The following is a 285,237-nucleotide window of genomic DNA, read 5'->3' as shown; positions in this document are numbered from 1 at the left end:
ATAAAAGTCTATTTAGATGTTGATTCTCTGTTAATACGTGAATTTGTTTAAAAGGTCAGGGAACAGGCAGGGTGCGGTGGCTCACGCCTGTAATCCCAGCACTTTGGGAGACCAAGGCGGGCGGATCACAAGCTCAGAAGACCGAGACCAGCCTGGCCAATACGGTGAAACCTCATCTCTACTAAAAATACAAAAATTAGCTGGGCATGGTAGTGAGCACCTGTAGTCCCAGCTACTTGGGAGGCTGAGCAGGAAAATAGCTTGAACCCGGAAGGTGAAGGTTGCAGTGAGCCAAGATCGTGCCAGTGCACTCCAGCCTGGGTGACAGAGGGAGACTCCCTCTCAAAAAAAAAAAAAAAAAAAAAAAAAGGCCTCGAGTTTTAACAATGTCTTCCTGTGGTCCATGGGACATTATACTAGGGTCATCTTTCAAAAGTCAGGCAAGTCGTATGGAAAGTCTTGGTGGCTGGGTCATTCTGAGCACATGCATCCAGTTTACTGACTAGATCAGTCCAGGCCTGGTCACCAAAATTGAGTAACTCTGCAGCATGCAAGAGGCAAGAAGATCGCAGGCCCCCAGGACAGAGCCTGGAAGGTTCTGAGTCCTTCCTGTGTGGCCCATGTGTCACCATCCTCCCCAGGGACCCAGGCTCAGCCCCCAACAGTGAGGGGGGTCGCCAAGGCCAAGCATCAGGCTGAGAGGAAGCCAGGCAGGCCCGGGAGGACCATGGGGACCTGCCACTCCACAAGCCCACTCCACATTCTCCTCCAGTCTGCATTCATGGCAAAAAACCTTCTCCCCACTGGCCTGGGACTGGGGCGAGAACAAGTCAACGACACACTGATCAGGGAGGGAGAAAGGTGACCTTGGGTGTGGTGCCTCCCAGATCTGTCTCCTGCACCCTCAAGGGTGCTGTGTTGGAATGAAGGGTGTGACAGTGGTGGCTAACAAGCAGGCACACTTCCAGGCAGCTTGGGGTGGCCCCTCTGCCCCAGAGCCTTACTCCTCACAGGAATCCCTGTGGGTTAGGCATGGACTCTCACCACGCCCAGGTGGAGAGGTGCAGTGGCTCACCTAGGTAAGCAGTCCTGGGTTTGCCTGATACAGGAGGCTGCGTCCTAACTGCTATGGGCACTGGCTGTCCTGATTCATCACGAGGATGGGGAATTTTATCCCTGACTTACCTGACACCTTTCTAGGGAATTTTTCTCCTTTCCATATCCAATCCTCTCTGCTGATCCAAATACTGTAAACACTCATTATGAGCTCTGGGACATCACCCTCCACCTGGGTGCTTTTCTCATCCTAGATGGAGGTAGGTGTTTTGGAGCTTAACAACGACTGAAGCTAAAGTTCGCCTGGTAGGGAGCCACCATCCTGGGGGGCATTTGGACACGGAGAGTCCTTGGCTGCGCCAGACCCTGAGCCAGAACCACAGCACTTTCCTCACCCAGACGGCCCCAGCTCGCAGCATGGGGAGAGTGGGATGGGGTGGGGAGTGGAGTCAGCTATGGGTCTCATCAGAGTGCCCTGGGATCTAGGCCAGAGGCACTGTCTTCACCCACATGCCAGCTTTGTGGTTCTGATCCCTCTTCCTTAAGCAAGGGCTTGCCAAGCCTTGGCGGTGGAAAGCCTTAGCCTTGTGTAGTGGGAGTACCAAATGAAAGAAGTCCCCAGAAGTTCACAAGGTAGTGGCCAGGGAAAGTGCCCCAGTGCCCTCGCCTCACCGGTGGCCTCTGCAGCCCTTTGGAAAACAGTTCTGTGAAGAAATCTCTCCCGTTATGGCCCTGTGTCAATCAATGCGGGCTTGGCTGTCTACCCAAACACCTTCCGTCCTTATCAGGAACATAACCGAGGCTTCTCACTTTTGACTCCATCACTTAATCCCTTTTTCTTTGTGGCTTCTGTGTGTCTCATCTTCGAGAGTATTTCTCAGCCTTCTTTGCAGGTATGTCATTCTCTCCCAATAAGAACTAAAGAGTATCAGGTACCAAAGTGCCACTTAGAGCTGTTGCCATAAAATAGCACCGGAGAGGGAGCAAGACCTCTGGCCCTGCAGCTCGCTGCCATTTAGCCATCTGTGTGTCCCTCCCTCCCTGGGGTGCCCAGTCCACAGCCCAGTTCTCCAGCAGCCCAGGCACATTCTCCTGGCTCTGACCTCTGTCTGGTGGTGGCCGGGCAGCCTCTCTGAGTGTAGGACGGTGGTGCTGGCGCTGGTGGCGGCTGTGTGTGAACTGTGTTCCGTGGGGGTGGGTGTATACCCACGTTCAGGTCTTAACAAGGAGACTCCCGTCGCAGGTTTGATTGTGCACTCCATCTCACTAGCTACTCTATGAGCAGATACCATTTTTCAGGTTTTTTCCTTAGTTGCTTGGAAGCTTGACCTTTTGTGCATGTATTTGGAGATGAAAACAGAAAGGGTGGGGAGAACCTGGGCTTGTGTGAGAGACCTAGGAAGGCGATGGAGGAGTGTGTGCGGCTTCACTCGCATGTCAAGCCTCCGGGCTCCCTCAGGTGGGAGGGGCATCTTGTGGTCAAGGAAGTTCAGTGAGGAGTGAAGGAGTGAAGGGTGAGGCTGAGCCCAACAGAGAAATCGGCCTCGGCCCTCCCCTCCCCAAGGGTCCCCCCCGGGCAGCGCACCTCTGTTCTTGGTGCATCTCACTAGTCTTTCATTCGTTCTTCTGCTGTCTTCACCCAAGCCTCGCTGGACTAAAGGGTGATGGTTAGTGCGCAAGGAGGGTTTCTGTTCCAGCAGGTCATGTCTCCCTGTATGGTTACTTTGCTGAGTGCTCAGCATTGTCCTGGGAGTTGAGAACCATCGGTCCCTCTTTTGTGATGGGAACGTGACGCTCCGAGAGCCGTGGTGACTCTACAGAGTGTGCAGCCAGGTTGACCCTCACTCCGTCTGCTCCAGGGCTTCCTGGCTCTCAGCCACTACTGCTTCTGAACTGCTACAGGCCAGGTGTTGTGCTGAGAACTAGGCACACATTACCCCAACGTGATCTGTGCCCTTGAGGGTGCCATGACTGAAGCCCATGGGGGGCACAGAGCAGGCTGATTCTCCACCGAAGGAAGGCTCCAGCCAGGGGCCGAGACCCCGTGTCGGGGAGGTGGCAGTTGGTGTTGCTGCTGGACCTAGCAGCCCCCGGATGCTCCACCTTGCTTGGCAGCCATCACATGCATCTGGCTTAGCACATCCCTGCAAACACAAGAGTCTGAGCCTCCTCGAGAGGCTGCAGTCACACTGCGTTTGACGAGGACTTGCCAACCTGCAGCTCGCCCTGAGAGCCAGGTATGCATGTGTTTATCCGGGGAGCACGCCCCAAACATGAGCAGGGACAGTGTTCCCAGCTATCCAAGAGGTCATGCCCAAGCCAAAAGGAAGGCTGTAGCTCCTAAACACGAGTAAGTTTATTCCTTTCACTTCCACAGTGTCCTATACTTGCTTCTGTTTTCTCAAAGGAAGTATGGTGCCCACCTCCTCCTCCAGCCTGACGATCCATGTGAGGGTTCCTTGTTCCCAGCTCAATTCTCATGTCCACCTTCCTCCACTAAGAAACAGCCAAATTTGGGCAAGAGTCGTGGTAGGAAAAAACACCCTAACTGGGCAGATGAGCATTTTTCGCTTTTTGGTTGATTCTTTCTCTAGGCTTTCCTGTCTTTTTAAAACTACTTCTAGCTTCCCCCTTGAGAACTCCCTCCCAGTGGGTAGAACACAAAAGGGATGAACAGTGGATGGAAGCAGGGGACACAGTCCCTGTTATTTCAATAGATTATAAAGATGGGCCCAGAACAATTGCGTACAGTGTTCAGGGTAAATTGAAGATCTGGAGTTTCAGGATTGTTAAGGCAATATTTAGTCACTTTGCTCCATCTAAACATAATGCCATAGAATAGTGTGACTTTTTAGGTTCATCACTTTATCCACATCAGAAGTACAGTGTCCACTTAATACATATATACATATATATGTATACATATATAATACATATATGTATGTATATACATACAGTGTGTGTACATATGTGTACATATATATGCATATATATATATACACACAGTGTCCACTTACTATGTATATATCTTGTATGTGTATGTGTATAATACACACACACACACACACACACACACATGATAAAATACAGAGTCTACCGCACAATAAGCCTCTGCTGGGTCCTTAGCAATCAAACCACATGTCTAGTCCTGGCCGCCATTCTACAACAAAGTACGTGGGCCAGTTTAGGGGTCCAGGAGGGCTAGGATGGTGGGTTCGCATAGAAACCAGGTGAGGGAGGAGCAGTCCACAGGACTGGGGTGATGAGCTGGTGAGGCAGTGTTCCAGGAGGGGACCTGCCACTCACAGGGCTCTCCTGGTCACCCTTGGGATACAGCCAGACTTGATGTGAGTGGCTCCCAGGGCCGAATGGGGACCACTGGGTGCATATCCCAGGAGGCAGCCTTTAGCTCAGTGGGGAAAGCAGATTCCAACCTTAGAGCTGCCCAACACTAGCACAGGGCACCCCAGAAAGGAGGGGCCCCTCTGCCTTTACTCAGTGTCTCCAACTAGAGGCAGCTGGTTTCTGCAGGGAGCTCTGGCGGGGGAGGGGGGGTGCAATTCCCAGTGGGGAGGGGTGACCCTACTGGGCTCAGTGGGCTGGCAATGCTGATCCTCACTAAGAAGAGATGAAAATAGCCAGGAAGCTAAGCCCTGGCTCCTGGGCTCCTGGGCAGATGCTTAATGAGGAGGAAGAAGGAACCAAAATCATGAACACAACTGGCTCTCTCAGGGGAGGCCCTCACCCTCCACGCTCTTCTTCCCCTTCCTCAAATGGAGATTCACACTCCCTCCTAGTTCAGGAGAGCCGCCATTCACAATGAGGAAATCCGTGTCAAAGAATCCGGAAAGACTGCTATTCATCGTGAGAATTTTGTTTCCACCACTACATTACATTGTTTCTTCTTGTTTTCCCTTCCAATTTCCAGTTAAGAATCTTTCACAGAAAAATTTTATCAAAAACTGCACAGATAGCACACAGCTGCACCCCCATTTGGTGACACGAAGCATACCCTTCTATGAAGATTTTGACTTTACGCCAAGGCATGATTTTTTACGCCAAGACGTGATTTTGACTTTACGCCAAGGCAATACATTTTTACAAATTGTGTATAACAGGAGCTGAATTCTGGGTTCTCAAATGTGAAATATGGCAAAAAAAAAAAAAAAAAAAAAAGATTCAGGCATCTTGTCATGTGATACTTATTTCTTCAACCAAGTTTGTTTACAGTCACTGCCTTTGAAATGCGGTCAAATACATTGTTTTCTTCTCTCTAGTAGTCTTTCTTTGTGGGTGGCTGATGAGGGAGGGAGGATACAGGACAGGACGCTCATGAAAGCATGATGAGGTCTGTTGCTGGAAATGAATAGCGAGGGAGGTCCGCCAGGCCTGGGAAACCCACCCTGGGGCTCTCTGATAAAGAGGGAATGACAGGGCAGGGGGGTCTTCAGGGGGCTCAGGCATGTGCTAACACCTTAGCTTCCTCAACCCTGCCCCCGATCCTGGGAAAAGCCAAGGGGATCCCCACAGGGGTCTTCCTCCTCTCCCCTCCCATCTTCCCTCCACCATCAGACTGGATTCTGCAGCCTGTACCTCCTCTGGCTGCTGTCATTACCACGGCCCTATGGGTCTCTGCTATTCTCCTCCCGCTCCTCAAAAGGTTCCAGAATCTGGGTGAGCGCTGTTGTCAGAAGCTGGAACAGGAGGAAGCAGTGTTCAAGAGCACTGGTGTATGCAGAATGCCAGGACTCCAGGAGAGCTGCAGCTGCCTGCTCGTGACTGGACGGACCTCACCATGTCCCCGGTTCCACCAGCAAATGCCACCCAGTCAGATGCTTTCATTATTGCAGTTCAGAACGATGTTGGCTTTAGCAGCGTTATCCTGACAGTCACAAAGTGGGCATTGTTTTTCTTATCATAGAAAATCTCTATATAAAGTGAGATGACGGATTCCATTTTCCAGGGTTTTTTCTGTTTTGTTTTTTTTAATCACAAATGATTTTGAGGGCTGAGCACAGTGGCTCACAGCTGTAATCCCAGCAGTTTAGGAGGCCGAGGCAGGAGGACCACTTGAGGCCAGGAGCTTGAGACCAGCCTGGGCAACACAGTGAGACCCCCATATCTACAAAACAGAAAAAAATTTGAGAAGCTTGTGCTTCTCCATCTAACATAGGAATTCAAGTGTTTTTACAGCACAGTATAACAAACATTATTCCTTGTTTTTCTATAAGCCAAAAATAATTCTCAAACACTCTTAAAATGTTAATGAGTTCAAATCTTTGCAGGCTCTTTAGTAAGCACTAAATTTACCTTTACTTTTGTTGTGTTTATCCCTGATATAATCATTTATTTTATAAAATCAGTGCCTTCCCTTCTCCGCTATCTTTTATATGTCTGCCCCTCATTTTCTTTTCCACATTTTGTGGCCGCTGACTCTATTCTTCGCAAATAACTATTCTTTCTCTTCCTCCCTCCTCTTCCTCCCTCTCTTCTTCCCTTCCCCTCTTCCCCTCCCCCACATTCCTTTGCTGAGCACAGGATATTCCATGTCCCCCTCTGGATGCCCGTCCCCCAGCCCATCACCTGGCATACAGGTTCTCGAGCCTCAGGGTTCCCACAGTGCACAGGGGCCTTACCCTCTCAACAGTAGTAGGGTGAGGGTGTAACCTTTTGTATCCAAGACATTTTGAGGGTAGAGACATCCAGAATGAGGAAAAACTTCAACAAGGAGGATTCAAAAAGCCAATTTATAGATGAATGTGATGATGGGATTTAGTTTACTGATCCCAGGGCCCAGCCTGAATGCTGATCACATCTTCCAGTGGTGCTGGGGTGCAGTAGCTCATGCCTGTAATCCCAGCACTTTGGGAAGCCAAGGAAAGAGGATCACTTGGGGCCAGAAGTTCCAGACCAGCCTGGGAAACATAGTGAGACCCTGTCTCTTAAAAAACGAATAAAAAAATTAGCTGGGCTGGATGCTGTGGCTCACACCTGAAATCCTAGCACTTTGGGAGTCTGAGGTGGGTGGAACACTTGAGGTCAGGAGTTCAAGACCAGCCTGGAAGACATGACAAAACCCTGTCTCTACTAAAAATACAAAAATTAGCTGAGCATGGTGGCGCACGCCTGTAATCCCAGCTACTAGTAAGAGGCTGAGGCAGGAGAATCACTTGTACCTGGGAGGCAAAGGTTTCAGTGATCCGAGATGGTACCATTGCACTCCAGCCTGGGTGACAGAGCAAAACTTTGTCTGGAAAAAAAAAAAAAAAAAAAAAAAAAAAAAAAAAAAAAAAAAAAAAAAAGCTGGGCATGGTGGCATGCACCTGTAGTCCCAGCTACTTGGGAGGCTGAGGCAGAGGATCGCTCAACCCCAGAAATTCAAGTCTTCAGTGAGCGTTGATTACACCACTGCACTTCAGCTTGGGTGACAGAACAAGACCCTGTTTGTTTAAACACACACGCACACAAACAATAAAACAGAACCATCTCCCAGGGGTGTGGGCCTTTGGGGGCATGCACAGGAATAAACAAAAAAAGAACAGCTGTTTTCTAGTTTGAATAGAAGAATAGTACAGGGCAAGTGGACTAAGTCACTCATTTAAGAAACTTTCATTGAGCTCTTCTAAATCAGTAAGCACTGTGCTAAACATGAAGGGGATAAGCAAGGACAGTCTTTGCCATCAAGAGCTGTCAAATAGTGGGAGAGACACAAACACATTATCTCATGTGGCCAGAATAATAATAGTATGTAAAAATTAATCAAGGGATGATGCCCATATTTTCTCAACCACAAATGGGGATACATGAATTGTGTTCTGTCTCTGGGGCAGAATATTTTAAAAGTAATTGTTATGGGAGACTGACCTGGCCAGAGAGAGGTCAGGTGTGGATGTTATTCTACGAAATGAGTAGACTCATTTTTTGAAACAAACCCACGTGTCACTAGCTGATTTAGGGCCAAAAAGCTCAAGGATTTGTCACTGGGAAGATCTTGGGCCAATAGATATGAGCCTGAAAATTCTGCCCTAGTTAAACCAACCTGACAGTACAAGGCAAGAGAATGTGAAGTCTATACACATTAAAAATTTCTGGTTCCAATTACTGGGGAGGCTGGAGCAAGAGGATCACTTTAGCCAAGGTAGTTGAGGCTGCAGTGAGCTATGGTCACGCCACTGCAGTCCAGCCTAGATAAGACACAGTGAGACCCTGCCTCTAAAAATTAAAAATTGAAAAAGAAATCTGCCTAAAGGAACAGTAACCAATCTGGAGGGAGGAGGCTCTGGATCCTGAAGAAGCCAAAGGTAACTGGACACAGGATTTTTCTGTGCCAAGCATTTCCAAGTTAGGCTGTGGCTGATTCACCTCTCTGTCCCCCTCTCACACTCTCCCCAGTCCCAGGAACTAGAAAAAGATGGAGAGTTGTCCTTCGCCGAGTTGCCCCAGCCCTTAGCAGCAGTCTGGCCTTATGCGGCCTGAGTGAGGCCCAATGCTGGCAGTGGCTCTGTTCACACTCACCCTCCAGCAAAGCAAAATGTCGAGAGACCAGGAGAAGGGAGTCCAACCCCAAAACGGGCAGCCAGTACCTGCGAGAATAAGTGTATTTATGGAGTTAACAGGATGGAATACTTCAAAATCCATGATGCCCTGAAACTATATGTACATCTATTAGGCATCAATTAAAAATTGTCTTAATGAAAAAAATAAAAATTAAAAATCCAGGATTGTTGTCCTGGCATGGATGGAATGAAGAAGGGCCCAGGAGAGTGGGAAGGTGTAGGCAGCTTTATCTGATTTTAACAGTGTTAAAACAAAAAATACGTAATTAACAACCTGCTCTTCAGGCTCCCAAACCAAATTTTCACCCTCCCCCTTTTCAAAGTCTGTCTACCTTCTTTGAGATGAAGCCTTTCCCATAGCTTCCCAGCAGAGGGCAGCAGAGGACACCTTATGAACCTCCACCCCCTGCACACCATAGCGCATTCTTTCAACCAAATGCCTTTTGAGTTTGGAGTGGACAGTGTTCCAGGCACTGTGGACACTGCCCTATATAAGACAGACGAGGTCTCTGCTGGTCCAGAGCAAGAGATGGAAACAAAAATCAAAGTCATCAAGACTATAGAACCTAAAGCGATGGGGACAGGAATGGAAAAGGGGCTTGCTGAAACACATTTCGGCTTCCAACCAGTGTTTACCACGACTTCTTAGCGGCAGGCACTTCTGGGGACAGTCACCAACACAGAGGCCCCTGCCTTCATGGAGCTTACGTTCCAATGGGAGGAGAGAGCACCGTAAACACAAAAAGGGTCACAAAATCTTTTTTTTTTTTTTTGGAGACAGTTTCGTTCTTGTCTCCCAGGGTGGAGTGCAATGGCACGATACCGGCTCACTGCAACCTCCCCCTCCCAGGGTCAAGTGATTCTCCTGCCTCAGCCTCCCAAGTAGCTGGGATTACGGGCATGCACCACCACACCTGGCTGATTTTTCTATTTTTAGTGGAGATGTGGTTTCACCATGTCCGCCAGGCTGGTCTCGAATTCCTGACCTCAGGTGATCCACCCACCTTGACCTCCTGAAGTGCTAGGATTACAGGTGTGAGCCACCACACCTGGCCTCAACAGAACCTTTTGAAGGACATCGAGTGTTACGGAAAAGGAAAACACGGAGCAGGATCTGGGGAGTGCTAGGGAGTGGGGACAGCAGGCTGGTGTAGCCAGGCTCCCTGAGAGGCCAGACTGGAGCAAGGTCTAACAAGAGGGACTGCCAAGTGACTCCGAGGACCCACCCCAGTCCAGTCCTCAGCCGTTCTGCGTTGGAATCACTGCAGGTGCCTGGGTTCCCCCCGAGGCCTAGGTTGAGGACCGCTGGTCTAGAGCAAGGCTCCTGGACAGCCCTGTCTCTCGTCCCTCATGACTTCCTCTCCATTTTACAAATGAGAATAGCGATGCTCAAACACACTCACACCTCCCTGAGTAAAGGACGGTCAGGATTTGAACCTAGAACTATTTAAACCCAAAGCTCCCGCATTTCCTCAACATCACACCCTCTCCCAGACCATGTGACTCATCTGTCTTTTGGAAAATATCTAGGAGCAAGCAGCTCTTCCTGCCACTACTCCCAACAAACATCTGGATTGTTCTGTGTCATTGGTTAACTTGCAGGGACACAGTCAAGGTGGTAAAGAGGTCATGCCTCCTGATCTGGGACAGCTCAGCCTCCCCCTGACCCCGTATGACACTGTGGGCCACCAACAGGCAGCGGGGACACAGTGGGGCCACCCAAGCTTCTGAGGTTTTCCCTTCCTTGGACCTTTATTGCCTCCAATGCACAAGACACCAGGGAGCTAAGGTTGCACTCTCAGAAGGAGGCATGAGCTCCAAGACAGGACGTCCAAGCCCACCTCCAGCCCAGTTGATGTTGGCAAAAAGACTTTAATTAATTTCTTTATTTTGGGGCACCGTTCCAGCAAGCTTCATTGGGGAATTCATGTCTCATTTGCAAGCCTTTCCTTAGCCAATGTGGTGGCATGTGTGGGAGACAGACTGGCAGCACCCACAAACTGCTGCGAGATGGTGAGAAGTGAAGCCGGGCTGGGGCCTGCAGGGCTCTCCCAGGACCCGCACCGCCTCTGGTGACTCTGGCCATGCACAAGAAACTGTGGGGCGCGGAGAGCAGGTGACCTGGGGCCTTGTCAAGCCACAGTGCTTACTCCCAGTGTGCACTGGGATTCTCACTCGGCTGGCTGAGCCCTGAGGTGCTTTCAGTGAGGACTCTAGTACCTGGGAGCTCCAGTTCCTGATGTCTCACAAGGACCCTGGGAAGAAAGCTGGGCAGGTATTCTTGTGCCCACTGGGTAGGGGGGAAATGAGGCCCAGAAAGGCTGTTGACTCCTTTAAGGTTCACAGCATGTACAGTGAGTCTGAACCTGAACTCAGGGCTACAGATGCAGTCTTGAGCACTGCCACCTGCATGCCCAGGTCATCCAGGTATCAAAAGTCACATGCAAAACCCTCAGGACACCATGAAACCCAGCAGAGGAAGGGTTTCATTGGCCGAATGGTCTCTCTCCCTCCTGTGTTGAACACATGGTTAGGTGGCACAGCCCCAGGGCTCTCAGAGGCCACAGTGATGTTGGTTCAGACTCAGCTGCAACCACAGTGGGCAGTGCTCAGCCCAGGGGACCCATCCCACTTGAGACCCTTATCCAGGCCTGCAGCCCATGGGGCCAGGTGGGATCTGTCTGGCTGCTGCTCTGGGCCCCGTGCTCTGGCCTCTCCATCTGAAAGGCAGCACCAGAAAGGGCATGGAGGGGAGTGAGGGGCCTGGAGGGGCGTGGAGTGGTATGGAGGGGTGTAAGGGATGTGGAGAGGAGTGGAGGGGCATGGAGAGGCGTGGAGGGATGTGGAGGGGTGTGGAGGGTTGTGGAGGGTTGTGGAGGGGTGTGGAGGGGTGTGGAGGGGTATGGGCCGCTTAGGTTAGCTCCAGACAGTCCTGTGCCGCCTCCATCCCCAACCGGCCTCCAAGGCGCTGGGAGGCTGACTTTCCTGGGCTCTGGACAGGGTTGTCTGCCCTTGCCTGGGGCCAAGTCCCGCCAGGAAGGATCTTCCTAAGATGCCCCAGGATGCCTGATGGCTCTTCCTGTGGCCCAACTGCAAGAGAGCCCTGGGTAGCTCTGGAACCCACCCCCTCACCCACTCAGTGGGAGGAGGCCCCCCAACCAGTGTCAAGGGGGCAGGAAGCCCACAGCACCCTGACAGCTGGCACAAAGAGGTCGCCTATCCCCCAACTCTATCCCCAGTGTTCCGAGGGGGTGCTGAGCCCTGTGCTGGGGCTGGGACCAACCCACTTTGCAGGGTTGGGGGCTCAGCTTGTTCTGCTTGGTCTTTAGAGACACAACTGAAATGGAAGCAGAGCCCATTTTCACATGGTGCCGGTGCCCTTGGCCTCCAAAGTCCAGGGGAAGTCAAGGACTGACTGGTGTGGTGGCTCACACCTGTAATCCCAGCGCTCTGAGAGACTGAGGTGGGAGGATCACTTGAAGCCAGGAGTTCGAGACTGCAGTGAGCTATGATGGCGCCACGGCACTCCAGCCTGGACAACAAAGCCAGACTCTGTTTCTTAAAAACAGAAAGAAAAAAAATTCAAGGCCTGCTGGAGCCAGGCAGCACTGGGGAGGGCTCGGGACAGGAGGGTGCGGTTCTGGAAGCTTAGCACCTCCAGAGCCTGGCTGGGCAAGACCATGGAGGCTGTCTGGAGTGGCCCCACACTCCTGCCTCCCTTTCCCTCTTTCTTCTACCTTCCTTGTACCTATCTGAAGAGTCGTTGGTGTGGGAAGACAAGCCCCACACTGTATCCCCTTTCCCAGGGCCTGATAATGTAAGGTAAAGTAGAAGAAACATACTTTTAGCATAACATGGATCATACAGGTCATATTCTAGGAAGATGCCAATATTTTTGGTATGAAGGCGCTAGACTTTCTAAAAGATTCAACTCCAAGGAGGCTGTCTTCCGTGGTCTCTTTTTCTTCCAAGCCACCCTCCCCAGCCACAAGCAGCAGCAGAATCCAGTGGAGCTGAATGACAGGCGGTCCAGCCCAAAGTGCAGTGGGGACGGGGACAGCAAAGGTCTAAGGGATGTGGGGAGGGGACATGAGAGCCATATTTAGGGCCTGGGAGAGCTGAGAGGTGCAGAATAGATTTCGGGAGCCAGTCCTGGATCCCTCCTTCCTCCCGCCTCCCCACCCCTAGCCCTGCAGGGTTCAAGATCACTTGAACCTTAAGAAATCCCTCTCCTCTGAAATCTGTGTGTGCCACCAGCTGCCCCTCTTTGTGGAGGGTCCATCCTTCCTTTTGGTAATAAGGGACACTTGCTACTTAATGATTGGACTAATGCCTGCAAATCTCCTGGTTCAAGAGTAGGGGCTGAGAACTCGGTGGATATTCCGGAGAGGGATACAGCACACCCGGCGGGCCCAAAGCTGACTGTCCACGTCCAAGTGATTATCCAGGAGGCACTGCCTCCAAGTCAGACCAGAAGGCTTTGACTAGGTGTGATGACTAAGACTGTACTACAATAGGGGAGTGGACATCAGGACACAGGACCTGGCCGCCAGCCACCTGGCAGCCGGACACTAAGCAGGATATTAGACTCCTGCTTGGCTCTCACAACTAAATCACAAGGTGCTTCCGCCTTTGCACAGGTCTAAGTGCCAGGGAGACAGAGCCAGCAACAGGCCCAAGCGTGGTTAGCCCAATAGGACTTTGCAGGGAGGATGATGCATCTTTCTTTCCGAATGTCTTTTTGGCACAAGGGTAAACAGCATTCTTCCCAGAATGGTCCAGGTTAATCTTGCCGAGAAATAGCAGCCCAGATAGAGGGACCTCCTCAGGGCTTCTCCATTATCTGAGGATTGGCTCCCACAGGAGGAGTGAGTTACAAATAACAGATTCTTCCTTTGCTCCTGCAGATAGTAGACTTGATTGACATCGTGAGCTGCCTGCTGGAAGGAACCCCAGGCAGCAGGCACTGCTTCCCCTGATGGGATCTGAAGGACCCTGAGCACCCTCTCTACTGAAAAGAAACACCATCACTGCTCCCACCTTAGATCCTCTCTGCTTTCACTCTCTAAGCGTCTCTTATTTAAAACTATCCCCAAAGGTAACATAGAAGAACTTTCCTCCATTAACTATTTAATGACAATTAGTTGCTTGCTGTCATTCATTTTCATTCACCTGGTTAGTCATTCAAGGAAGAAGCAACTTTAACGATTTCCTGAATGCCCAGCATGCCATGACCAGGAAGACCCAGGCAGAGGCAGAATTGATTTGCTACAGTGTATTGCGGTGAGTTCCAGGGGAGTGACCAGGAGAAAACTAGGACCTGAGGGAAGCTGTGGAGGGAGGGAAGGCCTTCGACATAGACAGGGAGTGAGGGAAGGTGTCGGGTAGGGAGCCAATGAGTGAATGGGGTTGGGTGAGGGAAGGAGTAGTTGGGAGTCAAAAAAGTGGATTAAGCCCCAGTGCTGAAGGGCCTCACAGGCAGGAAAATCATTATTTCTTCTGTAGGGCAGGAATTCAGGGCTCCAACTGCAAGGAAAATATTGTTTTATGTATGTATATGTGACCTTCTTTTTCTTTCTGGGAAGAAGTCCATAGATTTCATCAGATTTACAAAGGCTCCATCAACCTGCAACTGTTTAAGCTTAAGTGCCCTTGCCTCAGACTTTGAATTTTTTTTTCTCAGTAAACTAAAAGCATTGACTTGTTTGTGACGCTTCCTGCTGGGCTCCAGGTGAGGTTTGGGGATACACTCTTGGAAGGCTACATCAACTCTACTTAGAGATGCTTTTAATGTCTCCATGAGACCAATGAGTTAAACTCCTGTCATTGTAGATGACTGTCAGTAAACATCCTTCCTTCCCCGTTTTGCTGTTGGCACAACCTTTTTTTTTTTTTAATTACCAAAAGATAATTGGACATGTCATCATAAGAAATTCTTATTAGTATTCATGCATTTCATAAAATGATGAAATTGACCTTCACACATCTTCCTTTCTTCCTCCACTCCCACCATGACAGGGCATTGACTGCTGCCCTCTGAGTCTGGGAGAGGTGACCACTGTGCATCAATTGAGTTTTACTTTCAGAGCTTGATATAGTTTGGATATTTGTCACCTCCAAATCTCATGTTGAAATGTGATCCCCCTTGTTGGAGGTGGGGTCTAATGAGAGGTGCTTGGATCACGGGGTGGATCCCTTAGGAATGGCTTGGTGCCATCCCCATGGCAATAAATGAACTCTCGTTCTATTACTTACCTTGTGATTTGGTTGTTTAAAAAAAGCCTGGGGCCAGATGCGGTGGCTCACGCCTGTAATCCCAGCACTTTGGGAGACCGAGGCAGGCAGATCACTTGAGGTCAGGAGTTCAAGACCAGCCTGGCCAACATGGTGACACCCCATCTCAACTAAAAATAGAAAAATTAGCTGGGCATGGTGGCAGGTGCCCATGATCCCAACTACTCAAGAGGCTGAGGCACAAGAATCACTTGAACCCAGGAGGCACAGGTTGCAGTGAGCCAAGATTGCACTACTGCACTCCAGCCTGGGTGATTGAATGAGACTCAGTCTCAAAAAAAAAAAAAAAAAAAAAAGCCTGGGGCCAGAATTTGTGGCTCATGCCTGTAATCTCAGCACTTTGGGATACCTAGCTGGATGGATCACTTGAGGTCAGGAGTTCACGACCAGCCTGGCCAACATGGTGAAACCCCATCTCTACTAAAAATACAAAAATTAGCTGGACTTGGTGGCGGGCGCCTGTGATCCCAGCTACTCAGGAGGCAAAGGCCTGAGAATCTCTTGAACCTGGGAGGCAGAGGTCGCACTGGGCCGAGATCACACCACTGCACCCCAACCTGGGTGACAGAGTGAGACTCCACCTCAAAAAAATAAGTAAATAAAATAAAGAGAGCCTGGCATGTCCTCCCCTCTCTCTCTCTTGCTCCCTTTCTCTTGCCATGTGTCATGACAGCTCCCCTTCCCCTCCCACAAAGATTGGAAGCTCCCTGAGGCCCTCAGCAGAAGCAGATGCTGGTGCCATGCTTCTCTGCAGCCTGCAGAACTGTGAGCCAAATAAACCTCTTTTATTGATAAATTACCCAGTGTCTGATATTCCTTTATAGCAGTGCAAAATAGATTTATACAGAGCTCTTTCTAGGCCTTTTTACATACATGCAGCCTTCTTTTTCTTTTTTTAAAACATTAATTTGATCAGATTCTTTTCTTTATTATTATTATACTTTAAGTTCTAGGGTACATGTGCATAACGTGCAGGTTTGTTACATATGTATACTTGTGCCATGTTGCTGTGCTGCACCCATCAACTCGTCAGCACCCATCAACTCGTCATTTACATCAGGTATAACTCCCAGTGCAATCCGTCCCTTCTGCCACCCCCCATGATAGGCCCCGGTGTGTGATGTTCCCCTTCCCGAGTCCAAGTGATCTCATTGTTCAGTTCCCACCTATGAGTGAGAACATGCGGTGTTTGGTTTTCTGTTCTTGTGATAGTTTGCTAAGAATGATGGTTTCCAGCTGCATCCATGTCCCTACAAAGGACACAAACTCATCCTTTTTTATGGCTGCATAGTATTCCATGGTGTATATGTGCCACATTTTCTTAATCCAGTCTGTCACTGATGGACATTTGGGTTGATTCCAAGTCTTTGCTATTGTGAATAGTGCCGCAATAAACATACGTGTGCATGTGTCTTTATAGCAGCATGATTTAGAATCCTTTGGGTATATACCCAGTAATGGGATGGCTGGGTCATATGGTACATCTAGTTCTAGATCCTTGAGGAATCGCCATACTGTTTTCCATAATGGTTGAACTAGTTTACAGTCCCACCAACAGTGTAAAAGTGTTCCTATTTCTCCACATCCTCTCCAGCACCTGTTGTTTCCTGACTTTTTAATGATCGCCATTCTAACTGGTGTGAGATGGTATCTCATTGTGGTTTTGATTTGCATTTCTCTGATGGCCAGTGATGATGAGCATTTTTTCATGTGTCTGTTGGCTGTATGAATGTCTTCTTTTGAGAAATGTCTGTTCATATCCTTTGCCCACTTTTTAATGGGGTTGTTTGTTTTTTTCTTGTAAATTTGTTTGAGTTCTTTGTAGGTTCTGGATATTAGCCCTTTGTCAGATGAGTAGATTGCAAAAATTTTCTCCCATTCTGTAGGTTGCCTGTTCACTCTGATGGTAGTTTCTTTTGCTGTGCAGAAGCTCTTTAATTTAATGAGATCCCATTTGTCAATTTTGGCTTTTGCTGCCATTGCTTTTGGTGTTTTAGACATGAAGTCTTTGCCCATGCCTATGTCCTGAATGGTACTACCTAGGTTTTCCTCTAGGGTTTTTATGGTATTAGGTCTAACATTTAAGTCTCTAATCCATCTTGAATTAATTTTCGTATAAGGAGTAAGGAAAGGATCCAGTTTCAGCTTTCTACTTATGGCTAGCCAATTTTCCCAGCACCATTTGTTAAATAGGGAATCCTTTCCCCATTTCTTGTTTCTCTCAGGTTTGTCAAAGATCAGATGGCTGTAGATGTGTGGTATTATTTCTGAGGACTCTGTTCTGTTCCATTGGTCTATATCTCTGTTTTGGTACCAGTACCATGCTGTTTTGGTTACTGTAGCCTTGTAGTATAGTTTGAAGTCAGGTAGCGTGATGCCTCCAGCTTTGTTCTTTTGACTTAGGATTGTCTTGGAGATGCGGGCTCTTTTTTGGTTCCATATGAACTTTAAAGCAGTTTTTTCCAATTCTGTGAAGAAACTCGTTGGTAGCTTGATGGGGATGGCATTGAATCTATAAATAACCTTGGGCAGTATGGCCATTTTCACGATATTGATTCTTCCTATCCATGAGCATGGTATGTTCTTCCATTTGTTTGTGTCCTCTTTTATTTCACTGAGCAGTGGTTTGTAGTTCTCCTTGAAGAAGAACTACAAACCTTGAAGAGGTCCTTTACATCCCTTGTAAGTTGGATTCCTAGGTATTTTATTCTCTTTGAAGCAATTGTGAATGGAAGTTCATTCATGATTTGGCTCTCTGTTTATCTGTTACTGGTGTATACGAATGCTTGTGATTTTTGCACATTAATTTTGTATCCTGAGACTTTGCTGAAGTTGCTTATCAGCTTAAGGAGATTTTGGGCTGAGACTATGGGATTTTCTAAATATACAATCATATCATCTGCAAAGAGGGACAATTTGACTTCTTCTTTTCCTAACTGAATCCCCTTGATTTCTTTCTCTTGCCTGATTGCCCTAGCCAGAACTTCCAACACTATGTTGAATAGGAGTGGTGAGAGAGGGCATCCCTGTCTTGTGCCAGTTTTCAAAGGAAATTTTTCCAGTTTTTGCCCATTCAGTATGATATTGGCTGTGGGTTTGTCATAAATAGCTCTTATTATTTTGAGATATGTTCCATCAATACCGAATTTATTGAGCGTTTTTAGCATGAAGGGCTGTTGAATTTTGTCAAAAGCCTTTTCTGCATCTATTGAGATAATGATGTGGTTCTTGTCTTTGGTTCTGTTTATATGCTGGATTATGTTTATTGATTTGCGAATGTTGAACCAGCCTTGCATCCCAGGGATGAAGCCCACTTGATCATGGTGGATAAGCTTTTTGATGTGCTGTTGAATCCAGTTTGCCAGTATTTTATTGAGGATTTTTGCATCGATGTTCATCAGGGATATTGGTCTAAAATTCTCTTTTTTTGTTGTGTCTCTGTCAGGCTTTGGTATCAGGATGATGTTGGCCTCATAAAATGAGTTAGGGAGGATTCCCTCTTTTTCTATTGATTGGAATAGTTTCAGAAGGAATGGTACCAGCTCCTCCTTGTACCTCTGGTAGAATTCAGCTGTGAATCCATCTGGTCCTGGACTTTTTTTGGTTGGTAGGCTATTAATTATTGCCTCAATTTCAGAGCCTGCTATTGGTCTATTCAGGGATTCAACTTCTTCCTGGTTTAGTCTTGGAAGAGTGTAAGTGTCCAGGAAATTATCCATTTCCTCTAGATTTTCTAGTTTATTTGTGTAGAGGTGTTTATAGTATTCTCTGATGGTAGTTTGTATTTCTGTGGGGTCGGTGGTGATATCCCCTTTATCATTTTTTATTGCATCTATTTGATTCTTCTCTCTTTTCTTCTTTATTAGTCTTGCTAGCGGTCTGTCAATTTTGTTGATCTTTTCAAAAAACCAACTCCTGGATTCATTGATTTTTTGGAGGGTTTTTTGTGTCTCTATCTCCTTCAGTTCTGCTCTGATCTTAGTTATTTCTTGCCTTCTGCTAGCTTTCGAATGCATTTGCTCTTGCTTCTCTAGTTCTTTTAATTGTGATGTTAGAGTGTCAATTTTAGATCTTTCCTGCTTTCTCTTGCGGGCATTTAGTGCTATAAATTTCCCTCTACACACTGCTTTAAATGTGTCCCAGAGATTCTGGTATGTTGTATCTTTGTTCTCATTGGTTTCAAAGAACATCTTTATTTCTGCCTTCATTTCGTTATGTACCCAGTAGTCATTCAGGAGCAGGTTGTTCAGTTTCCATGTAGTTGAGCGGTTTTGATTGAGTTTCTTAGTCCTGAGTTCTAGTTTGATTGCACTGTGGTCTGAGAGACAGTTTGTTACAATTTCTGTTCTTGTACATTTACTGAGGAGTGCTTTACTTCCAATTATGTGGTCAATTTTGGAATAAGTGCGATGTGGTGCTGAGAAGAATGTATATTCTGTTGATCTGGGGTGGAGAGTTCTATAGATGTCTATTAGGTCTGCTTGCTGCAGAGATGAGTTCAATTCCTGGATATCCTTGTTAACTTTCTGTCTCATTGATCTGTCTAATGTTGACAGTGGAGTGTTGAAGTCTCCCATTATTATTGTATGGGAGTCTAAGTCTCTTTGTAAGTCTCTAAGGACTTGCTTTATGAATCTGGGTGCTCCTGTATTGGGTGCATATATATTTAGGATAGTTAGCTCTTCCTGTTGAATTGACCCCTTTACCATTATGTAATGGCCTTCTTTGTCTCTTTTGATCTTTGATGGTTTAAAGTCTGTTTTATCAGAGACTAGTATTGCTACCCCTGCTTTTTTTTGTTCTCCATTTGCTTGGTAAATCTTCCTCCATCCCTTTATTTTGAGCCTATGTATGTCTCTGCATGTGAGATGGGTCTCCTGAATACAGCAGACTGATGGGTCTTGACTCTTTTTCCAGTTTGCCAGTCTGTGTCTTTTAATTGGAGCATTTAGTCCATTTACATTTAAGGTTAATATTGTTATGTGTGAACTTGATCCTGCCATTATGATATTAACTGGTTATTTTGCTCGTTAGTTGATGCAGTTTCTTCCTAGCCTAAATGGTCTTTACATTTTGGCATGTTTTTGCAATGGCTGGTACTGGTTGTTCCTTTCCATGTTTAGTGCTTCCTTCAGGGTCTCTTGTAAGGCAGGCCTAGTGGTGACAAAATCTCTAAGCATTTGCTTATCTGTAAAGGATTTTATTTCTCCTTCACTTATGAAACTCAGTTTGGCTGGATATGAAATTCTGGGTTTAAAATTCTTTTCTTTAAGAATGTTGAATATTGGCCCCCACTCTCTTCTGGCTTGTAGAGTTTCTGCTGAGAGATCTGCTGTTAGTCTGATGGGCTTCCCTTTGTGGGTAACCTGACCTTTCTCTCTGGCTGCCCTTAAGATTTTTTCCTTCATTTCAACTTTGGTGAATCTGGCAATTATGTGTCTTGGAGTTGCTCTTCTCGAGGAGTATCTTTGTGGCGTTCTCTGTATTTCCTGGATTTGAATGTTGGCCTGCCCTACTAGGTTGGGGAAGTTCTCCTGGATTATATCCTGAAGAGTGTTTTCCAACTTGGTTCCATTTTCCCTCTCACTTTCAGGCACCCCAATCAGACGTAGATTTGGTCTTTTTACATAATCCCATACTTCTTGCAGGCTTTGTTCATTTCTTTTTCTTCTTTTTTCTTTTGATTTCTCTTCTCGCTTCATTTCGTTCATTTGATCCTCAATCGCTGATACTCTTTCTTCCAGTTGATCGAGTCGGTTACTGAAGCTTGTGCATTTGTCACGTATTTCTCGTGTCATGGTTTTCATCTCTTTCATTTCATTTATGACCTTGTCTGCATTAATTACTTTAGCCATCAACTCTTCCACTTTTTTTTTCAAGATTTTTAGTTTCTTTGCGCTGGGTACGTAATTCCTCCTTTAGCTCTGAGAAGTTTGATGGACTGAAGCCTTCTTCTCTCATCTCGTCAAAGTCATTCTCCGTCAAGTTTTGATCCGTTGCTGGCGATGAGCTGCGCTCCTTTGCAGGGGGAGATGCGCTCTTATTTTTTGAATTTCCAGCTTTTCTGCCCTGCTTTTTCCCCATCTTTGTGGTTTTATCTGCCTCTGGTCTTTGATGATGATGGTGACGTACTGATGGGGTTTTGGTGTAGGTGTCCTTCCTGTTTGATAGTTTTCCTTCTAACAGTCAGGACCCTCAGCTGTAGGTCTGTTGGAGATTGCTTGAGGTCCACTCCAGACCCTGTTTGCCTGGGTGTCAGCAGCAGAGGCTGCAGAAGATAGAATATTGCTGAACCGCGAGTGTACCTGTCTGATTCTTGCTTTGGAGGCTTCCTCTCAGGGGTATACTCCACCCTGTGAGGTGTGGGGTGTCAGACTGCCCCTAGTGGGGGATGTCTACCAGTTAGGCTACTCAGGGGTCAGGGACCCACTTGAGCAGGCAGTCTGTCCCTTCTCAGATCTCAACCTCCATGTTGGGAGATCCACTGCTCTCTTCAAAGCTGTCAGACAGAGTCATTTGCGTCTGCAGAGGTTTCTGCTGCTTTTGTTTACTGTGCCCTGTCCCCAGAGGTGGAGTCTACAGAGACAGGCAGGTTTCCCTGAGCTGCTGTGAGTTCCACCCAGTTCGAGCTTCCCAGCGGCTTTGTTTACCTACTTAAGCCTCAGCAATGGCGGGCGCCCCTCCCCCAGCCTCGCTGCTGCCTTGCCACGAGATCGCAAACTGCTGTGCTAGCAATGAGGGAGGCTCCATGGGCGTGGGACCCTCCCAGCCAGGTGTGGGATATAATCTCCTGGTGTGCCTGTTTGCTTAAAGCGCAGTATTGGGGTGGGAGTTACCCGATTTTCCAGGTGTTGTGTGTCTCAGTTCCCCTGGCTAGGAGAAGGGATTCCCTTTCCCCTTGCGCTTCCCAGGTGAGGCAATGCCTCGCCCTGCTTTAGCTCTAGCTGGTCGGGCTGCAACAGCTGACCAGCACCGATTGTCTGGCACTCCCTAGTGAGATGAACTCAGTACCGCAGTTGAAAATGCAGAAATCACCAGTCTTCTGTGTCGCTCGCGCTGGGAGTTGGAGACTGGAGCTGTTCCTATTCAGCCATCTTGCTCCTCCCCCCAATTTGATCAGATTATACATATTTGTCACTTTTTCTGTTATCATTGATCTTTATTTATATGTGTCTACACTATTTTTAAATGATGTAATATATGCCACAGTATATATGTACAAAGATATCAAAATGATTCCCCCATTGATAAGCTTTTAGGATACCTGGCTTTTACAAAACTTGCTGCGTGATCCCTGGCCGTATGTATTTTTGTATCCATTTTTTAGTATTTTTGTATGATAGAGTCCTCAGGGTGCAACTGGGTCTTGACTTTTCTTGTATTCTTCCGTGTTTTTTCTAAAGGCTATGCCAGTCTATAGTTATATTTTCACCTATGAGAGTACTCATTTCCACTTAGCCAAAGCAACACTGAATACCATCAGTCTTTTTAGGTTGTGCCAAGATAAAGGATGTCAAGTTTAGCCCAGAGTGGTGGTGTGCACCTGTGGTCCCAGCTACTTGGGATGCTGAGGCAGGAGGATTGCTCAAGCCCAGGAGTTCAAGGCTGCAGTGAGTTATGACTGCACCACTGCACCTGCACTCCAGCCTGGGTGACAGAGCGAGACCGTTTTATTAAAAAAAAGAGGATAAAGGGTGTCGAGTGTACTCTCATTCTTATGATGAATGTATTGCTGCCTCCTTGTAAGTCACGCATCTTTTTCTATGTTCATTGATCAGTTTTATTAGTGAGAAATCAGATGTTCAGCATAGATATTTCCTTTCAGCATGGAGTGCAGACCCTGTCTGTGGATGTCAGCTGGTTCAAGTGACCACAGGGAGTGTGGCACGGGGCAGGCTGGTGTAGCAACACCCACCCCAGGAGGACCCTGGGCGGGAGGCAGAGTCACACACTAACTGTGCTGCAAAGCCACTTGAGTTTTTAAGTGTGGAAGCAGCCTCTTGTTTTTTTAAATATGGAAGCAAGCTCATCTCTTTTCTTTTCTTTTTTTTTTCTTTTTTTCTTTTTTTTGACGGAGTCTCACTCTGTCTCCAGGCTGGAGTGCAGTGGCACGATCTCGGCTCACTGCAACCTCCGCCTCTCAGGTTCAAGGGATTCTCCTGCCTTGGCCTCCCAAGTAGCTGGGACTACAGGTGTGCACCAGCTAATTTTTGTATTTTTCGTGGAGACAGGGTTTCATCATGTTGGCCAGGACGGTCTCGATCTCTCAACCTTATGATCCCCCCGCCTCAGCCTCCCACAGTGCTGGGATTACAGGCATGAGCCACTGCACCTGGCCCTCTTGTCTTTTTTAAAATAATTTTTTATTTTGAAATAGTTCAAGACTCACAAAAAATTGTAAAAATAGTACAGAGAGTTCCCTTGTACCTTCATCCAGTGTCCCCCGACGATGATATCCTACACAACCATAGCACATTTTCTAAACCAGGAAATTGTTCATATACTCTGTATCATTAACTCAGGCACACGCCATCTTAGGGTTTCACTCCTTTTTTTTTTTTTTTTTGAGACAGAGTCTCACTCTGTTGCCCAGGCTGGAATGCAATGGCACGATCTTGGCTCACTGAAACCTCCGCCTTCCGGATTCAAGCGATTTTCCTGCCCCAGCCTCCTAAGAAGAAGCTGGGATTACAGGTGCCCGCCACCACTCTCGGCTAATTTTTGTATTTTTAGTAAAGATGGGGTTTCACCATGTAGGCCAGGCTGGTCTTGAACTCCTGACCTCAAGTAATCCAAATACCTAGGCCTCCCAAAGTGCTGGGATTACAGGTGTGAGCCACTGCACCCGGCCCTACCCATTTTTAAACTTTCTCTCTCTTCCCTCCGTCCCTTCCTCTTGGTGTATAGACCTATGACATTTAATCACACATGTTGACTCCAGTAATCACCACCTCAGTCAGGACGCGAAACTGTCCTATCTCCCCAGAGAAACTCCCTTATGCCTGGACCAATATGTTCTTCTTTCTTCTTTTTATTAAGATGTAAACATGTATGATAAATTGTGTAAATTGTACTATCAAACATATAAACTGTAAAATAAAAAATAGTTTAAAAATTCACTTTTACATAATGGCTTTATTGAGCTATGATTTAGAAGCCAAAAAGCCTACCCATTTGAAGTGTAAGGTTCAGTGGTTTTTTGTATATTTACGAGGTTGTGCAATCATCACCATAATCTAATCTTAGAACATATTTTTTTATTCCCCAAATAATCCCCGTCAGCAGCCACTCCTCACCCCTCATTCCCTCACCCTCTAACCCTCAGGAACCGCTCGTCTACTTTCTGCCCCTGCAGATTTGCTTATCCTGGACATTTCATGTACGTGATATTGTGTAACGTGTGGCCTTTCGTGGCTGGCTACTTTCGCTTAGATTCTTCCACGCTGTGGCGTGCATCAGTACTTCAATCTTGTGGCTGAATAATATTCCCATGTAGGCCTACACCACATTTTATTTATCCACCCATCATCAGTTGATAAACATTTGGTTGATTTTCACTTTTTGGCTATCATGAATAGTGCTGCTATGGGATTTGTGTACAAGTTTTTGTGTGGATTTAATATATTTTCATTTCTTTTGGTAGACGGCCAGGAGTGGAATCTCTGGGTCATGTGGTGACTCCACAGCTAATCTTTTGAGGAACTGCCAGACTGTTTTCCAAAGCGGCTGCAACGTTTCACGATCTCACCAGCAATGAATGAGAGTTCCCATTACTCCTCATCTTCCCCAACCATTGTTATTGTCCCTTGGATTCTGAGTGAGTATGAAGTGGTGTCTCACTGTGGTTTCAATTTGTGCTTCTCTGACGACTAATGATGTCGAGCATCTTTTCATATGAGAGCTCTTTTCAGAAATTCACTTTAAGGCGGGTGCAGGATGCATCCCTGTAGTCTGAGCTACTCGGGAAGACCACTTGAGCCCAGGAGTTCAAGGCCAGCCTGGGCTACATAGCGAGACCCCACCTGAAACAAACAAACCTTACTTTAAAACTTAGGTGGAGAAAGTATGGAACAGAGGCAAGTGTGGCTGCAGAGAAGCCAACCTGCTCCCACCAGGCATGAGAATGCCAGTGCTGGGCCGGGACTCACTGAGGAAGAGAGAGGGAAACTCATAAACTAGGATCTATTTTGGAGGAAAGAGTAAGAAAGGGCAATTCCCAGGCCTTGGGGAGTCTGTGCAGACTGGAATCAGAAGCTGAGTCCCTCACTTCCAGAGTAGCACAATGTCCTTTACTCTTATTTAAGTCACTTCGTCTTGCCTTGTCACTTAGAGCACCACTGAGAGCTTTTGGAAGAGTTCCTCAGTGTCAAAGATTTGAACCTGCCGTGAGGAGAGGACTTGGACTAATTCAATGTACAGTTTACAATGGTCAGAATTAGAGGCAGATTTGGGCTCCATACAAGAAAATTTTGTCTAATGGTCTGAACCATCTGCAATGAGTTTTACCACTCCAGCTGCTGTGAATCTGTTCGCCAGATGGTGAGCTGTCAGTGTGTTTTAGAGGGGCTGCCCTCAAAGGAAGTGATGGCCAACTTGATGGATGGTGAGGTCTGCTGTGACCCCAGACTCACCATCCTTAGGATGAAAGTTGAGACTACATACTGTATTAAGACAACCGGGTGCTTTCACATGGTGCCATAGTATCTGGACCCGTAAATGATTACTGACTGGGAGACAGTGGGTCCTCAGCACAGTTCTGGGGACTCTGGGGTTGCAGAGAAGCTTAAAGATAAAAACAGCTGACATCGTTTTAATGCCACTTATTAAGAACCACACATTCTACTAAAGGCTTTAACACACATTAGCTCTTTTTAATCCTAACAACAACACTTTGAGGTAGGCACTCTTATTATCGCTAATCGGCAGATGGACAACTGAAGCACAGAGAGGTTAAGCAACTTGCTCGAAACCACACAGCTTGTAAGTGATCAAGCCAGGATGTGAATTCAAGCAGCCTGAGTCCATGGCCCATACTTTTAATTATTACACCACATGGCTAAGATGTGGTTGCAGGTAGATTTCAGCCAGCCTGTAAAAACCGGCTTTCCTCCTGTGGAACCACTTAGAAAATACACAAGGCAACGTGAAATTCAGAGGTCGTTATTGTGGCTTCTTAAAAGTGCAATTTGAATGGAGAGAGCACAGAGCTCAAAGTATGGCCCCCCGAGTTGATCTGCAGGAGGAGTGAGTAAAGAGGCCGGATCTAGAGGAGGGGCTGTCTCGGGTGCATCCTACCTGGGAGGAAGCTTCCGTAAAGAAGTGGGAAAACTGGAAGGGCCTTGCCGAGGCCTCCAATCAGCTTTAAAGATTTGAACCTGCCATGAGAATAAGACTGAACTAATTCAATATAGCTCAGGGGTCAGAATTAGAGGCAAATTTGGGCTCCATACAAGAGAATTTTGTCTAATAGTCTGAACAATCTGCAATGGGTTTTACCACTCCAGCAGCTGTGAATCCATTCTGTGAATAGCAGAGCTCTAGAGAAGGTTCTAGAAGGAAACCCGAGATGGCCGGCAATTCCAGCATGCTGCGGTGCTGGAGGTGGACACCCCAGGCACTCTTTACCCAGAGACCTTGTGGAGAGAGAGGGCTCTGTGACCTTCCCGCTGCTCTACTGCACAGAGACCCTGTCCAACAAAGAGCCAGAGATCCACCTGCCGACATCGTGGACAGGCTGCCCTGACCATTGGAGCCCAGCTCTCAGTGCCCTCAAAAACACAGGATACTTAGCTCATTTAGAGGCTTTGAGCCTGGGTGTGGTGACTCACACCTGTAATCCCAGCACTTTGGGTGGCTGAGGCAGGCAGATCACTTGAAGTTAGGAGTTCAAGACCAACCTGGCCAACATGGCGAAACCCCGACTCTACCAAAAATACAAAAGGATGTGGTGGTGGATACCTGTAATCTCAGCTACTCAGGAGACAGAGGCAGGAAAATCGCTTGAACCCAGGAGGCAGAGGTTGCATTCAGCAGAGATCGCACCATTGTACTCCAGCCTAGGTGACAGAGCGAAACTCTATCTCAAAAAAAATAAATAAATAAAAATAAAAAAAGAGAAAGAAAAAGAAAAAAAAAAAAAAAAACGCTTTGAGTTAGATTCCAGAGGGAAAGCAGCCCCAAAGCCCACAGGGTGGCCTGCCTGGCTGGGGACCAACCAACCTGCAGAGATGCCAAGATCAGCCTTGCCAACCCTGTCTCACCTTGCTTGAACTGTGGTTCTCAGGCCCTATAGGTGGTCAGGCCCTTGGAGGCCACAGCACTTGTTAGAGAACACCAGGCACTGTTGACAGGCCACTGGAAATACCGTAAATGTCTATGCACCACGGACACAGAGCCGCACCGACTCCGGCATGGCCAGGTGGCTGCCGATGCTGAACACGGGACATGCTCGTGGGAGCGGAAACTCCATGCAGAGGAAGGCCCAGCTGGTCTTTCTCCTTTATTATTTTTTTCAGACTGGGAAAATAAAGCCATTGTTCTATCACCCCCGTGGAAGTTCAGAGTTCAAGGGAGGGGACTGGAGAGCAAAGGCCTCCAGAGAGCAGGTGAGGGGCTGCCAAAGCCACTGAGCCAGAGAGCAGGGTGCTCAGCCACCATGTCTGGTCTGGACAGAGCTTGGCCCCCCTCCTCGGGCTTGCTGGGTGTGCCTCCTTGATTCCTCCCCGCCCTGTCCCACTCGCGCCTGTCAGCGGCCTGGTGGTGAAGGGGAAGCTTTCTCTGCTCAGCAGGCCGGGCTGTCTTTACGCCCAGCCGGGTGCATCCTTGCTAGGCACTGAGTTGACAGTGTGACCACCCCGGCAAAGCTAGTGTCTCACGCACTGCAGAACAGGCATCTTCCAGCAAGAAGGGTGAAGAGGTCCCCAGGGTCTTTCCAGCACCCCTGGGAGAGGCGGGAGTCTATGAATAAAGCCTTGGGCACAGCTGGGACAAAGAACTTTTTCTTTCAGCATAACTAATGTGAGAACACCATCACCTGCTTCCATCTCTGGGGAATGCATTTTCTGAACTGGTGCTGGCCTCGGCCCTCCCCGTGCACACCACCTCTGCTTCAAATGGGAAATCCAAACCTCTCAAGGCCCAGAGGCTGTTTGTTTCTCTTTTATTTCTAAGGCATCCACCCAGGAGCGCTAGAGAAACCTACCTTTCCTGCTGTTGGAGTCTTCTAGGACCTCCCTCTCTCAGCAAACTACGACCAGCACTGTGCTCGTGATCAGCGGGCTGGTGCGCAGCGGTGGGGATGGCATCAAACCCCCACGGCCCAGGTAACACCCTCATTTCAGTAATGGCCCATCATGATGGCAGGCCTTAATGGGAGGTGTGGTGGGCAGAACGAGGAGCCCCCCACCCCCAAACAAAGAGGCCCACCTCCTAGTCCCCGGGACCTAAGCCTATGTTACTTTTCACAGCAAACAGGAATTCAGATAGCAGAGGAGTTCAGGTAGCAATCAGCTGACCGGGAGACAGGGAGAGGACCCTGAAATATCATCACTAGGATCCTTGTGAGTAAGAACCCTTCCCAGCCGTGTTCACAGGGGAGACACAGCTGTGAAGAAGGCAGGAGGTGCAACGTCGCTGGCTTTGATGATGCACGGAGGATGTAAGCCAAGGGGCATGGACAGTCTCCAAAGGTTGGGAACGGTGTGAAGTGGAATCCTCCCTCAGAGCCTCCAGAAAGGACTACAGCCCTACAGATACCTTTACTTTTGCCCAGGCAGGCTATGTCAGACGTCTGACCTCCAGAACTATAAGGTACTACATTTGTGTTGTTGAAGCCACCAAGTCTGAGGTCATTTGTTACAGCAGCAACAAGTAATCAATATGGAGGTGATTTCAGGCCCTGGAGGGATTCTGAGGGCAGTGGTCACATTCAGGAGTTTCGAGTCAGCACAGTGGTGACAGGCGCCCAGCACCTTACTCCCTCGGGTGAATTTGCAGAAGAGCGGAGAAAGCAGGTTTCATGCAAAGAGGAAGAACCAGGGAACAGTCACATCAGAGCATCTGCTTTTGTCCTTTCCGAATGCACAGGCACAGATCAGCTTGGAGAACTCGCTTTTGTGTTTCTGGTTCAAGGAACGAAGCCCTCATTTCTCCCTGTGCTTGTGAGGAACAGGAGTCAAATGAAAGTTTAAGAGGATGATGCGGCTAGAAAAATCTTTGTAATCATGAGTACGGTCTCAGGGGCAGACTTTAGACTTTGCCCAGTTTATCTGTCATCAAACAAAGGATCATAACAGGGACAGGTTCACTGTGATCTGTCTGCTGGGAAGAGCCTCACAACCAGTGTGGAGACACAGAAAGGACAGTTGGGAAGCACGTGGTTCACCTCTCTCCAGGTGAACCGCTTGGCACGGGGCCACTGTAGGAAGATCTGGCACCCCCGGGCCCTTTTTCTGCCTCTTCCCTCCCTCAGGCTGACCCTGCATTTAAAGCAGTGGAGGTAGGGCCTGGTTGTCAAAGTGACAGCACACATACCCAGAGAGAGGAAGTCACTCTCCAATGGAGAGAGGATTTCTGGCCGTGGAGTCAGTACTTGTGAATTTCCACCAAGCTCTGTTATTGATGATGATCTCGAGCAATCATGGGTTCCCCTTAAGCCCCGGGTTCTTTATCTTTTATGGAAAGAAATGACTGACTGCCAGGAGTGGCTGGAAGGGCCTGGATGCTTGCTGGGTGCCCAGCATCGCATTATCAAATGAGATAAAAGTGTGTGCAAATGCTTTGTATGAAGCACAGTCTTCATTTCCTAGGGCTACTGTTAGAAATCACCAAAACCTTGATAACTTAGAACAACACAGAAATGTTCACAATTTTGGAGGCCAGGCTTCTGAGACTGCACTCCCTACAGAGGCTCAGGGAGAATCTGTTCTTCGCGTTTTCTCACTCCCTGGGGCCGCCGGCGTAGCCCGGTGTTCCTTAGCTTATGGATGCATCTCTCCAATCTGTGCCGCCATCTTTACATTCCCTTCTCTTCTCTGTGTGTGAAATCTCCCTCTGTCTTTCTCTCTTTTTTTTTTTTTTTTGAGACGGAGTCTCGCTCTGTCGCCCAGGCTGGAGTGCAGTGGCCGGATCTCAGCTCACTGCAAGCTCCGCCTCCCGGGTTTACGCCATTCTCCTGCCTCAGCCTCCCGAGTAGCTGGGATTACAGGCGCCCGCCACCTCGCCCGGCTAGTTTTTTTTGTATTTTTTAGTAGAGACGGGGTTTCACCGTGTTAGCCAGGATGGTCTCGATCTCCTGACCTCGTGATCCGCCCGTCTCGGCCTCCCAAAGTGCTGGGATTACAGGCTTGAGCCACCGCGCCCGGCCCTTTCTCTCTTTTTGAGGCAGGATCTTGCTCTGTCTCCCAGGCTGGAGGGCAATTGTTCAAACATGGCTCACTGCAGCCTCAACCTCCTGGTCTCAAGTGATCCTCCTGCCTCAGCCTCCTGAGTAGTAGGTACTACAGGAATGTGCCACCATACCCGGCTAATTTTTTGATTTTTAATTTTTTTGTAGAGAAGGGGTCTCACTGTGTTGGACAGGCTGGTCTTGAACTCCTGGGCTCGAGTGATCTTCCTCCCTCAGCCTTCCAGAGTGCTGGAAGTGACAGATGTGAGCCACAGTGCCCAGCCTGCCTCTCTTTTATAAGGAAACTTATGGTTGGTTTGAAAGCCCATTTGAATAATCCAGGATCATTTTTCCATGTCAAGATACTAAATCATAATTGCAAAGAATCTTTTTCCTTATAAGGTAACATTTAAGGCTCTAAAAATTAGTACCTGTGATCTGAGAAACCAAAATAGACACCCCTTTATCAACTAAGACAGACCCTAATGTTAAAGAAACAAAAGGTACCTAGGAGTCGAGGACTCGGGGCCCAAGTGGCATGGCAAATTTCTAAATTCTTACAGCTGTAAGGAAAACCACTGTCTTGCAAAACTCCCTAACAATAAGAGCTATCAAGCAAATAATCAGATCCTGCCTAACTCGGCTTTACACCCCAGACCACTACAACTCTGTTGGACAGGGGACCAGCCTTACAAATGTCCTTTTCTGATAAACACCTGCAGACTTGAAGCCAGTTTCAGCAGCTTATAGAGACTGCGCACAAACTTTGTTCACCTTCTGACTTGAGCCAAATGCCACCTCATTTTAATGCTAAAACCTTGCCCCAAAATGAACACAGGATGTATGTTATATAGATGGTTACCCATTGCACATGTGCTCAACTCCCCTCATAAACATGCATAGCTTTTCCCCCAAACCTGCTGAATATGTATAATTTTTTGGTGTAATGCAGACCTTGTTAGGCATAAAACCCAGCCTTTCCTTTCCCCTCTGAAGAGAGCACCTTCAATCCACACTGGAGATGATCTTTCCCGGTTTGCAAGCTGATGCTAGCAGTACAGCTCTCCTTCCTGCTAGTTAGCCATTCTGATGGTCTTTTGGATAACAGACCTAATATCTTTGGGCAGGCCATTATTCAGCCTACCAGAGTTCTCCCTTGGGTCTCCAAAGATTCATGTCTGTTCCACGTGCAAAATATATTTACCCCATTTCAACGTTCCCAAAAGTCTCAATCCACTACAATCCACTCACATCCAAAATCTCATCTAAATCTCATTAACTCAGAAATTCCAAATCACAGCATCTAATTAAGATATGGGTTAGACTCTGGATCTGATTCATCCTGGAAAAAAAATTCCTTTCTATCTCTGGACCTGTGAAACTAGAAAATTACTTATTTATTCCAAAAGCAATGTTGGGACAGGTGTGGTATAACAGTAAAACAATGATAGATATTCCCATTCCAAAAGGGAAGAGTGAAAGGAAGGAGACACAAGTTTCACACAATGAGGGACTCCAGCAGGCGTTCCAGCAGGGCAGGTTCCATTAGGGCTCGGGGCTGGCGATAACCCTCTGTGGCTTGGGCCTCCACCCTATGGGCTCATGGCTCCTATATGAGACCTAATATCTTTGTGTGGCAATTATTCAGTCTACTATAAATATAGGTTGGTGCAAAAGTTACTAAACGTAATGGCAAAAACCCCAATAACTTTTGCACCAACCTAATACTATCCAAGTGTTAGCTGATAGTATTGCATCAACTGTATCAAAGTGTATCTATTTATATGTTTATTCTTGTAGAGACAAGGTCTTGCTGTGTTGCCCAAGCTGGTCTTGAACTCCTGGCCTCAAGGGATCCTCTTGCCTCAGCCTCCCAAGTCTCTGGGACGACAGGCATGACCCACCCTGCCCAGCCTCAGAGTATTTTTTTTACTAACAGTAAAACACTGTCAGCACAGTTGTATCTTAGTGATCACCAAGACAAGTCTGACTGAAGGGCATTGCTCAGGCCATCTGGCCCTCATGGAACTAAACGTTCTGGCCCCTTCTTTCTTCCTGGTCTGCAGGTCAGCTCTGGCTGATGCCTGGTGTGGGTGGGATTATGAGCAGAGGCAAAGCTGACTTGAACTGGATGCACAATCTCTGCACAGCCCTTCACAAGCTGTTTCATTCCTTGAGCACGTTGTACCATTCCAGTCTCTCTCCAGGCCCCTCTCCCCGAATGCCTGGGAGCAGGATAAGGGATTGACGGCTCTTGTCCTGAAGCTGTTTACCTATTTGCTCACAGCACCTGCCAGGTCACCGAGTCTAAGCAATTCTATGGTCATTCTGCCCTCTCCAAAGAGCACGTTTTCCGATGGGGAGACACTACAGATTCTCTCATGAATGACATCCCAGTCTGCTGCCTCCTGCAAGGTCCTTGCCAGAAAGTCTTTCTGCAAACGATGGTTGGAAAGACCCAGACTTTGAAGAGGCCAGCATAGTCCCTGCAGAAGGAGGCCAGAGGCAGGTTGACACGGGCCTCCTGGTGTGAAAGTTCCTGGGATCTGTCTCCTCCCACAATGACAGCACCACAGCAAATCCAGCATCCTTAGGCTGAGAGGGTGATGGGGCTGGCGCCCATCCTCAGGCTTAGCTTCTCGTTTCTCTCCAACTGCGTTCAGCTGCTCACTGACGCCCGCCTGCTCATTCCCCCTGTTCACTGACTTCTCTGCCTCAAATCCCACCTGTCCTGGGTCCTCAGAGCCTCCCAGCCTGGATGCCAGCGTGTCCCAGCCTGGATGCCAGCATGCACGTGGTTTCATCCTGAAGGCAGTGAACATCTCTGTGTTTTCCTAACAGAAAGATGCCTTCATACAAGGTTCTCAGGGAAAAGCATTGACAAGCTTATTGGAGGGGGCTCTTCATCTCCAGGACGGCAGCACCACCCCCCTGCAAAGTCCGGCCAGGCATCGGGAGCACAGGTGCCTTCCACTAGAGCATGCTGCCTGGTCCACACATGGACACGGGTGCATCCGGCTCTCTGGGTCTCTGCCTTCTCTTGCTGCCTGTGAGGCCATCTTCTGATTCTCAGGGCAGTGCAGGGTTAGTTAGCAGCGGATGAGTCAAGTTAATGAAGCTTAATAATCAGGTTAATGAACTGTGGCTCTCCCCTCTGGGAGACACATTTTAGCAGGAGCCACCACAGGACAAGTGATTTTAATAACACCACAGGTGTCGTGCCAGCAAGACAGGTGTGGACACGCTGAGAGGGGCTTTTCAAAATCTCTCCATTTCATTGCCCAGGCAACGGCTCTTAGAAAGACCTGGCTTTGGACCCAGGCCACTTACATGCAGGCTGTGTCCGTGAGATTTCCCATCTGCTCCTGGCTCTGAGAGTCTCTCCACGGACACCTCAGAGAGGCCCTCCCTGGAATAATGCACCCCTGAGGTGGCCTCACGATTTGGATTTGCTGCCTCTGGGGTTAACGTGGCTAAAATTAAAACAAAAACAAACAAAAAAACATGTTTGGGGAGAAAACATCTGAGTTTTTAGAGCAAGAGAAGGAGAGAGGAAGGGAGGGAGAGAGGCAGGTTGAGAGAGAGGGAGACAGAGAGAAAAAGAGAGAGAGGGAGAAGGAAAGAGAGGGAGTGAGAAAGAGAGGTCGAGAGAGAGACAGGTAGAGAGAGAGAAAGAAAGAGAGAGAGAGGAGGGAAAGAGAGAGGCAGGTTGAGAGAGAGAGGGAGGGAGAGAGAGAGGGAAGTGAGAGAGGGGACAGGAAAGAGACAGGTAGAGACATAGAGAGAGAGAAGGGAAAGAGAGGCAGGTAGAGAGAGAGAGAGAAGGGAAAGAGAGGCAGGTTGAGAGAGAGAGGGAGGGAGAGGGAAAGAGAGAGAGGTGGAGAGGGCAAGAGCCTGCGAGAGGCAATTAATGACAGTCAGTCAGGTATATGAGACCCAAGCTGCCAGCCTGAGCTTCTCTTCTCCCAAAACGGCCATTATGAAAAGGGCCTTTTGATGGCATCACTCTGGCAGTTGTGCCCCAGCCCTTCTCCGACCTCGCCTCGCCGGGATGCGGCGTCCTTCTCAGGAGCCCTGCTGTCCCTGGCAGCAGGAAGAGGACGTAGTGGACATTTCCTGATTCTACTCACCCGACGTGGCTAGAGTCCCAGAAACCTCTTTCCTCCCCTTCCTCACCTGCTCAGAGTGTCCAAGGGCACAGGAATAGAGGATCCGAGGTCATGTTGTCAGTCGAATCCAATGGAGAGTGTGAGAAACTGGGTGGCAGAGCAGCCCCCCAGGGTGAGGGGCAGAGAACAGCCATCCTAGAAGAGGACCTCCCCCTCCCCGCCTCACCGCTCCTTCCCTCACCGCTCCCCCCTTCACCACTCCCCGCTTCGCCTCTCCCCCCAACCCTTCCCTCCCTCACGGCTCCTTCCCTCACTGCTCCCACCTGTCACCGCTTCCCCCCTTCACCGCTCCCCCCCCGACCCCTGCCTCCCTCACCACTCCCTCTCTCACGGCTTCCCCGCCTCACTGCTCCCTCCCTCACTGCTTCTCCCCCACCACTTCCCTCCCTCGCCACTTCCCCCCTCACCGCTCCCCGCCTCACCGCTCCCTCCCTCACCGGGCTCCCCACTTCACCGCTCTCCCCAGGGAGCTGGCCCTATACCCAGCCCCAGGGAGCTGGCCCTATACCCAGCTGCTTCCTTAAAGAGTGAACACAAAGAAAGTAATTAAGCAGTTGAAATTCTTCAAAAGGAAGAAGTTGTACTAAGATGATGTCTTCCTTGTTTTACACACAGGGTTTCACTCTTTCCCGTAGGCTGGAGGGCAGTGGCACAGTCACAGCTCACTGCAGCCTCCAACTCCTAGGTTCAAGCGATCCTCCCACCTCAGCCACCCAAGTAGCTGGGACTACAGGCACACAACACCACACCTGGCTAATTTTTTTATTTACTAGGGTCTCACTATGTTGCCAAGGCTGGTCTCGAACTCCTGGGCTCAAGTGATCTTCCTGCCTCAGCCTCCCAAAGTGCTGGGATTATAGACGTGAGCTCCTGCCCCAGGCCTAAAATGATTCCTTAAACACACTTCTTAGTTCTATTTCCTGGCCCTTCGGTGAGGTGGAAAAGGGTGGCCCAGCCTATCATTTTATTCATCACCCAAATCTTTCATCCAGGAGAAGAACAACAGAGAGGTTAGAGGACTGTGTTTAGGTGGGTTACATGCAGCCCTTTTTCTAAAGTGCAGAGAGGGAGCCAGTGGCCTCAGCCCCAGCTCGGTGTCCCTGAGGGATTCTACTTTCTGGGGGAACCGTGCAGATCAAGGCCTGATTCGTCACCTCCATGAGCTCTCACTGTCCGCATTTGAATACTCTCTGCAACCCTTATTCATTTTGTTACCTACTTTGATTTTTAAAATGTCTGTCACTCAAAGTCCTCTGAACTAAAAAATTCCAAATTGAAACTACGAGGTGCAGATCCATGATATTTAAAACCCTTCAAGCAGCAGAAGGGGGAATGGTTTTCTGAGGAAGCAGGTCATGGTAGAGGGGGAGTGAGAGAATCTCACCACCCCACGGCTCTAACTTTGTGAATTTCCTTTTTTTCTTTCTTTCTTTCTTTTTTTTTTTTTGAGACGGAGTCTGGCTCTGTCGCTCAGGCCAGAGTGCAGTGGCGCCATCTCGGCTCACTGCAAGCTCCGCCTCCCGGGTTCACGCCATTCTCCTGCCTCAGCCTCCCGAGTAGCTGGGACTACAGGCGCCTGCCACCATGCCCGGCTAATTTTTGTATTTTTAGTAGAAACGGGGTTTCACCGTGTTAGCCGGGATGGTCTCCATCTCCTGACCTCGTGATCCGACCACCTCGGCCTTCCGAAGTGCTGGGATGAGAGACGTGAGCCACCGCGCCCGGCCAACTTTGTGAATTTCATTTCCCTATTTAACCGAGGAAGAAACTTGAGCACAGAGAGCAGAGATGGCGAGACTGAGGTCATGTAACAGGGTCCACATCAGAGCCATGAAGCATCCAAGGGCACAGGAATAGAGGACCCGAGACCATGAACCAAGCAGTCCGGCCCCAGAACCACAACCTGAGCCCTACCCACTACGGCTTCTCCCCGCCGCCATGCGACTCAGTAATAACCCTTTGGTATGAAGTGCGGGCAATCCCTATTGTCTAACGGGGGTGTCAAACTAGCCACGGCCTGAACTAAGTGCCCTGTGCCTCCTCAAAGTGTGATTCCCAGGCCAGCAGCATCAGCATCACTTGGGAGTCATTAGAACTATAAATTTCCACCAGGCACAGTGACTCATGCCTGTAATCCCAACACTTTGGGAGGCCCAAGTGGGGGATTGCTTGAGGCTAGGAGTTTGAGACCACCCTGGGCAACATAGTGAAACCCAGTGTCTCCAAGACATACAAAATTTAGCCAGGCATGGTATTGTGCACCTGTAGTCCCAAGCTACCCAGGAGGCTGAGGTGGGTAGATTGCTTAAGCCTGAGAGTTCAAGGCTGGAGTGAACTATGATTGACACCACTGCACTCCAGTGTGGGTGACTCTGTCTCTAAAAAAATGAAGACGAGGACGGGCATGGTGGCTCATGCTTGTAATCCCAGCCCTTTGGGAGGCTGAGGCGGACTGATCACCTTACATCAGGAGTTTGAGACCAACCTGGCTAAAACATGGTGAAACCCCATCTCTACTAAACTACAAAAATTAGCCGGGCGTGGTGGCAGGTGCCTGTAATCCCAGCTGCTCAGGAGGCTGAGGCAGGAGAATCACTTGAACCCAGGAAGCAGAGGTTGCAGTGAGCTGAGATTGTACCACTGCACTGCACTCCAGCCTGGACAACAAGAGGGAAACTCCATCTTAAAGAAGAGGAAGAGGAAGAAGAAAAAGAAGAAAAAGAAGGAGGAGGAGGAGGAGGAGGGGGGAAGAAGAAGAAGAACAAGAGGAAGAAGAAGAAGAAGGAGGAGGAAGAGGAGGAGGAGGAAGGAGAAGAAGAAGAATAAGAAAGAAGAAAGAAGAAAGGAGAAAAAAAAGAAAAGAAACATGAATTCTCAAATCCCACCCCAGTCCTGTCGAATCAGAAACTTGGGGACTGGGCCCTTGGAGTCTGTTTTAACAAGCCCTCCTGGAGACTCTTCTGTGCACTGAGGTTGGGGAAGCACTGGTTTGGTTTCCAACCCAGCTGTACTTTCTGAGCCTCTGGGGAGCTTTGCAAACACAGCAGGGCTTAGCTCCAGGGATTGCAGGTGGACATCTGTTGTTATTGTTGTTGACTCCCAAGGTAATTGGAATATGCAGCAAGGTTTGAGAAGCACAAGTATCATACAAAGAACAGGGCTTTGAAGTTCGAGAGCTGGGTTCAAATTCCTGTTTGGATGTGACTCACATATGCCTTAAGCTTTCTAAGTCCTACTTGGTCTATCTGCTGAAAGCTGGAAGTGAGCCCTGAATGAGAAGCTGGCATCGTTTCTGGAGCATGGCAGGTGCCCAGTGAACATTATCTCTCATCTTCTAAGCTCCCAGCACAAGCACGGCCCCCAGCTGATGCCGCATGGGAGCGTCGGAAGGAGGACCTAGATGCTGGGGAGCGTGTCTTGGGATGGGACCTTAGAAGTCCTGTCCGGTGCTGAAAGCTGACCATACGGACATACAAGTGTGCACCCTGTGCCATGGGGTTTGGAGCTGGCAGGAGGTGCAGCTGAGCCGTGCATGTGGCATGTGGGAATTACGAGGGCTCTGGCCTTGTATGCATCAGCTTGGGGCTGCCAGAATGAAACAGTGCAGGCTGGGGGGCTTGCACAACGCACAGCCCCGGATGCCAGAAGTCCAGGATCAACGTGTTTGCAGGGTTGGTTGCTCCTGAAACCTCTCCATGGTGTGGGACGGCTGTCTTCTCCCTGTGTCTGCACGTGGCCGTCCCTTTGTGTGTGTCTGTGTCCGCATCATCTCTTAGAAGCATAGGAGTCAGACTGGATCAGGGCCATCCTCATGACCTGCCCACCTCCCTAAGACCCCACCTCCTAATACCATCGCGCTAGGGGTTAGGATTGCAACCTGTGAATTTTGGGGTGGAGGCACACAGACATTGACTCTGCTGAATTGGCCTCTGGTTGGCCCCTTGTGGGATGAAATGAGTGCTGCAGTGAAGCTCATGAGCAGGGTGGCCCTGGCAGGTGTGCAGTTAGCTGTGGGCCAAATTCCACATCTTCAGCTCTACAATCGTGGGTTTCTCTCAAACGTGTGAAGTGCAGACAGCCTCAAAATCCCCGGTGCAGAGGGCTGCGAGAGTGGGAGGGAAACAGTGGCTACCCACGCCACCCCTCAGCTCGGCCCTCTGCCCCAGAGCCAGAAGCTTCCGGAGAGTTCTCTGGCCCCTCGCTGTCCCATCAGCCCCAGCTTCTCAGGTCCTTCCCAGACATCCCCACCTGAACCAGCGGCCACATCCCCTGTCCTCCCCTCCTCCAGCCCCGTGTTCCTCATGTGAGGAGGGTGTTCCTCACCTGCCGGCATCAGACTAACTTCCTTATTGCCAAAAATCCAGGTACCTCTTCCCAGAGCTCACCACGCTCTGGCTTGGGCCACGGGGCAGCCTCATTTGTCCCGCACCTTCCTTCCCTTCCTTCCAGCTGCCTCTGCCCAGCCAGCAGCGTCTTGCTGGTTCTTTCCAGCCTGTGTGTGGATCTCTATTTCCAGGCCCCCGTCCTCCCTCTCTCTGCTGTCCCCGTCTCTGGTGGTCTCTGACATCACTTCTAGGCTGTGAAAATGTAAGGCTAACACCTCCACCCTTATTTCCCGGGTCCCCGCACCATCCCACATTCCCTGAAGACTTGGCAGATGTGGAAATCCCATTGGCTCCCCTGCTCCAGTCCTTTTCCTTCTGGACGGCCCCACAAACCTGCAGGGAAAGCTGGGGAGGTTCATGGGAGCCGGGCTGCAGCTCTGGACTGGCCTGGATCAGGAGGCAAATTAAAAAAAAAATTTTTTGAGACAGGGTCTTGCTCCAGGCTGCAGTGCAGTGGTGCAATTATGGCTCACTGGAGCCTCAAACTCCTGGACTCAGGCAGTCCCAAGAAGGCCAACCAGAGGGGTGCGCCACCATGCCCAGCTTATTATTATTATTATTTTTGTAGAGATGGGGGTCTCACGATGTTGCCCAGGCTGGTCTCAGACTCCTGGGCTCAAGCAATCCTCCTGCCTTGGCCTTCTCAAGTACTGGGATTGCAGGCAGAGCCACTGCGTGGCCAGGAGGCACTTTTCATGCTTCCCCTCTGATCCTGACAATGATGTTCCAGGGTGAACAGAAGGATCCCCATTTCACAGAGTAGGCTCAGTGACATCTCACGGTGACACAGGTGGTGGGTGGCAGGATGCAGCGGTGGAGCCCATCTCTCCCACCCCTGAGCCTCCTGACTCCTTCCCTCCAGCCCTCAGGAGCCGGCGGCAGTGACTCCAGCTTTCCCTATTAGCAACAAGAGTCATTGCCCCTCCCCTGGCCACGACCAAAGGCCCATTTCGCTTCCCATCACCTCCTGTTCCCGTGTCCTCACTGGACCAGAAAGAGGACAGTCACAGCTGGGTGCTTAACTTGGCACTGTGTGGGTAAATTAGGCAAATGACTTAGCTGATCAGAGCCTCAGTTTCCCCAGGGGTAAAATGGGGGTAACAACGTCTTTGTGTAGAGATGAGAGGTTATCTGGATTGTGGGACACCCATTCCAGGGCCTGAGTAGTCACATCCAGTGTCACCTCTTCTGTTCGCCCCTTTTCCTTTCCCTCAAGCCTTTCTTTTCACTCCTGGACTTCACTCCTGTGTGGCACCCGACAGTGGTAGCCACGCGTTTACGTGCTCTGTCCCCAGACGGGCTCCTTCCCATCCTGCCCGCCCTCCTGCCGCAGACCTGGCAGGCCCAGATGAGGAGCTCAGAGAGGCATCAGGCAGCACCCGGCCTGCACGTCCTGAGCTGGAGTCCAGGCCAAGCAGTCTCCGAGTGACAGTTGCACGGTCGAGGCCACGCCCGCAGCAGTGCAGAAACACCTCCGTCTCTCCACCTCAAGTGGGACTTTGTGAAGGTCCTCACGTTCTGTATTCCGGCTCCTTGCCTGCCAAGCAGTCTTCTGCCCACTTCCTTCTCACGTGGCTTCAATAAGGAGAGAAGCTAACCAGCAAAATCCCACTCCCCTTGGCCCACGTGTCACAGAACAATGGGTGGGCGCTGTGAGGATGGCGTGGCTTCTCTACAGCCTCTGAGTGGCTCAGCCTCACCCATCTGCTAGGGCACCCGGCAGCTGTGATTTCTCAATATAAATGCAAATCAGGTGACCGACTGTAAGTCTCGTGGCTCAAGCAGCGCCTGTCCTCAAGGGCCGTCTGTTCCCGTTTTTGCTCTCAGAATTAGGATCAGAGCTCTGGACAGCTGACTGGGTCCTAGAGAACACCCCTTTGACCCCGCAGCAGGGAGGTGACAAAGTCGCGGAGGCTCCAGGACGGTGGGGACCATACATCTCACTGACATGGAGATGCTTAGAATTTAGGGGGTCCAGCAACTTAGATGGGAAAAATGACGTTATTTTCACAGCCTCCAACTGAAATGGAATATTTCCTTCTGCTACGAATGCCGACAACAAAATAGGAACTTTGTCACTAATTTAAAAATCACAGATATTTTCATCACATTAATTATTGCAGCTTTTTGAAAACATGGTTTATGCTCATCACTACTTTAAATTATGGCAGCAATTAGACAGGAAGACTTGTTATTTAATGCATTAAGAAGCACATATTAGGAAAATATTTTGATAACTGTGTCTCGGTATAATGAGTCTTCTTTGTAATCGCATATAATCAATGTGTTTTATTCATCTGAATAAATGAGAGGAGGCACTGAGTTGATGGCTCACGCCGAAGGAGTCCGTGGTATCAACAGGGTGAAGGGGCTCAGCAGGGTCTGCGACGGCCTCTCTTAGGACGAAGGAATCCTGAGACCACGCTGCCACCCGTCCATCTGCTGCTGCCAGAATTCTTCCAGCGATGGCAAGTGCAGTGGGCACTAGGCTGCTCAGTGAGTAGCCATCCTTTCCGTGTCCTCCTTGCCAGCAGAACCCACTTCCATGACATGGGAGGAGGCGGGAGGTGGCTGCTTCCTGGCTTCCCAAGGACGCGGCTCTGGGCAGTGGAACTTGGGAAGACTAAGGGGCGGGGAGTCTAAGGGGTGGGATGGTCATTGGCAAAGGTGCATCTTCCCTAAGTCAGAAAACAAAGATGCACAGGAGGAAGCATGCTCCAGGTCTGTTGAGTGATAAATGTTGGACGTTTGTCCACTCCAAGTCTCATGTTGAACTTTGACCCTCAATGTTGGAGGTGAGGCGTGGCGGAAGTGTTTGGATTTTGGGGGTGGGTCCCTCCTGAATGGCTTGGTGCCATTATCACAGGAGTGAGTGAGAACTGATTGTTGAAAAGAGCCTGGCTCCTCCTGCCCCTCTCGCCATGTGATGCCTGCTCCCCTCTGCCTTCCACCACCAGTGGAAGCTTCCTGAGGCCTCCCCAGAAGCAGAAGCTGGAGTCATGCTCCTTGTACAATCTGCAGAACCATGAGCCAAATAACCTACCGTTTCCAGTATCCTTTACAGCAATGTGAACAGACTGAGTCCCGAGTACCCACTGTACCGAAATGAACCACGGTGGGAGGGGATGGAGGGGAGGGGCGGTTGGACAGGGAGCAGTTTGTCCACAGCAATGTCAAGTCCCAGGATCAACATGGAATTCCATTACCTTTGGATTTATTGTTATACAAGACAAGATCTCCTTTAATTTAACCTCCATGTAGGTGGGCTTTTTATGAAAGCTGTCCAATGGAGAATTCTCCCAACTTGAGAGCAAAGAGGACGGTCTCGGGGAAACTCCACAGTGGCTTAGGTGCCCCCCAAGGATTCTTTCCACGCCCTTCAGCAGGCTGGTGCCTTGTTGAGACTGGGTCTTTATTCCTGAAGAGGAAATCATGGCTACTGCTCTATGATGCTCCTTATAACCGCATCCAGAGTCTGGTTCAAATCTGACTCACCCATGGGTGTCACCTGCGCTGTAGCCCCTGCCCAGGCCACTCCAGCCTGGGGCCCCAGGAGCTCAGGCAGAAACTGCTGAGCGAACACTCCTATTTACCTCTTTGGAACCCTGGGGGAGACAGCAGCTTTTGGAAACAGGATGTATGTTACTTGCAGGCACACACAATGTGTAAAATCAAATACATATACATTGTATTAGGAGATTGCTGAGAAATAGGCAAGAACTGCTGAGAAGAGAGTTTTTTCTTCCTTCTGTAGGTTAAGTCCATGAACAGAAGAGTGTGTCAGAGGCATTTTATTTTTCTGGCTGAACATTCTTGACAATGTGAAGTTATACTGCAGAATCCAATTGCTGAGTTGGGTTGGGTATTTCATCCTGAAAAGCGTTGCAAGCCTGACCCTTTCTGCTCCAGTCAGGAATTCCTGCCATTCCCCGCCCCCAGAGCCTTCCCCAGCATTCACAATGCTCACGCACGGGCCCGCCTGCCAGTCTGTCTTCTTCCTCCTGTGCTGTGCCCATCAGGGGGTCTTGCTGCTATGTCCCGGTGCTGGGACCTCTCAGACGCTGCGCCCCTGCCGGCAACGCTCTCCCTCGCCAAGTCCCAATTCCACAGAACCTTCGAGACATGGCTCCAACAAGGGTGGACCACCCCCTACCTTCACTGCCCCGAGAGCCTGCATTTGGCATGTCCTATTTGTCAACATTTAACATGTTTCCTCCTCACCCTAGGTCTTCTTTGGGACTATCAGCACAACAGTTTTTCAACGAATAGTTACCGAATAAATAAACCTCTCCCTGTTATCAGAGCAGGAACCACGCACGGGATCCCTAGGGAGCTCCGGTGGGTGCTACAAAACGATGCCGAGAGTTACTGTAGTTTTCTCAAATGGCAGCAAATTTTTAGTGTCCAAATAATAAAAGGAAAGAAAATGGATTACATGTGGTCTCTAGAAGGCTTCAGACATTCATTTGGGCCAGTCCTGCCAGTGATCAACCTCCTACCTCACCCCAATCTCAATCAAAATTGCTAAATAATTGGGCCGGGCACAGTGGCTCATGCCTGTAATCTCAGTACTTTGGGAGGCCGAGGTGGGTGGATCACTTCAGGTCAGGAGTTTGAGTCCAGCCTGGGCAACATGGTGAAACCCCGTCTCTACTAAAAATACAAAAAAGTAGCCAGGTGTGGTGGTGGGGGCCTGTAATCCCAGCTACTCGGGAGGCTGAGGTAGGAGAATCACTTGAACCCGGGAGGCAGAGGTTGCAGTGAGCCAAGATCGTACCACTGCACTCCAGCCTGGGTGACAAAGTGAGACTCTGTCATGAAAAAAACAAACAAAAAAAATTGCTAAATAATTGGTCAAGGTTATGTTTCCTTGAACCCTTGTGGGGCTGTTCAAATGTAGGTATTTTTGTTTCTGTTGTTGAGATGGGAATCTTGCTTCGTTGCCCAGGCTGGTCTTGAACTCCTGGGCTCAAATGATCCTCCTACCTCAGCCTCCTGAATAGCTGGGATTACAGGCACACACTACTGTGGCCTGGCTCAGATGTAGGAATTTAAAAGATAACAAAAGGCTGGGTGCGGTGGCTCATGCCTGTAATCCCAGCATTTTGGGAGGTCGAAGCTGGCAGATCACTTGAGGTCAGGAGTTTAGGACCAGCCTGGCCAACATGGTGAAACCTCATCTATACTAAAAATTCAAAACATTAGCCAGGCATGGTGGTGAGTGCCTATAATCCCAGCTACTTGGGAGGCTGAGGCAGGAGAATCGCTGGAGTCACTGAGATGGAGGTTGCAGTGAGCTGAGATTGCAACACCACACTCCAGCCTAGGCGACAGAGCAAGACTCCATCTCAAAAAAATAAATAAAATAAAAATAAATAAATAAATAGTATCTGAAGAAACTGAGAGAGGCTTGGATGGAACTGGAGAGCCCCAGGTAACTGGTAAACAAGTCTATAAATCTTAACTACTTGAAAAACTGTAAAAATATTTGCCTCCCTGGTATGAAGCACAGGGTCTGGGTTCGAGTGCTAAGGGGCAGGTTCCAGGCAGGTACACAGGAAGGACCTGACCTTGAGCAGGCTAGCAACTTCCCTCACTAGCTTCCCCTGTGGCTGTAAAATGCAAATGTATTTAAGGGCTTGGCTGGGTGCCTGGCACATCATAAAACACTCCACAAATGATAATGATTAGTATTACAAATAAGAATACCCAACCAAAGGGCACAGCAATAAAAGCACATCTGCAAAGGGTGATAAGAAACGGCCACTGAGCAGGAGCTGCAGAAGGCTGACCCCAATCCCAGTCCCCACACCCACCCCACCCAGCCCTCACACGCTAGGACAGACTCTGGCCAGCAAAGCGCAGTATCTAGAAAGTATCTTCTCTTTTTATTTAAGTTAAACAATTTTCAAGGATGGTTTCCATCTATAAAATGGACAAAGTACAAGCTCTGTACAGCAGTTCTTTTTAAAAATCAACTGGAAAAAAAAATTACCAAACTATATTTTGAATTTGCAAAACATACTCACAGATACCATCATCTGAGCTTTTATGAAGACGTAAGAAAGGACCACCACAGAGAAGACAACTCACTTCGGCACGCTTTGCTCGAAGGGCCCTTAGGAAAGAATTCTGAGTTTTAAAAACAGGAGTGGGAGGGTGGGATAGTCCCGATGACTAAAAAATAACGCAACCACAGTAAGTCACTTTGGCACACTGTGTCATGTAAACATAGCTCACCGCAAAGGACCCCTCCCCAGCCCACCTCTGCTCTTGACGCCCGGACCATCCAAAGCCACCCCCCAGCTCAGGGACAGGACGCTGCCCCCAGGGCATGGCCGCACAAGGGCCTGGGTAGACAAATCTGATGACACGAAGGCTGAAAGGACCTGGGGGTGCGGGCAGGGTGAAGGTGTGGGGGCAAAGGATTAATCAAAAAACTTGATTTTAAAACGAGCCAGATTCATCCACTTTTTTTCCCCTCCTAACAGCAGTAGTAGCTCGCAGATGACAGGGTCTGACAAAAGCACCTGGGTGCTGGGGGCTAAGCATGTCCTGCTCTGGCCTGCATTCCACAGCCTCGCACAGGTACCTAAGGGGGTTTTCCTCAGGCTCCCCCAAAGAGCCCACTGTGAAAGACAAAAGCGTGCGGAGTTACTCCGGCGTGGGGCCACACTGCCCACTCAGGACACATCTGGTTCCATGGCAGGGGAGGCGGGAAGAGACCTATAGGGCAGCCCTCCAGCGGCCCCCCCTTCTACCTCCGGGCCGCTGTCCTACAGTGCACACCCATGGGGCTCCTGCCGGGGAGGAAGACACACAGTGGCCTCTTTCATACAAGACACAGGGAGGAGCATGGCACCGGCACAACCTCCCAGGGCGGCTCCTAACTCCAAGGCCGCCGCTGTCCCTCCCTCCGAGGGGCCTGCTGGTGTGCCTATCGGATGCTTTTCTCAGACTGCCAGGCCGTGCCAGCCTCTCTGAGACTGAGCATCTGTGTGTGCGGTGCTGGAGAAGGCGGCCGGGAGTGCAGGAGGAAGCAGGGCACCAACCACAGAGTGGCAGGGTGACGAGGAACATTCCCGAGCACCCAGGCAGACGCCAGGCACTCCCTGTTACGACTTTTGGTTCATAACTGTCTGTGGTTTAACAGGACCCCAAGGCTCTTGTCTCCTGCCCTGAATCCTCAGTGTAAATGAGCAGGTATTGTTTGGTTCTGACCTTTCCTAATTCTTTCCCCAAAGCCCCCTGAAGCAGTCACGTTGGCCAGGTGGGGTGTGGGAGGAGGCTGCGGGCAGGGCAGGACTCCCTGCCTGGCTGGAGCTCCCCAGGCCAGCAGGTGTGCAGGACTGTGAGCCAGGCCTGTGCCCAGGCTGAGAGGCTCATTCCTGACACTGCTGGCCATTAATTCTGAAGGCCCAGCATGCAGGGTTGAGATCACAATGAGGCCAATGCTAGCGTGTGACAGCTGCCTGGCATCATTGGTCTGCCCTGTCGCCAGGGGGCAGCAGTATCGCTGGCTCACATCGGGAGCTATGGGGTGTTGTTTATATTCCTTAGAGAAAAGAAATTTAATGTAAAAAGACCCAAAGTGATATCTGTCAAAATAAGTAACCCCTCCAGGTTCACAGATACACACAGCACACAAAGTGGATTCTGATGCACAGTAGTGACTCTCAGGCTGACTGACACCCAACAGGGATGCCGGGGCCGAGGCCGGTGGTCTGGAGGAAGCCCCCCCAGCTGGCCACAGCAGTAGCACCAACTGGCTGATCAGGCTCCAGGGGACAAAGGCCACTTCCTCCCTCCGTGAGAACCTGGCCCCACCGGGCTCTGGCCCCTTCTCCCGGAAGCTGCGAACGGCTTTGTGGGGAATTTACAAGATGATGATGATCTACAGAAACCATAGGGAACTGACCGTACATTCTTTCTACAGAAACCATAGGGAACTGACCATACATTCTTCCTACAGAAACCATAGGGAACTGACCGTACATTCTTTCTCTATATAGCTTTATATTTAGCGTCCCACCTTAGAAAACTTCATCCTCAGAGATAGCAAGTACATCAGGTGGAGGGGAGTCTGGACCAGGAAGACACTTGGGAATGGAGGAGCAGAGAGAGGGGCTATGGACGTAAACCTGCCACGTGACACGACTCGGCATTGTGGAAACCATACGTGATTTCGATGGGATCGAAAATGGAGATTTCAAGAGTTCTCCTCGCTCCCCCGGGCGTGTGTGCCCCCTCCTCCCGCCCTGCCCTCAGCTCGCATGTGTCTGTTCAGTTGCTTCTTCTACCCTCCCCGGTCGGCTGTTGCTGGATGTCACACAGTTGCGGAGCCGGCGGAAGTGAAAGCTGGAAGGAAGAGGGGCGCTCCGGCCTGGGGAAGGGGGCCCAGCTGGGCTGCACCGAGAGGAGGGGGAGGGCAGTTCTCGCTTCTTGCCGCTGTTGTGTCTGCACAGTCGTCCGTGCCTTGCCGAAGTTCGACTTTCAGACCATGATGGAATACTGAGGTATATTAGTTTCGCGGAAAGTTTAAGAAACATAATCAATAATGTGATCACCAGACGCCACCCGATGGTGCAGGAGACAGGACGGCAGGGCCTCCCGGGCCCTCCTACTGCTGCAGGTTGAGCGAGAACTTCCACTGCTGCGAGAGGGCTGGGCCGCACACCTCCACGCTCAGGCCCCCGCTCTTGGCCGTGCGACTGTCCAGGCACAGGTTGCTGCCCACGTGCCTCAGCTTGGAGTTGCCCTCGATCTGTTCCCATTTCTGCAAGACACAGGAGAATGCCTTAGAGTGTGGCCCCAAGCAAAGGAGTACAAACAGATCTGTGTGAATTCAGGGCCTTGTGCTGCTGCTGGGGGCCCAGGAAGGAAATGTATTCTCTGCCTTGGATCAAAACTCAGAACCTCTCTTGCCCCAACCTTTCTGTGGGTGTCCCCTCCTCTGAGCCCCAGCACTCTGGGCACCCACCCCTTCGTCATTAACACAGGGATTTGATGTAGGGGAATTTGCATGCCTTCATAAGAAAGCTTGATCCAGTGATGGTTCACCCCAAGAAGAGATCCACACAAAGCAGAGCCAGCTCCTCCCCTGGCTGCTGGGAAGCAGCCCTGCCTGGAGGCCTTAGTCTGGGCACCTCCATGCTCCCACTTAGGGCTTTCTGCTTGGGGCAGCCAGAGGAACCATGTCAGGCCACATGTCAGGAAGAGAGATGCTTGTGTGAACAGAACATAGGGTTGAGAAGCCTATTTCTATGCAGTCTGTTCTCTACTGGTGTGCAAGCTCCTTGGTGGATATGAGAAACTTGTCTCTGCTACCCTTGAGGCCCCTGGTGCTCTGTATGGCGGGGACCAGTGTTTGCTGAGTTCCGAACATGCCGCTTGTAAAGTATAGGGTACGATGCCTCTTTACTAACACTCAAATCAAGCAAACAACCAAACTCAACCCACGCACCCGTTACCCACCAACCAAGCCAGAAATCAAAGCACACAACCCAGCCTGAAGGAAATCTGAGGAGCCCTGTTTATACCAAGTAACATAAATACCCCTTTCAGCCTGAGTGCGGGCAGCTCACGCCAGTAATCCCAGCACTTTGGGAGGGAGGCTGAGGCAGGAAGATAGCTTGAGGTCAGGAGTTCAAGACCAGCCCGGGCAACATAGCAAGAATTCACCTCTACAAACATTTTTGTAAAAAATTAGCAGGGCATGCCTGTTGTCCTAGCTCCTTGCAGGCTGAGGTGGGAGGATCGCTTGAGCACAGGAGTTTGAGGCTGCAGTGAGCTATGGTCATACCCACCCCTGCACTCCAGTCTCAAGCAACAGAGCGAGATCCTCTTAAAAAAGAAAAGAAAAATCCCCATTTAAAAATCTCTAATGTTTGTTCTTAAAAAACAAAAAGTAACCATTTTTTTCCTCCCCAAAGCTCTTGTTTCAAATAATGAAGTCTGTGGTTCTAATTAATTTTTTATACTCTGTGCACTAAAGCTCCTTCACCTAAGTATTTTTTGCAAATCCTTTTGACATTGCAGAATTAAATTTTCTCACTCTTGCCACCCTTTCCCTCTTTGACTCTGCAAATATGCACATAATACGAAAACATGGACGTGCCTGGAAACCAAATATTCCAACTGCAAAGCCAGTTCAGCTCCAAGATAAAATTTGTAAGGAGCTTCCTCTCCAGGGGCCAGTGAGTGAGGCAGGGAAGAGCCGGTGCAAGCAGAGGAGCCCAGTGTGGGGACCCGACCTGTGTGAACCACCACAAGGATGTTGTCACCTGGACCCTGCCTTCCTTATTTCCATCCACCTGCTCACCTGGAGTTCTTGCCAACAGGGAAAGACAGCGCAATCAGAGGAGCCAGGGGAGGCTTTTGCTAAGTGCCCATCATTTCCTCTTTCATTTCCCACTCCCTCGTTTCTGTCAATCACCCCTCATGCTGTTTTTCTCCATTATCATGTAAAGTGTGTATTGAGGCCGCCCTGTCACTCTGAGCGGCCAGGAATCTTCTCAACAAAGAATTCGGAATGAACGGAATCTGATTCTGGCCACTGGAGGGACTGCCTGTCATGTGTCAAATCATCAGCTAAATGAAGAACCGTAGAAAAACAATAACCAAACCCCAGCTCCGTCTCGCACAGGTGGCCTTGTGGGCTCTGATGTCTGTCTGATGGGACTGTGGTGGCGGGGGTGCAGCACAGATTTTCAAGGTAGCCAGACCCTACTGAAATGGCCCCCACATCCTCTATAATAGCCTGAGTCTTGGGGTTGAAAACCTAACAGATCCCCATTTAGACACGCCATACATCCAGAAAAACTTCTTACTGATAGGTCTTCTCATGCTTCACGAAGGTCCTAAGGCATGTCAGTTACGGTTCCCCAAAACTGGGACTGAGGCAGAAACACCTGTCAGTTCTTGAAATTAAGCAATATTGAAGTAACCATTTGTTTTTTAAAAAGGTGCCATAAAGTCATCACTTTATCAATCCATTACATCCAGACAGCTCTGCTCCGTTACATCCCAGGGGAATGTGTTTGAGACTCACCCAGTACTTGGCTCAGCAGATGCCAGCCTTGCCCTCGAGGAGCTTCCTCTTGAGGGGCCAGTGAGGGAGGCAGTTTCTAGGTGGTTTGGGTCCAAGCAATGGTAGCCTTCTCTTGTTTAACAGGCACTCCCTTACACATTTTGGTATCAAGTTATCAATACAGATGGACATCTAGAGATGTGGATTATGACCAGAACCCTACAGAGGGGCTCCCGCTGCCAGGAATCTGGGACTCCGCAGAGCAGGGAAGGAGGAGCACCCAGAGCTGGCGCAGGGCTTTGGAGACAGACAGGTGAAAGAGGGCCCTCTGCAAGCATCTCCCTGACAACTGGGGTCTGAACAGGGGACTCGGTCCTGGCCTGGTCTTCCCAGATGACTCTAGGTTGGAGGCAATGACTTTCTGAGCCTCAGCTTTCTGTGCTGTGAAATTAGGGTTGGACTAGAAGCTGGCTTAGGCTCTTGGCTCCAGTAGGCTCTGAGCCTCAGTTTCCCTACATCCCATCTATCTCTAAGGACCAACTGTAAGAACAGGAGCAGGCATTCCAAGTATGGGCATGCTAGGACGACCTTTTGTGCTTGCATTCCCATTCTTAACACTGTTACCCCATGCCTTGAGAAACGGTGTGCCCACAAGCTGCCACAAGGGAATATGTCAGAGAAAACCAGCTTACAAGGCAGGTAGAAAGTCTGTTCTGAAATGTTTAAAGAAACTGTGTTTATATGTGTATGTGTGTGTATATATATGTGTATACATGTGGCATGTATATATGTATATGTGACATGTATATATATGTATATATTGGTAGTACTATGTATATGTATATATGTGGTATGTATGTATATCTGTGGTGTTATGTACATATAGGTGGCATGTATGTATATGTGGCGTGTATATATGTATATATGTGGTGTGTGTATATATGTACATATACAGCATGTATATATATGTGGCGTGTATATATATGTGGCGTGTATATATGTATATGTGGTGTTTGTATATTTGTGGCATGTATATATATGTGGCATGTATATATGTGTTTATATGTGTATATATGTGGCATGTATATATGTGGCATATATGTATATATGTGGCATGCATATATGTATATATGCATACATGTGGCATGTATATGTGGTTTGTACATATGTATATATATGTGGCATGTATATATATGTGGTGTATATATGTGTATGTGGTGTTTGTATATATGTATATATGTGGCATGTATATGTATATATGTGGCATGTATATATGTATATGTGGCATGTGTATATGTGTATGTGTTTATATGTGTATATATGTGGCATGTATATATGTATGTGGCGTATATATATGTGGTGTGTATATGTGTATATATACATATATAGTGCGTATATATGTATATAGTGTGTATATATGCATATGTGGCATGTATATGTATATATGTGGTGTGTATATATGTATGTGTGCATATATGTATATGTGGTGTGCATATGTGTATTATGTGGTATCTATATATGTATATATGTGGCGTGTATATGTGTATATATGTGTGTATATATATGCACACACATACAGACACACACTTGCATTATGTATCGAGTACTATCCATTTGAACATTAATCATTTAGAATTTCTGTAAATTTAAATGGAAAAAAGTATTTGATGATTAAACAAAAATAGATAATTTCTCTTTAAAATTTTCAGTGGCATAGGGAAGAGAATGAGAACATAATCAGAAATAAGCAACAGTAGGCTTGTGGCTTAAGTCCAATAGGGCAGCTAGACATTATTCACAGTGATGCAAAAGAACACCTAAATACACGCAGAGATGGATGCTTTGTGAGGCTGCGCAGAGCAAGAGGGCGCAGGCTGTGGCTGCCCTGGTTAATCATGGGCACCCACGGGTGCTTGCAAGCCGTACCTGTCTGCTGTCATTTTCTCGGCAGCCCTGCAGCTTTATAAGAGAGCCCGGTGCCCGGTCCACCACAGTAAGGCACAAATCCATGTGCTTCACCGACTTCTCCTTCGTCAAGGCCCATTCCTGGAACACAAAACTAGAAGTCAGAGGCGTGCTATGCACAGGGCTGTGAAAGGAAAGAAGGGGCACCAATGAGGGCTCCAAAAGGAAAAGGGTCAGGGTGAGGAGCTTAGATTCAGAACCCCTGAGCCACCTGAGAACGAAATAATTACTTTTTGCTAAGGGCAAATTTATAACACCAGAGATGTGGGAGAACCTCACAATTGAGCAGTCAGTTGGCTGAGTGATGTGCAGAAGTGCTTTGAGGACCTCAGTAACTAAAATAAAACTATTAACTATTTTAGCCCCAAATACAAGTTAGACTGCCTTGTTCATTTTTCTATAATTCAATGCGAACTGTAAAAACTGTGGCACAAGCTTGGTTATACACCAGGTAGACAGGCGGCAACTGGTCTACCCATGCTATTTTGGGATGACTCTGCCCTCATGCAGGTATGGCCTGCAAACAGCATTGATGAATGTGGACTGTAGTAAATAACACATTGCATACTGAAGCAAAATATATCACGTATAGCCTCCTGAGTGAATGCTAATTGATCTATGGATGCTCATGAAGCCCTCTGAAAACTGGAGGAATAGATCTATGCATTTCTCCGCACACATTACAGCTAAATTTAATTAGGTGCTATGTGCCAGGCATTATTTTCAGCCCTTTATACAACAGCTCCATGAGGGCTACTATTATTCTCATTTCACAGATGAGAAAACTGAGCTAGAGAGTGTTTAAATCACAAGCCCGTGATGTTAACAAACAGAAACACATATATACGTATAAACACACACAAGTTATAGGCTGCGACAGGGTGAGAGGACAACCATTTTGGATACTAAACAAGACATGGTCCCAGGTGGCAGAGGAGGCCAGAACCTGTTCTGGGCAGGGCCACAGCAGGGACTGGGCTTCTGACCATCACTCTCCACTTGTCCCACTCAAAGGGATGAACACCCCCTAATATCCAGAGGCAGCAAGGCCCTTTCCAGCTTAAAACCCCACAGGGACTCACTATCCGCTTCCATCCCCTTCCATTCTAAGCCCCGGCACGCTGCGGTGGCCCTCCCCTCCCTCCGTCTGTCTGTCTTTCCATCGGTCTGTCCCATGACCACCTGCTGCACACCTGCATGACACAGGCGCTGTCACACAGCCAGGCTCACTTTCTAGTGGGGAAAATGAAAGGCACACAAATACATGTATTCTGTAACTATTATGTGCTATGAAGACACTGTTTTTCTTTTTTCTTGGTTCTTGGAAACAGAGTAAGGCAAGGAACAAACAGTGTTTAAAGAAGCCTCACTGCCTAGTACCTACATCATGTTGGAACCAATAGTCCGTCGTTAGAAAAACATTAAAAGCTGACGATACAGCTGGGTGAGGTGGCTCAGGCCTATAATCCCAGCACTTCGGGAGCCAAGGCGGGAGAACTGCTTGAGGTCAGGAGTTCGAGATCAGCCTAGGCAACATGGCGAGACCTTGTACTAAAAATAAAAAATAAGTTGACTGGGTGTGGCAGTGCACATCTGTGGTCCCAGCTACTTGGGAGGCTGAGGTGGAAGGATCGCTTGAACCTGGGAGGCTGAGGCTGCAGTGAACTGTGATTGTGCCACTGCATTCTAGCCTGGATGACAGACCGAGACCCTGTCACAAAACAAAACAAAACCAAACCACACCCTAAAGATTCCAGCATTCAGACCTTACATAACCAGTGGCGGGGTGCGCCATCTCCAGCCCTCAGCATCAGCAGAGGGGATGCAAAGGCACGGATGCCCATCTAGGAATCAGTGAAGAGACCTTCACCTGTCTGAAGACTTCCTTCTCCCCTAACAGGGAGGGAGGCTTGGGCAAGCCTGCTCACTTCCCGGGTCTTTCATTTTCTCACCTCTTAATTTGTGTTCCTCACATTCTACTCCATGAGGAATTCTAGGAAAAACGGATTCTAGGTCAAATAAATTTGGGAAACAGATGTGTTGCGTTTATCTCTTGGAAATTCAGTCTATTAAAGGCTCTGAAGAGTCCTAGAGTAGAAGCACCTGCTTGGCCTGTGCACTGTGGCATCCCAAACATGGTGTGGAGGGAGCCCTGACCCACCCACTCCTGCCAGCCACATTCTTTGGGGAAGGCCACCCGACTTTGAGTCGAATTCCAACATTCTATGATGTTGTCATTCAACATGGGTGAGTTCCAGCCAGCTCTTCTAAGCACCCACAGGCACTCCACATCACCCATCCTCTAGGACAGTATAACACCATAAACATAATTATTTGGTCTCTGCCCCTGGTTTCTGGCACAATCACAAGGCTCCTAAAACCCTTGCCATTTCCTGAGCCACAGGGGTTTTCAGACCGTCTTTCATTCTAGTGTTTGGTCTTTGACTCCGGTTCCTGACAGACAGCTCCTAATCCCTTGGAATTTCTTGGGTGATGGGAGTGTCTTTTGTTCTAATGAAGCAACTCTAATGGGCTCCTGGATGGGGCTGGTCACCAGAAAGACCCGGTTATGCTGAGAAGCTTGAAACTGTCAGTCTCCCGCCACCCCATCCTCTCGGAAGGGGAGAGGAGCTGGAGATCATGCCCATGTGATGAGGCCTCCGTCAAAGTCCCTGCACTCCGGGATGTGGCTGCTGGACATGCGGAGGCGCTGGGAGAGCAGCACACCCGGAGAGGGCACACCTGGAGAGGGCACACCCGGAGAGGGCACACCCGGAGAGAGTACACCTGGAGAGGGCACACCTGGAGAGGGCACACTGGAGAGGGCACACTGGAGAGGGCACACCTGGAGAGGGCACACCCAGAGAGGGCACACCTGGAGAGGGCACACCCGGAGAGGGCACACTGGAGAGAGTACACCTGGAGAGGGCACACCTGGAGAGGGCATGGAAGCTCCGACACCCCAGCTCCACACCGTGCGCTATGCATCTCTCCCATCCAGCTGCTCCTGGGTTTCAGTCTTTCCTAATAAACAGGTAAACCAGGAAGTCAACCGTTTCCCCGAGTTCTATGAACTGTTCTTGAAAATGAATGAATTCAAGGTGAGGTTGTGGGAGCCCTGAGTTAAAGTCAGACAGCAGGTGACAACTTGGGACTTGTGACTGGCATCTGAAGTAGGAGCATCTTGTGGGAGGAAGCCTTTAACCCATGGGGTCTATGCTAACTCTGGGTAGGCAGTGTCAGAACTGAATTGACAGGTAGGACACTCAGTGTCTGCAGAGAATTGGAGAATTGCTTGGTGTGGGGGGAAACGCCCACATGGCTGGTATCAGAGGTGAGAAGTTTGGTGAGAGTATAAAGGAGGAAAAGCAGCTTGTTTTTTTCCTATTCACTGGGTCACAGAGTATGGAAGGCGTGGAGTGTAGAGAGGAAGCCGTGGGTATTTCCCATATGCAGATGGCGTTCAGGATGGAGAGGGCCAGAAAGAAGCACATTGTTCTGTCCCTGCACTCACAGGTGCCAGGGACACCACCAGGACATGTGAAACTGTGGCACACAGAGACGCCCACTCACGATGAAGAGGAGAGTCCTGAGTAAGGGGGACAACGCTGGTATGGAGAAGGGTTCCGGACTGTCCTTGGCAGCAGGTGTTGGCAGGTGCTGGATGGTCTGCTGACACCCAGTTAAAGATCATGTCTGAATGTTTCTCTAACCTCCTTGCTATTGTGTGCTTAATTACTGTAAAGCAGACTTTACACAGGATTCCAGAAAAACTAATTCAGCTGGGCAAACAACAGAGCTGGTTGCCGTTTTGTTCTTCTGTTGCATTTCAATTATCTGAATTTGTAAAATAAAGTTCATAAATATTTAAGAAATGCTTTTTTGAGCTGCCACTCTTAAAAGGCATGGCCATTCATTTTCTCATTTCCTGTGTGTCTGCCAAGGTTCAGCAGGAAACCAGATAACAAACCTCACTCTTCCAAAGCACCAGGCCCTATTTTCAGTTGGGAGATATTACTTACCCTCTCGTTTCTCATCCGTGTCACATGCTATGCAAAAAAGCATCACTTTCTGTCGGTTCAGAGAGGACTCACGCGCAGTGGGTTTGTGAGCTGGAACATCTGAGCCACACTGTCTAATGTGCTAGCTACAGGGCACACGGGGCCATTTACATTTAAATTCACCAGAATGAAATGAAATTAAACTTGTAATTCACACTAGTCATATTTCAAGTGCCCAGTTGCCACAATGTGGCTGATATACTGAATGGCAGATGTGGAGCATCCCCCTCACAGCACATGGTTCTACTGGAAAGCACTGATTAGATAGTAGCCCAGGGAGTAAGGTGCTCCCAAGCTGAGGCTGTAACATGCACCAACATGCATCATGTCATCCTACCGTCTCACGTCACATGGTATCTGCTGATGTGTTCATCTTTCCACTAGAAAACCCCTGCTCCTCAACTCCCATTTTTAAAAATTTTTATTTATTTATTTTTTTGAGACAGAATCTCACACCGTCACCCAGGCTGGAGTGTAGTGGTGCAATCTCGGCTCACTGCAACCTCCACCTCCCTGGTTCAAGCGATTCTCTTGCCTCAGCTTCCCAAGTAGCTGGGATTACAGGTGCCCACCACCATGCCCAGCCAATCTTTTGTATTTTTAGTACAGACAGAGTTTCACCATGTTGACCAGGCTGGTCTCGAACTCTAGACCTCATGATTTGCCCATCTCGGCCTCTCAAAGTGCTGGGATCACAGGCATGAGCCACCGTGCCTGGCCCTAATTTATATTATTTTAGAAGCACAGTCTCACTCTGCCATTCAGGCTGGAGTGCAGTGGTGCAATCACAGCTCACTACAGCCTCGACCTCCGGGGCTTTAGCAATCCTCCTGTCTCAGCATCCTGAGTAGCTTGGACTACAGGTACAGGCCATTACACCTGGCTAATTTTTTTCTTTTTTTTTTTGGTAAAGATGGAGCTTCCCTATGTTGTTCAGCCTGGTCTTGAACTCCTGGCCTCAAGCAATCCTCCTGCCTTGGCCTCTTAAAGTGCTGAAATTACAGGTGTGTGCCACTGCACCAGGCCAAATCCTCATTTAGAATCACTTGGTAGCTCTTAAAGATCTGGTGGTGCCCTCTGACCCTAGACAAATTAGATCAGGCTCTCTGGGCACAGCAACTGGCATCAGCATTTAGTAGAAGTTCTCTGGGCAGGCTGGGTGTGGTGGCTCACGCCTGTAACCCCAGCACTCTGGGAGGTCGAGGCATGTGGATCACTTGAGGTCAAGAGTTCGAGACCAGCCTGGCCAACATAGTGGAATCCTGTCTCTACTAAACATACAAAAATTAGCCAGGTGTGGTGGCACGTGCCTGTAATCCCTGCTACTTGAGAGGCTGAGGCAGGAGAATGGCTTGAACCTGGGAGGCGGAGGTGGCAGTAAGCCGAGATTGCACCACTGCACTCCAGCCTGGGCAACACAGCCAAACTCCATCTCAAAAAAAAAAAAAAAAAAGGTTATCTGAGCAATTCCAGGATGTGGCCATTGGAGAGGGACTGAGAGCGGGCAGGGAGTCACCACTTACTGCTGGAAATGAAGGGAAAGCTCGCGTGTGAGAACAGTAATGGCTGTACCGTTAGCAAAAAGGAAAAGCAAAAGCAGAGTGGGAGAAGCACCCTGCAGATCCAATCTTGTTGATTCCTTGGCACAGCCCTTCACTGATCCCTGAAGTTCGTGCAGAGGTGAGGAACGGGTGCTCTGTGTCAAAGGTCTGTGCTGTGGCTGCCCTCAGCACTGTGCCCTCTGCTCAGTGCCCCCACCGTGCAGCGAGGAATCCTGGAGACCCTCTACTGGGCAGGACGGGGTGGGGGGGGCGGCGAGGGCCACAGCCCTGAAGGCGAGACACAGGCTGTCCTCCTGAGGGCAGGTGAGGAGGGTCACAGGCAGCAGCTGCACAAGTCTTTGGTTCCCGTAGACCTGCTGCCTCCACAGGGCCCGGACTGTCTCGTGTTACCAGCTGTGCAGTAATTAAGGAGCAATGCTGGCGGTGGGGTGAGCCAGTCACAGAGCCTGACGCATAGGGGATGAAGCTGGGGCCAGAGACTCTGATGACCAACTCTCTCGGCTGGGGCCTGGACACACGCTTCTGTTTAATGTGCTGTAGCGTAAGGTGTGTGTGTCGCTTTCCAGCAGAGGCGCCGACTCAGAAAGGAGTGACCTCTCCAACCTTCCGTGAATCATTAGAACATTGCAGAGTGACAGCGGGAACTCCAGTGATTAAACACGGAAGTGAGGCTGGCCAGAGATCACAAGAGGCCCAGCACCCAGACAGTACGGAACCTGGGTGGGCACGTCATCCATTTTGTCATCCACAGACCAGAGGTAAGCTTCACCCAGCCCCACACGAATTATCTACATGTCTGTGTTTGGTGCAGTCTGCATTAATGCTGTGTGACCGACCAAGCCCTGCAGCACCGTCTGTCTGGTTTAGACGAAACCCAGCTTGCTGAGAATGAGAACCAGCACTTCCCCCTTCCTCACGGAGCTCCGCTTTTCTGAGGGCGTTTTGGTGGATTTTCACTAAGTTCTAGATGGAAACACATAAAACATCTCTCTCCAAGCTCACTGCTTTCCAGATCTCAAGAATGAAGCCCAAACCGTGAAAACACGCTGTGATCAGTGTAGAAGGAACACAGCCTGCGAGACGCCTCCTCCAATCACACCTGGACCACAACAGGAGCCACAACAGCACCGCACAGCGCCCTCCATCACCTCTGAGTGAGTCCCTTGGGCCCCCACTTCCCAGCAGTGACTGAGAACACAGTTAACGGCAGGGTCTTGGAAGGAGGGGCTACAAAGACACAGAAGCACGGTCACAGTGGAGACGGCACCTTCCCTTCCGCCTCTGCCCACCCCGCCAATACCAGCTGGCTCCTCCTCCTTTTACCCGCTTTGTCTTCCACTCTCTTTGTCCTTCCCTCCCTCTGTAGGGGTTCCTCCCTCCAGGTGACTCCTGACATTGGTGGGGCCTGTGATGAGTACCCAGGGGGGCTCAGCTGCTACAGTGTGAAATACCTAAAACTGGTCCATCAGGCTACAGCCAAAGGCTGGCTTGTGTGTGCACCCACACCTGAAGCCTGCTCCCCGGGAGTGTCCTCACAGCCCAGAGGCTGCACACAGACGCCAGGGCCTGGGAGCCTGGGAATGGCATGCAGTCCTGCCATGCGGCAGAGGGAAGCCCATGATTAAACATGGAGGTAAGGGCAACAGGAATAACAGGAGGTGCAGCCACTCGGACAGCACAGAGGTGAGCAGGTGCCTCCTCTGTTTCATAACCCACAGTGGCTCCTCCACTGTGAGGAGGCGAGGGATTGCTTTGTTTACCTCCTAATCCCTTTCTCTAACAAAATAGTACCGCCAAGTAGAAAACCCTCCAACAGTATCTCTCAAAAGGACAGAGATCACTGATATGAAGTCATGTATAGGAAACAGAGAGCAAAACAAGCTCTGCATTTGAGTAACAGAGAAAAAGAAGAAAGAAGCAGCACATGAGTCTAGGTGCGTGTGCATAAGGAAGAGAGGGGGACTGAGCCCAGGAATCATGAGAAGAGAGCTGTTGTGTGAGAACGTGATGAGCGTATGTGCTATTGTGTGTGTGTGTGTGTGTGACACACGTGCACAGGCACTGGAAGCACACTCATACCTGTCAGCAAACCTGACCCACTGGCTCTTTCCCAAACACAGCATCACATTTAGCTATTCCAAACCATCGAGACTGCTGATGCTGATATGGAGAATCCAGGATCAACTCCACCAAAACCACATGAGAAAATGAGGCTGTCTCTTATTTTTCTGACTCATCAAAGCCAAATATCTTCTATTTAAGGGCTGAGGATTTAGGGGAACCTGGGCCAGGCCCTGGCTACCTGCCCCATGCCCATGCTGGCCGGGTACTGGCCCAGTCAAGCCCCAGGCAGGCAGGTTCCTCTCTCTCTTCTAATTTAGGATGTCCAGGCCACTGCAAGTAACTGCTAAAACCACATCACCAAGTGAAGAAAGGAGTCAAGGTATTTGTGGATTGCAGTCTGCCTGGACACTCACTTGGGAGGCACACCCAGCTTTACACAAAAGCACATGCCCCCTTTCAAAACTACTTCCAGTTAAAGAAAGTTAAGAAATCAATACATTCAGGATACATACACGGAGTTAACCTGCCTTTTTAAAAACTGCAGGCTCTCCCAGTGCCAGGCAAGTTTTCAGGAAGGGGGTAAGAGGACACAGGATTTTCACCCAATCCCTATTATTATCTCATGGGAAAAGTGTTTTTAGAATCCAAAGTCTCAGCTGGACCCATCAAGCCTTCATTTTTGTCTCTCCTTTGCGATGACAGGAGAAGAGAAGGTAGGTTGTTTGTTTGGTTTTTTTTTTTTTTTTTTTGAGATACTTTTTTGCTCTTGTAGCCCCGGCTGGAATGCAATGGTGCGATCTCAGCTCATAGCAACCTCCGCCTCCCAGGTTCAAGCAATTCTCCTGCCTCAGCCTCTCGAGTAGCTGGGATTACAGATGCCCACCACCATGCCTGGCTAATTTTTTGTATTTTTAGTAGAGATGGGTTTCACCATGTTGGCCAGGCTGGTCTTGAACTCCTGACCTCAGGTGATCCAACCACCTCAGCCTCCCAAAGTGTTGGGATTACAGGCATGAGCCACCGCGCCTGGCAGTTGTGAGATTTTATGCCTCTAGGAAAAGGTGTGTATGTGTGCAACTGAAGCAATTAATACTGAATATCTTTTATCTAAAGCTATTATTATCTAACAGGCAGGGGCTGTAACTAGCAGCTGCCTTAGTGCCCACAGTTAAGAATCTGTTACGTAGGGATACCAGGCTGGTGTAGACATCATATTCTGGGGCCAGACACAGAGGCAGAATGGGTGCTTTGGGGTTGAGTGCACATGGCTGAGAGGACAGAGCTGGCAGGAAGAAGCCCAAGGCCCTGCAACCAGCAACTGTGACCAGTGCACCCTTGCCACTGCAGCAGAGCCTGCTCCGAAGCTGATGACAGAGCTGATGCATCAAAGTGTGTGACATCCTATCTGGCCCTGGGCCTGTGGCCAGCAGGAGCCAGGCGCTTCCTCAAAGACATCACTCATCCCAGGAGAAAGGTGGTAGCCAGGACTTCTAACCTCAGGACCCCCGACTCCTGCTCTCTCTGGGCCTGCAGGTGACCTGGCTTCCCCATGCACATACCTGGTTTCCCCCAGCATTGTGACATTCATAAACTCCAACCACACCATCAGCAAAGTGTCCCAAAGTGTCGAGGCAGTTAGTTCCCTGCTGCAAGGCCCCAAAAGCTATATCCTGATGGTCTGGAACCCTGAAAAACAAGGTGAGAATCACCTGCTTAATTGCACATGACCACCAGCTCCCGTCCACCATCCCCTTTGCTCAGCAGTTTCATGACAGGTGACAGGAACAAGAGAAAGACCCAGTGGCCAGGCACCGTGCCCCTTCCTACCACAGGCAGTGTGTGTCAGGGACACGGCATTTCTCCCCGGCTCTGGACTTCCAACATTTAAGACTGTATGTTGGAGAAGTATTCTTTATATTCTATATCAGGTCTTTTTTTTTTTTTTTTTGGAAAGGAAGGAAAAGCTCCTGATACTCTTCAATGTTAGTCTTATTGGAAGTCATTTAGAAAATCAATGTGGCCAGATCCTGTTGCCTTGAACTTTCCAATACACGTACAATCTGACCTTTATCCAGTCAAGACAGGAAAGGTGAGTAGACTTGTCAGGTGGCCTGATGCGAACAAAGCCACAGCCACGAGGAAGAACAACATGCTTGAGAACCAGATCCGAACCTCAGCCCACCTCTGCCAGGTGCTGGCTTTCAGGCAAGACTCCCTTTCTCTGAAGCTCGATTTGCCCTTTCGTAGGCTACGGGCTACCCAGATCTGCTGCAAGCGTTACATAAAACATTTCGTGTAAAGCACGCGGCCCGGTGCCTGGCTCGTAGGAAGCACTCAGTAAATGGCAGTGATATTACACACAACAAGAGGCTGGTGTCTCCCTCACCCCCCACAGGGAGGGGAATCAGATTTGCCAGCTGGGATGGTGCTCAGGTGTGGTCTTCAGTGGGTGCAGGGCCCAGTGTCACTACAAACCATGGGTGACCTCTGTGAGAAACTGCAGCCCACTGCGACTGAAAAAGCAAAGTGAGTAGCATAGTTGGGTTAAAATCCACTGAAGTGAAGCCCCGCTTCGGCTGACGGAGTTGATGATCAGCGGTTTCCCACTGGTGACCACTGCTGCTCTTAATCCCTGCAAAAGCCGTCCTGCGCGGCAGGGATCCGAGGGAGAAGGACGCTGTGTTCTCTCCTGTTCTCCTCCTAGGGGGCATGGGCCACCTGGCGCCTGACATGTTACTTGAAAAGCAGAGAAAATGGTTCCAAAGAGCCAAGTGAGCCAACAGGAGCAACACGGAGAGGCTGCATTACCTAACTGTCCAACAAATCTCCATGACAAGGGAGCCGTTAGCGGAAAGATAATGGTGGCAAGTCTTGCGTTCGCAGGCACTGTGCTGGAGATATGTGAGCCGCAGTAAAATGCTCTGGGAATATTCAGAATAAGGAATGTGCCGCATTAAGGCACGACCTGCCTGACAGTCCTTTAAGAAGACGAAGTGCAGGTGGCTCCTCCACCCCAGCGGATCCACAGGTCTTCTCAGGAGGTTATCAGCGGGTCCCTCCAGATGGGAGCTCGTATTCGCTTAAAACAAGAGGCCGGGTGTGGAAATAATGCTCGGAGAGGTGTTTCTGCCATGAATCCTCCGGAGGGACGCAGGGCAGCGGCATTACTACTCCTGTCTCACACGTGATTAAGCCAGCTGGGAGGAGGGAGGCACGTGGGCAGGTCCCCACGCTCGGAGCCTTGTTGGGGCCATTACCTGCTGGCCCACAGGAGCGGCAAGGGTGAGCGCAGCAGATCAGAGGCGGGCAAAGGCGCCCGGCATGGGGGATCGAGGGCTGGCCGCAGACAGCGCACACTTGCGGAGGCTGGAGACTGCTCCCAGACACTCAAAAAGCCTGTCAGACACCAGTCCTCCGGGTCACCCAGCCCATCACCTTGCCAATGGAGAACAAGCCAAAACCAAGGTGAGGCCCAGGGACTGCCTCTGGGACTCTGAAGCATGGGAGGGCAGCTCTGCAGGACGGAGAGAGCAGCAGGCCAACTTGGGAAGAGATTCTCAGGTCCACGCCACGGGGTGAGACCACAGACTCTCACTGGGGCCCAGGTGCCCAGTCTCATGCCTGCAGCACCACCTCCATTTCCCCTCTGCTGCTTCTCTGGCCTTACTGGCTTCTAAGCCCTTACAAAGTGAAACCCCACATCCCTGGGGACTTACCTTAACTCTGGATAGACATTTTCAAGGTACCATTTGAAAGGCTTGCAGCTAAGTTTCTTCCTAAGCTCCAATCTGCTCTGAATACTGGAGAAGAGGGAAATAAGATTCCTTTATAAATTTTAAGAATAGACGGGCTTTCTACATCAAACTTGAAAATCTGCTGAGGAGATCGGGGTTGGGGCAGGTGGTGTGGTGTGGATTGCCCACGCTCCTGTGCCCACAACCCCTTCCCGCCTTGGTACCTGGGTAGCTGTCCTCAACCCTGATGGCAGTCCCTTACCTCCCACCCCCGCACCCCAAGAATCCCCAGTAATTGTGAGAACGCAGAACTGCCACTTACTTTCCATAAGGAACGTTTCTAGCGGAAGGCACTGCTGCATAATAGAAATTTTTGTATTCATCCATCCAGACCTCTGCTGCCCGGCGGGTGTTTCTAGAAAGAAAATAAATCTTGAGGTGTGATTTGCTTTCTTTCTGTCTGCATCACTCCATTTGCACCTGTCTGCTGGAGTGTGACTGAGGCGGCTCCCTCTGGATGTGCAGCAGCTCCAGCTGGGATCACGGCACACAGCAGAGGGCGGGCTGTCCCCACCAGCACCTTGAGCTGGATCTGTGGGGAGCCAGCGTCAGCCGGTGCTTACTGAACCACTGGAATGGCTTTCTTGTCACACAGATGGTCAAAGGGCAAAAGGCAGAGTTGAAATTACAGCACAAGCTGTTATTTTAAAGGAGGGACTGGGGGCTGTATCATGAAGGACAAAAGAAAGTCACTCTTTAAAAACTCTCGCATCACGTGTCCACAGAGCCTGGGGCCGCAGAGCACAGCAAGGAGATTCCAGGCCCCATGGCCTTCTCCACCATGGCTACGACACTACCAGACAGCTCTGTGGAAAAGTTCAGACTACATAAGAGTTCCTGGGAAAATCACTTTCTTTTCTGCAGGGCTGAGCGGCAAGGACTGCCATGTTTGCACTAGAAACAGTGACAGGAAGGGGCGGTAGTTCCACGCCCCGTGTCTGTGTGCAGTGGGCTTTTATTTTTTGAGACGGAGTCTTGCTCTTGCTGCCAGGCTGGAATGCAATGGCATGATCTCGGCTCACTGAAACCTCTGCCTCCCGGGTTCAAGCGATTCTCCTGTCTCAGCTTCCTGAGTAGCTGCGACTACAGGCACATGCCACCACACCCAGCTAAATTTTGTATTTTTAGAAGAGACTGGGTTTCACCATGTTGGCCCGGATGGTCTCAATATATTGACCTCGTGATCCACCTGCCTCAGCTTCCCAAAGTCCTAGGATTACAGGTGTGAGCCACCACGCCCAGCTGGCTTTTCTAGAAGGGAAGAAAACCATGTACTTAAATCTCATGGAGAGAACCGTGATTTGCCATAAATAAAGCCCCTGGGACAAGCTACTCTTGAGTGTCTGACATGCGTTAAAGGCTATCATCTGCATAGGTATCAGCAGCGCATCCTGCCAAGAATTATCTTAAAGCTTCCATGAAGTAGCAGGCACACAACAAACCTCTTTGCCTCCATATTCTGGTCTCAGCTACAAGGTAGGCTCCCACTTCAGGCTACAGCCAGCCCTCCTTAAGAATCCCATAGAGAAGGCACCGTGTTCTTCCAAAATAAATACAGTAAGGAGGCAATGCTTGCCTTTTAAAATAATTCCTTAAAATGGCAAACCTTTCAACTGATCTGAGATACCATTATTAAAATAATTTCTGTACGGGGCCTATATCTAAGGTGATATATATACTTTCTCATTTTAGGAAGTGGAATATGGACTATTATCTACAATGCCTTTCAACACAGATAAGAAAATATGAATGCACCTATTCTCTGACCCAGCAGCTCTACTTCTAGAAATTTCTCTCAAGGAAACAATCAATTAGGAATGAAATATACATGTGAAAATATGCTCACTTCCGCTTTGTTTATAATAGCAAAAAAAAAAAAAAAAAAGAGAAACTGTATGACTAAATATGAGGAAGGAATCAAATGAAATATTCTGTGACCACTAAAACACAAGTGTGCATCTTACATGTTGACATAAATGATGTTGTGGATTTGTGGGAAAATAAAATAGTTTGCAGAATTGCACATAGTGGATATGTGTGTAGAGGCAGGAGAGCCAGTGCGCAAACAAGAAAAATAGATACTGACAGACAAATTCATCAAATTATGAGAGCGTTATGGCACAACTGGTTTGGCGATGAGACTGATGAATTTTTACTTTCTCTCTGTTAAAAAATATACAGATACAGCAATGAGCATTTAAAGTGTTGGGGGATGCTGGATCATATATATCATTTCTCAGAAGAGACACTAAATACTGTTAGTGAGGTTTTGGGGTCTTGCTAAGTGACCTCAGCCTTAACTTATGCCTAGTCAGTTTTTAACCAGTTATTAACTTAAATACTTGTAACATCTGGCACCTGGATTTCCCCAACAGGGAAATGAAAGGATTTGATTCCAGAATGTCCTAGGTTCCTTTCAGCCTTAATGGCTTAAAGGTTTTATGAACTCTGGTCACACTGTTTTCAAATCACTCAAGTTGTGAAGTGTAAGTCACTTAAGAATTCCTAAACGCAAAGCAATTCTTTCCTGTCTTCATAATAGAAAAGGATAACCAGGCAGCCTCAAAGAATGACCTCCACGTGCTACTCAGTGCTAGTTCCTTTTATTCATGTATTTATTGGTTCACTCAGGTATTTATTTGGTATCTACACCAAACAGTCTCAGTGCTGCAGATACAGTGACACCTAGGGAGACTCACTTTTATCCAGGCCCTCCTTGTTATTGCAGGTATTTGCAAGTATTTAGGTAGCGAAATATTATACATTAAATGTCATATATTACAAGTTGGGCATCCCTAATCCAAAATGCCCTAACATCCAAAACTTTTTGAGCACCAACATGAGATAGTGACGAAACTGCCTTTGCAAAAAATGTAACAATGACAAAATTGACAGTTTAAGGGATCTGACCTGACTGACTCCATCTAACTTCTAACGTCTAAACTGCCCTTGTTCATTCCTGGGCACAGGCAGAACTAACTTTGGGAGAAACTTAGTTTATAGTTTAACTTTAAAACAAAGATGGTAACAGTTCTTTCCCCAAACAAACCCTCTTTTTGTCTGGGTACCAGACTGCCTCTGTTGGACTAACAAATCAGCCACAGATGTGCAACTTCCCCAATTACTCCTGCAGATAACATCACCATTGCAGAACCTAAGATTGGCCTTTTGTGATGTCTTTTCAGGCTTCTGCACTTCTGATGACTCCATCCAGATCTCCAGCTGGTCCTGTGGACCCATCCATCCAGAAGCAGACTCCGCGAGCACAAGGACCATTTTCCACACCCCTGTGATTGCACCCCATCCAATCAGCAGCACCCACTCCCTAGTCCCCACCTCCCTCCAGATTACCCTTGAAAAACCCTAGCCTCTGAATTTTGGGGGAGATTGACTTAAGTAATAAAACACCAGTCTCCCACTTAGCTAGCTCTGTGTGAATTAAACTCTTTCTCTATTGCAATTCCCATCTTGGTAAGTCAGCTCCACCTGGGCAGCAGGCAAGATGAACCCAGGGGGCGGGCACAGTGACGCCTTTGCTTTCTGATGGTTTAATGTACACAAACTTTGTTTCATGCACAAAATTATGAAACGTATTAAATTAACTTCAGGCTATGTGTATAAGGTCTACATAAAACAAACAAATTTTGTATTTTGACTTAGGTCCCACCCCCAAGATATCTCATTATATATACATATATATATTCCATATTCTGAAAAAATCGAAAATCCAAAATATTTCTGGTCTCAAGCATTTTGGATAAAAGATAGTCAACCTATATAGGAGATTAAGAGAACTTGCAGCTGGAAAGAGACCTCAGAAATACAGTCATATAATTCCAAGTCTTTATTTTTCAGATGAGTCGACAGAGGTAAAGGGCAGCCTGGCTGAAGGTCAACAGCAGGGCTTTTTAATCAGATCCATGCTGCCCCAAAATAATGAAACCCTGGGTCAGCTTCTTTTCCAAATCTTGAGAATATAGGCTCCTGGGCTGCAAAATACAATTGAAAAACTTTCTCTTCTAACAAAGAGTGCAATGTCTTGAGTACTTTAACGTACTGTTTTCTGAAATCCCACTGTTTGCTGGGAGGCTTTGGTGTGGGGTGTCCGAGACGTTATATAAAGAATCTCATGCTGCCCCAGGAAAAAGCACATATATCCACGTTTTTGTTTGATTTTGTAAAGCTTATTGTGTAAGATCATATTTTTGTTTTTAATAAAGAACAAAAATGAAGTTTCAACATTTGTGAAGAAACAAACTTTTTGAGAGAAGATAATTTGGTCAGAAGCATTATTTGTTATTTTGGCTTCTATTAAAGTTTTCTCAGAAATCAGATTCCCTGTCCTAAAACTCTGACTTCTGTATAATAGGTATATTGTATAAGCTGTACTTTTAAGAAGTTTAAACATGGCCAGGCACGTTGGCTCACGCCTGTAATCCCAGCAATTTGGGTGGCCGAGGTGGGCGGATCACCTGAGGTCAGGAGTTCAAGACCAGTTTGGGCAACATGGAGAACTCTTGTCACTACTAAAAATACAAAATTTGCTGGGTGTGGTGGCACATGCCTGTAATCCCTGCTACGCAGGAGGCTGAGGCAGAAGAATCACTTGAATCCAGGAGGCGGAGGTTACAGCGAGCTGAGATCGCACCACTGTACTCCAGTGTGGGCAATGAGATTGAAACTGTCTCAAAAAAAAAAAAAAAAAAAAAAAAAAAAGTTTAAAAATGGCTGGGCACGGTGGCTCATGTCTCTAATCCCAGCACTTTGGGAGGCCAAGGTGTGCAGATCACCTGAGGTCAGGAGTCTGAGACCAGCCTGGCCAACATGGTAAAATCCCGTCTCTATTAAAAATACAAAAATTAGTTGGGCATGGTGGCACATGCCTGTAATCCCAGTTACTCGGGAGGCTGAGACAGGAGAATCTCTTGAACCCGGGAAGTGGAGATTGCAGTGAGTTGAGATCGCACCATTGCACTCCAGCCTGGGCAACAGAGCAAGACTGTCTCAAGAAAAAAACTAGACAAAAGATAAGCTAGCAATCCCCACACCCACACCTACCCCAAGGCTTTCCCTATTTCAGTAGGGGCAGCACGCCAGCACAGTTGTGTAACAAAGCTCCTGGGCATCACCCTAAATTAATTCCCTGCTCTACCTCCCTTCTCTCTGCCACCCTATTAGCAAAAAACTGCCTGCCTCACCATGGAGCTGGATCTGACCCCATCTCCACTGCTACACACCTGCTCCAGGTACAGCCAGGTGCTGCTTAATGACAGGGACACAATCTGAAAAATGCATTCTTAGGCGATTTCGTCATTGCGCGAACATCATAAGAGTGTATTTACACAAACCTAGATGGTGTATTCTTAATGTACACCTAGGCTACGTGGTACAGCCTATTGCTTCCAGGCTACAAACGTGTAGAGCAGGTGACTGTCCTGAACACTGGAGGAAACTGCAACACAATGGTAAGTATTTGTGTATCTAAACATAGAAAAGGTAGAGTAAACACACGGTATTATCATCTTAAGGGGCTGCTGTCACCGACCGAAACACTGTTACAGGTGCATGACTGCATCACATCTCTGGCCTGGGCTACTCCAACAGTGCTCACAGGACCCTTGTTTCTGGCTCCAAAAGTAGAGGGGACACTCGTACCATAGTTTCACCATAGTGTCACCTCCTGGCCACCCTCTGCCCAGCAACCACACGGACCTTTCCAAAGCATAAAACAGACATCAGGCACTGCTGAAAAGCCCCAATGGTTTCCTCCAGAATCAAATAACATCCAACGTTTCCCATGACCAGCAAAGGTGCACAGCCTGGGCCCGTCTAGCTCTTCTGCACCTGTGCACTGTCCCCTCACTCTCTAGGTTCCAGCCACCCTTGGCTTCCACTCTGCCGATATGCCAAATGCACTCTTACCTCAGCAGCCCGGATGTGCTCCTCCTGCAGGGAGTCCAATTCCTCGCGGTCCCAGAGTGACCTCCTCCCACCTTTCAAGTCTGAACTCACGTAACACCTCCTCAAGGGTTCTCCTAACCTGAAAACCTCTCCTTCTGCTTGTTCTAATCATGCCTGACCACATGACTGCATTTTATCTTCTTCACAGCATTGATTACTATTTGAAATTACCTTATTTAGCTGTGTGTTTTGCTGTCTACACTCAAGAGAAGGCAAGCTCCCTGAGGTCTGGCTTGTACAATGTTCTATCTTTAGCACGTAAGAGAATTCCCTAGGAGAACACTTGGCTTGACAGAATGGCTACTTGCTATTTTACTTTCAGAAAGCCCTTCTGTTGGCATCTTCATGTTTACTAAACTATATCTACTGGCCATCAAGAATGGTGACTCTGTATCATGATGTCTTGTGGTATACACATTTAGTACAGCTTGACTTTTAATATTTGCTATGGTTTGAATGTCTGTCCCCTCCAAAACTCATGGTAAACTTTAATTGCCATTGTAACAGTATTAAGAGGTGAGGCTGTTTTTTTTTTTTTTTTTTTTTTGAGACAGAGTCTCGCTCTGTTGCCCAGGTTGGAGTGCAGTGGCGTGATCTTGGCCCACTGTAAACTCCGCCTCCCGGGTTCAAGCAATTTTCCTGCCTCAGCCTCCCAAGTAGCTGGGATTACAGGCGCCCACCACTACGCCTGGTTAATTTTTGTATTTTTAGTAGAGATGGGGTTTCCATGTTGGCCAGGGTAGTCTCAAACTCCTGACCTCAGGTGATCTGCCCATCTCGGCCTTCCACAATGCTGGGATTACAGACATGAGCCACCATACCCAGCTGAGGTGAGGCCTTTAAGAGGTGACCTTTTAGAGGTGACTATGCCATGAGGGCTCCACCCTCATGGGTGGGATTGATGTTATTATAAAAGGGAGAATTTGGCCCCCTCTTGCTCTTTCCTCTCCTGCCATGTGATTACACATTAAGAAGACCCTCGCCAGACACCAGCACCTTGATTTTGGACTTCTCAGCCTCCAGAACTATGAGTCGATAAATTTCTGTTCATTTTAAATTACCCAGTCTGTGGTATTTGGTTAGAGAAGCATAAAATGGACTAAGACAATGTTGCTTTTAATTGTACCTTGAATGGTTTTATATATATATAAAATGAACTTTCTTCTTAAAAAAAAATTTCCCATAACATTTTCGGGGGGGTGGTGTAAGAGCCTTCACGCCCATGAAGATTTGTCCAACTACCACCACAACCAGGAGATAGAACAGCTCTGTCCCTCCTCCAAACATCCCTGGTGCTGCCCCTCTGCAGTCACACTCCCTGCTTCCCTGCCATCCCCGCTCCTGGCCACCACTGGTCAGGCCCCCATCCCTACAGCTGTGCTTTGTATGAGGCTGTGACATGAGCGGAATCATATATGTAACTGCTCCTCTCACTCAGCACCATGCCCTGGAAAGGTGCCCAGGTTGTATCCTGCATCCGTGGACTGTGCCTTTCAGGCGTCCAGGCTGTATCCTGCATTCGCCGACTGCGTCTTTCAATTGCTAAGTGGTATTCCATTGTATAAATGCACCACACCCACTGAAGGACATCTGCCCTCAAACAGCCCAAGGTCAAGTCCTGCCTTCAGGGTGGTCAGCAATGTTTTAGACCCTGCTCAGCCTTTCACTACTTACCGGGCAAAGACAGTGCCGCTGCCACCCGGGAACGTGTAGGGGTGCTGTTTCCGGAACACATGTCCCACACGGCTGCACGGGATGATCTCCAGGCTGCCACCACACTGCCACACGCGGAACGAGATCTCTGAGATGATGAACAAGACATGGGTGACTGGCAGAGCCTGGGACGCCGCTCTGCAACAGCAGACATGCCAAGCAGGTACAGAGGCCCCCCCCACCATCCCATCATGGGGCTCCCATGCCCTCCGCTGCTGAAGAAGACCTGATAAGGACCTCCCTCTTTCCAGAGCCTGATCCAGAACTCTCTACAGGAGAGACATCTGACATACTGGGATCTCTGGACCACAATACAGCCAAGAAAGAATGTTCATGGGGAAATATTTTTCAGATGTGGAGTAGAAACCTTGAGACAAGAATGCTTCTTGGCCTATTGTAAATATCAAGGCCTCCTGGCATAAGATCATGTATACCCAGTAGCATCACAACTACTGACCAATGAAACACGTGTGCTGAATTCCTCACTAGCTGGCTCACGATCATTTGCACTTGCTTAGTATCAACACTGTGGGAAAAGGCAACACTGAAGGTATATAAATATGTACAATTAAGCTTGATTGTTACATATTCTAGACAACCATATATATCATCTTTCTCTAAAACTTATTTTTAACAGACTGAACCCCAGGATGCATCTTGGCTTTTCCCATTCAGGGAAAAATAATCCCTTCCCTCAAATGGCAAAGCTTATTAAAAACAAAACCCTGTGCATGAGCAGGCTCAAGCCTCCTGGCAGAGTTTGGACTTATGGACCATGGACGTAGGGACTGCCTGAAGGACTACAGTAGTGATCAAAGACAGTCAAGTAACTGACTGATACCTCCACGCTGCTCACAGGCTTGGACCCGTCAGTAACCAATTGGCCCAGGTGGAACGCTCCCTGGGGAAGGCTGCTGTTCACCTGCTTCAACACAGAACTGATCTGCAGGAGGAATGAGACGTGCAGGGCTAGGCACTACCCATACCTACTTAAACACACAGACTGCCCTGGCCACTGGAACTTCGTAGAAGCCTAGACTGACTGGTGCTTCTTTCGTGACACACAGGTACCTTCCAACCAGATACCTGCCCGTATCACCACTGACTAGGTGAGTGACTGGAGTCTGAGTCAGGGGTCTGACTGAATGCAAGAAACAGATTCAGCAGAAAAACTAAGATAGGATTTTCTGAAAGGCAAAAACCAGTTTTTCTTCACAAGGTTTGTATAATACAAAAGGGAATTTTCTTCTGTATCATCTAAGATCCCTAAGAACATGTTAGGGAGGCAGGACAAAAATCAACAGAGTTACTGCGAATGACAGGACTTCACTCTTTTTCTGGCTGGATAGTATTTCCAGGAAATTAACTGAAATAAGAACAGAAAGTTGAACACCATGTTTTCACCCATACATGGAAGCTAAAAAACACTGATCTCATAGAAGTAAAAAGTATAATGGAGGATAGTAAAGGCTGGGAAGGAAGGAGTAGGGATTTGTTTAAGGATACAAAATTATAGCTAGAGAAGAGGGATCCTGCTTGTGTTCTACAGCCCTGTAGGGTGACTCTAGGGACTGATAATATATTACATAGTTTCAAACAACCAGAAGGAGGATACTGAATGTTCCAACACAAAGACATGATACATGTTTGAGATGACAGATACGTTAATTTCCTTGATCTGATCACCATACATTATATGTATTAAACCATCACTATATACCCCATGAATATGCACAATTATCTTCAATTAACAAATTAAAAGAAGTACAAATATTCACATATAAAAACTACAGTGTGTGCAGCCACTGTCACCAATGCAGACAGATCAGAAAAAGGGTGGGTCCATCACAGACCATACAGTGAATTGATGGCAAATCCTGCAGTCAGCCTAGTTATGGCAACAGGTGCCCAGACTGCCAGGCACACGGCAGGAAATACAACACAGGGGTCAGAACACCATGAGTTTCTACTTGGGTCCAGCAAACTAATGCCTCACTCACTAGGAATGGGTGATCCATGCAGCTGTTACAGGGCTTTAATAAGCAGCTCTCTTGTAGTAATAGAAAACGTATGGTTACAATCACACAAGCATAAGCAGTCAAAGTTTCTGACTTTACTTTTTACAGTTCCCAACACAACCTAAGAAGTTGTCGGCCAGGCACGGTGGCTCATGCCCGTAATCCTAGCACTATGGGAGGCCGAGGCAGGCAGATCGCCAAAGGTCAGGAGTTCGAGATCAGCCTGACCAACATGGAGAAACCCTGTCTCTACTAAAAATACAAAAAATTAGTCAGGCGTGGGGGCACACGCCTGCAATCCCAGCTACTCGGGAGGCTGAGGCAGGAGAATCAGTTGAACCCGGGAGGCAGACATTGCGGTGAGCCAAGAATGTGCCACTGTACTCCAGTCTGGCAACAGAGTGAGACTCCACTTCAAAAAAAAAAAAAGTTGTCTCTATTTCAGAAAATAAAATTTAAATATCCATTTGCCTCACCAGAAGATTTAGAATCCGGGACTAGGAAATCCCCTTGGCTTCTCTATGGTGAGTCTGTTAAGCCAACGTGGGATCCTTCCAGGGCTTTTCTGGGATATTTTCAAGGCTAAGTACAACTACAGTTATCTCCTGTGCTGATTTCATTTGAACCCTATAACTTTGAGGATAATTAGTAAAACTCAATGTCTTTTTAATTAGGCAGTTAGTGTTTACATCTTGGCTCTGAGACCCTGGGCAAGGTGCATGCCCTCTGCAGACCACACTCCGTTAAGAAAGCACAGACAGATGATTCCCTGGAAGTACTTAGCACCATCCTTGCACCGCAGGGATGTAGAGAAGCACAGATAATGCCCCCAAGGAGCCTTACCCCCTGTCGTTAGAGATAAGGGTTCAGTTCTTAGTCCTCCGTTTTAGTTGCTTAAGTGACATAAGGACTTACATGATTAGGAAAATGGGAAGCTCTGGTCATTCCAGTGGGGCACACATTGAGGAGGTAGTTTTGGATCTTACTTGGGCCTCTCTGAACCACACACCTCTCCCAATGCACACCCACAAAGGCCCCTCAGGCCGGCAATGGCTAGCAGAGTGTACGGCCCCCAGAAGCAGAAGCCAGAGCAGTGCTAAGGAGAAAGGCTCATGGCATGGCCTTCTCATGTGGAAGCCTTTGAGCCCACTGAACCTCATGGGGAGTCCAAGTCCTCGGCATAACCCAGGAGAGCCCGTCACGGAGGGAAAGACAGCCCAGTCTTCCTGGGCGGAGATGCGCTCTTGCTTGCAGGGTTCATCCTCACCCCAACCTGAACCGCTCAGGCCCTAGAACCTCCTAGGCACAGCTACATAATAAATACAAACACCAAACCACAATAAAGCAGCTCCTTTCAACAAATCTTCCCCCCAGTCTCTGGGTGAATGCCTCCTTAGATATTTAAATCAACACTCTTCCTACACGATGACACAAAATGCTGGCTGATGTCTCATTTCAGCTAACGGTATGCACACTTCTGAAAACCACACTGCTTCTGAAAAATGGCCACCTATGTGACACGCTACCCTACTGTGTGACCCTGGCCTGCCGGATTTCCACTAACCCAGTAGGAGATACCCATGGAATAGGGTGACAGAACTCTCTTTAGAGGGTTAACAATTCTGAAGCCTTTTGTACTCAAATGACTTCAATTCAAGCTTTCCCTAGAGGTTGATGTATCATTTTAAAACAAAAACCCAAAAGGAATTTGACTCACGGTCCCTCCACCCACGCAGTATAGTAATTGAGCCTAAAGAAGCTTTCAACATCAAACCAAGGCAGAGAAATCCTCAAAGATGAGATGGTATCACTGACTTCAACATCATAAAACAATGGAAAAATAATAGGCTAGGCTAGTCTTGTCTTTTAAAGTAACAAAAATTTTCAAAGTCTTAAACTATGAAAAATGAGTGGCCTCATTTTTTCCTCTTTCCTTCTCCCCTGTCCTCCAGGGTACACTCACCCAAGGACGAATGTAAGTGAACAACACGCGGCAGCCCAGGAGAATTCACTCAGAAAGCCAAGCATTTGAAACAAAAGGCTTTAATTGAAACAAGCAAAAAACCAAGAACTCCCCCACCCCAAACCCTAAACAAACAAAAGAAATCCTTTTATCTTTTATGCAGCAAATATAAGGCTACCAACATAGACCACAACGTGTAAAATTTCACTGTGCCTAAACCCAGGTAAAAATGATTTGCACGGGGTATTTAAAAACAAACAAACAAACAAAAAAACAAATGAGAACCATTCACAAAGGTAGTCGAGAAGGGATTAAGGGCCAAGGCCTCCCTGCCCCATCGGATTTTCATGATTTCAATTCAACCCCACCAGCCTTGCCAGGGTTCATTTTCCACTCTCCACCACTCAGCACGAATCCAAGCTCCTGGACTGTTTCCCTCTGTTTCTGCAAGCCTGCATTACAAACACTTGGGTTCAGATGACTTGAAAGACTTTGCATTCCCTTCAAAGACTTTATCTGTATTCTGGCATCCTCCACTTTAACTTAGAGAGGCACATTTTAATGCCCAACCCATTAGACTTTCAAGAGCAAAAGGGGTGTTACGTATGTGTTTGCAAGGATCGATTAAGCCCAGTGAATGGTCACTCTGAAGCCTTTAAATTTTTTTTTTCCAATTGGCATCCTGCCTTTTGCAGAGCTGAGGCACTTCTCTGTCCTGAGATTCGAGGCTTGTACATACCTAGGTTCTCTCCTCCCCACACATCCATCATCATGTCGTACTTCCCCAATTCTTCAAAATAGAACTTATCCATCACAAACAGCCCACCAGCAATCATGGGGGTTCTAAAGAGGCAGAAAGAAGAGGGGGGAGGGAGGAGAGGGCAAAGTCAAGGTTAGATTGCCAGCACCCTTGTGCCAAGGCCAAGCCTTGATTCCCTAACAATAAGCTGACCTTCAGAACAGCCACACTGCCACTGTTTTCTGCTCAGTGCCCAGGGTGCCGCTCTCTCTGCTTCACCACTGCTGCCTTCAAATGCCTCCCCTACTGTCCCTGCCTGGATGTTCCCACAGTGCCAGGGGCTGGACTGAGCCTCCCCTATGTGGGAGTGACTGCTGGGGCTGGATCACTCACTGACACGCTGCCAGAGGCAAAGAACTCGGCCTTTCTGTGTGTGTTTCCTTATACGGTAGCTACGAGGATTGCAAAAAATCATGGGCATAAAGCCCTGAGCACACTTAGGAAATGCTCCAGAGTACCAGCTCTCATTATCACTATCATAGATGAGGCTCCACCTTCTACAACGGAACCCACCATGCTCCTCACTTCATCACCCCAGGAAGTGGCTGACAACAGATGTACGCTGAGCTCCCTACTTTGTTCCCAGAAGAGACGCTGTGCGAATTCAGTGTAAAGTGCTGGGAAGGTCTATAGCACACTGCAGATGTTGGCTAAATGTCAGCAAATATATTTCAGTGCTAAGTACTCTGTGAATGCTCTCTCACTTAACTGTGTGCCGACTTGGAACGGCTAGAGAAGGCATCCTGACTCTCAACCAGGAAGCCCACTGCCCGGCCTGGGAATCTTAAAGCATGGGCTTCATGAGCATGGGTTCCCTCCTCTGCAGGAGAGCAAAAGCCTGCTGGGCAGTGGCAGCATAAGTCTCCTGCTGCCCACCAAGCCCCTTTTCCTGGGCCTGGGGTCGGCTTGGAGATCCTGTTCGGCTACAGAAAGGCTCCACAGTATCAACACACAGGAATGCACAGACCTAGCAGATATGCCTTAGAAACCTATGTGAGACTTCGACTGTGGAAAAGAAATCTCCAAGGACTTTATTCTATGACCTGGTGGAAGGTGCTCATCTTTGAGCTGAAGGGAAACGGGAGGGCAGAAGGTGAACGGCCCCACTGGGTCTCCAGACGGCACAGGCCCAGCAAAGAAGCCAGAACCTGGGGTCTCATCCGGGAGAGGCACCCTGAAGGATGCTGGCACTTACTTTATAGGGGCGACTGGGTTCCCCTGCCGCGACCTTCTCTGCTCAGGCGTCATGTAATCCCACTTGAACACCAAGTTCCAATCAAAACCTGCCAGCCAGGAAAAGAAACAGGGTGTTGACAAGAGACTGGCCACTTCCTCCCGACACCCCCATTCCTCACAGCTTAAAAATATTCGACGTTTGGACAGAACTCAATGAAAACCACAACAAAGCCAAAAAAGAAGGTGTGGAGGAGAGAGAAGGGGACTAGGGGCGTGGGTGTAACTGGAAGAGAGAGACCGGCAGGGAGGGTGAATGTTGAAATCTTCCTGCCCCTCCCTAAAGAAAATGTGAGTCAGGCTTTTCTAATATTGAAATGCATAAGAACAAATGAAATATGGGGAGAGAACTGGGGTCTATGTGGTGATCATCAGGGCATGTCCAAGGCCCGTAAGGATGTGAGGACAAAGAGCATCCGCTATGAAAATCAACCCGTGGCACCTCCAACACTGCCCCAGGCGAAGGGAATGCTGGGGAGGGAACGAGGCTTTGTCAGTCCCCTGGGCCAGCAAACTTTAGACTGTATTTGCAGCAAGAATGGAGTGGGAACACGCTGGGAATATGAAAACTTTAAGGGAAAATGAGCCAGTGGAAGTTGTCAAGCTGGGCAAATAAGCTTCAATTTCAGATATATTTGGCACCTGCTGCATTTCATTTTTGGAATCCACAGATACCTGAGGATGGAAGAGCCTGAACCCTGTACCTGGACTTGGTTGTGGGCATCTGCAGGGCCTCAGGTCTCGCGCTCGCTTGCAGGGTCACATGCATAGTGCCTCTTGGAGGCCAGTAGGCCCCACCTGCGGAAGCTGTCCTGGTGCATCAGGAGGCCACTTCTTGCCAAACACATGGCTCATGGTGCTGCATTTCCAATTCCAAGGGTCTGATAGCCAAACCTAATGACTCTAGGGCCATGCATCTTTCAATCCTCTTAAGCTCTCTGCCATCAGGCTTTTTGTCAACAGGGTTTTTGCAATGTTCAAGTTTGGATTTGTCTGCATGCTTTGAATTCACAGTCCGTTCTGACAGCCCCAGTGACTGAAGCCTGGTGGGTGGAGGTTTCTGAGCATCCTGGGCTGGCCAAGAATTTATGGCTCTGGACAAAGAGGTCTCCCAGCCCCCTCACTGCAGGATAGAGTGGCCTCAGGCAAAGAGACAGGGAAATGGACAGGGGCCCAGGTGGTGGGGACAGGAATGCATAGCGAGGAGACCCCCACGGGTCCCTGAGCTGGCTCTTATCACAGTGCCTCAAAGGCCACGAAGGCAAACCAGAAAAACAATGTACTGGCTGTTTCACCAACAGAGAAGGTTAAGGATGAGCTGACATAACCTTTCCTTTACTTTTTTGAGGTTTACTATTATCTTATTATTTACTTTATTAATTTGGTCCAAAGAGAGAGGCTACAGCAGATTAAAGATCTGCTAAGAATGGCATCCTTTTCTAAAGGAATTTCATAAAAAGCTCTTAGGGTGAATGTGGTCCCATTCCTCTGACCCAGAAGACCTGCACCCCCACACGGAGCACCTGGCTGTTCTCGCCCCTGCTCTGACATACACAGCTGCTTTGGCAGAAATAGAGCCCGGTAGATCTCAGCTCTTCCAATACTTGGGGAAATAAAACATTCTGAAAGCCAGGCTTTCTCGCTATCTAAGGATGCCTCCTCTTTAATGTCCCCAAACATTTTACTTCTTACCATTCGCTGGGAATCTTTCCCGAATGCTATGTTTCCCATCATAGGTACAGTCCTCCAAGCATGCCCGCCCTCCCGCTGATGTCTAATTCCATTACGCCCTGTGTGGCCACCACAATTATCATCCCATTTCCCAGATGGGGAAGCTGAGGAGCAGAGGCAAAACGGCCTGCCCATGATGACGCGGCCTGCAAGAGGCAGGTGGGACTGAGGGAGGTAGCTGGGGAGGGAGTGAGGCTTTGTCAGTGTACAAATAAACAGGGTCTCACTCTGTCTCCCAGGCTTGATCATGGCTCACTGAAGCCTTGACCTCCCAGGCTCAAGTGATCCTCCCACCTTAGCCTCCTGAGTAGCTGGCATGCCATCACATGCAGCTAATTTTTTTGTTTTTTTATAGAGACAAGAGTCTTGTTATGTTGCCCAGGCTGGTCTTGAACTCCTAGGCTCAAGCAATCCTCCCACCTTAGCCTCCCCAAAGTGCTGGGATTATAGGTGTGAGCCACTGCACCTGGCCAAGGCCCTATTTTATAGTTTTACTGTCTTCTTTTTTGATGTTAGACCATCAGTTGACCCTCTGCTCAGTGTCTATCTAGAATAGTCCACCTTCACACAGATGAAAGCTCTTTGAGGTCTTTGATAATTTTTAAGAGGGTGAAGAGACAAAGTGCTCTTGGGGCTCCAGGGCAGGTGCTGTGAGGACATACAGGAAACTGGCGTGGTCATTCCAATGAAAGGGGACCGGGGTGAAGCAGGCACAGGTGTTGGGCTGGGAAAGAGGGGTAAAATAAACCATGATATATGCAAGGGGCTGTATCAGCAGAACAGGGTCACATGTGGGCCTGGTGAGGGAGAGGGGACTGAGGATGACACAGGTGTCCATCTGAGCAACCAGCAAGAGAACAGCCTGTCAGAGAAATAGCCGGGATGAGCAGAGAAAGCAAAGACAGGCTCCAGCCCCTTAAACCCCACAAAGCCTCAGCTCCGTGAAGTTTCTCACCCCAGACTCCTGCAAGGAGGGCCTCAACATCTCTGATCAAAAAGGATGCCATATCTGTTCATGGAACCACATGGCTCGCAAAAGCGACAGAAGGTCAAGGAAGAGGAGAAAGGGAAACCCAGGAAGCTCTTTAAGGGAGCAAGCCTATTTTTTTCTCTTTATGAAGTCCTACTTGTTAAGCACACAGGGGTTTTTTACTCAGAACACACACTATGGCGTGAACACTGTTGTCACTGTCACTCCTGACAATGAGAGAGAGTGGTGATCAGATGCTGGTGTAGACGGGACGAGCTAGGAGGGGCACCATGACAGACACCTACCGCCCTTCAAGTCAGCAGATGCCCCCACATACTGAAAGTTGTCCATATTAATGACATCGATGATGGGTGACACAACCCGAGTCCTGTCCTAAAATATAAACAAAGAGAGGAGTAGTTATCAAAATCCAGCGAAACAAAAAACCTGCCCAACCATAGAAGGCATTAGGGTTAGGCAGGCACAGGGCAAACCCGACTGGCCCTTACTACCTATTACCCTAGGCCTGCAAGAACCCAGCCTCCCCACCCAGACCCACAAGGTCTTGCTCTTGGCCACCCGCAGATGTGTTGTGGCCCGCTGGGAGGCAGGGAGGGAGGTCAGGAGTGGGTGTGTAGCAGGAGTCACTCGAGGAGTGGAGACACCCATGGTTATGGGACAGGTAGCCATCAGTTCACCCAGCTAAAGGTGAAAACGGTGTTGCTGTGTCCCAAGGGTCATTTTCTGTTTGCCCAAATACCATTAGTGATTTGTGAGCTGCAGTAAACCTGAGGAATGGAATCACTGCTAAAATGCCCATACATCAAAATTAGGAATATATTTCTATGTGGGAGTGTGTGTGCGAGAGGTGGTAAGTACCGATATTATCACAGCAGAAGGTTAACCAAATCAACTAGAGATTTCCAGATTCTAAGTTTGCCTTATCTGTAATTCTATCTTTTTTTTCTGAGACAGAGTTTCACTCTTGTTGCCCAGGCTGCAGTGCAATGGCATGATCTTGGCTCACTGCAACCTCCACCTCCCAGGTTCAACTGATTCTCCTGCCTCAGCTTCCCGAGTAGCTGGGATTACAGATATGCGCCACCATGTTCGGTTAATTTTTGTATTTTTAGTAGAGACGGGGTTTCTCCATGTTGGTCAGGCTCCTTGAACTCCTGACCTCAGGTGATCTGCCCGCCTCGGCCTCCCAAAGTGCTGGGATTACAGGTGTGAGCCACTGCACCCAGCCCCTGTGATTCTATATTTAAAAAAAAAAAAAAATATCCCCCTAGACTGAGCCATTTCTTTATGCCATATTGTCATCATTCTGGTAAGAGTTTGTGAACATAAGGCCTTTTAACGTCTCTAATCTCTTTAAGTTCAAATGACAGATGCTGGTGAGAGACCCTGGACTGTGCCCCATGCTGACAGTTAACCAAAGAGCAAGTGCTTTCCTTGAGCCACTTAGAGAACCCTTATTGGTCAGAAGAAAGATTTAGAAATACGACTTAGTAACATAACCAGCAGAGCTAAGAACATCAGAGGAACAGGTGAAGGATCATGCTAATTAGGAACACGCAAACACTGCAAAGCTCCGTAATGCCCAGGTGCAAATTTACAGGGAAAAGTAACCTGTGTGGTGCATTGAGGGCAGAGAAGAACACAACTTTCCTTGCCCGGCTCAGTCTGGTTCTAGGTGTAGGAGTTAAAGAATATAATCTACCTTACATTTTGTTTCATCAGGCTAGATTTAGTGAAAGTGAATAGGCTTGGCACTTTCTCTCCTTAATTTAGGAGCGGGTGTTCAAAGCAGTTCTGACAATCTGACCACAGAGCTGAGTGGCCTTCGCACACCCAAACACTGCTGTGGCAGTTTTGGTTTTGACTGTGCTTCCCTGAGAGAGAGCCTGGCGGAGCATAGCCAGAGAGAGCAAGAAGTTGTGGGGTTGGCGTGGGTGGGGATCCCAGGACGGGTTCTTGTTGGATATAGCTGTGTGCATATGTATTAAGAGAGGGGCTCAGATAGGGATTTAATGGAACTGGCTTTGCAATCCTGGCTCTGTCACCTGTATGATCTTGCATACGTTATTAAAGTTCCCCGAACCCCAGCCTGTTTACCTGTCAAACGGAGATAACAAGTGCATCAAAGGTAACATATAAAAAAGGTCTATCATGTAGCCCCAACTTGATAAAAGGTAGTGAATACGATTTTCATAATTCCTAGTAGCTTGTGGTTACTTAGTATTCCATGACTCAAAGCCCATCAGCTACCCTTGCTATGCTTAGGCAGAACTACTTGTTCATTTTCTATTTCCTTTCATTAAGTTTGCTTTATCGCCCACAAGGAAGTGCTTTCTTGGTAGGAAGGAAAGAAAAGTCAATAAAACAAGCAGAAGACAAGAGAAATGACAAAAGGCCAAATGTAATATTAGCAGTGATGTTTCTAGAAAGCAGAAGGTGCAGAGGAGTAGCCGCGGATCACCCTCTGACGACCCCACTGGTCCCTGTATGCTTCCTAGCCGCCCCACCCTCCCACAGGAGCCTGGAAGCCTGCTGGGCTAATCTGCCCTACTCACTAAGAGCAGAGAGGTGGCCCCAGGAACAGCTTCCCCAGCACCCCCCGCTCTTCGAGCTGCAAGAGACGGCACCTACTAGATGCCGGGCAATGTTCTAAGCACTCTGCGAAGCTGTAGGCGGGGAAGGAAACTGCTCCCGTGAAAAGGGCTGCCTTCAACTAATCAGGCTCTCACCAGCCTCTGCTGATCCTCACCTCCTACCTGTCAACGGATGGTTCCTCCTACTGATGGATTCCTACAGCCAGTAAAACAGTCTTTCTACAATGCCCCAAAGGCATTTTCTTTCTGTCAAGGAAAACTGCAGATGGCGAGCTCAGCCCCTGCCAGCCCTGACGCCCCACTCTCCGCGTTACACCTCCCGTGGGCCATGCTCCCCTCTGTCCCCTCTACCAACCACCCACCACCTGACCCTCCTCCCCATCCCCGTCATCTCACCTCGGCCACCCTCTCCAGGAGGGGCTCCAGCCAGTGTTCATTACACTCGCAGTGACTGTCTAAGAAGGTCAGGACCTTGGCTTGGGCAGCATCGGCCCCCCGAACCCGTGAGCGCATCAGGCCTGTGGAGGCGAGGTGGAAAGCACGTCAGGAGAGAGAAGCCACGGGGCCAGCACGCTCCCGCGCCGACCGGTGACGCCTCCCTGCCCGCAGCTCTGCAGCCTGCTTTCTGGGCACGGAGGTTACTGTAAACTTGCTGGATGAGATCAAAACTGCCCCCTGGTCACCAAGACAGATGACTGTCAGAACTTTTAATTTCAATAGTTATATTGGATGACTGGGAGGACAGCGTTCCTAGAACTACTGTCTTCTGAGAAAGGCCTTTACATTACTGAAGTCTCCTTTACCAAGTAACCAAAACGTGGAACTTTTAAAACTACATTCCTCTGACACAGCAACAGTTCTCTAACTAACCGGGCTAAGGAAGGTGTCACCCAGAGACTTCCAGTGCTAATGGTGGTGATTTTAGTGGTGATAATATTTGTAACAGTGTTGTGAATATCTCTGTCTTCTAAGACTTATCAGGAGCCAAATAATGCAAGTTGCAAAGTCCTGCTGTCTGCCCACACAAAATTAGTTATACTATTGGTCAAATCTACAATTTATATACTTGTGATCTGTTAGTAATGTGCATGTTCATTATGACACAAAATATAAATAGTGTATTTCAAAAATTAGCTGTGGGTGGTGGCCTGTGCCTGTGGTTCTAGCTACTTGGGAGGCTGAGGTGGGAGGATCACTGGAGCCTGGGAAGTGAGCCATGACTGGGCCACCGCACTCCAGCCTGGGTGAGAGTGAGTCCCTGTCTCAAAATAAATAAAAAATACAATTAAATAATAGTTTATTTATCCCTGGATGTTGTGGTCATAAATGACTTTTGCTATATATGCTGGGCTTTCTATGTGAAGATGATGCAACTATTCACAATCTGTGAGGACAAGGCTGCTAAGTACTTTTTTCCGCAGTCAAAATGGGTTTTCAGTGATTCCTATGTGACTGCATGCTAGAATAGGGAAAAAGACCAAAGATTTCAAGTTGTGATCATTGCAAAACAACTTCTACTGGGCAAACCTTTGCTCTGAAAACAATTATAAACTCTGAGCAAAATGTAAAAAGCAGCAATTTGAAGGCCAGAAGCAGACAGAAACTAGACAGGATCCAACCCCTTAAAAAAAGAAAATCACACTGAGCGAGCTCCATGTTTATATGGCGTTTTTCGTGAGGATGTTCTCCAATCCACTGCAATGCAGCCTTTATTGGCTTGAGTTGTCAGAGGATAGAGAGTTCAGAGCTTCTGGTATCTGGAAACTGAAGGAGGAGATCCTGGAAAGGAGGTAGGCCCCAAATCTGGCAATAACCTACTGTTAAATCTTTGGCTGACTCCTGAACCATGCAGGAACAAGTCAACATGAAAAGCAACAGTTAGAAGGCAGAAAAAACTACGTTTCAGTTGCTATCCACTGCAGAGAAAATGAAGTTTGGAATTTGAGTCCTGCCAAGTATGACATGCTTGGTAAAGACCTCAGTTCTTCTACAGGAACTTCAGAAAGACCACACATAGGAATATAAACTATGTATCATGAATAAGGGACTCATAAAAACAGACTCATGGCTGGGCGTGGTGGCTCACGTCTGTAATCCCAGCACTTTGAGAGGCTGAGGCGGGTGGATCACCTGAGGTCAGGAGTTCAAGACCGGCCTAGCTAACATGGTGAAACCTGTTTCTATTAAAAACACGAAAAATCAGCCAGATGTAGTAGCGCACGCCTATAATCCCAGCTACTCGGGAGGCTGAGGCAGGAGAATTGCTTGAACCCAGGAGGCAGACGTTGCAGTGAGCCGAGATCGCGCCACTGCACTCTGGCCTGAGCAACAAGAGAGAAACGTTGTCTCAAACAAACAACAACAAAAAAAACAAGAAAAAAAACCCATACTCATCCTAGCAAAGTTAGCAAAGTACAAAAAAAGCCTACAGAAGTTCAGCATCATCATCTGGTAATTTAACTGCCCAGTATAACAAAGATGAATACTCTTTAGAGAAAGATAACATAATTCAGTGTGTCTACAACATATCATCCACAATGTCCATTATAAAATTAAAAAATCACTACACATGAGAAGAAATAGGAAAATGGGGACGACACCAAAGAGAAAAAAAGCCATCAGAAGTTCACCCTGAGATGACCCAGATGTTGGAATTAGCAGGGGAGAATTTAAAAGCAGCTATTATGTTTAATAACTCAAAGGCAACAATTGTAATGAGTGAATGGGTGGGGAATCTGAGCAAAGAAATAAAAACTATAAAAAAGAATCAAATGGGTATTCCAGAACTTAAAAATGAAATTATCTGAAATGAAAAATCCACTGACTGGTCTTAATATCAAAATGGAGATGGCAGAATGACTAGTGGACTTGAAGATGGAACAGAAATAGATCCATCTGGTGGACAGAGAAAAAAATTAAGGGGGAAAAAGTCTAGTGTTCTATGGGACAATTATCAAGTGGTATAACATATGTGCAACTGAAGTTCAAGAATGAGTCAGAAAAAAATACATGAAGAAATAAAATGCCAGCCATTTCCCAAACTTGGTGGAAAACATCACCTTACATATTTAATTTACATCAGCAAACTTGAAGCAGGATAAATATAAAGAAAACTAAATCTAGGCATATCATAATCAAATTGCTTTTAAAAAAACTATAGATATAGAGACAACCCGAAAAGCAGCCAGAGGAAATGACCCACAACATATAAGGGAACAACAGTATGAATTTTTTGAGATGGAGTCTCACCCCGTCACTCAAGCTGGAGTGCAATGGCACAATCTCGGCTCATTGTAACCTCCACCTCCCAGGTTCAAGCAATTCTTCTGCCTCAGTCTGCCGAGTAGCTGGGACTACAGGCACATGCCACCATGCCTGGCTAACTTTTGTATTTTTAGTAAAGTCAGGTTTCACCATGTTGGCCAGGATGGTCTCAAACTCCTGACCTCCTGATCCACCCCCCTCGGCCTCCCAAAGTGCTGGGATTACAGACGTGAGCCACCATGCCCCGCCTGGAGTGAAATCTTTAAAGGGCTGAAAGAAAAATTGTCAACTCAGATTCTACTCTGAGAAAATAGCCTCCAATAACAAAGGAGAAAAGAATTCTTCAGATAAAACCTGAGATTGTGTTGCCTATGAGAAAAAATTCTAAAGAAAATTATTTGGGCTAAATAAAAACTCCAATCTATGGAAAGAAACATATACTACAAATGGAAAATATGAGGATAAGCTTAACATATCCACATATTCTTCTCCTTATTTAATAGATACTGACTATTTGAAGTAAAAATGTAACACTGTATCGTGGGGTTTAAGACCAATGTAGAAGTAAAACGTGATAACGATAGTACATAGTACATAGGAAAGGAAATGGAAATAGTCAAAATGGATATTGACTCTTAAGCAGATTGTCGTAAGTTAAAACTGTATGTTGTAATTCTCAGAGCAACCGTGCATACATGAAAAGTATTGCTGAAAAGCTATAAGAATAATTCAAATGGAATACCAAAAAAATCAGTGAATCCAAAAGAAGGCAAGAAAGTAGGAACACAGTTACAAAAAGCAAAATGCACATGATACAAATAGAGAACAAACAGCCAAAGAGCAGACCCAAACCCAATCATAGCAATGATTACACCACATGTAAATGAACTACCCTTAATCTGGGTGGGCGCAAATCTAATCAGCGCCAGCACAGCCAGAATGAAAGCAGACAGAAGAACTCAGACAGAGACTGGACTGGCTTGGTCTCCCGGCCTACATCTTTCTTCCATGCTGGATGCTTCCTGCCCTTGAACACTGGACTCCAAGTTCTTTAGCTTTGGGACTACTGGACATTTGACCACAGACTGAAGGCTGCACTGTCAGTTTCCCCACTTCTGAGGTTTCGGAACTCGCACTGGCTTCCTTGCTCCTCAGCTGCAGATGGCCTATTGTGGGACTTCACCTCATGATTGTGTGAGTTAATATTCCTAAATAAACTCTCATTTATATATACATGTATCCTATTAGTTCTGTCCTTTTGGAGAATCCTGACTAATACAAAAGCCAAACATTGGTTCTTTTAAAAGATGAACAGTCGACGAACAGCAGACAGATGAAAAAAATAAGAAGATATAAATTGCCAAAATCAATAAAATAGTAATACTACTCCGACAAACAGTAAAAAAAGAGACAATATCATAAGCAACTTTGTGTCAATAAATATAAAAACGCTGGTGAAATACAAAATTTCTTGAAGGACAATCACCAAAACAGACACAAAAAGAAACAGCAGATCTGAATAGGTCTATATCCATTAAAAAGACTGAATTAGTTATTGAAAATCTTTCCATAAAGAAAAGTCCTGGTCCAGATTGGTTAATTTTATTAAACATTTAAAAAAGAAATAATTAAAATATTATACAAACTCTTTTAGAAAATAAAATAGAAGGGCACACTTTCCATCTTGTTTTATAAGGCTAGTAAACTGTAATGCCAAAACTGGAAAAATACATTTTAAGAAAATTACAGACCAATATTTCCCATGAACACAGGTATAAAAATCCTTAACAAAAATACATTAAAAGGAGGCCGGGCGCGGTGGCTCAAGCCTGTAATCCCAGCACTTTGGGAGGCCAAGACGGGTGGATCACAAGGTCAGGAGATCGAGACCATCCTGGCTAACCCGGTGAAACCCCGTCTCTATTAAAAAATACAAAAAACTAGCCGGGCGAGGTGGCGGGCGCCTGTAGTCCCAGCTACTCAGGAGGCTGAGGTGGGAGAATGGCCTAAACCCTGGAGGCGGAGCTTGCAGTGAGCTGAGATTCGGCCACTGCACTCCAGCCTGGGTGACAGAGCGAGACTCCGTCTCAAAAAAAAAAAAAAAAAAAAAAAAATTAAAAGGATACTGTATCATGACCAACTGTGGCTTATATTAGGAATGCAAAGCTGGTTTAACATATGAAAATCAACCAATGTATTTCACCATATTAACTTTAACAGATTAAAAAAGAAATACCACTTGATTATCTCCACAAATGCAGAGAAAAAGGTTTAATTCATTATTAACATGGTTTTTGTCCTACTATTGTCATTAAATAGCTGCAGGACCTTGAGAAAGCCACCTCGCCTCTTTAGGCTTTAGTACTCCCATCTGTAAAATGAAAGTACTAGGCTCTCAACTTCCACTGTACATCGGCATCATTTTAGTAGCTTTTAAAAATGCAGCTGCCCACGTCCCACCCACAAAAATCCAGAAATTTCTATTTAATTGTGAATGAGGGCAAGACATGGTCCTAAATTCCCCAGGTGCTTCTAATAAATTGCTAGGTTAAGAATCAATGCACAATAAAATCCACAGAATATTGATCCGAAGACTGCTCTTTCACTACCATAATATAATTTTAGGCAATTAATTTACTTTGTCATCTAGCAGCATCACTACAAGCACTTTGTGTGTATGCTTAAATAGATGGGCTCTTATACACACACACAGGTACACATATACATGAGTGTGTGTGCAAGTGTGCACATATTTTCTCATTCAATTGTTACAGACTTCAGCGGTTCCATATAGGCTTCCCATAATCTGGCTTCTCGCAACCCACCTTTCTCATGCCTTCTCCAACATACCAATATGGGTTCAACCCAAATGAACATTCTAGTGGAAAGTTAATACTGAGAAGCATTGTTCTGATTTCTCAGCAGTTTAAAGACAAAGACACTGTTAGATAAGGCTAGTAAGTGATTTACAGTGCCAACATTATCTCTCTTTCCTCCTTCCCCACTTCTCCTCCTCTTTTTTTTTTTTAAAGCCTGTGCCAGATGATGGGGTGGGATGGCAGATACTTTGGGTTTAAATTCATAAAGTTATTTTGAAGGTTGTTTAGGGGGCAGTAAATTGTCCCCTTTTTGGTTTATTCCAGGCTTGGTGGACTGATGTGAGTCTGGCAAACAGAGCTTGTTTAGAAGGCAAGGCTGATCCCACTGTTTATGTATCCTGAATGTCTAGGTTGATAACGCTAGTTGGTTAAAATATGATGCTGTTCTAACAGGCTCAATCACCGTGTTGGCCAGTAAGATTCTTGGTAAGAAAAACTTCACTCCTTGACTCCAGCTGGAGGGCATATATAACGAGAAGAAAGAGTTTTGCACTGATCAAGGAATACAATCACCACTCCTGGATCAACAGTCAGACTTAAATAGCAAATGTGGCATGGGCTCCAAAGCTCTGAGATTTTCCTATACTGAAAGATTTCTCCCGACCATAGAGGAGCCTAACAATTCAGTCATCAGGGTATCTAATAGTACTGACGCACTGGATGTTAATTACATTGTGACTGGAGCTTCCTTCCCAGACACTCCAAAGTACTGCTTTCCTTCTTTACAGCCTCTCTTCTAACTGCCAACAAAATAGTCTTCATGAGCTCAGCTCCAGCACAGATAAGACTGACAGAAGGTTCCAAGGCTGGCATTTGCAAAATCGCATAAGCATATAATTGCAGTACTCTCCCCCCATTTTGGATGGTTCACCTTCAGCAGGCTGTCAAACTTGAATTCCGGTTATTTTATCAGATGCCTGGAGCATGGAGTCACTCAACTTCTTATTGCTAAATCTTTGTTTTTCTTCTAAACTTTTGTACTCAAGGGACTGATAAAACTTCCTAGGTTGTGAAAGAAACAAGCCAATTTTCTAAATACATAAATAAAAATGTAATTTGATCTTGCTCTAATATACAAATAATTTCAATTAGTCAAGCTTTTAATGTCCTTCCTGTGTTTGCTGGGAGAAGTCTCCCAAGTGGCTCTGGTAGAGGGAGACAGAAAAAAAAGCTAGACAATTAATTGCTCTTTGAGCTAAAGCACTTCTTTACGTTATTACTGGGCTCAGGAAAAGTCAGAATTCAACTGTCTTGGTACTCAATTAAGAAGAATCTTACCTTCTCGTCGATCATTTCTAAGAACTCGCACTTTCTCAATTTTCCCCAAGAGAGCCCCGTCCTCAGCTAGGAAAAGAAAAGAAGCACGGCATTATGAATCTGGAGTTCATAAAGGGCTTTGCATTCAACCACAGCATTCTCAATCATCTAAGGGCCGATTATCTCCTTGGGGCATCACAGAGGCACTTCTTCTTTCTGTGGATCTGATTTCTGGCTTGTTCACACCTCATTAGCACCCCTGCTACACTACAGGAAGACTGGTGCCCAGAGAAGAGCCAGACACAGGGATGAAATCAGTGTCAGTACTCACGATCATTGCTGTAGTCATCCACCAAGATGATTTCTTTTATGAGATGGGGTGGGCTTTTCTTAAGCACACTAAGAAAAGACAAGAAGATAAAGTTTATAAGGTCTTTTAGGGGTATAAACTTCTGGCCTGGGGTAGGAAATTCTCATATCTTGGTCCTAACCCTTGGTTGGAGGAGCTACCCATCACACCCTGTGTGGAGCAGTCAGGAGACCCTGTCTGCAGCCCCCACTGACAGCCCTGGCCTGACTGTGCCTGGGACACGGCTAATGTTTTAACACCCCTGACAGGTGCATCTCCTGGCCTCACCTGACCACAGTCCTCAGCAGGGCCGACCTGGCTTCATTGTGAAACGTGATCACCACACTGGTGGCCGGCAGATCCACTCGCCACTGCTTCCGCTGACACCTGTAGGAAGAGAAAGATGGTCCCCTGAACTACAACCCCCAGAGAAGCCACAGCTTGTTTAGCCCTTGAGAGAACAAGTAGACCCACCAACTGGGATGGACACGCTATGATTAACTTGTTATCTGCAGAAGTTCCTGGCCTGTTCTGAGATGAACTGCCAATGGGACATAAGGAAACAGAAAAACACAACCGGAGTTACGTTCTGAGAGATGAACGATTCCGGCAAAAAGTAACATATTGAGAACATCTTTCTAACACGTTAAAAAAAAGTGTTTTAAAACAGTGAAATCCCATTTCTAGTCTCAAGCAGATACACCTCTAGAGATGCGCTTTTCACAAATTGCAATCGTAATTTCTGAGGGGCAGAACCAACTGTGTGCCACTGCTCTTTTCTTGTTTTCTACATTGCCTACAACAAGCATGTGGTACTCCGGTGATATTTGGAACTTGGCTCTCACCATGAACAGCGGACCCACTGGAGGTTTTCCCTGCCCAGGACAGCAGGGATGCATGTCCCTTGTCCTGGAAGGCCATCCCCAAATACCCCAGAGGGCAGTGGTGAAGTGAAGATGGGGAGATGGAGTGACGGTACAGTTAATGGGACCCTGAGCCTGCCTGAGCTCTCCTTTTCCTGTAAGTGGTAGGAAGGAATCCTGGGATCACCTCTGCACAGAAGCTGATTCGGAGGCCAGACCTACAAAGCAGGGGCAGATTTCAACATTGCACCTCTCAAATTTGAGCTCTACAGACAGACACAAGACTAGAAGAACAGTTAGTAGCCTTTTTTTTTTTTTTTTTTTTTGAGGCAGGGTCCAACTCTGTCACCCATCCTAGAGTGCAGTGGCATGTTCACAGCTCCCTGTAGCCTTGAACTCCTGGACTCAAGTGATGCTCCTATGTCAGCCTCCCAAGTAGCTGGGATTACAGGTGTGCCATCACATCCAGCTATTTTTTTGATTTTTTTGTAGAGATGGGGGGGTCTCACTCTGTTGCCCAGGCTGGTCTCGAACTCCTGGCTTCAAGCAATCCTCCCATCTCAGCTTTCTAAAGTACTAGGATTACCGGCGTGAGCCACGGTGCTCAGCCAGAATAGCTATTTTTAAAAATAGCTGATAGGTGTAGGTGGAAGATGCTAAAGTATCATACACTAGAAATAAGCAGTTGAGGTCTACCAGGCTCAGCAGAACCCATCAGGAGGAACCCTTCAAGGCAGAGTCTACAGACTTGAAGAGCAACCTAGTACAGAGCAACGTTCCCAGAGAATCTTGAGAGAAAAACACACCTGGGCAGGACTGACAGCCCGCGAGGACTTCTGGAAACACTTAATTTCTGGTTTGACTGCATTCAGAGTTACTAAATTGTAATATTACTGATACCAGCTTGGAAAAGAGGCTTTGGCTTCAGAAAAACAGTTCTTAAATGGTGATATTGATGCCCTGTGGTCATGAGGATGGACAGTCTTGCCTGTGAGGTGGCAAGAGGGGCCTGTTCGTCTGTCCCATGCTGAGGTTCCCTCCCTGATGGCATTTATTATTTGCACAATGTTCTTGCAACTCTAGCAGTTAAACACACTGCCACCGGAATTGAAGAAGCAGAAAATCTTTGTTGAGGCTCAGAAAATGATACCCCAAATTATATTGCTTTGGCATGCTGAGTGCTTTGAATCAAGCAGATTCAGAGACCTCAGAAATGAGCCTTAGAACCAAGGTCTCTCTCTCATCATCTCCTCCCCACCCCCTCCAACTTCCCTTGTCTCAAGTTCTCTTATCTGCCTGAGGGAAGTTCATCCAGAAGACTTGCAATTGCCTTGGACCCCCTCTCTGGAATCTACATTAACCAGAGATTAACTCATATGGCAGAAGAAACTAAAAGCCCACACCAAGATCCCACTCCTGGAGAGACTTTTCACTTATTCTTTCAATTATTCTTCTAAAGGCTGTCACCTGATTTACCTGCATGATAAAATAACCTCTGTTCTCAGTGGAGTTCTGCCCCTCACCTTCCCATAACTTGTCACCACCTCCCTGACACCCTGGAGGAAATTTGTTCCAGGCTATTGTCTGCATTTCCATCCTAATCATCTCCCCTAAACATCATTTACTCTTCTAAAATTGCCTACATCCCTCACTTGCCTCTCCCCTATGAAGAGAGTATTTAAGCTTCAACCATCTGGCCCTTCTTTGAGTCTCATATTTTGTGTGGCTACTGTGCACATTTGCACATTAATAACAAATTTATTAATCTATTGTCAGTTTATTTCAGCTGACATAAAGATTCAAACCTTCACGGGGGAGGGACACATTCCCTTCACTCTTATGCCTTCCATGGGACCAAGACGTTTTTTAAAAATTATGTAGGGTTTTTTTTTTTTTTTTAAATGGAGTCTTGCTCTTGTCATCCAGGCTGGAGTACAGTGGCACGATCTCGGCTCACTGCAACCTCCGCCTACCGGGTTCAACCAATTCTCCTGCCTCAGCCTCCCGAGTAGCTGGGGCTATAGGCGCCTGCTACCATGCTTCACTAATTTTTGTATTTTTAGTAGAGACGGGGTTTCTCCATGTTGATCAGGCTGGTCTCGAACTCCTGATCTCATGATCTGCCCGCCTCGGCTTCTCAAAGGGTTGAGATTACAGGCATGAGCCACCACGCCCGGCCCTAATATAATCCCACTGTAGCTCTTAATATTGTTTACCACAACCATGAATTATCTGCTCCCAGAATTAGAGATAATATCTATCTAAGATGGGAAATCAGTGGACAAAGGAGATAGATTAAAAATGTATACACATTTGGAACTCAGCCATCGCTAAAAACATTTAAGGAGTTAAGAACTGAAGTGGATGGTCTAGCAGCTGCCAAACATTGACCAGCAATTCCACAGGAATGGCCGCACCTTCAGAGAAAGTGTGCAAGAGACACTCGTTTTCCCTTGTGACTACTTCAGAAAAGCGAATTTTGAAAAGAAACATGAAAAGCAGTGCAATTAAAAAGCAATTAGGTCGGAATCACAAAATGAGCTTCTTTTGTTTATTATAGTTACTGTTTTAATTAACCATGAGGAATTGCACAATATACTAGTTGTTTGGGGGGAAACTCTTCACTGTTGTTTGGGGGAAAAATACAGTCAGGAATTAATATCGAACCTCATTAGAGCTCCTGACAGCTAAGTCTTTCCTGACAAGTAGACTGATAGGCTGGTTTTTCTTTTTTCCAATTTTAAGAATTAGCAGATTGTTAGATTAAGGAAGTGAGAATCTGCAAGACTTAAACTGTAAACAAATTACCAAAGAATGTCATTCCCAAGAACCCAATCTGTAATGCTAATGAAATAAGGACTCCGCGCTAGGAGGCAGCTATCCTCTGCAATTAGGTCCCACTTAACACAGCGGGAACTGCTGAGCCGAGCAGACCTAGGTTGAATGACTTACTCAACATGGGCTTATGCAGCCACAGGAGAATTTAAAAAGAGACATAAGGCAGCATTTTTTCATGCTAAATCGTAGTAAACGGAACCGATCCAATCACGTCCTATTCTCTCATTTTCCTTTTCTCTGCAGGAAGCCTCATCTTCCAGGAGGGTTTGGAAGTCTCACGGGGCTCTGGAAACGTTTTTTAGAACACGCATAGCTGCTGCATTCATATCATTTTATTAAAATTCATCTACATATTCATAAGGTATCCATTTTTGCTAGGAACTGGCATTCAGGAAACTTAAGAGGGATCCCATTTTTAAGGCAAAGAGAGATAAAAAGTAAAAACTAAGAAATATTTTACATCCCAGAGTTAGAGAGAGTGTGTGTATGTATATGAATTTAGATAATAAATCCTCACATTGAGCCAAGAAGGTGGGGTCGGCTTGAAGAATGTCTTTAAAAAGAAAAAGAATAAATTTTGTATTTAAAGAGTCATATCCCTGCCAACCAGTCTTCACTACTCCAGAGCTGGTGAAAGAACACCCAATATAGTAACTCAACAGGGGAGCCGGCTGCCAGGGGCACTTTCATACTTGAGCTTTCTCTGGGAATTGAGTAGAAACTGTAGTTGATTTGAAGTCAGAGGCAGGAAGAGTGTGCAGTAAGGTTTGTTCTACCAGACAACACGGGCTAGAAGCAGCGACTCTGAGAAGAGTGGGCGGGGTTTCGGGCTGACTTTGTGGGCTCAAGTTCACTTGAGTGTCCAAGGCTCTGGTGCTAATGTGATCATTCTGCAAACTTCCTGCTCAGTAAAATGGAGGCTTTAAAAACTGGACATATAAAGATTTAAGAATCTTTTATTTAGCTTTAAATTTCTCTGACATTAGATGGCTTTCAGTACCTGAACTCTTGGTTAGCCAGAAATGGAAAAAACTGGTGAATCTAAACCACCACATTGTTTAGTGAGTCTCTCAGGGTGGAAGAATGAATCTGTCTTTGCGGTAGATGTTATACCTGGGCTTGATCAAGATATCGATGAAATAACCAAATGCAAGCTCTTTGGACTGGGAAGCTCCAGCTTCTGTCCAGTATCACAGAAGGCTGTTTCACCGTGTGGGGAGGAATAAAGAAACAGGTTTCCTACTCTACCCCGGGGAAGGCCACGCCCCACCCTCACTCCAGGTGACCTCGTGTTTTTGCAAAGGGCCCTTGGTAACCTTGGTTACTGTGTGATGTGTGACAACTAACATCACTCCTCATCTGTGAAAATGGCCCTTACAATCTTGCCTGGTTATTGGGAACACCAAATAAAAACGTGTGAAAAAGGACTCTGAAAACTGTCAAGGTCACTTTAATGAAAGCAGGGTTATAATTCGCATTTGGCAGCTGTGTGTCAATGGTGACTGGGAGGTCAGAGTGGAGCTTTCTCTAGTAACTTGGAGAGGCAGCCGACGGGACAGGCTCTGAGACACCTTTCAAGCCCACAGGCTGCAGCGGCTCTGAGTAGAGAATACACTGTCAGTTAAAGGGTGAAGTGTTCCCAGGCAGCAGCAGCTCTGAGTAGAGAATACACTGTCAGTTAAAGGGTGAAGGGCTCCTAGGCCTGCAAGAAGGGCTCAGTAGATGGAAAGGTGGGAGAAGATGGAGAAACATATTTAAATAAACTCTCTTTAAGAAAGAGTTCAAGAACCTCTACAAGGCCCAGAGAGGGGATGTGGCCAACAGTAAGACCACACTTCTTATGAGATAGCCATGAAGACCAAACAGAGGGTCACGGGAAAGAAAAATTCCTAGATGAATACGCACCATCTCCCTGAACTGCCCTTGTAAGTCAGATTTTGTAAGGAAAATACTACACAACTTAACTGATTATTAAGTGAGCATTAGTTTATGCCTATACAAAGACAGAATTCAGTCATGGAAGAGATGGGGAATAGATACTTTCAAAAATAAAAAAGGAAAGTTATAAACAATGCCAAGCCTCCGCAGGCACTTTCTGGGTACCCCGTGCTAAGGGGCGTGCTCAGTCCCTCCCTTAGGCGGGCAGGCACTTCCAGTGAAGTCCCTCTAAGGGAGTTGTATGTTCTGATTGGGACTGGAGTCCCATATAGGAGCAAATCTGCTGGCAATGGGACTGTGAAATGCTGGTCTCCACAGCAGCTACATCTAACTGCGTGTCTATGAGCAGGCATTTGCGCTGTGGCTCAGGTTCCTGTGGAAAAACTCCAGGGCAAACAACACGAGGATCATGCAAGGTCACGGTATTTCCAAGGCCCTGATTGCTGTGATATGTATTTACAAATTATCATATTGGCATTCTAGATACATTCAATTTGTAAACTGAGTTTGAATCTGCCCCTGAGAGACAAATCTTGTTTTGATTTGCTGGCAAAAAACTAAGAAAAAAAAAGTTTCTGGGTTTGCAAAGCTGAGGGGCAAGTCTTAGACTGCAACAAATTCACCAAGGCAATAAGCCTCTGGTGGCCTCTTGGTAGTAACAGACATCACTGTGTGTTTATGTGTGTAAAATATTTCATGCATAAAATTCAGAGATATTATAGAAGCATCCATGTACCACTCTGCTTGCCAAGTCTTAATATCTTGCAATACTGGCCTTTGATTTTAAAAATTTTAAATAACATGACACATGACAGGATGACAGGTAATAATTACAGCCCTTACCTCAATCCTCATCTTCCCCAGGGGCAATCACTATCTTGAATTTGGTGCTTCATTGTTATACGTGTATTTTAAATAAAGTACCCATGTACATATTCATAAATTATATCAAGCATTTTTCTGCATCTATTCGAAGTTTGCAGAGATGGCACTGTGCTGTGACCTGCTGTTTTCACCTTTTGGGAGGTGCGTTTGTTCTGACATAAACAACTCTACTTCATTCACCCCCACTGCTATACTGCTTTCCACTGGAGGAAGGAACACACCACACACATCATCCCTTTTCTGCTGATTATCTATTCTCTCCGTTAGAAACAGCGCTGCAGTGGACACCGTATTTTTAGATAGCAGAGAAACTTTCTCTGCATTATTTACCCACGAGTAGGACTACTTGTCACACATTATGAACCTCTTCAACTGTACTTGACATAGCCAACTTAATCTCAAGGGGCTGGACCTAGTGTCACTCCTGCCCAGACCCGCATGAGATCATACTGCTCTGTGTTCTCACCATCCCATGTTTTAAAATTTCGCCAACCAGATTGGTATGAAGTAGTCATCATTTTAACTTTCATGTACTTGATTACTAGAGAGGCCACATATCATCTTGTATGCCTAGGAAGCTGACTAGATTGTTTCTGCTGTTAATCGTCTACTCACGTTCTCTGTCCACTTTTTGATTAGGTTTTACCTACTATTTGGCTGTAGGAATTTATACGCTCTGGACATTATCCTTTGTCAGCCAGATGCATTGCAAAAATCTCTGTGGCAGATGCTTTAATTTTGTTTATAATGCTTTTTGTCAAAATACTTTTTAAGAGTTTTCAAACTGTTGATGCTGGGGTAACAATGTTCAGGAAAAGCTTTCTTAACCGAAGGTCATTAATATATTGTTGTAAATTTTCTTTCAAATGTTTAAACTTCTACAAATGCTTTTAACAGGTTATAGCAGGTTATATATCCTTCATAAACATTGAAGGATTATGTATATCCATGTATATCGTGGAGAAAATTACAAAACATAACTGAAGGACATTTAAAAGTGCCCAGTATTACAGAAATATTAGTTTTCTTCAAATTAATACATAAATTCAGTGAAGCATCATGCAGGGTTTTTTCATGGAGCTTGAAGAGCTTATTCTTAAATTCATCAGGAAAAGCACATGGTCACAACTATCCACTGGAGTCTTGAAGACCAACACATAGCAGGGCAACATGCGCGAGGAGCTGTGAAGGATTACTGCAGAGCCACGGTGATTAAGGCAGCGTGGTACAGGTGCAGGGTTACACACACAGATGACCAGAACAGAAACGGATGTAGACAAGTTCCATGCTATCCTTCATATACAGAGGAAGGAGATCTATAATCTCCTTTTTTTCTGTGTAGATAATCCATGGCCCCAGCATGATTTAATAGTTCATTATTCCATCACTGATTAGTAATGCCACTGCTGTCACACCAAATATTTATGTCTACATCCGTTTCTGTTCGGGTCATCTATGTGTGTAACCCCGCACCCGTACCACGCTGCCTTAATGATGTGGTTCAGCAGTAACTCTTCATGGCCCCTATCAGGCGATGTTCTTCAAGACGCCAGTGGATATTTGTGACCATGTGCTTTTCCTGATGAATTTAAGAATCAGCTCTTCAAGTTCCATGAAAAAACCCTGCATGACATTGCACTGAATTTACGGATTAATTTGAATACATTAGTATTTCTATAATACTAGACATTTTAAAATACCCTTCAGTTATGTTTTATAATTTTCTCCATGAAAGTCTTGCACATCTTTGGCTGCATTTATTCCTCCGTATCTAACAGTTCTGCTTGCTACAGTGAAAGGAGTCTCTTTTCCTATTACATTTTTGAATTGGCCATTACTGATACCTGTTTTTGTATGTGGACTTTGCATTCAACACCTCACTGTGCTCTATTTGTTCTGATAGTCAGTTTGCAGGTTCTCTTAGATTTTCCACAAATCAATACATCTACATTTTGTCCCCGTCTTTCCATTACTCACACATCTTGTGATTCTTAAGATGGCAGTGATTATGGCCTGCAACACAATATACAATTTTTAAAAGTGGTAAAAAACAACCTTGCCTTGATCCTATCTTTAAATTGAACACAAGTAGATTTTTATCATTCAGCTTTGTGTCTGCCACAGATGTTTCACAGATGCCTTTCATCAGGTGAAGGAAACTCCCTCACGAGTGCTGAATCTTACTGTTTTCCCTCCCGCATCCATTAATATGACCTACAGCTATTCTCCTTCAATTTACTGAGAAAATATATTACATTATTTTCTGATATTCAAATATTTTTACATTCCTAAAATAAACTCTTCTTGGATATGGATATATGTGTGTGTGTGTGTGTGTATACAAAGCTGTATCAGATTTGCTAGTATTTGGTTTAGGATTTTCTGAGTCTATAACCATAAATTGAACAATTTGCTGTTCTTATACTTTCTTTTTCTGGTTTCATAGCTAGGTACTACTGAAGGAAATAGGGTAGCTTTCCTCCTTTTCTATTCTCTAAAACAGTCTGGGTTTTATGCAAACACATTTGAGCTTTGTGAATTTTTGAGAAAGCAAATTTTTTATTGTTGAAAATTTCTTTTGATGGTTTGCACTTATTCATATTTTTTTATTAAGAGATTTTGGTAACTTAAATTTCCCTAGAAAATTATCAATTTCATGTAAGTTTCAAATTTATTTGCATAAAAGTATACTTCTAATTTTCTTATGATCTTAGTTATATCTGCTTTTTTACACCTAATATTAATGTTTCTTCTCTATTTTTGCTAATCAGCATTTTTAGAGATTTATATTTTTTAAAGATGAAGCTTTATATAGTACTCTCCAATGGATTTTTAGTTCATTAATTTTTTCTTTTACCTTCCTTATTTCCTTCCTTCTACTTTCTTTAGGTTTACACCCTGCAGTTTTTCCCACCTTCTTCAGTCACAGAGTGGATCTGAGCTACTCTGCATAAGGAAAAATGGTTAAAAATCCAAGAAAATTCTACAGCTGAATAAACACAGGCAGTTTTCTCAACCATTAGATGGGTGAGTGAAATGGGAAGGGGGAGAGATGTCCGCGGGTGCGATGACTAGCTCCCCTAACTTACTTTGGGAGGAGAGTGGCGAGGCCCCTGCCTCTGAGCCAGGCCAAGGCACCTGCCTCCACATGTGTTCGGAAAGATGGAGCAGCCCAGGGAGTCCTGTAGCCACTTGGAGCTTTATTTCTCCAGGCAACACAGCACCTGAAAGTCTGAGAGTCTCCATGTGCACCCATCAGCCAGGCGAGATGAGCCAAGAGAGCCTGTGGGGGCATTAAATTAGCCAGCAGGGCCAGAAGTTTTAAAAATCAAAGGAACATATTAAAATAGATTCTGTTGCTTGTCAGCCCACCTCCCCATTCATATACAGGTATTGGGTGGGAGGGGGAAGGTGTTAGCACCTCACGATGCTGGGATGAAGGCTCTGGACACAGCTGGTGATGCAATGGAGGCGGTGAATGCCTTCTGTTTCCTTGCCCTCGTCCATAGAAAATGCTTACGTGATTCCCATTTCAAGGGAAAGAAAAGGGCAGGCAGGTCTGTTGTTTCGGTGACTGTCCTGGCAGCCTGATGCAGCTGCCCATGGACACAGAATGTCCATATATGCCTCTGCTGTGAAGCTGGGGCTCCAGCCAGGCCGGAGGCAACTGCAGGCTGGGCACATGCTCCTCATTCAGGACGTGATTTGCTTCTGCGGTAAGGGCAGCTGCTTTAAGGCCACAGATTTCTGATTATCACAAAGCTCTGACGGTTTAGTGAGCATAACACTCATTCATGGAGATTATGAAAACAAACACGCCTAGGCTCTGGCTGCCTCTCCCAGCCCATTCTGAATAAGTAGGTCTAGGTGAAACCTGGGAATCTGAATTTGAAAAGGCCCCTGAAGACAAGGCTTATACAGGTTGCTCTTAGAACTCATTTTAAGAAACACACATGGGATGCCGAGGCGGGCGGATCACGAGGTCAGGAGATCGAGACCATCCTGGCTAACACGGTGAAACCCCGTCTCTACTAAAAAAATACAAAAAACTAGCCGGGCGAGGTGGCGGGCGCCTGTAGTCCCAGCTATTCGGGAGGCTGAGGCAGGAGAATGGCGTGAACCCGGGAGGCGGAGCTTGCAGTGAGCTGAGATCCGGCCACTGCACTCTAGCCCGGGCGACAGAGCGAGACTCTGTCTCAAAAAAAAAAAAAAAAAAAAAAAAAAGAAACACACAGAAGAGTGAGAGGTATTATTAGTGCAACAGTTCTCTAATATGGAGCCATAATTAGACTCATCTGGGGAGCTTTGGAATTGGACCTGGAACTCTGGTATTTGACCATATAGAACAGAAAAACTCTGCCTCCTCCAGATTTTGATTTCCCATTCGCCCTCCCTACCACAATCTGACCCCCAGTGGTCATCATGCATGAAGTGGCCCAATCCAGGCTGTATTCCTCAAAGTCTACCATGACTATGAAGCCTGACACAGACAGAGTCAAGACTAAGCCACTGGGAATAAGGCCTCAACATGACCAAGCTGAAAATAAGATCTAGCCCAAGCTGGAGTCTGGATCCATCACAAGGCAGAAGGGGCACTGGAAACAGGCCCTCCTCTGCCCAGCCCCAGACTGGGCTGGGGATGAATCTCTCAACCTCAGGGCACTTCCACTAAGGCCCATCCCAAACAAGATGCTCAGCTTCATATTTTCAAGATGTGTTGCTATGGAGTCTACAGAAAGTCTAGGCAGGCTACTGGATAGAATGTAAACTGGAAATGGAAGCCAAAAAAAGGAAAATGGAAAAAAGTTCACTAGCTGTTATATAATGTTCATTTAATTAAAACATACTCTGAATAATCCTCCAAACAGTGATAATGGCATAATATTCCACCAAATCCACTAATTTCTGATTAGTTCTAATAGCTACTGAGTTTATCCTACACAGATCTTTCAAAACTAAACAGAACCAAATCCTAAGACATTTAAAAACCTCTGCAGGACCCCTGTGAAATCAGGCTTCTTAAAAATCTGGTAGTCAGGAGATTTGAATAAGCTCCGTTAATCACCTTAGGTTTGTCTCACTTTGAAATTATTAGTCTAAAATAGCTTTCTTGCATACTGCAGGCTATTGCATTCTGCAACACATAGGAGTCGGAAGCACGTTCTAAAACAAAATGTTTATCCTCCCCGTGACACAGGAAACTCAAGCCTATCATATTTACTGTACTCCCTTTGAAGTCCTCTAATCCCATTGAAAAGCCAAGGGGTTCTAGAGGCAAAAAACGTGCACACACACTCGGGCCAAGCGGAGAATCCAAACACACACTTTTCGCTCACCAAACACTCCACGCTTCGGCACCGACCGCAGAAAATAGGTGAGTATTCTCCACCAGAAGAGGAAAAACATTAGGTTTCCCCTTGAAGCTTTCAGCAAGCCATCGTTTGATGGAATAAAAATGTTTTTCTTCATTCAAAGAGCACCATTTGTCCTTTATTGCCTCCAGTTTTACCGACACGAAATTTTAGCTGAAAACTTTTCAAGAGTCAAGAGCTATTGAAAGTTGAGAAAATAACAGCCCTGGATGAAGCCATCTGAGCTCTCTCATCATGCCTTCCGAGGGCTGCACTTCAGCTGCTCGGTCCCACTCACTATTTAAGGCTGGAGTCATTTCAGAGAGACCAAATTATTATTGTCCTTTAAACTTTCATTCCTCCTGATGCCAGGGGACAAGCTGCCTTTTCTGGACGGAGGCTCACGCTGCTCATCAGACAATGTGAGCACTGTACATTCCATTTCTTCCCTCTTGCTAGTCCCCTGGGACAAGTGGCACCCCTAGTCCTGCTAGAGTAACTGCAGTAACTCCCTCTGCCTCCTGGTGCCCACCATCGTCCTCTTGGATATGTGAGCTCCGGATTCCAAGCTGTCTGAGGGTTTAGTTTTTACTTCCATTGCTCCATGAAGAGATGTGCTTTTACTTTTATCTGCTCCTGCCTGTCTCAAAGTGGTGAATCCTTTAGAGCACTTTTCTTAGGGGTTATTCAGGCAGTTGCTTTTCTTTACTACCCTACTCTTGCAGTTCTCCCCCATAAAACCTGGGCCAAATAATGTGTGACCACTGAGCAGTTCTGATTGCCCCAAGTGGACAGGAGGAAAGCTTAAGTTCTGTGGAGGGTGATGTTTTAGGGCACCACTCTTTTTCAGATACACTGAATTGCTCTGTTTTGGTCTGTGGTTAAAAAGACCAACTTTTCAGTTGGGCGCGGTGGCTCAAGCCTGTAATCTCAGCACTTTGGGAGGCCAAGGCGGGAGGATCACCTGAGGTCAGGAGTTCGAGACCAGCCTGACCAACATGGAGAAACCCCATCTCTACTAAAAATACAAAAAATTGGCCAGGTGTGGTGGTGCATGCCTGTAATCCCAGCTACTCAGGAGGCTGAGGCAGGAGAATTGCTTGAACCAGAGAGGTGGAGGTTGTGGTGAGCCGAGATCGTGCCATTGCACTCCAGCCTGGGCAACAAGAGCAAAACTCCGTCTCAAAAAAACAACTTTTCACTTAACTCTACGATTACTAGTAATCAAAGGCTGCATCGGATTCTACTCTTTCCAACGATGAAAGACAAACAGGTCATCTAGTCATGGATAAGAGTAAGCATGTCAGTTTGAAGTAAAGGAGTCACTATTTTAACCCTCCCTTGGCCCTGGCCTATTGGGGGTTCACGTAAAAAACAGGGACACCCAACTTTGTCTTGGCATGACTTGTTCACACCCTCTCCAGGCGAATCCAGTGTCTGGTTCTCCTAAACTTTGTTCATGTCAAATACAACAGCATTCTTTTGGAATCTTGGATGAAAAAAATCAACTTCCCGTTGATGACAGAATGGAACGTTACGGTAAAGAACAAGAAAGTATTTGGTATATGGCTCCTAACACAACAGTTACCGCATTTATGTCTGGTCCTCGTGACTCTATTATAACGTATGCCTGAAGGTGCACGCGCCCTTCTGGATAATATGAAACAAATACAAGTCTCCCTCTTGCTCCTATCTTAGAGATTTTGTTTTGGGAGAACTGTGAAGCCCCAGGGGCGAGTCTCGATTGGCCTAAGACAAACTCATGTCACCAGCCTCTTTCACAGTCACAAATAGCCATGACATAGTTCTGGTCCCTGAATTATAACAGAAAGTGCTAGAAGGGATTTCTGGGAGACATTTAGGTTGCTGTTAAGAGCAGAGAGACACTCAAGAAAAGCCCATTTCTGGCCCCCAGCTTCCCGCCTTGAAAGCGATCACATGCGTGGAGCTATGGCAGCCTTCCTGCAACCATGTAAGGCAAAAAGGATGCAGCTGAAAAACCCAAATGCTGAAGATGGTGCTGAGGAAGGTCAGAAAGAGCTCCCAGGTGAGGGGAAGCCGACTTAGATGGCCTCTCCAGGTATTTTGTTAAATAATTTAACATCTGTTTTGCTACAGTATCCTAATTGATACAACATAATAAATGAAAAAAATCAGAATGGCTTCCTGTTTCTTGGCAACACTAAACCAGTCACAATGAAACAACACATACAAAGTTTTAAAGGAAAAAAAAGACACAACAAGAATTCCATGCATTATGAACTTATGGTTCTTATGAAGGGAATGGAAAGCAATTCTCAGGTAAGCAAAAAAAGGCTCAAACAACAGAATACAAGAACAATGAAGTGAAACAAAATATGTTGTCTGTACAAGAAACACGATGGAAAAAGCAAGAGAAAAACGAAATGACATTAAAAATTAGATGACAGACCAAAGATAAAAATGGCTACAAGGCCGGGAGTGGTGGCTCATGCCTGTAATCCCAGCACTGTGGGAAGCCAAGGCAGGTGGATCACCTGCGGTCAGAAGTTCAAGACCAGCCTGGCCAATATGGTGAAACCCTGGCTCTACTAAAAATACAAAAATTTGCCGGGTGTGATGGCATGTGCCTGTAGTCCCAGCTACTTAGGAGGCTGAGGCAGGAGAATCGCTTAAACCTGGGAGGTGGAGGCGGAGGCTGCAGTGAGCCAAGATCACACTACTGTACTCCAGCCTGGGTGACAGGGTAAGACTCCGTCTCCAAAAAAGTCAATGAATAAAATTAAAAAAAAAAAAAGGTTAAGAGTCTATTAAACTTTAGACCATCAGGTTGGCTTAAAAATCAAAATATATGCTGCTACAAAAGATAAATGATAAACCTAAGACAAAATGGCATCCAAAAAAAAAAAAAAAAGAAAGAAAATCAATAAAATACAAAAATATATCAAGAATAAGTGAAATAAAGTAGGAGATTAACATTTATGCAAAGCAAAATGTATGGCAAAAAAGGACAACTTGTTCAAGGACAGCCTGGGCAACACAGAGAGCGCCCATCTCTATTAAAAAATAAAAAATAAAAAAAAATAAAATGGGGTAACTTTATGTCAATAAGGGTATAATCCATGAATATACACCTTCTAAGCCCCTCATGCTTAGAGATAAGCAGAAACTCCTAGCACTGTAATGTGAGTTTCAAACGCTTTTGTCAATAATAAAGGTTTTGAATGTAATCAATCAGGTGGGTTGAACATGTACATTTGAACTTTGAAACGAGTATAGATGTTACTAGCCTTTAAAAAAATACCCATCAAATATTCACAGAAATGAGAAGTAAAGATTGTAGCCTCTAGGGGCAGGCTGTTGTTTAGACCTTACCACTGCCTGCTTAATGGGGCAAGTTCTGTTTCTCTAACTATCAAATCTTAGTAACAATAACAACAGTACCTACACCTCATAGGGTTGTTGTGAGAATTAAATGAGTAACGCATGGAAATTGCTTAGTATAGCACCTGGAATAAAAATCTCAATTAAAGGTAGCTACATCTCATGCCCAAAGTAAAACCCTCCATACATGCAAAATAATAACATTACAAAGTTGTAATGTCTGACTCCACAGCAATAAAGTGAGGGGGAAAAAATCCCCAATGACCTAAGTTTAAAAAGATAAAAAGAAAAAAAAAAAAATCAGTTTCTTACCATTTTGAAACTCTTTCCTAAATAAGTAATGTACCCAAAAAGAAACCAAAAATAGAATTCCAGAGTGGTGAGAAATAATAATAGTGGTCCTTTACAAGTAGGTTTAAAAATAACCAAAATTATCACACTATATTTCGTATGATGTGAGACTCAGCCAAAGAAACCACTCAGAAACCAATTAAGTAGACATGAAGTAAACATTCAACATTCGATTCTCATGTGGCAAGAGGAGCACAGAGGAAAGCAGAGGGAACAGGCACACATGAATGCATTACAGGGAAAAGCAGTGGAATGTATATAAAGTCCCAGCACTTGGATGTCAAGGATGAAACGAAGAAAGAAGGAAGGAGGAGAAACCAGAGACACATCACTGGCATTTTTAAAGAAGAACAAAGGGAAAAGTTGATAATTAATAAAGATTTAAGTGCACATACATATAACACTATGCCAATAAATCTGAAAATCCAAGGGAAATTTATTCTTTTGGGAAGATACAAATCAAATTAATTCGAGTAAAACACAGAAAAACTTAATGTATGTCAATATTTACGGAAGAATTTTAAAAGGTTATCAAAGGATTACTGTAATTAAAATAAAAATAGCTCTAAGTTTAGATGACTTTGAAAGGTGAGCTCCAAGAAACAAATAACTCCTTTGCAAATCAGTTTTTCTGAAGCACCTGAAGAAATTTAGGAATTTGTTCTAAATTCATTTTACAAAGTTAACATAATCTTGAAGCCAAAGCTAAATGAAGGAAGGAAGACGGGAGGGAAGGAGGAAAAGAAGGCAGGCAGGCTGGCCGGCCACAGATAATTTCAGCTATGAACCTTCATTCAAAACCTAAAATAAAGCAGTAGCCAAACTCAGCAATAAATTGAGTAAATTGTGGTACATTTTCAGAACCAAATAACACACTGTCATCTCAAATAACATTTCCTTTTAAATGAGAGAGCGAAGAGGTTATTCAAAAATATTTATCCCAACACTATTAGCATTAAAAAGGAAAAGAATCTAGCAGTCCATTAACAGAGAGCTAGCTAAATAAACATAAAATGGGATATATAGTTTTTTAAAAGGGAAGTTACATATTTAACAGTCCTAGAAAATATTTCCTATGTATTACTGAATGAAAAAAAGCAGGCAGGTAAACAGCAAATACAGTGTCATTTTATTGTCATTGTATTTATATAAAATGACATACATCGAACATCAGAGGGTGTGACGCAAATTAGGAAGGACATTCACAAGGGAGGAGACGATGTGAAGCTTTCAGTTTTTTTTTTTTCTGTGTGTAACAAACATGTATCTACTTTTAAAAAGTTTTTTCTTTAAATAAAAAACCGGTTTTGAGTAATTCGGTGTATTTAAAGAAAGAAGAACTTGGGGAGTTCGTGATACAAGGTTGCTAACAGCCCACTGTGTAGACCATTGGTATCTAGGTGAAACAGAGACCAATTCAGAGATTTTAGCTAATATTTGGCCAAGATAAGGTTTGCCAACAATAGAAGGCAGATCATCACCATCACCGTCACATCTTACCATGATTTCCTTATGGCGGGTCTGACTAAGCCCAAGAATGGACCAACCCTAACAGAAGTGCCTTCGTTTGATGGCACCACCATGCACTGGCCTCCAGGGGGTGCCTCTTTGCAGATAGGATTCTACAGTCAACTGGGTTAACTGAGTGATTCCATAAAAGCAGCTACCAAGAGAGATCTAGTTCAGCCCAGACAACACGTGGGGACAGTGAGTGAGCGGCAAAGCCTACCAGGAGCTGCGCTGGGTGCTAACCAATCTCAAGGGCAACCTGTGCACCAGAGGCCCTGCAGGAGATCAAGCTGAAGACCACCCCCAGAGTTTCGACTCCCTTTATGTCTTGTCCCCCTCTCTATAGCATGGGAACCCAAAAGTAGGCTCTGGTCCCTCCAGGACTGGCTGTTTATCATGTGGCAGCAGAATCAATGGTACTCTTCTTTATTTACCTAGCGAGGGTCCATAATTCCTAATCTGTGATTCCAACATTAAAAAAAAAAATCCTGGAAAAAAATCTGTATCCTATTGGGTGACAAAGCCTGCCGTGATCTGAATTATGTGGCAGTAAAACCTAACCTGATGTCTGTTCTCCTGATTTATCCCGCTTGGTATGCATATTCATGTTTCGCTGCAAAAAATATTAGTGTGTTTGATGACAAGGTACTGTCTGAAGATTAAAAACATTATTTCACAAATTGTGCATATATCATTAATACCCCTCTATATTTTTTAAAAAAAATCTGAATTCCCTAAGAATTTAAGTGAGGAATTAGAAAACTGTCTAATTACAGATCGTCTCTGTCCCAAAGTAGCTTATGCAATACCTGGAGAAATCATGCACAGCTGTAAAACAAGAAAGCCCAGGCACAGAGACTCTTGTTGGGGGTGGCAAGGTCTCAAGTGAGGGCAGCAATCCCATGGCATGGGGCCTGTCAGAAGCGGTTCTTTGGAAGAATCTAGGTGAATTGTGTTTTAAGGGACACACCCATTTAGAAAGGTTTAGAAGGGCAGTGGAGAATAACACGAATGAAAAAACGCTTTGCAAAGAATGCCCCCACATCTGGAATGCATCCACATCAGAAGTCTCAAGAAAGGTACGCGGGTGGGGAAGGCAGGACTGGCTACTGCAGGCCATCTATGCAGGGCCCAGGAGAGGGATCCAGGTGCCCTCACCATAGGTTAGTTCTTATGTGGGAGGGGCATACAGAACACAGGCCTGGGGGAGGTAGTGAGAGATCTGAGGAAGCAGGTCCAGTGACTCAGAAGGGAGGACAAGGGACTGGACCAAGAGTGGCAATGAGAGGAAAGGGTTAATTTGAGAGGGATGCCAGAACAGAAAGCCACCAAGGCCACTTGGGTAGCTCATGGTCCCACGCGCCAGTACATGTTGGCCAAGCAGCATTAGGCAACCAGGGCATTGCTTTATTCTAGCCTACAGCAACATACAGGGAATTTTCCAACTTCAACAGGATGCACTTACATGTGAATATTAAGAACAAGTGCCTTGGCCTTTGCACTTCAAGAATTACCAAGAATAAAAAAGACTTGGTTTAAAGGGACACAGCAAAGATGCCAGAGGAAATTCAATCATCATCATAAAGAAGAGGCGACAGATAACAAATCCAGTGTCCCTTAAGCCATCGGTCCCCAACTTTTTTGGCACCAAGGAACAGTTTCGTGGAAGACAATTTTTTCTACAGATGGTGGAAGGGGGAGATGGTTTGGGATAAAACTGTTCTGTCTCGGATCATCAGGCATTAGATTCTCATAAGGAGCCCACAACCTAGATCCCTTGCATGTACAGTTCATAATAGGGTTTGTGCTCCTATGAGAATCTAATGCCCATGCTGATCTGACAGGAGGCGGAGCTCAGGCGGTAAGGCTCGCTCATCCCCTGCTCACCTCCTGCCGTGTGGCCCAGTTACTAACAGGCCATGTGTTGCTGCTACTGGTCCACGGCTTAGGGATTGGGGACCCTTGCTTTAAGCCTATTTTGGTAACCAGAAATACCTCCACATTTAAAAATACACATTCAGGGATAGATAACAAAATGATTTTAAAACCACCCATAAACGTTGACAATCTCAACTGTGTAACTTCTACCCAGGCTTGCCCCCTGAATTCCGGATTTTTGTGTATCTTCATCCACCTACTTGACAGTTCCACTTGGATGAAAACTTCCCTCCTAATCTTTCCAGCAAGGCTTCCTGAATAGCAGCTATTCATTTAGTACTGATTATGTGCCAGCCACTGTGCTAAGTCACTTACAGGTGTTAACCCACTTAGTCCTCACAGCAGCCCGTGAGATGAGTTTATCATCACCTTAACTTGTATCTGAGGAAACTAGGGCACGAAGGAGCTAAGTGACATGCCAAGATAGTGCAGCTGCTAAAGGGATAACTGGGATTCCAACATGGCAGACCTGGTGCCAGCATCCACACCTTAACCAGGAAGTTGTACTGCTACCTGCTCAGCAAAGGACAAGTCCATTCTTCAAGTTATTTGGTCAAGAAACTCAGGGGCATCCTTCACCCCTCTCTTCTTCACACTCCACATCCGATTTAGCATATCTTGTCATCTCTACCTTCCAAAGGCATCCAGAATCCAACCACCCCTCACCACCTCCATTGCTAGTTCCCTGTTCTTAGCCACTGTCATCTTGGCTGGATCATGGCAATAGGTTTCTCTGCTTCCGGCCTTGTATTTCCCACCCCCCCCCCCCCAATAAATCTGGTGTTATCACAGCAACCTTTTAAAAGACTGACCCTTTAGAGGCCTAATTCAGGTCATGCTGTTCCTCTGCTCCCAAACCTACAATGGCTTCCATCTCACTCAGTGGCTGCTATGATTTGAATGAGTCTCTTCCAAAATGCAGGTGTTGCAACTTAACAGCCAATGTAGTGGTGATAGAACCTTTAAGAGGTGATTAGATAATGAAGGCTTCTCCCTTTGCGAAAGGAACCAAGGCCCTTTAAAAGGGCTTAATGAAGGGAGTATGTCCCTTTTTTGCCTTTCTGCCTTCTGCCATGTGAGGACACAGCCTTTGTCCCCTCTGGAAGATCCACTGTTCTTGGTGCCATCTTGAAAGCACAAACCAGATTCTCACCAGACAATGTGAGCCTGCTGGCTTAAAGATCTTGGACTTCCCAGCCTCCACACTGTAAGAAGTAAACTTCCGTTCTTTGTCAGTTACCCAGTCTCAGGTATTTTGTTATAGCAGCACAAAACGGACTATGACAAAGACAAAGCCAGTGCCCTTACCACGCGCCTCCAGGCTCCTAGGGCTTGGTGCCTTGACTCTTCTCAGACCTCACCTCCTTCTACTCTTCCTCATGGCCTCCTGCCTAGCGACTCTGGCTTCCTGCTGTCCTTTGGATAGGCCTGGCACACTACCTCTTTGGGGGACTTTGCCCTTGCCACCTCCTCTGATGAGAACTCTCTTCCCAGTTATTCAAATGGACACTCCCTCGTCCCTTCCCTCAGGTCTTTGCCTAAACACCTTTCAGTCAAGGAGACCTTCCCTGATCACCTGCTTAGTACTAAAACCCTTGACTCTTCCACACTCCTAACCTCCACCGCTTATTTTTTTTTCTCTTCTGTATTTAACATGCTTTTTAAAAACCATATAATTAATGATTTATTTTATTGTTTTCTCCCCCATCCTCTTAATGTGAGCTCTATGATGGCAGAGTTGTTGGTTTTTTAATGTTTCGTTCTCAGCTGTTTGCCCAGTGACCAGAAAAACACCTGTCATGCAGTTAGCACTCAAATCTTTGCTAAATAGATGCATAAATCCAAGAATAAAAAGAAATTTTCAGTGAACATAAAACTTTAAATCCAAGTACAATATTCCTATTGGGATATTTCCTTTTTTAAATAACGTGAATTTCCAAAGAGGTGTGGATTTTCTCACATTATTGTCAGATGAAGAGAATCATGACTCATTCAATACAGTTAAGACAGTCGTTACTATAAAAGTCTGAACTTTAAATTTTACAGATGGCAGCGGGGATTATGGGCCTCATGGGTTCCACCATTAACATTTAACAACTCCAGAGTGCAGGCCGGGCACGGTGGCTCACGCCTGTAATCCCACCACTTTGGGAGGTAAAGGCAAGAGGATCGCTTGAGGTCAGGGGTTTGAGGCCAGGGCTGGCAACGTAGCAACACCCTATCTCTACTAAACAATTTTTTAAATTAGCTAGGTACAGTGGCGCATACCTGTAGTCTTAGCTACTCAGGGGGATGGCGTGAGCCCAGGAGTTTGTTACAGTGAGCTATGATCACACCTCTGTACTCCAGCTTGCGCAATGGGGTGAGACCCCATCTACATCAATAAACAACTCCAAAGTATATGTGAATTGTCAGTTACACCAGTGAACAGAGAGGTGTTTTGGCTTAATAATGAATGTACCATAAACTGACAATGCTGCTTCTTTTAAGTTCATTAGAAACGTCACAGATGTAATCTCTGAAACCATATTCAAGTGAAATATATAGCCTAAATGACAAAAAAAAGTTAAAATAAATTTTATAGTACTTTGACTGTTTCCTAAAATATACAAAACCCTTCCATTGAAAAAGAAAGTTGTTCTTCCAGTTTCGTGGTTCCACGACGGGGGAAAAGTGATGGGTTTTAAATGGATAGTTGAAGTAGGACAGTTTGTTAGGACCCAAAGATTGATCTCATTTATCAAGCAAAACTCTGTTGACTCCATTTTTCCTGGTCTAATTTCTTTCTGAAATAGGTAGGATCACTGCTTCATGGCTATTTCCACAACTGTTTTTGGTTCTATGATAAAACAATACAATACCATCTCAATGTGACAGAGGCATTCACATACTGGAAGGCGAGAGTCTGCCAGGCATGTCACACATTTTGAGAGCAAAGCGTAACAAAGTAACAGTTCATTCTTTACTCAAAGCTGATATATATACAAGCCACTAGTCACTATACTAATGTCCTGTATCTGTGTGATGTATGTAGTTTATGTGTACATCTGAGTCTAATGAAAATGCTGTAAGACAGGCCGGGCAGGCATGATCGTTGTTTTACAGATAAGAAACCCAGGGTTTACAGAGAGACTATTTTAACTTCAGTCTGGGAGCTAATAGCTGGTTGAGCTATTACTAAAAGCGACACATCCCAACTTCAAGCCTATATTTCTATTTACTCTCCTTCGAGATAGACATTACTGCTCAGGGCAAAATTTATAAACTGCCAAATTCGGAGTGGATTTGAATTCCAAATACAACACCCAGGTGTTTTTCCTGCTTTTAGTGACAATAAAGTTCCTTGCTGTAGACCAACCTACTCACTAAAAGCAACCAGGAATTGTGGATGAAATACACTGAAGAATCTATTTGAAGGCACTGGAGAGCTGGCAAAGCAGCCAAGTGTTGTGAGGTCAGGTTTCCAGAAAGGAGAAGCACCTAGAGAGGAAGGCCAACATTCTCTGATCCTCTTCCCCTCAAACAGCATGGAGCCAAGCGGCCGACAGAGCCTGGCCAAGCACAAGCAATGGTCTTGTAGGTGCAGAGTCAAGTGAAAGCCTCTGGAGGTGCCATGGGGCTGTGGAGGCCAGAAATGGACTTCAGGGCTTGTTGAGGAAACTGGGCTCTGATAAATATCCCAGACTTCCAGGTCGAATCATGTAGGGCTACTTCCTAGTGGCAAAAGAGAACTGGAAACTCACCAGCTCTCTCATAAAAGACCAAAACCCAGCTTTATACCAGCTCAATTCCATACTTGATCAAGGTGACCTGCCCTATTTTAACTGCTTGCCAGAGAACAAAACTAAATCCTCTTTGGAGGAAAAAGTCAGTGAGGGCCCTGAAATATCTCTGTATTTATTCATACACAACAAAACACAATCACTGAAATGAAGAATTCAGCAGTGGATTTAAAAGCAGACTAGACAGAGCAGAGGAAAGGATCAATGAACAGGAAGCAGGCCAAAAGAAATATATCCAGACCGAGACACAGGGAATCAAAAAGAATAAAAAGTACAGAAAAGAGCTTATGAGGGACAGAAGAAATGTAGAAATATCTAACAAAGATGAAATGAGGGTCTCAGAGGAAGAGGAGACAGAACTGCAACATGGCAAAACTGACAAGGCACGAAGCTCAAGAGTCAGGCAATTCCACAAATCCCAAACAGGTTCAGCGCGAGGAAAACAACTTCTAGGCATATTACGGCAAAATTGCTGAAAAAAAGAAATATCTGAAAAGGCAGCTGGAAGGAAAAGTCAAAATGTCTTCAAAGAGAACAAGAAGACTAAAAGTACATTTCACCAGAAACAACAAAAAACAGAAGACAACTGAAAGACAACGTAAAGGTGCTGACAGTCACCATCAACCCAGAATTCTGCAGTCAGTGAAAAGACTTCGAAAACAAAAGCCGGGGGTGGTGGCTCACGCCTGTAATCCCAGCACTCTGGGGGGCTGGGGCGGGCAGATGGCTTGAGGTCAGGAGTTCAAGACCGTCCTGGCCAACATGGTGAAGCCTATCCCTAGAAAAAATACAAAATTAGCCAGGCATGGTGGTGGGCGCCTGTAATCCCAGCCACTTGGGAGGCTGAGGCAGGAGAATCACCTGAACTGGGGAGGCAGAGGTTGCAGTGAGTTTAGATTGCACCAACGCACTCCAGCCTGGGTAACATGAATGAGACTCCGTCTCAAAAAAAAAAAAAAAAAAAAGTAAAGTGAAGATGTTTTCAGACCAACAAAAGGATAGAATTCATTGCCAGCAAACTGGTACTAAGTGAAATACTAATGAAATACAGAAGGAAAATGGTCTTAGGTAGAAATATAGAAATACAAGAAATGAGGAGCAATGGGAATATAAATATGTGAATAAATCAAAAGGATATTTACTGCATAAAACAATAGAAGATATTCTGTAGAGTTTATAAAGAGAGAATTAAGCTGAATGACAACAGGAGCACAAAGGGCTGAAGGTTAAGTGGGAGGTAAATTATTATAAGGTCTGTGCATTGTCTAAGAAGTAATAAAATTATTCATTTACATTAGGTTCTACATGTGGACTTGCTAGTCAAGAATTTAGCAAACCAATAGAGAAGAAAATACTTAATGTAGAAGGAAGATGAAAGGGAAAAAGAAACACAAAACAGGTGGAACTAATAGAACACAACCAGTGAGATGTTGGTGTTAAACCCCAATAAACTAGTACTTAACATTAAATGTAAAAGAACTAAATACACCAAATAAAAGACAAAGATTGTTAGAGCAGATGAAAGTCCAAAATCCAACTATAGGCTACTTACAGAAGATGCACTTTAAATATAAGGACATAAAAAGTTTGAAAGTGAAAGCATGGGAAAATATATTACCATGCAAAACCATGAAACCAAAGAAAGACGGTGCAGCTATACTGATATTGTAAGACAAGCAGCATTACCACTGATAAGAAGTGCATTTCATAATGATAAAAGGGCCAGTCTACTAAGAAAATAACAGAAACTCACCAACAAGTCTAAAATAGAAAGAACAGAGCCCTATTGCAAATGGTCTAGAGGTGGTTAGGTTATCCTTACTAGGCTACATAATTGTCTGTTTCCTTGTCTGCCTCTCCTGCTAGACTACAGTTTCTTGACAACAAAGATGATCCTCATGGTCATCACTGCATTCCCAGGATGGTGGCAGAAAGGAAGGACTAAAGAATAAAGAAAGCAAATTACACAACTCATTTAGCATCATCGTGCTTTTGCCCAAACCATAACCCAGAGTTACAGATGGGGAAACTGAGCCACACATGTGAGCAGGCACTCAGGTGTTAAGCTTTGAGAATACATTTGCTAATGATCTTTGAAAAGGAGACGTGAAACAGGCCCTTCAGAGATGCCAACATTGACACAAACGAAATCTCTATAGTCAAATCAATAGTCTACTTATACCAGTCTCAATGTATTCTTTAATTCAGATGGAGATAAGGCCTGAAATAGTCAAAAAAAAAAAAAAAAAAAGGAGGAAACATATAAAGGGAAGAAAAAGAATGATCTGTGGTTGAAACCAGAAGTTGGTTTTATAAAGACACAATAAACGAGCCCGCTGATGAATAATGACATAGCTTTGGTGTGAACTGTGCACATCAGATGCAAGTTAGAACCTGGAATGAGTTGGTGGGGGACCTGTTAAGCAAGGAACCATTATTGCTGGCTACTTTCCACTCCCCACATCTCATTATTTCTCGCTGAGCCTGCCAGCACCCTTCCAACAGCAGGCAGAGATGTCACACTGACAGGCAGAGATGTCACACTGACTGAACACACAAGTAGAAGTCTCACTTCCTGAACAGCATCAGCAATGTTCCAAGAGAACAGAAACAGAATGCACTCTTGCAGTACATTTTCTTTGAGAATCTGAAACTGGAAAAGGAAAAACAACCCCATTTCTTCTTCACTTCTCAGGATCCCATCAACGTGTGGCCAGCTTCCCTTAGGAGGTTGTTTGGCTGCAAGTTACCAACAACCATCTCTTTTTTTTTTTTTTTTGAGACGGAGTCTCACTCTGTTGCCCAGGCTGGAGTGCAGCGGCACGATCTCGGCTCACTGCAAGCTCTGCCTCCCGGGTTCGCACCATCCTCCTGCCTCAGCCTCCCGAGTAGCTGGGACTACAGGAGCCCAGCACCACCCCTGGCTAATTTTTTGTATTTTTAGTAGAGACAGGGTTTCACCGTGTTAGCCAGGATGGTCTCGACCTCCTGATCTCATGATCCACCCGCCTCGGCCTCCCAAAGCGATCTCTTCCATTTTTTAGGTGCATTCAGGCCTCATGCCAAGACTCATGCCTAAAAGCCAGGAGTATAAAAGACCCTGGGAAGAGCGGACAGTAAGGGAGCCACAACTATCAGACAGAACCCTGAGCCAGGGATATAGAGCACTCTAATTCCTCCACCAGGGAGGCCTGTTAGAGCTCAGTCAAGCGGCTCACCTCTCTCATCCGCCTCACAGACAAGTGATAAAACTTCATGGCTAAATAACTGTAACATCCCCAGGGGCTAAAGGCTCTCTAGATACAAGGTGGTGCCTTATGAGGCCCTGGGATATCCCAGCTGCCTGCCTCTCCCTAAATATGTTCCTACTGACAATGTGAAAAACGGGAAAGGCGACCTCTGCTCTGCAAACTGGGCTTACCTCCCGCTGAACCTGACTCCTGCGTGCAACTCTTCTACTTTCTGGAAGTGGGGTCTGAGTTCCGAGCCTTCTGGGAACTGGTCTATGACATCATCAGAAGCATAGCATCCCTACCCACTTTACAGGAGTGTGATACAGAATAAATAAAATTTTTAAATTTTTATTTTTAGAAATAAGAGTCTCACTCTGTTGCCCAGGCTGGAGTGCAATAACATAATCATAGCTCACTGCAACCACAAACTTCTGGGCTCCAGTGACCCTCCCATCTCAGCCTCCCAAGCAGCTGGGAGTACAGGGGCACACCATCACACTAGAGTAATTATTTTTTTTTTAAAGACGGGGTCTCACTATATTGCCCAGGTTGGTCTCAAGTTATCCTCCTGCTTCAGCCTCTCAAACACCTGAAATGACAGGTGCGAGCCACTGTGCCCAGTCTTAAATAAAATTAATGCACACAAAAGGCTGAGCACAGGCCTTGATACCAAAAAGTGCTCATGAACTGTTTTGTTATTGTGATTATTGAACAGACTTTTAAAGATTCGCTGTTACACCACACCCAAACTCCACCAGCCCCACAGCCACAAACGCCAACAAAGCCAGAACAGCTAAGCCTAGAGAAGTGCCTGTCCCCACATGTGACACCCCGCGTGGCCTCCCATCTCCTCCACCAGGACTCTGCGGTGCAGCATACAGAGTTGGAGTTGGGCTGCAAATCAGTGTGGGAGGAGCGGGTGCTCGGGCCAGCTCCACCATGGAGCAGTGGCTCCGTCACGAGAATCTCAGGAGGCCAGCGGTGCATGTTTAGGAGACACCGCGAGCTGCCGAGAAGTACAACAAAAGGACAAGGCTCCAGCCCTGCCTGGATCTCCAATCACACTCCACTGGGGAGCTGTGTGGATTTCCCTAGATCTTCTGCCGCCCCTAAAAAGAAAACTCCGCGTCCCCTAATAGTTGCCTTAGCCAAAGCTTCCCTCCAAGCTGGCTGACTTAATGCTGAAAACCTTTTTCTTGGCTTCAGCAATGTTTGCTCTTCCAGAATAAGAATGGGAAGTTTGGACTTTATCTTTCCCCACAGTCCTTAATCCTGATTAACCACTCTTAAAACAATTGACATCAACGCTGACATTCTAGTGAGAGTAAACAGCACAACCCAGGCCTTCAATGTCTGCCCTCTTAAAATGCCCCTAAAAAACAAATAAAAGAACACACCCTTAAGAGCTCTGACCTATGTTTTGGCTGCGTTAAAGGCAGACATTTCAAAAGTGGTCAAAATAGAGTTCTTTAGCGACTCTTCTAAACAAAGGCTGAGACACTATCATCTGTAACTGGAGTAAAAACAACATATTCTTGGCTTAAAGATAAACCGATTAGATATACAACTTGGACATACTTGTCTCAAAGAAGGTTCCTTTGTGGGGATATGGTATGGGCGCTGGTATTTCAGCTTGAGACACAAAAATGTTTCAAAACCCCACGTGTGAAATGTAGTTGGGGGCCAGGCAGAGAAAAGCTTTCTAATAACTAAACGTTTGAAACCCGAAGGAAACCTGTTTCTTTACCAGGCAGGTCTCGTTTTTAAAGGATTTAATGAAATAAGTGAAAAGGAATGGTGTCTAGTAGACAGGGGAAAGAAGAAAACAAAGAAAATGGGTTTCCCCCCTAAAGATTTATTTCATTTTACATATGTAAACAACTTCAAAGTAAACCTTCCCGAGTTTTCCCTAGTAGAGAGAAAGATTTCATAAACTTCCTGGGTTCCTCTACTTTATTTTCTTATCAGATGCATTTCCAGGCAAAAAATCAAAACCCTCCTGGAAAGGAGTTTGGATCCCAGAAACGCTCCAGCCTGACGACACTCACTTCCTAAGCACAGCGTACTCTAAAGAAGGCATCAAGGGAATGTTACCCCAGGAACCTCCGAACCAGATAACACTCGTGGGGGGTGGGTGGAGGGGGGGGCTTCAGAAGAGCTTAAGAGAAAATGTAAGCACATGTTACCCAAGTCATTTCAGGATCTGGCTGGCCGGCCCTCCCACTGGCCTGCTGGTCAAAATGTATCATTTCCACTCTGTATTAGTCAGCTTGGCCTGACAATACCACAGACTGGACCTTAAACAATAGACTTGTTTTCTTTTTTGGAGACAAGGTCTTGCTCTGCCACCCAGGCTGTAGTGCAGTGCAGGCTCAACTGCCTGGGCTCAAGCCATCCTCCTGCTTCAGCATCCCTAGTAGCTGGGACCACAAGCGTCAGCCACTATGCCCAGGTGACTTTCGTATTTTTTTGTAGAGAGGGGTTTCGCTGTGTTGCCCAGGCTGATCTCAAACCCCTGGACTCAAGCGATTCATCAGCCTTGGCCTCCCAAAGTGCTGGGATTACAGGTGTGAGCCTTCTCCAGGCTGGAAGCTCAGATCAAGGTACCGGCAGATCTGGCTCCTGGTGAGGCCTCTTCCTGGCTTGTAGGTGGCCCCGCTCTGCTGTGTGCTCACATGGGAGGGAAAAAGATCTCTTTCCATCTTCTTCTTCCTATAAGGACACCTGCCCCGTAGGACAGGTGGATCAGGATGGGGTGGATAAGGGCACCACCCTTTAGGACCTCCTGTAACCTTAATCACCTCCACAAAGGACCTGTCTCCAAATACAGTCACTCTGGGGTTTGGGACTTCAACGTATGAAACTTGAGGGGGCACAATTCCGTCCATAACACACTCATACTTCCACGGGGCTGCCAGTCAGAGGGACAGAGACTTCCGACGGGGCCTGTATGGGCTACAAAGCTCAGGAGGTGATGGCTTTCAACCGTGCCTTTGAGGGCTGGCTGATGGAGAAGGCAGGTACGACTCAGAGCAATAACAGAAAAAAACAAAAAAAAAACTTCCAACATGCATTTTTTTTTTTTTTTTTAACTAATGGGGGGAAATAAGTAAATGAGGGCTTGACAGGAAGCCCTGTGGCCATTTGGGCAGGACAGTTTCTTCAATGTGCCAGACCAATCTGGGCTATACGAAACATGTGGCTTCATTGGACCCTGGTGGTAAATGCCAGGAGCACCCCACGGGTATTCTAACAACCCCCGATCCTCCACCCCCACATTTCCATCTTCGCTCTGGGTGGGTGGCACAGCTCGAGGCTGAGAACCACTGAATTAGACACACCCCTGAGGCTCCTTTTAGCTTCACAGTTGCATCGTTTCATGAAATTATATCTCCTGATCACGGGAACACAGCCTAAAATAGTACGCAATCTACAGTGTTAGACTGTCCTCAAGTGTCAGCCGTTGGCTCCAGATTCACAGCTAAAGATCTCAATGTTGGAATCGTCCGGGGCTCAGGCCTTGGGCCCCTTCTGTCTGCATCCATTCCCTTGGGCTTAACACCCAGCCTCACGGTTTTAAATGCCATCCATACGCTGAACATTTCCAAATTTACATTCCCGCGAAGACCTTCCTCCTGAACACCAGACACATATCCCACCACCTACCAAACAGGTCCACCCACACGGTGCGGCGTTAACGTGTCCAAATTTCCCCACACCTGCTCCACTCACAGCCTCCCCGTATCTCAGCGGAGGAGACTGCAAGTCTTCCCTTGTGCCAGCCACAATCCTCGGCACCCTCTTCCAAGCCATATCCCCGTCCAGACCATTAGCACATCCTGTTGGCCCCACCTTCAGAATACGGCCCACCTGATCACTTCTCACCTCACCAATGCTACTTTCCATCGCCTTCTGCCTGGACAGTAAGTAAGAACAGTCTCCCAATGCAGAGAGAGAGAGAGAACAAACACTTACTACAGAAAAGAAACTTCAGAATTCCCACTGGGTTAATTTGCTTTTAGGTCTTGATAATTTATTTGAAATTTCCAAGCAAGAAGATTATTTTTTTTTAAATTGAGAAACCATGCAGAGATCACTGTTAGACATGAGGGATATCCCAAATACCCTGGCTGGATCATGACACATCGTAGACAGGTATCAATATCTCACATGTACCCCCAAGATAGATAGTAACTATATCAATTTAAAAATACAAAAAAATAAAAAGAAAAGAGATCGTGCTTTCAAAACTAGGATGGGGCTGAACGTGGTGGCTCACACTTACTACCTCAGCACTTTGGGAGGTCAAGGCGGGAGAACTGCTTGAGACCAGGAGTTTGAGACCAGCCTGGGCAACACAGTAAGACCCCATCTCTACAAAAACTTAGCCTAGCGTCGTGATGTGCACCCACGGTCCCAGCTACTCGGGGCAGGGGCAGGGGCAGGGGCAGGGGCAGGGGCAGGAGAATCGCTTGAGCCCAAGAGTGAAAGGCTACAGTGAGCCGAAATTGTGCCACTGCAGCCTGGGTTGACAGAGCGAGGCCTTGAAGAAAGAAAAGAAAAAAAAAAATAAGATGGGCTATCATCTTTCTAATATCTAAGAGAGCCTAATATATCCTATACATAGTATTTAGTATTTCACTCATAGCTGGCTTTTGTATGCTTCCTGATTCCATGTAAATATTTCTTCTTGGTACAATATATTTTATACATCTAGAAAGGTAAATAAAGCATAGCCCAGAATTTTTTGTTTGTCTGTCTGGGAGGCTCTGAAGCCTTGATTCCTTGTATCTATTCTTGAGGGTAATAAAGGACGGTTTATAATGGCAGTTTTCCATCCTGAGAGAACACAAACACAATAAGGTTATTTGTGGCCCAGCTTGAGTTCACATGACCTTTATACTTAAATATTCCCCTTTCCTTCTCCTGTATTCTTTTATTATTCTTCATATCTTGCACGATTTATTGGGCACTCAGTATATGCCAGGCACTCTGCTAAACAATTCACTCACTCAGCAAATACTTATTGAATTTACTGAGAGCCTGGAGGTGTCTGAATAACAACCCTGGATATAACAACTCACTATTTGGAGTAAAGACGAAAGAAGAAGAAAATAAGTAAAATACACAGTGTGTAGGTGGTGAGAGGACTGTGGAGAAAAATCAAGCAGGAAAGGGGGATGGGACGTTTTGGAGAGGCGGTCAGGGAGCTGAACTCCTAGGAAAGACGGTCAAGGGATACCTCACTGAGGGGCTCAGGGGAGGAGCAACCAGCCCACGTAAACGTGTTGCTTAATCTTCGTAGGTTACAGACAGAGTAATGTTATGTCATCTTATAGATGATAAAGGTCACAGAATTAAGAACTGGAGGGTCTGAGACTTTTAACCCAGGTCTGTAGGACTCCAAACACCTCATTCTTAATTACACTCCACCTGTACTGCTTTCAGATTTATCACAACTAAGGACTGAATTCTACTGTGCAAGCATTTCTATAGATCAACATGAAGGGACATACTGCAGAGACAAAAAACATTTTATATAGAAAGGTCAAATTCTGTAACAGCTCTCCATTAGATATACTGGGAGAGAAATTCAAAGAGGTAACCCAATCTTCTTAACCTGACATTCAACAAGAATGGTAATTCTAGAGCTTACACTTCGAGACACTAAATCGGCTCAGCTCTAGGCATCCAATTGACTATGGATAGACTTTAATTTAGCCCAAATCCAACAAATGTGGAAGGCATCCCAGCTGCCCCTTTAACACATGCAAATGAACATGACACACTGGCTGGAACTAAAATTAAACCCACCTAAAATGTATCCCACACTGTGGGATGAATATTCAAACATCTGTTTGGACAAACTCATATTTCAAAAACTTTGAAAAAAAAATATGTACATATAGTTTTGGGGACTTTGTAGGGACTTGCAAGAGAGGCAGATGAGAAAGCCAGCCCACAGGCTGATGAGCCAGGAGAAAGAACACCATTCTTCTCTCAGCTCAGGATACGTATGTAAAGATAAAATCTCGGTGGGAAACTAGCTCTTAAACCACATGGCGAAAAGAAATTCAGACCGTCTCATGCAGATGTCATGTCAAGCAGTCAACTGAAGTCATCAGGGAAGATTTTTGCACTAGATTCTGCTAGACTTTATTCCCCTGAGTTTAGGCCAAGTCCTTCTTAAAAGCTATACGGACCCTTTCTGGTCTTAAGTCAGTACCTCCTAATCACTGGGCAAGTTATTAACATTCTGGGCGCTCCGTTTCCTCTCTGTGTATGAAGATAAGCTTCAAGCCTACCTTTAAGGGTGGCGCGGATCGTGTGGGTGGGGGCCGGAGAAGCACCTGGCACGGGCTGCTTGTCCTGGTTAGCCTGGGGATGGGCTGGCCGTGGGGAAGTACATACCTGGGACCCTCTGAAAAAAGTGAAAGACCCTGTCCCCAGAAATGCACCTACATATGCACCTGCAACCTTGCACAGAGCTTCGGCCTCAACGCTTTCACAACATCCCAAAGTCCACGCATGGCTCCCTGGAGGTCCTTGGACCCCAGCTTGTCACCCCTTATTTTAGATACAGTATTTAACAGTTAGTCAAGCTGACTTTAACCAGGACAGCATAAGGACTGAGTAGAGCTGGCTTTAGAAAAGAAATTAATGGATGACAGGAAACATTAATCAAAGACAATCTTTTGGAGTGGAGTTAGGAAAATGATGAGATTCTTAACATTAGATAAGATATGTATGTTTACATATACTTGTATGTATCAGATATTAACACACACACACACACACACACTTTTCCCTGGCCCTAAAAAAACTGTAAAGCTACACATTTCTTAAATATGAGCCGGAATAGGTGAACACAGCTGACTAGAACCCAAAGAAAACTGTTAAGAAAGGAAGCTCCTGGAAGTCAACTGGCACCTACACTGTCCATAAAGTTCCTTGAGAGTAGAAGAGAAAAACCCTGTTTCACTGTATGCAGTGTGTGTGAACATAGCTTCACTGGCCGTTTGTCTCTCTCCACCTCTGCCTCCTCATCAGTCTCTGAAACTCCTGCCCATGAAATTAGACCCTTGCTGGCTCTCTGGAAGCCCCATGCTATCCTGGCAGGGCTTCTGCACTTCCTTCTTCCTGGGTGTCCCCAACCAATTCACCCCTCCTGGGACCTGTCCTGACCCTCCCACCCTCCTGAGTGCCTCAAAAGCATTCATGCAAAGTAGACTGTCCAACCCCTGGAGCTACACGACCTCACTTCCTGGTGCACCTGCCATCCCTAGCAGCTGGAATGGGGCCAGATTTTTCTGGCTGAAATTCTAGGATCCGAGCACAGAGCCTGACATATGGTAGATGTGTAATCCATATTCCATTCGCTGATGAATGAATGACTCTAAAAGTAACTTAGCAGGAAGATATACCAAGCACCCAGGAAAACAGCTGCCTTCAAAATGCAGCTCCTTATTTTTTAATAATCTGAAACAAGACTAATTCACTAAGAATTCCAATGTGAATGGCCTCCCAATCAAGGTTCTTAACAGCAAACCTTACAGGTAAGGGATGACAAGGAGGATTACGAATATCACTTTCCTGATACATGGTGACAAACACTGTTTTTAAAATGCCTAGCAACCTCCTGAGCTGAGCTTCATAGACCCCGAAGTACTCTCCACCCTCAAGATCTCTAAAGAATAAAAAAGGGTGGGAGTGGTGGCTCACGCCTGTAATCCCAGCACTTTGGGAGGCTGAGGTGGGTGGACCACTTGAGGTCAGGAGTTTGAGACCAGCCTGACCAATATGGTGAAACCCCGTCTTTGCTAAAAATATAAAAATTAGCCAAGCGTGGTGGCAGATGCCTGTAATTCCAGATACTTAGGAGGCTGAGCCACAAGAATTGCTTGAACCCAGGAGGCAGGGGCTGCAGTGAGCCGAGATTACACCACTGCATTCCAGCCTAGGCAAAAGAGAAAGACTCTGTCTCAAAAAAAAGTAAGAAAGAAAAAAGGGAGAGGAGAGGGGAGGAGAGAAGAGAAGAGAAGAGAAGAGGAGGAGGAGGTCAGGAGATCAGTGGCTCATGCTTACAATTCCAGCACTTTCGGAGGCTAAGGTGGGAGGATGACTTAACGCTAGGAGTTCAAGAACAGCCTGAGCAACATGGCAAGACCTCACCTCTACCAGAAAATAAAAATAAAAATTTTTAAATAAATAAATATTATCAGGGTGTGGTGGTGAATACCCATAGTCCTAGCTACCTAGGAGGCTGAGATGGGAGGACTGCTTGAGCCAAGAGTTTGAGGTGACAGTGAGCTATGATCGCGCCACTGCATTCCAGCCTGGGTGACACAGTGAGACCCTATCTCTAAAAATACAAAGAAAGATGTTGACAAGAGCCTTTCCTTCAGTATAGGATGTGGAGAGGTGGCATCTGTCCCTCCTGTGTTTCTGCTCAGTTTAACATCTACTGTGCTGGGTAGTTCATTTCTCCTTTCTAATCTCTAGAGCATTTCCCAATAAGCAGGAATTTAGATTTTCTTCCTCCAAGGTTGGGAACAATGACAAATTTTGCATTTTTGTGAATGGATCATAAAAATAGCAAGTTATCAGTAAATATAAATAAAGCCAGTCATGCAACTCTCTTTCTGACTTCCATGCTCTGGTCAGAAACCCACAGCCTCTGCACACTGCCACAGGGCACCTAAAACTAGAACTGGATCTAGAACATCCTTCCACTAACTGGGGGTGACATTCCATTGCCATATACCTCAGGATTTTTCCTAGTTTTACAACATAGATTCAATTTCCCAGAGTAATGGGGAAGTTCTGGCGTCACAGGTGAAAGCGACGTACTAGTTTCTGTGAAAGCAAATGAAGCTGCAGCGGGTGCCTGGTGGGGTACTTACTGGTCATGCCGGGTGTCAGGGATAGCTCTGTCCATTCGCAGCTTATCACTCTCTACTTGGTTGAACTTGTTGCGGGCGTAAGGGTCCTGCCCGGAGCGGACCATTGTTCCTCCAACATAAGCTTCCTGGTTAAAGTCTGGCCACCGTACTTTCCCTAAAAAGAGCAGAGCAGAGGGTAGGGATGAGGGAAAATGTGATCAAGTGTTCATCACAGAGACTGCAGTAAGTGTTAAGAAATCACATCCGTGGCTTCTTCACATAGTGGCCATTTAAAAAAAACTAGCTGAAAACAGCACAAGCAAGCATCATCCTGTCTACAAGCCAGAGAACAGGAAATTGCAGGTTTGCTGTTTACAGCGTGAAAGTTAAAGGCTTGGGGTACAGGTATCTGTCCAGTGAACAAAGTAAAATCAAAGTACCCATGACTGCGGCATCATTCGTGTTCTCTATAAAAGGAGATATTCTCAGCTTGTCCCACCTTCCCAGGGATTATAATGTTGACATTATCTCAGGTAGGGTGAAGAAGATCGTGTATAAACTACACATAAGGTATTCCATCATGTAACATCAGGTAACACAAAAATAAATGTTTATACAAAGAATAACCCCTAAGAACAGGATATCAAAACACCCTTGGTGAGACCTTGTCAAGGGGTCCTTTTTGCAGCTGTTGGTATGCCTGACCCCACGGGGAGAAAGCGAAGGATGTGGCTCCCAGAGGTGTCCCCACATGCACAGCAGGGGCCTGGCCATTCCTAACAGCCACATCATACTTGTTCTCTTCCTGGAAGGAAGCAAGCCAGGGCAGCCTGCCTGTCCCCTGGCACTGGCCTGAACCCTAGAATGTGAGGCCCAAGGTTCTCCAAGAACACACCACTGCACTGAGGAGCCCTAGCCTAGGGTAGAGGCAGTGGTGGTGACCAAGGAGCACTGAGGGGAGAGCACTGTGGGCGAGTGAAGTCGGGATGAGCCCCAGTGTAATAAAGGCAGAGCCAGAGACCTGCACGAAGGCAGGACGCTCAAACAGCAGAAGAAAGGCGGAAGGAGAGGCAGACTTGAGGCAAGGAGAACATATATGATTCTGGTCAACCTGGGTTTCCATCAAGCACCATTCACTTTGCAACCTATATGATCTTGGATATGTTATTCGTTGTTTGAAATGAAGTTTCCTACAAAATAAGTAAACAGAGTAACAAAAGGTTCTTCATGAGGACTTAATGGCCTATGATGTTCCATTTCATAGATATGACAAACTAAAAAATAATAATAAACACCACCAACAACCCTGTTCACATGAAACTCATACATTTTCCAGTGGCTGGAACTGCCATGAAGAAACATAAGGTTGTTACGGGGGCAGGGAGCACAGGGTTCCTGTTCTTTATGGGGTGGCCTGGTAAGGCCTAACAAGAAGATTTTGAGCAGATAACTGAACAAAGGCAGGGTGTGGGCATGCAGCTCTCCGGGAGAATAGGGCACTGCAGTGCAAAGGTCCTAGTGTGGGCATGAGCATGCCCATTCAGGAACCAGCCAGGCGGCCAGTCTGACTAAGAAGCATGCAAGAGCCTGGCCGTCAGAGCCAACACTGGAGAGGGGAAGGCAGGGCTGCTGGCAGCTACACAGAACAGGGAAGCAAGGGGGAGACAGCTCTTCTGCAGCATGTCAACCCTTGGGTCGTGCAGTTGACCCTGAAAACACAGTATGATAATAGCATGTGTACCTCCGTATCTACTTTCCCAACAGAAATCCCTCATTACACAATTGAAGGACCACTGTGTTCCTTTCTCTATTTCAGAGATGAGGAAACTGAGAATCAGTTACATGTAATTTGTTCAAGACAGAAGAGTAAATTTTCTATCTAAAAGCTCATCTGCTTCTTGTTGCAACTGTCCTGCGAGGTCAGAACCCCCATCTCATCACAGCTGGTTGCCGTGGAAATGATGCTCAGGGGGGTCACAGAAGCCTGGCCTCTCAAACAGAAAATCAGTTCCAAAACCCACGAGCCTGGCTACAGCAATGATACCACGGCCCCAGTAAACAGCTGCCTGCGGAGCCGGCCAAGGTGTCAGCATTTTCTTATGCCTCAAATAAAGTGTTTCCAAAACGTTTTACTGGAAACATGTGTTCCGTGCAAAGCCCATCCTAAAAATACTGCCTTCACCCTCATGTATTTTCAAGGATGAGAAGAAAAATAACACCCACCTGTGCTCAAGAACGAGCAGCCTCGACTCCTCACCAGTGAGTTTATCCTTTCACGGACTAATACAAAAGAGGCTTTGAAGCTTTTGTTAAAATCGAAACCAGCAGCACCTACAGCAGAATTCCAATGAGCTGGTTCTAACAAACGTGTTTAATGTCCTGAATACCCTGCACCACGGAACTTTGAACTATGGAATAAAGAACCATGACGGAGTCCCATGCACAGCCAGAGAGGAGACCGCCACCTGAGAGAGGTTTCAACCTACCATGTAACTCTTACAGCCTACTTGCTTCTCACCGGTGTGCTGGGGACAGCAAGGTCTGAGGACTCCGGTTGGTGTGGACCTGTGTGCAAGGAGAGCAGTGGCCATGGGACAAGGCCTCTGCAGAGCTCCTGAAGCTTCCATCCCATTTCCACCCAAATATCTTTTTGTGCTCTCACATCCCCACCGCCCTTCTGGAATTAGACCATCACAGCAGAGGGTCTGCAAGACATCTAATGCCAATCAGTCACAGGGTGGCTCAGACCCTGGCCTGCGGTGCATGCCAGGTGACTCCACGTGAGGTGTCATGCTAGATCCTGCAGGGAGAAACAACACACACAGGCCCGCGACCCATGCTGTGGACTTCATGTTCTAGGAGATGGAAGGAGACAGACAAGAATCAAATGACTGCACTAGGCTGGGTGTGGTGGCTCATGCCTGTAATCTCAGCACTTTAGGAGGCCGAGGCGGGTAGATCACGAGGTCAGGCATTCGAGACCAGCCTGGCCAACGTGGTGAAACCCTGTCTCTATTAAAAATACAAAAAAATTAGCCGGACATGGTGGCAGGCACCTGTAATCCCAGCTACTTGGGAGGCTGAGGCAGGAGAATCGCTTGAATCTGAGAGGCGGAGGTTGCAGTGAGCCCAGATCGTGCCACTGCACTCCAGCCCGGGCAACAGTGCAAGACTCCGTCTCAAAAAAAAAGAATCAAATGACCATACTAATAAATGTATCAATAAAAACTGAGCTAAGTGCTCTGAGGGTGAGAAATCAAGCATCTAACGGAGGGATCTTATCTAGACTGGGAAACCAGGGGTGGTTTCCCTGCAGAAGGAATATTTGTGCTGAGATATGAATCATGAGTAAAAATGAACTAGGAGAAGCCCTTAAAACCTCAGAAAAATAGTATCTTTCTTCAGTACCCAAAGACTACCATGAGACTACTTACCGGTACCCTGCCACACCCCCTTCCTTTGACACACAAGCATCTTCAACAGGACCCTGGTGTGGGCCCTCCCTTGCCTTGTGGCAAACTCCCCGAGACACACCGCCGTTTTACTAGAGACAGACTGCCAAGAGTATTTCTTTCATAAAAGCTTAGCAGTACTGGAATACTACAGGGGCTTTCAAGTTTGCTTGACAATGACATACATTTAACACTGTGACCCAGGTGTCACAACGCAAACATACACACCCAACTGATACAAAAGTCTCACAATGCCAAACTCGCCCTCACTATATGTGATGAACAGATCTATTTTTGCTTTAGGTATCTCACGAAACTGGCTTCACCACCTAATAATGGGTTACAACCCATAATCTGAAAAACGTTAAGCTAAAGAACCATTACTAAAATTGGTTATTTCTGTACTACATAGAATTGCTAGGTTGAAGCCACCCCTGGAGGCAAAGGCAGGAAAATCCATGGAGAACAAGATTTGCAGAGGGCACATGCGCCCCAGCCCAACCCCAAGCAGACAGGGACGTGGCGAGAGGTAGAGAGTGGGGTATGAGTCAGAGGTTAGAGAGAAACAGCCACGAAACAACCAACAAAACGTCTGAATATATCGCCTTCCTAAAAATATGACATGACATCCATACATCATCTTGTGCTTTTATCATCTTTTTAAAAATCTTTAAAAATAGTTCTGGAAATTAAAGAGCTTTAGAAAATAAAAATATATGAGAATCTCGGGAAAATGGACTTGGCTAAGCAGAAGCAGCTGATGGAAAATACTTCAAAGATATAACATTTTACACGAGGAGGCAGAAACTAGCTTCATCACCAAAGATGACAGGAAAATAAAACATACATTTAAATAACATGAGAAAGGTATTTAAATAACATGAGAAAAGAAAGACAGCATTACCCTAAGAAGGGCTGTGAAAACAGTTTGCTTATTAAATAAGGTTCTGAAAATATTTTCGATGAAATTTCTTTCCAGAAGATAGACTTCTCTTAGATGTGATCTTTGAAACCAAAGAAGGAATTGTTTGACCTCACCAGCCTTGAAACCCCTGATTTGGTGAAAATGAGCAGCTTACAGCTGATTATTCTGCAGACACGACAAGTCACCTGTCTGCAACCCCATGCTGACCTACCTGGGCTGGAATGAGGACTGTACTAGTCCCAGTCAAACCCTCAGGCGGTCCCACAGACTGCTCCGCTCCCCACATGCATGGCCATGTCCTCTGAGAAGCAGTCGGCCCACAAGGGTCTCGCTGTCCAGGGCTGCTGTCCTGCACACACTACTCCTCGTATTCTCCTGGGCTGCTGTCCTGCTGCACACACTACTCCTCGTATTCTCCTGGGCTGCTGTCCTGCCCGCACCACTCCTCATATTCTCCTGGGCTGCTGTCCTGCCCGCACCACTCCTTATATTCTCCTGGGCTGCTGTCCTGCCCGCACCACTCCTCATATTCTCCTGGGCTGCTGTCCTGCCCGCACCACTCCTCATATTCTCCTGGGCTGCTGTCCTGCCCGCACCACTCCTCATATTCTCCTGGGCTGCTGGTCCTGCCCGCGCCACTCCTCGTATTCTCCTGGGCTGCTGTCCTGCCCGCACCACTCCTCATATTGCTCCAGGCTCCCCTTCTCCACCCCAGGTGGAGACAGAGCTCCTCACCTCACAGACTCAGTCTCGCCCGCAGTACCCCAGCATTCCACATGCACAGTCCGCAAGCACCTGTCAACGGCTTTACTACTGAGGGTCGCGTCCTGGGTCGAAGGTACCGGAGGCTGACCGTGAAAAGGAATCCAATCCTGCGTGTGACTGGGAGGAACGCAGCTTCGTGTTAGTTCTTACACATCTCGTAGCTGCGCGCCGATCCAGCCGCATCTGAGACATGCTGTGGTCGTGCGCCGGACGCTTACTCCTACGCCTCTTTTGCTCATTTGCAGGCATTTTTTAAATGTGTTCCACCGCAAAGCCTGTCAGCCCTTCCGAGTCTGCCTACCCTATCAGTCAGATCCCTGGCTGGAGCACGGGGGAACAGAGGGTGCGGAGCTGGCCAACGGGGGTCCAGGCCAATGCTGTGTCACCGATTAGGATTCAAGGACTCGAGCAGAGGAGGAGCCAAACACACGCACACACGCACACGCGCAAACACACAGCACAAAATCCAAGCATGAGGGTGAGCCTGGTTCACTGACTCCCTCTGACACTCTGGTCTGTATAAAATGGAAATAATATTCCACTTCTGGGGTTGTTATAACAACTAAATGAGGTGACCACAGCAAAAGTCCTACACTACTAACTCTGATATAAATTCACTGATATTTACAGGCAGAAATGACGATACACAGAACGCCCCGGCCGCGCTGATGTAACCCCCTATGCCCTCACCCAGAAAGCACTCCTGGGAACCACCCAGCCACCAGGCGCTCTGTGACACCCATGAGGGGTGTCCCACTCTGCAACTGACCCCGGGAGGTGAGCAGGAAGCATAGAGGGAATCCCTGCCTTCTTCTTGGGGTTCCTGTGGGCTCTGCCTAGGTGAGCAGGGGTGCGGACCTGCGGATGCACTGAATTCCTGCCCTGCCGTCACCCACAAGTACCTCCTGCCCTCCCCACAGTGCTGTGAGAAGACAGAAGATGGGGCCAGTGGATGATTTCACCTACGTTTACACTTGTATCCTTCCATTTCCATCTGCTGCTCCCAAGAAACACCTGGAAATAATAACTCAACGTCACTCTCTGCTTGTTTCAGGCAGGGGGAGATGTGAGACAGGTCCCATGTCAGGTGGAGTGGGGAGGAAGACAGGCTTGCCCTGAAGCCAGGGGTGTTAGCGCTGGAAAGAGGAATAGTCTGGACACAGCCCACTTTACAAAATGGAAATGCCAGGGGCCTACTCTAAGAGAAAATTAGTTTTACTATCAGTCATATCATGATCAGTCAGGTCCTTACGTTTTCCACTTAAGCTGTTTTTAACATTCCTTGGCGGTATTGGGTCTGAGAAACCCCAGGACTGTGCAGAGACGGGAGGCACCAGCCCTCTGCCCCTCACCTGTGCATGTCATGGGCACCTTCTTTTGCCATTTTCTCCTGCTCCCTGCATCACCCAGAGGGCTACTGAGGGCCACAAAGCCTCTGGGGGCTCTGACACAGATGCTGAACTACTCCTGCTCAGCGGGGATGGTGTGAAGAGAAGTGGGACCTGCCTGCTGATGGCAGCTTGTGTGCTGGACGGGGCGAGAACGCAGGAGCCTATGTCCCCAGGTGGAGCTGTATCTTCCCATCTCCTGGTGAGACCCAGACCCACCCTCTCTCAATCCTAGGGTTGGAAGAATACTAAAGGGACGTCTCGCACTTGCTGTCCTGAGGAATGTATGGGTGACCTCATAAGACAGACGTTTTATTTTGGGTCTTAATTTTGGAGAAAAACAATCCACCACCCTCTATTTCCCCAAGTTGAACAGAAGAGCCCAGTATAGTGAAAATGTCAAGCCCGAGCAAATGTACAGAAATTAACAAACGCCTCACTGGAAAGACCCGCCATCCAATAGTGCGGAGGAGATGAGACAGCTCCATAACCAAAGTCAAGGTTCCAGGAAAGCCCCGGAGAAGGGCACTGGGCCTGGGTCTCGAAGCGTGAGCAGGAGCCTGCCAGATGCAGGTGGGATGTAACGGAAGACACCTGGAGACAGGGAGACCCAGTAGGGAGGGACGGCAGGCAGGAGGTGAGGGGGCCCTGTGTCCAATGGCTGCAAATCCTCTAGCCCGGGCTGAAGTACTCAAACCTTACTCTTCACATTCTAGAGTGCACAGGATATTTGGAGCAAATGAGTGCTGATCTACTTTACACTCTAGGAATGTGCCTCTGGCTGTGGAACAAAGGATGCTCAGACGGGAGACGAAAGCGAGGAGGCTGAGTACCCTGGTGCAAGCATGTACAGCCCAGTGCACATCTGCCCCTGCTCATGAAGGCCCTGCCCCTATCTGAGGATGTGTCCCCAGCCAAATGGCATGTCACCTCCAAGCCAGCCCAGCCCCTGCAAGCCCCAAACCCACATCCAGGTCTCTGCTCACCTCCGGCCTGCGTGGCCAGCAGTGCCTCCCCAGCATTTCCTCCTTCTCCAGGAGGAGCCACCGTGGAATCTGTGGCGGGGCAGGCACAGCACCTCTCAGGAAGGCTGTCCTGCTTCCACTAACCTGGCTAGCACTGCATTACAGTTTTGTCAGTCCCGTCTGCAACCCCAGAAGGTTTACCTGGGAACCCTTACTAAACCTGGTCTTCCCAGCCACGCCTGCACCACCGACGCTGTGCATACTTACAGATAAGGTGGGGCCACTGCGATGCTGTGTCTACCCCTCCTGCCAGCTGAGCTGCCTCTCAATGTGGCTACCTCCTCCAGGAGCCCTCCCTGGGGTCCCCAGCTGCTGCCTCTCTGCACCCTCTCTCCTTTCTTTCTCCTCTCTCTGCTAGCCTCTTCCTGCCCCCTCACACAGAGCTCCATCCCAACCACAGCTTTTCTAAAACCCTCTTGCCGGGGGGCCTTGTAAGTGCTTCCACTCTTCTGTCTAATAACTTGAAATTCCACTGAGGCTAGAGCTCAAGTTTAACCACATCTAACTGCCGCTGAACACAGGAACAAACACAGAGACAATGGTGTTTGCTCCTGCTCTGCTGGCACCTCAATGACTCCCAAGTCACTCCCCAGAAATTTGAGCCACCTCTCGGGTTCTGGCTGTGCCCTCCCTGTGTTGACCTTGGTCTGGACTTGGAGACACATTCACTGAAAGCCATTTAAAATGAGTCCTGTCACTCTCCACCTGGCTCAGGCTTCAATATCCTTCTAACCTTGTTTGCTGTACCCTTTTCAGTTTGGAGATCAAGTCTGGACAGAGAAGATGGAGGCCCAGTGGGAACGGGCAGGCTCCGCTTCCTCTCACTGCGTAGCTGGGATGTTCTTCTAGCTCTCTCTCCTCCCCTTGTGTCCACAGGCCTATGCTTGTCATCTCCAACACTGACCCCTCCACATGCACTGGAATCGGCTGCCACAGCTCTCTCTGCTCCCCACGGTGGATGGAGGCCCAGCCCGGAAGCTGCTAGACAGTGCATTTCAGTAATAAATGAACATCCTGCTAAGCCCTATAGGTGTTCCTGCAACTTGTTCTGACACTGTTCCCAGAGGCCTGTGGCACTGTGGGGAGAGTGTCCCTCCCCTCCTGGCCACCTTGCAGCTGCATCTGATGTCTGATAGCAAATGGAGGCCAGTCCATTTGAAGGGCTGGGCTAACAGCAAGAGGAAGCGAGATTCCTTGCCCACTACCTTTGGAACGACGGCCCTAAGGCCTTCCCTTCTTATCCCTGTAGCCATGAAAAACAATGTACACAATCAGAGAGGGGATGGGCCCAGGTTAATTCTTCTGCCTCTGAGAGAGAAAGGCCAGGACTGGGAGAGACAGACAAGTCCTGGCTCTGGACTCGTGCAGGAGAAGGGGGTCCTAAGGCTGGTGCTGGAGGAGAACTTCCTGCCACTTCTGTCTGCCGGTCCATTCTGTAGGATACATCCCTGCCCACTATCCTGACTCAGCCACTACCTGGCCACTGCTCCCTTGGTTACACAGACTTCAGGCCCAGTAATTTTTTCTTTTTTTCTTCCCCATCTTTGACTTAGTTGACATGCCTCCCCACTGATACCCTTCATCACACCTGCTATCGTTCACGGCACAAGGTTTTGTGCTTTGGTACCTCCTTGGGTACAGAGTTTCTTCTACCTCCCGTAACCCATCCACCGGGCTCTGAGTTACAGCTGCCTTTTCAGAATCTGTTTTTTCCTGGTTTCGTTTTGGGAACTTTTCTCCCTATCTTATCAAGGCTGGAGAGCAGCACGGCATGCCTCGAGCAGAGAGTGGCTGGCGACTGTAACTGCACGGTCCATGGTGCCTGGGAGTGGAGGCCGACCGAGCACAGGCACTGAGGCCCTGGGAAGGGTGCTCGGGGCCCCGCCAGCATCAGCTCTGTGGCTGACACTCTAGGACCTGGCTGTGGCCAGAGACACACCAGACAGGGGTCCTAAGTGTCACTCAGGACACCATTTCCATGGGACAGTTCATTCTGGGATCCTAATAACCAATCCTCAAGTGAACTTTTTGAAAAAGACACTTTTATCATCAGGGGACTACTTGCATTTGGATGACTTATTCAAATAAACATTGGTTTAAAACAATGCTGCCATTCCAAACAATGCCACTTCTTTCTTAATATTTTTATTTTTACTAAACCTCATATTTGGGGGGGGGGGAAAAAGAAACCTATTAAACTGACCCTTCAAAGAATTAACATCACAAAGCACATGAAGACCCAAGCACACAGAGGCTCATGCAAACCCCAGCACAGACAGGCATGCGCACACCCCAGCACACAGAGGCTCCCGCACAGGCACATGCACAAATGCAGTCTTTAGAGGACTCTCAGTTGCGACTGTCCTTCAGCAGCAGATCGTGACGTTCTGGCACATGTTCCCGGGCAAAAAGCTGTCATCTACCACCCGCAGGTGTACAAAAGGAGGGGAGGTATCCTCCTGGGCACAGGTCCCATCGCGCAGGAAACTGAGAGTCTCAGTGGATTCAGGCTGCAGGAGGCTTCGGGATTCTGTACAGGTATTCAGTGCTGTACTGCAAGTCTTCATTCAAATCCTCCCCAGGAAAGACAGCTTAAACAAATGTAAAGCTACCCTACGTAAAACAGAGCAACCACTGGGAAAGCAGCCAAGGAAGGAAAACAGAATGTATTTAATATCAAAGGACAAGGCTCTCAGATTTATTTTAACCTCTTGGTTGATCTCAAATTGAATGTAATTTTACTGTGCTTAAAAGGAAAAAAAAAAAATCCTACCATTCTTCCTCTAGAAGGTCATAATGCTACACCATGAAAGAAAAGACAAGGGCTAGGCCAGGATTACAAACAAATAGATCCATTTCAATTACAAAGGCCCATAAATTATGCTTTAGTATTTGTCACTGGATATCTGGTATCACAGGAAATTTTCTTCACCTGTGAGAAAGCATCTCTTGAAATAAGGAATCCCACACATCCATGATTAAAGATTAAAAAACCAGGAAATCCAAAGAAGTGATAAAAAGTTATTTAAAAGAAAACCTAAGAAAATATCAGATGTTATAGAGGAAACAGTTTTCATTTGTTTAAAATTATCTGTGCTTTCAAAACAACTAAAACTATACCACAAAACAGTATCAAATTGATAAAGTGCAGTAAATCTTCATGTATGAACCATCATATATCTCTTCTCCAAACCTGAAATGAAAATTCTTCATTTTCCCTTATATGGTGTAGTACTTAACCATAATAAATTTAGCCTATTATACATGGTCTTGACCAATCTTCTTTTTTTTTTTGAGACGGAGTCTTGTTCTGTCGCCCAGGCTGGAGTGCAGTGGCCGGATCTCAGCTCACTGCAAGCTCCGCCTCCTGGGTTTACATCATTCTCCTGCCTCAGCCTCCCGAGTAGCTGGGACTACAGGCACCCGCCACCTCGCCCGGCTAGTTTTTTTTGGTTTTTGTTTTTTGTGTATTTTTTAGTAGAGGGGGTTTCACCATGTTAGCCAGGATGGTCTCCATCTCCTGTCCTCGTGATCCGCCCGTCTCGGCCTCCCAAAGTGCTGGGATTACAGGCTTGAGCCACCGCGCCCGGTCCAAACTTTTTATCTTAAATATCAGAAATAATATCAAAGTGAATCTACTGCCCAGAATCCCGCCAAGAGATGAAAAAGACAGAAGGAGAGAAAGAGAGCATCTGTTAACCAGTGACTACTTGGTCTGCTACTTCATACAGGACCTTGTCCACACCATACCATAACCATGTCAAATATGATGGTTTCCGCTTTACAAGTTAGGAAACTAAGGCACAGAAGTTAAACTTATCCAACATATCACAGCTGTAAGATGATGGAACCAGAACTCAAACTCCTAATTATGCCCAATCTGTGTTCTCTCCACTGCACCCGACAACTCACTTTTAAGTGGGGGAAACTGAAGTGAAACACCAAAAAGCAACCCCGCATGCCTGTGCAGTTCCCAGCTGCCCAGCCCCCTTTCAGGTGGCAGTGCCAGTCCTGTCTCCACCCTGGAGTGACTGAGTCTCTGACTTTGAGAGCACGTGTTCCTGTCTCTGAAACCCTGGCACCACCTGTTGTTGGATTCAGAAGGAACTGTGGACATCGTCTCTCCAGGTGTGAAAACTTCTCCATTACAGTCCCCAGTGTCCAGCCACAGTTTAAGAGGTGCTGAGCACGGGGAGCCCCCCGTTTCAAAAAGCAGCTGTTTCACTGCACAGCGAGAACTGTTGGTGGGGGCTTCCTCAGATGAAAACAAACACTGCTTCCTGAACAGGCACAGTGGCTCATGCCTATGACCTCAGCACTCTGGGAGGCTGAGGACAGGGGATCACTGGGGCTCAGCAGTTCGAGATCAGCCTGGAGAACACAGCGAGATGCTGTCTCTGCAGAAAAATTTAAAAATTTGTCTGGCATGGTGGCACATACCTGTAGTCCTAGCTACGTGGGAGGCTGAAGCAGGAGGGCTGCTTAAGCCCAGGAGTTCGAGGCTGCAGTGAGCTATGATTGCAGCACTGCACTCCAGCATGGGTTGGTGAGACCCTGTCTCAAAACAACAGAAACAAAAAAAAGCTTCCCTCTAACTTCTGCTCAAATGCAAAAAACAGAAGTCTCAAATAAAAAGAGAAAAAAAGTCATCGACCTCTTTTATATGGTAGCCTTTCAAATATTCGGGCATCACGCTCCCACTTCCCCTTGGAAGCCCTTCTGGAAAAACATCCACAGTTATTGCACGTGTTCCTCATCGGACACTGCTTCCGCTTCCTCAAAATCAAAGTCACTGTTAGCCGGACTAACCAGTTTATCATCTTCCCTGAACACTCTGTGCTCTGAAGAGAACAAAACACTCCGGCTATGGGGCAGCAGCCCGGGGAACACTGGATGTCATGTGACTGCTTCTGGACATTGTATTTCGACTAATAAAGCTTAAGATAACTATTTTTAAACAGCTCCATTACATTTCTGGTTACTGATCTCAGCCCTTGGTCTCCACTTTCTTGCTTGTTGGAAGGGAAGAAAGACAATGGAAGACTTCTTCTTCAATGTTGGCTAGAGTAAGAAAATAGGCCCCCCCATGGAAGACAAAATGGCAACCAATATTTAAAAATGCATGCACTGCCATTGACCCTGCAATTTCACTTTTAGGAATTCATTTCAAGAAAATAATCATGGACATACAAAGATTTACCTCTCAGGATACTGGCTGGAACCCCTCTTTATGTCCCACAACAAAAAATAAGTTCAATGAGCCGACGGCTGTGGAGATGTTGCTGCCATTAAAATGCTACAGGAGATGTTTACGGACATGAAAAGGAGTTCCCGATATATAGCCCAAGCGGAGATGGCACACCACGGTGCTGTATTTGTAAAAATGTAGCTGAAAGCAGATGGTAGGGGACTGCCCGTAGGAAAAGGCCCCATTTCAGGAGGGAAGAGAGAGGAGGGTGGCCCCCTGATCAGGGAGCCAAAGCCCATGAGGGGCTCTGAAAGAGAGATGGGCATGTGTGGAGAAGCGTCTCAGCAAATCCCCCAAATCTACTGAAATGTTAGTCACCTTGTGGATGACCTGAATTTTCATAGAAATTCATGGAAAGACTGAACTTTGAATGTGGGATAAACTCAGGACCTGTTGTCAGAGAGGCCAAATGCTTCAGGAGCATTTGGTCCCAGGAGCCAACTCTAAGAAATTGCGTGCAGGGCCTGAGGCTTCAAGTGCCTGGGTCTCGGCACGTCCCATGCAGAGGAGACCCCTTCGTCTCAGCGATGGGGGCAGCACACGACCTGGGTATGCGTCCAGGGCAAGTATGGAGGCACATGTGGTGGGAGAGGAATGATGGTTATTTCTGGATGGTAGAATTATGAATATAATTTTCTTATTTTTGCTTATTTGAATTTCTAAAACCTACAATACACATATTGCTTGCTTTTTAAAAGATGCTTCCCTGAAGACACTGACAGCCACTTATTTTCCTTAGGACAACACTGTGGAGATCACTGGCCTCAGGCCTGGCTCATGGAGACCTATGTAGATTTCGCTCCCTACAAGTGTCACACGATTCCACCCCAGACAACATGTATCACAGGGCACATGGTTCACAGAGACCGGGAAGGGAATTCTGACCTACAACATGGGTAAACCTGGAGGAGTTACGCTAAGTGAACAAGCCAGAGATAAAGGACAAGTACTGTAAGGCTGCGCTCATATGAGGGACCCAGAGGAACCAAATTCATAGAAACAGGAATACCAGGGCCTGCGGGAGGCAGGAGTGGGACACTGGAATTGCACAGGTAGTTTCCATTTTGCAAGATGAAGACAGCTCTAAAGATGGATGGTGGTGATGACTGCACAACACTGTGAATGCGCTTAAAGAAAACGGACCTGTATGCTTAAAAACGCTTAAACTGGCAACTGTAGCATTATGCATCTTTTACCACAATTAAAAAAGATAAATGCACAACGCCAGAACCCATTAAGTCACCTAGAAAAACAAAGGGTCGGGGAACATTTCTCTCTGATGCTGCAGCAATGCTGAACAAATAACACAAGTGGTTCATCTCATCTTTCTTCCGGCAGGTGGGAAGTAGAAAAGCTAAAACATCTCTGTTAGGATCAGTGGCAATTCACACCCTGGATTTAAGTTCTCTTAACACATTTCATCATTCCCATTTCATTCATCTTTACGTGAACATCAGCAATTTCTGTTCTGAGAAATCCACTGTCTGGGATAACTGAACCAGCAACATATCCGGGAGGGGTGGCTGGGATGAAGACACAGCCCAGGACCGGGATGGGGAGGGGCCTCAAGGAGAATCCCGATGGCCTCAGGACTCTCTCCTTTCTGAACTCTCTCCCTACCCACGTCTCTCCTAAGCCTCAGGCCCTTACACAAGGTTACTAAGGAATACGAGGATGACACTAAGGTCTCATAAAGGCATAGAGAAAATCTGCTCCAAAAGCCCACATTGACCAAAGGGTGAGAGATGTCCAACAAGAACCTCATCAACAGCTGTCCTCAGAGGCAGACCTTGGCCTTCCAGCCCCTACAGCTGCCCCTGTTCCTTCTAATGGCCCCGCTCCTCTACTGGCCCCTGCTCCTCTACCGGCCCCCCACTCCTTTGCCAGTCCTTCTGCCAGCTGGCTGGCTGGTCAGATTCACGGACAATTACGGGGAGAAACTTATTTTTCAATCCAGAGGTTTTTCCACACCAAGGGGAAAAAATGAGATTCTTCTCTATCAGATAGATTTCCAAAATACAAAATATTGACTAATATACATACTCTATTTGAAGACAATATTTTAAAAACCAGCGCTAAAAAAAAGTTCAGTGGTTCCAAGTAGAAAGCATGACGCTGAAATAGAAGCAAGGGTCACAAGAGCTTATGGGCAAAAACTCATCCACAGTAGACCTGAAATGTGGTATGAGGCTGGGGGGAACTATAGAGATATATTTTTACAGCATCTAAAAGAAAATAAAATTGTTGATTCTAATCTGAGAATAGAGATGAAAGGGAAATAGGAAGACAGAGTTAACAGAATCGAAGAGTTCTAGAGCAAGAACGTATCTAAATTTTACAGATGAGGAAAATAAAACCCAAATACTCCCTAAATACTCTAAGGCCACAGGACTGGTGGCACAGCTGAGCCTAGAGCTCCCGGTCACTATCCTTGCTCCAAACCCCGATCCTGTGCTCCCAGGTTATTGTTCTTGTCCCCATTCCATGACTTCCAGCTGGGACTGCCACTTGGGTGGTATACTTTATCCAAATTCCAGATTCTTCCCCAAAGTATGATGAATGAGACAAGAAATAGAGTGAAAACAATAATCTGGGTTTTTGTGACCATGGCAGCCCCAAGAGTGGTAGTATCCAAAGTGGGGCCACACAAGACAATCTTTTGAGGCAAAGAAAGAAAATGACAGACATTGTCAAGTATTTTCCTCATCCTTTATAATAGTTTATTTTAAATACACTTTATGATACAAACAGGAGGCCGGGAAATACTGGGTAGGAGAGGGCGGTCCCTGGCGAGGGCCACACCGTCAAGCCTGGAATCGGGGGGCCCAAAGTGAGAACACGCATTTCTGTTTTCCTGCCTGAACGTTGCCTTTTCCAAAACCACCCTGGCCTGCCCCATCCCCCATCCTGTACCCATAAAAACCCCAGGCCCTACCGGCAGAGCAACAGAGAGAGAAGAAACAGCCGAATGTTGGAGACAATCAGCTTGATTTCTGACAGACAGCTTGACAGTGGGACTTTGGAGAAGAGTTTGGCCGGGGACAGCAGGACTCCAAGGGAAGACCACCTTCCTACTCCATTCCCTTTCTAGCTTCCCATCCCACTGAGAGCCACTTCCAGCACTCAATAAAGTTCTTCACATTCACCATCCTTCAATTTGTTTGCACAAACTGATTCTTCCAGGACACCGGGACAAGAATTCAGGTACCAAGAGGGTGGATGCAAAAGGCTGTCACCCTGACCCTGCACTGATCTAACAGTTAAGTCATCTGTGGACAGCAAATCAAAGAGCACACTGTAACATATGTCCTATGGGGCGCCAGGGGTCACAGGTACCCCCACCCAGATGCTGCTGGGGAGCTGCACAGAGTTCTACTTCTGCCAATGCCCAAAAGCACTCATCTCAGCCCCTGCACCCACTCACCTGCGTGCTACCCCTCCCATGAGGGGCTGAAGGCTGTGGGCTGAGTCCTGTGAAGGGGTCAAGGGAACTATCCCATTTCATTTAGAATGTATCAATAGATCCATATGTCAATATGCATGTAATTCCTAAGTGAGCATTTCAATACATATGTGTGTCGGGGGTGGTCTAAATATATGTTTGCTCATAGAGCGTGCGGTCAGAAAACTGGAGGCTGTTGGCCTGGAACATCACTGCTCTGCCCTATTAGATCTGGCTCCTTCATCTGTCAGTGGATTCTGTGGCCATAAAAGCATTCAGCTTGGTGTCATGTCTTCCCGCCCATCTGTCTACAACTGCTACATGCCCAACACACAGAACACAGGAAGCCACTGAGCTTCCTGAACAACCCACTGACACACTGGAAAGTGCCATGGCCAGTGGATTCTTGCAAACCATAAAACTTTAGCTGTGTTCCTCATGCTTAGGGAAAATTATTTTTCAATCACAAGAAAATTTCTAACAAAACAAAATTACGTGCATGCTGGTTTAGTAAGAAAAATGGTTTCAACATAAAAAGGAAAGAAAGCCTTCGGCAAAATAAAAAGACATTGTGCATTTATCAAAAATTACTACTAATAACTCAAAAGACAGGCAAATCAGTACATTCCGATCTCTTTGAAGATAAGAAAACCAACTGTATGCAACAGTTAAGGATATGAAAGGCAGAGTCAATGTGAGCACTCAAATGATTTTAAATAAGGTGTGACTCTTAATGGTCAAATCCAGCCTATGACCTGAAGATGGCTTTTCCCTCCCTCTCTCTATTTGCCTGAAAACCATCAGAACACCTGTATGTTTTTAATAGAAGATAATTCATGGGAAGTCTCTCATTAATCCACACAACAGATGTGTATATCCTGGCTTCCCATTATTATAATAAAGGAATATTAGTTAACCATTCTATTCAGATACTCCCCATTGTGTGGGCAATGTTTACTTTACATATGAAAGAACTATGGCTCAGGGCTTCATGACTCATCCAGGAGCTGGAAAGATGACAGGGAGGCCGACTTAACACACAAACTGACTGCATGCAGGCGCCCAGTCAGAGCTCTTGGAGGAGACACTGACATACCTGCATCTGGTGTAGCTGGGACAATGCAGGGGAGGGCACAGACGAAGGAGGGGCTTGGACTCCCTGGGGTGAGGCTTGTCCCGCCACAGTCAAGAACGTGCAATCACTCTCACCACCACTCTCACCACCAAAGCAAACACTTCATAAATGGACTTCCAGTTCCCGATAGGCATGTAAGGAGCTTGAAAGTCGTTACTCTGTCCTAACAGTAAAAAGCTGAATAAAATGAAAAATCAGCACTTCTTAGAGATCTGTCTTGGATCTGTTGCAGAAATGTCACAAGCCACAGCCCCACAAAATGGGACAGGTGAATACAGGGAATCACAACTCACTGGAGTGGAGGCCTGTAAGTAGAAGCCCCTGAAGATCCACTACGGGGCTAGGAAAACCTAAACTGGAGTGGAAAATTTCTGGAGGCTCACTGTGGACAAGCCTAAGAGACTAAAAACTCCAGGGGGAACCCAGTCATGGGGGTGGAGGAGGGGTGGGCAGCTATATTTGTGTGAGTTTTACCTCCTGGAGCTCTACCAGATCCTCACAGTGAACACTGGAGAAATATCCCCTCATGCTTACAACAGGGAGAGGGGAAAATAACCATTTTGAAACGCCAGGGCGCTGTGTTCTTATTAATAAGGCCTGCCCTCGGGAGAAACTATCTAAACAGGGACTAAACTGCTGGCATTTATCAGAGCCTGTCCAATCTGAGGGACAGGAAATAATCAGCCCCTGCTAGACTTTAGTATCACCTAAGGATGTGGAGAAGGGGAAGCTGAAAAGCAAATGTGAGGTTCACAGCCCAGGCACAAAGGCTCCTGAAAAGAATGAGACCAAATCATAGGACTATAGTAAGCTTTCCCTCCCACTACAGCTTAACATGGCACAACTAAAGGCCTATTTACCAGGGTCCCGTGCACCCAGTCCATCACATCCAGTTTTCAACATAAAATTACAAGGCACAGTAAGAGGTTAAACACACACACACACACACACACACACAGAGTTTAAAGAGACAGAGCAAGTATCAGAACCAGACTCAGATACAGAACAATGTTGGAATGATCAGATCAGGAATTTAAAACAACTATGATTAATATGCTAGGGACTCTAATGGAAAAAGGAGATAACACACAAGAACAGACAGATAAGGTAAGCAGAGAAACGGAAATTATGAGAAAGAATCAAAAGGAAATGCTAGAGATAAAAAACAATGTAGAGAAAGGAATGTCTTTAACGGGCTCATTAGCAGATAGGACATGCTGATGAAAAAAATCTCTCAACTTGAAGATATGACATTAGAAACTTCTAAAACTCAAATGCAAAGACAAAAAAGATGAAAAAAATTGAAATAATATCCAAGAACTGTGGAGCAATTACAGTGGTGTAAAGATGCATGATGGGAATACCACAAGGAGAAGACAGACAGAAAGGAACAGGAGAAATACTGGAAGCAATAATGACTGAGAATTTCCCCGGATTAATGTTGAACACCAAAACGCAAATTAAGGAAACTTAGAGAACACAAAGAATGTATAAAGGCTCCAAAAACTACACTGAGGCATATCATACTCAAATTGCAGAAAATCAAAGATAAAGAAAAAAATATTGAAAGAAACACCTTACCTATCAATAGAGGAGCAAAGAGAAGGATTACAACTAATGTCTTCTCAGAAACCATGCAGGAAAGAAGAGAGGAGAGGGAAATATTTAAAGGGCTCAGAGAAAAAAAAAAAATCACCACCTAGAATTCTGTACCATTTAAGATTCATCTTCAAAAATGAAGGCGGGATTGAAACTTCCTCAAACACAAGTTGAGGGAATTTGTTGTCAGTAGACCTGCCTTGCAAAAAATGTTAAAAGTAGCTCTTTAAACATAGGAAAATAACATAGATCAGAAACCTGGATCTACACGAAGAAAGGATGCATCAAAGAAGGAATAAGTGAAGGTAAAATAAAAACTTTTCCTTTTTTTTTTTTTTGATTTGGAGTCTTGCTCTGTCACCCAGGCTGCAAAGCAGTGGTATAATCTCGGCTCACTGCAGCCTCTGCCTCCCAGGTTCCAGCGATTCTCCTGCCTCAGCCTCCTGAGTAGCTGGGACTACAGGCATGCACCACTACGCTTGGCTAATTTTTGTATTTTTTGTAGAGACGGGGTTTCACCATGTTGGCCAGGCTGGTCTCGAACTCCTGACCTCAGGTGATCCGCCTGCCTCGGCCTCCCAAAGTGCTGAGGTTACAGGCATGAGCCACTGCTCCTCGCCTATTTTTCTTATTCTTAATTGAACATATAATGGGTTGTTTGAAATAATAATAGCAACAATATATTCTATCATGTATTCTTTTATATATTATATACCTATGCTTATGTGTAAGTAAAATGAATTACAGCAATGATATAAGGGATGGGAGGGAGGAATCAAGAATACTTTGCTATTATAAGATACTTGCACTACCTGTGAAACAGTATAGTGTTATCTGAAAGAAGACAAACTAATTTTTTTAAAGACATATAATAGATACGCTGAGAAGGGAGAGAAAATGGGATTATACAGAAAGCTTAATTAAAATGACAAAAGGCAGAAAAAGTGTGAAAGGCAAAAGTACAAACATAGAATAAGGGCAACAAATAAAAAACAATAACAAATATAGTAAATATGAATTTAAATACACCAACAATCACTTTATACATCAATGGTCTAAATACACCAAAGAAAATACCAAGATTGTCAGTGAGAAACAAAAAATAAGTCCCAATTATATGTTGTCTACAACAAATCCACTGCAAATAAAATAACACACATAGATCAAAAGTAAAATGTTAAAGAATGGCCTTTACCAAGAAAGGTTAGATCTATCATGCTAACACTAATCAAAAGAAAGTAAGAATAGCTATATTAATTTCTGACAACGTACACTTTAGATCATGGGCATTTTTAAGGGATCAAGAGAGCATTACACAATTATTTTTTTAAAGTTTGTTTTCCAAAAAGATACAACAATCCTTACTGCGTATGTGCCTAAAAAGAGCATTAAAATACATGAGGCAAAAACTGATAGAACTGCAAGGAAAAATAAATGAACTCACTGTTATAGTTTGAGCCCTCAATAGTCCTCTATCAAAAATGGGCAGATCCTGCAAGAGGAAGCTCAGTAAGGACAGAGTTGAACTCAACAACACCATCAATCAACTAGATATAATTGACATCTATAGACTAATTCAGTCAAAAATAGCAGAACACACATTCTTCTCAAACTCATATGGAACATTCACCAAAAGAGACCACATTCTGGGCCATAAAGCATACCTTAACAAATTGAAAAGAACAGAAATCAGACTGTGTGCTCTCAGAACACAATACAATTAAACTAGATTCAATAACAGAAAGACAGCTAGCTGGGAAATCCCAGAGTATGTGGAGACTAAACAACGCCCTTCTAAATGACACAGGGGTCAAAGAAGAAATCTCAAGAAATTTTTTTTTTAATTTCCAAGCTAAAAATGAAAACAGAACTTAACAAAATTTGTGAGATAACAGCAAAAGCAGTGCTTGCAAGGATATTTATAGTATTGAATGCATAGATTAGAAAATAAGATCTAAAAGCAATCATCTAAGATTCTACTTTTAAAAACTAGAAAAAGGAGAAAGTTAAATCCAAAGTTAAGTAGAAGACATGATAAAAAATTATTACAGAAACCAATACAATTGAAAACAGAAAATCAATAGAAAAAAAAAAAAAAAACAATAAAACCAAAAGCTGGTTCTCTCAAAATATCAATAAAATCAATGAACTTTTAAGCAGGCTAAGTGAAAAAGAAAAAAGGCACACTTTACCAATATCAGAAGTGAAGGTGGGGATATCACTATAGAACCCATGGATATGAAAAGGACAATAAGGAATAGTATGAACAACTCTGTGCCCATAAATTCAATAAGCTGGATGAACTGGACCACTTCCCTCCAAAGACACACTCTGCCAAAATTCACATGAGAATACACAATTTGAATAGGTCATATCTATTAAAGAAATTGAATCAATAATTAATAACCTTCCCAAAGAGAAAGCACCAGGCTCAGGTGTGTTCACTGATGAATTCTGACCAACATTTAAAGAAAGAAATTATACCAATTCTCTACAATCTCTTCTAGAAGAGAGAAGCAGAAGAAACACTTCCTAACTCATTCTATGAGGCCAGCATTACGCTAATACCAAAAACCAGACAAAGACATTTAAGAAAAGAAAGGTATGGCTGGGTGTGGTGGCTCACGCCTGTAATCCCAGCACTTTGGGAGGACCTGAGGCAGGCAGATCACCTGGGGTCAGGAGTTCAAGACCAGCCTGGCCAACATGGTGAAACCCTGTCTCAAAAAAAAAAAAAAAAAGAAGAAAGAAATGAAGGGTACTGATTAGTAGCTCTCATACAACCATATGCAGGAATGCTCAACAAAATAAAGCAAATCAAATTCAGCAATGTATAAAAAGAATTACACACCATGATCAAGTAGGATTAATGCCAGTTATGCAAGACTGGCTCAACAAATGAAAACCCATTAACGTAATCCATCATATCCACTGGCTAAGGAAGAAAAGTCACATGATCATATCAATAGATGCAAAAAAAAGCACTTGAAAAAATCCAACACCCATTCATGTTACAAATTCTCAAACTAGGAATATACGAGAACTTCCTCAACTTGATAAAGAATATCTACAAAAATCCTGCAGCTAACATCATACTTAATGGTGAAAAACTGGAAACTTTCCCACTAAAATCAGGAACAAGGCAAAGATGACCCCTCATCACTCTTCTTCAACATTGTACTGGAAGTCCTAGCTAATGAAATAAGACCAAAAAAAAAAAAAGTATAAAGATTGGAAGAAAATAAATAAAACTCTCTTTGTTCATAGATCACACGATTGTCTACGCAGAAAACCTGAAACAATGAACAAAATTTTCCTGGGACTAATAAACAATTACAGCAAGGTTATAAGATGTGAGGTCAATATACAAAAGTCAACTGCTTTCCTATATACCAGCAACAAACGAGTGGAATGTGAAGTGAAAATCACAAGACCATTTACATTAGAAACTCCCAAAATGAAAAACTTAGGTACAGATCTGACAAAATATGTATAAATTCTATATGAGGAAAACTACAAAACTCAGATAAAAGGTATCAGAAGAATTAAATGAAAAAATATTTGACATTCATGGGGAGTAAGACAATATTGTCAAAATGTCAGTTAATCTCAACTTGATCTATAGATTCAATGCAATTTGTGCCAAAATCCCAGCAAGTTGTTTTGTGGATCTTAACAAACTGATTCTACAATTTATAGATTTATATGGAACAGCAAAAGATCTGGAATAGCCAAAACTACCTTGAAAGAAAACAAAGGTGACTAACACTACCCGGCTTCAAGACTTTCCATGGAGTCATGGTAATCAAGACAGTGTGGTAGTGGCAAAATAACAGACAAATAGATCAATGGAAGCAAATAAAGAGCCCCAATATAGAACCATATGAATATTGCCCACTAATCTCTGACAAAGGAGCAAAGGCAATAAAGCGGAGAGAAGAGAGTCTCTTCAGCAAATATTTCTGGAAGACCTGCACATTCACATGCAAAAAAAAAAAAAGAACTTAGACACAGCTCTTACACCTTTCACAAAATTAACTCAAAATGAATCACAGACCTAAATGTAAAACACCAAAGTAGGCCAGGCGCAGTGGCTCACGCCTATAATTCCAGCACTTTGGGAGGCCGAGGCAGGCAGATCACCTGAGGTCAGGAGTTTGAGACCAGCCTGGACAACATGGCAAAATCCCATCTCTACTAAAAACACAAAACTTAGCTGGGCGTGGTGGTGCACGCCTGTAATCCCAGCTACTGGGAGGCTGAAACAGGAGAATCACTTGAACCTGGGAGGCAGAGGTTGCAATGAGCTGAGACTGCACCACTGCACTCCAGCCTGGGCAACAGAGTGAGACTCTGTCCCAAATAAATTTAAGTAAATACACCAAAGTATAAAACTCATAGAAGATAATAGAGAAGAAAATCTAGGTGATCTTTTTGTCATGGTGAAGACTTTTTAGAGAAAACACCAAAGTCATGACAATGAAGGAAATAATTGATAAGCCAGATTTTAATCAATTAAAATCTTCTAGGACACTATCAAGATAGTGTCTTGAGACTATGAGAAGATAGGCCACAGACTAGGAGAAACATTGACAAAATACATATCTGATAAAGGACGATTATCCTAAATATATACTTTTAAAACTCAATAATAAGAAAATGAACCACTGGATTAAAAATGTGCAAAAGGCCTGAACACCTCAGAAAAGAAAATATACAGATGGTAAATAAGCATATGAAAGATGTTCAACATCGTATGTCATTAGAGAACTGAAAATAAAAACAAAAGTGAAATACTACTCCACACTTATTAGAGTGGCCTAAATCCAGAATACTGGCAACACCAAATGCTGGTGAGGATGCAGAGCAACAGGAACCCTCACTCACTGTGATGGGAATGGAAAATGCAACAGCCACTGTGGAAAACAACTCAGCAGTTTCTTACAAAACTCAGCATACTCTTACCAAATGATCCAGCAATCATACCCTTTGGTATTTACCCAAATGAGCTGAAAACTTATGTCTACTTGAAAACAGGTATATAGATACCTATAGTAGCTTTAATCGTAATTGCCAAAACCTGGAAGGAACCAAGATGTCCTTCACTAGGTGAATAAACAAACTAACACACCCAGACAATGGAATATTATTAATTCATTAAGAAATGAGCTATCCAGCCATGAAAAGACATGGAGGAACCTTAAATGTATATTAAATATTAATATATTATATTAATACATTAAAATAAATATATATTACTTAAATATATATTACTCAGTGAAAGAAGTCAATCTGAAAAGCTGACATACCCTATGATTCCAACTGCATGACATTCTAGAAAAGCAAAACTTCAGAGGCAGCAACAAAAGGATCGCTGGTTGCCAGGGGCTGAGGCGGGAAGGAAAGGATGAACAGGCAGAGTATGGAGGACTCTTAAGGCAGTGAAATGACTCTATATGATACTACAATGGTGGGTAAATGCCATTGTGCATTTGTCCAAACCCACAGAATGTGTAACACCGAGAGTGAACCCTAATGTCAACCACAGACTTTTGGGTGATGATAATGTGTCAGTGCAGGTTCATGGATTGTAACAAACGTACCACTCTGTTGGGCGATACTGACAATGGAGGAGGTTGTATGTGTGTTGGGGGTGGGGGTGCAGGAGGTATACAGGAATTCTCTGTACCTTCCCTTCAGTTTTGTTCCAAAGCTAAAACTGCCCTAAAAAATAAAGTCTATTAAAAATATTTCATGAACTAATCATACTAAAATATACTTTCTACTAACATTCTATTTTTATTTTCTCTTTCAACACATTTTGGTCACCTCCCATTAAAGCTTTAACTTGACCACCCACTAATGGGTCCAATGGAAGTCGGCAAAGCAGTGCTCTAGGGCGGTGCCTCCTGTTGACCTATGGAATCCAGCCTCTCCCCACAGACCATCTGCTCCAAGAGCCACGCTCAGTCCACTCCCAACAACGTGCTCAAAGCCAGATGGCTTCCTGGCCCCTGGCAGTACCTGGAGGGAGGGTCTCCATGCTTTGTGCTTTCTCTTCTCCATTGCTGTGATGAAGGTCTTTCTTTTTAATGGGGTCAATTTCATTCCAGTCCTCCTGGGGGAACAAAGACACTGAATGAGTTGCCTGGTTCTTCAAGCACACCTTCGTTCATCAGTTCAATACACACTGAGTCTTTGGAGAGTAACACTTGGCCCTAGAGATGCACTGATGAGGAGGAGGGAGGGCCCATCTTAAAGACCCCACACCCCAGAAATTGTTAGGGAGTCGAGATATAAGGGGAGAAAAGTATGGGCATGACCTTTCCCAAGGGTTTGCATTTCCCTCTCCATTTTATATTTGTATTGTGTATCTGTGGGAAGGAAATACTCCAAAAACTCCCAGGGCTTTGGGGATTTGTGAGGGTGGAGAAGCGAGATAGGGGAAGTGGATTAAATGAAATAATTCTAGAGTGGTTAAATTAAAACCATTAAAATGAAGGTAGTTCTCCAGACATGTTAGGTGGTTTATGGAGATCTTAGGACCAGATTCTCCCTAAGGGCTCCTTTGAGCTCTCCTCAGAGAGTGTGAAATGATTTAATTCCATTGACTAACACAAGAGCAGGGGGTAGGGCCACCAAGTTTTTTCTAGGGCTTACTCTAATAGGACTGCCACTGAAACAGAGATACATATTAAGGACTTAATGTGAAACCAGAATAAGGTAAAAGCTCTGGCAGAATTTATTCAACTCATCTGGGCAAACAATTTACTCTAATTTATCAACATTAAATCAGACTAAATAACAACTGCACGACCACAGAGCTAAATATATTTTCCCACCACTTGGAATCTGATTTCTGTGACTAAAATAAGAAAGGTTTCTGTATACAACCCAAATCAGAAATAACCCAAGGCTAGTAATTTTCCCACCAGACTCCTGTGAGCCAAGCATTGTCAATTGGCCATTTTCCTGAGCAGATGCGATTAGGCTGAAGCGCAGCAGTAATCCCTCCCTGCGGGGCGGGGGACCAGATCTCCAAGGGTTCATTCCACCAGCACTCCTCCGGACCAGTGCGGACTGCATGCTGCACACGAGTTCACCACTGGAGACGTTTCGGTTCTTTACTTAAAATGTAAAGTGAGATCTGCAGAAGGGTAAACCTCAGGGCCTGGGCCAAATGACACATTTTTTCCAAATGCAACTTCCTCTGCCAATAATCTGCAGTTTTACTCAAGAGGTACGGTAATTAGAGAGAAACTGTGCTTAAGCCTCCCCCATCTCTCGGCCAGCTTTTCCTTCCGCTGCTTCTCTAATGAGGCGATACAGCTGGGTTGATCACATCGGGGCTGCCATGGAAATGGCAGAAGAGGAAGAACTGTAGCCTTGGCGGGCTGGTGAGAGAAACCATTCTGCAGCCGGGGGTCTGAGCCCCACCCACCCAGCAGAACCGCCTTCCTGGCCTTTAAGTGCCCCAAGTACTTCTGCAAGTCTTATCCCACGCTGCAACAAATGTATTAAAATGCAGCTGTATCCCAATTTAAAGAATTTTTACTGCAAAAAAGTTTGGAAAAGATGTATTTATGACTTGGCTTTTGAGATTACTTGGCTATAAAGAAATTTTCAATTTACTACTGGCAGTGATTTTGTGGGAACCCTGGCAGATAGGCAACAGTGAGAGAATTTAACCCACCAACTGGCTTTACAAAGTAAGGAGATACGTGTGAACACTAAATCGGCAAAATGAAGTTACTACAGTCACACTGTGCAGACTTTTAATTAAGCATTAGTTTTTATTTTGAGGCTTGATTGTAGCATTGTGGCTGATAATTCCTACCTCTTAAGCCCCCACCCCATAGGCATCTGGCCTCCTACGTACACCAGCTAATGGATCAAACCATTTAAACTTGTAGCTGAATAAAATCAAAAGTGAACATTGCCAGTGGGGCTGGTGACCCTAGCATATTTTCTACATGTAAAAATAAAGTCATTATCTGTAGTCATTATCGGACATTTGCAGGTCAACCATCAGTGTTTTCCCAGAAAATAAACTTTTTTGTGTGTGCCCACAAATAAGATTGATTTGCCCATAAGTAATGCTCCTCACCCTCCCTTCTTCCTTCCAATCAGTGACGCCTACTATGAAAGTAGTGCAGGGTGAGCATTCCTCAATCTCCCTTCTTCCTTCCAGTCAACGACGCCTACTATAAAACTAGTGCAGGGTGAGTTCATGCCCATATAATTAGGGCATGACAAGGTAGCAAGCAGATGGAACAAGTCGTGCCATTTACGAAAACCTACTATGCGCCAAGCATTGCGCATAGACCCTCTCTCATTCCTGCATTTTATAATTCCTGTCTTACAATGAGGACACATAAGATAGGCTAAGCAATTTGTCCAGGTTACACAGCTGGTAAAAAGCTAAATCTGGCCCTTTATGTAAGTCAGAGTGGGAATGACAGGCTAGGGCTCAATTTAAACTAAATTATAAGAACTTGATTCTCAAAATGTCATAAAAACTCAAGAATACATTTCTAGGAGGTCACTCACAGAGGATGGTTTTGTTCTGGACTTCCAGGTCAAAAACTGCAGATTATCATCTTAACTACCTGCTCCTAGAGTAAAAGCAGGAAAGGGGAGGAGGAGCCCCCAGGGAGGAGGAGGGGGAGGGGGAGGATGGGGAGGGGGAGGAGGGGAGAGGGAGGGGGAAGGGGAGGAGGAGGATAGGGGGGAGGAGGGGAGAGGGAGGGGGAAGGGGAGAATGAGGCAAAGAAGGAGGGGAAGGAGGAGGAGGGGAAGGAGGGGGAGGGGAGGACAATGAAAAGGAGGAACCACGTGGTGGCTGCTGCCTAACACAGTATTTATGAGGTGCCAAGCCCCACTCTGGACGCTGCACATACGCTCATCTTCCTGCAGTGCTATTACTATTCCAATTTTACAGGTGAGGAAGCCAAGGCACTGAAGTTTAGTGTTCATATGAGGCTGGATCCACACCCTGGGGAACTCAGGGCTGGAGTTCATGGTCTCAGTCATTTAGCTGTACTGCCTCCAGATAAGACAGCTTCCTCTCTCCCCTAACTAAACAGCCAAAGTCCAGTTAAGACATTGTACTAACCATTCATCTCAGAATATGTCTGGTCACTAGTAATAAATTCCTGCAAAGATGGCTGACTAGGTTCACTGGCTGACAGAGCACCCAAGTTCAACCCACCACTGGTCTGTAGATGCTTGTCTGCTTGTCTTGTCCCACTCTCTTCTCCCCACCCCTACCGAGGGCCTTGGCCTGGTATTAAGAAAGTCAGCTCCTAGAGACACAGTGGGGACCAGGCATTTTGGCCTGTGTTGTGCAAAGACACCCACAGACAAGCGTGGGCAATGATGGCCCAGAGACACAGGCCTGCGTAGAGCAGGGCCCCCAGGAAGGCTGTGCGCAGAAGCAGTACCTCGGTGGAGACCAAAGGGAGGCAAGAAGGAACAACAGGGACTAGTGGTGGTGGGTGTACCAGACAGATGGAACAAGGGAAAGATCAAAAACAGGAAGGCACGCAAGTGGCAGGATAGTCTGAGACCTGTATTCTAGAAACATCACTGTGGCTACAAGGTGAGGGCAGACTAGAGGACACGAGAGCGCCCAGGAGGCCATTTCAGTAATGCAACACGGGAAGATGGCATGCTGGACCCAGTCCCGGTCCCAGAGGGACAGAGCAGAGACAGGTGCAGCTAGGAGGGGCTGGCAGTGCAGCAGGAGGAGTGCGAGGGGGAAGAAGAATCAAAGATGGCCCCACGTTTCTGACTGCAGCACTTCCTACGCAGGTGTGATGTCCACCGAGAAGAAATACAAGGAAGTTGCTGGGTAGGGTAAGAAGAAATGCTAGGAAATAAAGAGGAGTTTGGTTTGGAAAGGATGAAGCTACAAAGAGATACCAAGAGGAGGCATCTGCAAACAGATGGAGGCACAAATCTGGGGTTGTGAAAAGGCCCAGGGTAATTAAAGCTACTGGTGAGCAGGAGGGAGACCACCCAGGGAGGGTGGGGTGTCAGTCCAGGGGAGAGGAGAGCCCAACACTGCAGGGACAAGCAGGAAAGGAGGAGACCCCACATGGCACGTGGGGAGCAGTGCTGGCCTCAGAGCCAGAGCCTTGGGTTCCAGCCATGCCTCTGCCAATGGCAGTGGGCGTCGAAGTCTAACTTCTCTAAGATTAGAAGGCTGGGCTCAATGCCTCCTGCCCAGCGGGTCCCTGCCTGCCCAGCGGGTCCTTGCCTGCCCAGCGTTCTTGTGTAGGCGATACATTCAGTTAGCACTTGAGGTTCTTTTACATTTGCTACCTGCTTCGCCCATGTTTGATATTCAAAAAGATTACGGGTTCTTTGAGGGTAGGAAAGCCGTCATATTCCTTCTGTATCCTTATGGTACCAAGTGCGCTGGTGGCCTTATGGTAGTTGCTCAATAATAAATGCAGCTGAAAAAAAACACCTCGCCCTACTTACTCAGATTGATTGTCCCGGCTTCGCCTACTCTGCAGTGGAAGCTTTTCGTTACAATCCCCCTCCCATACATTTACATACATTATAAGACTGACTTACACTAGTGTCGGCGCTGCTCAAAAATGGAAATGTACTGAATGCAAATGTATGAAGAAGGCTCTTGCGCCCAGTAGCCACTGGTATCCTGGCTGTGCTACCAACAGAACTGCGTGTTTTCTCCCTTTTAAGGGGAAAACGATGCCGTGACAGACAGGTCCCCTTTTTAGTGACAAGTATAAACTGCTGAGATTAGAGACGTAATGATGTGGTTTATGCTGGGTCAAAAGTCACAGAGAATTCAAAGCCTGCGATCTTGTAAGCCCGCTTTGATTTCCCAGGATGCAGATCCATCTCTGCTTTGTTTCCACCACCCTCAAAGGAGGGATGTTGACAGTGAATGCAGAATGATTACCCCACAGACAGATGGTGCTTCGGGAAAGTGTGGACAAGGGAGGGCTCGGCAGCTCTGACCAAATACTGCATTCCATCAGGGAAGTTTAACCGGGGGTCTAGGATGCCCTGCCAAACAAATGAGAAACGCGGGGCAGAACACTGCTGCCCTGCCTGGCATCACCCCTTGGTCCAGAGTGTTGGATGCATCCACACGCAGCCTCTGGAAAGACCTAGATGCCCTAAAGTATGGTGCTGTGGTCTTCTCTCCCTTTGTAAATGGCATCTGGGCCAGTTAATGAGAACTCTCCTACTTACCAACTTACCCCACTGGTAGTGATTATTGTTATCAGACATTTTAATCTGGTTCAAAATTATGTATCCCAAAACTTCAAAATATGTATCTGGCCATGTTGTTCTTACAAATGCACACAACAGAGGCACAAATGGAATTAAACTAGGCCATGGGTGCAATCAGATGGGAATCCACAGCTGAGCGACGTCTACTTACCTGCCATAATCAGAAAGCACAGCAGCTCAAATTCATCCTATTTCTAAGGAGATAAAAGAGCAACGACATCTAAATACTATGACAATATTTTCAGGAGTACTAAACCCAATAGGTGAGTTTATTAAATAGTTACGGAAACAATTAAGTGTAAATATAGGTTTAACTGTTAATAGAATATTCCCAGTATAATCTGTCTCTGATCCAAATAAGAAAAAAATAAGAAGTGTTCTTGCCTTGGTTGCCAAAGGCAAGGTGGTCAGGGGAGTGGAGGAGGAAAGGTGCTATAGGGGTGAGGAGGTACAGTGGCTGGAAGAGGAGCAAGCCCCTTAGGCACTATTGATCAAATCTGTGTGTGCAGGGCGCTGTGCAGTCCAACCACTGGTTTCCCAGAGGACTGGAAAAAAAGGATCCAGAAGAGCTACATGACTTATCAGCTGCTGCAAAACACATGACCTCAAAACTCAGTAGCTTAAAACAATAAATGTTTATTACCTCACACAGCATCTGAGGGTCAGGAATCCGAATGGTTCTGGCCCACGATTTCCAATGAGGCTGCAAAGATTTCGGCCAGGGCTGCTGTTGTCTGAAGGTTTGCCTAGGGCTAGGGTCTGCTTCCAAGATGGGTAACTCACACAGCTACTGCCAGGAGGCCCCAGTTCCTCACTGGGGTCCATCCAATAGGGCTGCCTAAGAGTCCTCCCAAGAGGTGGCTGGCTTCCCCAACGAATATGAGGAAGAGGGTACATACAAGAGCAAGGGAAACTCTCTGATGCCTTTTATGGCCTAGTCTTAGAAATCACTCACTGTCTCACTGTCTGTCATAGTCTGTTCATTAGAAATAAGTCACCATGTCCAGCTCACGTGACATCGGGTTTGGTGGAGCCGAGACTAGCCTCCAGTTTAGAGAGGAGGATAATAAAAATTTGGTTAATATTTAGAATATTCTAAAACCACCACATTTATGAATGCCATAAGGCTTGCTAGTGGCAGAGCCTGCTGTACCTAGCCAGTCATTTCTCTGGGGCAGGGGTGAGGGGCAGGGGCTGTGAGGTGATAGAAGCTCAAGAGTTGAGTCACAAAAGCAGCAAGCCTGTGCAGCAAAAGTGTTGCTTCATCTCACGCTGTCGTCTTACCCGTGTCCAATATAAACACAATTACCACCTATGGTAACATTTCTGAATTATGAAACACCACTAAAATAAACATGCTTACACACATAAAACTAGATAATAACAAAGAATAAATGTTATGTGTATTGCTAAATCATCCAAAGCTGCTTCCATATAATTTAAATGGCGAACATCATATTTGTTAACAGAGATATAAAAATATTACTGTGGGAGAAAACAGAAAATAAATGGGCTGTTTTTAATCTCTGCTTACTGAAATATATGTTGTCACTGTTAAATTATTTCAGCTGACTAGACCACATGGTCAGAGGCAGATTAAATTACCAAAAATACCATCTGAATGCTACTTGATTCCCTTCTCATCAATTGTCTAGTTTTCATTGTTATTTGATGACTTTTCAGTAATTACCCCTACAGCCAATCCATACAGCAACCCTCGAGTTTTGAGGGAAAAAAAAAACAGGTTGCCAGATATTTTTAAATGAGGTAATAATTTATATTTCACAGTCCATTTCTTAAAAGGGAAGACGAAGCTAAGCTGCCAAGCTAAGACATTATGAACTAACTAAAACACTGTTTACTCGAAAGCAAATTTTTACAGAGTAGACTTAAGTTTCTTGCTAAAGACCAAGACCTCTCCAATCAAGCATTTTCCCTATAAAGTGACCCATGGGAGAAGCAGAAGGACTATTTATTATTTCTAATTCTTCAAGGTTGGTGTTCCACCAGGATAATGTAGAGGAATAATCTTCAGTTCTTCTCACAAGAAGGCAAAAAAACTGTAACTTTCCAAATAGGGTGTGTGACCTATTTATAAACTCACAAAATTAGTTTTAACTCACTGGGAAACGGTCCTGAAAAAAACCACCAGCGTTAACTAGGTGATTTCATTTGGATATTTGTCTCCTCCAAATCTCATGTTGAAATGTGATCCCCAATGTTGGAGGTGAGGTCTGGAGGGGGTGTTTGCGTCCCGGGGGGTGGATCCCTCATGCACAGCTTTGTGTTCTCCCCATGGTAAAGGAAATAGTTCACACAGATTTGATCCTTTAAAAGAACCTGGTTCCTCCTCCCCTCTCTCTCTTGCTCCCTCTCTTGCCATGTGACACACCTGCTCCTCTTCACCTTCTAACATGATTAAAAGTTTCCTGAAGTCCTCACCAGAAGCAGATTCTGTTGCCATGTTTCTTGTACAGCCTACAGAACCGTGAGCCAAATAAACCTCTTTTCTTTCTAAATTACCCAGTCTCAGGTATTCCTTTAGAGCAATGCAAAACAAATATACTAGGCTAGGAGATCACTCTGAACCATGGCAAAAGTTCTCCTAAAACCAGAAGCCTGTACTGTGTAAAGCACTGGTATCTATGCATTTATAAAAGAGATGAGTTTTTGCTTCTTAATAATTCCCACTGAAAGCAACAACAGTTTGGTTTGCAAGAAAGAGTAGTATCTTTCCTCCTACTCATCATTAGAATAGAAAGGGAACATAATACACTTTAGAGACCAGAGACAGGTTTCATTCAGTCTCTCAAATATTTTTGAAGCACATTTTGTTCCACATGTAGCAGAAGTGGCCATGGGCCCTCCTAGTTCCATCACCTAGTAAGAACAGGTAAAATACAGGTAGAGGAGTAAGATCAGCCTACTGGAAGCTTTGAAAGCTCCAGCCCAACAGCTCCCAAACCTTTACTTGGGCAAGAATCAAAAGATATGAAAGGTTTAAGAATGAAGACCTGGGTAGTGTACAGAGTGAGGAACAAGGCAGAAAGGCCGAATTTTGGATTTCCCAAGGCCTGTTCCTGCCCCGGCCAATATAATTACAACTTTAGGGAATGGGACCCAGCCTTGGGGGTTTTTCTAGAAACTCCCAGGCAGTTCTCAGTGTTCAGAACCACTGGGTTCATCCATGCATTTCCAGTTTCACTTTCACTACTCCAATTTGGTTTATGAAACTCAATGTTGCAAAAATGAGAGGAGGGCAAATTTCTATGTTGGATTCAAAGTCACAAACTGCTTTATACGTATTCCACTTGCTCACAAAGAAAAAATATGTTACAATAAAGGTCCCCACCTCACTTATTTTACTGTGGAACCTCAGAGAAAAACAGGCTGATGGGGAATAACATGGGGCTGCTCAACATTTGAGAACTGTTAATGACTTGTGCTGAAGTCATGAACTACAATCGTGTAATTATTCATCCTCAACCATTTAACTTCTCTAACAGGCAGAAGGCCTGGTGAATCATTCTGCACATTCATTCCATGCACAGTCCGTCAACTGCCTTCATTTAACAAAAATCTTCCTATTTAAATCCCTACAGCTACGCACAGATGAAATGGCCATCAGTGACCTAGCCAGCTGAGTCTAGAATCTCTGGGCATAGAAAATGCAACTAGGAACGGTTTGCAAATGCATTGGCACATCCAGTAAATCCTGGTCTATCTCTATGACTTTAGGCAACTCAGGCTGCTTCTCTGAGCCTCAGTTTCCCAAGATATAACATGGAAATATAAGAACAACTCTATCCCATCCCCTTTGAACTATAAGGCATGACACAAGTTAGACATTAAGTCCCATTATTAAGAACATTAAACTTGCCTTCTTCCAATCTGAGGATCTAGCCTTTACTCCTCTTCCAGTTACTATTCAGTGCTACTAAACTTCCTTTCCTCTCCATAATTAACTCATTCACCAACTTGTTTAAGAATTTATGCATATTTTACTTCTGTGGTCTTCCTCTCCCAAACCCATAACCCTCATCTAATCATGAGAAAAAACATCAAACAAACCCCAGACAAGGAATATTCTAAAAAATCCCTGACCAAGTCTCCTCAAAACTGTCAAGGTCATAAAAAAAAGAGCAAAGTCTAAAAAAGTGTCACAGTAAGAAGACATGATCACTAACTGGAATGTGGTATTCTGAATAACATATTAAAACAGAAAAAGAACACTAGGGATGTTGCAAAAAATCTGAATAAAGTGAGAACTTTAGTTAATAAATATCAATACTGGTTCTTTACAATAAATGAATCATACTAATGTAAGATTTTAATAACAGGGAAACTGGGTATGGGATATATAGGAACTCTCTGCACAATGTTCCCAATGTTTCTGTAAGTCTAAAACTGTTCTAGAAAAAAATAAAATTGTAAAAAATTACAAAAATGTGTGCATAATCCTATTTACCTAATGGGAAAGCAATTACACTGAAAACTCCTGGACCAACATCTGTCAACCATGTATTTCTAGGGTGCCTGTTCATTTTTAATGGCAATTTGAAGCCCTCTCCCCTCCCTCTTCATTCAAGAAAACTCAGGTATAAATCTCTTTATAAATGGTCACTCGAAAGCCAAATCTCCCAATGAGAATAATCAGCTCAGCTCCAGGGACATGAGGGGCAAGGCCTCAGACGAATCTATTCCACACCACCATCCTCTCTTCAAGAGCTGCCAGACCATCCTAAATGTTTGTGCTCGGCAGAGAGGACCTAAGCAGAAGGTAGCCCAGAGAAAGGGAGCACAAGGGATGCCATTCGCTTGCAGCTTTTCCTCATTCCTAGGTCTAAATAAGAGTTTATGAAGCAGGTCAGCTCTTAGCTCCTGGTGATAACTTCCCATTCCTGAAGGCAAGAACAGCAGGTCCTTTAAGAGATGATATATAATTCTAGCCCTAAGTTAGCTGAGCGCCTGACACTTTAAGGAGTCTTTTATGGCTCCATTCTCTAACACTTGCTCTGAGTCCACCGCCTCCCCAGTCAGGGGGTGGCACACAAAGCCCTCTCTCAGCTGCAGCTCACTTCTTGTTCTGGGTTTCTCAACCACAGCTGAAGCAGGTTCTCTTACTTTAGAAAAATGGTGAATTTCTGCAAACTGGACTAGAAAATGTCTCTTTATTAAAACAAAAGGGGGGGGGTACTTTAGAAAATTCTTTCTCCCATGACTTATGTAAAAATCAATCGCATTTTAAAAATTTAAAAATAATAATCATTGCCAATAGGTAAGAAAAAAAGGTGGGAGGAGAGAGGTGAAGCCCTCAGGCGGCACTTGGTGATGAGCAGGACCCAAGGGCAGGAGCAGAGCAGCCGCAGGGAGGCCAGCAGGAGGCAGCTTCATCAGCCAACCAGGCTGCAGCCCTGCACATTTCACATCCCTGCTGCTTCACCTCCCCTTCCTCCTATCACCACCACGCTCCTCCACGCTGGGCAGCTCCCTGACCTCCATGTCAATACACCCGCAAAGCTGCTTTCCTCCCCACTTCACCTAGGTCTCACAGAACTAAAGTGCAATGCTCCTTGTCACCAGTAGGTGCCGCCATCTCCCACGACCATCTGGTTAAATCTCTCCAGCGAGGGCCTAACTTCCATACAACTGGTTCCTTCCTAGGCCAGCTCTGTAACCACTGAGTCAGACCTGGCTCCGGGCTGGGAGTGGTGGCTCACGACTGTAATCCTAGAACTTTGGGAGGCCAAGGCGGGAGGAGAGCTTGAGCCCAGGAGCTCAAGACCAGCCTGGGTAACACGGTGAGACCCTGCTTCTACCAAAAAAAAAGTTAAAAATTAGCCAGGTGTGGTGATGCACAGCTGTAGTCCCGGCTACTTGGGAGGCTGAGGCAGGAGAATCACCTGAGCCCAGGAGTTTGAGGCTGCAGTTAGCCAGGATCACATCATCGCACTCCAGCCTGGGCAACAGAGTAAGAGATCCTCTGTCACCCCCCACCACCAAAAAAATAAAACACTTGACTGTTTTGAAGAGCATCTCCAAGAAAAAAAAAGAGTCTCAGAATGATATGCAAAGAGCCCCAAGAGAGCTGAGGGTTACAAACGAAATGGAAAATTTGTAATTAAGCTTCTCCCCTGACTTATCTCCTCACAAATCATTATAGAGTTGGAAATTCCGCAGTACAGCCAACCCAAGTGTGAGTGAGAGGGACTAATGCTTATTCAACACCCACCCCAGGACTAGTACTAGTATGTTCTCTCTTTTACTCCTCACAACTCCCCCACTATAGCAATTCTCCCCCAGCCTGAGGTTCTCTGTACAGCAATTACCCCTTCTCTTCAAAGGGAGAAACCTCACACTTCAGCTGACTTCTCTCTGGGGACCATTAGAATTAGACCTGGATTTTGGGAAAAGGGAAGAAAGCAAGGAAGTCCGGGGAGAGGAGAGGCTTTCCCAAGCTGCCCTGGGAGACAGCGGAGGGCAGAGACCAGCACATCACACCGCTCGTCACAGCAAGCAGGGAGAGAAGACACGTCTGCATGCTCACTGAATCCCTGGAGTCCACTGTCCTGCCACCGTCTCTCCACGGCAAGGCCGAGGCTGTGCAGCCTGAGGACTGATACAGCAGACGTTTGAAAAAGGCCTGATAAAGTCTTTTAAAGTTAGTGAAAGGATGGGACCCACGTGGGATGTTTAGAAAGATGGTGAAAGTAGCTAGAGACGAGAAACACCATGTGAGGCATACCGTGCAAAATGAGTGCTATCTGCACCCAAGAAAAAGAAACTCATGAGTGACGCTGCGGGGAGGATTGTCTGAAAGTTTCTAACAAACGAGCAATACACAGGGACTGTATGTTTCTCTTTATTCATTTAAAATGTACATTTTCTCATTAACATTTTATTTGCTAAGGGTTCAGCAGCTATTAGCTGTGTGACTATTACCCCAAAACCCTATAAGGACTGTCCCAATTTATTTTTTCAAAAGGTATTTTTTTTTTTATTAATTACAAATTCTTCTTTCACAAAGGATTTGTGCAGAGGATACTGTCATGCCTTATTAGCCCACTTTAAAGACACGTAAACACAGGAGTTAAGGTGGCTCATACAGTCCCATTGAAGCCCAGACTCCATGTCGACCTGATCCAAAACAATGGTTTTCCACAGTTGCAAGCTCTTTTCTTAGAAGGTTATTTCAGTCAGATCACAGTAGCTGAGCGGAGCACGTTCACATCATGCCTAATATGAGTGACCTACAACAGGACTCCATACAGAAACCTCCAGCCCTGTGAGGCATCTACCAGCCCTTTCCAGGGGCTCTGGCCACCCCGAGGGCCTCCCTCCCTCTCGAGTGCTGCCCTGGGACAGGTTGACCAGTGCCACCCAGGGATAAGCTGTGAGATCCCCAACCTCTGGCGCCACTCATTTGTATGTCTATTCTCTGCCTTCAACAGCTGGGACAGTTTCCATACCATCTCAATACTTGGCATCACAATACAGGCTGCAGATATATCACTATCTTATTTTAAAAGCAAAAGGACACAGTGTAAATTAAACCTTATCGGAAAGCAACTTGGCTTGGCACCCAACATCAAGAACTAGAAAGCGACTGAAAATCTTTAAGCCAATAAATCTCACTTCTGTGAATTTATCCCAGGGAACTAACCTAAAATAAGGAATAAATCTTATGCACAAATACTGCAGCATTATTTGTAAGAGAAAAAAACAGAAGAAACTTGGAACATTCACCAATACAAGGTTAATTTCTGTTAACAGCCCCTTCCAAGAATATTATGCGCCCATTAAAATTATAAAGATCACAGAGCCACATGCAAAATGCTTATGTTAAATGAAAAAGCAGGAGACAAAATTTTACGTACACAAAGAAACAACTATATAAAAATCTGTATCCATATGGATTAGCCTGGAATGAAATGCACAGGAATTAAAATGATTGTGTTAAGAGCGGAGAATGATAAGTGCTGGCTCTCCTTCTCAAACTTTCATGTTTTTAAATTATCTTCATGAATCGCTGAATAGTTTTAAAAATTTAGCACAGACATGTTAAAGTTGCAACTTCGACCTTATGCAGTATTTCACATCATTAAGGGATCTTATTTGGCCGGAGGTTCCAAATGCTGCCCAAAGCCACTACAGGAACCTATGGGGCAGGAGACACAAAAGCTGTTTCTAGAAACAGGTGTGAGCTGGCCTCTGCTTTTAGGTTTGGGGTCCAGGCACTACTGGAGAATCTGAAGTAGCCTCTCTTCTCCCTTAGAATTAGAAAAAGGGCCCAGAGGTCGGGCGTGCTGGCTCATGCCTGTAATCCCAGCACTTTGGCAGGCCAAGGCAGGAGGATCACAAGGTCAGGAGATTGAGACCATCCTGGCTAACACGGTGAAACACTGTCTCTACTAAAAATACAAAAAATTAGCCAGGTGTGGTGGCGGGCGCCTGTAGTCCCAGCTACTCAGGAGGCTGAGGAAGGAGAATCGCTTGAACCTGGGAGGCAGAGGTTGCAGTGAGCCGAGATCGCACTACTGCCCTCCAGCCTGGGTGACAGAGTGACTCCGTCTAACAAAAAAAGAAAAGAAAAAAAGGAAAAAGGTCCCAGAGAGCACTGCGCTGTCCTGGGCAGGAAAGAGATCGCATGATCGGATGCAGTCCACCACGACCACTGAGAGGCTTGTCTCCTATGTGTACATCACTTTCCCTATTGAATCTTTGCTTTTTCCAAGACACGGGTCAATCACCAAAGTGATCGTGTGTGCTTATGACCCCTGTTAGCAGTAAATGTGTACAGGGAACCTGGGTTCTCACAGTGCTTTTATGGGCAATCACACACACAAGGAGAAAAAGCAAAGCACCTGCCTCTACTGGGTAATTCCCCATGGGCCCCACAGCCCTTCTGCCCCCAACCCAGAACATGGGAGTAACAGCGACAGTGATGCCACCTTCACAGAACTGGCATTCACCAGGGATTTTCCACGTGCCAGGCATTGTAGAGTAGCTACATGTCTGCAACTGCAGTTACGTATGTGTTCTTCACAATATCTTTAAGGTACGGTATTAATACCCCTTTTATTAAAAAAAGATGACAAAACTGAGACCCCCCCCCCTCAAAAAAAAACCCAGAAAAAACAAAAAACAAGGTCAAGGGCACACAGCTAATCGGCAGTGTATCCAGTGTCACATCAGGGTGTGACTGGTCCAGAGTCCAGGCTCCATCCCCCACCCCCAGGCAGTTCTGGGACAGACAGACCTCGTGTCCACATGGTTGGGAAGGCTAAATCCAATAAGCTCATTGACACCAAGTGACTGGCACAGGCGTGGCCCGCAGCGGCCCAGTCAGTGGGGAATGTCCCTCTTTCCTCTTAGCTTCCCTGGTCCACCTTTGGAAAACAATAATTTTACTAATATCTCCTTTTTAAAGGTTGCTTCTCTTCTCCACACACTTCATCTCATTTGATCCTGATGGGAAAGCTGAAAAGAGAGTGAGCTGCTGTGAGCAGCTCAGGCTTCGAAGGCAAATTCAAATTCCTGCTCTGGAGCTTGTAGCAATAGGAACCGTGTTTTCTGTCCAGTCATGTGGAGGAATTAAATAAAAGAACATATATGATGATGCCAGCAGTGTCTGACACACAGAAGGCTCTCAACAAAAACTGAGCCCAGAGCCACACGACTGCCTGAGAAGTTACACTGCACTCCCTCATACAGCTGGGAACGCTAAAGCATGAGAGATCGCTGGAGTGACCTCATCCCACGCTCTCTGATGAGCAACAGTGCTGCGAACACTGACGGCTCATCTTTCCACTGCACCTCAGCCCCAGGGAGTCCATGGAATTCAGGAGTGGCCAGTGGCCCATTAGATGTGCCTGCTCCATGGAACTTGTTCCAAGTGGGGCCTGGATCTCACCTCACTGCACATTAAGGTTGGAGAATTTAACAATTCCTTTTCACAAAAGTTTGTTGTTGTTGTTTTAATGCGGAGTTTCAAAGAACGTGTTTACCTAATTCTTATCTTTCTGTAAGCCAAAGATTCACGTGTCCACTGACTTAGAAATGCAGGAGTCAAGGAGAACTTTCCCCATCACCCTCTGAAGGTTCACTGAAAACTCAACTTGAAAAAGTCAGATTAATTAGAGAAAAGGCATATACACTGATTTAATGTGTATACACTGATTTAATGTGTATACACAGGAGCCATCAGAATGAAGACCTAAAGATACAGGGGAAATTGTCCATTTTTATGCTTAAGTTCAACACAGCCTTGTGGAAATATGACTTGACAAAAAGGGTAGGTTCCAATGCTAACAGACTGAGTGGGGAAGCCCAGCAAGGCCTGTCCATCTAGATTTTTCTCAGTCTCTCTGAGCAGCATTCCTTCATGCTGGGTGGGGGTGAGACCCTCTCTGGAATGGGGGGTCTTATGACCTACAGTCAAACAGGTAAGTCACACACTGTTTTTATAAACAGTATTTATGTAGCAAGGCAGAGGGAAAGTTACCGTCACATTTTCAGGGTTGATGGCTGGCTTTGGGGAAAGTTTTGGGCTGGCAAGTTCTGGTTCCTAGGACCTGTTTTAGGGAAGAGGGGTTCTAGCTTCTATGGGCAGCCTCGGGGAGAAGGAGACTGGCAGATAGAGGGCAGGAGAAAATGAAACACTTTTGCTTCTGAGGACTTCATTTTGGGATATTGTTTACTGAGCCCCAAGAGAAACTAGAAAGAACTAGATTTAGAATTCTAAAACTTTATAAATTATTCATCCATCTCAGTAGCATCACTCAGAATGCTAAATTCTCAGAGCATGAGAAAGAGCGTATGGAAAATGTGTGGAATGTGGTAGATGATCAGATACAGGAGCTTCACTGTAACACCCTGAAGAACCTGGGATGTGTTGGGCCAGATGAATTAAGTGCTGGGAGATTCACAGGAAGGCTGGTTAGTCTTCAGTGCTTGTGCAAATCTGCAAAGATCACCTGAGTGAAATCTATAGGAATGTGGAAACTCATTCATGTCTACACAAGCTTGTTCAACAGCACTATAATCCTAAATCTCACCAGCAAAACCAATGCACTGGGAGTGCCAAGATTTTTTTTTTTTTTAATTTTTACAGAATTTTGCTAGTCAGTCTTACTTTAATGATACCCCATATTCTTCCAAAAACAATTGGGTGGCTTAAAACAAAAGACGTAAATAGAAATACAAAAGAAATGGATCATGGTGATTGAGGAAATGACCAAGTAAAAATGCTGTGGTCAAGCTGAATTTTTAAACTTTGAACTTCCCAGAGACAGAAGTAAAACAAGTAACAGAAACAAGAATTAAGGTGTAATGAGATCAGTCATAGCCCAGAGACTTCATGTATGGTCTCAATTTAACTTCACAACAATCTCAGGAAGGCAAGTATCATCATATCCATTTCACAGATGAAGAAATGGATGTGAGTCACCCGCCAAAGGCACCATGGTCAGAGAGTAAGTCAGAATCTCAATTCAGGCTGGACTTTGAAGCCTGTGCTCCAATTAAGCATATGCTCACCATCCAAATGAAGTCATGAGTATCTTAAGAGAGACTGAAATTCCGCTGCTACATTCCAAAATGTACCATGAAAAGAATGGATTCTGGGTACTGGACTGCAGTGGACTGAAGTGGCCATATTTCTTTGCTACCCCTGAACGGCCAGCTGGAGTCAGACTCTGGACTAGGCCGCGTGATTTGCTTTGGCCAATTAGATGCCAGCAAACACGAGACAAGGAGGGGCTTAATATGCACCTTCACATTGGATGTGCCCTCTTAGAATGCTGCCCTGAGACCACCGTGGTATAAGGAAGCTGGTCTATGCTACCGGGGCATGTGGAGAGTTGAGGAGCCCCAGACAGCAGCTAGTAAATAGTATAGGACATGTGAGGCCACCTTGGACCAGCCAGCCAACCCTGCTATCACTTGACCACAGGGCACATGTGAGCCCTGGGGAAGTCAGCAAAAAGACTGCCCAGACAGTCACAGGATTGTAAGAAGTAATAAATCATTCCTGGGTTAGGCCATTCCATTTGGGACAGTTTGCTAAGGATCAAAGATAAGCGAGACATGAATGCAGAATGAAATAATACAGGAAATCCTCAACAACAACTTTACAATAGATAGGAAGTAGACTGTATACGGCTGTTGCCCATAAAAACACTGGAGACACAACATGAAAGGGCAGTTCAGTCAAAAGGACTCTGTATGGAGCAAAATCTAGTGCTATCCACAGTTTGTGCCAAAAAAACCCTATTTGGGGTATTATATCCCCTTTCATAACACAGAAAAAGGGTCTGACAGAGCCTGTGCATCCACAGGGCTAAAACAGTTTTTTAGCTTTAGGAGCCATCTCTGATAGTACCAATGTATTAATCTGAAAATTCTTTTGAGTCTTTTGCTAGGAAGAAGTGATGCAAAGATCATGGTATACAGGGAGGCCCTGGCCTTCAGAGATCAGAGGTGAGTGCAAGGCATGGTGTCTGATCCTGGCCACGTCCAACGCCCTTCCTAAGGCTCACTCTCGCCTACAGAATGGGGATAGTGGTCAACAGTCACCGCAAAGGATTTCTGTAGACACCTGGTACCGTGTCTGGCCCATCCTACATGTTTGATAACATCAGGGATTGTTGTTAGCACTGATGGAAAATCTCGATACTAACAGTAGAATCATTTCACTATGACAGAGACAATGGGTTGGAGAAGCACTTTGTGGAAGGGAGCGAGGAAGGACTATGAGCAGATGATGGTGGTCATCCTGGAGAAGGGATAATGGTCTGATCAGTGAGCAGAAACTAAGGACACTGGCCTAGGAGCTGGGGAGGAAGGAAGCACCTGGGTGGTGTGGCTGCTGGATTCAGAAGACACCCCACAGAGAGAACTCCCCACTCCCTTCAGCAACTCTTGGCAGTCCCAGAAGGCACAGGAGCTGACTCCTCCAGAGCAGGGAGCAAAGCTCTAGTAAACAGGGATCCAGCCAAAGGCCAGCCAAGCTGGCACTTCCAACACGTCCACAATGAAACAGCGATTCAAGGAAGAGGAAGGTCACTGCACCCAGAGCCAGTCAGCCTGCAGGTGGGGGGAGGTAGACTCGGTATCTTCTTCCTCAAGCTGACCAACAGGCACTTGGCCTCACGTCACATGAGATATGTAGTCCATCACCTTCACCATGTACTGCCTGCCCAGTGGGAACCACGATGGCTCGGGGTGATCTGGCACCCTGAGGTCACTGCACACTTCATGGTTTCCTCCCACCCTATGTAGGCTTGGTGTGGACCTCATGGCCCAAGCTTAGAGCAAAGTGACTGTGCCCCACCCTCTGAGAAAAGTCTGACGCATCTGATCCTCAACTAACCAGAGTTTAGTTTTAAGTGTCTCTTTCAGAATAGGTAGAAATGAAAAGCAGGGATCCAGACAAAGAAACAAAATAATTGGGTGAATTTCTCCGGTTGACCTAGCCTCACACTCAGGGTCTCTTTCTTCTGATCCTTCTAATAAACTCAGGGGAGTACTAAACACTTTAAGAGAAAAAGCAGTAGAAGGTTTTGCCTTCATGTGCAAAGATGAGATGTGATGGGGCATTAAATGTGATTGTGGAGAAAGGAGCAACCATTGACCAAAACCCTGTCAATTCCCAGGTAAATAAAGCCTCACATCAACAGCAAAGGGCTGCAGCCAATAGGGCAGGGGTAGAGCGTCCTTTCCCAGGGCTGGGTTAAACTCAAAGGAATGTTTGTGGATTACAAGTTAAAGTGTACGCTTTTTTGAATGCTCTGTTTCAACCACTACTCTCTCATCCAAAAGCAGTGTCAGCAACCTCACCAGACACATGCCACCTGCCCCTTCACCTACTTCAAACATCTGATGTAAGAATAATAAATTGCTGTAGAGGCCATTGAAATCCAAAGCGGCATGGGGGCCGGGGCACTGCTCAGACACACTAGGTCCAAGGCTCAATCCTCTTTGTTGCCAGCTATTCACGACTTCGTGTGCAAATGAACAAAACCTTTCAGATGGCATTCATCCAACTCACTTGTAGGCTGAGGGTACGAAATCTTTATCTGTGATGGGAGGTGGCAGAGTGGGTAGGGGTTGCAACATACAAGAGCTCCAGAAGGAGAGAAAGGACCTGAAAGGCTCCTGATTTGCAAGCCTGACTTGGTTTACGTGGAGGGAAATGACAGGAACACTTACAGGACACTTTGCTAGAGCCCCAGGCCTTCTGTCCCATGGGGCATCTCCAGCTCCATGGCCCTGACCAGGTGCTTCCACTCCTGTGGATACCAGGCTCCCTGGAAGAGTCTCAGGTCAAGAGAGGGAGCCCAGGATAAAAAGATTGTGCAGATCACAGTTGCTGTGCATAAAGTTCAGCAAAGTGCCTCAGGAGGCCTAGCTCTTAATTCTATGTTTAGCATTTTTCCAAAATAAAACAAGTATTTTCATGCCTTAGTTTCCCCATCTCTGAGAAAAGACAGCACATATATAAATATAATCAAGTCTAAGCTCCAGTCTCTCTGGCATCCTACAACCAACTGCTGTGTTCAGGCCTTATCTACAGACTAGAGAACTGCACTAGTTCCTGGCTGGAACCTTTGGCCTCTTATATCCCCACGCTACCCATCCCTCACACAACACGAAATGCCCCCTTCATCCTGCCCCCTGCTGCCCGGGCCTCCCGAGGGCTCTCTGTGTTCCACCACGCCCCGTGCAAACACTTCCCTTTCAATGCCTCTGGAGTCACAGTTCATCCTACCCATTCAGCCTGATCTGTGCTCAGTTCTGGCCTCTTCCTTGATGGTTCTCCACATATAACAAGATCCTTCTCACTTCCCTGACTTGGCTCATGATTTTTTTTCTCTGCTTTTAAATTAAAAGTATAATTTACATACAGTAAAATTCACTCTTCTTAGTATCCAGATCTGGGAGTTCTGACATCTGCATATAGTCATGCAACCACCACCAGAATCGAGATACAGAACAGTGCCACCACCCTCCAGAACTCCCCTGAGTACCTTTGTAGTTAACTCCCTCCTCCAGCCCCTGACAATCCTTGATCTGCTTTTCCAGAATGTCGTAAGAATAGAAGTATACAGTATGTGGCCTTTGGACCTGGCTTCTTAAAGCACATGATGTATAGAGAGCCATCCACATTGTGTGCACCGTGCTTGTCTCCTTTCCACTGCAGGGGGGGTAACCTGCTGCATGCTGCATTCCACCGTGTAAGCAAACCACAGCTTGTTTATCCATTCCCCAGTCTTGGGACAGTTACATAGTTTCCAGTTTTCACAAATATGAATAATGCCATTATGAATCCCATGAGCACATAAATTTCCATTTCCCTTGGATAGTATCTAGGGGTCGGATTACTGGGTTGTATGAGAACATGTGTTTAGCTTTATAAGAAACTGCCAAACTATTTTCCAAAGTGGTTGTACCATTTTGCATTCCCACCAGCAAGGGATGAGAGTTCCAGTTGTTCTATGTCCTTGCCAGTACTTGGTGGTGTTTTTGCTTTTTTTTTTTTTCCCCCAAAGCCATTCCCTAGGTGTACGGTGACATGATGCAGCTTTCTGTAAGTCTGCTTTAATGGTGCTTACGACACACCAGGTATCATGCTCAATGGTTCACACATATCTCAATTAATGCTCACTCAACACTACACAGTAAGTTCCAATGTCTTCTCTGCTTTTAAATGCATCTAAACTGAAGTGGCATCTGAACCAAGGTCAAATGACCACAATACACATGGCCTTAAATGACAGCCTTCCTGGGATGGTCTTACCGACTCCTGCGGGGTTCTCCACAATTCTCTCAGGCTCTGACTCAATGTTACCTCTTTTGTGACAGTTTCTCCAAATCAAAACATAATACAGCCCAGTCTGACCTTGCGTCTTACTGCACCTGATCAGCTCTCTAATGACAGAACCAAAGTATTTTCAAAATAGTTGATTTTTCTTATCTCCCAAACAAGATGGCTAGCTTCCTGAGGCCAGAGGGTCTGTCTCCCCAACAATTCATCTTCACATTTTAGGGACTGACTGAAATAAATCAGTGTGTGTAGACAGTGTCCTGACATCAAAGGAGAAGGTGTGCTATTAAAAAAAACCACCACCAACTTGCTTGCCACGGCCCAAGTTCCACATTGCTTTCTAAAGCCACAACCTGCAGGTTACATTCTGCCCCTGCATTAGAAAGTAAAGCCAATTTAGCTGCAGAAAATGTGATAGGTTAAGGGCCAAAAAAATAAACTGATCCATGACAAACGATAATAAAATATCCAGCATCTAGGAAGCATGTTGAAAATGCTGGCAACTTTATGAAGGAAGAATCAATTTTAGGAAATGAACGTTGAAGGCAAAGAAACACAAAAAGGAGTCTCTTTTGTTAACTCACCAATGAATATATCCTACCAAGGACAAGCTGACTTCCCTAGGATGACACTGCAAACCACTGTGGAAGCCAGAAACAGGCCTAAAATGACACAGTGGACTTCAGCCATGTAACCAGCCCAATCTGTACGATGCAAGGACAGTTTTCTCCCCAAGATTCAGGATCCAGGTCTTTGCCATAAAACACATACACACACACACACACACACACACACACACACACACGCTCCCGCTCGCGCGCGCGCTCTCTCTCCCCTCCTCCCTCCCTCCTCTGCTCCCCTATCCCAAAACCACACTCTCTCCAGACACCAACCCCAGAAGGTCATCACCACCCAGAGGCCAGGTCTACATGGTGTTCCAGTTGCATCTCAAATCAATGACTCTCTCTTCCCCCCCCTAAAAACACAAAAGCTTTACTCTTCTATCACCCACCTACTGACTGAGTCCCATGACGAGGCCACAGTCTCTCCCACTCAGACAGAGCCCATCACACAGGCCCTTAGCACGGATCCCATGGTTTTTCTGATCTGACACAATAGTTCCCTCCCCTCTCCATGTGGCAAAATCACTACAGAATTAGTCCTTTTAAAGCAAGACTTTTTTCCTCCGCTCAGAACTCCTGGGTGAACTGTTTGGAGGTTGACGCCGAATTTCTCTGTGACCCTCAGAGTGCCCTCACGACCTGGCCCTCAATCTAATCTCTCTCTTCCAGTCAGGATGGGCCATTTGTGATCTTCTGTGGGGTCCTTTGTGCTATGCACTTGGGAGCCCAGTTTTGGGTTTATAATCACTCTTTCTCTTAGAAATGGTCTTCAAATGACAAAAGCTCCAGTCCTCACAAAACCTAGCTCTGCTCATGGGACTGTTCTGGGACAGTCCTGCCCTGTCCCTCCCAGCCCCAAAGGAGGAGACCCTGTCCTGACTGAATCATTCTTGATCTGTTTTGGAAGATCCTGAAAGAAGCTAAAATTTCGTTATCTTGACCCTCTCTGAATAAGGCAGTTTTAAACAGCTACAGGTTGAATTGTATTCCAATTTTCAGTTCAAGGACAGCCAGCTGAAACGATGACCGGGATTAAGAGATGAGCTATAATTAGGGAGAGGCCCTCTCTCCGGGAGGTCAGCGGCAGCAGGCAGGGCCCCACCCCTAAGCGAAAACCTGCGCAGAGCCTCAGGCAGCCAGCACAGAAGAGGGCGGGCAGGAGCCAGCACAAGCGGCTCTCACAACCCCAGGCAGGACCCAGACGGTGACTGCCTTAGGACTTCCACTCCACAGACGTGACAGAAAGTGACGCTTTTACACAGAAGGGATCCCGAGGACCTGGGAAATACTTCCGTAGAAAACTGCATGCGCAAACGGGGTGGGGGGTGCACGGGGCGCAGGGCAGCCTCACCTGGGAGGACCCTGATGTTTGGAAACCAAAGCCCCAGACCAAGACCCCATCCAGCAAAGACCCTGTGGTCACAGAAAGTCTTTTTAAGTGCTAGTACATAAATATTAGAACTGTAAGGGGCCTTGGACAGTCATGCCAAATGATAAAACCACGTTACCAATGTGATAAGGTGAGTTATAAATAACCTCACAGAGACTACCTGAGTAAGTATGCCAGGGCTGCCATAATAAAGTACTACAAACTGGGAGGCTTCAATAACAGAAACTCACTGTCTCACAGTCCCGGAAGTCTGAGCGCAAGGGGCGGCAGGGTTTGTTCCTTCCGAGGGCTGTGCGGGGAGGAGCTGTTCCAGGCCTCTCTCCTTGGCTTAGAGATGGTGCCTGCTCTCTATTCTCTTGTCACTGTCTTCCCTCCACGTGTGTCCAGCTCTGTCTGAATCCCCCATTTCATAAGGACACCAGTCATACTAGAGCCCATGCTGACGACCACATTTTAATTTGATTATATCTGTAAAGATCTTATCTCCAAATAAGGTGACATTCTGAGGTCCTGGGGGTTAGAGCCTCATTGTCCTCTTTTATTGGAAGGATACCCATAATAATACCTCCTCTCCCAGAAATGTCTCAGAAGGGGCAGAATAGGCAAATATAAGGGGGTCCAGAGATCTCTCACCTGAGGCAGTTTGGTCACATTCCTTCGGACCCAAGATTATTTCTTAAAAACACTAATGGCGTCGGCTCTGCACCAAACTCTGGGAAAGCCGGAGCAGAGGTTGACAAGCTAAAGGGCCCGGGTTTCTTTTCTAGTAAGAACATGGTCCACGTGGAGAAAAACTTATCCACTGTGGATGAAGGGCCTATGTCTCAACTGCAAGCACAGGGTGGACGACAGCTTGACTTCTGACAAGACTGAACGCGGAAATACTGAAAACGTACAAAATCCACATCCCCATTGCACAATGGGAATATGCTCTTGGCCTCACAGCTCACCAGACACTGATTATGCAAGCTCTTTTCAAAAAGCACTGAGGCCCCAAGAAGCTAATCTGACAGAGACTTATTATTCTCCAAACAATGGGTGAAAAGAGAAACCAATTCTGAGTCTTTATAAGGTAGACACCCACGCAGACAGACCCACACGATAAATCTGCATGAGAGTTCGTAAGAGGCACTGGGCACCAGTAGCTTTTTTGTTGTTGTTTTGTTTTTACCAGTAGCTTTTATGAACGTATCAGTTCCACCAGACCCCTCCACAGAGTGAATGGTGAGTACCACCAACCAGGGGCCCCTGAGACCATGCCAGGAGGACCGGGAGCAGGAACAAAGGCTGTAATCCATCTCCAAGAGCGCAGTGGCCTGGGCCAGACAGACTGAGCTCACTGTGTCTGACAAAAGAAACTTTTCACAACCGAGACCTCTGGGTTGGAATTGTGAAAAGAACTCAGGGGCGTGGGGATGGGAGGGCACTTAGGGGCCTGATGATTGGTGAATCTGGAAGGCATCCTCAGATGTTCTCGATGAATTAATTCCCCAGTCCTTTCAAAAACCACCACCAAGGTCACCGTAATGCTCGTTTCTACACAGAAAGCATTATGGGTGTTTTTTCTCTTTTTCTCTAATACATGAAAATGTGCTTACTGTGATGAAAAATGAAACTAAAAACGCAAAGAGACCCTTTAAATGTTGAAGGCTGATCCCCCCATCAATGGCTGTTGGAGTGTGTAGGTGTCCAGTCTGACCACAGGAACACTCCTGCATGTAAGGAGAAGAGAACCGATCATTAGCAGACACGTGAGTTTGTCTCAGGCATGGCAATGGGCCTATTCATTTTCATTTTCTCATTTAATTTCATCTCATTTAAATGTATTCAGGCCAGGGGCAGTGCCTCAGGCCTATAGTCCCAGCTACTCCCAGACTGAGATGAGAAGATTGCTTGAGCACAAGAGTTCGAGATTACAGTGAGGCATGATCACGCCACTGCACTCCAGCCTGGGCAACACTGTAAGACCTCATCTCTAAAAATAAAAATAATAAATAAGATGTAGATAAGTATTCAGAAGGACTGAACACAGTTTAGCCCAAGTCACCAAGTATTGATGATGCCTCACTCACAGTGGACACACACACTGAAGGCACAGAAAGATGGAGTGATTCTTCCCAAACCACGGCCATAGATACAGGCAGGAGGGCAAGAAACTGAAGCACAAGGAGGGAAAGGAAGGTCAAGGAAGGTGAGCAAACGAACCTCACGTTACAGCTGAGGACAGGGCTGGTGCAGATGGTCCCTGCCCCACAATGGCAAGCGGTTCAAAGAGGAAGCTACCTGAAAGTGGACCCAGGCTGAGGAGTGTCCCACTCACACAAAACACGAGTCCGTGTAGGAGCTGGATTATCTAGTTCTCTGATAGCTTCTTTTTATTTCCCTCCTGGCTATGCACTAAACCTAGTAGCTTTCAAACTTTTTCACCAAAACCCATAGTAACAAATAAATCTGATGTAGACACCCAGCCCCCAATGCATGTATTTAAATATATATGTTATATAAATACACGCAAGCCCATCCATCCACATATGGTGTCATAAAAGACTACCTACTCTTACATGTATGATGTGCTTCAGTATTTTCTATTTAATTATTCATCATGAATACTGACACCATTCTCCTCTACTAGTTTCATGATCTACTGAGTCACAACTTACAATTTGAAAAACCGTGTCCTTATCTTTGAAAGAGTCAGGTTCAAGATTCTAGCCAAGTGTCGGATGCGCTTACAGGCCATGGTTCCAAGCCCGATTCAAAGAATTAAATGGAGCCCATCAGCCTGAGTCCCCGGAGAGCTTTCCCTTTTGTAAGAGGCATGTGAGCCAGAGCAACTCCATCTTGAATAGGAGCTGGGTAAATTGAGGCTAAAATCTACTGGGCTGCATTCCCAGACAGTTAAGGCATTCTAAGTCACAGGATGAGAGAGGAGGTCAGCACAAAATACAGGTCATAAAGACCTTGCTGATAAAACAGGCTGCAGTAAAGAAGCCGGCCCAAACCCACCAAAACCAAGATGGTCACAAGAGTGACCTCTGGTCGTCCTCACTGCTACACTCCCAACAGCACCATGATAATTTACAAATGCTGTGACAACGTCAGGAAGTTACCCTATATGGTCTAAAAGGGAGAGGCATGAATAATCCACCCCTTGTTTAGCATATCATAAGAAATAGCCATAGAAATGGGCAACCAGCAGTTCTCGAGGGTGCTCTGTCTATGGAACAGCCGCTCTTCTTTCCTTTACTTTTGTAATAAACTTCTTTTCACTTTGCACTGCGGACTTGCCCTGAATTCTTTCTTGAGCGAGATCCAAGAACCCTCTCTTGAGGTCTGGATTGGGACCCCTTTCCCGTAACATTGGTTCATCTGTAGCTGAAGCCATCAACGAACTGAGGAGCTGTGCTTTCCTTCCTTAGCTTACGTGGCAGGCACGGGGACATGTGGGGGAGATCCTCCAGAAGAAGGCACTGCTGTAGTGAGAAACAGAAATTCTCCTCCCAGGGCTATCTTGGGGAGGCTGGGTAGTCAGAAAATCATTGCTTCTTGAGGAAACAGCATTGTTTACAAAACAACTAGACCATGCATTACCCTGAGGGCATTATCCTGTGCTCCAAAGCCACCTTACATTTCTGGCTTGGCCATCATCCTGAGCTTCCTGGAGGCATTACATGGACAATGGGACCCTCATCTTCTACCAACACCCTGTCACGGATGTGCAGCACTGTGCTGCGATGCCAATGGCGGTCAGAGCAAGTGACACAACAGCGGGTTCTACTGGGACACTTCTCCAGGGTACTTTCCTACAGGAAGACATCCCGGAGGTCCAGAAAGTTGTAGGGGAACGGTGGCCACGGTGATCATCAACTGTAATCATTATGTTGGCAAAGCTATAAAATCCAACCCAGGACACCATACAAGATCCTGAACATATTTCCACAAGAGGAAGAATATTATCTCCAGAAAGCAACCCAGGTAGTGCACCTTCAATAGAAAAGAGTTCGACAAATCACACAAAGGTACAGACACCTGCATGCGGGGTGCACCAGCCTCATCCTGAAGAGCTGTGAATGGTGGCCCTGGCTGGGAATTCTCTAAGTTGCTCTGGGACTGTGAAAATAGATTCCTCAGGGAAGCAAAGAAAAAGATGGATTCCTTTGTGCTCAGAAGACGGCAGGCTTTCATCCAGAAAACTGCACAGTCAGAGCCAAGCAGTCAAAGCCCCCATTCTGAGCGCCAAATCCCTGGGTAGGAAAAGGAGTGCATGTCTGTGCCTCCCGCCATCCGAGGAGGCCAAGGAGACGCTGAATGTTGCAGCGCATTCTCCCACGAGGAGCCAGGCGCTCCAACTGCTCCACAAAGGTGTCTCCGACAGGATTATGAGTAGAGCTTCAGGTCTAAAAACAAACAAAACAAGAACGCTCTACGGAAGAGGTGAGACTTTCCTTTCAGAATCAAGTCACACATCCCTCCCCAATTCCCAACTCCAACTCTAACAGAGACATTCACTTCTCTGCAAAGGTTGCGGACAAAAACAAAGCGGGCAGAAAGAGGAAGTGGAAGGAGTTGTGGTACTATGTCTTTTTAAAGCAGCTGTTGGAAACCGTTTCAAAGGTTAAAAAAGGATTTTTGTTTTATCCAAATATAAGTTTCTGGGAGGAAATATGACACCTTGGGCGATGTATGAAGTCATGCCTTTGATTCCCAGCCTGTCAAGCCTCTTCTAGGTGTTACATCTCAGGCTTCCTATGGCGAGGGAAAGAGGGAAGCTTCAGTACAGAGAAACGGCAGCACACGGAGGTGGGCAGCTCTGCAGTCACCAAACAGGCGATGGCTCTCCTGGCCCTAGAGCGGGGCCAGTCTTTTAAGCCACTCACGGGCTCCACGTCCAGGAATGGAGAGCACCCTCCTGGGCCCCACCCAGTAGCCCCACAAGCCCATCCAGCCATCCTCACCCTGGGGTCTGTCACACCGTGTGGCTGTCAACCTCTATTACGGTATAATTAAGTAAGACACCAACCGTGTTGAGAAGCGTTTCTGAGAATTAAATCAAGAGTGAGAAGCCCTCAGAGGCACCCCTATGCGTCAAGATCAGTTGATCTGATGGCCACCAGAGATGCTCTGCTGAAACAATTCAGTGAGTCTGCCCAGGGACAGCTCTGCCAGTCTCTGGAGACAGAACTCTTACATGGCAGGAAAGACCAGAGGGAGGTTCTGCTGTTCTTCACGCCAGGCTGTTCTAAAAGTGAAGAGGGCTTGGCTGCAGTTTCCCACTCTGGACACTGAATGATTCAATGTATCTGTCTATATTTACATGGCTGAGGCATAAAACAACAAACCAAAAAGCCCGCTCTCATTAAGCCCACCTAGGCAACACTGCAGCAGGACACATACAAACCAATAAGGCGGTTTTTAAAAACCCTCAAAATCCAAGGTCCCTCAACCGCTTGTTGTAGTCAATACATGCCCCTGTCTATAGTGGCTCATCCTAGATTCACTGCTATGGAGAAGGAACATGTTTAGGCAGAAATCTTGCTGCCCTCAACACCAGACCTAAGAATCACTGTAATAATATGATGCTCAAACCACCACCAAGCTATTGGCAGCCTGTAATAGAAACACCCCACAAAACAGCAAGCAGGCAGCAACCATCACCAACCCTCCAGGGATGCTCCTGAACCCAGTGCTCAACCACACAAGTCAAATCTAGATGGCCTTACAATGTTCTCCCCGCCCGTTCCAGGAGAGACAAGGTCAAGACCATAAAATGACTTCAGGAGCCATAAAACCAGAAGCAGCACATTCTGAAATCAGGCAATCGAGAATCAGACAAGTAGGCCAGGCACAGTGGCTCACGCCTGTAATCTCAGGACTTTGGGAGGCTGAGGCAGGTGGACTGCCTGAGCCCAGGAGTTCGAGACCAGCCTGGGCAACATGGAGAAATTCTGTCTCTACAAAAAATGCAACAATTAGCCAGACGTGATGGCACATGCCTATGGTCCCAGCTACTCAGGTGGCTGAGGCAGGAGAATCACTTGAGCCCAGGAGGTCAAGGCTGCAGTGAGCCATGATCACTCCAGTCTGGGTAACAGAGCAAGGCCCTGTTTTAAAAAAAGGTAGGGAGGAGGAGGGCTGGGTATGGTGGCTCATACCTGTAATTCCAACACTTTGGGAGGCTGAGGTGGGTGGATCTCTTGGGCCCAGGAGTTTGAGACCAGCCTGGGCAATGGGGTGAAACCCTGTCTCTACTAAAAATACAAAAATTAGCTGGGCATGGTGGCACACACCTGTAGTCCCAGCTACTTGGAAGGCTGAGGTGGGAGGATCACCTGAGCCCAGGGAGGTCAACGCTGCAGTGAACTGTGATGACACCACTGCACTCCAGCCTGGGCGACAAACCTTGTCTCAAAAACAAAAAGAAAGAAAGAAACAGAAAACAAAACCCCTTGAAAAGGCTGACCCACATCCTGGAGGTAACTCGGGGAAGGTGAGTGAGGGACCTCTAGAAGCAAGGCGTGGAGCTGCCTCTGCAGCAACGAGAGAGAGCACCTGTTAAACGAGGGCTTTCCAGGGCTGTGGGATGCATCCAGGTTACTCATGACTTGTAGATTTAGAAAAGGAGTCTACAGTGAGGAAGGGACTGTGCAGAACTACTCCAGCCCTGAAAATGCCCCCTTTCCCTATCAGGTTTCTGGCTTCAGCTCTGGGAGGAAAATAACGCAGTGCCACAGGGCTCTCCCTCTGAGTGCATTGTGCACGCCCCGAGCTAGCCACTGATCCGGTTGTCCTGGTGGGCAGCCTTTCACCCAAAGTCCACCTCGCAGCTCTCAGCTATGCAGTACCACTGTCTTTTCAGATTTGAAGCTAAATTTAAAGGGGAATGGGGAAGAGTGTGGGCAAGTGGGAAGCAGGTGTCCAGTGGGGTTGGCCACACTCACACCGGTATATAAGAGGGCTGCCCCTGAATATACTATTAACAGTGACTATCCTAGAGGTTGCTGAGTGATAACAATTTAGGAAACTAAACAGGGACAAAGCCTGGGGACAGAGCATTTGCCCTGAAGGTGTGGACGTGTGCTAGGAGCACCTCCCACTGCCAACCTCCAACAAGCAGTCACACCTAGAAACAGCAGCTGAAGATGAGCTCTCTTCACCAAGCCTGCGATGCCTTCCAGGCTGGGAGCCAGCACTGACCCACCGGCAGAGCTGAGGCCCTCACTCAGGAGACGGAAGCTCTCCTTCAAAAGGAGGAGGGCAGCAGGGCAAGAAGGAGGGCTTCTTGGAGGAGGAAGGCAGCTTCTCTCCACAGTGATCCTTTAGCCTCAACCACTGCCGGAGAATGTGGCTGTAAAACTAGCCAGACACTGTTCGCGGAATTGAAGATTAGGCCAGGAGTGGCCCTGGCCTGAGACTATTTTAAAACAGAGAAGAAAAGCAAAGCCCCTGCAGGACCAGGAAAGGAGAACCAGTGGCCAAGCCAGGCACATGGCAGAGCAGGCCGTGCCCTTGAGGGAGAGGCAACACCAATCTCAGCCCACAGCAGTGCCGTGGCAGGGGCTCTAGGAATGCCGGCCAAGAGTCAAGGACAGCAAAGTGAATACAGGCAAAGCCACACCTTAACCCCTAAGTAGGCGGCTTTCAGCTAGAAGGTTTGAACACAATGAATGTTGAATAAAATGAAGTCCTTATAATTCACAGTCGATCTTGGAAACTAGAAAATGCCAGAGGAAAGGGTTTCAATTTCTCAGTCCAGTGACAACATTTTGGAAGGAACACAAAGGTAATTCCTCCAAATTGAGAAGGCTGTCAAATCAGAGAGCATCATTTTGAGAATTGTCATCTGAAATCTCCCCCAGCTTGGCACTGCCCACCCCTCATCCCCAGCCTCTCACCAGCTGGCCAGATCTGCAGACACTGCCTCCTGTTTCTCTAACTCTGGACCCTCCCTCCCAATTCACCCTGCCACAGCTGAAGGCCCACTTCCCCTCTCATCTGGGCTCTAGTGGCCCACCTGCCTCCTGTCTGTCCCCTTCCCCTCCCCCAGGACTCCCCCTGCGCAGTGCAGCCAGTGGGACAGACACTGAGATCGGACAGTGCAGAAGGTAGCCAGCTCTGGACTGCAGCATACAGGACCCTGCGTGGTTCTTACCTAACCTCCTCACCGGTCACATTTCCAGCATAAAGCATCCCCGCCAACATGTGGGGCCACTCTGAGCTACGTGCAGCTCCTGGCATGCCATTTCACTTACACGCACAACCCCCCCACCATGCCCTCTCTCCTTCCCACCCCTCCCCCTGCAGCCTGGGCCATCCCTCCAGGTTAGTCCCAATGCCGTTTTATTATGCACCTTACTGCACTAATTTTTTTCCTTTTCCTAAATGCCCCAGCTCCCTGAGAGCCGAGTTTGCAGTGTGTGGTCGGCAGAAGGTGGCTGAGTTGTAAATGAACACAGGAGTGCTTCCCACGCAGGCTTTTCCGAGCCCATACCTGCTTCACTCCAACCGGGTCAGGAAAGGAGGCAGGCAGTGGCCTCCGATCAACACCTCCAGAGAAAATGAAAATACTGTCCATATTAAGGAAATAGCCAGAAATATGATTTAGCTATTAACAACAAAAAAAAAAACTGAAAGAGGAAGAGGGGTGACCAGGCACACACAAGACAGGAACAGCCGCGCACAAGTTCTCAGACCTGGCGCGGGAGAGAAGGCTCGGGACTCCTCCCAAAGCTTCCTCCTCCAGGGCTCCCTAACGAGATACATGAAAAGGGAGGGGAAAAATAACCACAGTCTTTTAGCTTATCAATTTCTCACATCCAACTCCAAACAGCAGATAGTACAAAGACTGTCTTTTTCATTCCTAGCCCAAGAGGAAGAAGGAAAAGTGCTTATTTTTAGCCAAGCCAAAAAACATAAGCAGCTACAGATCAATAAGGAGCAAAGAAGAAAAAAAAGAGCCCTCACAAGAAAGCAGAACCTCAAAGAACACCAAAAGCGGGTCCACTAAAGCCCAAAGCAGCCTGGACGAGGAGTGGACCGACGTCCTCTCTCTTAATCACAGGACAATAAAAATGCAAGCGAGGAGCGTCTTTAAAAGGCACACTTCCCAGAGGGGCTGGGCAGGTAGGCAAGAAAGCCAGAAGTGCTCTCATTTCTTCATAATTAAGTAATTACAGGGACCTTGTTTCAAACATGGTATTTCCAAATCCAGATGGAACCACTGCCACTAGGAAGACAGCTGACGTTCTGGGCCTGCCTGACATCTGGGCTTGCCTGACATCCTGCTCTGCTGCATCAAACACCACGTGGGGCAGGGCCCCCATGGGTGCTATGCCAAGGTGGGTGGCTTTCAATCAACAACCTAGCTGTGGACAAGAATCTCAAAAGGCAAAAGAAGACTGTATAAACGTCTAAGCCCTGACCTCAGCGGAGGAATCCCCAGAGAACCACTGAGTTCGTTGCATTCTCTAAAAGTCTATGTATTTATTACAACCATCCCTACAGTGTGATAACAACAAAAACAGAGCGAAATGGGGGACTGGCTTCAAATACCAGATGGGAACCAAAGGATGTGGGGGAAGACAGGATTTCCAGGACAAACCCCCTCGGAAGGCCCAGGCCCGACTGCCAGGAGCATGAGGCCTGGCCCGGAGACCCCACAAACTTAGAGGTTGGGGGAGCTGACAGTGCACATTTCTGAGATGCTCCCTGAGAAATTCAGATTCGGCCAGTTTGCACTGGAACCTGCCTGCTAACAAGTAACACGGGGCGATTTGGGAATGGGGTTGGGGAGGGGGTGCCAAGGACAATCTTGGTACTGAGGCAGGAGGGGCCCACAGGCACAGGGGCGCTCTAAGTGTAACACGATGAGTGAGAGCCTGCAGATGCTGCAGCGGAAAACAGAGGACGCAGCTCTGGAGGGGCCGTCGGGAGACCCCTGGGATGCTCCGCCGGGCCTCTCACCTTGGTTTGTAGGTTACCAAGCAAAAGAGGAGCCTGATGTCACTACACATCTCACCTCAAGGCCTGCAGGGAGATCACTGAAGGCTGCCAAAGATAAGCTCATCCTTCCCACAGAAGCTTAGAAGCCACTGTATCAGCAACACCATAACCTGTGCCCCAAATCAACCACCTACTCCCAGGCTTTTTAATACTTTATAGTTGCTCTTCAAATCCCTTAGTCTCTAATTAATCCTCGCCCCACATGAGAACGCTGGCACAAGATTAGTGGTACTTACTTTAAAGCAAGCATCACAAGAAGAAAAATAACATCTGAGATTTGCTTTAAAACACACCACTACCACCCCTAACTCCCCATCACACACACACAAGCACATACAGGAAAAGACAAAACAAGCATGGTGAAATCCTGATGGGTGCTTGGTACCTAAGAGTCCACAGCGCCTATTTTTGCAGATGTTGGCACAATAAAACTTTCTTAAAGAAAAAAATACTCAGGTTGGCATAATTATTACAACCATAATCCTACTTCCAGTGGCAAGGAACACAAATCGCCCTTCATGTGCTGGCACCTGCTACTCCGAGCTTTTATCATTTGGTACTTTGGGTGACGCTGGCTCTGTGATACTCTGGTTATAGAGAAGCTGAGTGCAGTAGTTCTCGGTTTCAGGCACAAAACAGGACAAATGTTCTGGATATTAACTACTCTCTCCACGTAAGTATTAACATTTTCCCTTTCATTCTCAAACACACTCAGGTCTGGACACTAAACAGCATGGTCCCTCTAGATATAGGGAGAGGGTTGTGAAATAACAGAGTCAACTCTTTGACACATGGCCCAGAAGGCAGCACTGAAACATCTCCGACCCCAACCTGCTCTGCCTCCTGATGCAGGTGTGGCCAGGAAGATCTGCATCAAGCCACGTCCTCGAGACACAGCTATCAAGCACCCGCAGGTGCTGCTTTTGTAAGCAGAATATGTTCTGGCAAATATAGGAGGCATCATTCTGAACGTCCTAAGATGTGTCACCTCCATTTAAAATAGCACTATTTTGAAAGTGATTAGAATTTAAAAGTTAGCAATCAAAGCCATTACAAAGAGAACTGTTGATATCTGACAAACAGCCAAATAACAGGAGGGACCATCATCAGGAAAAGCAAGATGAAACTGTTGACCGCTGAGCAGGGTGACAGTTAAATTCTGCCTGTCACAGCTGGGGGTGTCTGGTTGGCTCATCAATGTCACCCACATGTGTGTGGCAGATAAAGACAAGCACAATACCCTTTCGGTTATCAGAGTAGCAACAGAGGCCTGGGAGAACTCAATGCTTTAATAAGAGCGTGGGGCTGACACTTCCCCATGTGAAAAAGCAATACGCTGCGTAAAGCCAAGAAAAAATCCAGGTAGTGTTCAAGCCGACGGACAACCTCTTTCTGCTTGGCCTCTACTGCACCTGCCATGCCTCTTTACAGGGCAACAGCAGCATCCACAAGAACTTCAGCAGGGCCACCTTGCAGTTCTGCATGGGACTTCAGGACCCCCCGAAGGATGGGCAGCGGTGCTGCGTGACGGTGTGGAACCTGCACACACCGCGCCCTGTTGCTGCTTCTGCTCTCAAATGGCACCAGTTTTGCATTTCATCCCTAACAGCTGCTGCAAACGACTGGACATCTCTTACCAAAAAATAACTGCACCTTCCAGAGAAGCTCTCAGGCTGTGGATTCCCCTGATTTTTCACACGCGGAAACTGAAAGCCAGAGAGTGAGGACCCTGCTCAAAGCCCAGATGCTCACCAGGGATGGGGCAGACAGAGCCCAGGACCCCAATTCCGAGGATCCACTGCAAGGGAAGGGCTAGAAGGTTCAGTCTCTGGACTCAGGCTCCAGAAGCCTAGAGGAGCCAGCACCATTCTCTCGACCAGCTGCTAAGACACGGATGTGGGCAGCTCTCCAGCCCACTCCCCTAAAAACAGTTTGAACCAGGGGTGGGCCCAGCCTGCAGGCTGCTGCCACAGGAAGGAAATGGCTCTCCTGGAACTCCTGGCGCCCAGGACCCAGGGGAGCTCAGGGCCCTTCTCCCAGAGTATGGGCCAATTCCCACATAGAGAGCATCTGGCTTTAAATGAACAGAAAGAGGATAATTTATAAGCCAGTGTTCAGAAAAACCCAGCCTTCCCCACAGTAAGACCGGGGACAAGAAGTAGCTGACCAGCAAGTACCCAGAGAGCGTTCAGCAAATGAGCACGCGAACTTAGGGAGGTGAACAGAGCAGGCAATGACCTGCTTAGGAAAGCTACACTTTAGAGTTCCAGACTCAAGGGCAGGCTATGTTCACCCACGATGTTCTCGATACTTAAATGGTGCTTACTCTGCACATACTATGTACACCTAATTATATTAACCCAGGTCCCCTCAGAACGGCCCTAGGAGGTAGGTACTACTTTTTTCCCCATTTTACAAAGGACAAAACAGAGGCACAAAGAGGTTAAGTTACTTGCCCCAGATCAAGAGTGATCAACTGGCAGGGCTGGATATAAGCCTGCGACCTTAATGATTTCATCACACAGCCTCTGTGCATGGGGGGCACAGCGAGTCCCCCTACACAGACTACTTGGTCAGTGCCACTCTAGACCCAACTGGAGTTCTCGCAGACCCTGTGTGGCCCAAGGGCGGAAGAACGCTGATATGGAAGTAAGTGGCCTGGTGGACGAAGGCCATCCATCAAGCTTCCTGGCTGGGATGCCACCATTCTCCTTCCCTACCTTCCCCGCCCCCCACAGGAAGTCCTAATCCCAAAATGCAGCCCAGCTTTTTATTAAGCAGTGTGGTGGCAAGGTCTCGGCCAGGGGTGGTAACAAACCTGTAATCCCGGCACTTTGGGAGGCCAAGGCAGGACGATCACTTGAAGCCAGAAGTTCAAGACCAGCCTGGGCAACACGGTGAGACCCTCACCTCTAACAAAAAAACAAACAAAAAATTTGCCTGGCATGGTGGTGAGCACCTGTCGTCCTAGCTACATGGGAGGCAGAGGCGGGAAAATAAGCCCAGGAGTTTGATGCTGCAGTGAAATAGGATTGTGGCACTGCACTGCAGCCTGGACAATAGAGCGAGACCCTGTCTCAAAAAAACAGAAAAAAAAAAAGGAAAAGAAAACAAAAGAAAGTGAGGTCTTGAAGAGATATCTGTACACCCATATTTCATAGCAGCACTATTCACAATAGCCGTAAGGACCCACGTGTCCATCAACGGGTGACTAGATCAACAAAATGTGGTCCAACCATAAAACGGAATATTCAGCCTGAAATAGGGAGAAAATTCTGACGCGAATACTGACACGTGCCACAACATGGACGAACCCTGAAGGCATTATGCTAAGTGAAATAAGCCAGTCACAAAAGGATAAATACTGGATGATTCCACTAACATGAGGGACCTAGAGGGGTCAAATTCATGGAGACAGAAAGTAGAAGGACGGTTGCCAGGGGGAGGGGAGGGGAGAAGGGAGTTAGTGTTGAATGAGACAGTTTCAGTTTTGCAAGATGAAAGAGTTCTGCGGATGGGTGAGGATACTGAGCTGTAAATTTAATGATGGTTAAGACAGTAAACTTTAATGGTGTATGTATTTTACCAACTTTTAAAGATTAAAAACAAAGCAAGGAACCCAGCCCGGGTCTGGAGCCAGAGCCTGAACGACTCCCTTCTGCGCAGTGTTAAGATGGACAAGCTCTCTCCTCCCAGCTGTAATACGAAGACTCCGGGACACACTGTCAGCAAATGTTGCCAACAAAACACATCAGTTCCTACTATTCTCCTGTGGGCTGATCTAATTCACGTTCACTCACACCCCCCTTGAAGAAAGAGAATGTCTTTAAGCATGGTTATCTACAGATCTATGCATTCTTGTTTCCTTTGTGGTTTGTTTCAAAATAGACACACATTTGCAAGGAACGCTGGAATTTTTCAATGATGACACAAAAGCAGAGAAAATAAGAATACAGCTATTTCAGAATTCGAAAGGATACATATCTTCCCTTCCACACTATCACTCAGTAATGGAAAAGAGGTCCTCTGAATACACTGAAATACTGTACAGCTGGGTTGTGTAATGGCATACACTACTGGGAGTCACATTATTTTGTGTAATGCTAAATGATTTAGACAATTCATTTACTACTGAGTCATACACAAGCTTCTCCCTGAGGAAAAGGGGAAGGGAGGGGTGAGAAGAAAGGTTCGAATGATCTTTAAACACTTGACACAGACAGAACTCATTGTGGGAGGGGAGAAGATAAAACCAAAATACACGTTTGTAGAGAAGCCTCCAGCTGTGGCAGCGCGTCACTCCAGGAAGTACAGGCTGGAGGAAGGGCGAAGTTTTCCCGAGCTCCACCAACAGTACTCCTGGTTCTGAGACTGGATTTCTATAGCAACGGGCAGCAGCTTCACGGGAAGTCAAGCACCACTGTGCTCCCATCCCCTCAGCAGGACGGAGACCACTCTCCGTCACCTGGGCACTGCTGTCCAGGGGCTAGGGCACTGGGAAGGGCAGGCAATTGGCCCAGGGCGGTGGAGCCAGGCAGTGGCAGAGGTAGGAATCCAACTCCAGGCCTTGGCCAAACCTACCAGCCACACTACTGTCTGTGTACACACTACCTGGCAGGGACTGTTGCCTGGTTAACCATCATCTGTCTCCAAACATGAAGCACAGGCTGGCAGAGGTGAGCCATCCCCTAAACCCAAGCCCGGCCCCCTTCACCCTGCCTGCCCTGCCTTGGGATTCATGCCTCCTCTCAGGCAGTGGTGAGCTGGCCATTAAAAAGCTGACCCCCAAGGGGAAGAAAGAGGTGTCCAAGAAGCAGGCAGAAGCCCCGTGGGGCAGGGCGCACTCAGCAGACAGTTCCAGTCCAGCTGCTGCAGGGACTCGGCAGCCTGAACCAGGGACAGTCTCTCTGGGCCTGCGGTGGTCGCAGGATGTCTGAGGAAGGCTGGGCTGATTCATCTTTATGGTCCCTTCCTTCCAGGGCTACTCAATTCTGTGAGTCTGTGAATGTACAACCTGAATGACCAGCCCACAGGACAATTAAAGGTTCCCAGGAGCTGAAAGAACTTCATTCCAAGTAGATTCTTTCCATAACAGCCCAAAGCAAAAGGACTCTCCATAAACCTGAGTAATCTTCATAGCTGGGAACAAAACTGGATTTCCTTTAATACACCAGTCAATCCTACCTTACCCCTTAGTCCAGCAACGGCAAATTACTAGGCTCGCAGTGCTTTGCTTGTATTTTCCTTGGAAGTTTACCAAAAAACAAAAAAATCCCTTACTATTCTACTGCTCTTTCCATTGGTGGCCATTTTCTCACAATTCTAGCTGTTGTCAGTAGAACAGGTGTTGGGTCTGGACTGCGTGATAGGCTTAGAGTTTCCAGCCCAGTACAAATACGAACAGAAGGCGTTCAACCAGACTCAGCAACTCCCTCCGCTGGCAGAAACCTCTACCCCGGTCAGGTGCTCTGCACACTCAGGCCAAAGCACCAACAATGACTGGATTCTAACGAAAGCTGGAAAACAGCCTCACCTCGGCAGATGCACCCAAGAACCAAGGCTTTCACTCTGTTTTTCCTTTAGAGGCTGAAGAGGATGGGGTAAAAACCACACGATGTTCTCCAATACTGCGACTATTTGCAATTCAGAACTATCAGCAATTAATCACCCATTCTAAACACTCCACACGAAGTGCCCATAGCCCTGAAAAGCACACAGCCTTGCAAATCCACTCACTCAGGCCACTAGACCCAATCCACTAGTCCAAATCCACTGGACCCAAAGGGAACCTCAGCATGCGCATGGTTTTTCTGGCTCTGTTTTAATTTCAAGATGTTTGTCCCAGTTTACCTATATAACAAACTTTCACACGGATCCCCAAACCTAAAAGTTGAAAATAAAGGCTGCGCGCGGTGGCTCACACCTGTTATCCCACCACTTTGGGAGGCCAAGGCAGGCAGATCATGAGGTCAGGAGTTCGAGACCAGCCTGACCAACATGGTGAAACCCCGGTCTCTACTAAAAATACAAACATTAGCTGGGCGTGGTGGTGCACTACTCAGGAGGCTGAGGCAGGAGAATCGCTTGAACCCAGGAGGCGGAGGCTGCAGTGAGCCGAGATCGCGCCACTGCACTCCAGCTTGGGTGACGGGGGGGACTGTGTCTCAAAAAAAAAAAAAAAAAAAAAAAAAGAATAAAATTAAAAATTAAAAAATAAAACTAACAACAACAAACAAACAAAGATGTGTATGTCCCAGTTTTCCTTGATTCAGATGGCTCTTTCTCACACCTGCTTCCACGCTTCCCATGTGTGGGGTATGGGCGGTTCTCCTCCAGGCCCGGCGCCAGCAGCCTGGCTGCAGAATAACCGTCCTTCCTTCCTGGGGCAGAAGGAGCGAGGTGTTGCTGAACGCAGCGGCTGAGACCCTGAACTCCAGACTGCACTGTGCTGTCTTAGCCTAGAAGAGGGGTCTTGGTGTGTCCCATGCAGCCTGGAAGTTGTGGCAGGGAATGGAGAGGGATCGACTTCTCATCAGAAGGGACACATGTGGCCAGGAAGGAGCACTTGGCTTCAACGACAACATCGGGATTCTTCAGATTTACTAAGAGGACCCTGATGTTCTCACCTACATGTCTTCATTCAAATGTAAGTCTCTGAAATGGGATTAGATACTGTTCAAACAGTGAGGTGAGGGGACCTTAGCCGTGTGAAGTGACTGTCAATGGTCAACCGGAAGTAGCAGCTAGAAAATGCCAGAAGCTCTTGTCGGTTTCCTCATACCATAACCCCCGTGAGGGTCGACACTGAGTGCTCTTGTCAGAGGTGTTCCAACCAGAGCGACTCCATCTTGAAAAGGGTAAAAAGGGTAAAACCTACTGGCTGCATTCCCAGGAGGTTAGGCATTCAGGAGGTCAGCAAGACACACAGGTCACAAAGAACCCGCTGATAAATAAAACACGATGCAGTAAAGAAGCTGCCAAAACCCACCAAAACCAAGATGGCAACGAAAGCCACTTCTGGTCATCCTCACTGCTCATTATATGCTAATGATAACACAATAGCTAAGACACTCCCACCAGTGCCATGACAGTTTACAAATGCCACGGCAACATCAGGAAGTTTCCCAAGAAGGTCTAAAAGAGGGAGGAACCTTCAGTTCCAGGAAAATCTCTGCCCCTTTCTCAGGGAACTCATAAATTGCCTACCTTTTATTTAGCATATGATCAAGAAATAACCATAAGTATACTCAGTCAAGCTGCCCATGCCACTGCTCTGCCCATGGAGGGGCCATTCTTTTGTGTTTTGTTTTGTTTTGTTTTTTGTTTTTTTGAGACAGAGTCTTGCTGTGTCACCCAGGTTGGAGTGCAATGGCATGATCTCGGCTCACTGCAACCTCTGCCTCCTGGGTTCAAGCGATTCTCCTGCCTTAGCCTCCCAGGTAGCTGGGATTACAGGCGCACACCACACCACCATGCCTGGCTAATTTTTGAATTTTCAGTAGAGACAGGGTTTCACCATGTTGACCAGGCTGGTCTTGAACTCCTGATCTCAGGTGATCCACCCGCCTTGGCCTCCCACGGTGCCGGGAATACAGGCGCTCTGAGCCACTGTGCTTGGCCTTGTTTATTTTCTTAATAAACTCGCCTTCACTTTACTCCATGGACTCATCCTGAATTCTTTCTTGCGCAAGATCCAAGAACCCTCCTCTGGGGTCTGGATCAGGACCCCTTTCCAGTAACACTTGGGCAATGGCAGATGAAAGAAGAAGAGGCTACATACAGAGGTCTGGAAAAGACGCACGCAACGACATGCAAGGTGTTTTTTCTATTAAGTCATCACTGAACAAAATCCAAGGAGAAAAAGGTAAAATGGATGCAGGAGAATTAGAATGAAGCATAACTGCTTGTAAAACAAATCAAAACTAAGAACCTAGGAAACTATAATAATGCTGTTTAAAGACTTGAAGGAAATCTCTATTTCCAACAGCGTCAACAGAAATCAAAGGAGAATATGTTTCAATTTTCATGAGTGAAAGATAATAAAAGTCAAACCCTATACAACATCAATCCTGAGCCAAATCCTAGCTTATCTGTACTTTTTTCTTCTCCTTTTCAATGTGTATAGCTAAACCGGGTTGCAATCTAGAGCTGAACTCATCCAGAAAGCACGGCAAACATCCACAGCTGTGACAAGACGCTGATGAGCCTGTCGCAGTGGGGTCTTGCTGCTCCCACTGGGGAGAAACCAGGAGAATGTAAGTAAAAAGCAATGACCCTTCCGCAAATAATTAAGTAATTCACATCCACCCCTTGAAGAGAAAATAATTCCTGCCTTGTCGCTGTGACAGCCTCGGCTGGCTGCCCAGCTGAAAACGCCCAGCAAGCACCTGCTCAGCAATGCCAGGTGAGGAGGAGAGAGGTCACCACTGCAGCCTGCAGGCTCTCTGACCATGGGTACCTCCATGCCAGACCCTCCCAACCACCCAGGACATCTGGCCCAAACACAGCATGAATCAGAAGTGGCTTCGGCCACATGTGCCACCTCTGTGCAGGCTGCCACACAGAACCAACCCCACCCCAGCCTACATGAAGCTCCACGCTCGAGCTCCAGAGTAGCAGGACATGTCACTGATTCCTCTCCACAAGGCATGTGTGCCTCCTTGCACCCACTCAGGCTCCAGTGAGAAGCACTATTTGGCTCCCCCAAAGCTTACTGGGGGGAGGTGGGGGTGGGAACAGTCCACACGCCTGAGTTCCACTCCCCAAGGCAATGAGTGTGAAAACAGGAGCTCCAGCAGGAAAGAATCAGACTTTTGGTTCAAGGAAATGGTCTCTTAGCTTCGGAACAGCCCACCGACTATGGAAAAATGCTCTCGCCCCCAACCAGGCAGGGCCTACGTGTCTGGCTTCACTGCGCGTGTGGTGAAAGCATCCGTGAAGCAGAGTCCCGGCTGAACTGTGGGAAAAGCGAAATGCACAGACAGCTGGCTCTTCGGTCTGAGGGTTATTTCAACCTGTTCTTGTTGAATGACCTTGGACCAGATAAATGCCGTTGAGCTTTCCGTATAATGGCACTAGCAGCAACCTCTTCCCACTCGCCTCTCTCCAAGTCCCTGTGAAGTTACAAACATGCGGTGTTCGGAAAATTCTAATAATAGCATCAAAGCAGAACATTGCCCCCGTTATTTCTGAAGTCCTCTCTCACACCCAGCGCTTCAGAAGGGGCAGAGCAGAGCCGCCGTGGAGTGTGTGATCTGAAGACAACGCCTCCCTCATTAGGGCTGGACGTATTCCGACAGGGCAGTCTGTGGCTCTGCATGGGGGGCAGGGAGGGGGTGCATGCATGTGCTGGAACTCACATCCGGGAGAGAAATCGGGGCAGACAGGCCTCATGGACAAATATGTGCTTTGAAACACTAGGTTCAATGTCTAAAGAGTACAATTCAACAACTCAGGAAACCAGGCACAGGCTCCACTCTCTACTGGAGATCTACGGCAGGATTACCAGAGCACGGCTGGTGCCAGACATGTGCTGACAGTGATCTGGGACAGTCAGACCAGAAGCAAATGATCAGGCACGTCCCAATCAATGTGGCACTAAAACGACGTATGCAGCTTCGATCGTAGTTACCTGACCAACCCCCAGAAGAGTGAAAACCTAAATTTCCTCTGCTGCGCCACCCTCCAGCTCCTGCGAGGGACGGGAAGGAGGTGATGTTGACGGAATGCCTCCTGTAAACCCAGGAAACTCTGCTAGGGCTTCACACATGCAGCTCATTCAATTCTTCTGACAATGCTTCGGAATATATCCTTTTATCCTCACTTTACAGAAGAGAAAACTAAGGCTCAGAAAGAGAGCACTTGGCCAGGTACAGCAGTTCATGCCTGTAATCCTAACACTTTGGGAGGCGGAGGTGGGGGGCTCGCTTGAGACCAGGAGTTCAAGACCAGCCTGGGCAACGGAGTGAGATCCCCATTTATTAAAAAAAATGAAAAAATCAGCCAGGCATGGTGGTGCACACCTGTAGTCCCAGCTACTTAGGAGGCTGAGGCAAGAGGACTGCTTGAACCCAGGAGATCGAGGCTGCCACACCACTGCACTCCAGCCTGGGTGACACAGGGAGACTATGCCTCAAGGAAAGGGAAAGGGGAAGGGGAGAGAGCATTCATCTGAGATCCCTCAAGTGATAAACGGCAGAGACTGAATTCAAATCCAGAGCCAAGCCTGCCAGACTGCAAAGGGCCCCCACTCTCAGCTCCACAAGGGAGCAGGAAGATGTGTACATCATTAAGATCATTTTGTGCCTCCAACTCCCCGCCGTGTGATTTCCACACAGAAACCTGATTCTGACGGTTTCCGTGGCTCATGCCCGACAATCCACTGAAAGAAAAGTAAAAAGCACCTCAACTGAACGCAGAGTTTCTCTGTTAGCACAATGGAAATGAGATGAAGAAATGGTTTCTCTTCTAAAACCTGCATCACAAAGTGGAATTACAAAGAGAAAATAGAGCTGTAGGAATCAGTCCAAAATGAAGATTCTGTATCCTCAGAGAATAAAATATGGGTATCCATGACTATCTTCCTCTACACCCCTTGCAACCTCACCCCTGAGTCTAGGACACTGTCTCTACCATTTCTCACCCCCCATGAGAGTCAGGACCAAACACCAATTCCAGGATGCATGGCCTTTCCTGTTCCGGCGTCTCTGAAATGGGGAATGCATCTTAAAATTGATAAAATGATGGTGCATCTTAACAATCCTTAGCACCTAAAGGCTCAAATTAATACATTAATATTGCCTTGAAATTATATGAGCGCAATGCTTTAGATGATTTGAAACACTCTCAGATACTTTGTCTCATTTAAGCTTCACAACAGGCAGGCCAAACAGGTTTTTAGTTCACACTGATCATACTCAAATACAGCGGTGAAAGTGGCTGACACAGACGACTCAGTGATTTCTCTAAGCAAGTGGTAGCACCAAGACTGGCCTTGGATTTTCTGAGCACCAGGTCCACGGGGAGGAATCCAATACTGAAGTGCAGACGACACGGGAGCGAGGCTGGTGGGCTTGCCCTGACACCTCGCCTGCTCACTGCTGTCCCACCCCACGCCCAGCTCCTCTCAGTCACACAGCCAGGCGGGCGAAGAGTACAACTGTGAGATGTCTCGTGAGCTGATACAGAAGGAGTTTATAAATACCGAGCACTACTGGCCTTAAACAAAGCTGCTCCTCTCCACCAGGTCTGGGTTGGATGCCCTCTTCCTGGGCCCAGTCCAGAATGAAGGGAGGATTGAGAGGGACAGACAACAGGTAGATAGATACAGCTTCTCTGAAAACAAAGAAATAACAAATGGCTGTCTCACCTGAACAACTGGTTAGAAACCGGGAGAAGGGGATAAAACCAACTTAGAGCTGCACTTCTCAAAAATACCAAATAGGCCGGGCGCGGTGGCTCATGCGTGTAATCCCAGCACTTTGGGAGGCCGAGGCGGGGCGGATCACGAGGTCAGGAGATTGAGACCATCCTGGCTAACATGGTGACACCCTGTCTCTACTAAAAATACAAAAATTAGCTGGGCATGGTGGCGGGCACTTGTAATCCCAGCTAGTCGGGAGGCTGAGGCAGGAGAATGGAGTGAACTCGGGAGGCGGAGCTTGCAGTGAGCCGAGATGGCACCACTGCACTCCAGCCTGGCAACAGAGCGAGACTCCACCAAAAAAAAAAAACAAAAAACAGATTCAGGTAGATGAAGAGTTAAATATCAAATCAAGCAAAGCAACCAAGTATCAGAGTAATATGTAATTAAGTATTACTTATCTGATTTCTGGATGAGACAAGCATTTCTAAGCTTAAAAGAAATGGAGGAAACCAGAAAGCAAAAGAATGAGGATTTAACTACATAAAGTTAAGTCTCCTCTCTATTTTAAAAACAAAAGGAAAAGTGTGGGGAAAATATCACCTAAAATTAGAGAAAGGGTTGCAATTTGTAATACTTATTAAATAGTTAATACAAAGTATGCAAAAAGCAGGCTATGGGATCAGATAACACACATAAGACACTTTTCAATTCAGGAGAACTAAAGAAATCAAAATTGAGGCCGGGCATGGTGGCTGGCTCATGCCTGTAATCTCAGCACTTTGGGAGGCCAAGGCAGGAGGATCACCTGAGGTCAGAAGTTCGAGACCAGCCTGATCAACATGCAGAAACCTTGCCTCTACCAAAAACACAAAAAAATTAGCCGGGCGTAGTGGTGCATGCCTATAATCACAGCTAATCGGGAGGCTGAGGCAGGAGAATCGCTTGAACCAGGGAGGTGGAGGTTGCAGTGAGCTGAGATCGTGCCACTGCACTCCAGCCTCCAGCCTGGGCGACAGAGTGAGACTCTGTCTCAAAAAAAAAAAAAAAAAAAAAAGAAGAAGAAATCAAAATAGAAATGTCAACTACCACCTAGGCAATAAACAAAGATTTTATTTGCAAATGTTAACAATGTGGCAAAGGTACAAAAGAGTCTTCTGGTCTGAGGGTAAACTGGTACAGCCTTTCTGGAAAGGAGTTGAGAACATCTATCAAAAGCCTTAAAAGTATTCCAACTCTCTGACCCTGTAATTCCACTTTTAGAATCTATTCTAAGGAAGTAGTGAAGAATGTATTGCAAAGGTTTACACAAAAAGGTTCATCGTAAGTTAAAAGACCAAATTAGCTAGGTAGATTGGACATACCCATATAATGTTAATAAAAGATTTTTAGATCATGTAAAAATACAATATAGTGTTAAAATTTTCAAGGCAGAGAAAAAAACCAAGCTGCAACATATTGTTACCATGAGTATATTAAACAACCAAACAGAATAAAGCCTAGAAGGCACCGTGGTGGGGATGCTTACGTGGCATGAATTATGTGTTCCTTCCTCCTGCTTCCTTATGTTCGGCTGTATTTTTATAATTAATATGCATCAGTTCTATAACAGGGTGGAGGATGACAGAGGAAGAATCTTATCCTCTCATCCCACGCTCAAGAAACACAATTCCAGGGCAAAAGAAAGACAGCACAATAGACACTTGGATATTCTTAGAGGAATTTAGAAAGAAGAGAAACAACCAATATAGCAGTCCTTTATTTTGCAACAAAATGGTCACATTTTTTAAAATGGCTGGTTTAATTCTTTCAACCACTGGTTTGCACCTGCTTCAAGAAACGCACAGATCACCTTTTCCGTTTATGTACCACTATCTTCCACTTCCTTCCAAGCAAGCTACAAGGCAGTCTGCATGTCACCGCTCTAGTACAGTCCCTTCCTCATGGCTCCCAATCTCACATTCTCAGCAAGGCCCAGCTCTGCAGGAAAACCGGAGGAAGAGACAGAGCCAACTGGAGGGGGTGCAGGACTCGGCCTCTGTGGGCTTTCCCAGGGTTTAAGGAGCTACGATGGAAGGCAGCCTCATCCCACTGTGAGGCTCCCAGTATCAGCTGGAGAGATGGCCACCAAGCCCCTGGACAGGAAACGAGTCTGGTGTGTTCTTCCCCTAGGAAATCCGGGTGATTTAACAGTTCTCAGGCTGCATGTTTTGGTCTCCCCTACCCCTATCTCTTTTGGGGCAGTGAAAACCAGAAGAGTGTTACCCCCCAGGACCCTCTTGCTGACTGCCACAGTTACTACTTAAGACCGTCATTACAGCAGTTACTACTGTTACTGCTACTTGAGACCGTCATTACGAGACTGAATGAAGGGACGAATGCAGAAATAACAAAAAACAAAAGTAACTATTTTAAGGAAAGGCTAGCATGGGGAAGAAGAGGGAAGAAGAGAGAAGAAGAGGAAAAAGGCTCCCTGCTTCTAGTGAGCAAAGGCAGCCCCCTAAGCGTCTACAGCACTTTGTATTTATTGGGTAACAAGAGCAGGAAGGAGGTAACCATTGGTCAGCTGCTTAATTGACCACAGGTTCATTTTGTTACTAGCAGGCTTCAATTATGCCTAATTATAAGAAACACTTGCGCCTGGGTTGTAACTGCCCTCAGCATCCCTTCTGCGTGGCAGACGCAGTTTGTCAGTTTGCCTACATTCTGCATTTACAAGAAACAGTTTGTTGCTTACTTATATAGCCTCCAGTGGTATACTGAGTTGATCACCACCCTCACTCTTGCGGCCTCCAACAGGACCCCACACCTGGACCAGCCAAGCCCCTGCCTTATCTCTCCAGGGCTTGTTACCAAACCAAACTTCGGTCTACTTGCCTGGTGCAGTGGAGCGAAACGCTGACATCAGGATAGCAGCAAGACAGTGCGAAGTCTTTTTGGGGGTTGTTTTTTGTTTGGTTGGTTGGTTTTTTGTTTTGACGGAGTCTCGCTCTGTCGCCCAGGTGAGGTTTTAATTGCAGGGTGCCAAGAAAGGAGAACTGGGCGACTAGTGCTTAAAACCTAACTCCCAGATGGCTTACAGGTAAGGGTTTTTAAAGGTAGAGAGGTAGAGGCTACAGACAAAGTCATAAGTCAATACATGAAAGCTCTGCGTGGGATTGACCTAGAAAGGTGGGATGTCTCAAAGCAGGGCCCACGGGTCAAACGTGGATTCCAAGGTTTTTTGATCTGCTATTGGTTAAGGAGGCAAAGCTTTGTCTAGAAATTTGGGATCAGCAGAAATGAATGTTAGCATCTGGCCTGTGGAAGTGTCTTCCTCCAGGCCTCTCAAAGAAATTAAAAAAAGAAACAAAAAACTGACGGTCAAAGTTTTGTCCTCAGTTTTCCGTTACCTGAGGTCTATGTGCCGCAGACAGCATTTATTATTTGGTGGGAGTCCAGGTTTCTAAAAAACGACTCAGGGACATATGTTAAGGCATTTAATTTTTATAAAAAACAAAACATTTTGTGACTAGCTTTTTAGATACCATTTTAAACTATCTTGTTTATTAGGTTGTTGATTTCTTTTTCAAGCCTAGCTAGATGCCTAGAATTTTTTTAATACCTAAAATTTTTAAATTTTTATATTGGAGGGTGCCTGGCAGGCTCCTAAGAAGGGTTCCTACCCCATCTCAGGCTCAGCCTCCACCTTTCTGGTCCCATGAGATGCAGGGCAGTCGCGGGTGTGGGCCAGCCCTCCCATTGCTTTCCCATTTGAGACCCTGCCTACCCCACTCAGCTTCCATCCTGACCCAGTTTGCAGCTTCGCTGGTGTCCCACAAACTCATTAAAGTGGTTTAGCCACGGTCAGCCAAGCTTGACTGAACACACAGGAGCTGTCGCTGAGACTTCCAAACCTGCTGGAGTGTAAATTCCAGACTCTTGATAGGCAGAAATCCCACTGCGGGCACAGCCAGGCAGCAGCTCCGGGCTGCTTGTCCTTCTGCTCCTGCATGGGAGCGTCCTAGTCAGGCGAGACACAGGGGTCAGCCCCCGACCCCCGGTGTTCCCAATACCATGTGACTCACACTGGCTGACTCCCTAGTAAACCCCAAACTGCCTCTGTGTCAAACTGGTGTTCCTTGAAGCGCGTCACCCAACAGTGGGGGTAAACACCAGGCTCCCAAACCCTTCACAACCTGCCGAGCACAGGGAGTCCTTAACATCTGCCAGTGCCCAGCAGCGTCCAGAAACAAGCATCTAATGAGTGGTTTCTAAGTGCCAGACCCCATGCTAAGTCCTTCTCCTAAGCCACTGGGTGGCTATTATGAGCCAGGCTATGATGGCTGGGGCAGTGGAGTGGGGTAGGTGAAGAAATCCCTCAAAACCTTATCATGTGAAGCAATCAGAGAGGTTTAGCTTACAGAAGAAAGATAGGGATGGTAGTAGAAGGCGGCATGAGAAAGGTCTTCAAATAGCAGAGAGATTTTCATGTGCAAGAGGTATCAGGACTAGAAAGTTCCACAGTGATGGGCATCGGCTCACTCAAAGCTTCAGAGACAAGAGAGGACTGCAGGGATGGTTGATTTGGACTCCACGTTCGACAAGTAAGAACATGGAGGTCATGAAGATCTCAAGGCAGTAATTCTGCCATTGTGCCCATTCAGTGTACTTCAGCAGATGGGTGATGCCTGTCCATAGGAAGCTGCAGAAGCAATGCCTGCTCTGTGGAGCTGGGAGCTTGGCTTGGGGACAACCTGTGGTCCTTTCAGATCCAGTGCACTGATGCTGAGTGACTAACGGAACTCAGCAGCCTCTTCAGTGTCAGGGTAACCAGTCACAGCAGAAGGACACTCGGCCAACCCCCGGCAGCATGCAAAATACACATGAACAAACCTGCACATGCACCCTGAGTCTAAAACGAACACTGAACTTATTTTTTTTTAATGATGGAATTCTGGGGGGAAAAAAAGGTAAGGACCTTTAGGTGTACTGTTTCCTCTTGAAAGACTTAAATTTGTGGGCCAGGTGCAGTGGCTCATTTCTATAATTTCAGGACTTCGGTAGGCCGAGGGGGGAAGATCACTTGAGGTCAGAAGCTCGAGACCAGCCTGGGTAATACAGCAAGACCCCATCTCTACAAAACATTAAAAAGTTAGCCAGGCATGGTGGCACACACCTATAGTCCCAGCTATGTAGGAGACTGAGGAAGGAGGATTGCTTGAGCCCAGGAGGAGTTTGAAGCCTCAGGGAGCCACGATCACACCTCTGCACTCCAGCCTGGGTGACAGAGCAAGATCTCATCTCTAAAAAATAAAATAATAAAGAGTTAAATGTGTGCATTTTCTACACCAGTAACTAACAGGTTATGGGACAGGAAAGAAAAAAGTCTTAAGAAACAGAAAAATTCACAGCATATCTGCAGTCAGAATTTGGCTTTGAATCCTGGCAACACGATCTATTTTGAGCAAGAGACAAGTTTTGCTAATTCCTAATGAGCCAGATTAGAAACAGACTACAAACGAACAGCAAACTCATCATAAAATTATGAGAGAGCCCAAAATACACCGAATGACTGATGCATCGCTAGCAGCAGCATTTGGCCACTGAGTAAAAGCAGGGTGTGTGCTTCACAAGTGTCGCGGGGGCTTCAGGAAGAAGGAGCTGGCGGAAGTATTGCTGATAATCCAGAAAACCCTCTCCACTGACTCAAACATCCAGAAAGTGCCAGGCTGACCTGCTCTCAACAGTGCTGAGGCAAGAGATGGTCCTGAACCAGAAAGTGCAGGTTCCCTGGATGGGGCCCGGGGTACCTCACATATAGGAAGATGGGGGCTCAGGAAACCTGTCCTGAGCTGACGCTCTGGCAGAAAGAGGAACTTCCGAGAGGAGAGGAGACTAGAGCAAGGAAGGACCTGAAGACAGATACCTCCCAGCCAACACTCAGGCCCCTGTGACACTCAGGAGAGACCAGCTTGGGGCAAAAAGGAAAGCCCACCTCCCCCCAACCCCGCCACCCACACACACCCTTATGAAAGTCCCTTCTCTAAGATCATTCCTGCTTCACCTTCTCCCTTACCTCCCTGTCCAAAACCCAGCAACTCCAGAGGCAACCCAGAAGCCAGTGGCTCCATTCCTGGTGCACAAGACCCAAGGGGCCCACTGTATTTAATAAGCAGCCATGCAGATGCTGGGCTCTGTGGCCTCCACAGAACAGAACTTCAGGGAAGAGGCAGAGTCCCCCCAAAAACTCCAAGTGGCTGATGGCTTCAGGGCCACAAAATCCATATAACATTAGAGAACACACACCTACCCTTGTAAACACCATGACAAGCGAAGGTCCTGTTTTCCTCCATAACCCCACGCACATTCTCCAGCGCACTTGCCTTTAGAAGCACCTGCACATGGTGAGTGGGGCGTGACAGGGAGGCTATGCTACAGGACAGATGGCCCCAGATGGCCAGAAGGGTCCTAAGAGGCCTTCCGGGGCCTGATCATCCCTGGCCTCATGGGCATTGGCAAGGATTCCAACACCCTTCCTACAGTCACCCAGCTGGTGATGAGAAACTCCAGAGAAGGAAAGAAAAGCTGCATCTGGGACGAATCGTCCCTGTCAGTCTGTGCCTGCATCCCCCGCACAGCCCGGGGCCACTGGGATAGATGGCTGCTCAGAGGGCGCCAAGGGCCGAGGCGGCTGGCTTTACAGCAAGGACTGAGGGGAGGCTCTGTCTTGGCCTGTAAGACATCCCATCTTACATGCCACATCAGCAATACCATGGTGATGAGGAATGAGTTACAGCGCAACAATTCACACCTCAAAAGAGTTCACACACCCAGAAGTGTCTGATGAACTGACCATGGGAGCAGATCACTGAGGAGGATTACAGCAAGCACCACTGCAAGGGGCTCACATAGATCCAGTTCTTTAAAATTAAATACAAATCCCTCGGCCGGGCACAGTGGCTCACACCTGTAATCCCAGCACTTTGGGAGGCCGAGGCAGGTGGATCATGAGGTCAAGAGATCGAAACCATCCTGGCTAACATGCTGAAACCTCGTCTCTACTAAAAATACAAAAATTAGCTGGGCATGGTGCCACACACCTGTAGTCCCAGCTGCTCAGGAGACTGAGGCAGGAGAATCACTTGAACCCGGTTGGTGGAGGTTGCAGTGAGGCAAGATTGCACCACTGCACTCCTGCCTGGCGAGAGTGTGAGACTCCACCTCAAAAAAAAAAAAAAAAAAAAAAATCTTCAAAATGAATTTTAAATCAAACTATACTACTAAGAGAGTCTTCCGCAGAGATGAAGGAGGAGGTATCAGTTTATCACGTACCACCAGCTCAGGCAGGGCTCACAGATTTAGGGTCGCTACAAAGTCCCTGTTTCTGAATAAAGTAGGGGTGCGTTGGTCACACACCTCTGTCTCAGGCAGCAATGGGAGGCAGGACATTTGTTTAATGGGTTTTTCCCAGGCGCTAAAAGCAGTGCAAAATATTAACATCTATCTAAAAAAAGTGGGGGTGCTCCCCCCACCTCCATTCACCCTCTACCAGGAAGAGGAAACCGCCAGACTGAGCAATTAGGTTGCAATTTTACAGGAAAGGTTTAGGTCTGAAAACGAGTGTCAGTCCCACAAATCCTTTTCTCCTCACTCCAAATCCTGAAGGGGACGATCGTCCTGGCCACTGCTGAACCCGCACTGGGTGCAGTCACTCCTTGACGTGCCTCAGTCTCTCCTCAGGAAAGTGTGCACGTGGGGTTATACGGGCTGGAACACTCTTACCCACCAAAATCTACGACCTCCGATGAGAAACTCCCACTATCCCTTTGTACAACTTTAGACTTTTGTCAACATTGACATTTCCCATAGATGTGATATTACAATCCCACGCACACACTTTCCCAAGGAGAGACTGAGGCACGTGAGTGAGGCTGCCTGCGGGAGGATGGCCTTCTGAACCGCTCTCACTCCCGCTCGGGCTTCTACCTGCAAGGTAGGATGGAGGTGGGGGCCTCTCTTCCCACACCCCAAACCCTCCTGAGGCATCAGCATCCATTAGTCCCCAACTGCAACCCCCTTATAAAACAAAGGTCACTCTGTTCCCTGGTCTCCAGGTCTCAAGAATCCAGGCTCGCAACCTTCCATCCCTCCCTCTCGGAGCACCCCAGCAGGCCCCAAAAAGTGCATGGCTGCCCTCTCTCCTCAACTATACACATCACCAAGCCCTTTCCACATTCTGCAGAGGGGTGCCTGCCCCCCATGATCTGGCCCTGCCTGTGTCTCCCCTCTGGGTGTTCCTACAGCCCTCTCCTAGCACAGCACCCCCACATCCCTGCTCTGGGAAGTTCCCATCGCCATCTCCGCAGCCCTACTGGGGCTGCCCCCGTACACATCTAGGGAACCTCATCATTCTTTAAGTGTGGCTCAGGGTCTCTGTACCGAAAGGCCTCCCTGCTCCTCGCTCCTCTTTGGCTGTAGCCCCCACACCCGTCCTCTGCACAGCGCCTCTCCATGCTTGAAGGGTCACTACCTGTCTGTGTGCTGCCTCCACCCAACCTCTGAGCACTGGGCAGGGAGCCACCTTTCTTCGTATATTCACATGGAACAAAGAGAGGAAAAGAAAGACAGGAGAGAGACATTAAAACTGCCAATAATCCCTTCTAGGAGTGGCACACGTTCCAATCCTGAAGAAACGATGACACGAGGCATGGCAAGAGTTTTAAAACAGTTCAGCTTTTCACTTAACCAGAATACTGGATGTCACTATTGGAAAGTGCTCACAATTTTTCATCTAAGCTGAAGTTGCCTGTTCTCCTTCCTACCTTAACACAGTTTCTCGCTGCCTGAAGGCAGCTCCTAAAACCCCTCTAAGCAAGCAGCACTCTTACCCACCAAAATCTATGACCTCTGATGAGAAACTCCCACTATCCCTTTGTACAACTTCAGATTTTGTCAGCATTATTGACGAAATCCCATAGATGTGATATTACAAGATACAAAATTTAAGACACGATCTTGGCTGAAAGACTCACAATCCAAACGCAGTAAACCTTTCATCTCTCCTTATTCACTCTGCCTTTAATTTAAAATATGTGACTCTGTCAAACACCAGCCAGGCCTTGCTACGCTCCTTAGGGAGGGGTCGCTAGGAAACTGCAGAACTTGAGAAACACAGGGACATTCTAACCAGCTATTCCTTCTTTCTCCCCACAGCCCCCTCCCTTCTCTGGCCTGTACAACTTCCTTAGTCCCATCTCTGTTACTTTGATTTTGGGAAAGGGATCCTGCACTCTAACTGCGTGATGGGTTATTGCATCTTCATTTATGAATTCTCCAATCTGGTATTCACTTTCAAACACTTGGCCCTCTTTGGCAGCCAACAATGCATAACCAGGCTTGGGAAGCCTTCGCGTTTGACAAGAATAGAGAACAACCACTTAGCGGAGACTAGGTTACAGGTCACATGGAGTCTTTCCAACTTCATCAACAAATAAAGCAAAACCTGAGTGCAGGGCTGTGGTCTGTTTGGTGGACGAGAACAACACTCTTGAAAACAGCCAGTGGTACAGACACCACGGTGTGCTCTTCCAGTGTTCAGAGGGCTGATGTGTGCACAGTAACCACAGGGCCACAATCCTGAGTTACTAACCGCACCGCTGGGTTCTCAGAGAGAAAGACCACATTCCCAGACAGACCGGACCCTAGTCTGCCATGGGGGTAATGCAGGTGGGACCTTCACGGCAGGTCCCACCCGACCCTGTGACTCCATTTTGGTTGCTGAATTCATAAGAAGGACTCAGGCCAAAACAAAGTGGGAGGTTCCAAGACTGTGGCTTTTATTCCTCCTAGGATCTGCAAAACTTCAGAGTGCTCAGGAACAGCAGGAAAATGTACTGCCTTGGTTCCAAATCACTCTAATGAGAAGTGCTGCCACCTCCTCCAAATACCTGGAACCAGGGAATCACTCCCATTAGGCCCCACCATAGTTCTTTCTGGACATGATGCAACCTGAGAGATTTTTCATGCCACAGGTAGATTTAGGGAGAACTCAATTATATTTTCCTTGCTTTAAGTAACATTAACATGCCACTGGTGACAGGGGGACACGCCAGTTTGTCACAAGTCCAGTACGACCACAGATCAGGTCAGAAGGGCTCTTGCAGCAATGTTTTGCAACACACCAGCACGCAACATGCTTAAGAATTGGTGTCTCTCCCTCTGCTGTCTCCATGTCTCCATCAAAATTAAAGAGAAGAAAATAATAAAATGAACCCCCAGAAAGTACCTATCAGTACTTGCACTCAATTCATTTCCATCTAAATCCAGGCCGGGTAATATTCTTGACATTGTATAGACCTGATGACAATGTCTTTACTTCTTTTTAAAGTTGAGCCAGGCATGTGACTGGTTTAAGGGCCACTTAGTCCAAAGGACAGGGAGTCATATCTTCAGGTCATCCTCACGTCACTATCCACATGCTTTCATTAAGTGGTCAAAGCCGTACGTTTGGAGTTACAGAGTTCACCAGACAAACAGAATGACTAAGAAACCAAAACCAGGTGTTTTCACATTTTTAGAGTCCCCTGACAGTGTGGTTTGGGGGTTTGGTTTCTGTATCACATCTGCTGTGTGTGCAGGTCATATTCAAAACCACGCATGCTGAGAGACTAGCAAACAAATGCAATGATCATGAGGTTAAAGCAGACAAAAGAAAGCAATTAAAACATTTCCACTACCCACTATATAGGAGAAGAACATAAGTACACCTGTTGCCTTCTAAATAAAATATATTTTTTTCCTTTCCATAACAGTAGAAAGTAAAGCAGAAATGAAGTCAAGGTCTATTTCCACAAGGACTCAAGCAAGCAAGGCAATACCAAACGGGTACAAAATGAAAGACAACTGAAAAGCAAAAGTAGGCTCTCAGAGGTCTGCAAAGCTCGGTGTCTAAACTTAGCTGTGCGGGCAACACACACACAACCGGTATACGTCAGTTATTTTCGAACCCCAGAACTCACATAAAGACATGACCAACCTGCACGTGCCCCTCTTCAAAGCAGTCCCCTGGGGAGACCCTTGGTATTCCCATGACACTGTCATCATTCAAAATATTTCTGGAACTCCCCTAATGGGTTGGCCCCCAGAGCCAACAGCATAATGTTCATCCTCTAAAGCACATCTGCTTTTTGGAAACAGCTAACAACCACTTGGAGCCAAGAGTCACGAATAAGGCAGGTGATTGAGCTTGGAAATTTTGTTCTTGGTTAGAAACTCACAGTGGGCACCAAATGGCAAGCATAATTTTCTCATAAGGCTCATGGACTAGCTGTGACCACAATGCCAAAAGCAGAGGTTCAACAATGTTCTGAACACTGAAAATAAGTGTGAAGCCTCCTAAACAGCATGTTTGAAACTCGCCACTTTGAATACACTTGTTCTGATTAGCCTATTACAACCAGCCCTGTGTCTTTATAACGATATCTAGATAAATCACTACTGCATATCCCCAACTCAATGTAGCCCCAAATAAGTTATTATTAACAAGGGGACATGGGACACTTCAATTGCCAATCAAGAGGCGATAGGCCACAACCCTGCACAGAGATGTCTGCATTCCACAGGCAGATGTCAACGCCCAGGAGTATGTGCAGACATAAATACGTACTATACGCGTGTGCAGCTATCTATATATACACCACAGATTCACAGCTCATCCCAAATCATCCTTAGTGGGCTTATCCTAAATATAGATAATCAATTCAATGTTAATAATAGCTGAGGCCTTTAAAATGCTCTGGAGGAAAACACACACACGGATGCAGACACACACACACACATGCACGCACACACACACGCACAAGCACACACACACGGATGCAGGCGCACACACGCACACGGGCACACACACATAGATGCAGACACACGCACATGCGCACACACACGGATGCAGACACGCACACACACACGGATGGAGACATGCATATATGCACACACATGCACATGCGCACACATATATGGATGCAGACACGCACATGTGCACACATGAACATGCGCACACATGCACATGCGCGCACACACGGATGCAGGCACACATGCACACACACACGGATGCACACAGATGCACACACATGCGCACACACACGGATGCAGACACGCACATGCACACACGCACGGATGCAGACACACACATACACACACGGATGCAGACACACGCACACACACACGGATGCAGACACGCACATATGCACACAGCCACATGCGCACACACATATGGATGCAGACACACGCACATGTGCACACATGCACATGCGCACACACACGGAGGCAGACACACGCATATGCACACACACACGGATGCAGACACGCACATGCACGCACACGCACGGATGCAGACACGCACATTCACACACACATGCACATATGCACACACACGGATGCAGACACACATGCACATGCGCACACACACGGATGCAGACACACACATGCACACACACACGGATGCAAACACATGCACACGCGCACACACACACACATGCACACACACACGGATGCAGACACACACGCACATGCACACACACGGATGCAGACACGCACATTCATACACACATGCACATGCGCACACACACACGGATTCAGACACATGCACATGCGCGCACACACACGGATGCAGACACACACGCACATGCGCACACACACGGATGCAGACACATGCACATGCGCGCACACACGGATGCAGACACACACGCACATGCGCGCACACACACGATGCAGACACACGCACATGCGCACACACACGGATGCAGACACATGCACATGCGCGCACACACACGGATGCAGACACACACGCACATGCGCACACACACGGATGCACACACACACATGCGCACACACACACGCACGCACGCACACACAGAGCCACCCTTACGCATTCCTGCACGCTGATCCACTATGGTTTTCTGGTTGCCTTATCCCTGGGGGGAAAATTGTGTCAAAAAGGTACACCCAAGAAATGTAAGCTAAACACTGACAGAGGCCTTCCCTGGGACACTTGTCCCAAAATGCTATGATTTGAAAAGATGGTGGGGGTCACTGAGAGACCAGGTCGGGGGAGAGAGAGGAGCAGCGGAGCCGCCACTGATTTGGAGGCCTCAGGGCTTGGGATTTATGTAATAGATTTTCTGAACCTCAATCTCATGGAGAATGAATTCTTCTGAGGGAAAGCTGTATCTTTTCTTTTGTAACCAACTACAAAAGAATTGGTCCACTAGCCCCTATAGTTTGCCAAATACACCCAAGGAAAGCACCCAGCTGGCTGTCCACCCATGCTTGTGGGGCAAAGGTTTATGAGGAAAATGGCATCCTCTCAATTCCCGGCAAACAGCCTGTTCATAAGGTACAGCACCGCTCAGGAGGAAGGGTGAACACTGGATTCAAATCCTAAACCCACGGTCCCAGCTACTCAGGAGGCTAAGGCTTGAACGGTTGAGCCCAAGAGTTCAAGGCCAACCTGGGCAACATAGTAAGACCCTGTCTCTTAAAAAAAAAAAAAAAAAAAAGGCATAACAGCGTTTAAATAAAACTACAAAGGGAAATATAAATTTATATATCAAAAAATAAATGTTATAAGATAAATAAATTCTAAATTCCTCCTCCCCTCTTCTAGTTGTGTGACCTCAAGCAAGTTACTGATGCTTCCAATGTCCCAATGTCCCCTTTTTGGGATATATGCAAAGTGGGGTTTGCAATTGCACTCACCCTCCTGGGGCTGCTGAAGGGACTGACTCCGTGGGCATGGAAAGTTCCCAGCACAGTGCCTGAATTACAGTGAGCTATTATTGCTTATGATGATGGCAACCTATCTCCCTGATGCGGTGAAGGGAGGGACAGGCACACACCAGCGACAGCTGCCCATCCTCTGGTGCCTGGAGTAGAAGAGCTGCTCAGAACTAAAGGCAGACACTGATGTTCTCCCCGACAAAAACAAAGCCTTGTGAAATGCACACCTGCCTAATCCTCTCCTCAAACCTTGCTTTGAGTATGCTGGAATGGTGGTAGGGTTCTCTTCCTCAAAGAGGTAACCCATCAGAAACCTGGCAGGCAAAAAAAAAGACGGGAGTGAGGGAATGCAACCAGGATGGAGACGGAAACAAAAAGGGAAGGGAAAAATCAAGAAGGCAAACAGGGGAGGGCAGGAAAGCAAACAGAGTTGTCTGTTCATGCACAAAAGCCTGCTGGTGCTTCCTCCAGTGCAGGGCGCCTGCCCCACCGCCTGCCACGGTGCTAAGACAGCGCCTCCTCAGGTGTGGTCCAGGGACCCATGCAAAGCCTTCACATCCCCACAGGCATGTGCCAGCACACAGCAGGCATGTGCAGCACCATGGCTCTTGCAGAAAAGAGGAAAGAGCTAGAAGCAGGCCTCCAGATCCCAGGGAGTGCCAACAGGGAAGTGGTTCCATGCCATTTGGACGCTGGCTGGAGCTCATTACTTTAAACATCCTCCCTTCAGAGGATGATCAGGAAAGAGTACGTGGCCAGCAGTATGCAGTGCCAGGGAGAACCGCTTGGTGCGTACCATTCTAAGACATATTTTCATAAATCCGGAGGAAGATTAGGAGTCCTAAACCACAGTTAACCAATTTCTGGCCTAGTGTTTACATCAAAGTTTGCTTATAAGCCACTCAGCCTATCAAAATATTAAGGAAGTCACTGGGAATTTTATTTTATCCAAGGGGTGGAAGCAGTGCCAACACGATCTAGCCTGAGATTCAGCTGTGTCTGGCCATGTGCGACGACCTGGGGCCACAGTCACTGGAAAGAAGATGCCTGCAGGGCATTTAGTGTGTGTGCAGGAGGATGAGGGAAGTTTTCTCTCTCGAGCAGCCTGGGGAGAGACTGAGGAGAAAGGAATGCTGCTGCTTGGGTGACCAGCCCTGGGGAGCTGTACATCCCTGAGTCCTGCGGAGGGAAGAGCAGATCGGAGCCGAGCAGCCGTTTTCATGATTGATCTGCTGCTTGGTGTCCAGCTGGCATGGGCGACACTGGAGGGGAGAGGCACATGACTCCACTTAGACATGGAACACAGTGTTCCCTGAAGCCGACTCCGGGGATGCGTGGACAGGGCCGAGGTACCAGGAGGGTGTGTAGTTTGGCAGGTTTGGGAGGTAACACCCTTGGCGGGGACTGCCCTCTTCTCAGGAAGAGCCCTGGAGGTGGCTGACATGGGAGCAGATGACATCCATGAGGCAGGCCAGGATCCAAGGATATCCAAGGGCTGTTCCTGATGGCCACCTCCTGGACCCCTGGAACTGAATGGGTGGAACTTTGAGAAGAGACAGGGCAAGCTGGTTAACACTGTTACTATGTAACCTTACAACACCAGCTGCTGAGGCCTGGAGAAACCCAGGTGTAGCCTTTAACAGTGCCCCACCCTGCCCCGCCCCGCCTCCCCGTCCCCCACATGCAAGAGGCTAGTGAGGACTGCAGTGTACGGTGGCAGACACTCAGAGATGCTCCGGCCAGGTGCCGAGGGCACAGGGGAGGAACAGGAAAGCAGGCTTCCCCGAGCCCAACAGCGAACTGCAAACACTTCCCAGCACAGAGAACCAGGGCTCTCTGGGAAAGGCTGACTCCAGGTCTGGGGCAGGAACAGACAATGTGACCCCGGGAATCTTATCACACCATACAGTAACACAGTCCTCAAAGGCCATGACAATCACACCAATGGGATGTAGGGCCCACCTCAAGCAGCTTTCACTGACCAAAGCTGGGAAAATGTAAACCCTAATAATAATAACTGGAATAAGCTGAAATGCAAATGTGTAAGTCCACATAATGCCACAAAACCAAATAAGCAGAAAGCCCTATCTGGTTACCACTAACTGGAAACTGATAAATAAAAGGAAGAAACTGACATGGGTGTTATCTTCCCCCATGGACAGTACCACAAGGTAAACAAATAATGGACAGGGAGGAGTTCTCATTATACAAACAGTCTAACAAAGAAATTACAAACACAGAATTAAAATATTACAAGGTTGAAAGCCTAAAGAACTGGGAGATACAAGACACTGAGTATCAATGGTTGCCTCCGCCACAGAAACCCAGTGCCGTGTGCCTCCAGGTCAAAGAGTGTAGCACAGACCCCACGTGCAAGCAGCCTCGCCCATCCCTCAAAAAGGAAGAAACAAATCAAATCGGAATCTCACCAAGGCTCTACACCCGACTTCCCACCTGCAGGAAACACAGAGCACAGAGGAACATGGAAAACCACCCCACGGAGAGGCAAGCCACAAAATCCAGGCTGGAAAACAGTAAGGCAATTTCCAGCTCCCTTCACAAAAACCTGCACGCACAAGCCAACAAAATGACCAAAAGCAGAGGGAAAAAAGAAAACTCTGATTTTCAAGATTCAGTGGTTGTATGAATCAACCACAGTGGGTAGGTAACTTAATATATAAATCCTGAATTAAGAAAAACTATAAATACAGGTATAACATTTATGAACCAAATGGAGATTTAAGTGATAATTAAATATGGATGCTCTTAAGGAACTTGTTAATTGTTTTTAAGTAAGACTTATGGTACTGTGAGTTCAAACTATCTTTTAGAGAGACATACTAAAATATTTACAGGTAAAATGAGATGATTTCTGGGGCCCATTTCGGGGGTCGTCATGGACAGGACAGGGCTGACCACAGGCTGATCGGATAAAGGCAGGGTGAGGGGCAGGCAGAGTTCATTATACTATGGAGTCCAGTTACATATATTTGAACTTTACTGTAGTAATCTTTTTTAATTGGGCTAGGGTGAGAGGAAGGGTGTCACAGAGGAGGTGCCATCTGAACCGCATCTTACAGGGTATGAAGGCCGGATGGTGCTCCCACCGAGACAGCGCGGCGAGGAGCCATGCGGGGAGTGAACCGCCAGCCAGTCCCTGTAGGACAAAGGCAAAAAACAGTTGAGGGTGGAGAGAGGTGGGAAGAAGCCAGGGTTCCAGGGAGATAAGGAGCCCAGCCATACTTGTGCTTCTGGCCCTACAGGGACTCTGGTGACCCTGCAGATGGTGGCACTGATGGGACCATAACAGAGGGGCCTCCCAGGAAGGCACCACAACAGACGTGGCTGCTATGTGTGACTAACCACCCTGGTCAAAAAATAGGCTTGCACACTTTGGAAGGCAGTTTGGCAGGATCTTACAAAACTAAACATATACTTTCTATACAGTCCAGCAAATGCACTCCTTGGAATTTATCCAAAGGAGTTGAAAACTTATGTCCACACAAAAACCTGCACACAAATGTTCATAACAGCTTTATTCATAATTGCTACAATGTGAAACAACCAAGATGTTCTTTGTCATGATGGACACATCTAAAGCAAATGGATTCACTGTGGTATAGCCTGACAATGGAATAGTATTCAATGCTAAAAAGAAATGAGCTATCAAGTCATGAAATGCCATGGAAGAACCTTAAACACGTATGACTAAGTGAAAGAAGCCAATTTGAAAAGGCCACACACTGAATGACTCCAACATTCTGGGAGAGGCAAAGTGATGGAGACAGTAAGATCAGTGGTTATCAGGGGCTGGGAGGGAACGGTGAACAGGGAGCGCACAGACAATTCCAAGGGCAGCGAAGCTATTCCATACAACACTGCCCAGAACAGAGTGAGGCGAATGCTTTCATCAGACACATATATCTTGCTTTACTGCACTTCACACTGATATGCTTCACAGATACTGTGTTTTTTACAAACTGAAGGTCTGTGGCAACCCTACATCAAGCAAGTCTATCACTGCCATTTTTTCTAACAGCGCATGCTCACTTCATGTCTATACGTCACATTTTGGCCATTCTCACAATATTTCAAACTTTGTCACTATTATATCTTATGGTGATCTGTGATCAGTGGTCTTCGATGATACTAATCATTTTGGAGCACCATGAACCACATAAAATGGCAAACTTAATGGATAAACATTGCGTGTGTTCTGACTCCCCCATCTCCCTCCCTCTCCTCAAGCCTCCCTATTCCCTGCGATACCACAATACTGAAATTAGGCCAATTAGTAACCCTACAATGGCCTCTCAGTGTTCAAGTGAAAGGAGGAGCAGCTCATCTCTCACCTTAAATCAAAACCTCATTAAGTTTAGTGAGGAAGGCCAGTTAGCTAAGTGCGAATGCAAAGGAAAAGTTCTTGAAGGAAATTGAAAGTGCTACTCCAGAGAACACATGAACGATAAGAAAGCCAAACAGGCTTATTGCTGATACAGAGAAAGTGTGAGCAGCCTGGATAGAAGACCAAACCAGCTGCATCATTCCCTTAAGCCGAAGCCTAATCCAGAGCAAAACCCTCACTCTCCTCAATTCTATGAAAGCTAAGTGGGTGTGAGGAAGCCGCAGAAGAGGGGCTGAAAGCCAGGAGAGGTTGGTTCATGAGGTTTAAGGGGAGAAGCCACCTCCACATCACAAACGTGCAAGGTGAAGCAGCAAGTGCTGATGGAGAAGCTGCAGCGAGTTACCCAGAAGATCTAACTAAGATCCCTGATGAAGGGGGTTGCCCTACAGCAGCCTTCTCTTGGAAGAAGATGCCACCTAGGACCATCATTGCTAGGGAGGATATGCCAATTCTTGGCTTCAAAGCCTCAAAGGACAGTCGGATTCTCCTGCCAGAGGCTAATACAGCTGGTGACTTTAAGTTGATGCCAATGCTCATTTACCATTCCGAAAATCCTAGGACTCTTAAGAATGATGTGAAATCTGCTCTGCCTGTGCTCTACAAATGGAACAACAGAACATGGATGACAGCACATCTGTTTACAGCACGGTTTACTGAAGATTTTAAGTTCATGTTGAGACTGCTCAGAAAAAAACAGACATTCCTGTCAAAAGACTACTGATCACTGAAAACACACCTGGTCACCCAAGAGCTCTGATGTAGATGCACAAGGAGGTGAATACTGTTTCCATGCCTGGTAACACAACAGCCATTCTGCAGCCGATGGATCAAGCAGTAATTTCAACCTTTAAGTCTTATTTAAAAAATACATTTTGTGGCCGGGCGCAGTGGCTCATGCACTTTGGGAGGCCGAGGCGGGTGGATCACGAGGTCAGGAGATGGAGACCATCCTGCCCAATACGGTGAAACCCCGCCTCTACTAAAAATACAAAAATTAGCTGGGCACGGTGGTGTGTGCCTGTAATCCCAGCTACTCGGGAGGCTGAGGCGGCAGAATTGCTTGAACCTGGGAGGCAGAGGCTGCAGTGAGCCGAGATCGCGCCACTGCACTCCAGCCTGGTGACATAGCAAAACTCTGTCTCAAAAAAGAAAAGAAAAAGAAATATGTTTTATGAAACTATAGCTGCCACAGTTAGTGACTCCTCTTACAGATCTGGGCAAAGTCAAGTGAAATCCTTTTGGAAAGAATTCACCCTTCCAGTTGCCATTAAGAACATTCCTGATTCACAGAAAAGATCAAAATATCAACACTAACCAGAGTTTGGAAGAAGTTGATTCCAACCTTCATGGATGACTTTAAGGGGCTCAAGACTAGAGTGGAGGAAAGAACTGCAGATGTGGTGAAAACAACAAGAGAACTAGAAGTGGAGATGACAGATATGACTGAATTGCTGCAAACTCATGATAGAACCTGGATAAATACATGGAAGAGCCAAGAAAGTGGTTTCCTGAGACGGAATCTATTTCTAAGGAAGATGCTGTGAGCATGTCAAAATTACAATAAAGGATTTAGAATAAACTTAGTTGACAAAGACGTGGCAGGGTTTGAGGGAACTGACTCCTATTCTGAAAGAAGTTCTACTGTGGGCAAAAATGCTAAACAGCATCGCATGCTACAGAGAAATATTTTGTGAAAGGAAGAGTCCATCAATGTGGCAAATTTCATTGTTGTCTTATTTTAAGAAACTGTCATAGCCACCACCTCAACCTTCAACCACCACCACCCTGATCAGTCAGCAGCCATCAACATCTGGGCAAAAAGACTATGATTCGACTTGCTAAAAACTCAGATGATCCTTAGCATTTTTCAGTAATAAAACATTTTTAAATTAAGATCCATACATTGTTTAGGCATAAGGCTATTGCCCTATTCACAGACGGCAATGCAGTGTAAACATAACTTTGTATGCACTAGGAAACCAAAACTGTGTGTGACTTGCTTTACTGCTGTATTTGCTTTAATGAGATGGCCTGAAATCAAACCCACACATATCTGAGGTGTGTCTGTACATTTGTCCAAACCCATAGAATGTACAAAAGCAAGAGTGAACCCTCCTGTAATCACAGCGCTTTGGGAGGCTGAGGCGGGTGGATCACAAGGTCAGGAGTTCAAGATCAGCATGGCCAAGATGGTGAAACCCCATCTCTACTAAAAATACAAAAAGTAGCTGGGTGCGGTGGCATGCGCCTGTAATCCCAGCTACTCAAGAGGCTGAGGCAGGAGAATCGCTTGAACCCAGGCGGCAGAGGTTGCAGTGAGCCAAGATCGTGCCACTGCACTCCAGCTGGGTGACAGAGCGAGACTCCATCTTTAAAAAAAAAAAAAAAAAAAAAAAAGAGTGAACCCCAATGTAAGCTATGGACTTGGGAGACTTAAGGATGTGTCCAGTGTAGATTTGTGGACTGTAACTGTGGTGGAGGGAAACTAATAGGGGAAGCTAGATGTTAGGGTAGGGGGTATACAGGCACCCCCTGTACCTTCTGCTCAATTTTGCTCTGAACCCAAAACTGCTCTAAAAAATAAAGCCTATTGAAAACAGATGTGCACGTTCTGCATGGTACATAACCATCCATCTTTACTGCCATTAATGCCACAGCACGTATTTAGTACCAAGATCCAAGAGCTCGATTCAGCATTCTGGACCAGACTGAAAGGTGAGCTGAGTGCGTTTCCTGGGTCAGTTGCATCATTTCCAGCCCGCAGGCCAGTTCTCCAGGTGGCATCCAGGACTTACGAGATCAAGGGAACATCTACCTGCTCCACCACCAATGCTGTTTCCCCTGTTCATGTCATGGCAGCGCCAGGTTCAGCCCAAGCCCCTCCTCTTGCTGAGAATCCCTCCTACCTCACTACAACTTAGAAATATCTTTCCAACATACAGACGTAATCGTGTGGGAAACATGTGCCCATTTACGAACCTCAAATGCCTCACTGAATTCCGCCAGTGAAATTCCCAGATGACAAAGGGTGAGATTTGTTCTCTTCTTCCAGGGCTCCGTCTTCACCAGGGAAGATTCACCTGGGAAGATTCCTTCACAAGGAATGGCCGGAAGCCACCGGGTGACGGCAGAGAAAGGAACGACCAAACCTCCCACTAGAATGAGGCATGGAAACACCAGGAAGCTGAACTGAAAACCTGACCCTGAGTGTGGCCAGAGGAATCACCGTGGCCCATTTCCAAGAATCTCAGATTACCAGAGACACGGCCAAGTGGGTAGAAACCCCCTGTCCTAACTGAAGCCAGCTCCGAACTGAAAGGAAACACACGTCAAAATCGGCTTTCCTTCAAATGAGAATCTGACAGCCAAGGCTGGAAACGCAAGGGTTTTCATTCCATGACGTCAAGCTCTGCACGGAGATGAAAGTCCTTCATTCACTGCCTCACCCTGTGAGTCAGATGCTCAGCACATGCTGACGTTATTCTGGGGGGGGAAAAAAAAAACAAATCCAATGACTTGCCCTGAGCCACAGCCACCGAGTCACAGGCAGAACTGGGAAGAGGCCTCGCTTCCCACATGTGGCAAGGCCAGTGACCCCTTCCCCGAAAAGCACCTTCACAGAGATCATGACCTCTTTTATCTAATCAGGTGCAAATTAGCTGCCAACACTCCCTGGGCTTCTGAAGGCAAGGAGAAGAGCATCTGAAATCTGTATACTGTCTGTGCTGGGGAAAGTCCCAACAGGCAACATTGGCCCCCAGACACATTTAGCTCCTCAAGAGCCACTCAGCAGCAATCCATCCGTCCACTTCTTGAGCACTTTGCATGGGACACTGGGCTGCACTGTCATTGCTCAGCCGTTGTCCCACATGGCTCTTTAGCTGTGCTATGTAGGCTTCTTGCCCCTGCAGGTGGGGTCAGGTCTTCTTCTTATCCACCTGACTCACCATAGCTGGTTCTCAAAAACAGCTCCCAGCTGACAGCAGCTCTGCCCTGTGGCTCCAGGTATAAACTAGAGTTTGCCTACCACACAAGTGCTGTGCAAACTGGATTCCTGAGTCAAGGAGAGAACAGAGAAAGAAACTGGTACAAGGAAGACTGAGCCCTGGAAGAAGAGAAGAAAACCACTCTTTTTCAGCAGCTCCTCCCTATCCAAGCCTGACCTTCACAGCACCACGCAGAGCAAGTCAGGCAGTTCCGGCACCAACAGAGCTGTTCAGAGCACAGAGCCAATGGGCCCAGCGCTGGGGCTCTACCTCTCCCTCCAGATGCTGTGCAGCCACACAAATAACATGGGCTTAAGACACTTCCTCAGGCCAAAACACCTGAAGAAAGCCCCAGACAAACACACATGCAAGAGGGCACACAGAAGGTGCTGAGACCTTCACCTCTGCCACAGTTATGAGGTCACTGGTCCACGCTAAACAGGCAGCAGAGCCCAGAACAAAATCCAGGCCAGAATGAGGCTGTCCCAGACACTTCCTAAGGGCATGGAGACACTCTCTTTTACTGGAAAAGATGCTTGCTTGGTATAAGATTTTGTCCTGGCTCACAGCCCAAGAGCGGACCAGAGGAGCCAGGCCTGGTCCCTCCCACCCCACCCCCCCCACCACACACACCGTGTCACCTACCCCCTGGGCCAGTCCACAGCAGACAAGCTGCAGAGCAGGAATCTCCACAGCACAACTATGCTTCCTCCACTCAGCCACCCTCTCCCTCCTCCTCCCTTCACCATCCTCAGCCCCACAAACAAGAGAAAAGGTCTCTGTTTAAGTCACTTGGAAAAGAACGAATCACAGCCCAGCAAGGGAAGAGTGGCTTGAAGTGGCTCTCACAGCACACTGCCTGTGCGGCCAGATCCCTCTTCCACCGCCCTCACCCCAATCCTGCCCATTCAGACCAGGGGTGAGCATCTCCGTCAGAAACAGGCAGAAACGCTTTCTGATCTCTGGGACTCCATGAAAACAGGAACAAGCTACATGCTCCACACACACACTCTAAATGCAGGCCCCCCAGCACCTCCGGGTGCAGGCTCCCTTTAAGAACTACCCACCCCATATGCAGGCTGCTCTCCCTTTCAGGGTGTGCCTGGAGTGAACACGCAAACTAAGCTAAGCTAATCGGTTTTCTCAAGAAGGTGCAGGCTCAGCCTATGCTAGGAGATTAGACCCACAAGTAGACACAGGAGTCCCGGCAGAGAAAACCGCACCGCAGAGAGAGGAGAAAGCAGCCACCAGGCCTAGAGGAGCAGAGCTGAGATCCAGCTGTGGCCACCGTGGACTGCGCTGAACCCAGGTCCCAGTTCTCATGCCTTCTGAGGCCAGTCAGCCTTCTTCCTCTCAGTAACATGAGACACGCCCCCCCACGCCCCCACAATAAATTTCCTTTTCTGCTTACGCCCGCCTGCACAGTAGGCTGCTTTTGCTTGCAATCAAGAGGATCTTTAATAAGGAGATACGTTTTTTAAATAAATAAATAAATAAATAACAAAAAGAGGCTACTGGTATGTGAATCCTGGGGGCCACTTCTTAGCTAAGACAGGAAAAAACCATCTTGCAACCAGATATCAGGTCCAAAGCTCTAGATTTTGTATTCTGGTTATCTCTCCCTTTCGTCAGTGACACAATCTTCCATTTTTGATCTTGCACAAATTTCCCGAGTGAACCAGTGTTCATTTTAAGAAGCTTTGGTTTCAGGCAATCTGACAATTCATTTAATGCAACAAGCTAATCAAAGTGAGAGGTGTAACAGCAAACTTACTTCTGTTCAAGTATTGGCTCTGGGATTTAAAAGAGTGAAAGTCAGAAGTTAAAACTTTGAAACAATCCCTGATGATTTCAGCCAGCAAGAGAAAGACTACTTGGGTACATGCCCTGAAGGAGGGATGCTTTCTCAGACCATGCTTTTGAACACTTTCAGAGTTTCATTGAGCAGAGCTTTCTGAGGAGGGTTCACCTTGAAATTTAAGTATATACACATGTACATTTGTACATGTATGCAAACACACGTGTACACAGACAAATGCAAACACACTTATGTTGTACTGCATAGGTGCATGCAAACATATGTGCCACACACACGTGTGTATGCAAATGTGCATGGGCAGTATGTGAACATGTATGTGCCTACAAACACATACTGATGTACTCGCACGTAAGTGCACACTGCAGTTTACATGCATGTACATGCAGGCACGGTGTGCACATGTACATACATGCATACTATGCACGTGCACATACGTACATGTGTGCTATGTACATGTATGCACGCACAGATATACATGTGCCATATGCCCATGCCACATGCCCATATGTACATAAATGCAAAGATACATGCAGTGTGTACATATGTATGTACATGCACACAAATATGCACGCACTATATATACATATATATGTACACACGCATGCACACACACACACACACTTTCCTGTAAGTCAGGTATGAACAACAATTCTAATTCCTTTATCAGCTTCTGCCTGGTAATGATGTCTTGTACTTAAAGAGCATAAATTTTCCCCCAAAGGTCCCATGGTCTGTCAGTAGCCTACCCAGAGGAAACTATATACTGCAAGCCTCCCCAGTTTTCCAAAGTCAGTCTGATGTCCAAACTCCTCTCAACGCAAGCTCAATATATTTGCATTCCCAGTCTCTTCTTACCAGAAAAGACCCTAGAAAAATCTATTGAAGACCAAAAAAAAAAAAAAAAAAAAACCACAGAAAAGCACAGCTGAGAGAGACCCTCAAGGCTTAGGCATAGAAAAAGTCTGTGGACCAAATAAATAATATAACAGCGCACTCCAGCAGCAGTGAGCAGTTCTGCATTATCACTGCATGCAACACACCATTCTAAGTGTTCTGGTTACAGTAACTCACTTAATCCCCACACAAGGCTTTGGTTATCCCCATTTAGTGTAAGTGGGGAAACGTAGTGCAAAGGTCAAGCACCTCCAACATGACAGCACTGGGATCCAACCCCAAGGGGCCATGCTTGAGCCATCCCACGCCCTGTCCTCATGTGACAGTAGTGGGGCTCCCAGGCCATCAAAGCTCACGACAGCTCTAGTGACTCAAATGAGAATGGCCCTGAACACTCTCTATTCATCCTCAGAGCAAGCACAGAGCAGAGACAGAGATCCTTTTGGTCCCCCTAAAATGTCCCTGACACGGCCGGGCGCGGTGGCTCATGCCTGTAATCCCAGCACTTTGGGAGGCTGAGGCGGGCGGATCACGAGGTCAGGAGATTGAGACCATCCTGGCTAACAAGGTGAAACCCTGTCTCTACTAAAAATACAAAAAATTAGCCAGGCGTGGTGGCGGGCACCTGTAGTCCCAGCTACTCAGGATGCTGAGGCAGGAGAATGGTGTGAACCCAGGAGGTGGAGCTTGCAGCGAACCGAGATCACGCCACTGCACTCCAGCCTGGGTGACGAGCGAGACTCCGTCTCAAAAAAAAAAAAAAAAAAAAAGTCCCTGACACAAAGGAAAAACACAGGTGAGGAGGGGAGGGAATGAGTCACAAAAATTAAAAACCACCATAGTATATTTAAATGAGCTATTAGCCATACTGAGAGAATGAGCAAGAGCACTGAGTTTGAGTCCCTCAGGAAGGACACTTTCACCCCACAGCTGCTCCTGGGACAGCTCAGCCTCTGCACAGAGAATGGCTGCATCAGCCTGTGGGAGGCACGCCCAGCTCTGCCAGGATGCCGTGGTTCCCAGTGATACCCCAGAAGGGTGTACACCAGGTCTGTTTCACATCTCTGATCTGCATGACAAGAAACAGAAACAGAACTTGAGAGACCCACACGTCCCAGAAGAGGTCAAATGTTAGCAAATGCATGAAATGAGCTTGTTCGGCTTTCTGACTTGAGGCTCACTGACTGCCTCCTTGACAGTGTTCCTTCCTTTTTTTTTTTTTCTTGGAGACGAAGTTTTGCTCTTGTTGCCCAGGCTGGAGCGCAATGGTATGATCTCTCAACTCACTGCAACCTCCACCTCTCAGGTTCAAGTTATTCTCCTGTCTCAGCCTCCAGAGTAGCTGGGATTACAGACACCCACCACCACGCCCAGCTAATTTTTGTATATTTAGTAGAGACGGGGCTTCACCATGTTGACCAGGCTGTTCGTGAACTTCTGACCTCAGGTGATCCACCTGCCTCAGCCTCCCAAAGTGCTGGGATTACAGGCATGAGCCACCACGCCCGGCCAACAGTGTTCCTTCTTAAGTCTACTCCTACCCTGCAGCCATACATCTGGTGGTGGACAATAGTCCCTCTCCAGTCTTTCCAGGTCATTAGCTGGTCCCAGACAGACCTCTGTCCCCTAAGAACCTGTTCATGTGACGGGGCTGCCTTTGTGGCACTAGTCCTGACGTCCCACGTGAGTGGCCTACTCCTGTTAACCACCACACCATGTCCCTGCTACACTCCCGAGGGAGCCTGCAGGGCCCCCAAACACCGCTGCTGCAGCTGCCACCCCACCCCACGCCTCCCTGCACCCGCTCACCTGCAAAGGCAGGGAGCACACTGGGCAGCTGCACCCCACCTAGGGGCTCCGCAGCCGTGGCTCCCAGGGAGACTCCCACCACTGGGCAGAGCCTTCCAAGGCCCAGGGGAGGCTACTGGTGGAGTGGGAATTCAACTCACTGGGGTGCTGCCAGCTAAGTGTTTCATGGGATTGAGAAGAGTAAAACAGTCCATCTAGAAAACGTTCATACTGTTTGTGAAACTTCATTTCTAACATATATATCCTGCTCTACGTCTCACCCTGTCATTCAGATGGTCTCCAACTTACCATGACTCAACTTACAATTCTGACTTCACGATGGTGCGAAAGCAATATGCCTTCAGTAGAAACTGTACTTCAAATCTGGAATTCTGCTCTTATCCTGGGCTAGCGATATGCGGTCGGATACTCTCTCACGATGCCAGGCAATGTCAGTGATTCACAGCTCTCAGTCCACCACACTGTCATGAGGGTAAACAACTGATACCCTACAGTGTGTGGTGCTGTCAGCATTGTTTGGATATGACTTGCCCAACTGTAGGCTAACGTTTAAGTGTCCCGAGCACACTGAAGGCAGGTGAGGCTAAGATCTGATGCTTGACAGCTGAGGTATATCAAATGCATTTTCAACTTCAAATGTTTCCAACTTACAGTGTGTTTACTGGGACATGATCCCATTGTAAGTTGAGGAATATCTGTGCATATATCTCATCCTGTATATATCTCATCACGGATGGATGCTCCTTGACTTACAATGGGGCCACATCTTGGTAAAGCCATTATAAGTTGAAAATATCATTATATCAGAAGTACATTACGGACTTATGATATTTTCAACTTATGATAGGTTTATCAGGACATAGCTTCATTGTTAATTGAGGAACGTACTGAATGTGTATCACTTTCACACCACTGTAAAGTTGAAAAAGTGTAAGCCAAACTATCCCCAGTCAGGGACTAAGTGCATCGTCTTCAAAACATGAGGAAAACTTCCTAGGAGATCTTCATTTTGAGCTCACTTGTATGTCCAATTAGAACTGCTCTTTCAGGACGGTGCCTGTTGCTTCACAAGCAAACCAGTTCCACGTGACTCAGGGTGCAAGCTCCTGGCAGCAGAGCCTGCCTTCCACTTCTGTGTTTATCATGCCCAGCATCCCATCCTCACGCAAGCCAGTGAGCCCTGTGAATGAGTCCGCCCAGCCTGGGCAACATCTGTGACCCCTTTCACGGCATTTTATGATGCATGCAGGTAACATTCACCTGTCTGTACCCACACAGAAATGGGGATCCAGAAGTGCCCACAGCTGCAAAGCTGGCAGGGCAGACAAGGTGACCCAGGATTCTCAACTCACAGCGTAACCTCCCTGAAAGGCAGCCTCACCCACCAGCACCCCAAGTCTTAGCAGACCCTTGATTCTAATTTTTAAGGTCTCGAGAGTAATAAACATCTTCTAGGAAGATTTCTGTTTTAACTATTCACTTAAGCGACCCTCCAAAATTCCTGCTAAAGCACCAATATTGAAACCACTTTTAATCACAGGTAATAGTTCTCCTTTCTTTAATCAACAGCTTAAACCAACCAACCAACCAACCACACACACACACACACACACACACACACAGACACAGACACACAAAGTCCACAAGAAGAAATGAGAATTTTTTTTTTTTTTAACATTCTTGCTCTGTCACCCAGGTTGGAGTACAGTGGCACAGTCACAGCTCACTGCAGCCTCAAACTCCTAGGCTTAAGCAATGCTGCCGCCTCAGCCTCCCACATAGGTGGGACTACAGGTGTGTGCCACCACACCTGGCTGTTGGTTTGTTTTGTTTTTGTAGAGATGGGACCTTGCTCTGTTGCCAAGGCTGGTCTCAAACTCCTGGGCTCAAGTGATCCTCCTGCCTCCTCAGCCTCCCAAAGTGCTGGAATTACAGGTGTGAGCCACTGTCCCTGGCCTAGAATTCATTTTTTCCCTCAGTAGAGTCCCTCCCAATCTGTGTAAGTGGCTGATTCTCCTGCAAGGAAGAAGTCACCATCTGAATTCATCAGTCAGTGCCTGAGGCTGGCGTCCTTCCTTACCTCTGTAAGTCACCTCACTATGACATTTAAGATTGTCTATTCCAAAAGCACTCATCCTGCTGACAAGACACACCTTCTGAAGACAGCACCTACAGAGCCTGGGATTCCACTGCACTGCAGCTCGGAGCCAGCTTCCTTTTGCCCAGTCCCTGGGTTCGGGAGTCAGATTGCCTGGATCCTCAAGGAACGCCCCCATTGCTACAAGGAGCCCATAGGCCTCTGCCTTATCACTGAAAATACGGGGAAAATAATAGTGCCCTGTTCACAGCATTGTTTAATGATACGGTGCATATAAACAGAATGAACTTAAACGTTATCATCCAGGCTAAGGCACCTGTGGGCATGAAAGGGTGCATGTTCATCCCCATACTGGACAACAGACACACTCCAGCACTGTCCAAGCTCACCAGCACGCACTGCCTGCCTGCTTACTGCAGCCTTAGCACAGAGCTTAGCAGGTGGAGCTGCTTAGGGCTAATGACAGGAGAGGCCAAACAACAAGAATATCAACAAATGCACTCTTACGAATGCCTGCCATACAGCAAATGCTCCATAATTATGCATTACTGTTCTATCATCCTGTTCCCATCTCAACCTCCAAAAGCCTTTGATGTAAAATAAAATGAACAGTCTCCACTGCCTCACGGAGGCAATTAAAGCTAAATACAAAACTAGAAGCCCTAAAGTCACAACCTCAGGTAGCTGGGTTTCCTGGTCAGTGGGCCAGACCAACAGCAGTTTCAGCACACTGCCGGAACTCAGAGCCTCAGGGGTACAGGTATTCATCCCAGGCCAGGAGAAGGCATGGCTCCTGGAAGCAGGCACTCAGCCTGTTATCTCCATTCAGTACTGTTTCTCGGACTGAAATCTTTAGGCAATTGCACGCTGTCCTCCATGGGCACAGTCACCCTTATACACAGAAATCAACTTGCTGCTCAGAGATACGCAGCCGATCCACGCATGCAGGGAATACAAAACTCTGCTATCACTCCAAAGTCCAAGAAACAGAGCAGACAATGCCTGGAAATTCTGCACTGCACGGCCATGAGCAAAAAGAGTTGGCATGACCTAATGCACTGTGTCACCAAGTGGTTAATATGCAACTATTGCACAAGATCTGCTTCTAAGAAGTCAGGTCCGAAGACCGGACTAAAGAAATGAATCATCTTTCCTGAATTACTATGAACGCTATGGGGGCCCAGAAATGTTGAGAATAAAGGTGTGTGGGAAGAGGCTGGAGAGATGAAAGTGTGCATGCTGACTGGCACATACAGCACTGGATCTGGCATCAGACAGGACTGGTCTGTCCCCACCACTTCCTAGTTGTCCATCTTGAACAAGTCTTTTGACTTCTCTCTGGGTGCCAGTGTCCCAGTTTGTATAATGGATATAATCATGCTTATGAGCCGACAGGACATGAACCTTGATGGAGAATGCAAACACAGGTGCTCAGGTTCTCTGAAGCCCCAGAGTGAGACAGCACCGATAGAAGCCCTCACTTTCGAATGCTGACGTTTATACAACTCCCACCTCATCCGCGCTGACCACTGCGAGAAAGAAGGTGGGACGGAGAGACTATATGTTCCCACAGGAGCTTACGCAAGAGCAACACGGTTCACTGAACCGCAGGAACCATCAACTCTAGGGAACACCATTAATTTTATGTGCCACTCAGGAAGAGAAACATGATCAATAAAACCCTGAAACACCATCCATGGAACACGCATCCTGATTTCAGACATGTTAAAACAGAGGGGTAAAATGTGCATTTTAGAATCAATGAGATGGTGCGACAAGAGCCCCCAGTGGGCCCCAAAGCTCAGGCTCTGGTCCTGACCAGACGATGTCCAAGACCAGCTTGAGCCCACAGAGAAGTGGGTGTTTGGCTGCTCTTCAATAACCTTGGGAACCTGTTTGCATTTCAGACTCCCTGTCCCTCCTGGAGAATGATTCAGTTGCTCTGAAAGGAGGTCTGAGCACCTCTCTAACACACCCTGTCTGTGCCAGCTGGGAAAAGAAAGGCTGGCTAAATAGCAGAATGGATCTAACAGCACAGCAGCTTCCCTTCCACACCCCCAGCCTCTGGCATCAGGATGCACCTTACGGGAAGGGCCGCCGAGCAGAGCCGAAGGTGTGGTCTGAATCCACAGTGCCACTGTGGCCCTCCTGCCTACACTTCCATTTCTGCTGTTTCTCTCACACTTTCCCCCAACTCTGATTCATTTTCCGAGTATGCAGTTGCAAAACCTACGCTTAGAATGGGGGGAATGCAAGCGTCCTGTGTAGCATTTCCCTAAGTCAGCTGTGACTCAGCCTGGCAAGGGCCCAAGTGCCTTCAGAGCAGCTTCCTGCAAAGACCAGTAATGACGGGCCAGCCGCTGCACACAGACACGAGCCAGCACCTCCACAACTGAGATCCAGGGAAGGACGGGATCGGCCTCCTTCCTCCAAGCACTACAAATGTCATTTACATTTTGAAGCCACTGGGGACACGGGTGGAACTCCATGAGCTGGTGAATTCTGCATTCCAGGATTTCTGAAGCCTATTAAGAAAGGAGAGCCGGGGTGGGCGGCCATCACGAAGCAGCTCCAACCACCTGTTTCCCTCCTCCTGAATTTCCCCCACCCAGCACATCACATTTATTTTATGACTCGATACATCCAACAAGGCATGGCTTTTAAAGCTTCCCATTTCTGATGCTACAGAGCCAGGAAACCGGGAATCAAGATCATCAGGCTAAAATGACAGCCGCCTCCCTCTGAGGCCCACCAGCTGGTTCTGAGAACCTACTGCACCACCATGGAAAAGGGATTCTCTAGCCTTCTCTACCCAAATACCCCAGAAGAGAAGACTTCAGCTTTTTAAGATAGTGGTTCCATTAACCTTTGGAGAAAGGAGGAGAGACCCCGTTTGGGGGAGCTATGCCAAATAAAGACAGAGCCAACCTCCCTGCCTCCCTCGGCCCCCCACCACCCTAGAGCCTACTGACCCTTGCAGAGCCAGCACGCTGACTCCTTTGGAGAGCACCATAAGAGAAGCTTCAGGATGCTCAGGAGTTAGAGGGAAAATGCAGCCATTTACCGAACAGAAGCACACGACTGTCTCGTACTCAGTAAGCTCAAGCTGAATCAATTAGTTAATTAAACCTGATACAGGGCTCTGTGGGGTTAAGATCTTACACCCTGTGTAAAGAACACTGCTGAAGAAGGAAACAGTCGCTCTGGGAGATGCTGCTGCCAAAATCAGTGGAAGGTCAGGTAGGAGCAGCTCTCACAGAGTAAATGACTAGGAGAAGGGAAGGAATGAATAACAATCCATTACCTAATAAGGGGTTTGTCTGAACCAGCTAACTTGTTCCAGAATTGAGGCCAAAATCAGGGTTAGCTGCAACAGTGCCTACATGATAATTATGTGCTTTTTTTTTCCTTTTGGTTTTGTGTGTGTGGTTTTGGAGGGATAGGTTCTTTCATTTTCTGTTTTTGTGTGCCACCTACTTGTCTTCTTAGAACCACACACAAAATCCCGCAGGAATCTCTTTCCTGGGAGCAGAACTCATGCTCTGGTGAGCCCCACAGACACAGACAGCCTCTGCAGCCTGGTGGCATCTGTCCCAGAACCAACCAGGAAAAAAGGTGACTTGCGTTTTTTCCCAACCACCGAGGCTGAAGATGGAAACCTGTTCACAGTTGCAGATGTTGGCTGGGGAGAAAAGGTGGCTGCTGCAGGAAAGCATCTCAGTGCTCAACCCTGTCGCTAATTATTGCTGAATGAAAAATAATCATCTTTGCACAACTGCAGCAAGGTTGCTCATGGATACAAAGTATATCAAGGTGAAGAGCGTAAACACCACACTAAAGGAGTCATGATGTACAAACTGAGATTCCATGAACGTTATTAACACCTATTATGGGGATTTTGGATTCCTTGAAATCCAGGGAACAATTATTAAAACATGAAAGGACCACAACTGTCTATTCCTGCAAATAGCTCCTAGCAACTGTTTTCCTGGACTGTCTCACCTAGGAGGTAGTAGAGGCTCTTTACAATTCCTCCAAATCCAAATTTGATAGAGTTATAAGAGTCTCTTACTGCGCAGTGCTGTGTTCTAAACACGATCTCAGGAAGGCCAACAGACCTCGGGCTTAACCTCAATATGAGCCACAGTGAGTAAAATGTCACTACAGGTCACATGCAGAGTCATCAGACAACACTCTTGTCCATGCTACCTTCTGAGTATTCTCTAGTCTTCTCCCATGGCCCAGCCTCTCCACTGTCCCTACAAAGAGAAAGCCCTCCACCCCTGCCCTGCCACGACTGCTGGATGTCTTCAACCTTTCCACCACCCAAGACTCTGTTACTTACCCCACACAATCTGTTTCCATCAACAGCTATGAAAAAACTGAGAGTGATTTAATCTGTTCGCTTTTTTTTTTTTTTTAAGGCTATCAACTGTCTTGAGTTATCACACTAAGTGTCTGTCATTCTAATTGGATGCAGAGGTGTTTTTACAATAAGCCTGGGTAGCTTTATGTCAAATCAATGAACAATTTCCAACCACCATTTGTAAATAATAATAAATCAAGGACTCCTGAAATGGAACCCTCAAGGTATAAACGTTCCCCTACAGAAGCCCATCTGCTGCAAGTTCTTCCAGAAAATAAACCTGGAATTCTAAAACCTAAAAGAGGAAATGATCCATTTGGGCTTATAATTTCAGAGACACAACTTCACTCTTAAGACCAAAATTGCCACGTTTATTTTGATGCTGCAATTGCTGTCTCAAGCAGAAACTCCCCTTATGTTGCTCTATTCCCGATTCACAGCATGAAAAACTCTACGTTAGGCCAAGGGTTACTGAGCGCTCAGTGTGCCAGGCCCTCGCAAGGCACTGGAGACTGCAGTGAACAAGACATACCTGCCCTCCTGGGGCTTCGTCTAAGCTCCCCTTTTCTGATTTTGAAAGGAAGCTTGTTTTTCAGGAGGGAAAAAGCTTCTTCCAAGGGAACAGGCAAAGTTTTGAGCTTTGCATGCCCTTAAAACTTACTAGCACCTAAAATTAGCTTCTCTGATAGAAGATCTCTCTTTGCACTTTACACAATGCAGAAGGCTCACCAAGAAGGGCAAATTGTGCCCGCATCCACCAGTAAAAGCATTCGGAAAACAAAGAGGAGAGCTAATTTTAGGAGGCAGCATTTTCACTCAAACTACTTTTTGTGCTTCTGTCTGGCAAAGGGACAGAATAGAAGGAAACTGCCCCCACTAAATCTCTCCTACGGACTGTCCTTACTACATACACATCAATCCTCTCCCAGGCCAAACGCTCCAAATTACCAGAGGAGGAGGCCATCTTCTATGTTTCATGATGAAAGAGAGGGCAATTCTCAGGAGGAACAAGAATAATTATACACAACAAAAGCAGGAACAATAATCTGTCAGAGACTTACAGAACACACAGTTCCACTTAAGATACATTTTTCCTCCATGATTCTTATGCTGTTTATTAAACATTTACTTTCGGCCCAGAGTTTGGCTGATCAGGACCTGAAAAGTTGTTAAAACACCATTGGGATTGTGTCAAGAATCTTTTAAATCATCTTAAAAAGGTATTTGTTTATCTATCTGACAAACTGAGAATATACTCAGCAGGCTTAAGAATTTCAGTTCAACAAACACACTTTGGTACCTGAGGCACTCAGGGGTGGGAAAACTGAGTGTGAAAAGAGGGGCACACAAGTGACCAGAACACAGGGGCATCCAACAGGAGCTGGGTGCAAGCTCCAGAGGCCCTGACCCCTCAAAGGAAGAAAAGGACTGGCGGTGGGAGAAAACGCTTGTTTAACATTTATGGCAAAAGCCAGAATTACAATGAGGCACCTTTGCCATATGACACACTGAGGAGTATGTAGAATACATGCATCTATATAGGCACACATGTATGTGCATATGTATATCCAGTCATGTGCCACTTAACAATGGAAATCTGTTCTAAGAAATGCATTAGTATGCGATTTCTTGCTCGTGTCATCAGGGTGTACTTACACAAACCTAAATGGTACAGCCTTCTCCACACCTAGGCTAGATGGTACAGCCTTTGCTCCTATGCTACAAACCTGTACAGCATGTGACTGTCCTGAATACTGTAGGAAACACAATGGTATTTGTTATCTAAATATAGAAAAGATACAGTAAAAATACAAGATTATAATCTTACGGGACCACTGTCACATATGCAGTCTACTGTTAACCGAAACGTCCTTATGCAGTACATGGCCGTATATGCATGTGTACATGTATGTTTCCCATATACTTCCTAAATGTGTACTTTTGTTTACATGTACATGTACACATGCATATATACTTATATGTACATATACACACATCGATTTTGGAGTGAGGCAGCCCTGCATTTTCACTGCACTTCTCAAACTTAAAGCCTTTGTGATTTTGAGCAAGTTATTCAGTTCCCTGTGCCTACACATTTGCAGAATCAGGTGAACACTACATACACCTCACAGGATTATTTTAAGAATAAAAAGATACCCTGGGCATCCCCCATCCTGCACAGTAGCAGGCACAGAGCTGGTGCAGAACTGAGTTTCACCAATGTCCTACGGAGCCATCTGAGAAATATTAGCTCTATTTTAAAATTTAGAAAACATAGAGTGCTTAAGCAAGCTACCTGGAGTCACAGCAAATTAAAACCACTTCCAGGACTTGATCCCTTCATTTTTTAAACCATTCATTCGACGATCTATGGAACTCCTAGTCTGCACCACAGGCTGTATGAGGAGCTGGGAACGTATCCTCAGATCCACACTGGCCCTTACCCTAAGGGAGCCTAGGTCTTGGTTAGGAATAAAAAATGTCATTACCTATTCACAGGTGCTGTGCCTGCAACACCAAGCCCCAGATAAAATAGTTCCTTAGAGTCAGGAGGTCTCATAACTCTATAATGGAAAGAAATTGGAAAGGAGGCTGTGGCACACTGCAGACATGGGGACAAGACTGGCCCTTCCTACAGGCATCAAGCCCTGAGTCGCCCTGGGTTCAGCCAAGCTATCTTCAGAGTCAGATGAGGCACTGGGCATGCCTGGTGGGCAGCACACCACTAGGAAGAAGGCAGACATCTCCCTTCCAGGAACCAAAGCCAAAATATTGCTAAATGGGCCACAGCAAACCTTCTGAGGGAACGCACCATTGCTAAAAGGCTTGTACTGACTTGGCCATGGCAATGGAGCATATGCTACCCCCAAACCAGGCTTCCCAGCTGGCACTTCTTGGGAATCACAGCTTGGGACGGGTGGAGAGCTTTGCTGAGGGGAGAAAAATCTCCAAGCAAAGCTGTAGCACTGTATGGTCTTGGTGGATTCACGAAACACCATTGGTGTATTCACATTTTTGAGAAACTTGCAGCAGAGAGTGTATTCAACTATGCTTTCCCCAAGAAATCTGACCATGGCATGGTCTACTAACATCAGACACCCCCATCCCGGGACTCGGAAACCCTGGAATTGCAATCATGAAAATAGTGTAGCAGCCTGTGTAAGCAAATGGGTTTGACAAAATGTACCAAATGGTGCCCTTAAGGGAAGCAAACCCGGGGCAGGGCCACGACAGTGCTTCAGGCCTACAGCAGGCACAGAGCACATGCAGCACAATACGCACTTTGTAGAGCTGCTAACGTAGCGATGACTGGTGTAACAGAGGAAACTAGGGAGGGCCAACTCCTTGAGAAAGAACTTGAAAGTCCTTGGCTACGTGAAGCTGACAGAGCTCTGATCTCATCTCATCCTCTCATGTCGTGATTCCGTGTGATCGGGAACATCTAAAGGGGGACACGTGACCAGCCCATTCAATGCACAGCTCAACCTATACGCCACTTCCGCTAAAATTGCTTGTCAATCACCCAGATTCATATAGAAGTGAATTCCCCAGTGCCTCATACCACATCTTGGTCAACTCCTGGCATACAGTCAGTGCTTGTGGAGGCTAAAGCAACTCCATCTTGGATGCTAATCTTCCACGTTGGCTTCTGATTAACCCCTGGTCCAAGAAGGCCTCTAAGACTCCCCATTTATCTATTATTCCTGTGTAAGAGCGGGTACTTAAGAGTAAATCCTGCCCTCAGATCAAACAACCTTGATGTTATCTTACTTCAACTGTCCTACATATCCCTTTGGAACCACCCCTCCCTCCCCTATGGCATAGAAGCTCTGGGTCTGGGAGGTAATGGCGTGGGGCTCCACAATCTTGTCTTACCGCTGCCCTAGAAACAGACACGGCTTCTGTTTGTACGTCTCTATTAAATGTTTCTTTCTAAGAAACAGGATTTGTCAGGCTCTTCCTTCAGCCTCTCAGCTTCCTCGGACTTTGGAGTAGTTTGCATAGACCTGCCTTTCACAAAACAGTGCTCAATATGTACATTCGGAAATGGATACAGCAAATCTCCGCACTACACAATTCGCATGCATGCATTCTAAAAAGAACACGATCCCACAGTATAGACCTCATACTACATACAAACAGAGTTGACCAAAAGGAGAAAAGAGAGAGAAAAGAGAAAGCCACTCCTGTTAGGGTGCCGGCATTCCACAGGAGTACGACGTTTCCTTCCACATTCATTCTAGAGAACCCACATGTTATTTAAGTATGTCTTCAAACCTCATAAACCCCATGAATGATCCCACATAATTCAAACCTGGGCTTAAAAGTGTGAGTGTAAATTGTTTGAAGTTTCTGGAAGAACTAAGTTATGCGAAATCTCTACTGTAAATGTCTACCAACCCAGAATACAAACAAGAAAGTTCAGAATGTATTCTGGTTATATCGACAAACGTTTACATTCTCTCTTTACAAAGGACATTCATACGTATTAACTCATTTTGATCCCTGAAACTAAAGCAGAATTAGCAGCATTATCTGTTGTATAGCGACCAAACCTAAGGACTCAGAATTTATAAGTTGTCCTAAATTGCCAAGCAATTAAAAATATAATGTATATTTGGTGCATGTTACTGTAATTCTCCACTATCAAAAGGTATTTAAAATTTTCCTGAGATACCAAGAATGAATGAAATTATGATGTGTCATTTGAATGTTAAAATGTAAGGAACAGCATTACTAGTCACCATATCCAGAAAGCGGAAACAACCCAAAAGTCAGCTGACAGATAAATGGATACACAAAATGTGCACATGCGCATATTACTCAGTCTTCAAAAGGGAACATTACTCGGCCTTCAAAAGGAAATTCTGACACACACTCTAACAAGGATGGATCTTGAGGATACCATGTTAAGTGAAATGAGCCAGTCACAACAGGACAAATACTGTATGATTCCACTAACAGAAGTATCTAGAGTAGTCAGATTGAAAGACAGAAAGTGAAACGGTGGTGGCCAGGAGCTGGGAGAGTAGGGATTGGGAGTTTTGTTTAATGGGCACAGAGTTTTAGCTCTGCAAGATGAAAGAGCTCTGTGGATGGACAGTGGACATGGCTACACAATAATGTGAATGTACTTAATACCACTTAACTGTACACTTAAAAATGGTTGAGATGATAAATTATAAATTAAAGATAATGAAAAAATAAGGAAATATATTTGGCTCATTAAAAATTGGGAACCTCAGTATGATAAATATTCTATCTCCTGAGCAAACTGCCCAGTGTTTTCATACTCTGGATTGACAGTTTTATTAAAGGGTTTGGTGTGTAATGTTATGAGGGCACTGATGATCCTGGGCCTGAATTCAGAAGTGTCAAGTGAGTCCTTTCTCTTTTTGTCATTGTGCACCCCCTCTTCACAGCTGTAGCTTTGGACAGTAACTTAGTATGATCCTGAAGTTCTCCCGACAAATTTAATAAGAGGAGGGAATCATTTTGTTTGCTTCTAAACAAACCATTCAGACAGAAATGAAGGAATTACTCATTCTGCAGAATCTATTTACCATCTGTTGCTAAAGGAAGTCTTTACTGAATGAGAGGCTGGGCTGGAGGACCTCTGAGTGAATTAAACCCTAAAAGAAAACACGCCATCTAGGTTTCAAGTCACTTTGATCCTATGATTGTATGTATAATTCGGACCAAACTAATTCTATCTTTGAGAAGTGATACATAAAAGAATATTAAGAGGATGCAACATTGGGGGTAGTTCCCAACCTGGTGCCCCCAGGCTGCCAAGGATGGGAGCAGGGAGGGAGGTTGGAAGAAATTAATTATGAATTGAGAAAGACTGACAGAGTAACAACAAAAAAAAAACTTTCAAACAGGATGATGGTGATGAAATGCAAACCTTAAAGAGAGCCTGGTGGGACGGAAAGAAGGGAGGGAGGGGAAAGGGGAAGGAAGGCAGGAGGGGAGAACAAGACGGACGAGGGAGCCGCAGATACCTCCAGCCTCCTGCCCTCAGTCAGCATGGTCTAACCACACCGCCCCCATGACTCCCTTTGATGAGATATGCATATTAACAAATATCACATTTAAATCACTTAAGCAAATGACTAAGCTGCAGTGATAAAGAATTTGCTTTAGTTGTAATTACCACAGATAAGCACATACTTAATATCTTTGGTTCAGTAACTAGAATCTTCTTAAAAGGAAAAATTTTCCACCATGGCTCAACCTCGGCTGACAGGTGCTAGCGAGAAGACAAAAATGCAGGCTGAGGTATGGGTCCCCTCCAAATCAAAGGGCCCCCAGGCAAGCCCCCCAGCCCAGCAAATGGCTCACTCCCAGCAGCCAGGCCCACAGCCCTGGGCTCACGGGAAACAGGAGTTCCAGGTGCCATTCTTGCACAAAAGCCCTCCCAAAACGTCATGGCTTAAACAAGTTCTTACGTCCCACGGTGAGACCACAGGTGCCTGGTGGCTGGGGCTCTCTCACCTGTCTAAAGCCTCGGCCTCTCCCTCCCTCCCCTCCAACGTGTCTCACCCTCCGAGAGACCCCACACGGTTTCTTTCTCCGGCAGAGCAGCCTGGACGTCTTCTAGCATGGCAGCTGGGCCCCAGGGGACCCAGGTGGGGCTACCAGGCCCCTCAAGGACAGGGCCTGCACCACGCTCAGTGTCACATCCACAGCAGTCTACTGGTTCAAGTTTGACACCAGACTGACCAGATTCACAAGGCAGGGAGGTGAGAAGTACATGCCCACGGCTGGAGACCATCTGCCACCACAGGACACTGGAGTCACCAACCCCTCTGCAGCCAGCCAACCCAGAAAGACGTTCCACTTCAGAACTTTTCAAACCTCGTCTGGGGAGTGGACTCCAACACTGGGGCTCGTCACAGAGCAGCACACTAGGATACTAAGAGTGGGCCCGGCCGAGGAGCCCACAGGGGTGGGTCTCAATTCCACCACTCCACCACTTCCACACGTGAGACTGCAGGCAACTCAACCTCTCTCCCTGACAGCTTCATCTGTAAAATGGGGATAATAAAAACGCCTCATGGAGTTTCTGTAAGGATTAGGTGAATTCACCCATAAAAGTGCGTGAAAGCGGGTGGCACACGGTCAGCACTTGGGGTTACTATTTTTACTCTCTGCTAGATGGGTCACCCTGAAGTCCACCCAAGCCACATAAAGGACAGCGTCACAGCCCCGTGGGTCTGCTGCCACCGTCCACATTCTGCACGAGCTCTCTCTGCTCATGGGGCTCAGGGTCGACACTCTCCCTGATTGCAGCTACTCTGTCTTAACCAACACAACCAGAGACAGAAAGGAACCATCTGAGGACCAGCAGGCTCTGAGCAGAAGGGCCAGTTTGTAACAGTACAGACACTCCTGTGACCGTGAACTATGGATATCATCACAGCCCGTGCTTAGCGCTCTACCTGCATCATCTCCAATTAATCCTCACCCTCATTAGGAGCTATGGGCACATCTAACACAGGTAAGGCGAGGAATCGGAATCTACTTCCTGTCTCTAGGTGGGGAGATCATCCTCTTTGCAGACGTGTCGGGAGGATTAGGCAAAATAACACAACGGACCTAAGAAGATTCAAGGTAAATGCCTCACACCCTATCTGCTTTCTCCCTTTCCCAAACTGTCTGGCTCTGTTTCTCTTGTAATAGTTTTAATTCTACTACATATACCCTTTTCTAAAGTTGGCTGTCCAGATGCGTTGCGAAAGCATATGGTGTTTTTGTTTTTGTTTGACACGGAGTTTCCTTCTTGTTGCCTGGGCTGGAGTGCAGTGACGCAGTCTCGGCTCACTGCAACCTCCGCCTCCTGAGTTCAAGTGATTCTCCTGCCTCAGCCTCCCAAGTAGCTGGGATTACAGGTGCCCGCCACCACGGCTGGCTAATTTTTTGGTATTTTTAGTAGAGAAGGGATTTCACCATGTTGGTCAGGCTGGTCTCAAACTCCTGACCTCAGGTAATCCGCCCGCCTCAACCTCCCAAAGTGCTGGGATTACAGGCATGAGCCACCACGCCTGGCCAAAAGCATAAGTTTTTCAATAAATAAAAATAAGGCCAGGCGTGGTGGCTCATGCCTGTAATCCCAGCATTTTAAGAGGCCGAGGCGGGAGGATCACTTGAAGCCCTGAGCTTGACACCACCCCGAGCAACACAGCAAGACCCAATCGCTAAAAAAAAAAAAAAAAAAAAATTGCCAGCATGGTGGCACACACCTGTATTCTTAGCTACTCAAGATGCTGAGGCAGGAGGATTGCTTGAGCCCAGGAGATTGAGGTTGCAGTGATGTTTGTGCCACTGCATTCCAGCCTGGGCGACAGAGCAAGACCCTATCTCAAACACACACACACACACGGACGAAACAGTATTATTACCCTCATTTAATAACGGATAAAGCTAAGGCTTAGAGAGATTAAGTACTGTCACGTGTGGCTTAATGACAGGGATACCTTCTGAGAAACGTGCCCTCAGGTGATTTCATTATTGTGGAAACATCATAGCACTTACACAAAGCACTTACACATAGCACTTACACATAGGACTTACACAAAACTAGGTGGTATAGCCTACTACACACCTAGGCTGCAAACTGGTACTGCTTGTTACTGTACTGAATACCGTATGCAACTATAACATAATAGTATTTGTGTATCTAAACACAGAGGTACAGTAAAAATACAGTATATAATACAATAAAAATACAGTATATAATCTTATGAGACCACCATTGTGTATGCGATCTGTCACTGACTAAAATGTTGTCGTGCTGAGCTTGACCATATCTTGCCCACATTTGCAAGGCTGGTAAATGGCCCAGGGTGGATTCACAGCACTTATGCAAGTCTGCCCCTTAGCAACCACTCTGTGGTGCCTCCCAGGAGTGAAGTAGCAGGAAGCACAGGGAGCACAGCCCGCAGCTGATCTAGTTTTACCCTTGGCCAGGTCAGGGCTGCAGAAAGCTAGCTACAGTCAATCCTTTTCTCCTCGAATTGCCTTTACACAACTGTGGTTTAATGTTTCTGCTTCTGCTTCAGGTATTGATTTAAATAAATGGCCAGGTGTGCATCTCTGCATTTGGTTTCTGTTATTTCTCCCCCCGACAGACACTATTATCATGTTCAATGACCTTTAAGTTAATATCCACTAGATTCTTATCAAGCTTGAAGGCTAAGAAAATGTTTCTCTCTCTCAAGAAAATGTTTCACTGTATTATCAAATGAGAACTATGGAACCCAACTTGCTTCCTTCCTTGCTTTGGCTACCAAGATACAACTGCACGTTCAACTGAAGGAGCTCCCCTCGGCTTAGTGTCAGTAGACATACGCTGAAAAGTATAGGGGGACTGGAGCACCATCGGCCAGTTCTTTGGGTTTCAGCTTCCTGACCTATAAATGGGGGTAACATACCTACCATGCAGGATTATGCTGAGCATTAAACTAAACACAGATGGCAAACTCCTAACCAGGATCCGGCTCCAGAGGCGTGCCCAATGTTAATTCTCCTTCATTCTTTAATTCTCCACCCACTTCTTTTTTCCTTCACCTTTTTATCTCTTATCCCCTCTACCCCTAAATTTTACCCTAGATTTTTTAACTCTTATTTTAATGAATCTGTGTTTACATACAATATACTTTTTCTTATAAGCTGCCTTGAATCTTCTTAGAGATATATGTGGCTTAAACATGTAATAGCCATGATCTACAAGTTGAAGGAATACTGAATAATGGACACACAATTTAGAGATAAAGTTTAGAAATGTCACCCTTGGCCGGGAGCGGTGGCTGACACCTGTAATCCCAGCACTGTGGGAGACTGAGGCGGGCGGACCACCTGAGGCCAGGAGTTGGAGACCAGCCTGGCCAACATGGTGAAACTCCATCTCTACTAAATATACAAACATTAGTTAGGCGTGGTGGCACATGCCTATAATCCCAGCTACTTGGGAGGCAGAAGAATCATTTGAACCCGGGAGGCAGAGGTTGCAGTGAGGTCATGCAAGACTCCAGCTCAAAAAAAAACCCAAAAACAAAAGAAATGTCACCCTCTAAAAATAAAGCCGAAAGAGCCAACAAAATTAATGACATTAGCCATCTGCGGTGATCTTTCCAGGAAAGAACTCAGTCTGATGATTTAGAAAGTAGCTAATCAGAGGAGTTATGTCTCGAATCACATAGAAGAGCCTAACTAAAATCAGAAAGATCAGTGCAAAAAAAGAAATCTAAAGGAATATAAGGTGAACTGTAATCCAATTAAATATAATATGTCTATCTCATGAAATCATTTTGCTGACTGATAACTAAAGAATGTTGAAAGTCAGATGTATTAGGATCCAATTAGAATGCAGAAACTACATAAGCTTTTTGAACAGAAGGGCTTTAACATAACTGGGTAGAAAGTCAGTAACCAGGTAACTGGGTGAGAAAAAGGAAAATTCCAGGTATCAGGGAAGTAGCAAGGACTGAGGGAACAAAGGGAACGGGTTAGACTTAACCTTAGAAGCGTAGCCAAAGAGCCCTGAGGTACAGACCTCCTTAGGGGAGTGGTGGGATCTGCAGGGAGTGTGGACAATGAGGCTGGCTGGCCAGTGCTGAGATAACCGAAGACTGAATTCAACGGCTACAGCTGGGGCAACAGGAAGGACCAAAGCCCCATCTTACTGGTGCTTCTACCGCTCCCTCCTGATGGAGGCGGCCCGGAAGCCACTGGCAAAGCAGCCGGGATTTGCGGTCCCAGCTCTAACACTGCAGAACAGAGCACAGAGTCTGGAGCTGAAACAATAATTTCATAAATTGCACGTTGGGATTTTTGAAAAATGAATCTCCATCACTACCCTAGGAGAGGGTATTGATTCTATACACAGAAAGATCCCCAGAACTAGGAAGGCCGATGCATCAAGATTCCTCAGACGGATAGAAATAGACCGACAGAAAAGGTGGCCGATAGAAAATAGATAGAAATAGGCCGATAGAAAAGGTTTGCTGAGGATCGGGCGCGATGGCTCACGCCTGTAATCCCGGCACCTCGGGAGGCCAACACGGCCGGATCACAAGGTCAGGAGATCAAGACCATCCTGGCCAACATGGTGAAACCCCATCTCTACTAAAAAAATATATATATATAAAAAAGTTAGCCAGGCATGGTGGCACACACCCGTAGCCCCAGCTACTTGGGAGGCTGAGGCAGGAGAACTGCTTGAACCCGGGAGGCAGAGGCTGCAGTGAGCTGAGATGGTGCCACTGTACTCCAGCCTGGGCAACAGAGCGAGATTCTGTCTCAAAAAAAAAAAAAAGAAAAGAAAAGAAAGAAAAGAAAAGGTTTGCGGAGTACACACACCCCAGGAGCAAGGGCTTTCTCAGAGAGGCACAGTTCTCATCAATTAATGAACTGTCATTCTTAGTAGTATCTTACAATTCTGATGCATGTAAACCCCAACCCCCCATTGATAACTCCTAGAAGGAACTAATAACATTGAGTTTCCAAACCTATAAAACCAAGAGTGATGCCTTAGACCCACGATGATTCTCTATCTCAAAGCTCAGCCTGAAATAGCCCAAGGGTCTCTCTCTTACTTTAACTCATATTTGATTACCTGTGATTTACACACTGGAAAATAAGATATTTTGAAGAAAATAATCAATAAGCATCGACTATTTCTGCCAACGTGTTACACATACACAACTGCACAGAAAAGCACAGACAGAAACCTTCAACTTCTTCCTGGATCAACTTACCACATTCCTAAGTTCTGACCAGCTTATTTGCCAACAGAAAATTTGAGTCCAGGAACTTGGGGAACCTCAGAAGCACCAGTCCTCCCCACCCCTCCTTCCCTTCCCATTCTTCACCTCCGCACACACAGACATTATTTCTCCTAGGAGTTAACTACAGAGACAGCAGGATACCCACTCTGGTAGCAGGTCCATCACCTTCACCCGGCACATGCAGAGGCTGTGGAGGGGCAGCAGGCTCTGCTGTGTGCGATGCTTCGTATCACCCACCTACCCCAGTTCAGACTGGAACACACGGTTATGTTTATTTCCCACCAGAAGATAAGTGACTCACTCACAGGGAGTTTGACAACAAATGTCAAGGTCCTTCAATCATAGAAAGTTCTCAGCACTTCCTATCAGTTCGGACATGATCCAGAAGAGGTTGCCTGGGATGATTTTTCCTTGGAAATTACATTAATTCTATCTTGGTGACAGACACCCACATATGGGGTCAAACCTTCCCTCATCCAAAAAAAGATGATAATCAAAATCACAAGATACCACTTCGTATCAGTTAGGATGGCTACTATCAAACAACAGAAAATAACAAGTATTGGTGAGGATGTGGAGAAACTGGAGCCCTTGTGTACAGTTGGTGGGAATGTAAAATTGGTGTAGTCACTGTGGAAAACAGTTTGAAAGTTCATCAGTATATTAAAAAACAGAACTCCCATATGATCCAGCAGTTCCACCGGGTATACTCCCAAAAGAATGAAAAGCAGGGTCTCGAAGGCAATGCGCACACCTGTGTTCACAGTAGCATGAATAGCAAATGTGTTGGCAGGTGTTAGAAGCGTAATGCAAATACACAGCGTTGTATGTCCATAGAATGAACTATTACTCAGCTTTAAAAAGAAAGGAGATCCTGTCACATGCTACATGGATAAACCTTGTGGATATTATGCTAAGTGAAATAAGCCAATTCAAAAGGATAAATACTGAATGACTCCACTTACATGAGCTACCTAGAATAGTCAAATTCGCAGAGGCAGAAGGCAGAACCATGGCTGCCAGTGGCTGCAGGGAGGAAGAACGGAGAGTTACTGTTTTTTTGGGTACAGAGTATCAGTTTTGCTAGATGACAAGAGTTCTAAAGATGGATGGTGGTAACAATGTGAACACAATGTAACTGAACTGTTCTCAGAAATGGCTACGGGTGCTGTGGCTCACGCCTGTAATCCCAACACTTTGGGAGGCCGAGGTGGGCGGATCACTTGAGGTCAGGAGCTTGAGACCAGCCCAGCCAACATGGCAAAACCCCATCTCCACTAAAAATACAAAACAAACAAACAAAACAGCCGGGCATGGTGGCGTGCTCCTGTAGTCCCAGCTACTCAGGAGGCTGATGCAGGAGAACCCGAGAGGTGGAGGTTGCAGTGAGCCGAGACTGCACCATTGCACTCCAGCCTAGGTCACAGAGCAAGATTCCATTTCAAAAAGAAAAAAAAATGGTTAAAATGGTAAATTTTGTGGCCGGGCGCGGTGGCTCAAGCCTGTAATCCCAGCACTTTGGTAGGCTGAGGCGGGCGGATCACGGGGTCAGGAGATCAAGACCATCGTGGCTAACACGGTGAAACCCCGTCAAAAATTAGTCAGGCGTGGTGGTGGGCACCTGTAGTCCCAGCTACATGGGAGGCTGAGACAGGAGAATGGCGTGAACCCGGGAGGCGGAACTTGCAGTGAGCTGAGATCGTGCCACCGCACTCCAGCCTGGGCGAGAGCAAGATTCTGTCTCAAAGACAAAAACAAAAAAAAACTAGACAGAAGTGGTAGCTGCACAACTGTACTAAATGCCACTGAACTGTATACTTTAAAATGGCTAATTTTATGTTACATGAATTTCACCTCAATAAAAATGAATTAAAAAAAAAAAAAAGAAAACCCTGTCACACATAACAACAGAGATGAATCTTGAAGACATCATGCTAGTGAAAACAAGCCAATCAGAAAAGGACAAACATTACAAGATTCCACTTACATGAAGCACCTAGAGGTGTCAAGTGCGTAGAGGCAGAAAGCAGAATGGTGGGTGCCAGGGGCTGGGGAGAATGGGAGTTACTGTTTAATGGATACACAGTTCCAGATCCGCAAGATGAAAAAGTTTCACAACAGGACTACACTTAACACTACAAAACTGTACAGTTACAAATGGTTAAGACAGTAAACTTTATGTTACATGTTTTTTACCCCAAAAATTGTTAAATAAAGCAGAAACATTGGGTGGGGGGGATACAAATATGTTACAATAGAATCCAGGATTGCTCAACTGCTGAATACCCCAGTCCACCCCCATATTCATTTAGCCCAGAGCCTGTAAGAAAACTTGTATTTTCCTTCCGTTCTAAACTGTCACTTAATATCTGCTGTTCATTGTTTTCAGTATTCTCAGAGTTTCCAGAATACGTACTCATAGCTAAAAGTATCATCCAGTAATCCAGCAGGCATTTCATTATATGCCCATCAATATTTAACTCTGAATATTAAAGCAAACACCCAAGTATTCCAAAAGAGAAGACCAAGCTCAAGCTCAAAGCCCCCAAAAAGTCCAAACGGATACTCAAGGGCTCCGTGATCGTCAGCAGTTACTCCCAAAAGATGGAGACTCTCAGCGATGCCTTTCTAACCAACTGTCCCCAGACCTGACTGAGAGTCATTCACACAATGGGGAGCTTTTTTAAAAACACACTTGGGCCCCACAGCCAGATGTTCTGACTGAATCAGTCTGGGGTGGGTAACAGGCATCTATAGCCCAAAGTTTTCCCCAGGTGTTCCTCACACACAGCCAGATTGAGAACCGCTGGATAACAGTGCGTGCTGGCAGTTATGGGGGAGTAAAGGGAAGAAAGACAGGTGGCAAGGAAAACCAATTAAGGTGGGGGGAGGCGAAGAGAGCAGAAGGATGTTAGGCTCCTACAGTCCTTGAAATTTAATTTTAATGCAGTAATTCGAGTGCAATCAACAGGCACATTCCTTCACCCTGCACATATTTCATTTGTGAAATTCAGTAATTAGTACTGGTCATCAGATGAGGGAGCTCTTAAAATACAGAAACTAAGCATGCCCCAGCAGGCCAGGCCCCTTCCCTATGGGGAGAGTGTGCACTGGTTTGGAAGGGGCGGTGCCAGACGCTGGCTTGGAGCCTGCTGCATGAAGAAGGGGTAGAAGTCAGCTCCCAGCCAGGACTTTCCCAGGTGAAATACCTCCCTCCCTGGGATGGGCGAAGACCCCTCCCTCACACACTCTACTGAGCTCTTTCTCCCTACGTGCCTGGGTGTCGGGTAAGTGCTCACCAGGCAACATCTCATTGAACCCTTGTGACAGCTTCATGCAGTAAACCCTGTGATAAATTCCATCTCGTAGAGGAGTAACAGAGACACAGAAAGGTACTTGTCTAAGGGCACACAGGTAAGTGGCAGGGCTGACACCTGGGCCACTCAGTGACTCCAAACCTCAGCACTGCCCACACCAACTTTCTAGAGCACTCTCAGTGGTCCCTAATAGCACAAACAGCATGGCCGATGCACCACTGAGTACAAAGAGGGCTGTGCCCCGAACATGTGAATTAACAAGTTATTAATTGCACCAAGAGATCCAATCCAGGAGATTCAGGCTGCAGCAAAATCCTCATTTCTGCAAAAGTTATGTCCTGAGCAGGGGTGAGCCAAGGAGGCACAAAAAAGAATGAAAAGGAAAATAAATTCCCTTAAAACATAGGAGGAAAAACAACTGCTCATTTTACAGCTGTTTTCCTCCTTTGCCACTAAGAACATCCCCCTAAAAACTGTAAAATGGAGAAAGCATCAATCTCCAAAGAGTGAGCAATGCAGACAGTTCTCACACAAGGGCCATCTCTTATCTTGCCCTCCCTCTACCCCCTAGACTTAGGCATTTTTCCTCACTCCAACTCCCTCCTTGCCCTACCTCACCAGATAAAGGGCTGGCAGAATGACCAGAAGGTGCTCTGCTGGGTCGTCAGGCTGAACTAACTACCTTTCAGCCCAGAGCTGAGCAACGTGCTGTATTCCTAGTCACCATCACTCACCCTTTCTAAACTCTTGTTGAAATGCCTCCAGATTCCAGCCCTCCAGGAGCTCGTATTATTCTCTACCTACAAACTTGCCAAATAATTGAGAGCAACATTTTCTCAGTTTCACCCCTGGCACCCTAGGAATCCCAAGCCCTGGATTAAAACCTTGTCATTTGCTCTGTGAATTCCATGAAGGTGGATGGAAATCTCTCAGCACATTTCTGGTGGAACCCGAGTTCCTTCCTTAACCAGGTAGGTCAGCAAGCAGTTTCCAATCACCTTAGGGGCACTGACAGAGCTGTGAACACATAGTGAGTCCACACTTTTGGGCTCCAGGTATTGCCTCAGGTTTCCCCAACATTTCACAAACATAAATCCATCTAAATCCCATCTGTCAAACATCCTTCACTCCCAACGTCTACACCAGAAGTCAGTGGCGTATCAAAACAGTTTTGTAAGTGGTTGGCTAAAGTATAGAGCATTAAAGTAACCAGCCAGGAGGAGCTCCAGAAGATCCAAAATGCAATGAATAAGAGAACTCCCCTTCCCTAAACAGTAGACTGCCCTAGACCTCAACCTAGACAATCGTAAACATTACCGCCTACATTCAGAACCATTTTCCAGTGATGAATTGGATCATGCCAGACCCCTAATGAACTTCTATAGGGATGGCACCAGGTCCAAGAAGCTGAAGGAGACCTAGAGCCAGCAAATGAGACACAGGGGGCTTATGAGTGGGAAACCTACACACAAGGATGGCCCAGTGGCAGCGGACTGGGCAGGAAAACTGCAACCGCTTGAGGCCTGTGGTTTATAAACAGCATTTCCACCTAGCATCCTTTAACAGCCTCCACAGGGAAACCTTCATTTAACCCAAAACAAAGGGCCTCACTCATCCGTATGCCCCGTGTTCCACGGGACAGGATGGGAGCTCAGATGTTCCTCATAAACAAGGAATGAATCTCCAGGTTGGCCACTCCCAGATTCCTTACCTCAAAACTCCAAACACATATTCAGGTGCGTCTGCCCCACAGGGTCACTGTCAGTGTATGCTTCAGTTATTGTCATCAGGTATGTCTGCCATCCACAGTGGTGAAAGGAGGGTTAATAATAAAAACCTTTGCTAAAGACAGCCAGAAGAGATGAGACTGCTTACAAACAACTGATGATTCTATTCCTCATCAGCTCTCTCCTATACCTCAGCATCCCTGCACAATCTTTCTCCACTCCTCGGAGACGAAACGGCACCTCCACCTTTAGTGCACAAGGATTTAAGGGCTTAACTTACAAATACAGCTGGGGTCTGTTAAGCTGCGAGAGCAATGCAGCGTGTCTGGACGGAAAAGCAGACATTCTTGTCTCCCCTAATTCCATGTTCACCCTGCACCAGGGAGAAAAAGCCAGACTTGCACCCAGAAATGATGTCGACTACCAAGCATGCTGCCAAACCACAGCATGTTACCAGTCAGAGACTCAGCATGCAGATCCCAGCAGAAAAGGGCAAAATGACTTGGTAGCTCATAGCTGAGTCACCCAGCAGGCGAACAGCTGAAGGAGAGTAGGAGGGGGCCAGGGGCCAGGGATGCCTTGAACCTGTGCGGCATGGTCCCCCACGTGGTAGACCCTCCACAACCCTGGCTCTCAGCCATTCTCCCCTGAGCCCACCAGTCTCAGCCTCATCTGCCTCGTCTAGCAATGTCTCGGTGCTGAGCCAGACACAGGAAGTGCCAAGGCAGACAAAATAAGATCCTAAATGCTTACTATCCCCCAGCTGCCTTGCTGACCTCACGTCCCATTCACCAGCCTGTCCTCCTCTGGTTGCCCAGACATGCCAAGTTCATTCTGGTGCCAGGATCTCTGCACAGGATCTTCTCCAAGCCCAGACAGCCTTCTGCCACACTGGATCACTCTGGTCACCAGGCCTCACCCATAGGTCCCCTCCTTGGCCCTTCCTGATGAGGACTCACCCCTCATGGAGCCCCGCTTCACACTGTCTGATACTGGCATGACCGTCCCCCACCCTGCCCTCCTTCCAGAATGTACACCCCTGGGCCCATGTTAGCCTGGCTCCCCACTGCCTCCCTGCTATGGGAGGGGCCGAGCCTGTGCCGGCCTCAAGACACTCACCGTCTAGTGGGACGCAGGGGATCAAATTAAAAATTACACAGAGGCTCCAGGTAGATCAGGGAAATCTTAGGTGTCCAAAGTGACACGCAAAGGGGGAGGGCTCCTGGAAGTGCAGACCCCCACCTTCACAGGCATGTACACCAACATCGGGGTGCTGGTGGAGATGAGCTCAGGCCCGTCCATGGCTCCAGCTCTTCCATGTGCAGCAGGCACCACTTCCTTCAGCTTGCACTCAGGTCAGAGGACAGACAGTGGGACCCCTCCAGCCCCCTCCCAGGGGAAGGGCTAACAGAGGCCCACCAGGATTTCTAATCCTTCTTACAGAGTTTTAGTTGGTCCTGAACAATCCAGATACTCGCAGTAAAAACAGAGTAACCCCCCACTGTCATCCTCTGAAGAAACTAAATGCTCAGAGCTGACCATTTCCTTACTCTCTGGGTACCATTTAACAGCAAGGATGGCTTTCTGAAGGAAAGATCAATGCCTTAAAATGAGGATTCTAAATCTTCAAATAGTTTAACATACTGCAAGCATCAGGGGGCCGCATGTGACCTTTCAAAGTTGTTTCTCAGATCATCTCCTCTGTTCTATCAGCCTGGCTTCTTATTTCATCATTGGGCCCCCCTGCTCCATCATCCCAGCCCCCGCTCCATCATCCCAACTGCCTGCTCCAACATCCTGGCTCCCCTGTTCCACCACCTTGGCTCCCCACTCCATCATCCTCACTCCCCGCTCCATCATCCCAGCTGCCTGCTCCATCATCCCAGCTCCCCACTCCATCATCCCAGCTCCCCGCTCCATCATCCCACTCCCTGCTCCATCATCCCAGCTGCCTGCTCCATCATCCCAGCTCCCCACTCCATCATCCTCACTCCCCGCTCCATCATCCTGGCTGCCTGCTCCATCATCTGGGCTCCCCACTCCATCATCCCAGCTCCCCACTCCATCATCCTCGCTCCCTGCTCCATCATCCCAGCTGCCTGCTCCATCATCCTGGCTCCCTGCTCCATGATCCCGCTCCCCACTCCATCATCACGCTCCCCACTCCATCATCACAGCTGCCAGCTCCATCATCCCAGCTGCCTGCTCCATCATCCTGTCTCCCTGCTCCATCATCCTGGCTCCCTGATCCATCATCCTCACTCCCCGCTCCATCATCCTGCTCCTCACTCCATCATCCTGGCTCCCTGCTCCATCATCCCAGCTTCCCTGCTCCATCATCTTAGCTCCCTGCTCCATCATCCCGCTCCTTACTCCATCATCACGGCTGCCAGCTCCGTCATCCGGGCTCCCTGCTCCATCATCCTGGCTCCCTCCTCCATCATCCCAGCTTCCTTGCTCCATCATCCCAGCTCCCTGCTCCATCATCCCACTCCTCACTCCCTCATCACGGCTGCCAGCTTCGTCATCCGGGCTCCCTGCTCCATCATCCTGGCTTCCCTGCTCTATCATCCCGGCTTCCCTGCTCCATCATCCTGGCTCCCTGCTCCATCATCTCAGCTTCCCTCCTCCATCATCCCAACAGCCACGCTCCATCATTCCAGCTCCCTACTCTTTCATCTCAGCTGCCCTGCTCCATCATCCCAGCTGCTCTGCTCCATCATCCAAGCTCCCTGCTCCATCATCCCAGTTCATCATCCCGACTCCCTGTCCATCATCCTGGCTACTTGTTCCATCATCCTGGCTCCCTGCTCCATTATCCAGCTGCCCTGCTCCATCCACAGCTGTCCTGGTCCTGCTCTATCATCCTGGATCCCCTATTCTCTCTGCAAGCTCCCCTGATATATCAGCCTGGATCCCCTGCTCTATCATCCCAGCTGCCTAACTAGCACTCCAGTGTGTATGTTCCATGCATATGACTTCCTCTGAGCAGGAGCAATGGCTAGGTTTCTACGCTTTGTCCACGATTTATATGTGTGCCTCCCTCTCCTGACAACCACTACACTCCCTTCCTGGAATAAATAAATAATAGAGAAATGATAAAAAGTACTCTCCTCTGACTCAGCACTAAGAAAGTAGGGACAAGGAGAGCCCACTGCAGGAGGAATGGCGCACTGGGGATCTCTCCAACGTGGGCCGGCTCCAGAGGCCCTAGGAAGACACGAGCAGCCTGAATGGCTGTGGAACTGAAAAGGTAAGGCAGGGCTTAAAGCCAGACACCCATGCAATCACCAACCCATCAGTTCACTCAATCACATCCATTAATCCATTAGGCCTGCTTTGTTCTATGGTGCCCCTGGGAACTTACACAGCACTTTGACTAATTAGAGAACCTTAAAAATGTAACCCAAATGTGACACCGGCTTCATTTAGCACCACAGCTTCACCTGACACAAAGAAACAGAGACCTTCCCAGACAAGGCAATTCCACATGGCCCAAAGGAGAGAGACGGACCAGAGAAGAAGGAAGGAAAAGCCTGCCTCACCACGGGCCTCTGCACCCGATTGACACTCCTAGTCCAAAAACTCGCACCTGATGTCACCAATGACCTACAGGTCTGCTCCAAGCAAGACCCCTCCTGGGTCAGAGAAGCTGAGCCAGACCGGCCCCAGAAGTACCTGCGGGAAGCGGGAGCAAGCACAAATAAACGCCCTTACTAAGCTCATCAGCATCATCTTCACCAGCTCACTAACTCCCTTTTCCAGATGAGGAAAGGCAAGCCAGTGTCCCATAGCTACTCCACAGTAACAGCAGGATCTGAACCTGGTCTAACGTGACAGGCCAGGCTCCCAACCACTGTGCCATCCTTCCTCGTCATGGTTATCACGACCAAACATCCGGGTTTTTACACAGGTTATTCCTCCTTAAAATCATCACAGAGTGTATCTATTGATCTGCAATCCAGTTGTTGAGTTGTCTTAATTAGAGCCATCAGCAAAGCCACAGGAACACTTTGCTAACTGACAGAACTAGTCCTCAGCCCTCACAGGGGGGCTTTGTTGCATTGTCACAATTATTAATTTGTCTTCCACTTGTCACTCACCTACAGTTTCAAAAGCAAGCCAGAAACTGAACTAATGAAAGAACATTTACTAATTAAAACCTTGCGGAAAAGTTTTCAAATAACACGCTATATTCAGATAGTTAACAGCTCAAGATGTTGAAAAATTCAGTTGCCAATAAGAGTATTAAAAAATTAAACAGCACGCACTTAAAAATCATACCCCTGTATAATTTTTAAAAGACGAGCTGAAAAAGATTAAGGGTGGAACTGGGAAATAATCTCCCGGCCACCGAACCCTGGATGGGGAAAGGGCTCTGGCCTGAACCTACCTGCAGAACCCCGGGGGTCACACGGTCCTCACACCAGCTGGCTGGGGGACCCCGCCCAGCTTCCTCATGCTGTCTGGGGCTCAGATTCCCCACCTGAGGAAGAAGCAAAGGGCTGCAGGAGCCCCTTCATCCTCACACTCCTTCCAAGACAACCCACCTACCTAGGAACGCCTGTTTCAGGCATGGTCTGCGGAGGCTGGAAGCGCTTTCGAGGAAAGTAGGTTGGTTCGCTTTAAACCTGGCAGAGGAGGCTGGCTCTGGCGGGGGGGAAAAGGAGCCTCTGGGCTCGTGAATGCCTGCAACGTGTCACATGTGGTGTGAGAGCACACTGGTGCAGCTTCCCCAAGAACCCGTGTCAACACCTCCCCGCCTTTAAAGTGACAGTTAACATTCAACAGCAGTTAACACTTTTAAGCACTTACTATGTATGTACCAGGCACCATTCTGAGCATTTTACATAAACTAATTTATTCATCACTGAACAACCTGATGATAGGTGAATGGGGAAACTGAGGCACTGAAGGGTTAAGTGACTTGCCTGAGGCCACAGAGTTAACTGGATAAGCCAGAATGCACACTCAGAGTCTGCTCTGGAGCCCAGGCCAGTGGCCTGTGTGCTATGCATCCTCTCTGCCATGTCACAGCAGCCCCAGAAAGACACCCAGACCTAGCTGTCCACCAAGAGCTCCCATGCACAAGCCTCCTGGGCTTCTGCTGTCAAACAAGGCTATGGCCAGAAACAGGCAAAACTGCTTCCAAAGCCCCCAGTATGGATTTACAGAGTCACCCTGGCAACCTGCTGATGCTACACCTTCCCTCGGGCACCAGGACCTAAAGGGCAAGTGGTCAGAGCAACCACTGCTTGGGACATCACACTGCTTCATGCACCGGGCCTGATGTCAAGGTCTGCTCCCTAGGTCAACAGGACTTGAATTTCTGCAGAAAGTTCCGACTCTGAACACACATCGGTCCTCCACCAAGGCGTCCCCTTCTCCACAGTAACCTAAAATAAAAACTTATACGGCGGATGAGAGCTTTGCTTCCAAACAACTATGGCACATTTGATAATGATGTCGGTGCTTTGCAACACTGGAAAAAAAAAAATAGATCCTTATTAGATCATCAAAAATACCCTTCCGGGGCGAGCACAAGGAAAATGACTCCACACACTCTCCACTGCCAGATGAGGAGAAAATACTCTAAAATAAAACCTATGTCTTAGATACAAATACTACTGCAATTATGACATATGCCAAGTCACACTGATTACCAGGAAGAGGGGAAACTTTGCCTCTATTCCTTTTCTTTCTAAAACAAAGGACACCCAACTCACATCTTCCTAGGCAAATGCTTAGTGACCCAGATTACTTCTTGATCCATAAGAACGTGAGCTCCTAAGTTAATGAAGCGCAGACAGAGACCGAGCCTCAGCAGCCCTTGGCATAGGGACATTCCTCATGAGCCCAATTCTGCCTCCATGAGCCCAATTACGAGGCCTGGACAGCCACAGTTATGTTCCTTTCATGACAGCCAGCCTCAGGCCTGGAGCTTAGACCACCCAAGAACCCAGACTTGAATTACATTCTCCTCCCAGCTCTCTGCTTCTCGGTCATCCACATCAGCAGTTTCAATAAAGGTTTAGTAGATGATCACCAGCCCCAGTAATCAGCACCTTCCAAGCCTGAAGCTGGCAGTTCTGCATCAGCAAAAGGGAAACCTGCTATTTGTAACTTGATGTTTCAGAGACCATAGCTCTAAGACCAGGACAGCCAGGGCTGACTTTCTCCAGAGCCATATTTTAGGCAGGTGAAGGCACATTGAAATTCTAGTCCCAACTTTGCTACTGCATGACCCGTGGGGCAGGCTAATAACCTTCGGGTCCATCAGAAACTGTGTGTGAATGTGGGAAGAAAAGCTGTTCTTTTCTCCCCAGCTGTTCATTCTCCCAGGCATGCTGAAAAGCAAGATAAATGAGCAATGGCTCTAAAGCGTTCCAGACATCTCAGAGACAAAGCTGATATAAATTTGAAGTACTAGGAATTATACCTTACAGAAGACACACAGTATCATAATTTGCTGAAATCTCTCATTTACAAATACCATGTAAAATAGCCTTTAGCGTTAATATCTTGTTGGGAGAACAAAAAGGACTAACACATGTTTATTAATGGTCTCCCACTCAGCTTCCCAAGTCATCCACAGCTCCTGATGGACAGCTTATAACCGCAAGCAAAGCTGCCTAGCATGAGTGAAAAATCTGGCAGAAAGACTGAACATAAAGAGGTGCCTGGCAAATGAGAAGGGTGTAGTCAAGACAATAAAACATCTGGCTGGGCGCAGTGGCTCACGCCTGTTGTACCAGCTACTTGGGAGGCTGAAGTGGAGAATCGCTTGAGTCCAGGAATTTGAGGCTGCAGTGAGCTATGATCACGATCATGCCACTATACTCCAGCCTGGGTGACAGGGTAAGACCCTGACTCTAAAATAAATAAATAAAATGAAATAAAACATCTACAGTGAACTCTGGTGGGTAACAGGGTCTTTGGTCCACAGGGCAGTCTGCTTAGGCAGAAGTGATCTCACAGACCACCTGAGCTCATTCTGTACCACGAGAGACTGCACCAGGATTAGCAATTTCCAAAGAATGTAGATACTCCTCACAGAAGAAACAGCAACCAATGTTGCTTCCCTGGTAATACAGGTACTAAGCCAGGATCTAACGTGACCTCTGAAGCTCCCGATGAAAATATCTGTGGAATATCCCAAACTACAGAAGAGGTGTGAGGCCGAAGCACCTCTGGACTAATGCAATCACAAACCCTTAGAGCTGCTTTTTCCAAAAATACTAGTTTTCAGCTACTTCTTTAATTTATGCTGCATACATCAGTAAATCTCTTTTTAAATTTTTTAAATGAACTTTTCAAAAGTACACAAAAACAAAACAGTAGAATGAACTCCATGAATCCACTGGTCAACTTCAACAGCGCATCTGGCTTCCTCCATGATTCTCCCCCAAATATGATACATTGTATCCACAGTTTGTATTGTTCTTCAAAAAATAAGGATTTTTGAATAATATAACCACTAATAAAGTAGGAATTGCCTTAATTTCATCTTCTTATTCAGTCCTTGTTCAACTTACCCTTAATTTTAAAACAAAGTCTCCCTCTCAAAATATGTTGGTTTGTTCAGTGATTGTAAGCATTCCCCTGAAGATGCCAGCACTCAACTTGGTAACCTGTGTACAGAAAATGCTCAAGGCCGGGCGCAGTGGCTCACACCTATAATCCCAACACTTTGGGAGGCTGAGGCAGGAAGACTGCTTGAGCCCAGGAGTTCAAGACCAGTCTGGGCAACATAGTGAGACATCATCTCTACAAAAAAAAAAAAAATCAAAAAAGTTAGCTGGGTGTGGTGGCGTACACCTGTGCTACCAGCTATTCGGCAGGCTGAGGTGGGAGCATAGATTGAATCCAGGAAGTCAAGACTGCAGTGAGCCATGATCACAACACTGCACTCCAGCCTGGGTGACAGAGCCAAACCCTACCACAAAAAAAAAAAAAAAAAAAAAAAAAAAAAAAAAGGCTCAAAAATGTTTCTGAATGGGTTCATACTCATCAGCTCATCAGCTGCTCTGTCAAAAATAAAAACCAGAAGAAGAACTTCAGTCGATGTGGATTCTGGGAATCGGGAGTAAACAGGTGAAGACATATACATTAAAAGGAGGATTCCCAGTCTTCTTTATCAGTGACAGAAGGCTTGAAGCCGAGTTCTTATAAAGGTGAGCAAGTACAGTCATCCATCAGTATCCTCAACATTGGTTCCAGGAACCCCACTCCCCCGACCAAGGATAGCAAAATCCATAGATGCTCAAGTCCCTTATATAAGATGGTGTAATGTTTGCATATAACCTAACATACACCCTCCCTTATACTTTAAATCATCTCTATATTACTTATAATACCTAATGCAGTGCAAATGCTAGGTAAATGGTTGTTATACTGTATTGGTTTTTAAATCTGTTATTTTTATTCTAGTAGTGTTACTTTTTATTTTTTCCCCAAATATTTTCAACCCAAGGTTGGTTGAAACTGCAGATGTGCAACCTGCAGATATGAAGGCCCAACTGCAGTGTGACACATGAGAAAAGGAAAGGCTGTAATTGGTCAATTCTAAGATGCCCTTTTTTCAGCCACCCCCAATTGGAATGCGGCTCACGATCGATGATGTCGTCAATGCCATGGGCTGGACGAGGCCCATGATGCATTATTACCAGCCCATGCTCAATCATCCAAATCTGCAGGACATACACATCAATGACTTAGAAGAAAATCCCAGAAACAACAATGAAGCAAGCACTCTTAATCCCTAAAAAACAAATCATGGTGGGATAGGAATGGATGGTAAATTGAGGAGTTAGGCAAAATTCCCAGAAGAGTCAAAAGCTGGCTACCTCGACTTAATTGCCAAGCTGTCTTCACAGTCCAGAACCAATGGCTCTCAGTGTTTTTATGGATTATTTTCCTTAGGAAATGCTACATCACCAGCGCTCTTGGTGGCACAGTGGATGACTCTGAAGAAAATAGGCACTAACATCTGAGTCAAAAAGTGGCTCAGAGTGCTTGGACTCTGAAAAAGTTTTAGAACACTTTGCTCAATGTATTTCACTTATATTTTCCTTTGTATCTATCTATGCCCGAGAGTGATATATGGAAAAATCGATGTCTCAGTCTGAAAGAGCTCTTTCAATAAGTAGAAAATAAGAACGCCAACTGATAAGAGCCCATTGTGTCACAGTTCAATGGACAGTGTTTTTTCTTTCCTAGTGGTCCACAAAATAATGGCATGTTTGACAAATAATGGCCTCTCAGAATTGATGAAAAAGGTGTATTCCAGACACAGGGGAAATTAGTGATGATCTAAAGTGAGACAAGAAGACAACTAAGTGAGCTCTCTGGCATAGGGGATGGTGCAGGACAAGGGCGGGAGGGGAAGGACAGTGCGGCAGAGCAGGCCTTTCAAAGGTCACAGATCAAAAGCTCAACTTCTAGGTCAAGGGGAAAGCCCTAGAGGCAGGAAGGAGTAAGACAATGAGACTGGGAGGCATCCCAGGCTAAGCCAACCCTCTCATCATCCAGGACAACCATACAAATCCCCCCACCCAACAGTCATCTACACTTACCCAAATCCTGATAACAGAGTACTTAATTTATGGGCATCTCCAAAACACAGGCCTTTAATTTGCACTGGCTCCTCAAGCTCTCACAGGGCAATTTAGCTAAGAAAGACCCTTCATTTGAAGTGCGTCATTTTTCTAGGACAGCACCCTGTCAGGAAGAAAAGAGTTCACTCCCTGGGCCAGTCTCTGACGCAGAGAGGAAGAAACCTCGATGGCCACTCTTGAATGCGAAGGCCTCTCAAATTACCTGTTCTTTTTGCCACCATGTAAATGCTCCACTTGTTTTATCCAGAAGTACACTGGACGCTGGGTGCCTAACCATCTCAATGGTTTTATGGGATTGGTAACTACCAATCCCATAAAATATCTAATGACCCCTCATAAGTGAGAATGGCCTCTATGAAAAGCACCTGCATGCCCTCACCTTGAGAACCAGGACCAGCTACAACTTCCCACAGTTCCACCTCCCTAAGTGGCTGTGGGTGATGAAGTCACATCTCCACTTTATTGTTCCCAAGTACAATACTATCAATCACAGAAGCTCAGTGTTACCCACATTGCCAAGAATAACCCCCATCTCCAAAGCCTGGGTACCAGGCAGGCATCTGATCTCTGGTTTCCTGCAAACATGAATCAACAACCCCCACTCCCACCCCCCAGCAACTCCCAAAAATCACATCACAGTGGAAATCCTGTCCTGGAAAAAGCGCACAGGGACCTAGGGGGAATCCTCGTTAAACAGCAATATGTGCAGAAAGCACTTTAAGAATGTGTAGTGTTCTTCCACGGTGCACCTAACAATGAATGACTGACCCAATCCAACTTGGCGCTTCACAGAAGTCGGCTCAGGAATCAAGAAATGAGATTGTTCCACAAGCATATTCTACAAAGCTGATCGGCAAATTAAACTGCTCGGGCAGCTGCAGGTCCATAGTAAGGGAGGCGATTATGACAGTACACACAACCTTTTAACCAGGATGCGTTCGTGCCTCATCGAGGAGACCAGAACGAGAACAGGTGACCAAGATGTCCACAGCATGGAGGGAAACTCCACCACTAGCCAACCAAAGGCAACATCCTTCGGGAAAGAAAACTGGCTCGTTTGTTTAGCAAAAGAAACCAAGGAGTAGAGAGATCACCAAAAAGAGGCTGGACAAAGCTGAAACCAGGGGCTGCAAATGAAGCCGAGGGAACCACAATGGCTCCCTCTTAGTCTCAGCTCCAATCCTGCCTTCCCCATGAACCTACGTGATCACCACTTTAATAATGCAACTACCCTTCCGCCCTGATTCCTAATCCCCACGCACTGCTCTGTTTTTTCCACAGCATATAGCACCTTTCTGCACACTACGTAACTGACATTGTATCTACTGTCTGGCTCCCCACAGCTCCCCACTAGAATGAAAGCTCCAAGACCACAAGGATTTCATGTCTGTTACAACCACTGGTGCACTCCCAAACACTCAAGCAGTGCCTGGCACATAGGAGGGTCTCAAGAGATACTCATTCAAAGAATCAGTGAAAAGAACCAGAGCCAGTTTTAATCTCTGCTCCTTCCGGAGAGGCAGCTGAGGACTGCTGCCTTCAGGAGAGGCAGAGGCCTGGAAGGTAAGAACACAAATTCCCTGGAGCAAAAGGTAAAAATGAAGAAAAGAGCGGCTGGGTGTGGTGGCTCACGCCTGTAATACCAGCACTTTGGGAGGCCAAGGTGGGTGGATCACCTGAGGTCAGGAATTTGAGACCAACCTGGCCAACGTGGTGAAACCCTGTCTCTATTAAAAATACAAAAATTAGCCGGGGGTGGTGGCAGGCGCCTGTAATCATAGCTACTCAGGAGGCTAGGGCACAAGAATTGCCTGAACCCAGGAGGTGGAGGTTGCAGTGAGTCGAGATCATGCCACAGCACTCCAGCCTGGGTGACAGAGTGAGACTTTGTCTCAAAAATAAAAAATAAAAAAAAAAAAAAAAAGCAAAACAGACCAGCACTACTATCAAAGCATTACCGAATGCGCATCTGCTCCAAGATGCCTTCCAGGGACGTTCCAAACGAGGCCGCAGTACGAGGGCACTGCTGAGGCAAGGAAGGGACATGGGAGGCCCAGGGAGCAGGAGTAAGCCAGGTTCACTGATGGCTGCCAGAAACCCTCGGCCAGGAGTTGCAGAAAAACCCCACTGCCTCCAGAGGCCCTGAGGAGATCGCTTCCACCAGACAACCCTGGGTCTGCCACCTGTGAGATCTGTGACCTTGGAAAAGTCACTTAACTTAAAAAGCCTGGAAAAGCTTTTTAAATGTAAGCCCATGAGTGAGATTCTAGGTGACAGTTTTTGTTTTTCTCCAAATCCGGCCCTGATGAATCACTGTCATCTATGTTTCAGCATGCTAAGAAACCTAATCCATAGAAAACACCCCATGCTTCTGGGGCCCGTACTAGTAGACAGGACTAAGTGCAAAAATGCCAGTGTTTCACCCTGTGCTGCAGGAGGCAAGAGCCAGGCAGGAGCACAGTGCCACCTGCTTAGAGCAGGGAACCCCAGAAAGGTGGGCGCCCATCAGGGAAGACAGGTTAGTGCCTTGAGTTCCCGTTTATTTCCATGGTTTACAATAGAAAAAGGTGGGAGAGGCTTTCTGGACTAGGCAGGTAATCTGAAGACAGCTTTCCTGCCAACTCCACACTGGGTTCATCATGAAGATCAAGCACAGGCCCAAGGTGAGGGCATCTTCACACTGTTAAGAGAACAAGGTCAAATTTCATTCTAAGGACAGGGGTGATCACTGGTGAGCACACACCAGTGAATTCAATGTAATTCTCCAGAGAGGAGAGTTCCCCGCCAGGTCCAGTCGATCCGAGACCCGTTCAGGAGGGTTTGCATATGGAAGTACCAAGACATCCCTTCTCCTTAAAAACACCTCACCCAGAAGGCAGTCTAGAGGCAAGGCCACAAGATTACAATGGTGGAACCAGGACTCTCAACAGTAACACCAAATCGAAGACTTACTCAAGGGGAAAAGGGATTGTTCCCATCATGGAAGTGGGGCTAGGCCTCCTTCTATCCAAGTGGCACATTTTCAGGGGTGATAATCAGCACATTCACTATGGCACAGGCACAGAAGTGGGTCCAAGAGGCCCCTCAAGTGGCAGGATTCAACCCTTTTACTGCTGAACATGGGAAAGAGATCCCAAGGAAAGATCAGGGCAGCTAGGAACTGGAGGGCACTCGGGGGGGCCTCAAGACAAAGCATACGTGCCAACCAGCATGGAAGTGCCTCACATGTGTGTGGCATGGCTATGCCACTGTGTTTCCATCTGCATATCCACTGACTTGCATGGCTCAGCATCACCCACACAGAGCTTCCAGAAGAGGCTGCACAAGGACAAAAGCACAAAAACGAACAGGGAGCGTAGACTTGGCCAGGTCTGTTTTCTCATCACGTGAATTCTGCTGGGCGCTCCGGGAGACTTCACAGGCTTTTCCCAGGAATACCTAGCTTCCCTTCCTGGGATCTCAGCCAGAGCCTCACAGTCAACTCCTGCGTACACCTGTGTCTCAGTCCCAGGCAGCCTCACTCCCCACCCCACCACACCTCCTCTCACTAAGCCCACTGCCTCTGGACTTGCTAGAAGTTAGGCAGAACAGTGGCCTTGCCTGCTCTGACACTAAAATCAGTATCTTCCCAAACTGACTTCCCTCTCCCCAAAGCCCTGAGAAACATGAGCAGTAGCAAGAAGAAACTAGGTCTTCCCTGACCCTATCTCCCCCACCCCCTCTCCCATCGTTTTTCTGACCACCTCTTTCTCTGTTCCAAATGGGAAACCAACCACTCACCCATCACTCATCCAAACAGGAGCTAGGGTGGAGAAGCTGACAGTGGGTCTGAGGACTCAGAAAACCTTCTCCAGCCTCCCAGGTGTCCCCCACCCCACGGTCCGCAAAGCCTGGGCAAGCTGAGCCCACTCCGTGCTGGGTGTAGCAGCAGCTTTTCCATTTTGCTCAAAGGTCTAGGGAAGAGCTCGTTACTTTTGCACTGTTCAGCAGTCACACAATCTGTTTCCATTATGTTTGCTGACCCGGGGCAGCCACAGCTTCAGTCCAGAATAGGGAAACTTTATTTTCTTTAAAGAGAGAAATTTATGTTCCAGTGACATTGTCAGATGATCTGGCTCCACAGTGGTTTTCCCTGCTACTGTCCTCCGTATGTCAACTTCAAACTCTCACTTCAAGTGGACTTTTTAAACGCCAAACTGATGATAGGTGGCAAGGAGTGGTACTGGTGTCCCCCTCCGCATCCACCCAGACACGCTCACAGATTTTTGACACCCATTAAACCACATGAGGGCCCCAGGCTCGACCTCAAGTCACGCATGCTTCCAGTGATCACAGCGACCTGCCCTTCTAACAAAAGGGGCAGGGATACAGAGGGAGAGTGGCGGAGCTCAGAACCTGGGACCCCACTACAGGAAACCCTTACTCAGACACGTCCACCCACTGGTGGACACTCCAACTGCCTAACCACCAAGGCAAGCTGCACCCTCCACTCACATTCCTGATGGCTGCCCACTACTGAGATCCCCATTCTGACACCACAACTGGGTACGAGAGAGAGAGCTGGCATGGTGTCTGGACAACTTCCCAAAAAGTCCGTCTCTAACAGCATTTAAGATTCATAGCCCAAACCCCAAACAAACCAGTCAAATCAATCTCAGAGGTGAGGATGAGGGATTAAAAAAAAGAAAGACAACCATTTTCCAGAAAGCAAGAAGTATATCAGGAATATCGTCAACTTAAGATTCCTGGTTCACTATACTTTCAAGGGGATATTCAGGCTTTTACTTTTTCATTTTCCTCTTTCAGAGACAGCAGTTATTCAGTACGCACTAACAGTATTTAATTCTCCAAACAAGGCCATGAGGTAAGAATGATTATTTCCACAGCAAAGATGAGGAAACTGAGGGTCAGAGAGGTTCAATGCATCCGTGAAGGTCACCAAGCACAAAGAGGTAAACAGCTAGGTCTCACTCAACGCCAATAAGTGGATTTGTGCCATTTCCCTTTATTTGAAAGTCTACTACTAGCTCAGAAACATTACTGGTTCCCAAATTAAGAACCAACAAGTTAGCTTGGCATTTGAAGCCCGTTACAATTTAGTTCTGAATTTCTCCAACTTTACACCCTAACGTTCCCTTCCATGTGTACCATGGTCTAGCCTGGCAAGGTCCTTCACTGTTCCAAGAAATAACCTGCCCGCTTTCCCCCATGATTCCTAGAAGATCCCACCTAAAGTCCCCCACACTTGGACTCTCGGGCAAGGGCTACAGGACTTGTGCCAGCTCAGGGAATAAGGGTGATGCTACTGTGCAAAGTGGACAGGCTCCCGGGGCTCCGGATCATGTCCCTCAACTAACACTGCCCCTTACCTCCCAGCATGTAGGCGCACAGGCAAGGGGTCTCGGGCTCCACACTCTTACAGCAGAGAGAAAACCCTTCCCTTTCCACCCTAAACAGCCACACTCCACCCACAGGCAGCTTCATTTCCAGAGAAATCCCTTCCACTCTTCTGCGGCTCCATCCACTGCCAGCATACCAAAGCCCAGGGGAGACTTAACATGCTTAAAAATTTAAAGCATTTAAGAAGCTCAAAGGAAAGGAACCCTTGAAGTGCAAATCATCAATTTAGGGGGAAAGAGCAAAATATGGGGGGAAAGGGTATGGACACAAATGTAAATGAAATGTAATTTTAAACAATATTTTGCATAAACTGCTTTAACAGACATGTCCTCAACCTGGGTGTTGAGTCCTGAGTTGTGCGGCAGTGCCTGAGACTGGTTTTCAGCGCTCCCTCCTGCTTAGTTTATTAAACCTGCAATCTGAGGTGAGCTGGCTCTCTGGGTTTTGACAAGTGGAGAATAACAGTTCTGTGATGAGTTACTTAACAGGCAGGGCACACAATGACAAGCCTGGGCTGGGCTGCTGAAGCAGCAGAAATCCTAGTTGGACTCCCCTCAAACGATCCCCAAAGCCCCATACTGCAGCCTTGTACCCTATGAAAAACGTCAGGATGTGCAGAAATTGGCTAAATATGGAATGAGAGCCCTGACTTGAACGGTATGAGGCAAGAGAAAAAATATAGGTCCACTTATCTCTAAAAAACTATAGCGAGCTTTTAAATTCTGCCTTTCTGTGCATGGCCCGCTATCTTTTTTTATGTCCATGCTTTACAAGCCAAACAAACCACGTGCTTTTTTTTTTTTTTGGTATGAGAATGAACTAAATTTAGAGACACTTCTAGTGTCTAAATCCATGGAAACAATTGGGGAGGAAAGAGGACTACACGATTTTCCAATAGATCAGGCATTCTCCTATAGATCACGATTTCCTATAGGATCAGGCATTCCTATAGGTCAGCCCTATAGATCAGGGCTCTATTTACCCCCTTCAGAAACCATCTTCCCAGGGTCCACCACACAAAGTTAATGAGTCCTCCACTGCAATTTCAAAAGCTATTGCATTTACACACCTCTTCCTCAACTGACAAATCACTAAAGCATTCTAAGGGTTAGGATTAAATTTTATGGTTCGTTGACAGAAAGAATAGAATCCCAAATCACCAATCTATAGGTAATTGTTCATTTCCTCCACTTTTTCTACCTGGTCTCCCTACCTTTCTATATTGCCACCAGGAATTCTTTAAAAAAATAAAAAATAAAAAATAAAGAAAAAAACTAAGAATCACACACTTCAGGAGTGTCTGAAGACTTCTGCATGGAAGACCCCTCACACCACCCAGCAACTGAAGCCCACCAGAGTGAGGAATCAGCCTCCGGGAGGCGAACAAGCACGTTTGCTCTTTCTAATCACGTGTACTAATGAAAGTGGCAGACTAAGGAAAGAGAAACGCCAAGAGTGGCTTAACGTGTTTGGTTTTCTTTGCATGAAAGGCAGAAAGCTTTGCCAGGTCTCACCAGCACACCAGGCTATGCAGAGTGGCCAAGGCACAGTTTACTGGGAAACAAAGTTTTAAAAAATCATTCCAGTTTGACACGATTATATCTCCGAATGGACTGCACGACTTTTGGTGGCTGCATGCTCTTTGCTGTTCAAGAATAAACCAAGTCTTCGCATACATATACTACCTATACCATTTTTTACAAAAACAGCGCTAACAGTACAGTGTCAGCTCAGAAGCTAGGCCGATTCAGCACGTGGAAAGACGGCTTTATTTCACAAGTCCATGTAATTTACCAGAAACCAAATAAGGCACTCATTCCACCTAACATCTTCGGCTATGAATGAATGAATGAAGCAAAGAAAAAGCCTCTGAAGCAGCCAAACCCCAGTGTGGACATTTAGGGGTCTGACTTCAGAACTGAAGTCTGTTCATCTAGTTAGTTCCCTCTGGCTTGTTTCAGCATACCACTCTCTTGTTCCAACCCAATCACCCGTTGTCCATCTCCATTAACTCAGAATTTCCTGGGTTTGCGGTGACACTAAATGTCACAGTAACGAGGGTTACAGGAATTCGGAAAAGAGAACGCTGCTTTCAAAGCCAAGGAGCCAGTAAAACACTACAAACGTCCCCAGCCGGCATGCTCCAGCCCACAGCCCGACGCCCTGCTCTCCCGGCCGGCCGCAGGACCGCGCCGTCCCGGCTCCTCTCAGCGCTCAGCATCCTCCCGAATGCCCAGGGCCCGGCCAGCCGGAGCGGCGGGACGAGGGCGCGGAACCGCAGAGCAGCTCACACGGTCCCCATAGCCGGATCACCCGGCCCCCGGAGCAGCTTAAAAACACATCCATAGAAGAGGGATTCTCCCTGAAGCGGGGAGTGGGGATGGAAAATGCAAGCGCAGGAGGCCACGTCCGGCTCCTCGCGCGGGAGAGCCGGGGGCCCGGTTGGGCAGAGGGTAACACTGGGACCGCAAGGGGACGGCCGGGACTGGCCTCGCTCGGGGCGCAGGGGCGCACTAGCCCCCGGCTCGCACGGGCCCTGGGGCTTTAGTTGGCACGGGAGTGGCCGCCCCTGACCCCCAAAAGGTAAAGGGCAAAGAAGGTGGCAGAAACAGGGAACCCACGCCCCGCGAAGTGACAGGGGGAAAGGGACGACGATTTGCAGCCGCTGGTATCAAAGGGCTGAAAAGAAACTTGGACTCCTCTCTCCCGCTGTACATGACGCGTTGGAAAGGCGGTCGCCTCTCTCTCCTCTCCTCCCCACCCCCTTTGTGTTTCCCAACACCCCCATCCCTAAACTTCCAAAGGCAGGGGATGGGGCTCCCGGCGGCCGGACAAGACTCGAATTACGACAAGCAGAGAGAGGAGTGACGTCCACGAGAGGGGGCGGAGGGGTGAGAAAGGCTGCGGGGGCCGCCCTCTCCGAGCCCGGCGTGCGCAGAGGGGCCGGGTGCACCCCTGCCCTGGGCACTTGGCGCGGAGGCCCGGGACTGGGGCGGGCGGCTCGAGCGGAGGTCTGGGCGGAGGAGCGTAGGGGCGGCGCGGAGCGGGCAGGGGACAGGGGCGCAGGGTGGGGGTGGGCGCAGGGGCCCGGCCGCGGCAGGGCGCTCCACTCACCTTCCTACCGGCGCCGCCGCCCGCTCCCCCGGCCAGCGCGGAGCCGCCCCCCGAGTACATGTAGTAGGCGATGCCCAGCACCCACAGGAAGGCGAAGCAGAGCAGCATCCGCGAGCGCCGCCGCATTCTCCTAACTCGGCCGCCGGCGGGCCGCCGCTGCTCGCGAGTGCTGCCTGGGCCGGCCGCGGGCGCGGTGGGGGCCGGAGGAGGAGCGGAGGAAGGGGAAGGGCGCGGCGGCGGCTCCTCCTCCCGCGCGGGGCTACTGCTTGGCGGCGGCGCGCACTCGGCGCCCGAGCTCCGCCCCGGGCCGGCGGCGCCGCGCGGCGCCCGAGCAGGAAGCGGCGGGCTAGGAGGCGGCGAGGGGGGTCAGGGAGCAAAGGGCGACCAATCGGCTGCGGCTGCGGGGGCCGGGGCGCGGGCCGCGGGAGGGGACTGCCGCGTCTCCATGGCTGCAGCACGCCAGGCTCAGTCGGGAGGGCCTGGGCGCCGCCCCGCCCCCGGCCGCCCGCCCGCCCGCCCGCCCCCTCAGCGTGCTCCCCCCGCCGGCCGCCCCCTCCCCCGTGAGTGACAGGTGGCTGCCCCGGGACCCGACTGGAGCGCGCGCACACGTGGGCACAGAGCCTTGCTCACGCAAACAGGGCCTCTCGGTTACGGGGGCGGTAGTGGCCCCGGCGCTTCCTCCCCAGACTGTCACCTCTTCAGCCTTGGTCTTTGGGGCCACCTCAGACCCTTAACGGGCTGGCTGTTATTGGTCCACTGACCTGAGTTTTTGGTGCAAACCGCCCGCCTGAACCCGACTTTGCTGCTGCTTGCTGCAGTTTTCTCACTAATCTTGCAGCAAAACATTCCTGACCCGCTGGTATCGGTTTTATTTATCTATTTAGGCAGATGTGGAGGTTTTGAGGTAGGAACTGAGAAGGTAATTTTCAAAAGAACATTTTTCTGTGGGTGACAGAGCTATCAATGGTAGAGTTGTTCTTTTCAATAAACGCGAAATGAAGAAGAAAGCAAGCAATAAGATATTGTTTAAAATCTTTTCATTCTCATTCATTGCTTTCTTTAAAAAGCACACCAAGCATCTTTAATGATACAAGAAAACGATCTGTCTTGTAACAGAATCTGTTAACCTTGGTGATGCCCTTGTAACACGCAGTTTCCAGTGTTTCCTAAGGAAGAGAGAAATTTTACTTAGAACTTGATATGTTAAATGTTTTCAGGAGCTTCTCAGTCAGAGGATAATGGCAGCTGCCTGAATATATCCCTACCCATATCCTCAACGAAACAAAAACAAGCCTTCAGCATTACTTAGAGAGAATACCATGAACTGAGCATTAAATTACTTAAGTAGAAGAAAGAAAAGACATCAAATTCCAACTGAGCTCCCTCCACTATTGCCAACGACTTAAGTGAAGTACAGGGTTGTCATCTCTTTATAAATAGAAAGTCCAACACCAAGAACTAAAAACTGAACAGAGGTCAGGTGCCTTATTGATCAAGGGAAGAGATTTGAAAGAAAAAGGGACAAGAGGTGGGAGCCTTGAAGGAGCCTTGCTTCTGGGAAAAAGTCAGATAAATACAAAAAAGATAGTGTCCTTCAGAGGCCTGGCAATGAAGGGAAAGAAGGAAGTCAGAAGGGAAAATTACAAATCCTGCAGAAATAAAAAAAACCGCCAGTCCCCTCCCCTGTATTTCAGTACACAGATAAAAGAGAACACTCTTGAACTGGCAACCCTGCCTCAAAATGACTAGTAATAGAAAAACATCAAATCAACTGCATATAAAGATTCTGCAAAAAGAAAACAGAAAAATAATCACATTTCTGATGATAAAAAAATAAATCATAACATTTTCGCTGATGAAAACCCGCACAATAAAAACCATGAAGCATAAAAAAATTGTAATACCACATATCGAGCTGAACAAAGTGTCATGTATTTGTATACACATATACACACACACACATAGCTAGAATAAGAAATTTCAAAAACTAAAGACACACTAGACAAAAATTAGGAAGAAATGCAACAAGGGTTGAGCAAATTCAAGAAGGAAATTGAAAATAATGACAAAAACTATCCCAGAAACAAAGAATAATTATAAGGTGTACAAGGGAGAATATATTCAAATGAAAATATGTAAAAGGACACCAAAGAATGGCAAGAAAACAATCAAGAAATTGAAAATAATATAAACATAGAAGTAAAAAGGTTCAGAGAGAAGAGGTTAAAATAAAAGCCAGGAAAGAAAGACCAAAATACACGTAACTGGAGTCCCTAAAGTACAAACATTAAACAATAAAACCTAATTAATATTAAAACTATAACCCCAGAAAATAATCCAGGAATAAGGGAAAATTTAAATGTACATGTCAAAAGTGACTTCCATGTACCTTGGGAAATGATCTGGAATTATCAACTCCAAAATATATTTTAGTAAAATGATTAGATTTTAAAGGCAAAAAAGATCAAATTGCTTATAGAGATAAAAATTTATGCTGGCATCAGACTTCTGAACAGCAACAGGCAAAGCCAGGCAACAGTGGCGCAGCATTAACAAGGAACAAAAGTACCAGGCAGGCCAGGCATGGTGGATCATGCCTGTAATCCCATCACTTTGGGAGGTCGAGGTGGGTGGATCACCTGAGGTCAGACCAGCCCGGCCAACATGGTGAAACCCCATCGCTAAAAAAACATGAAAATTAGCCGGGTGTGATGGTGGGTGCCTGTAATCCCAGCTACTTGAGAGGCTGAGCTGGAAGAATCGTTTGAACCCAGGAGGCAGAGGTTGCAGTGAGCTGAGATCACGCCATTGCACTCCAGCCTGGGTGGCAGAGCAAGACTCCATCACACACACACACAAAAAAAGTACCAGGCAGTGATTTTTATACCCCAGCCCTCAAGGGTCAAATTTACAGGCAAAGAGATGTGACCTGAATGCAAAAATTCAGAGAACATCACACACATGGGCCTTTCATGAGGCATCTTAGAGAACGAGCTTCCTCCAACCAAGAGACAGCTGAGGAAGCCAGGAGAGTGACTAGCGGACAACATTTTGTAATTCAGTTGGTGAAAGAATAGTGTATACACATTATACTTTCTGATAAACTTAGAACAGGTGCAACTAATGACAACTGGAGGAGAAGGGGAAGAGCGAAGGGAAAATAGAATGATATCATTGTCTGCAATATTAGTAGCAGGTAGGAGTGAAAGGATACCATATAAAACTGACAGACCAGATGTTAAAAGGTTAGAAACAAAAAATAGGAATTAAGGGTAATATATTTAAAATATAAGTAAAAATCACTAAAAATATACATATTCCCAAATATTGGAAACCCTATTCTAAAACCCCAAAAGTTCTAAAAACAGCGAATACATACCAAATAATGAAAGAAACACAGTAAGTGTAGCACAGTGATGCAGTAGTTATAAAAGGAAACAATATGATAGAGCTGAGACCAACCCACATCAGTCATACCAATTTACAAGTGGGCTCAGTTCACCCTTTAAAAGAAAAGATTTTCAAATGTAGGCATAAAAGAAACCCCAACTCTAAAAAAGCAGGTGCTGTAATTCTGATATCAAACAAAGTAGAGTAGGCCAAAAAGCATTACATGAGATGAAGAGGAACAATTTATAGCCCAAAACCTCACTTCCTAAACACTTATCAATTACATATCATTAGGATTTGATCTGCAAAGTAAAATCATTATTAGTTTGATGGAATAAGGGATATATGATAGGGATTAAACTTTAGACAATGTTAGAGGTAGAAGAAAACAGGTTATGGAAGTCTTTCCATTGTACATGGGGCACGTCTGAAGTCGCTGTAGTTTGTAGACCTGGGAATCAGAAGAATAGCTAGATGTGACATGGCGCACTTCAAAGGCAAAGTTTAAACTACAAAGACAAAATGTATCTCATGAGAACAACTAGAATTCATGAGGACAAACTGTAATGTACCTCCAGTGTTGATTATGGAAAAAAAACACACATAACAAAAACCCACAGTGAGCTACCACTTCATATCCATTCGGATAGCTATTATATAAAACTTTTTTTTTTTTTTTTTTGAAATGGAGTCTTGCTCTGTCGCCGAGGCTAAAGTACAGTGACATAATCTCGACTCACTGCAACCTCCACCTCCTGGGGTCAAGCCATTCTCCTGCCTCAGCCTCCTGAGCAGCTGGGCCTACAGGCATGTGCCAGCATGCCCAGCTAATTTTTGTATTTTTAGTAGAGACAGGGTTTCACCATATTGGCCAGGCTGGGCTTGAACTCCCAACCTCATGATCCACCTGCGTCAGCCTCCTAAAGTGCTGGGATTACAGGCATGAGCCATTACGCCCAACCTATAAACCATTTTATAAATAAATAAATAACAAGTGTTGGTGAGGATGTAGAGAAACTGGAACCCTGCTGTCGAAAATGGTGTAGTGGTTCCTCAAAAAATTAAATGTAGAATTACTATGTGATCCAGCAATTCCATTTCTGATTGTATACATAAAGGAATTGAAAGCAGGGATTCAAACAGATGTTTGTACATCCACATTCATAGCAGTGTTATTTACAGTGGCCACAGGGTGGCACAACACATATGTCCATCAACAGATAAATGGACAAACAAAATGTGGTATATCCGTACAGTGGAATATTATTCAGCCCTAAAAAAGAAGAAAATTCGAACACATACCAGAACATGGATGAACCTCAAGGACGATATGCTAGATGAACTGAGCGAGACACAAAAAGACAAATACCAAATGATTTCACTTACATGAGTTTCCTACAGTAACCAAAATTCTAGAGGCAAAAAGTAAAATGGCAGTCACCAGGGGCTTGAGGAAGAGAGGAATGGGGAGTTCTCATTATTGTTTATGAGTTCGGAGTTTCAGTTGGGGATGATAACATTCTGGAGATGAATGGTAAATGTACTTAATGGCACAGAATTATACACTTAAAATGGTTGCGATAGTAAATTTTATGTTACGTGTATTTTGTCACAATTTGAAAAAACCACAAATGACAAGTTGGGAGAAATTATTTCCACAACATTATGGATAAAAGGGTAATATCTCTGGCATACAAAGTACTTAAACTTTAAGGAAAAACCCCAAATCTCCTATAAAAAATGGAGAAAAGCATAAACAGACAATTCATAGTAAAGATCTACAAAGAGTCCATAAACATATGAAAAGACATTAAACTTTTCCTATAATAGAGTTGTAAATGAAAACTACAAAATATACTATTTATCCTCCCATCAAACAGGTAAAAAAATCAAAAGCTTGGCAAAACATTCTGTTGGCAAGACTACAAAAAATAAAATAGAATAAAATAAAATAAAATAAGGACGATATCTGTGAACAGATATAGGGTAATATCCAGGATATTTTGTTAAAGGAGAAAAGGAAGTTGTGGTAGGGTATATATCATCTGCTACATTTTCTGTGACAAAGAAGGGACTAGAAAACATACATGTAAGTGTTACAGCTCTTTTAGAACTTGTCTAGGTTTGCTAGTTTTCACTGGAAAACACTCCATGCAGAAAAGAAAAGATACATGTATCTGTGTATTTTGGCAAAACACACATACACACTCACGTATGCAATAGTGGTAAACCAGAAAGCAATTGAATTTGTTACCTAGAAGGGGTGGGAGGGAAAGGTAGAAGGGATAGGAGAAGAATTGATGCTTCTTTGAGTATACTGTTTTTCCAGGCTTAAATTTTGGAAACATGATAGTGTTCTCTATATTTAAAAAAATAAATAAATAAATAAAATAAAATCAAGAAAGCTGAGGGGAGAGGAATAAAAACTGAATTCAAACAGAAATATCTGAATCCCATTACATTATAAATGAATAATATAAAGGTTAAAAAATCAATATTCATAACTTTAAACAAAGTATGCCAGCTATGTGCTCTCAGACTAGAACTGGAATTTTAAAACCCTTTATTTTTTTCATAGTGTTATGGGTATAGCAATTAAATTATTTTATGCATAGCATGCAATTGAGAAAATCAGAAAATACATTGTTTTGGGGAGCTAGGATTTTCACTATGGAAGAAGGGCGATATAGTATAGTATGGGATGGAAGAAGGCAAGAAAGATTCCTGTGGAGTAGATTTGGAATTAGATATAGCAGTATGAACTCATTATTTCATATACACACACATATCTATGCTCATATGGTTGCATATTTAAATAAATATGCATATATATTTCCTAGATCTGTCCACTTAAAGGGCACCAATTAATAATATCCCAGTAGCAATGAGCACCCCTTGCACCCAGATCTTGGTTTCTAAATACCATTCTCCACTGTAAGATTTCACTGGAGAAATTATTGATTCCAGGACTGGAGTCTAGAGGGTATTAAATGAGCCTGGAACATCTTGTTGTACTAGAAAGTAAGGAAGGGCAGAAAGAGTGAGAGAGAGAGAAAGAGAGAAGCAGAGAGAGAGAGAGAGCACAATGTTAACAGGACATAGGAGCCAGCTTGAAGGGGCCCCACTGGATAAATGTAAGACAATATATGCATCAAAATAAACACTGAATAAAGTAGAAATCTAGGTATACACAGTGATAATAAATAAATGGAAAAAAGGGAGAACTCTTTGAGTAGAATGCCAACTGATAGACATTCACGGAAGGGTGGATCGCCATCGCACAACTATTGCAGTAAAGGTTTGTTTGGAGAAGACACTTCAATGGATGCTCAAGTGGTTAGGTGAGGAGTGTAATGAAAAGGAGGAGATTTATAAGGTCTTCAAATGTCTTTCAACAGACATTTGTTAGTTGCATAATAGACATATTATTCATTGCTGGGTGTGGGTGGTGGTGGTGAGGGGGATGGGGGAATTAGTAGCTGGTGGAGAAACAGGCAGCACCTTGGCCAGTTGACCAAACCTAGCATCACTCGTGAGGGTCAGATGGATATCCTGAGTCTGCAGAGACTCTGAGAAGGTGACAGCATCATGGTTTTTGTATTCTGGCCAAGGATGTATAACCTGATTTGTGAATAAATATCAAGAAAAAAAATTGGGGAATATTCTGTAAAATAAGTGGTTTGTATTTTTCAGAAATGTCACTTTGTCTATTGTGAAAGACAAAGAAAGAGTAAGGAAATGTCCCAGATTAATGAATCCAAAGAGACGTGATAACTAAATGCAATAAAGCCCCTGGAGTGGAGAGTAAAAATACTGTGGAGAACATGAGTAGGACAATGAACAAAACAGGACTATGGACTATAGAGTGGGTAATATCTTAGTCTGATATACCATGGTACAGTATGGTAAATAGCATAATGTTAAATTTTCTGATTTTGCTAACTGTGCTATAGTTGCATAGAAGAATGTTAGGAAAGACGATATTTATTAGGAAATATAAACTAAAGTGTCAAGGGTTAAGGGGCATGACATACACAAGCTGCTTTCAAAAGATTCAAGAAAAATATAGACAGAGGATGATTTTTAAAAAAAGTGGCAAAATAGTCTGGATAAAGGACATAGGTGAATTCTCTGCACTATTTTTGCAACTTTTTTTGTACGTTCGAAATCGTTTTCTTTAAAAGTGGTTTTACTTGCAATGTGGCGACCCTGAAGTTTCATTCTGCTGATTAGGAAAAAGGCAGAAACCTGAAAACATTCCACTGCAAAAACCACACAGCCCAAGCCTCCAAATGATACTACAACTTGCTTCCCTAGGCAGCTGGCATATATACATCCCCTCCTTGTCTTTCTTCTACCTTCATTTACTTTCCTAACACATCTCCACAGACACTTTCAACCACTTGTGCATGATTTCTAGTGTTTACAGGTAAGTAGGAAACTCTGTACACATTGACTTGCCCTTTTGTCAGACCCTAGTACTGTTCAGCACCGTGGCTGTCATTTATCAATGTAATATTTTCATGCCAGAAGCCCTTAGGGCTTTTTCCTGACTGTATAGTACAGTAAGAACACTACGTATTTGTAGCAGCACATAAATATAGCTTCAACATTTCTGCTGCCAATTCACTGTACCAGTTACTATTATCAGAGATGTTGGGAGCCCTGTACAATTTAATGATACATTGTGATTTTGCACAATAGAACCTTTCTTATAATCTGATTGTCCAATTTCCCTTTTTCTAAAATACTTTAAAGGAGGACAATACCCAATCAGGAGAAAAGGAGAAACAAAATTATGACTGCTTAAAAGGAACAAAATATTAAACACTGAAATTGGATAATTGGAAATCATTTGCATACCCCTCCTACCAAACTGAAAGCACTTTTCTATGGAGGTTATTATAAAAAGAAGATGTTAAAGAGCTTGCCCACGCCCTATCATACTCCCAGGACCCACAACGGGCTGTCTTTAATGAGAGGGAACACTTCGAAGTACTACAGTTCTATCCTCAGTGAGCAGCTCTTAGTGACACTAAGCTCGAAATCCCCGCACCCAGCGGACAGTGTTAACCACCTGCTGCTGTCTTCCCAGAAATTGCTTGACTTGAATTGTGGCTGAGAAATAGTTTATCAATGTGATTTAGGTGAAAGGAATCGATTGCCCTGAACATATAAACATTAATGGTGTGCTTACCATATGCCAGGCACTGTTTGTGTATTATTTTATTAAATCTTCACAACAGTCCTATCAAGTAATGCTCTCACTATTTCAGTTTTATAGCAGGGTGCTGTTAAGTGCCTTGCCCAAGGCAGCTCAGCGAGTAGCAGAGTCAGGGAGAGTGAGTCACTAAGAGGCACTTGGCCACATGCCGTGTGGGGTGGGGGGGGGGATGCCCCCGGGGAAGGAATCTTCCCCGTTAGGCAAGACAGTGGTTACCTGCATGGGGTGGGGCAGGAACACAACCAAACACAGCATCATGGGGGCTTAGGGGATCCTGGGGACATTCTGCTGAGAGGCAGTCTTCTTGTCCCCATCTTCCCCACTGTGTACCCTCTCATCTCAGGTTCCCAGGGAGTATGTCACAGTGCCACCAGCCAGCACTCACAGCACTATGGCCTCTGCTGATGCCCCACCAGCCCAGGCTGCCCCTGAGTGAGCCTGAGAGTTGGGCCTAGGAAGGAGGAGGCCAGTGTCAGGAGTGCTAGGAAAGGAGACTCGTGGTTAAAGATGCCCCCATAGCCCCAGACTTAAGGGCATGGGTGGACTTTAGTGAGTTCTATTTATTCCTTCAGCCGTAGGGGCTACGAGCACCTTGCCCTGTCCACATTCCACATAGATGATCTCCAGCCAGTGCTTTTCGTTCGTGTACACTCCTGTATCAGAGCCCTTTCCTCCCTATGTCCTGGGGAAAGGAGCCAGCGGAACCCTCTTGGCCCCAGATGATACTTCCCTAACCCCAGCAATGCCCGTTCCCATTTCCTACCCGTCCTGCCTGTGGTTGCTACCTTTAGGGTAAGCTTCTTCCCAAGAGGCCCCACAGCTCCTCCAGTAGCTGGTTCCTGGTGTGCCTGCCCCTGCCCCCAGGTAGATACGACTCTTGGGTGAACTTATCTCTGGCTCAGCTTAGACCCCTGCAGGTAGTTTACAAAGCACTTTCACATGCATGACCTCAAGGTCTCATGAGGTGTAGATTACTCTGCTCATCTTAGAGGATGACAAACTGAGACTCAGAAAACTCAGGCAACTTGTCCAAAACCATCCATGTAATTAGCCAATGGCAGCACCAAACACAGACCCAGCCGGTCATCTCCCTCAAAGTTCACAGCCTCTCTCCACCGTCCCCCACCTTCAGCTGCAGAGTTCCCAAGACTGGTCCCACTGCACATAGATGTTCTGAGAAAGTCTCTCGTTTATTTATAGTTTATACTCCACTCACTTCCAAAGATAATTGGAGACATTTTACAGAAACCCACAAACACATATACATAAGATGTGCAGAGCTGTGTAGGCAGACCACGTAACTCATGAGGGATTTTCCATTCCCCCCTCCCCCTGCCAGATTGCAGATCTTGGAGAGCTTTTTAAAAATAAAATTTCTCGAGATTCCCATCCCAGACCTACTGAATCAGAATTGCCAAGAGTGGAACTGACTAGTGTATAGTGTTTCCATTTGCCAATGCAAGTAGACAAAGGAGAGTAGAAACAGGGATTTTAGAAAGAAACAGAGCAAGCATACACTGTGGAGCTGTGGGGTTAGAAACTCTAACAGCTATGTGGGGGCTCATGGCAACCCTCAGAGTCCCAAAGCAACATCTCCCTGGTCCTGCTTGATGATGGACCTGGTCTACCCTAGAAACAGCCCATTCTGGGGGCCTGAACATCCCTTTGTCGTCCCAGAACCAGAGAATGCAACTCTTATGTGAACTGTACATCTTGACTATACCTATAAATCCTAACAGATCTGTGGGGAACTAGGACTAGAATTCCACTTTGGAAAGCAAAGTCATTGTCTGAGCAAAAGGCAAGCTTTTCCAATTTGAGAATAAATGAAGGGATATTAGATTATATTTTAGAGTTATTGTTAATTTTTTTAGCTGTGATATTGCTATTGAGGTTACTTAGAAAAATGTCCTCATTCTTAGGAGCTGTGTGCTGGAGTATTTATGGGTAAAGTTCTTGATGTCTGCAACTTACTGTCAAATGACCCAGCAATGAAAGTATTTATATTGTAGAGAGTTATAAAAATGTAGGCATAGATATAGCAAGAGATAAAATCAAATGTGGGGAAGCACTCGTTGCTGGATCCAGGTAGAGAGCATAATGGGGTTATCATTCTGTTTTTTTCAACTTTTATCTATCACTTCAACTTTTCAAAATGAAAAGCTGGGAGAAAAAGAAAAAGAAAGAGCACATGAGGAAAATCTGGTGAATAATTGCAGTGCAAATCATAACAACTTTTATTGAAGAAAAGAAAAACCCAGACATTGTAGCCAGACAGAAACATCCGGCATGCTCAGCAGGCTGTCAGTCAATCAGTTATTCAACAGTTATTCAACAGGTGTTTATTACAGGTCTGTGCTGGGCCTAGGACTTCTACAAACAGTGAGGAAAAAAATAAAACCAAAAATGTACCCTATGGGTTCCTGTCCTTGAGCTGCTAATGATTAAATTCAGCTCCATGAAGGTTTTTTGTCCTGGATATAATTCCTTGGGAGGTTTTCTAAAAGCACCCAAATTATAGCTCTGTTAGCAAGCAGGTTTCTTTACCAGGCAGATTATCTTTGTTAGAAACTTCTGAACCAGGAAGATGAATGATATAGGATTCTCCAGGATGTCAGAAAAGAGAGATTTTACTAAGAAAAGTCCTTAGATCAGATCCCAAATAGACGCAACATAAAATGGTGCATTTGGAAGACCTAGGGAGGGGAACGGAGGGCAGAATTAGGTCATTGTTAAGGGTGAATGCTTGACCTTTGCAGAGGTAAGTGAAAGAGGAGAGCCCTGGAGAGAAGGGGGCTCAAAAGAGGGGCTGGATGAGTCTGTAGACATGATGAAGATGGGCCATGAGAAAGGGATCCCACCACAGCTCGTCCTATTCAAGAACCAGGCAGTGACCTGGAAGGACAATGGGAAGGTCTCCATGAATCACCTCCTCCAGAAGGAGGCCAGGCCAGCTACCGGTCAGATTGACCAGCCCAATTATAACCTCAGGGGCATTTCTGCTTAAGAAGGTATGGGGAGGGAGAACATTTCTGCCATGTAGGAGATTGACAAGTCTTCAACCACTTATGAAACAACTGGAGATAAAAGGTTGAAAGTATAAACGCCCATTGAGATAACAATCACCAATTCCACAAATATTTATTGAGTATTTACCTTGTGCCAAGCTCTATTCTAGATTACTGGAGTGCACGGATGAAGAAGGCGAAGAACATCTCTGCCTTCAGAAAAATCTCATACCTTCTAAGAGTGAGTGTAGTGCACACAGTGCAGAGGGAGTCAGTTTCAATGCATCCATGAAGAAAAAGAGCAGTCTCCCAGGTCCAGCCACTCTGCAGGAGGTTGGGGAAGTGCGGGGGTGGAGATGTGCGCCTTTCAGGGGCCTGACAATGGTGCTGCCGAAGCTTAGGTTGGAAATGAGGAGGCTCTGCATGCCAAGAGCAAACTTCCCAGACTGCAGATTCTCCCCAAGATGGGTCTTGTTGACTTCAGAATCGGTAGAGACAAATAGAAACTGTGCATTGAAATATTTCTGACATGCAGCTGCAAGCTGGCAGCTCTGCTTAGAATGATTTATGAAGACGTTTTGTTTTTATTTTTGAGCACAGTCGATTTTGAATAAATGAGCCTTGTTCCTGAGGAATTTCTAATCAGCGTATCACTGTATAAACCAGCCTTTACCCTCAAGGAACTTATTTCTTTGTTTGACAAACAGAGCATGCATATGTGAAATAGATAGCAAGGCAATAAATAAAGTGGCAAATGCTGGATATGGACACTTAAGAGGTTAACAGAAAATGTAAAATGATATATGACGGACAGCAAGCCAGGTTGCTATCAAAATCTCTTGGGGATTCCCAAATGATAAAAGGTTTATTGTCCTTAATCTCTTGCTGCATTGATCCCACTTTTAAATCAGGAGCTGCCCTCAATTGTTGTTGGGAGAAGTCAGAGAACGGACCCATTGGTGTGGGCTGGAGTTCCAAGGAAGGGTCGAGGGGAGGGTTTGAGTTGGGCTTTGGAGGATGGGTACGGTTCAGACATGAGGGTGAGCGTTCTGGGAGGTGTTCTCAACCACAGACAGCTGTGGTGGAGGAGAACAGGCCCCGGATCCTGGGCCGATGCAAATAGAGCTTGGCTCTCAGGCTGCTATACCTGAACTTGATCCAACAGCTAAGAGAGGGGTGGTGGGTTTTTTAGAGCAAGGGAGTGGTAGGATAAAAGCAACATTTTACAAGATTAATAGGTGATTTCAGGACCTGTTGGGGTAAGGGGATCAGTCGGTGCTCTGCAGCTGGATGGGGGTGGGGCGGATTTGAGCTCCAGTCAGGTCTCTGAGGGAGCAGGAAGGAGTCAAACAAGAACTGGCTGGGAAGCAGCAGCAGCTGGACTTGAGTGGGAAGGTTTAGGCAGGAAAGGAGACTCGTGGTTAAAGACGCCCCCATAGCCCCAGACTTAAGGAAATGGGTGGACTTTAGTGAGAAGTTCTATTTATTCCGTCAGCCATTCTCTATTAGGCGCTTGCTTTGTGCCAGGCACTGTTCTAGAAACTTGGGTCACATCGGGGAACAAAACAGACTTAGAGCTGGGCGTGGTGGCTCGCCTGTAATCCCAACACTTTGGGAGGCTGTGGTGGGTGGATCACCTGAGGTTGAGAGTTCAAGACCAGCCCGACCAACATGGAGAAACCCCATCTCTACTAAAAATACAAAATTAGCCAGGCGTGGTGGCGCATGCCTGTAATCTCAGCTACTCAGGAGGCTGAGGCAGGAGAATCGCTTGAACCCAGGAGGTGGAGGTTGCAGTGAGCCGAGATCATGCCATTGCACTCTAGCCTGGGCAACAAGAGCGAAACTCTGTCTCCAAAAACAAAACAAAATGAAACAAACAAACAAACAAAAACAGACTTAGGTCCCTGCTCTCCTGGGGTTCCTATTGTAGTGCAGTGGTGGATGGGGAAGGGAGGGACTGGCGGTAAGCATTCAACACAATGAGTAGATAGAGTAAATACAAATCGGCCCTTGAACCACTTGAGGTCTTCTCATATGTGGATCTTCTGCCACCTCTGCCACCCTTGAGACAGCAAGAACTTCTCTTTTCCTCCTTTACTTCAGCCTACTTAACATGAAGACCATGAGGATGAAGAGCTTTATGACGATCCATTTCCAATTAATGAATAGGAAATGTATTTTCTCTTCCTTATGATTTTCTTAATATTTTCTTTTATCTGGCTTACTTTATTGTATGGACACAGTATATAAGACATATACACAATATGTGGTCATTGGTTGCATATGTTATCAGTAAATCTTCTAGTCAACAGTAGGCTATTAGTAGGTAAGTCTTGGAGGAGTCAAAGGTTATATGTGGATTTTTGACTGCGAAGGGGGTCAGTGCCCTAGCCCCCATGTTGTTCAAGCGTCCCCTGTAGTGTGTTAGAAGGTCACATGTACACTGCACACAAGGACAGGTGGAGCAGAGAAGGGGAGAGTGACAGTGAGTGTGGACTCAGTGGCCACCCCTGATATGGTGAGGAGGGAATATCTGAGCCCAAACTAGAGGGAGGTGAGAGAATTAGCCAAGCAGGCACCTGGGAGAAGGGTCTTCCATGCAGGAGCTAGAGCAGCCAGGTGAAGTCTCCCAGGCAGAGCTTGTCCAGCCTGCATGGTGAATTGAGAATAAGAAGGAAGTGGTCAGAGCTCGGTCAGAAGGTCACAGAAAGTTGGAGAATGTAGGATCCTGCAGGCTGCTCTCAGGATTGGCTTCTACTCTGAGTGGAGGCTTTTGGGCAGAAGAGCAAACATACCTGATGCTGGCTGCTATGTTGAGTTTGATTATAGAAGGCAGTGGCGGAAGCAGTCTTTCGGACCTTTCGGGAAACTCTCCAGCCAGCTGGTACTGAGATCAGTGTGGGAGCAAGCAGAAGAGAAGAGCCAGCAGTGAGGGTGGAACCAGCAGGGTTTCCTGATGGGTGGGAGGTAGGGTTTGGGAGAAAGGAGGTAAGGTTGGTTCCAAGATTTTTCCCTGAGCAATGAAAATTGGTGGCTGGCTGCCCTCAACTCCATTACTTGTTCACAATTCTGGAGATTGGAAGTTCAAGATTGAGGTGTCAGCAGGGTTGGTTTCTCCTGAGGTCTCTCTCCTTGGCTTGCAGATACCCCCTGAATCCTCACATGGTCCTCCCTTGGACATCTTGGTCCTCCCTTGGAGTGCATCTCTGTCTTAGGCTTCTCTTCTTGTAAGGACAGCATTCATATGGCAGTAGGCCCTAATGACCTCTTGTTTATCTCTTTAAAGGACACGTCTTCAAATACAGTTGTATTCTGAGGTCCTGGAGGTTAGGACTTCAACATGTGAACTTTTGGGGGGAAACAGTTTAGCCCATAATATAGAGAGATGAGATTATATCAGATTTCCTCCTGACATGGTAAAGCTAGAGGCAGAATAAAGCTGCAGTGAATGTGGGGCGGGTGCTGTTAGCTAGAACTTCCCAGCAAATTACAGGTGAGGTCAGAAGCAGCCATGGTTAGGAGTACAATAAACAGAATCACCCTCCTCGCCACTTAAGCTAAACAGGGCAAGGACAGGAAAAGTGGTCAGGTTCCAAAGGACTGGTTCCCAGAACTGGGATATCCACAAGAACCAGGTTCCCATGTGGCCTCTCAGAGCCTCCCGATCTCTTTTGCTTGGTTTCATGACCATCTAAAACACCTGGTTTTCTCCACTACAGCTTTTGACCTTGCTCTGACAAGGTCAACCTTGGCCCTCCCAGGCCTGGTCTCAGGTGGCTTCTCACTGTCACCACCTAAAAGATTTTACGGACGATCCCTGAGGCTCAACTCCAGAATCCTAGGAATTGAAAATCTGCTTGGTGGAATCAAGGAAAATGCCTACCTCCGCTTCAAACAGCGAAGGCTTGGGGAGGTCAGTGGGGGACTGGATGGGAGAGCCGTGGAATGCAAATAGGCCAGAGGGGCCCATTTTAGATGCACTGCTGGAAGGTGAGGGCTGGGGTGAGGAGAACAGAGTAGAGCTGGGACCTTGAAGAGAGAGCCAGAAATCTCCTGGCACACACAGAGAGCCAGTCCTCTCTCCTCCACAGAGAGCCAGTCCCTGTGGACATAAGCCGAGGGCTCAGGAGAGATGAAAGGAAGCAAAGCCGGGGTCTGAATGGCTATAGGAGTGAGAAGCAGAGGCACACAAAAGAGAAAGTGAAAGTTCTATTGACAAGACAATTTAGACCAGGTAATATTTTATCCACTGCAATTACACAGAATGAGGCAGAACAATAGAGAAATGAGTGAGGTCTCAGACACTTTCAAGTGGCTGATGGAAATCATTTATTCTGGAATCGTTTCTTTCATGTTCTTAGAATATATTGGGCACTTCAGGCAACTTACTATAGAGTATAAAATATCTTATATATATATAACAGCAGAGTATGTGTCTATCAAGTGGTTCAGCCCAAATGCAGAAACCAATTTGCTATAGAATGAAATGGATCTGCCCAAAGTTGGGGAACATTTAGAAATATTTTTAAAATAGATAAAAGTCGATATTTTAAAAATATTTAAAATATTTAAAAGTTGATATCAAAGTTGATGTTTTAAAAGTATCAACTTTGGTTTGCTGTTGTTGTTGTAATTTTTTTTTTTTTTTTTGAGACAGAGTCTGGCTCTATTACCCAGGTTGGAGTACAGTAGCATAATCAGGGCTCACTGCAGCTTCAACCTCCCAGGCTCAAGCCATCCTCTCATCTCAGCCTCCTAAGTAACTGGGACCACAGACACACACCACTACACCTGGATAATTTTTTTTTTTTTTTTTTTTTTTTGTAGAGATGAGGGTCTCACCATGTTGTCCAGTCTGGTCTGGAACTCCGGGGCTCAAACAATCCTCCCACCTCGGCTTCCCAAAATGCTGGGATTATGGGTGTGAGTGACAGTGCCTGACCTCAACTTTGGTTTTGATGAATGACATTTAACAGATGAGACTGGTCTTGCCACCTTCTTTGCCTCTCTCACCCATCAAAGGCAAAGAGCTACCTGTGACAAAGGGTATCACAGCAGGCGTGTTGTACTCTCTTGGGATCTGAGCTTACTTTACTCTAACATGGACATCACAACACCTATCCTGCCTGTCTTTCCAGGCAACATAGGAGGGGCTCACCTGAGACACAGTTTATGCAAGGACTTTTCAAAGAGCAGAGTGAATGTGTCCCCTAGGGTATGTGTGACATTCTCCTGTAGTTTGTTCTACAACCATGGCAGGCAACCGTGGTGGTGGTGGACAGGGGTGGGTGGTCCTCTTTTATAGGCTGAGCTGCAAATACAGGTTTTGCACTAGGTGTCACTGTAGTGGAGGCAGGCTGGCTGCCAGCCCAGACCTGTTGGGGACTTGTCATGTCACATGTGATTCAACAGCAACTGCAAGTGAGGTTGACAGAGCTGTTCCAGATGCTGAATACTGTAGGGCAGACAGTTTGATAAATGACTCGTGAAACATCATCTTCTATGCCTCTCACTCATTACTTCATTCAGATATGTATTCAGGGACTTCTAGGCTTATTACTTTGTCGTTTGGACTTTGGTGCCATAGTTGCAAGAAGTTCATCAAGGGTTAAAAAATTAAATTCATTCTTTAATTTAATAAATAGTGGATTTTATTGCCCCCCTTTCTATTTGCTTATTTTTCACATCTTTGTCCCTGGCACCACAAGGTGAAATATGGTAAATCTGCAATCCTATGAGAAAAGCCCTAGACATCAGACCTCGTCCTCTTGTGAATAACCCCAGGGTACTCGCTCTCAGTTTAGCACAGTGGCTCTCACATAGAAGCTGCTGAAAGTCTCTGTATCAAGGAGGGAGCTCTGGTTGCAAGCCCAATTACAAGTGCCTTATCTTGCTTATGGACCTGGAAAGTCTGGGTATGATGCTTTATTGTATTAAATACATTTGTCATTCTTGACTGCTCAAAATTGCTTAAACATCCTCTCCACATTTCCGGTCATTCCCCACATTGTAAATCCCACCTTTCCAATGAAGAGACCCATTCCCTCTTGCTGCTAGGGAAACAGATTCTATCACTCAGTTGCACTCTCCTGTAACTTCTATTGGGAAGTAGGGTGACCAACCATTCTGGTTTGCCTGGCACTGAGGGAGTCTTGAATGTGAGACTTTCTGTGCAAAAATTGGCAAAGTCCTGGGTAACATGAGCTGAGCTGGTCACTCTATTTGAAGCCAGCTATAGAAGACAAGGGCTGGGGGCATCCATTGTGCTGGCCCAAGCAGAGGCAGCTCAAGTCGATGGCAGTAACAGTTACCATTTCACATCAGTTCTGCAAAGGAGAGCTGGAAGCTGTCCCTGTAAATGCAACCCAGAGACTACTTCCGACCATTCTCTGAGCCTCTGAATAGTCTTTATTATATTACTGCCTTTAAACTATCTAAAGAGAGCTCTGTTGACTGACAAGACAGGCGGACTTCGCGTGTAGTTAGTCAGTGGCTTGGAGGTTCAGTGATGTCCTCGAAGACTGTGTCCACCTCTCCAATCTTCTGTCCAGCTCAGGTGGCTCCTCTTGTGATTTCTGGATGGCTGCCATGTGCAACAAGGGCTATAACCTTTCCTCACTGATATCCACTGGAAAAGAGAGAGTGCTTCTGGGCCATAATTCCAAGCAGACCCCAGAAATTTACCCTGATTGCATGGACTTAAGTCATACTTGCTTCAAAGTATAGGCTTTATTATTATTCAGATATGATGAGGCCAATGGGTCATGAAATGGCCGTCACTGAAAAGACAGTTTGTTACTCACAGTTCCCGAGATGAAGCAATCCCTGCTGGTGCAGGAGGAAACACCAAGGTGGATCTCAGGGTAGAGGGAGAGAGGGAAAAGCATGACCAGGAGCCTTTTCTGTGGTTTCCATAGGAAAGGCTAGGCAAGGCACAGTAAGCAGGGTTAGGCCTGGCTAGTTTGAATAATTTCAATGGGCTCAGTTTGAATAATTTCAGTGGGCTCTGGAGTGTAGGAGCTGGCCTAAGTTGGTTATACCAGGCCCTGGGTTGATTTAAGGCACAGGAATATTGCTTCCTGGAGTGGCCAGAGCCAGATAGGAGAGGTGGCTCAGAGTATGAGCTCTGGATTTGTTAGTTTGCCTATGAAAGACCTGGGTGGACCTTTTGCTACTCTATCTCTGAGCCCTAGACGAGGCAGTCTCTCTCCAGTCAGTGAGGACCCAGATGTCAGAGCATCAAGAATACAGAAAATAAGAAAATATAATTAATACAATACTCTCACCAAAATAATGAGATGGCCAGAGGAATGGACAGTGCTAACTGGCTTAAGGTCAGTCAAGCATTTCCCAAAGCGCTTAGCCTGTGTTGGCAAGAGGTAGATGCCGGAATTAAAATTGGTTTTCTGTTAGGCAGTGGAGAGGTGGGAGGAAACAGACACTGGTGAGATCACAGTGAATGTCATGACATACGGCTCTTGCTTTTGCTACCTGTAAAACCTTAAGGTTTTGCTCAAAGGTGACTACTAGCATAAAGCCTTCTGCAGACCCAGCCCACAGAAACTCTCTCCACTCAGTGTTGCTCTACTATTGAGTACACCATGCACACATAGATCCCATATCTTATTACATGGTAATGGCTCTTGTACCCATCCATCTCTCCTACTATCCTGGAAGATCATGAAGGGCTAAAGCCCTGCCTCATACATCTCACTGTTGTTCTCCAGCAAACCATGGTTGCATGCAACCTCGTACCCAGCAGTATGGGCATTGCAGACAGTGCTACTGAATGACCAGTCCCTGATTTCAGGGTGTTTAAAGCCTGGCCTAACCAGGAACTCTGTTCTGTGAGAACTTGGACTACAAAAATACAAACATCTCTGTCTTGTTTTGTTTTCTTCTTCATCTTCCTCTTTCTTCTTCTGCCCCTCCTTCTTTGTCAGTTGCACAGTGCAGAGGACTCAGGCCTCCAGCTTTCTTGAAGTAGTCTTCACCTTATCGTTGTATGTCTGTCCCCTCAAACCTCCTGTTGAAATTTTATCTCCGTGTTGGAGGTGGAGCCCAGTGGGAGGTGTTTGGGTCACAGGGGCGGATCCCTCATGAATGTCTTTTGGTGCCATCCCCAAGGTAATGAGTAAGTCCTTGCTGTATGAGTTCCCACAAAGCTCGTTGTTAAAAAGAGCCTGGCATCTCCCCCCGTACCTCTTGCTTTCTCTCTTGCCTTATGATCTCTGCACAGGCTGGCTACCCCTCAGCTTCCATCATGAGTGGAAGCAGCCAGAGGCTTTCACCACATGTGTAATCTTCCAGCCGGCAGAATCATGAGCCAATTGAACCTATTTTCTTTATAAATTACCCAGCCTCAGGTATGCCTTGATAGTAACACAAATGGTCTAAAACATCAACACGTCTGCCCACCCTTCTGTCCTTAGAACCCAGTCATCACGGAGCATCTTCCTCCCCGGAAGCAGATGCCCTTACCTGCTTATTAAAGACTGAGCGAGGTTGGGTAGGGGGGTGGCCAAGACCGGCGTCTGATGTGGAAAGAGGTTCTCCACTTGGATCAACAGAGCAAGCAGTTTGAAGTAGAAGTCATGGCTCATTATTCAAAGGCTTCTTCCCATCATGTTCTTTCACATAGGGATGAGAATTGAGAAGATAACTTTTCTTTTTTAATCAAAGAGAGCTCACAGTTAAAGTACTGAAAGAGAAAACTTGTCATTTTGAAATGAGCAGGCCAGTTGTCTCAAAGGAAATTATTAGCATATTTCAAGAACAGCATTGTTAAAGCAGACTCGAGAGCTCAAAAGCATGAAAATCAAACGCTACACGTTAAACAGAGGAGATCAATCAGATCCTAGTGCAGAGGGCTTGGAACTCACAGACATCCACAGCAGGCGTTTTCCTTGATTGTTTTTCAGCTTCCTTTGCAGCTGACATGATTGCAGAGGGGCCCAGATAGCAACTCCTCACCTGAGGAATGCAAGTGGATGCCCAGGAGGGAGGAGCTCCCACAGTCCTCCCAATAATCTGAGAAAGCAGCACGGCACCGGGAAACACGGGAGAGAAAGATCCACACCCCAACTTTTCCCAAGAGTAGTCTATGGAGCACCTGGATCATGAGATGCTCTGTAATCAAATATGTTTGGAAAACGTTACATACTCTAAATCTTCTTACAGGTACATTACATATTTTGGCGTTGTCAAAAGCCCTGAGAAGTCCTGCAATAGAAGAACCTGTTTAACTGCTGCTAAGCCTGGGATTCTCAAACATATTCAGCCAGACAATTTTTTTTTACTCCAGAAAACATCCGGTGAACTAGCATTTCATAGCACATAATTTAAAAAATATTGCCCTGCCTCATTTTCAGGCTTCACCACCATTTTCAGACTCTTCTTCTCTGAAGATTTTTTTTTTTTTTGAGATGGACTCTCACTCTGTCGCCCAGGCTGGAGTGCAGTGGCACAATCTCAGCTTACTGCAACCTTTGCCTCCGGGTTCAAGCAATTCTCCTGCCTCAGCCTCCTGAGTAGCTGGGACTACAGGCGCTTGCCACCATGCCTGGCTAATTTTTGTATTTTTAGTAGAGTTGGGGTTTCACCTTGTTAGCCAGGATGGTCTCAATCTCCTGACCTCGTGATCCGCCCGTCTCAGCCTCTCAAAGTGCTGGGATTGCAGGCATGAGCCACCGTGCCCGGCCTCCTCCCAAGACTTTCTAAGAGAATCACTGTCAAGTTTGAAAAGACCCTGCAAGTCAGGCCCGGCATTAAGGGGAAAAGTCCAGCACTGTCTAGACGAGGGGTCAGAACAAGGCTGCAGACAATCAGAGTGGGGTTCCCAGGGCATCGTGGCCCAGGCTCTGGTGGAAATGAGAGTGATTCGCAGCACATGGCGGGAGAGAAGGCCTGACTGGTTGTGTAGACTGACAGCCCTTGATGGGGTGTGTGGGAAAGCCCCAACGCTGTTCCCATGAGGGGCTCTGGAAACTCAAGTCACCTAAGGCAAATCTGGATAGAAGACAGTGGCAGTAGATTCTGTGCCCCCAATAGAGAGGATGTTTCTCCTAATACACAGTGTGTCATCACCATCCTTGGCTCAGGGCTTAACAGTGCAAAGCAGATAGCTGTCAGGCACCATTGCAGACACCTGGGTGGGACTGAGGCCACCTGGAGGGACACCTGTACTGACATAAAAAGCAGTGAATTAAGAGGCCAGGAGCCTGCCTGGCAGACAAAGTCACTATTAGTTGCTAATGCCAAGAGAGAAGGTAGGGAGTCAAGGCAAGAAAATGAAGGGCACTGTGCCAGCTGTGTACAGTTGTGTGGGTTGTACACTATATGGGGAGGTGGGTCAAGGGGGTGAGCCAGGGCTAAAATCTAACCTAGGTTCCATCTGCCAGGCTAGAAGCCCTCATGTGGGACTACACATGAAAGGAACCTTTTACTAATTCACACAAAGTCTGATAGTCGGGGCCCAGATGGGCGGGATGCCGAACCCTAGCTTGTGAAGTGAAAGGAACAGGGGATCTGGCTGGGGTCTTTCAGCACACTCACCATGCAAAGTTTGAGCAAAACATGGGTAAGAAACTGACACTGTAGGCAAATCCAAAAATCCCAAGCTGGTAAGGGCTGGCAGCTAAACAAGACACAGAGAAAAGGGCTCAGTTCCAGTCAGCCCAGGTGAAGTCAACTGTCCTAACAGTGCCTCTTTGAAAGCTCCAAGTCTCCGCCCTTGGGTGCTGTTTCACAAGAGTTGATGGCGTGGTTCTGTGACCTACACGTCTGACCATGTGTGACCTCTCTTCGTCGTTTTTTTTTTTTTGAGATGGAGTTTCACTCTTGTCTCCCAGGCTAGAGTGCAATGGCACGATCTCTGCTCACTGCAACCTCCGCCTCCCAAGTTCAAGTGATTCTCCTGCCTCAGTCTCCCGAGGAGCTGGGATTACAAGCATGTGCCACCATGCCTGGGTAATTTTGTATTTTTAGGAGAGACAGGTTTTCTCCATATTGGTCAGGCTGGTCTTGAACTCCTGACCTCAGGTGATCCGCCCA

At 46.6% G+C, this 285,237-nt stretch overlaps 1 protein-coding gene, 1 long non-coding RNA gene and 1 other non-coding gene across 3 annotated transcripts; 1 reads left to right on the top strand and 2 right to left on the bottom strand.

The window, feature by feature from the left end:
• Positions 1-23,912: 23,912 nt before the first annotated feature.
• On the bottom strand, positions 23,913-34,606 carry LOC140710294 (uncharacterized). Its single transcript, XR_012091308.1, has 3 exons — positions 34,468-34,606; positions 26,865-26,982; positions 23,913-24,928 (listed from the first exon to the last, which is right to left on the bottom strand). It is a non-coding gene; the product is annotated as an uncharacterized lncRNA (long non-coding RNA).
• Positions 34,607-44,712: 10,106 nt separating this feature from the next.
• GALNT2 (polypeptide N-acetylgalactosaminyltransferase 2) lies at positions 44,713-262,825 on the bottom strand. The gene is made up of 16 exons (XM_007989762.3): positions 262,561-262,825; positions 150,009-150,102; positions 125,027-125,180; positions 90,361-90,459; positions 90,055-90,122; positions 89,745-89,810; positions 82,720-82,841; positions 80,014-80,101; positions 76,970-77,057; positions 75,715-75,818; positions 70,956-71,082; positions 63,583-63,675; positions 63,243-63,326; positions 61,086-61,212; positions 51,801-51,920; positions 44,713-47,621 (listed from the first exon to the last, which is right to left on the bottom strand). The coding sequence occupies exons 1-16, from the start codon at positions 262,684-262,686 to the stop codon at positions 47,466-47,468; spliced, it is 1,716 nt and encodes a 571-aa protein (XP_007987953.2). The 5' UTR covers positions 262,687-262,825; the 3' UTR covers positions 44,713-47,465.
• A 5,216-nt stretch (positions 262,826-268,041) lies between these two features.
• On the top strand, positions 268,042-268,100 carry LOC119619837 (U7 small nuclear RNA). Its single transcript, XR_005236283.1, has one exon. It is a non-coding gene; the product is annotated as a U7 small nuclear RNA (small nuclear RNA).
• The last annotated feature ends 17,137 nt before the right edge of the window (positions 268,101-285,237 follow it).

The sequence above is a fragment of the Chlorocebus sabaeus genome, chromosome 25 (assembly GCF_047675955.1).
Source record: "Chlorocebus sabaeus isolate Y175 chromosome 25, mChlSab1.0.hap1, whole genome shotgun sequence".
Classification (NCBI taxonomy): Eukaryota; Metazoa; Chordata; class Mammalia; order Primates; family Cercopithecidae; genus Chlorocebus; species Chlorocebus sabaeus.
This window is presented reverse-complemented; position numbering and strand designations above follow the sequence as displayed.

Coding starts and splice junctions, on each gene's coding strand:
- GALNT2 (XM_007989762.3), bottom strand. CDS start 262,686: ATGCGGCGGCGCTCGCGGATGCTGCTCTGCTTCGCCTTCCTGTGGGTG. Junction 71,083..75,714: donor GTGGGGAGGAGAGAACCTAG/GTATGTACAAGC, acceptor TCATCATCTCAG/AGATCTCGTTCCGCGTGTGG. Junction 63,676..70,955: donor AGCGGCACTGTCTTTGCCCG/GTAAGTAGTGAA, acceptor TTTTCTTTCTAG/AAACACCCGCCGGGCAGCAG.